The sequence below is a fragment of the Pseudopipra pipra genome, chromosome Z (genome assembly GCF_036250125.1).
Source record: "Pseudopipra pipra isolate bDixPip1 chromosome Z, bDixPip1.hap1, whole genome shotgun sequence".
Classification (NCBI taxonomy): Eukaryota; Metazoa; Chordata; class Aves; order Passeriformes; family Pipridae; genus Pseudopipra; species Pseudopipra pipra.
The window spans coordinates 59,862,870-60,151,227 of NC_087581.1; the positions used below are offsets into that span (position 1 = coordinate 59,862,870).

General features: G+C 41.1%; 5 protein-coding genes and 4 long non-coding RNA genes across 11 annotated transcripts in view; 5 read left to right on the plus strand and 4 right to left on the minus strand.

Moving 5' to 3' along the window:
- Positions 1-11,070, minus strand: part of ALDH7A1 (aldehyde dehydrogenase 7 family member A1) — a 16,585-nt gene extending 5,515 nt beyond the window's left edge. The window contains exons 1-10 of the mRNA XM_064642231.1: positions 10,875-11,070; positions 10,709-10,762; positions 9,290-9,355; positions 7,604-7,684; positions 5,162-5,285; positions 4,432-4,564; positions 3,767-3,811; positions 2,934-3,011; positions 1,960-2,057; positions 901-942 (exon numbers count right to left, since the gene is read on the minus strand). Of these exons, the coding sequence (XP_064498301.1) occupies positions 901-942; positions 1,960-2,057; positions 2,934-3,011; positions 3,767-3,811; positions 4,432-4,564; positions 5,162-5,285; positions 7,604-7,684; positions 9,290-9,355; positions 10,709-10,762; positions 10,875-11,051 (898 nt within the window). The 5' untranslated portion in view covers positions 11,052-11,070. The remainder of the gene's footprint in view (positions 1-900; positions 943-1,959; positions 2,058-2,933; positions 3,012-3,766; positions 3,812-4,431; positions 4,565-5,161; positions 5,286-7,603; positions 7,685-9,289; positions 9,356-10,708; positions 10,763-10,874) is intronic.
- A 28,896-nt stretch (positions 11,071-39,966) lies between these two features.
- FEM1C (fem-1 homolog C) lies at positions 39,967-63,571 on the plus strand. Its single transcript, XM_064642198.1, has 3 exons — positions 39,967-40,061; positions 40,611-41,340; positions 53,567-63,571. Exons 2-3 carry the CDS (start codon positions 40,797-40,799, stop codon positions 54,874-54,876), a joined length of 1,854 nt encoding a protein of 617 aa, XP_064498268.1. The 5' UTR covers positions 39,967-40,061; positions 40,611-40,796; the 3' UTR covers positions 54,877-63,571.
- A 1,589-nt stretch (positions 63,572-65,160) lies between these two features.
- Positions 65,161-71,006, plus strand: LOC135407290 (uncharacterized). The gene is made up of 2 exons (XR_010426798.1): positions 65,161-68,341; positions 68,382-71,006. It is a non-coding gene; the product is annotated as an uncharacterized LOC135407290 (long non-coding RNA).
- A 28,988-nt stretch (positions 71,007-99,994) lies between these two features.
- On the minus strand, positions 99,995-101,264 carry LOC135407378 (uncharacterized). The gene is made up of 3 exons (XR_010426849.1): positions 101,183-101,264; positions 100,898-101,008; positions 99,995-100,152 (listed from the first exon to the last, which is right to left on the minus strand). It is a non-coding gene; the product is annotated as an uncharacterized LOC135407378 (long non-coding RNA).
- Positions 101,265-116,809: 15,545 nt separating this feature from the next.
- On the minus strand, positions 116,810-138,964 carry LOC135407244 (uncharacterized). Its single transcript, XR_010426781.1, has 3 exons — positions 138,805-138,964; positions 122,034-122,167; positions 116,810-117,444 (listed from the first exon to the last, which is right to left on the minus strand). It is a non-coding gene; the product is annotated as an uncharacterized LOC135407244 (long non-coding RNA).
- CCDC112 (coiled-coil domain containing 112) lies at positions 138,905-148,507 on the plus strand. Its single transcript, XM_064642134.1, has 10 exons — positions 138,905-138,980; positions 139,332-139,447; positions 140,643-140,764; positions 142,395-142,484; positions 143,466-143,541; positions 144,117-144,507; positions 145,308-145,715; positions 146,385-146,480; positions 147,070-147,188; positions 147,272-148,507. The coding sequence occupies exons 1-10, from the start codon at positions 138,933-138,935 to the stop codon at positions 147,300-147,302; spliced, it is 1,497 nt and encodes a 498-aa protein (XP_064498204.1). The 5' UTR covers positions 138,905-138,932; the 3' UTR covers positions 147,303-148,507.
- PGGT1B (protein geranylgeranyltransferase type I subunit beta) lies at positions 147,680-184,022 on the plus strand. Its single transcript, XM_064642135.1, is given in 10 exon segments — positions 147,680-147,810; positions 153,093-153,211; positions 161,586-161,653; positions 173,143-173,294; positions 174,720-174,852; positions 180,012-180,057; positions 181,674-181,858; positions 182,121-182,229; positions 183,312-183,446; positions 183,449-184,022. Coding segments are annotated over 10 exon segments (1,122 nt in total). The 3' UTR covers positions 183,493-184,022.
- Positions 172,199-192,074, minus strand: LOC135407245 (uncharacterized). Its single transcript, XR_010426782.1, has 3 exons — positions 191,871-192,074; positions 190,031-190,177; positions 172,199-172,434 (listed from the first exon to the last, which is right to left on the minus strand). It is a non-coding gene; the product is annotated as an uncharacterized LOC135407245 (long non-coding RNA).
- Positions 192,075-200,702: 8,628 nt separating this feature from the next.
- TRIM36 (tripartite motif containing 36) lies at positions 200,703-237,196 on the plus strand. 3 transcript variants are annotated; one of them, XM_064642787.1, is made up of 10 exons: positions 200,703-200,826; positions 210,925-211,159; positions 219,460-219,785; positions 222,532-222,678; positions 223,710-223,805; positions 224,710-224,963; positions 225,611-225,735; positions 226,269-226,562; positions 226,850-227,147; positions 231,253-237,196. In XM_064642787.1, exons 1-10 carry the CDS (start codon positions 200,764-200,766, stop codon positions 231,605-231,607), a joined length of 2,193 nt encoding a protein of 730 aa, XP_064498857.1. In that variant the 5' UTR covers positions 200,703-200,763; the 3' UTR covers positions 231,608-237,196. The 3 variants fall into 3 exon arrangements, with proteins under 3 accessions (XP_064498857.1, XP_064498858.1, XP_064498856.1); XM_064642786.1 differs by lacking the exon at positions 200,703-200,826 and adding an exon at positions 209,802-209,957; XM_064642788.1 differs by lacking the exon at positions 210,925-211,159 and having other exon boundaries at positions 200,718-200,826.
- Positions 237,197-288,358: the final 51,162 nt, after the last annotated feature.

Here is a 288,358-nt window from a genome sequence, read left to right on the forward strand (position 1 = left end):
GACATAAATGAAGGTCTGAACTACTGAAGAGAGCCTTTTGCAATAAAGTTTGCAAAGAAATTCAGCTTCATTTTAATTCAAGAAAATACAAGCAATTTCTTGCCATTTCTCCACCTTGTCCCCACTGAGAAGTATAGCATAAAGTAACAATGGTAAAGTATATCCAGATGGCTTTTCAAAAAACGTAGCTTAAACACACAGGTGTACAATAATAAAAAATACACAATGAGCTGAACCAATTCCTCCAGCTAGAAGACATTGAGACATTTTATAAGCCTCAAATGACTCCCAAAATATCACTGAGTTTAACCAATTCCACAAAATTCTCTTAAGCCTCCAAAAGTATTATTAAATTTGGGATAAAATCCAACCAAGCAATGATTATGCAATCATTCAAAGCCAATTCCAGAAAAAGCAAGACTTTGATATGAAAAATGAAACAATTTTCAAAGTCTAAAACCAGTTTATGCTACTGGCTACAAAGCAGCACAGGAAAAAAAGAAAGACTTGCTCAAATGTGATTTTCAAAAGATGTAGATAAGCACATTTGTTCAGAATATGAGCAAGGTGAAACAAAAGACTATAACACAACAGGATTGCAATTTAGGTATTTAGCTTACATTTTCTTTCTTCCATGTTGCTCAGCTTTACAGTATTTATGTTGTTCATCTGGGAACTGGATCCCTTCCACAATACCGAAGACAGAAAAAACCCCAAACATTCTATTATGCACTTTCAAAAGCCCAGTGGGCAGGTGGGGGGGAACCTAACAAAAAACAACCAACCAACCAACCAAAAAAAGCACCCATCAAGCAGAAAAAAGGGACAACTTGCTACAAACATGTGCACACTAACTTCCAAATATCATCTATAGGACTAAATTTCTACAGTGCATATTACCAATAATGGCATTGTTTCCTCCCAGTTCCAGCAGGCTTCGACCTAACAAGAACACACAAAATAAGTTATGTCATGCACACACATATTCACTACACCTCAGTCAGTGAGTTCACCTCTAACTAGAGCTATTGTTCATTAAACATATTTTTCTGGATGAACAAAAGGTTTTAGGCATCACAATCAACTAACCACTCTAGCCAAAGCAGAAAATTACACCAAATACTACATCTATCACATGTTGTGAAGAAAGATACATGGACAGCAGTTATGGCACAAAGAAGCTTAAAAAATACGCAAAAATAGCACAGGAAAGAAAAAGAGGAAAACAGGAAAAAGTTGCAGCATGAATAGTGTGATGCAGACAAAGAAAAAGAATTCAAAGAAGAATAAGAGATCAAAATGCACACATAAAATTTAACTAGGCTTACCTATTTCTCTGGCAACTGTTTTATCTAAAATCTGATCGAAAGAATCCCAATCCTACCTCTGAGTAACATTCGTAATCTGTTCTGGGTTTTTTGTTTTGGTTTGGTTTTTTACACTTCTATGAACTTCAAATGCATAAAATGAGAAAACCATTTTCACAAGGTTTTCTGTTCAAAACTAAGAAGTTAGAATCCAGCAGCTGAGCTGCTGTACACTTCATGCCTGTACACTTTTAAATATTTGCAACAAAAACAGCATCTCAAAAATCATCTCTTTTCTCCTATATTTATAAGGAATAAAAGGTGAGTGGGCATGTATTCATGAACACATTGCCAAAAGACCATAAGGCCTGTCCACCTTGACAATTTACACACAATTACATTCATGGACACCACTACATCCTTCTCTTAATTAGTTGTAGGACCACGGATTTGTGGATATCCTGGAAAAAAATGCTGAGCTCTAACAGAACCAACTAAAAAATGCAGTACCTATCTCTGAGCAGTTTCAACTCCTATTTTCCCAAGTCAAAAAAAAAAGGAAAAAGATAACACAGCTGAAACAAGCTGTTATTTTAAAATGCTATGGGGCTCCACTGCCTGTACCAGCCATAGAGAGAATGTACACACTCACCAAATCTCTCCTGAACCATAAGTGCTACTTCCTTGCCCACTTTTGTGCTGCCAGTGAAGGACAACAGGTCCATCCTCTCATCTCTCGCCATTGCTGTCCTGCATAATGGGAGACATACCACCATGTCCAATGGAAGAGCACATAAATGGAAAAGCAGCTTGCACCTTCCACGTACACCAGCTTCAATCAGGGAGATCTTTAAAAGTCAGAACCACCTCTTTGAAACATCTGGTAAGTGACTGAGCTAATGGCAGGAAATCTTCTTAGTGAGAAAAAAGGAACAAGGCCATTTCCTTCTACCTTTTCAGGCCATAAAAGCATCATTTGTAGTAAGACTAAAATTCAGTCTAAATTACATAGTGAGATCAGATCTAATTGTTATGATCTCTAAGAAAATACGCATATCTATGACTTTTTTTTTAATGCTCGCCATCTGTTTTGTCTCCTCTTAAAATGCTCAAAAGATACATCTCTGAGTATACATCTGTACTGGGAATTTCCACATTGTAAAAATCAAACAAAATAATTTGGTTTGAAGCTTGGTTTGAACAGCTTCCAAGCACAAGTATAAATCTATAAGCAAGTGCTGAGTCCTGTGTCAGCATGGAAAATGGGGATATATTCTTCTCCACAAGTAATCCAAAAGGCCAGTGGGCTAGACACTGAAAACTCCTAAGAGCATGATGAGAGGAATGTAATATTAGCTGTATTCTTTGGGTGTAAGCATATGCAGATATAGAATATAAATTTAGTCTCCTCATCCGAGAAGTTATTTGTTAGCAGCTGATCTCACAACAGCAAGTAGACATATTTATTATATTTAGATCAGGGCCAGAGTATCAGACCAGCTGATAAAAATCATGGCAACATGTGTATGTACCGGGAACTCCTGGAGACCAGAATAACTTTCTGAGAAGTAGTTCAAAGAATATTCCTTCTATAGAGGTTCACAAAACACAAGAAATTTTACTTACCCAATGTCCGCTCCACCACAAACTAAGGAACAGATTGCTCCAGGCAACTTGTTATCCTCCAAGACTTTGGTAATTATCCTAGAATCAAAGATGTAAAAATTTCAGAGATTTCTGACACGTGCAAATAGGGAGTGAACCATTAAAACTGTCTTTGGGTTTTCGGGGTAGTAGTCATTTGGGGTCATTGTTCTTAGGAGTTAATATGAGAGCTACAAGACTTAGTAATTAATGATTTTAAGGGGCCTACTTTTATTTAGCACTTTAAAATAAATGTTATTTGTAATACACAATAAATAAGTGTTTTAAGTGCTAATATATTAAGGAAAGTAACAATAAACCTGAAGTAAATATCGCCATGGTATTTATTCTTTGGAGAAATTCTTTTTACTGATATTGAGTTTTCCTTTTTATCGAAAATGAACCCTGGAAATGCATGCTAAGGTGTTACTATGTTTTGGGTAAAAAAGACTGTGTGACATTGTCTTCAGGATATGGGTCTAGAGAGCCAGTCAGAAGAATTTGCCAAGAAACTGGGTGCTGACGTTGTGCTGAGATACTAGAAAATAAGGGATGATTCTGAAACATGATCGTGTGATTGAGGGAAGCCAAATTTCAAGAGCAGTTCATCTTTCACAAGGAAGCAAACCCCACAGCTAGCCCACCTTCAGCAGAAACACAGCCCTGGTTCCAGAAAAAAATGGCCAACGGTATAGGTAACATCCTACATATACAGCTACTATTAGGGAAAAGCATTTCTTCTGACCACTGTTCACTACCTCAAACAGAAAAGCACTGTTTAAAAAGCAAAAGAGAGCAAAGAAACCAGAACTCACTTTGTAACAGCAACACTAACAAGGGATGTAGAAGGAGCACCCTTCCTAAAAAGGAGGCGGGGAAAAAAAAAAAAGGAATTACATTAATTTTATTTCAATTCTTTAAGAATAAGAAATTATTCAAATAAGCAATTTTTATGGTATCTGATATACAGCACACTTTGGCTAGGTTGGTTTTCAGGTACATATTTAAGACAGGAACTCAAGCGCTTCTTTCCACAGCTGAGCATTCAGAAGGTCTACTGAAATCCATGTGAACTAGGGCTAGGCCAGGCATTAGAGTGAAGCAGGCAGACGAAAGCAAAGCAGGATCCACAAGAGGAAATAAAGTTACCTTTTCAGACTTTTAATCTTAGCTGTACCAACTCTGAATATATGAACTGTTCACTACCACTGTTTCAAGACCTCAACCTGGGTTCTTTATTCGCAGGCCATTTGGCTAAGACCTAGATGCCTCCCAAACTTAATATCTCAAAAAAGAGGTTATCACAAAATAAAACAAAGCTCTTTGACTATAAACGGACCTAAAAATAAAAAGAAATCAAGCCTACATTAGATAGAATCAACTATACAGAAACATCAGACATTCAGCAGCAGTTTCATGCCCGAGATAATAACTCTCTAATTTAAAAATACCGTTAGCAGGCTGGAGAGCTAGATCTTACCAGAGGCAAGCGTTTCCACAAATCATTGCAATTGCACTGTTCCACCCATAAACTGCCACAGGAAAGTTAAAGGCTGTGATGATTCCTACTAATCCAACAGGATTCCACTGCTCTATAAGGGCATGGCCAGGTCCTGAAAGCAAAGACACAACATAATGCAATTTTCATCCATTTAATGTAATCTTTTTTAAAAAAGGAAAATATGTAAGCAAGGAATCTAGCATCACTTCTCAGTCCATCACAGCATTAGCTTGTGAAGAGCTGTATTATATGTGCTCTGCAGCTTACTGGATCAAGGTTAGCTAGATTGTGAAAAAAGCTAATGGTACAACAACATAATTAGCTATTCAGTTAACACCATGATGACTGTGTGCTAATCAATAACTGACAAAGAGGTCTCTCTTTTCTAAGTGCACCACTGAACTTTTCACATACTTTCCTCTGCCATCCTCCATTAACAAAGAAATCAAAGAGAACTTAGTGCTTCAAATAGTAGAGAAAAATCGATGGGCTCACTTGCTTACCAGCCACTTCATCAGGAACTTCATTAGGTGGCGCTACTGCCCACCAGCACATCCATTCCCAAATCTCCCTAATAACTCACAGAACAGAGATCTTGCTGTATTACATCATCACATATTTAAGACACTTCTCCATCTCTTCATCTGTTAAAAAAGCAACTAACCAACCAACCACAAACAAACCCAAAGAAAAAAACATACATACTTACTTTCTGAAGGCAAAATAGGTCCACCAATCATTCGGGACAAACCAACAGCGTAGTCACAGACATCAACATACTCCTGCACTTCCCCAACACCCTCGACAAAAATCTTTCCCATTTCCAAAGAGACCTGACAAAATTAAGACAATTTTTTTTTAATTCCCTTGCATCCCCCATATATTTTGTTTCCCACCAATGTCAGGTATATCTGTACACCAGGTAAGATTTTAATACAAACGTTTTCATTAGAAGAGAATCACCTCTTCCTGAGTTATTCACAGCTTAAAGAAATAAGAAATAAACAAGAAGACAGCAGTCGCATCTCCATACAATAGGAGGAAATTAGAGAGAAAATTAATGGAGAAATTTTAATAAAACAAATCTACTGAAAGGACTATCCAACACTAATGGGGTTCATATGTTTAGATTAACAAAACACTGGATTTTCATCAGGACATTGCATACATTGTTGATTAGGCATGGAATATATTGGGAAAGTGGGACTACTCGGCTCCAGCAAAAGAAAGTGGTCATTTACATTTTACATAAGCGAACTACTCATTTGACAACATATCAAAGTGAATTTGAGAGATTTCATTTGCAGACACTGCTGAAAACATCTACATATCTTTAGTATTTTAGTAACCTGGGATGTTTAGGATCAATTTTTTTTTTTTTTTAGTTGAAGTCAGTCCTAAGCTATATCCTTCTGTTAAAAGCATGTTAGATTTACTCAGCTGACATATACGTTATCAATGAGAATAAGCTGGTATTTGAAAACATTTTCCTCCAAAAATGGGAAAATTTGCAAACTTAGGAACTGAGAAGTCATCCATTTACCCCCACTTATTTTTGCTGTCATGCTCTGATATCTAGATGTTACTTCATGCAAATACGACCTACTACTTTAGACTGATGACTGTATTTTGAAAAGGCTGTTAAATGAGGAATCAGGTTCAAAGGATTGCCACGGGATTTTTCTCCCCATGCAAATCTTAAAATAAAGGTAACTAAATGTATGTCTATGACAACTGTGGTCATCTCGAGATAGAAGGAATGGCCCTGATCTGTGACCAAAAATGGAGGGGCATCAGATATATTTACTAAAAAATGCAGCAGTGAGTCCATAAGTGCAGTAGAAATACCAGGATACTTCACAAGGACATTGTGAGACAAGGCTGAAAATTTCCAATGGCATATAAGAAAGATGAGTTTCTATTCCATTCCTTTTATATATTCCAAATCCAGGGAAAATCCTAAAATATGAATACCTACTGTACTTCTTTCACCCTGAAGTTCCTCCTTAGTCACAGAAGAGCTGAACAGACTATCTCTTTGGGGAAACTAGGAAAACATGACAATAAGCCACAAAAGTTTTGTTCAAGGAACACAGAGTGAACTTCTGTCTGTCCACACTCACCAGGGAAGCTGTACTGTTTTTGAATACAAAAGTACATTAGCACTCAAATTCCACAACAGAAACTCTGCTGAGGAGACAACATCAAAGGCAACAGCAGAACAAAGTTTTGAAGGTTAACAATATGGGCTTGACTACACATGGAGTTATTCACTGACAGCTGTTTCTGAACAGCAGACATACAGGTAAGCCCTGTAAAAGGAAAGTGGCAAGTTCCCCACTTGTCTTCTTTTCTTCCCTAGCAACTAGCAAGTGTTTTAAAGGAGAGGTCCTTCAACCTTTATGTCCTGCACAGCACTGCAAGTGGATCTCATTAAGACCATCTCAGCTTCTGAAGCCTTCTATTTCCATATGTCAGTTGGCAAAATCCTGCAGATCACCAGAAAGAGCTCAAGGTTAAAAGCTCTGTATTACAGGAAGATCTCTTTCAGGATGCTTTTAGTGCCCTATCTGACAGGCAAGTGGGAAAACAGCTGGGCAATAGTTGTAACACTCCTCCCAGACAGAGTACAGGCTCAGAATGAATTAAATTTTCTTTCCCTATTATATATTATCATTTCATAGAATCACTGAATCATAGAATATTCTGATTCGGAAGGGACCCACAGGGACGATTGAGTCAACTTCTGGCCCTGCACAGGACCACCCTGAGAGTCACAACATGCATTGTCCAAACACTCCTTGAACTCTGACAGGCACGGTGACATGACCACTTCCCTAGAGAGTCTGTTCTAGTGCCCAGCCCTCTGGGTTGAGAGCCTGTTCTTAATATCCAACATAACCCTCCCCTGACACAGTTTCATACTGTTCCCATGCAAGAATACTTGTTTTAAAATGTTTCCTTCTTTAAATTAAAACTTCTTTAGGGAAGCTAACAGAACTAACAGCAATTGTTTAACAATCATTAAGGTTAGTATTGCAGAATGGTACATTAACAACTGAGAAAACCAGTTTTGACACACCCCTCGCCCCTGTGCCCCACTCTCCCTTATTCCCCCAACAAAGTTAAGCTACTTCTGAAAACACCTTACCAAGCTTCCTAAAACTTTGATTTTTTGTCTCAGGGCATCACCAATCTGTCGCACTATTTCTCCGCGCTTAGGTGCAGGGATCTAGTAAAAAAAAAAACAAAGAATCTATGTGAGATTAAACATCTGTGATTTTTGCTGCATATATACTGATGGGTCCCCTACCCTTGTAGTAAGCAATCATTGATTGCTGTGCTCTTTCCCAAGACTCTGTTACTTGTTCATTTTTATCACGCTCACTGCTTCACAAGCAACTGTTTCCTGCCTCTCAGAAACTGGTAACACTGTGCACATTTATGTCCATTCAAAACTTCAGTTCCACTGGATATTGCCAGCAGCATTCAGATTATTAGTTCTGCTACTTGTGCTCAGCTACATCACACATAATGCCCTCACACAAGCAACTGCATCTCAAGAAACAAGCATTTTTCATAAAAAGCACACTTACTGGTTTCTGAGCCTTGGAAGTGTTCTTAAAATCACATTTTCAAACGTTCAGTATGATATTTATTTTGCTAGCAGATTCTGAGACACACAGAAACATCATTCATGGAAAGATTAAGTCCATATATCAACTATTAATAGATCTTTTTCATGTGGTATCGGTATTTTAAATAATAATCAATAGCCAGGATCAATTCCAAATCATACACATGCAAGCAGATTTACAGGACTAGCAGTTCTTCGTAAAAACAGGACTGACAAATTCATAAACCATGCAATCTTACCTCTTTACAAGCAAAATCTTTCAGACAAACAACAAAATTCACAAACTAATAGCAAAGAGCTTTGAGAAAAGCCTTTAAAGAAACATTTAATGTTGATTCTTTATCTGTTAGATTGCTTTCAGATTATTTCCAAATATGTTACAAGTCACCAACATTATACTCACAGATTGTAACAAAAGAACACGTACTAATATATCCTGAGGAAGCTGTTGTATTTTTCCTAAACTTTGTTATCTTCAGACAAGGCAAAGCTTTGCTGGCTAAAATACAGAATGCCCAATACCTTACAAAATCCAGTTTTCAGCTTCTACCAAAGAAACAGCAAGTAGCTGTAAGAACCAAGCCTGGCACAGCCATCAACAGAATGAGTGCTGGCTGGGCACAGCTGGTAGAGGTGCATGAGGAACTACAGCTTGCTAAGGAAAAACAGCTTAGGTATTGTGCACAGCTATGTAACACTAAAGCTTTGGAATAACACAGCAGTCTTGTGAAACACCAGGACAGTAGGTGAACAAAAAAAGCATGTTTACAACCAGCAGCCTTCCTCACCCCGTGAGAACAAGATGATCAACATGAGTTGATCCAAATATCCTGCAGAGTTCCCACAGGAGAAAAAACGTGGTGACAGGAAGTGAAACACACGCACAGGGATAGTTTGCTTGCTACAAGGTTTCTGAACTTCACCAGACCTGCTGGCAACAGCTCACAGGCACAAGCCTGGCTAAATCTGTTTGGCTTTTCAAAACAAACATTTTCCGCAAGTCAGTGTCCTTATCTTTGTACCCCAATGATATCAGGCACAAACTATGTGGGCTTGTTTCTCAAGATTTCCATTGCAGACTTTTGCTTTAATGCAACACAAAAAATATTAATACATTTTTACACCTCCACCTGATGGGGCAATTTAATACCCTGTATCTGCCAGAGATAGGTTATAAAAGAGAAGACTCTGTTAACTTACATCAGCCCAGACCTTCCATGCCTCTTTAGCCTTCTTTACTGTTTCTTCATAATCCTCCAAACTAGCCTATACGAAGAAGCATGTCAAAGAAAAAGTTAGGAAAATCAAAACCCCAAAACAAATGCCACAGAAAAGCTTCTGCACTCAACTCAAGACATTTCTAGTAGAGAGTACTTGCACTACAGGCTATCACTTTCACAGAATGTTTCTATCCTAACACAATGTGGTCCCAATATGACACATCTTTTGAAATCACTGTTGAGGGAAAGCGTATGTGCTACCTAAACAAACAAACAAACAAACCACACAAGCAGAAATTTTCCTTCAGATGTTAAAGGATGCTCCATAAATATATAATGAGGGGCCTCTGGTGGTCTAGTGGTTAGAGTGCCTGACTCTCACCACTGCGACCCGGGTTCGATTCCCGGCCCCCTGGGCAGGTGGAGCTCGTCAGCCTTGGTAGGCAATCCACCTAAGAGAAGGTCACTCTAAACAAACCTACATCCTGGGGACCTCACTGCCACTGTCCAAGCTTTGCTCGGCCCCGGCAGATGAACCTCAGGACTAAAGGGTGGGCTCAGTTCAGCGCACGCTGTGTCTCACCTAAAAAATCCACTGCGCAGGCTCGAAGGGTTAATGACCTTTCCCAAAAATCTTCGCTCGCGAAGACTGGCCATTACTTACTTACTATAAATATAATAATGGTAAGGGAGACATATATATATATATATATACTCATATGTCTTGTTTTATCTTAGATATTACTGTTATTAACAGTATTTTAAAAAAAGCTGGGAGGACTGTCCTACTTCATCAGTTTTACTGGGCATCAAAGGCTAATTGAACGCTAATATACAAAAGAAGTAAGTTAGCACCATAGCGCTATTCTCACACTAAAAACTTTCACAAATTTACCACGTGAATGCCACGTCGCTTTCCCTCCTACTTCCCCCTGGCCACTCAGCCCCACCGAACAGCCGCAATCTGCCCCTATCCAGCAACTCCCCTTAGGGACAAACGAGCAGAGGAAGGGATGGGCCCTCGCTCTTTCCAACAATACTCGCAAGAGTGGGAGGCGGGGGAGGGGGCCGGGGACGTTAAAAAATAAGGCCAACAGCCTGTTTTCGTTCCAGGAAAGCCACTGGCGTATTTCCAGCAGTACTTCCAGTCTGCGACGAGCTCCAGCAGCCGCCCCTGGAATCAACATCACCTCTACCCCTGGACCCAACACCCCTGGGGCCCCCAGACCCAACATCCCCCATGACCGCTGCCGGGACTTTCGTGCCAGAGGGGACGCGGTCAGGAGCAGCTCCCAAACCAACGCCCAACAGGGCCCGCTCCGGCCCCTTGGCCGGGGGCTCCTCCCCTGCCCTCCCCTCCCGTCCCCGCCGCGCGGCGATGCCCCCCGGCCGCGCTCACCTGCCGGACGCTGGCGATGGGCTCGTTGTTGGCGGGGCAGTACGTGGTCACCACCTAGAGCAGGACGGCAGCGGTGAGCGGCGGGGCCGAGCTCGCCCCTCCACCCGCCTGAGGGGGCGCGACCCCCGCGGTCCCGCCGCCCCCGCTCCCGCCCCGCTCCCCGCACCTGCCCGCGGCCGCCCCAGCGCCCGTTGTAGACGCCTGGGTTCTCCTCCTGCAGCCCCAGCTCCCGCAGCCACGCGTAGCGCTCCTGGCTGACGAGCAGCGTGGCCATGGTGGCGGCGGGCGGCCCGGCCCGGGGCAGCGGCAGCAGCGCGGCGGCGGCGCGGCGGAGCCCCAGCATGGCCGGCAATGGCGGCCGCCCCGCCACGCCCGCCCGCCGCCATTGGCGGCCCCGGCCCGCGCCCCCCGGCCCGCCCCCAGCACGGCGCCGACCTGCCCTGTCCCGGCCGGGATACGCGCCCGCTTTAAACTTCTCTGAGGGAGGGACGGCTGAGAGAGGACCTCAGCAATGCCTATGGGAATCTGCAGGGAGGGTGCCAAGAGGATGGAGCCAGGCTCTTCTCGGTGGTGCCAAGGAATAAGACGAGAGGCAATGGGCAGAAACTGATGGAAGTTCCTCCTGAAGATGAAAAACGACTCCTTCACTGTGGGGTGACCACACGCTGGAACAGGTTGCCCAGAGAGGTTGTGGACTCTCCCTCACTGATTCAAGAATAATCTGGGCATAATGCTGTGCCATGTGCTCTGGGATGGTCCTGCTTGAGCAGGGGTTTTGGACCAGATGACCCTCTGTTGTCCCTTCCAACCTGACCCACTCTGTGATTCCATGTGCCCCTCAAAAGCTGAAGGGACAGAGGTGTCCCCAGATCGGGTATTTCTAATTGCTGCAGAAAATAAGAGAACACTGAGGAAAAAACCTGCAGCTATTCTTAAGCAACAAATAGTAACAGTAATATATAGGAGTGTGCACGACACTTTCTATTCTTTAATACCATGCTTGAATCGCAGTGAAATTAAGTGTCTTCAGCTTCTGAGCTGGCCACTTTATCCACACTCCAGTGTTTGTGATTTTGCAAACTTTTTCTTTCCCATATACAGGACTAACACTCTTACCTCACTTGATATGCATTCACCTTGCAAATTTGAAAATTATTTCTATTCTGTGTTTTTACTGTACTACCCCTTAAAAGGCTCTAGAAATTTAGATGACTCACTATGATCATGAAATATTGTTTGTCTTCAGAGATGTATTTTCTGAATGACCAAACCAATTAGGAATACATTCCAACACTAAGATTTAAATCTTAGCACACATTTAAAGGAGAGAAGAAAAATGCCACTTATCTTAAGAATTTATTTCTGGTTTCCACAGCTACACATTTTTGCTTAATGTGAATTGCATTAACTATAAATAATTTCCTCCTTAAGAAGCAGTAGTTCAAGTAATTCCATAGAATTCTGTAGAATGAAAAATATTTTTGGATGATGTAAACAGATTAGTAGTACAAAGTAGTCTTGGTAAGGTTCAAGAGCTGGCTTTGCCTTTGGCTTCTCTGCATGCAGTGTCAAATTATCTCTTGCATGTGGAAACTGAGTTTGGATACTATAAAACTTGTATCAAAAAGTCAGCAATCTGTTCATCATTGTGGGTAATATATAAAGAATCTTGAGCAGAAACAATTCAAAAGGGAAATCAATACATTTGAAAGGTAATTTTTTTTTTCAATCACAGGATGAAACCTTACATATACCTATAGTGCAAACACCATCAAGAGAACAGCAGCACAGGTTTTCTTCCTCTGATTTGATGCTGTACTTTAATAACCTTGACCTCAAGAAACTATCCTACAGATGGTTCAGTAGATCAGTCCCCAGAGCTGTTTGTTCATCATCTGGCCAGCAGAGACTACTGAAAACCTCTTGGATAGGTCTTCATAACACCTGACATAGAGAGAGCTTGTTTTGATTTAGTTATCCAGCATGTGCAGCATTCCTTGAGTTATTCTATCTCCTGATGACTGTTACTTATAGTGCAAAGTATAAGTAACCTTTTTCTTGGAAGGCTGATTTGGTATATAGATCATATAAACAGATGAATAGGCTCCAGCTAGCTGCACAGAACACAGCAGTTCCACACATGCCTTGGGGAAGAAAAACCTGTTAAGGAAGTATCCCATCCACTGAACTGAGAGGCCTGTGGGGCCATAACTGTCCTTGGATAATGTTCACTGGCATACTGAAATTTCAGAACAGAAGGACACAGCTTTGTGTTTGAAATGGACCAGATGCCCATCAGAAATCCATTGACCCCAGGGAAACTTTGCAGAGCTCTTCCTTGTAATGTCTGGCCCTGACACCTCACAGAGGGACAGGAGAGATACACTCTAGTGAAGTACCCAGGCTTTCTCTTGGAATTAAATACCAAGGTTATCTACCCACTGCTTCAAGAGCATCAAGGACCAAAAGGCACCAATAACCCTAATGGACCTGAGCAGTCTTACCCAGGGCCTGAAACTCAGCATTTGGTTCTTCCTGCCACTGCTCAGCTACAGCCATGCCTCTGCTTGGACAAGGATGTAGCAAGCCAGACCCTTACCTGGGAACTCATGGCCTCTGCCCTTCACAATGGGATCTGGTGATGCTGCTGGCTTGGTCCTGACTCTGACCAGGAGGTTGGCTTCCTGGATTTTCTTCAGAATGCCATAGTGCCTCACAAGCTGGGTTGTGACTTCAGGCCCCTGTCCTGACCTCCATATCCCCAGGGAGCAATGGTCATTGCTTCTCCCTGATGGAGAAGGATACTGGTGGCACAGGCTGGTGGTCATAGAGAGGTGATACTTTCTAATGCATTGAACAGTCTTCTGCAGACTTTTACCTTTTTTGACCTTATATGTCTTTATATGGTCAAAGGGATATTTCCCAACCACACAGCTGCAAGATATTTTCAACCCATGTGTTAGATTCTAGCAAAAAAGTGGGACTCTGAAATGTTTAGGGCAGCAGCTGAGCAATTCTAGAGCAGCAATTTTTTAGGGCAGCAATTCCAGAGCTTGGTTTCAGTTCCAGAGTATTTTTCCATCACCATAAGCCAGCAGTTTCTTCAGCCACAACTGCACACAGCTGTTGGTACAGTAGCTACTGATCAAGTCCCAGAGAAAATCTGAAACTCTGGCACTGTGCCTGACTTGGCTTTGTTCATAGTTTTTGCTCCAGAGTGCCTAAGAAGATGAAATCATTGCTGTCAAAGGTGGTGCCAAAGTCCTTTCACGAGGGACCTGGGGCCAACTTGCCTGCAATTGGTCAGTGATCAGATATGCAGGACTGGCTGTGTGCATTGCATTGCTATTCAACCATCCATTGCAGTAAAGATGTGGTTAGACCTGTGTTACACCTTAATGTGGGACCCAAGGTTTTTTCTTCCTGCCGTGTCCGAGTCTACATTAAACCTAGATATACCTCCTGAAGTTTGAAGCACAACAGGAGTGTGAATTCAGGACTGTGTCTGAAATACAGCACAGACACAATCTGTGCTTCTGCTCCACAATTGCAGGGCAAGGCTAATTGCAGGAGAGTCTGCAAGATAGAAAAACATCGTGCAATGGGGTACATATGGAGGGGGATGGGGGTAAGCCCCACAACACACTACAGTATGTATTTGTTTTCTCTATTTGTTCTACATGGGCATCCTGAGCTGGATATATTAATTCTTTGGGTGTTAAACAGGCTTTTAGTGAGAAATTATCTGTCTACAGCAAGCTTACTCTGCAGTGTGATCATGTTAACATAACAACTGGCATCCTCCTTCATTTAGATGTGTTGTGTCCAGTAGTAAGAATGCATCTTGGAATTTGTGATATTGAAAACTGGTCATGGAACATTATCCTGCCATAAGGTTGTAATTAAGGTTGCTAAAATATTCACTTCTAACAAAGCTTTCAAATAGATGGGAAAAGATTAATTTCAGTGATGCTTGTGAAAGACAGTAAGAACATGTCCTCATGCTGTCCATCAAAGTTTACTTATTTCCAGATCTGAATCAGCTGAGCATTGTCACAGAGATCTTGGCTCCAGCTTAGAGAAAGCAACACGGTATTAGAAAGAGGGGGCTTGGAAAGGGAGACAGTTCAACAATATCCCAGTCCTAAGCCAGACTTTGGATCCTATGAAACCATGCTCTTGGGTTCTGGAGTCGTTTCAGGGTTCTTCAGATGTAGCCCTTCCTTGCTTTGTGCTTCATTTTCTCATCTGTAGGAAAATGTACAGGTTCCTTCCATTTTTAAAGGAGTATCCAGAGAACATTAACTGGACACAATGAGGACAGAGGTCAAATGTCTATGTTTAGGAGATCCCAGAGCTTTTACCCTTGTGTGAAGTTGTAGCTGCTTAAACACAATACAAGCAATTCAGACAATTGGAAGTGGGGAGGAAAAGGAGAAAAGCTTCCAAAAATATGCTTAAAAATTTTCCTCCCTTTTACACACGTTTGCAGCATGACAGAGCCTTGACCCAGAGCAGCAGGCTCCTCTGTCAATTTACAGAATAGTTATCTCAGTTCATTTTCAGAGGGAACTGTGTATTTTTCTCAGTGGTAGTATATGAAGAATGCAAAGAATTATGGTGATTCATGCTCTCAAAACAGTCAAATCTACAGGGGGAAAACAAAATCTACAGGGGGAGGTATTTCAAATCAGTGCTTTTCACTTTTGTAGTTTGACAGTGACTCATGTTTTAAAGTTTCCTGTTTACACCGCACTCAAAGAAATAGTTGTTAGGAATCACTTCAGTCCTAAGAAATAGGTGTATATGGTTGTATAGCCCCAAAAACAGAAAATGGTTTGAGATATTAGAAAAAAACCCAACAACAATAAACCCATCAAATCTAGTATCTTGTCATGTGGCCAACACAACAAGGAATTCAACAGGTACACAAACAGATTTGCTGACATTCAGTCAATTTCAGGGCAAAGAGACAAACTACAAAACAGTATTTCCCCACATTTTCCTGCAAAAGGGCAAAAAAAGAAATGTCTTCAGTCTTCACTTTGAAATACTCTCAGCTCACAACTTACATACCTTTAAGGATAGAAGGAAGATATTGAGTGAGTTAAACACAAGATCATTATAAGAGGTTTGTCTCATCCTGAGTCAATTCAAAATTATTTTCTTGTATCCCTTTCCTTTGTAAATAGCAGAAAGAAAAAAGTCTTTTTTTGCTGTTGTTTTCTTTTGACATTTTCTTGTTTAGAAAATATTTCTGGTTTACGTCTTTTTTTTTTAATTCTCCATTCACACAGTTCCTAATACAAGATATCATGGCCTACCACTGAAGCTGGAAGAAAGAACAAGCATGTACAAAAAAAAAATAACCAAACCACATTTACTCCCATTAACTTTGTTCTTATTTTGGTTCTTATGATGCAGGAACATAGATCAGAGGTTTATCTGATCAGGGGAACAGGACAGCCCAGTACAAATGATTATAAGAGAAATGAAGCAAGGGGATTTTTCAGACTCTGTTGGAAACTTTGGGGTTTGTAATTCTAGAAATTGTTTCAAGGAGCATCAGATGTTTCATAATTTTCTCCATAAAATACAATACCATATTTATAAAATAACTAGAAGTTCATTAGGGTACTAATAATGCTAAGTGCATTGCCACCTGTTACAAGTATTATATTACAGGTGCATTGTCAGTTTGCCAGTAGTTCCTGGCATGAACCAGTTGTATAACTGTTATGTCTGCTGTTTGCTGAGTCTGATGAAAATCATCCCTTACATTGTACACCTTCCTCCCAAACCCTTACTTTCTTTTTTCTTTAGAAAATTCCAAAGTTTGCTTTCTTGAGGTCTGTGGTCTGTCCTTGGCTACTCTGTAACCCACGCTCTCCCCCAGATCTTTACCATCACTATCTCATGGTACAGGCAAGGTTGCCTTCCAATACCATCTCCCCCCAGCAGCTTCTCCTCATTACTGACCAGCAGATCAAGATCTGCCCTTCTTAGCCCCTTCAGGATCTATCTCACAAAGTTATTCCTAATACCCTTCAGAAATCTCCCTGGCACCTCATGTCCCACCACTATTCCCTTGCAGCCAGTGCCAGGGAGGTTGAAGCCCCCCAAGAGAACCAAGGTGGATCACCAGAGACTTTCTCATGTTCTTTGTCTCCTTCACCCTGACCAGGAGGTCAGAAACACCCCTCTCCAACTCCACTTCATCACCACTGTTCATATCCCTTCTCTCAGACCTATTCTCCTCACTCTCACTTGCCATTGATTAACTCAGCCAATAATTCTTCTGTATCTAACGAAAATTACAGGATTTAAAAGTGGGTTTGATACATGTTTATAAGAAAGCATTTGGGTCTCAAAATAGGCATCACAAGGACACTTTCTGAGCCAGAAGTAATTAGATTTTAGTTGTTTATTGGAAAACTTTACGAACTTGGTAACTGAAATGAAAAGAACCAGGTAAGTATTTGAAACAATTCTCAGGGAAGGAGCTTAGCAAGAAAGAGCAGCTCAATGCAGTGAAGTAATTATTTTTAACTGAATGAAAGAAGAATTAAGATGTTTTTAGGAGGATCAATAGCCTTGGATATGTGGCAATGCCCCAAATATCTGAAACGGACCATGAGCTTCATAAGGAGCATTTTGGAAATGCTGAGGAGCGTAACAAAAAAAAGGTGTATGTTTGAATTTTGTTGTTCTGTGTATTTCTTCACAGTTTGTTTGCATGAATTATGGTGTACAGCCAAAAAAGGATCTAACACCACAGTGTCTTCAAATCATAGAATATCTCTAGCTGGAAGGGACCCAAAAGGATCATTGAGTCTGACTCCAAAATGTTTTTTCAAAGCCAGAAGTAGTCTTGTTACAGACAGATAGACTTTGAGAATCAGAAGAACTGATTACCCAAAAGAAAGGTCTTGTATCCTAGTTCATTTTCTTTTACTGGATAATGCTTTTATTTTGGGAAGAGAACAAAACTATCCTTAATTGCTGTCAAACAAGATAATCTACCATTAATCTGAAAGCAGGGTCCTAACTAATGTCCCCATAACACCTCACTGTGCTCATCATCTCCCTAGAACTACATTTCTTCTGTGCAAAACACACTCTGAAACAGTGGTGTATTTTGATGTGCATAAGATACTTTGTATATTTTGTTTTCTTGCTGTAGGAATCCAGTAACATCAGAATCTGAAGTGCATCTTCCACATTAGGAGCTGTACTGCCACTGTAATGCATATGGCCCTAAGGAGCGTGTGCATCCTACTGCCTCCAACCACCTAAAGGACACACACACACACACACACACACACACAAAAGAAGAAGAAGAAGCAGGCCAGATCATAGATTATTTGGAAATGTCAGACTTAAAAACAACAGGAAAAAAACTCTATGTTTAAAAAAGGATTATCCAAATGTTAGCTCAGCAGAATCTGGATTTCATTATGACAACATTGCATATTAGATTAACAGGGAGTGAGAGAGCAAGAGAAGAGAATATAAAAGAATGAAAAGATCAGATGTTTGACTCTAACTATCTGTTATAGAGGCATCATATCTTTGAGACATATATTTAAGTTCAAGCCCAGGAATATGTCCAGAAAGAAAAAAAAACAAACAGAACTGTTCATTTCTTTATGCTTCAATACCCAGCTGAATCAAAGCCTACAACCACAAGATACTTGGCACCAGATCAAAAGGGAAAGGAATTCAGGAGTTCAAATTCCATGTGAAGCCCCACAGGTATTGAAGGGCAAAGATCACCTTCCCAGGAAACACGGCTCAGCAGCTATCAACAGTTCCTCCTTCTGTATAATATTCCCACAAATACTGCAGGTTTTGTGCAGAATGCGGCATGTCTGGAAGGGCTTTGTGCTTGTTGGTTGTCTTGTTCAGTGTTAATTCCTAAATCCAGTCTGGACAAAAACCAAGTCCTTCCCCTGCCTGTCTTATTAGAGAGGGGAGGAGTTGTATTTGACTCAGTCAGCATTCTTAGAGCAAATGAACCTGCAAAGCCTAGTCCCATGCATAAGGCCAGTGGTTACTGATCTTTCTAGGCTGAGAAGGGCATTGCCAGAAGGACTCAACTCTTTTTCCAAAATGGAGGGAAATTATTTAACCCTCCTTTTTGAACCTGTTCAGTTGTGCAGTACTTTCTTCTTTTAATATACATACCCCCAAAATAAAAATATCCACTTCCGTACAGTTATATCAGCCAAAGTCATTGTTCGTTCTGGCGCTCAGCGAGACATCTAGGATTAATAAACATTTCATGGCAACTCTGAAATCCCTTAAGATTACTGCCAGCATAGCCCTGAGAATACCCAGGGGCTACTCAAACTCATTGTAAATATAACATTATGTTGATCGATTATGTCCTGGTGCGACAGAGAGATGTTCATGATGTCCTCCATACCCGCATGATGCCCAGTGCAGAATGCCAAACAGACCATCAGCTTGTGCGCTGTAAACTCAACTTCAATCTCAAATTCAAACCTAAAAGGGGCAGTTTCCCAAGGAGAAGACTCCAAGTTAACAATCTCCAGTCAGCCACAGTAAGAGATGGATTCCAGGCAAACCTTCAAACTAGGCTTGAAAACCATTCCACAGATTCTGCAGATTCCTCTCCTGAAACAATTTGGCGCCATATTAAAAACAGCATCCTGCAATCCTCCGAAGAATCCTAAGGGTTCTCCCTCAAGAAGAACAAGGACTGGTTTGACGAAAACAATCAAGAAATCCAGGACTTGTTGAGGAAGAAGAGAACTGTCCACCAAGCACACCTTGCACTGCCATCCTGTCACGCAAGAAAAACAGCCTTTCGTCTTGCATGCAGCAAGCTCCAACAGAAACTCCGTGACATCCAGAACAAGTGGTGGATCGATCTAGCTGAAAAAACTCAATTATGCGCAGATACAGGTGATCACAAAGGTTTCTATGAGGCCTTGAAAACAGCATACGGGCCTACATACCAGGTCCAAAGCCCTCTACTCAGCGCTGATGGTCAAGCGCTTCTTACAGTTAAAACCTCCATTCTGAATCGATGGTCTGAACACTTTCAGACTCTTTTCAGTACCAACCGTGTAGTCCAAGACTCAGCAATTCAGTCCATCACACAACAACCAGTAAAGTACGAATTGGATTCTGCCCCCACTTTAGGAGAAACCCTCAAGGCCATACAGCAGGTGAAAATCGGCAAGGCAGCTGGGGTTGATGGAATTCCACCCAAAGTCTGGAAACATGGGGGCCTTGCACTCCACACCAAATTTCACAAGTTCGTGGTGCGCTGTTGGGAACTCGGCGAACTACCATCAGACCTTTGTGATGCAGTCATCATCACTTTGTATAAGAAGAAAGGAATTAGATCAGATTGCTCAAATTACCGTGGTATTACTCTGCTCTCCATTGCTGGCAAAATCCTGGCAAGAATACTCTTGAACAGACTAATACCCGCTATAGCAGAAGGAATCCTACCTGAAAGTCAGTGTGGTTTCAGAGCCAACAGGAGCACCACAGACATGGTATTTGTTCTAAGACAACTGCAAGAGAAGTGTAGGGAACAGAACAAAGGTCTCTATGTAACCTTTGTCGACCTCACCAAGGTTTTTGATACTGTGAACAAAAAAGGTCTGTGACAGATTTTGGAACGTTTAGGTTGTCCCCCCAAGTTCCTTAAAATGATCATCTCACTCCATGAGGATCAGCACGGCCAAGTCAGATATGGCAACGCACTTTCTGAGCCCTTTTTAATTAAGAATGGTGTGAAACAAGGCTGTGTTCTCGCTCCTACCCTATTCACAGTCTTCTTTAGCATGATGCTCCAAAGGGCCACAGCAGACCTCGATGATCAGGACGGTATCTACATTCGATACCGTACTGATGGAAGTCTATTCAATCTAAGGCGACTGAAGGCCCACACCAAGACCTTAAATCATCTTGTCCGGGAGCTGCTTTATGCTGATGACACCGCCCTTGTTGCCCACACAGAAGCAGCTCTGCAGCGTTTAACATCCTGCTTTGCAGATGCTGTGGAGCTCTTTGGGTTGGAAGTCAGCTTAAAAAAGACAGAGGTCCTCCATCAACCTGCACCTCAGGAAGTCCCCCATCATCCCCACATCACCATTGGCCAATCAGAGCTCAAATCAGTCCAGCAGTTTAATTACCTAGGTAGCCTCATCTCCTCAGATGGTAAGATTGACGGAGAGATAGACAACAGATTAGCAAAGGCATATAGTGCTTTTGGAAAACTCCACAAAAGAGTATGGCGTAATAAACACTTGAAGAAAAGTACAAAGGTCAGTGTTTACAGAGCCATAGTGCTGTCTACTCTCTTATATGGTTCCGAATCATGGGTCATCTACCGCCACCACCTGCATCTCCTAGAACGCTTCCATCAGTGCTACCTCTGTACAATCCTAAACATCCACTGGTCAGATTTTGTGACCAATACATCTGTTCTAGAGCAAGCAGCAGTCACTAGCATTGAGGCCATGTTGATGAGAACACAGCTGCGTTGGGCAGGGCACGTCTCAAGGGTGAAGGACCACCGTCTGCCTAAGATCTTGCTTTATGGTGAACTTGCCACTGGCTGCCGCAAGAGAGGAGCCCCAAAGAAAAGATACAAGGACTCCCTGAAACAACATCTCAGCCTTGGCCATATTGATCACCATAACTGGTCTACTCTGGCCTCCAATCGGGAGGCCTGGAGACACACCATCTATAACGCAGCTGTCTCCTTTGAGAACACACGCAGGATCACTCTCGAGGAGAAAAGGCAACGCAGAAAGAACCGTGTCTTGCAGAATACACCACCTAAGGAGTCTTTCTGCTGTGCCTTTTGCAATCGGATATGTCTGTCTCATATTGGCCTCATAAGCCACCAGCGTGCCTGTATCAAATGTAGATAAAGCCTTCCCAAATCTTCGTTCAAGAAGCCTAGCCATGATGATGATGATCAGTGTTTCCACATTATTGGTTACTATATAACAAAGTCAATCTAGCAGGAACTTTCTGCAATTCAATTTTATGCAGTGTGTCAGTTTGTTCAGTCCAACCTACTGCAGCAGAAATGCACCTCACACTGGACATTCTGAGGAAGTCGGGAGGCAGTTCTGACGGATCAGTGCTTAAATTATATGAGAACTGAGATACCTGAACTTCCCGGGGAGACCTGTGAAGCAGAATGCCAAAATTCCAGGTTGGTGAGGAGCAGTCTTGAAGGCGAGGTGTACTTCCTTGAGTGTTCAACATCCTTTACAATAGCTGTTTCTGCTTCCTGGATTCCTTTCTGGGCATCACGATCACATCATCCTTATCTGTCTTCTCTGAGCCTTCTTGCACACCCGTACAGGTGTGCAGCCCAGACACAGCTAAAGACAGCACAACAGTAAGGGCAGGTTACCTTCACGCCTCCTTGCCATTGGCTGCGTGTAGTCCCAGAGAGTGGCAGGGGCGTTTTGGGGTGTTTCATACCCGATGGGAGCAGCTGAGTGCTCTGCCTTGGACTGCCCCTTTCTCCTCTCCTTCAACCACACCTCCAGCCTGCGGTGCTGGAGAGCAGGCGTGGGAGCGATGCTGGTGGGTATTTTGCCATCTGGTGGCAGTTTACAGGGAAAACAGCTCTAGATTGTCACCAACAGTCGCTCTCCAGGAGGAACAAAACCAGAACAGACGAGTTTGGTTGTGGCAACTGCAAAACGGTACTCAGAAGATTTGCAGCAGCACAGAACTACCCAAGCCCTGCAGAGACCATTATCTGCCCAGTACAGCTCTGGCATGTTCTCTGCATGCCCATTGGTGGCATCTCAAATGAAGACAGAGAAGGTGACCAGATGAATTTGTAGGATTCTATAGCTGGTGTGAGATACACCAAAAAAAACCCAAAAAACAAAACAAAACAAAAAAATCAACCAAACAAAACCAACCAAAAAACACAAACCAAAACAACAACAAACAAAAACAAACAAAACCAAAATCAAAACCAACCAACCAAACAAAATCCCAACCCACCCAAAACTAAATTGAAAGGCCTGAAGTCTCCTGCTGCCTTCCTTCCCCAAAGGAGCAGCCACTGCCATGCCTGAGAGGGTCCCCTTCCCAGCCCATGGCCTCCTGCTCCCAGCAAGGGCCCATTTGCCCTTCTCCAAGGCACCCCACAGTGCTGCTGCTGGCCCTGTCATGGGGAGGAATGGATAGGACTCAGCACCCAGCTCTCCACAGGGATCTGAGATTCGCTGTGGTGGATGTCTCAGAGGAGGGACATCAGGAATAGGATCTCACTGGCAATTGCCCTGGTGTCCCTCTGCTGTGTAATAAATGTCTGGGGAGGAGAGGTATCACATCTTGTGTGAGAGTGAGCCAGGGAGAGGGACGGGGTGATTTCCCCCCAGGGACTGCAAGTCCCACTGCCAACAGTTTCAGCAGTGCCAGAGTTGTGAGTGCTGCTCAGGAGGCTACAAGAGCAAAAATCCCATGTGCTTTCCCTGTAGAAAGCTGACAGTGGGTAAAAACTTTTTTGACTGAGTAATTCCAAAGGACATGATGGTTCACGAGGAACCAGATACAAGCTTCCAGAGGGGAAGACTTTTCCCCAGGTCAAAGAGGTTTGTGGCTGGGATGAGGGAGATCTAGTCTATGTGATCTATGGGAGAGAAGCCTCAAGGCTTCTGTCTTTTCCAGCTGTGTGGAAAAACAACCCCCAGAAAGACCTCTGTAGCATTCAGACTTGCTTCTTTTCAACCCAGAAATGAAAATCCTCATATGTAGGAGCTTTGTAGTCTGCTTTTGATGGCTCAGGTCACTTGTGATGAGCATTGGTGAGCATACCCTTGCCAGCCCTAGCACAAGTTCAGATGCTTTGTATGAATTACCTCTCAGGTGATATCAGCAGGATGATGTCACAGAATCAAGTTCATAGTGCCAGGAGTCTCTGAAAACCCCAGGCTTCCTTTTGCTGGCCCTTTGGGCTGAGTCCTGCCTCAAGGTTTACTTGTGTGCCTAGTAAAGAACTGCAGTAAACCAAACACTTTTTTTGCAGCGCTGATGTCTACTTGTGAGAGCACAAGCACAGATGAGTGATTGGAGGGAAAGAGCTCTTTGCACAGCAGTCCCACCACTGGGACAAAACCAGGGATTCTATGAAGGTCAGGCCCATAGAGGACTCATAAAGAGCTAGCCAGTTTTCTCTCCTCTGTAGATATTGTCTGTACATAAGCCTCCTCCTGGCTCATGCTTGAATGTTTGTACTCTCAGCCTGAATTGTAAAAACATGAACATGGGATGTGAGTCCCAAACCATGAAAGCACTAGTGCATGAAAGCCAAGAGGAAATTAACATGAAAACCCATCCCTAGATAAACTAGAGGAAAGTGAGGCCAGGGTTATACCTGTGCAGCTGGAAGCAGGTGCAAGGAGAGGCAGCGCTACATCCTCCAACACATCTCACAGAATGGGTCAAGTTGGAAGGGACCACAGTGGGTCATGTGGTCCAACCTCCCTGCTCAAGCAGGGCCGTCCCAGAGCACATGACACAGGATTGTGTCCAGGCAGTTCTTGAATATCTTTTGAGGGAAGAGTCAATTCTGGCTGCCTGAGCAATGTTATCCCAATTAAAAGTGGGCAAAAGAAAAGAAACATCATTCAAAGACAGAAAATTACACATTTCTTTGGGGTTTATTCTTATTTTCATCTTAAACACAACTTTGAAATACGCTGTGGGTATATTGCTCCTACTATGAGACTACAGGATGGCTTCATTTAATGGCAACTTTCAAACATCCTTCTGAGAAACCTTAAAAGTTATGTAACATTAATATTCCATCTTCTTCGCTTTTCAGAAATGTTCAGTGTAAAACATCCTATGTATTTCTTTTCCTGGAAAATCAAATCAATAGGATCTGCGGAAAGCCTCTTTGGCAGTGTTATTGCCAATGGTGGTCTCTCTGGATGCTCTAGGATGGATGACCTGGGGGAAGGCAGCTGACTGGAGGATACTGCTTGTGTTCCTTTGTCAAGGATGCATGTGTCAACACGTTCTTGTAGATAGAAAGATGTTTTTAAGGTTGAAACCTCTACTATCCAACAAGAAGATGAGGAATGTTTCCTCCATGGGAGGATCTCCACTATCTGAAATGGTAATATGTGTTTTCTTATGCATCGGTGAGATATCGAACGTGACAGACACAGAAGGTTTGCCTGTGGAAAAGTATTTGTCACTGAGTAGTCAGATCACCGTTTATTTGCATCCTCCTGGAGTATGAATGCCCCGTGTGCATGGCTGTGAACACAACAGCTGACTGCAAGCTATGTGAGCATGCACAGAGTTGATAGTAAACTGGTCCATGTGTTGCATTTCTTTAGCTGCAAACAGGATCCTGAATGACATGGATTCCCCTCCTTGAAACTAAATCTGGAAGAAGACTTGTCATGAAGAGCAGAGCTCATATTTGCTGCAAAGGATTACTGTTATTCACAGGATCCATTTTCTTTCAGCCTTTCTGACACTGATAACAAAAGACACATACATGTGTACTACAGATGGAAATCTTTATACAAGGCAAGTGAGGCAATGCCTTGGAAGTCTGCTCAAATATTTTACTAGAGGCTGAAAAGCAAAAATCACCCTTCTTTAGAAAATTACTTTTATGGAGGAAGAATGGCAAAGTACCTGATATGTGCTCACAATAATGTATAGGAAAAGATGTTTCTCTCTCAACCTGGCTCATCACCCTAATCAGTTCTCCTTCTCCCACACACATTCGGTCAATGAACGTTATCTTAGAGAAGAGAGAACTGACTTCTCAGAAGAAATTAATTATTTTTCCAGTGTGTAAAAAGACGCAAATGTTGTATTTTACTTTGGCACAAGGCTCTTCCTTCCATTTCTCTGAATGAGTGTACTTTGATGTTTTTCTCTTCTTGACAACCTTCAGTTTTCTCTCCTGGAGGCTGGTTATGTTGCCAAGAGAGGGCAGCAAACAAGCACAGAAACTCCACGCCTGGCTCTGTGTTAGGTCACATGGGAATTATATTTAAGGGATGATTAGGATAGGAGATCTGTGCCTTACTATAATTACTGCTCACTGCACTTAACCTACTCCTAATTTGTTCTTACTGCAAAAGCAAATCTCTAAATTGCTCTTTTTCTTTCTGTTTTCTTTCCAGCAAAAGAAATAAGCCCAAACTTCTGCTGACACGTTTGAAAATAAGTCCAGTGCCAAGGGGAGCATGGCTGGACAAACACCAGGCACTGCTCTGGGGATACTGCATAGAAGGCAAGGATCCCACACCTGCATTTCCACAGTTTAACAGGGACTAAATGTACATAATGAAGTGTACAGCTATACTGTATCTTTGTTTCCATATGTAATACATATTTATTGTTCATGCTGTCAGCTTCCTACTGCAGGCTTCATTACGCATAACACATGCTCTGATCTGCAACGGGCAGCATTTTCTTACAAATCCACCATTCTCGTAAGATGCAGAGCCACCTGCTTCATGTGCAGTGCTATAGATCAGATCACCACATAGCCTGAAAGACATGCTTATTAAAATATTTACTGGCTTGCTCCAGGCTGAACCTGCTTTAGAAAAAAAATGAAGTAACCTGGTTTGTTTTAATATAGTTATTTAGGTTTTACCCCGAAAGGAGCTACAATGTTCTGACCCGTGCCTCTGGAGGCAGTTGGTTCTACTGCCCATATTTTTGAGATTATAACATTAACACACAACATTCATAGTGGAGTTTTACTTAATGAGAAAAATGTCATGGGATAATGAAAAATGGAGGTAGAGAGAGGGAGGGTCCACATGGGCTTTGTGTTACTGCAAGACAAGCTGCTGTTACAGTCTGAGGCTCTGTTTTTCTCATGTCAAACACGGATATTGGCTATTTACCCGGTCATGGGAAAACACCTGAAGATCTAGTGATAAAATGAAACTAACATTTAAGTACTGGAGCACACTATGCAGAGCTAGACAGTGCGAGAATTGTGGGAAAACACAAATTAGTGGATGAATCCTGCAACCTGTGCTATACTTAGACTTGAACGCATTAATGCTGGCTTAACCTTGTGTATAAAAAAAGAAAAGCCTTGGGTCAGATCAAGACCTAGTTGTGGGAGATCTTGATAGGCTTCTCAGAGCAGGAGGTGCCCACAAGGAAGGTGTTCAGATGGTGCCAGACCCAGAAGGCCTCATGTCAGAAACCTCTCTGGCTAGCAAAGGGGAAATGCTGTGATACCCACCAGTGACCCTACTCATTTCTCCTCAGCCAGAAGAAACTGTGCAGCAACCTGCATTTTAGGGGGAAAGAGATTAAAAGAGAGGAGGAGAAGGAGAGGGGATGGGAGTGGTGGATTTATGGCAGGCAAACACATCTCTCTGTGTAGGTACCACCACCCTTACCATCCAAGCCCTGATTCTGCCTTAGGTGTCCTCTGTAACCTGGGAAAGAGCATTGGAGCCCAGTTTAATTTAAAGGCCAATTCAGTTGTCTGAATTATCAGAAGGGTGTGAGCCTTGGCTGCAATTTCATGCTACAGCTAAATTGGCTTGGCGACTGTTGAAACTGAAAGGACCCTCCTGCCTTGCTCTCCCCTGGGGGGGTTGCTCAGATCTGTGAGCAGCATTAGCAGATTTAAAAACCCCAGCTCCTCCAATGTCTTTGCACAAAGGGATAATACTCCTGTATTTTCAGCTCGAACTGTGCAAACAATTAAAAAAATAAATAGGAATGAGATAGCAAAAAATCTGATGATTCATTTTCTGCAGGTGCTGCACCTTGTATCACCCCCACCCCGAGCTGACACATTGACTGCATAGTGCTGCCAGCAGTGGGACTGACCCTGTGCCTGAGAGTCACCAATTTCATTTTAGTGAAAAAACAAATCACACAGCAGATGGATGAGCTTCCACCCTGCCATCTCCATGCCAATATATTCAGCAGAACACCTCCCTTTGCAGCATAGGAACTACAAGAAGAGCTCTAGCGTCCTGGATGGACTTTCCTATTAGTGGTGGCTGATGGGCCTCCATGGGAAGTGCCTGTCCCCACTGCAGGCAGAAGAGTGCTCAGCTTTGAGTTCACAGTCTGGGAACTATGAATGTCAGCTTTTATTTCAGCATTTCTGCCTTCTTTCATTAGCACAAGTAATAGCTTCATCCAGTGAAACAAGTTTGTTGTTCAAAGACAGGCAAAGAATTCTTGGTTTCACATTGTCCTAATAGTGGTTCTTTTGCTTTTTTCTTTCTCTGATTTTTTTTTTTTTTAAGAATGGAAAGAGCAGACATTAGTCACCATAAAAACATTTTTATATATGTGTCTTTTTTGTAATGGGCAGTAGTAACTCCAGATAAACCACTCTCAGCAGCAGAAGGCTAACAGCTTGAGTACAGGTCTGGGAGACTCCAAGCCAATTAACAAACTGTGGGGTGTCGCTGAAATTAGAGAGCCTATAAGCAGCATTTCAGGAGTTTGCAGCAGTAATGAGACTACTGAGGCTGTTTTCTCTAAGTTTGTGATTCTGCATGCTGACAGTGATGCAGATGGAGTCATCCAGATTCATCCTGCTGCAGAATAAATTTTGTGTTAAATCTGGAATAATCTTTGCAGTGATGCCCTGTAGTGAACCTGTCTTGGAAAAATAAAATAATATTGTGAATGGCTCAGCATAGACTGTTTTGCTATTGACAAAATTTTCTGAATTAATCCTGTTATGTGTTTCAGTTTTTCATCTCCCTTGTCAATGCTTTTAACAGCATAAATTACAACTCTTCTGAGGCCATTGAACACCTGCTTACTTTTTTGTTTTGCAGGCTGCTAACGCATTGTAAGTGGATAGCCCTGACTTTGTGAAACAAGCGGAGAAAATTTTCCATGACTCTACATACAGGCAACAGTGAGCGATACAGAGGGAGGAAAGAATGAAACAGAAACTATAGCATTTGTCATGGTGAAAAACTGTGAAAGGAGACCATATTTGTAATAAAGCAGAAGTGGTATTCCTTGCTCTTTTTTTATGAAGGAAGGGAAACTCTTTACTGGACAAAACTAATGGTAAAGTTCTCTGTCAAGGCATGTTAATTAAGTACTGCTGAACGCATGCCATATACAAAGGCATGCCTGTCACTGTGTCTGCTTAGAGGTACAAGATGCTGCCAAACTGAAACCCTAGCTATGTTTGGCTTTATCTTGTGAGCTCTGGCAGACACGTATTGTTTTTCATTAGCAATGTACAGCTTTCTACATCTTGTAGCTGAAACTGAAAAATATTAACAAAAGAGGGACACTTGTCATCACAATGAAATCAATGCCTTATAAAAGGCATTCTATGAAATGTGCTGCTGCTTTGAGAAATAGGCCTTTCAAGGATATTTTGGTTTTGTTACATTTGAAGTTTTTTTTTCTATAAAGAAAACATTTGCTGATGAGTTTTCTTACATTAAGAAATATTTTCTGGGCTCATTCTGACTAAACTTTGTTTGGCATGTTCTTTAAGGGAAAATATTAGGCAATTATACTGTAGAGAATAGTGTGAGAGAATATGTTTGTCTTCAAGGCAAGTGTTTTGAGCTGAGGCTGGAAAAGGAGAGCCACAGAAATAGCATCAGTTTGAATTATTTGTATTTTGTGTATTTTGTGCATTTCATGTATTCTGGTTCTCAAGAATATTTTAACAGATTTAAGACAGATCTTCAGTGTTCTTTTCTCCTCCTGTACTTGGTAGTGAGTCAGTAAACCAGCTTGCCATAGGTATCACTATGGTTTTGTATTGGTGGAATGTAATTACTCAAATAGCATCGGAAATCTTTGCTTTTTCTGGTTGAAATTATATTAAACGTGATAGTTTATTACATTCTGAACACTGAAATCTGGCTATTCCAAATGTGAGGAGAGTGAGCTCTGAACAAAACAGATTGTTCCTTGCTGAAGAGAAAAGGCAGTGAGAGGGGCTTTAATGTCTGGGTCAGCACCTAATATGTTGTTCATGTTGTTCAGCATCATGCCTGTGGGAGGTGGCTGTTGCAACAGCTGTGATATTATATGTTGTGTGATTTTGGACACAAGGTTTTGTGCTCTCTTTTCCTTTTTTTTTTTTTTTTTTTTTAAATGAGAATTACATCTGTATATCTGTGTCTCAAAAACTTAGAGCAAGAATCAGTCATGGACACACGTCATGCTTCACCCGCATGCAGGTTACATGTACCCTTGTGCTTCAGGAAAGTAAATTTGTAGAGCCAAGGGACTGTCAAGTGTCCACAGCCCTTGTAAAGTGCCCTTGGTGAAGACAGTCTTGGTGCCTGGATTGGCAGAAAGTCCTGAGCAGGATTAGAATGTTTGTCAGTTGATCATCCCTGGTGTTCCCAGTGCTGTGAGTGGTGCCTATGGACAACAGGGAGGATTGTCCTCCTGAAGGTTGAGGAGGGGCACTGTAAGCAGGATAGGGCAGGGTGTCTGCTCCCCTCTGCTCCCTTTGCTATAGTGGGGTGGCCAGAGCTGCCCAAAGAACTGTGAGCATGGGTGGAGAGTTTCAACTGTGGGAGGCTTTTGTAGTTCCTCTGCCAGTGCTGATTCACTGAAGTGCTGTATTTATAACCTTTTTTTATTTTTCCCTGCAGTGTAAATGTACTTTTTTCTGTGATGTTTAAAATGGTAAATGTAAGGCAACGTGTCTGTAGCATATAGTCCATAAATTACACCAATGGGAGGATTATGCAAAGAAAACAGAGAGAAAAGAAAATAGGAGGATGTCTAAAGAGAAACAAGGGGAGATGCAGTCTGTCCTGGGATCTTACATAGAAGAATGTTTCCAAAAGGAAAAACAAGCTTGGTCCAAACCTCAGCAACCCAGAGACTCCTATTCTTGAGCTCCTGAGCTGCTGCAGCATTGTTGCTAGTTTTTTATTCCACCTCTTTAAAATCATTCCTTACGTGTCACCCTGGGACATACCAGTTGCTTTGCTAGTGAGAAGCCCATATTTGCAGGTAATATCCTACTGTGTATCTCTCAGGCAGTGTTTGACAGTTAAAGTCCTCAGGTCATTTACACTTTAACATTATTTTCTTTCAATAGCTAGTTCAGAAAAAAGTGTTCCCATAAATGTTACTGTCTGCTCACAGTGCTGCATAGTGCCTTCAAGAGCTACACACAGAGCTGTCTTGTATGCTGGGTGCCTACAAATAAATATTGCCATCTCATTTTGATGCAAAAATGTGTTTCCTTGTCACTGCTGACTGCTGCCCATCCTCTTGCCAGGCTTACCATGATGGTTAGTGTGCTGACCTGCCGGCTGACGCTGCAACTGCAGCCAAATGAAGCTCCTGTTACTCGTCTGAGGCTGTGTTCTCTGATGACTGCAGCTCTGCTACACCTCTCCCAGGCAGCTGCCTCCATGGTACGTGCAGAGTTTCTTGAGCACTGCAGCAGAATGCAGCACTCACAAGGGTATGCAGGGATACTCTGGCAAAGAACAGAAATTTGTATCCTTCTGTGAGAAAAGCCTAAGAAATGTCATCCAGTTGTGACCTGTCATGGATGTGAGTGCTGGAAAATCAAGCTGAGCGACCCTCCCCTGCCTTCAGGGAGAGATAAATTCAGGAGTTTTGAGTATAAACTGAATATATGGAATTATGTCTCAAGCTGAATTACTGCTCTACTACAGAAGCTGCAATGCTGTTGCCATGACTATTGCATTTGCAAGGGACGCTCTCACCTGCATCTCAGAGCACTCTGCAACCAGCAGCCTCTGCATTGTTTCCTCCCTCTGGAGGTCACGAGTGTCCTTGATAACACCCTGTGTCCCTTGGTACACTTTATCCTGGCAGAAGTGAACAAAAGATGGGGAGAGTACTTGAGCATCATGCTGGACTTGAATGAAAGTGGCCTGGGTGGTGTGGGTGAGGCATGGTGGTACTCTGGTTCAACAACGGTGTTTGAAGCAGGTGATTTATTAATGGTTGGAAATCTGAAGAGCTCAAACAGATGAGGCAGGGTAGTGGTGAGGCCACGGGCTGGGACAGCAAGGCAACACACTGGAAAAACACTCTCTGGCATCATTCTCAGCCCCCTCTCTCCATAGAGGGTTAGGTGTTGGGAGATGTCTCCATGATTTGCTATGTTCATTTGTTAAGCAAGGACAGTGATCCTTATGGCTATACATATTTTATTTACAAAATCTTGTCATAAAAGGCATTGCATAATGGAAAGCAGAGCTAACACACTTCATATGCCTAATGGTGTATTTGGCTTTCTCTGCAATTGATTATTTGTGACTTTAAATTTACCTTTGTTCTGCCTGCAGGCCTACAAAAACTTCCGCAAAAAATGCCGAGACATATTAACTGAAATAAACCATTTTCTGGGATTTTTTTTTTCCTCTTAAAAGTATAATACTATTACAAAATTTCTGGTATACATCTTAAATGTTTCTCAATCAACTTGGTCTGTGGAAAATGTGGCTGCCACCGTGCCCTGCACTGCATTCATCCCTTAGAGAATGAGTAAAGTAAAATCAGCAGCTCTTCCATCTCAGAAAAACATCAATCTCATTTGGTGCAACCATGAAACAGGGGAAAAAAAGCAAAAATCATAATGGAGATAAGGCAGCTTTTCCTCAGATTTGGTGCTGGGGATGGTCTGCCTGCACTCTCTGGCTGACAGCCAGAGTTCTGGTGTACCCAAGGTACCAAACACAGTACTCGAATACCCAAGGTACTAATGGCATAAATGCAAGAGATTTATAATTCTCAAATAAGCTAAGGCAATCTGTGGAAAATAGTTTTAATAAATTAGCATTAAAAGACAAGAAAACATCTCCAATCTGCTCTAACTGCTTGCAAGAAGCCACAGTAAAGTATATTTCAGAAATTCAGCTTGCAGAGGAAAATGGAGTAGATGCTTATATGCTGCAGCAGTGGAATAGGAAGCTTAGATAAGAAAGAAATTGGTTACATGGGTGCAGACTAGCAAAGAAATGTGAAACCCTGATGTTAAAGGCAAGTGCTAAGAGCTTGTGGGATTTCCTCAGGCTGGTTGGTTGTCAGATGGGAGGATGTGAGGCAATGCCTGGGGAATGACTGTGATCAACATCAGGTCCACAAGGAGAACCACCACTACCAAAATGACACCAGTCTTTCTTATTAGAAAACCACCAGACAGGGAGAGACACCCCTGCACAAGGGAACTGAGAATCTCAGTTGTTGAGAATAGTGTCATTAAAAAAAACCAACAAAACAAAAACCTCTCCGCCTACTAAGGTAGAATTAAGCCAGGCTTGGAAGTAGTTTCCCTGTTAGCCCATGTCCTGTCTTTTTTCAGAGTCAAGCTAGAGTCAGCAATCAGAGACAGACTAACAGAAAAGTCCCTAGTCACAATTTAATAGGCAGCTACTGCCAGAGAACTCTTTGCTGAAAGGCCGCACACTTGACTCTGACCAGCTGCTCGTGCAAATGGTTAGAAGGCAGAAAACGAGAGCAGAACTCTCCAAAGCACGTAAGCATGTGACAGGGTGCATGCATACTCACACACACACCCACGTGGCCAGAAACCACTGGGAACTGGGATTCTTTCTGACAGATGGAATGGTTTCAGGATATATATGGCAATGTAAAAGGTCATGGCTGGTCTGAACAGCTCGGTGCCTCTGCAGACTTCCAGTGACAGTTACAGCTGCAGATGACTAAAACGTAGGGATGCTCACGGCACTCGCATCTGAAGCCAAGGACTGAAATAGTACCGGCGTGCTCCCAGCCGCTCAGCAGCTTCTGCGGGAGCGGCAGCACGTGGCGTGCCGCAATCCAGACGGTTGCCTAGCACTCGTACTCTGTTTTGTTTGCTCTCTGTGCCTGTGCTGGCTGCAGCTTATGGTAAATGGAGTATTTATCCTATTACCCCCGGGGACCCCCTTTCTATTACCATCTATTTGAGGAAAAGTAGCTTTACCACATAGATGTTTGGTTCCAACAGATTTGGACCCCCTGGAGCCTTTAGGGCATTCTGTCAGCCCAGAGTACTCCCTGACTGATCAGCTCTGGAGGTTTTCTCCGCAGTGAATTAGCAATTAGGGTTCTGTACAAATGCTTGAGAGTTAAATATGTATATTCTCAAGTATCATGACTAGCCTAGTAGGTTCCATTGTAGGTGAAATGTCTGTTCTATCCTTGGAAAGCAGAGGATGCCATTTATTTTTTTTATTCCACCCACTGTGGAAATCTTGTGAATTCAATAGCTAAAATTCTGTTTATCTTTATCAACACTATTGGGCCCATCTTTTCCTTGCCCTGGAAGCTAAGAAAGGAAAATAACAGAGGAATAACTTATATAGGGTATAAAAAGGGCAGCAAAGAGACTGTGAGCAGCTTATTCTCAAAGTTTCATATCTATAATATACCAGAATGGCTACAGTCTTATGGGACAGGAGAGGCTCCTGCTGTCAGAAGGGCACTACTCAAAGTTTAACAGAGCTGAAGGATTAGTCAAACCAATTGATTGTAAGCAAAATCACAGTGCATGCCCAACACGTCTCTAGTAGAGGTTCACACCATCACAGAGCACTGTTCAATCCCAGTATGGCCACTACTGGCTCTACCTAATAATGGCATGGTTAAAGTACAGTGAGCTAAGTGAGCTAAGTGAACATAAAAATGTTAAGGTATTTTTTTGCATTTTTTAATCTTGGCCAACTGTTGACTTTAAACAACTGTTCTAGTGAATCTGAGACAGCTTTGTATTTTGCAAATGTTGCTTTGGCAGTGAATTTTACTCTAGTAGTTGACTTGTTACATTTAAATTCCGCACATTAAATTTATAAGTTTTACTGCTCCAGATCTGCTATGCATCCTAGGGCACCCTCTCCCAGAATGTCAGGTTGTGGTTACTAAAGAGGATGGTCATGCACTGGCAAGCAGGAATGTCATATGGTTTTATGAATTCAGACATGCAGGTCTTTTACAATGCATGCTAGGAACTGCCAGGAGAGGGAGAAAATTGTGTTTGTCTTCTTGGAGAGAAACTCAGCTTTTGCAAGCTTGGCAAATACTGCCTTTAAAGCTAGGTGCACAACTTCCACTGATTTTAAAACTATAAATGTTTAAATTTCTGAAAATTGCAATCTCTGTCAAAGTACTTTCAAACTCCTGAAAGAGCACCAAGGCAGTGGAGAGAGGAAAGAAAACTTTGCAGCTTGCACATCAAATACCAGAATGGTGAGGAAAGATGTAGATTAATTAGACTGTTTAAATACTCTGAACTCCCTTTACGATGATAATTGTGAAACTGCCTTATTTATACCCGTTAGAAATGCCAACATCACGTGGCATAGAACCTGTGTTCTGTAGTGTCTCTCCATTACTAAACTACTGTGTGAATTTTAGGGAAGTTAATCTATAAATTAATTCCATTATATGCAAATATATACATACATACACATACAAAACTGTATGCTTTATTAGCTTGTAAAATTAGTCTTACTTGTAAAATTTTTTACAAGTTGTAAACAAACCGATTATCATTGTTTCCTTATTTCCCTGTTTTCATAGTACAGCTAGAGAAAATTAGTGAGCCAAATATTGCTATGGATAGAGGGATAAAGACCCTGGCTTAGCTGACTTCACTGGAAACTAAACGTCACCCTTACACTCCAGGGTGAATAGGCAGAGATGCCTTTTTTTTTTAAGAAATGAGGTACTTCCCAAGACCAGACTTCTCTGTCTCAGCCTGTGTCCACAGGCAGACTGCAGACAGTTTCTGCTGTTGACTGTGATTTAAATGCCAAAGGACAAAGAAAGCTCACAGGGGTTCAGCAAACCTGCCAAAACTTTTCAGATCCTGCAGACTCACATCTCCAGCCACCTCTCTTACAGTTTTAGCACCACTCTGCATGATATTTTTTCTTACATAACAAGTAATGAATTTGGCTCCCAGAATTTTATTGACAGGATGATAGAAACAAGAGGTTCCAGTTAAAGAAGCAGAAATTTTGTCAGTGAGTTTGTCCATAGTGCACTTGTGTATGAAGGGCTGGAATTTTAGACTGAAGGGTGAACATCTGGATCACTATTGTCACCTAATGTGATCAATCACATTTCCGGAGACTTAGCCTAAATATGCAACTACCTCATGCATGCAATTTCCCCAACCTGAGCATAAGTCTAAGGCATGTGGTGCTTGCTGTCCTGATGAGAGAGGGATATGTTGTGAAGCAGACATGCAGACATTGCTGGAACCCTCACCCCAGCACAGGGAAGCAGGTTTGCATACCCTGGCCAGTTCTTCCACTGCAGGGGTCTCCCACTGCTTCAGGGTTGTCTTAGCCCACCAGGGCTGCCAGAGATATGGCAGCCAGGAAGGGTCTTTCATAAAGTAAGTTTGGCAGCAGTTGACAGGAGTTTACCATCCCCACCTCATTGCCCAGTGGTCAGAGTACCTCAAGGAAGACCTAGGATTCAGGCTGTGCTTGAACAGATGTTTCAGTTTATCGAATAATTTGGTCTCAGCTCACATTCAGGTATTTGGTCACAAATGCTTTAAGCATCTCTCTGCTGAGCTCACCATTTGCTCCAGCCTCCCTTTCTGGAAGCCTGCTTGGTCTAATACCCTGTATTGCCTTCCTGACGTAACTCTCAGCCAGATCTGTATAGGTGACTGGGTACCAGTTTAGGTAAGACACACACTATAGACAGCACACAGAGCAGCTGGATTGCCTGTCCACCTTGCAAAATGCAACACAGAGTTTTCTGAGTTAGCTCGGGGCCTTAAAGAAGTATAGTCATGTTGGGGATACTACCTGTTGCCTAATTAAAACCAAGATCAAAAATTTGAGGAAATCACTGTATTAATGTATATATATTGCTTCTAGTGCCAAACCTAACAGCTGAGATATAGATGAGGTTTCTCTTTGCTGTATTGCTGAGCATAGTCTGCCTCAAGAAGAAAGAAACCTCTGCACGTAGGGACATAGGAAAAGAGAAGTGAAAGGTTGGAATTAAATTATACAGCACTTTACAACCATACCTCTTGCTGAAATCAGAATTTGACTCCCAAAATATTATCAATGGCAATCCTGAAAACCGTCCAGCTGATTCAGACCAAGCACTCTGTCAAGAATGGTCTGGTGACAATTTTTTCCATATAGTGCTACCATTTGTACACTAAATGAACATCTCTTCTTCAGTCTGGAATGAAGGATGTGAACACAACAGTAAAGCACTGGTCTATAACACACAGTGCCACAGAGCTGTGACCCAGGCACTGAAGGACAATCATTCCACACCAAACCATAGATGCCTTCAAGGTGGGTAGCACATTAGTCCCTTGTGCATGTGACAAATCCCTTCTGCTGTCTACTGTGATCAGCTGTGAGGACAAGAATACCCTAAAGTGAGAACTAAGTCACTGCAACACAAGTTATTGTTTAACTTAACACCATTCTCCATTCATAGCTTTCAAAACCAGAGAGTTTTGGAGAAGAAGGCTGCAAAACTGAACAAGCATCAAGGCTTGGTCTTTTCTATGACATAGGCTATGTTTGGGGCACCACCAGAAATCCCAGCCTGACAACAACATCTTTCTTCCCCATGGACATGCAGTCATTCTTCCTACATCCAGAATGGGGCCAAAGAGAGGGGGAGGTAAGAGATTAAATTGTCCCTGGACCTGTGTTCCCATGACACAAAAGATTAAAGCTGAAACCTTAAAGAAGGTATTGGTATTTCTTATTTTTCATTGTGCTTCAGGTACACTGCATCAAAATATTTACTTTTTACCTTGGGAGGTAGGGCTTAGGTTCTTCCTGGGAGTCAGAAAATAACTGCGGTGGGAAGTGCTGGCTGAGGTCACATCATGCTGGTTCCCACTGCCCCCAAGAGCCAAGTACTGCCAAGTAAATGTTGCCTCCACAGGGCAGTGTGAAAATGTGAAACTCCTAGAACTGCAGACAGGATGCAGACCTTCTTAAATCCACTTATGCCATGAGAATGTTCTTAAAATATAAATATGATTAAATTGTTCTTGAAGACATATGTGTACTGAGGTATGAAAGATGGCAGAAGGGCGATTCATTCTCTAAGAACTCCTGTAAAATTTTCTTTAATAATTCATTTCTCTGCTTAATTCTTAGATGCTTATACCTCATGATTCTAAGGCAGATTTCTGAAATACCAAAACAGATTTATTATTTGCCACAGGAGACTGAGATTTTTATTTAAAGAAGAATCCCAGTGGTCTGACAGGCAGGGCCTAAACTCCCCTTGAGTGCAAGCCTTCTGCTTGCATTCAAGGATTGATCTGCCATAGTCCAGGTGGTAGGTCTTGGCAGAAGCCATTCCAATGCCCCTCTGGCATACCTAACCATTTTTTCTCCCCAGGACCCTGTCCCAGGTCTTGGCCTAATTCAGAGCTGGAAGAAAGTGAGGATAGGCTGTGTTTGACATCCGTAGAAGCATTACTGCACCCACTGCCATGTAGTTTGCAGATCCATCGGTGCTGCCTGCCCTGAAAACTTCAGAGATTGAAGGGGGAAGGTCTCTCAGGCCTCTCCGTGTTCCCTCCGGCACAGAACTGTTCCCTATTGTACCTTATTTACATGTGATATGATTTGCACACCCCACCATGACTCTATCAATTTGCTCCCACAATTTTGAAATTATTTTTCTGGCTTGACAGAGGCTTCCTTATTTCGGATGATAAGTATGCCTTTTCCTCTGTTCATTTTCTTCCCAGTTGCTGTTGACTACAGTTTGTAAAGCTCTTAAAAGGATTCCTCCGTTCCACTCACATCTCTTGAAAAAATTCTCTTTTTTTCTTACCCCCACTTACTTCTAATTTAGCATTTACACACAGTTACATCTTTTAATCTCTCTCCATTAATTAATACAATCGGCCACTTAAGAATTTTGATTGCTTTTCTCTAAATTCCCAACTGCTGTCTTTTGATCTTTCTGCTTCTGAGGCTTGCAGACAAAACAATCACCAGCCTATGCACCATCTTGCCAGCACAGGGTGCAAAGGGACAAAGGGCCACCCAGGCTGTGATATATTGCTTTTAAAAACTGCACATTGAACTGTTCTCTCACTCGCTGGCTTTTTTTTTTTTTTTTCCCTTCTGGAGTAGGGAGGACACTAGATTCTTTTTCAAACTGATGTCCAAATTACTGCCCATTAATGCTCATGGTCCTTCTCCATCTTTGTTTCTGCATGTGGTGTTCTTCCTTTCTGAGGCCTGCAGGTAACATGCTTTGTTGTGACAGAAATTTTTCTGCTCTTTTAAAATCTTTCTCCCTTTCTGTTATCATAGGAATAAAGCAAACATCCAGTGCTAAGCCTTTAGCAAGTCATTTGCAATGTCAATCAAAAGCAAATTCTGCACCGAACAGCGACCATTGTCCAGGGCCAGAGCATTCTTTGTGCTGCAAAAATTGGACATTTAACCCAAAGCTTATTAATTAATGAAGCATGTATATACAGAATCATAGGATCACAAAATTGTTAGTGTTGGAAGGGACCTCTGGAGATCATCCAGTCCAACCCCACTGCCAAGGCAGGGTCACCTGGATCAGGTGACACAGGAATGGGTTCAGGTGGGTTTTGAATGTCTCCAGAGAGAGAGAGGGTCCATGACTTCCCTGGGCAGCCTGTTCCAGTGCTCTGCCAGTCTCAATGTAAAATTCTTCTTCATGTTGAGGTGGAACTTCTTGTGTTTAAGTTTATGGCCATTGCTCCTTGTCCTGTCACGGGACAGCACTGAAAAGAGTCTGCACCATCCTCCTGGCACCTGCCTTGAAGATATTTGTATATATTGATGAGACCCCCTCTGTCTTTTCTCCAGACTAAACATCCCCAGCTCCAGCAGTCTCTCCTCATAAGGGAGATGTCTCAAACCCCTGACCACCTTTGTGGCCTCTGCTGGGCCCTCTCCAGTAACTCCTCGTCTGTCCTGTACTGAGGAGCCCACAACTGGGCACAGTACCGTGTATACCAAGTGCACACACGCATTAGGCACACATTTGTCCGTATGAGGTGTGTTCACCCCGTGCCCTCACACCCGCCCCGTCCCGGCCCACAGCGGAGCGTGGAGCGCTCCCTGGCGCCCCCTGGCGGCCGCCCTCCCGCGCGCCCCACCGCCGCCCTCCAGCGGCGGCGTAGTCCCGCCCCCGGAAGCGCTGTGATTGGCTGGCTGGCGCCCGCGCCCTGCACTGATTGGCGGCGGCGGGGCGGCCCGGCGCGGGGCGGGCGCGGGGCGGCGGGCCGGGCTGTCATGGAGGCGTCGCAGCGAGCGCGGGCGGCGGCGGCGGGCGCGTCCATCTGAGGGCGGCGGCGGGAGGCGGCCCGGAGCGCTCCGGGAAGGTAACCTGCGGGCTGGCCGCCCTTTCCGGCCAGCTCCGGGGAGGCGAGCGGGGCGGGCTGGGTACCGTGAGAGGAAGGAGGGAGAGAGGGAGGGGGCCGGCGGGCTCTGGGCGCACCGGGGGGCAGCCGTGAGGGGGGCGGCGGGCTCGGGCTCTCCCCGCCGCTCGGAGCTCTGCCGGAGCCCCGCCGGTGCCTTTCCCACCCGGCTCTCCCCTGGGGGTGCGTGTCCTTGGGGCTCCCGGCGGGAGCGGGGGGCTCTGCGCTTGGGGTGCGCTCCGAAACGAGTCGGGGGGGGCGGTCGGAGCGCTGTGAGGGGGAAGAGGATCGTTCTGTGGCTGGTATGGATAACACGGTGGTAGGATCAGCCCCCTCCCCCCCGAGTAGCTTTCCTCAGGGGCCACCGCGCGGCCAGGGAGAGTCCCATGGAATGCAGCTGGACGCCGGCGCGCCACAACAGCGACTTGTTTGGGTATAGCTGCTGGAAAACACAATGCGGTTACTTGTTTGCCAAATAGGAGGTGAAAACATTGAGAATTCTTCCTTCTGCAGATTTATGACAAGCACAGCCTGCGCTTCGTCAGGACCCTGTTCAGAGTCTCCATGTTGTCCCATCGAGATAAGACTGATCTGAGAAGAAGCTGGGGACGTTCTGTTTGGGCTGAGCGTTTCCATTAAGGTCTTGACTGTGAAAAAGGCAGGCCTGTATCCTTCAGGAAGCAGAGAGGTACAGACTAAATGGATCTAAAGACAGCAGTCTTCAACGCAGCTCGTGATGGCAAGCTGCGGCTCCTTTCCAAGCTACTGGCAAGCAAAACAAGGGAAGAGGTGGCCCAACTGATGTCAGAGAAAACCAATGGTGCCACACCACTTCTGATGGCAGCCCGCTACGGTCACCTCGACATGGTGGAATACTTGTTGGACCATTGCTCTGCGTCCATAGAAGTTGGTGGTTCGGTGAATTTTGATGGCGAGACCATCGAGGGGGCTCCGCCGCTGTGGGCAGCGTCGGCCGCTGGCCACCTAAAGGTGGTTCAGTGTCTGTTGGATCACGGTGCGTCTGTCAACAACACGACCCTGACAAATTCGACACCGCTCAGAGCTGCCTGTTTTGATGGTCACCTGGAAATAGTAAAATACCTTGTGGAGCACAAAGCAGATCTGGAAGTATCAAACCGCCACGGGCATACCTGCTTGATGATCTCCTGTTACAAAGGCCACAAAGAAATTGCTCAGTATTTACTTGAAAAAGGAGCTGATGTTAACAGAAAAAGTGTTAAAGGTAAGATAGTTTCTTCACTTTTGTTGTGGTGAATAGCAGTAAAGGTACTCATTTACTTCTTCAGGAGGCTGACCGTGCAAAAGTATTCTGCTTTCATAAAGTGGCGTAGTGAGAGATAAAGTGTATTTAGCTGTGTTTCTACTTTTTTTTTTAATGTACTCTTTTGTTAACATGGGTTATAAAATTTCACTTTAAATTGATAAGCTTTAATCTTAAGCCCCTAATTCTTAAAAAGACTTAGTCATATGAAATGTCATATTCATGCATGTGTTAAAAGCTAATAAACTTGCTGAGAGCTCCTCTTTTTAGTAGGTTGGTGTAAAAAACATACTCAAATATGTGAGTGTGCATTATTGATTTTCAAACTATTTCTTGACAAAGCAAAATGCTGTATGTAAAACTGACCTGTGCCAGTAAGGGTAATACAAGGAAGTATGCATAAAGGAGAAAAACTACTTTCTACATTGGAAAAATTAAAAACGACTTTGCTCTTCACCCTCTCCCTCCAAACTATTGAGTAATGTTTGACCTTTTTCACTGTTGGTAAACAAAAACACATAATAGGATTAAAGAAATGAAGCTGCAGGTGACTGTGATCTCAACAGAAGAATTCCAGTGGCTCACAGATCTCAAAATTGCCCCTGTTTGCACTTGCCCTTGTGTTACCACTCAAAATGAAGATTTCTGGGTTTTTTTGATGGGATCATAAGTTGGATCTCTTGGCTTGAATACTGGGGGATGTGATATTTACCTGAAAAGCAACCAGTTACTGCAAGTTACAGTTAATGTTTTAGCTCACTGGGACAGGATTTTATTTCAGCAGATTTTGGGATTTTGTATATATATACATATATATATTACTAATCAGTAATAATTTTTTTGTAGTATAATACTTCTACAGCCTGTTTCAGGCTATTACATTTGTAATAGTATACTGTACCTTAACTGTTATTTCTGTTAAAATATACTTAGTGTCTAGATTATTGTGTGACTAGATTATTATTACTGGTAAACACCAACTATGAGAGTAATCTTTGGAAAAGCTTCTTGGTTAAATATGTGGTTTTTCAGCAAATTGTACAGATATGTGGGTCTAATGTAAAGAAAGCTAAACTACAGATCTGTCACAGAGGTGGGAAGAGCAAAATAAATCTTACTTTGTAAGGATTTGAGGTTGCTTATGAATCATCATGGACTTGTGGTAGGATAAAAATGTCATTTTTCTAAACAGTGTTCTTGGAATAGCAAGCTAAATATAAAGTGTGTAAACAATTAAAAACTTGGGGTTTAGTTTTAAATCTATCCCTTTATACAATAGGTATGAACAGAAGAGTACTGTTAAATATTTGATGTAACAGAGAAAAAAGACGTAACTCTGCAGTTCTTTTCCTCCCTCATTTTGTGTTGGTGGAGTAGGCTTTACCTTACTCGTTCTTTTTGTTCACTTTATTAGTACATTAGCATTTTTGTCTTTGTTTAACTGACTGAGTGGCAGCCACACATTCCTGAGGATTTTCAGTGCTGTCTGTTATCTTAATTCCTTTTTCTCACTTCTTCCTTTAGTTTCTGTGTGACTTGCACCTAGGCACACTAGCAAAAGTTCTTAAGGTATATAATTGATCTGTAATTAAAGTTGCATTGAATATGGTTTAGCTCATTAAAACTCATTTTATACTTTGAACTGCCACGTGTACAAATGGATGTCTGTAGGTAATAGTTATCTGCTGGTAAGTATGTGGAAATCCCCTCTGGTAGGACAGGAGCGTACTTTTTGGTGTATTAAAGAAGTCTGATCTCTGAAGTTAAGCAGTGGTGAAGTAAAGCAAGCAAGCAAGTACTATAAACCTTGGAAGTCATCTGTGGAAAGGCAGAAGAACTGAGGAAAATCGGTAGCCTCTAGTATTGCGACAGTATGGGCATTGCAGTTTCTGAGACTCAGCAGGTAACCTTTTAAGTTTTGTGTGCAGAAATGCCATTAATTTTAAAATGGATCCAGCAGGATTCATTTTACATTGTCACGTTCCACCTCAAAGACTTTTTGTATTACTTTCAGTTTCTACCCCTCCCTGCTATGTGGTAAACAGCTGACAAGTGTGTCTGGGCTTGTAGCAGGAACATACAGAGCACCTGAGTGCTCTGCTCTTCAGTAGTAGAAGTTGTTGCTGCCCTTGTATGTGAGCTCTTTTTAGGTAGGCCCTGTCTTGGGCCATGTATAGAGAAACCTGTTTTTCTGTGAAAGATGTAAAAAGCTTTAACTGTTTCAGATTTTGTTGCATTTAAAATTGCAATGCTCCTTGTAAGAGCAGAACTACGTAACTTCAGTAGAGGTGCTGTTGTGGGAGATTACTATGCAGCCTGGGGTGGGACAGGGGACAGAAATTACTTGGACTGTTTCTTGAGGTTTTCCACTGGATTTTCATATTGCAAAGTCGAATTTAATACATATTTTAAAACTCAGGAAAATGTAAATATGAAAATGTTTTGAAGTGTTGGCAGTTCCAGGGAAAAATCCAAATAGTTTGATATGAGAGAAAACAGGTAAGTTCACACATGTCTAAGTGTATAGAGCAGGTGAAAGGTGAAATACCGATTCTAAAATACAGGCAGAATCCCGCAGCTGTATTTTGGACTGTGGAAATTCAGAATGCAGAGGTTTTTAAAAGACAGTTATGAAAGTGCAGAAGTACAGGTGTTCATAAAGATTTCAGAGTCTCAGTCAGTTAAGCTGCTACACTGAGGTGAAGTGTAGGTCTGGCACTGTCTCAATAGGAGATGGTGCTGAAGAAGGAGGTTATAAGGTGTTAGGGGTAGATGAGTGCTCTCCTGTGAAAGGTGGCCAATGGTTCTGAATTGAAAGTACAAACCTTTAGTTGTCTTAGTTTCTACTGTTTTGCAAATCTGAGCTTTCACAGTTTCCCCCAACTTCCGTGTAGCACGTAGGCCACAGAAGTGTAAGCAAAGGGTTTTTTAAAAAATGTTTTATAAGCCATGGGGACAAACTGATAGCTAGGGTAAGAAGGGTAGGTGGGATTTTTTATTTAATAATTGTGGAAAATTGGAAAGGTATCTCTAGATGTGAAGCAACCAAAGCAGTGCTTTACATAGGTAATTCACCCCTGTCTTCCTAATTCATAGCTTTCTCTAGTCTACTGGTTTGAGAGGCTGCAGATAAAAATAAGAAAGCTCAATAAGTTTCGCTTGCATATATTAATATCTCAGGTGACAAGGTTCTATGCTGCTTCTAAAAGGAGGAATGGTGTGGATAATGCTAGAGTAGCAGGAACCCGACTTTTTTCAGGACGAGGCACAACCCTAGAAGTAAAGCTCAAGTGAAGCAGAGCTCTACCTCTGCGCCGGATGAGGAGGACGTTCTGTGACGGCTGCGTGCAGATTTATGTTTGCTGCATTGCAAAGCCTGCCAGTGATTTGTTATTAGGGTGGTGCTCCCTTATGGTTACCTTCAGAACAGACCTTTTGATTCTCTAATACGTTTCACTGATTTGTTTCTGTGCACAGTCTTCATCTGGCGATGTGTAGGAAGGGAAATGCTTATTCTCTTAATACAAGTGGCAGTGGGCTTAGGGCCTTCGGATTACAGATCGGGGCTCTTTGGGACTGTATTTGTTGGATTTTATATTTAATAATACAATATTTCCTATAAATGCCCTGAATAAAATTCTTTTTCATGAAGACTGTTTTTAATGGAATCTTGTGCTTTTGTTTCAACTCCAGACATGACACAAGATTCAAAATCTTGCATTTTGAAAATTCGGAATGCGTATTTTGATAATTTGTGTTATGCTTTATCCTCCTCCGCCAGATTTGCAGAAAGAAGGGGAATGAATATCCATTATTGCATGAATTAATGAGTTAAGTTGTAGATTAAGTAAACATATGCTGATAGCCAGGATGATCTGAATGCAATGGCACAGTGACTTTTTTTAAAAATACCTGCTTGAAAGGCAGGTATTTTTTCTGAACAAGTCTTTCCATTCTTCAGATGTTTGTTATATGGTCTCTTCAAGGTGATCTTTGTGGTTTTGTAAGTCATCTTCGCTAACTCTATCCCTCTTCTGTAGTTATCAGACCTGTCAGCTAGCCAAAAGACTAATTTTTTTTCTCCTTCTGATTATTAGAAAGTCTAATAAGAACTGCTGAACTAGGCACTCTTTTAGATGTCTCTTGGGATCTGCACAGGAGCATTTGATTGCATTTTAAAAATTGAAAATAATATTATGATTCCTAAATTCCACTGGCACAGTGTTTGATTGCAATAGCTTTGTAGAATAATATGGAAAACAAGGCTTTTTGACTTTGCTTCCTCACTTTGGAAAGTACAGAAGCATACAGACCTCTGTCTCTATGGGTACTGTATCAAGGTTGTATGTGTAGTAGTACTTTATCAAGGGCTAGTGCTGTTTCGGTATTGTGTTTTTATGGGCTAGTGGAAAGTGTAACATTGAAACCTGCTGGTAAGGGAAAAAATCCTTTACAAACTCGGAAGACCCAGAAATAGGGGGATTATAGAGGTGCATGCTTTTTCCTTTGTGATCAGTATGGTTTAGTATGTGTTAAAAATAATTCATTTTCTCTTGCAGTAAACATTAAGGAGTCTTGACAGGTTTGTTTGCTTCTGAGGTTGTTTGTCTTGTCTGCTTGCCAAGATTCATACATTTATTGGTGACGGGGCAAGGCGAGGGGCGGGGGGTGGGGAGGGAACAAAAAAGACCAAAACCCCTTGGGCTTTATTTTTGCTTGTTTGATTTGTTACTTGTTGCTTCACACCCCCTCTTTGAATAAGCCCTTGCTCTAAAAGTGTGCTGTGTTGTTTTTTGGGGGGTTGCTTTTATTTCTGTTTTGGTAGGTATTACATGGTGCAGTGCACTGCATTTTATAGATATATTGTTTGTGACACCGTGTGGAAACTGAACTTCAGTAAGAATGTCCGTAAATTAAATTAAATTAAAAAGATACATTTAAGGGAATAAATTCTTGAATTTCAACTAAAAAGAAGTTTATGTTGAAATTAAATTATTAGCAGCACACTGTTATTAATCTAATAACTGGTAATCTTGTTCTCAGTAAGTACTTTGGTGAGCAAGAGAGGAATTATTCCATTACAGCATATGGAAACTAGATTAAGATCAGTTCTTGAGATTAGCAGTTCTTTGCATTTTTTACTGAATTACTTACTTTTTAACTTAATTTTTGCTAAAAGGGAAGATATACTTCTAGTTTTTCTTTGCCATTCATACTGACTATAGGGACGTGTAACAATTTTCCTGTGCACTGTCCATGTGTGTGTGCATCTAGCAATACTTACTTTTTTTTTAATCAGTAAAATACTTGGAAGACTGAATTACTCTAAGTGCTGTGATAGAAAAAAAAATGAACATTACATGAACAATTTCACTTTATAAAAGTGGTTGATTCATCTATAGGGCTGCAAAAATATATACATGTGGTTAATTTTACACACTATTCAGTCATTTAAATAATTTTTTTTTCTCTTATGTTTAATGATCTTGGATATGAAATCAGATTGGTGTTAAATTTTAAGTTTTATCGCATGGAAATTTGATCAAGCATTTCATAAGTACTGGGAAGTGGATGCACTTAATTGGTTGCAAATCAAAGCAAATCACTTTCTGTGTCATGGCTTCATTTTCTTTCACTCCCCTGTCACAAGCTCCCAGTCTATTTTGGGAATTACTTTCTTCTGACATACAAAGACCTGTCCTCATTGTGAATTTGAATGCCCACCCCCCAGTCCAGTAAGTGTGGAAACATAGGATAGTTGGAGAATTAGTTCTGTGATAGGTGAAGTGTTTCTGTAATGTTCATAACCACTTTTAAAGGAGTACTGTTAACACAAGAATAAAATACGAAGCTGTGGTGCCAGCTGACCATATCTTTTCCTGAATTTGTGTTTACAAGATTTGGAAGGACTGGAGGTGGGGTTATTCTGTTTCTTTTTGCTGTTTCTAATTAGAGAAAGTTATTAGATAGTGTAAATGGTAAAGTTTTATACAGACAGAAACGGTTTGTAAGCAGTATTAGCAATACAATACAGTGACACATTCTAGCAGAGAAGTATCGGGACTACCAGAGTATCTCTACTCCAGTTTTGTGTCTGGGCAAGAAGGAGGAGCCCTTCATGTTGTCATAATATTAACTATCTCTGATACATGATTAAATTCCTGCAAGTCATTTTGCAATTAAAAATGGGTTGAAAAGACTACCTGAAACCTACTTTGAAATAATCATTCTCACCTTTAAAAAAATACTCTAAATATGGCCAACACCTTTATATGTGTCTCTTTGAAAATGGCTTATCAAAGAGAATGACTTTCAAATTACTTTTGCTTATTTTCAGCCTTTTTCCTTCTTAATACAGCAATAGAGATATTATTGATTTTTAGATTGTTGCTGAATAAATAATGTTACAAAACTTTCATTAACCACTGAATTGTGTTCAGCTAGTTATTACTGTCAATATAGACAGTACAGTGTTTTGAAATGTATCACAGGATAATGCTTGATTTGCCATACTTATTTGAACTGCTCAACTCCTGGCCAATGTATGGAACTTAGCCTTCAAATTAGATATTAAGGCCACTACCATGTTTTCTTTCAAGTTCTTCCTCACATTTAACTTGATACTTGCTAGGTGTAGATGGCTGGTAATGTTGTTCTTTCTTAAGATTGGGGTTTAAGTTGTTTTTTGGTGTTTTTTTTAAGTTGGCAGCTCTCAACTATCTGTCTACAACTACCCACTTTTCTATGGAAACTTGTGTTTCTTACAATATATTCTTCTCACTCCTGTACTGGTACCATCCAGTCAAACTAAGTGAGGTGCAGCTTCTAAAAATCAGTGGTGATGGCCTTGTGTTACTAATATTTACATGGTTTAATATGAACTGTGGTTATTTTAACTCTAAGGGCTACTGCAGTGTAAATAACTAAAAAACAATGCTAATTCTGATAAACTGTCCCTAACAGCTGTTTAAACTTAATTGTAATATGAATGAAAAAAACTAAATTACTTTAAGGACAGAGTAGTGAAATTCCTTGGAGTCTTAAACATATTTCCACATGTTCTACATAGCTGCATTGTAAATTAATGGCATACAGACTGTTGGATTGAATTTACCCAGACAATGGCCAAGCTTATTTTGTGTGGATTTTTTTCAGTCATACAGTGATGGATCTGCAGTATGTAATATGAATAACTGGTGTTGATCCAAGATGGCAAAATGTATGTTAATAGTTGTGAAGCAATAGTAAGAACTTCAGTGCTACTGATACCTTTGGGGTTATTTGTCTTTAAAATGCTTTTATGTTATGACTTTTTAAATATCTCAAAAATATTGACTTGTAGGTAGAAAACAGGTGCCAACTCCAGTGTTTTAGAGCTCTGCTGTGAGAGATAGTGTATGGATTTGAATACACCCTGAAGTGTCTGTGTTAAGTGGTGGCTCAGCCGGGTGCTTCTGGTTTTGCCTTCACCAATAAGTACAGATTGCAGCTAGTTTGAGCAACCAACCAGTCTTTAGTTCTGGATTAACTGCTGTAGTTGCATTTTAACTACACTTCCTCCAGCATACCAAGAAGACTTAAAATGTATGTGTGTTGGTAAGTTTGTGTATTTGTCTGCCTGTGACACCTTCCTGTTTTAGGAATATAAAGGTCTTGTCCTTCTCAATAATGAGGTATCGACAGTTTTCTGGTCTGCGATGTGCAATAAGGACAGAGGGAATTATAGCTGATAAATTATGCATGCCAAATTCACCAACTCTTAATCCACCTAAATTTGGTTAAATCTCTGTTCCTGCAATTGAAAATTTTGTTGGTCTTGGTAGAGATTGTAGTGTGGCCAGACCTATAATTAACTTAATGCTCTCTATTAATGGTAAAAATTGCCTGAGTATTACAAGGATTGAAAATCACTTTCTGTTGCATGAACTGGATTCAGCTTTATGAATGTTGATCTAGCAGATAATTTCAGATGCCACTTTGTGTTGAGATGTCTTCCTCTGCTTACTTGTCAGTAAATGATAGTGAAATCACTGGCCACTATTCAGAAATATTTCAGGAAAATAATATTTTGCAAGTTAAGCTCACTTTCAGTTTGTAAAACAATCTAATATTTTCTGTGGGTTTTTTTTTTATTTAAATGTTTGGATCCTACAGTTAAAATATGAGGGGAAAAAATGTGTTCATAGCTCTGCTATATTTACAAAAACCTGCTAAACTTAAGTCATAGGCTTTTGAAAATAATTTTTTATGCATTTTTCTGTGAATTTGATTAGTCTGTCAGCTAAATTTTGATTTCTGCTCAGCGTGGATTGAGACTCACTTTGTCCTGGATAACTGCATATTCTGTTATTGCTGGTTTTCTGGTTGCTGGAATTGAGAGCAACAACGAGGCCTTAGAATATGCTGAGTTCTTTTTCAGATGGTCAACAAACCTGTTTGAGGAAGAAGTAGGAGACCAATATACATGTGAAGTTTTAAGAACTGAAAGATTAGGAGAGAAGGAGTGGATGATCTGGATGATCTGGATACTAGTGAGGAAACCAAGGCAAAATGCCCGGTGCCCATTAGAAAATATTCATCTAAACAGTCTTTTAGTCTCTACATACTTCTTCTGCATACCAAAACTTGCAAAGCATTGGGTGAACATTTTCTTGTCTCAGTGGCTTTGCCAACAGAAGATAAAAGCAAGCTGCTCTGTGACAATCTGCTAATTCAAAGCACAGAGTATAGGTTTACATTGTGGATCTAAGGTGTCTCAATCTGCTGGTGACAAGTGGGTGTGGAATTCAGAGGACAGTCATTATGGTTTGACCAGGTATTTCTGAATTTTGCTTTTGTGGTTTTTTTTTTCTTCAACTTTGTGAATTCTTACTGTGTCCTGTTAGAAAGGAGGTAAGCGTGCTATGAAATCACATATGTAAAAGCTAGAAGATGTCAAAGTTATTTGTATAGATCTACATTAAGTTCTTATAATTGAAAATGGAACACGTTTTCTATTTTTGAAGTATTTAATAAGTATGAAACCTTTTTTCTTATATAGACATATGTGTACTAATTTGACATGTTTTGCTTTTGAATTTACTGTATTCAGGCCAGTGTAAACTATACATTCTTGGCAGAAAGAATGTATTAATGTAAAGACTTCACCTTCATTTTAGTTTCAATTTAAGTCTGTACAGTGTTAGGCTTTTAAGGCAGATCTCAAGTGTGCTTTTGACTAGAGTTTCATTAACTAATGCTCTAGAATGAAGAGTGAACCATGCATTCTAGAGATCAGAGTCAGGAAAAAAGTTAAAGTGTATGAAGATAAATAGAAGCTGTTCAGATCAGTAGACTATACAAATACACTTATCCCTCCCATGAGCTGAAGATTTCTATTGCATTCCTTCCTAACCCACGTAAGTTCTGTTAGAGACTAGAAATACAATGGCAAAGCACACCGTAAATCGCTCTCTTGTTGGCATTAAAAAAAAGCCTACGAAAAATGCAAATAAGGAAGTTTCCTGAAACTTGTCTGTCTTAACTTTTAAAAGCCAAATCTGATTACTAGGAATGGGCAGTGAACCTTTAGAAAATTAGGTTCTCATTTGTGAATGTGGAAACTTGCTGACAGCATAACAGAAAGTGATGATTGGATGGACAGTTAACTGGAATTTGCAGGCCTAATGATTTAGGAGATCTTAATTGGGTTGGAGGGCAGATTTTAACATGAATTTTCTGTTAATTTTGTGTGAGGCTGAAAACTTTCTATGCCTGTGTCTGTAGTGTGTATATACATAATATAAAGAACAAGGATAATGTAAATTGTGTGGGTTTAAAGCAGTCAGCTACATAATAGACTCCGTTATGTTGAGAGAGGACCAGAAGAGTTTATCTCCATCTTTCCTTTCTCCTCCACTGAAATGCTCATATCTGAAGTTAAGCAAACTTTTAGTCTAGTTGAAACCTAATAGATATTCAACTGTGGTGTCCAATACTTGCTCTCTAATTTTCTGTAAATAGAGTTTTCAAATAGGTGGCACTAATGCTTACTAGAAATTTCCTCACATGTTGTTGGAACTGGAATACCATTAAATAAAAGACTTTATAATGTCATGCTAATGAAAAATAATCTGCATGTAAATGATAAGATGCTTGTAAGATAGATGGCTGCATGTTGTGTGTTGAGGGCATGTTTTTCTTCTTAGCTCTGGGAATCCTAACTACAAGAGCAGAGGGATTAAGATGGGAGTTCAGGATAAAGGCCTAAGAAAGCGTTAAGAATAGTTTGTCTGGGTATATACACGCCCTTGACAAAATATTCTGCTCCCTCAGAATATACTGGCAGTCTCAAAGGTCCCAGCTGAATGGAGGGTCTGTTCTGATGGATTGTGTTGTCTGTATAAAATCATTGCTTCAAAACATACCCATCAAAAGGGTTGGCAGATGGAGAGAGGAAGAGGTGTAGGGTAGATGAAAAGAAAGTCAATGTTGGGTTATCCCAGCTTTAATTTTCATACACATCTCACTATTTTTTAATTGTTGCTGGAGATAGAGAAGGAGGGAAATTTAACAAGGGATGAGGGAAAAGTAAAGCAATGTGAAGATAGAGAGCTTAAATTTCTGTTTTATTCTTGGAAGCAGTTACAAAATCCTTTACAGAATAGATTATTCTAGTTGGAAGGGACCTACAATAATCACTAGTCCAACTGCCTGACCAATTTCTGGCTGACCAAAAATTTTATCAAATCACTAAGGACATTGACCAAAGGTAATGACACTGACATGCTTGGGGCATCAACGACCTCTGGAGAAAGCCTGTTCCACTGTTTGACCACCTCTCAGCAAAGAAGGTTCCTCATGGCAAGCCTCAACATCCCCTGGCACAGCTTTGAGCTGTTACCATCTGTCCTGTCACTGGATACCGGGGCAAGAGCTCAGCACCTCTGTCTCCACTTCTCCCCCTCAGGAAGCCGTAAAGACCAACAAGGTCACCCCTCAGCATCCTTTTCTCCAAACTAGAAAAATCCAAAGTCCTCACAGGACATTCCTTACAGCCCTTCATCTGCTGGGTGGATGACCTTATCCTAGAAGGATATCAAATTAATTAAAAAAGGACTTTTCCTCTATGAATCTGTGTTGATGGTTCCTGATGATTGCATTGTCCTTTAAATGCTTTTCAGTAGCATTCAGTATGATCTACTCCATGATTTGTCCAAGTACTGAGGTTAGACTAATACATCTGTAGATTCCTGGGTCATCCCTCTTGCCCTTCCCATAAAATGAAATAACATCTGGCTTCCAGTCAGTGGGGACCTCCCAAGACTTTTGATAGTTGATGGGAGGCAGGACCTGCCATATCATCGCCCAGCTTCTTCAGTACTCTAGGGTGAATCCCATAAGGTCCTGTGGGCTTGTGAACATTCAGCTGATACAGTCCCTGAGAAGTGTCCAGACAAATGGAAAGTCACTATTCCCACAGTCATCTTCTGAAGCCAGGGACTGGGCAGAGGACAGTCCCTGTGTGTTATTAAAGACTGAGGCAAAATAAAACATTGAATGTCTCAATTTTTCTTCACCCTTAATAATCAGATGACCATCTCCAACATGTATCAGTCTAATGTTTTCGTTACACCTCCTCTTGCTACTAACGTACTTTAAAAACCCTTCTTCTTGTCTCACACAATATGGACCAGTTTCAATACTAATTGAGCTTTGGCCTTTTGTGTCTTGTCCCTACTTATATCAAGCACAGCTCTGTCAGATTCCTCACCTTCCCTGTCAAAGCCTGACCTTGGTTCCTGAGATCATACAATTTCTTTTTCCTCTTGAGCAGCATGAGGAGTTCCCTGTTCAACCAAACTGGTCTCCCATTTGCTTGACTTTTGACACAGTGGAATTCCTGCTCCTGTGCTTTTGTGTAGTGGAGACTTGCATTTTAATTCTGGTTTAGTTTTGCTTTTTTTAAAAACTTGGGGCCATAATATCAAGCATTTTTATTTTTATAACTGCCTGGTAACCTTGATATTTAATCAGATCTTGAATATTTTGACTTGTCATCTAAGCTTTCAAAATACAGAGATGTGGAAAAAGCTATTTTAAAACTATTAATATTTGACTTTTTTAAACTTTTTTTTAACTATTAGCATGGTGGGGTTCGGACTATAACTTGATTATGATTCATTTAATCATGTTTCTTCTCTTGCAGGAAATACAGCATTACATGACTGTGCTGAATCTGGAAGTTTGGAGATCATGAAGATGCTTCTCAAGTATTGTGCTAAAATGGAAAAGGACGGTTATGGAATGACTCCCCTCCTGTCAGCCAGTGTTACAGGCCACACAAATATCGTGGACTTTCTGACCCAGCATGTACAGACTAGTAAGGCTGAGCGCATAAATGCGCTGGAACTTCTAGGAGCAACATTCGTGGACAAAAAGAGAGATCTGCTTGGTGCTTTGAAATACTGGAAGCGAGCTATGGAAATGAGATACAGTGATAGGACTAATATCCTGAGCAAACCTGTGCCACAAACACTGATTATGGCGTATGATTATGCTAAAGAGGTAAACAGCTCAGAAGAGCTAGAAAATCTTATTGCAGATCCTGATGAAATGAGAATGCAAGCATTATTAATTAGAGAACGTATTCTTGGCCCTTCTCACCCAGACACATCGTATTATATTAGATACAGAGGTGCTGTCTATGCAGACTCTGGAAACTTCAAGCGTTGCATCAACTTATGGAAATATGCTTTGGACATGCAGCAGAGCAACCTTGATCCACTGAGCCCTATGACAGCCAGCAGTTTGCTATCGTTTGCTGAACTTTTCTCATTCATGCTTCAGGATAGGGCAAAAGGTCTGCTAGGCACTACTGTCACATTTGATGATCTAATGGGTATACTGTGCAAAAGTGTTCTTGAAATAGAACGAGCCATGAAACAAACCCAGTGTCTTCCTGATCCAACACAGCTGAACAAAGCCCTTTCCATCATTTTGCATTTGATTTGTTTGTTGGAGAAAGTACCTTGCAGCGCAGAACAGGAACATTTTAAGAAACAGACTATCTACAAGTTTCTTAAACTTCAGCCTAGAGGGAAGAATAACTTCAGTCCACTTCACCTTGCTGTTGACAATAATACTACCTGTGTCGGTCGCTACCCAGTTTGTAAATTCCCCTCTCTACAAGTTACTGCTATCCTGGTGGAATGTGGTGCTGATGTAAATGTCAGAGACTCTGATAACAACAGTCCATTACACATTGCTGCACTGAACAACCATCCAGACATCATGAATCTTCTTATCAAGTCAGGTTCACATTTTGATGCCACAAACTCCCATAAACAAACTGCTAGTGATTTGCTGGATGAGAAGGAAATAGCAAAAAATTTAATCCAGCCCATAAATCATACTACTTTGCAGTGTCTTGCTGCTCGTGTAATAGTGAATCATAACATATCCTATGCAGGGAACATCCCTGAAAAACTAGAGAACTTTGTTTTGCTTCATAGATGATAGTGTAGTGTCCCAGAGCACTGTTTTTGAAGCACGACTTGGTGATAATATTTTCCTTGAGCACTGTTGTGATACACCAGCGTTCCCTTAGCTTGCTCCATTTTGCTCTCATTGGCTAAAGTGTTGTTAGCATCAGATCTGCAGAGTTGGTTACCCAGTATTTAATATGAATATGCCATATAATATATTTTGTGGATTATTTAGAAATGTAATGCCATATCTAGACTTTCAAATTGTCTGCCAAAGGCTTGTCTTTTCTGGTCTTATTTGCCTGTTGAGTGTTTGGGACTGAGACGAGTATTTTCCACTGATGTCTTTCTACTGTAATTGTCATGTGGATTTTATACAGTTGGAAGGTCATCTTTTTTTGGTTTTGCTTGAGCGTTTCTACTCTTACTCTCTTCTTTTTCTATGGACTCATTGCTAAACTGTACAAGTTGTATGGACTTGTTAACATTTGCAACTACCATAAGTGCTTTTATCTTCTCTATGCACTGGCTTAAACATGACTGTTGTGTGTGAGCATATTTCTATGCAGCACTTGGCCAATTTCAACTTAAATGCCAATTTTGTTTAGCAGTTCGTTTGGAGCTCTTTTGAGAATGCTGTCTTCATAGCATGATAAATTTTGGAGTTATTTATCAGCTCTCCAAACTTGGGTTTGACTTTTTTGACTGCTGTAACTGAGATTGCTTTCATCTTGTTCCTCTGGAAATTTGTCCTAAATTTGGGAAAAGAAAATCTTGCTTTGTCTGATTGTAGTCCACTTGAACTTTAAATCTGAAAATTGTTCTATTGCATCGTGCAGCTGGGGGAAGAGTCCTCATTATGTACAACTGACACCTTCCCCTTTGCACTAATGTCTTGCTTGTGCTGATTATGTGACTAGATGTGAAGTTTGCTCAGAGTTTAACCTCAAACCTTAATGATACACTTTAATGAGAAGTAGTTCAAATATATGCTGTACTTTAAAATCTGCAAATCTACAGAAGAAACTAAAGCATGTTTGTGGCATGATGCTTATCAGTCCAGATCTAGACATCACCTAGTATAGTAAGTGGCTGTCTGCCAGGATATTGGAAATTCTATAACAGTGTCCTTTTTTCTTCTTTTTAAGTATCTTTAGAAATACTTGCATGGATTTTTCATCTCTACTGTGTCAGCTCTACTTAACAAAAGCGGAAGTTCTGTTGTGTATATAGCTCCTAATTAAAGTACATATTTTTATAATATTTGCACAACAGCTTAGCTTCTACAACAGAAAGGGCTCTTTTGACTCGATAAGTCTATAAATGAAGACCATAAATGTGAGTGCGATTCAGGTAATTAATATAATTCAGCACTTTACTGTTGATTATTGGTAGGATTTATTACGGCACATTAGCCCTGCAAATGTCTTAAAGTGAAATTAATTTCTGCTGGATAGGATACAGGTTACTTGCAAATTTAGTGGTCTAGCATACTGGATATTTTTGACTTAATGTCTCATCTCAGTGGTTTGCAGTATGTGTATCTATGGGGTTCTTACTCCAGAAATTCAACAAGTTGTTTTAGAGAAAGATATTTAGAATCCAAATAAATTAGATTAGGAGGGTCTTTTTAATACTTAATGTTTATTTTTTAAGTTGATGTTGGAACATTTTTGTCATTTAAGTTGAGGAAGAATGTGTGTTGGGAGCATATAAGAATAGTACTTCCACGCTTTTGGTCTGTTTTGGCATTTCTGTCAGTGCACAGCATGGTGCCTACTAGCTTAGCCATTCTTAGGAAAATTATGGGGATATTTTTAAGCAAAGATGTGTTGAAAGCAGTGCTGTTTGTGTATTGCCACTATAAGACTTGCTATTTTGAAGCAATTTTCACCTGTTTGTCCCTTGCTATGTCTACATTGTATAAAATTACAAGAATCATAGGTTGGAAGAAACCCTTGAGTCCAACCCTCAACCCAGCACTGCCAAGTTCAGCACTAAACTGTGTCCTTAAGTGCCACATCTACACATCTTTTAAATACCTCCAGTGATGGTGATTCAACTGCTTTGCTAGACAGCCTGTTCCAATGTTTAACCACCCTTTCCATGAAGAATTTTTTCCTAATATCAAATCTGTACCTTCCCTCGTTCAGCTTGAGGCTGTTTCCCCTTGTCCTATCACTTGTTACTCAGGAGAAGAGACCTACTTCCACCTTGCCACAACTTCCTTCCAGATAACTGTAGAGAACGATAAGGGCTCCCCTTAGCCTCCTTTTCTCCAGGCTAAACACCCCCAGCTCCCTCAGCTGCTCAGACTTGTGCCCATCTCCATTGCCCTTCTCTTGACATGCTCCAGCACCTCTATGTCTTTCTTGTAGTGAGGGGCCTCACAACAAGTTGTGGCCTCATCAGTGCTGAGTACGGGGGGATGGTCCTGCTGGCCACGCCGTTGCTGATATAAGCCAGCATGCAGGTTTTGCTTGCATCACACAGGAGTAAAATTCTAATCAATTGACTGAATTGCTCTGGTTTGTAATGCTTAAGACACATGCCACTCAGCTTGTCATTAGTGAGAACATGTAGCTTGATTTTTGAATTGATATATTTCAATGCTTTTCTGCTAATCTGTAAGTAGAGATAATCAACAAATCATACCATGCAAGAAACACATTATCTGTCAAGTCATAAGAATAATTCTTTTTGTATAGGTCACAGAGAAAGGGATTTTTAGAGTTTTTACTTTGGAATCTGTATTGCTCTTTAGGGGTTATAGTTTAAATTTATGCCTTCATAACTGACAAATACCCTGTTTAGTATTAGCTGGACATTATTACTTGGTTGTTCAGCCTGGAGAAGAGAAGGCTCCAAGGAGACCTTATAGCACCTTCCAGTACCTTAAGGGGCTACAAATGAGCTGGAGTGGGACATTTTACAAGGTCATTTAGTGATAGGACAAGGGGAATAACTTTAAACTGAAAGAGGAGAGATTTAGATTGGATATTAGGAAGAAATTCTTCACTGTGAGGGTGGTGAGAAATTGGAACAGCTTGTCCAGAGAGGTTGTGGCTGTCCCATCCCTGGAAGTGCTCAAGACCAGGCTGGATGGGGCTCTGAGCAACCTGGTCTAGTGAAAGATGTCCCTGCCCATGACAGAGGAGTTGGAACTACATGGTCTTTAAGGTCCCTTCCAACCCCAACCATTCTGTGATTTATGATCATTAGTCCAGTAATATAATCTAAAAATTGTTAATTACTAGCAAATTTTTAAAATTGAAAACATTCCCAAAATGAAAGCATATCACTATTACATCTATATAAATCTAGTGAATGTTGCTACAAGGAAGGCTTACTGTGTTAGTTACTCTTTAGAAACAAACCAGTTTATTAGGACATGCTGATATATTGCATGTAGTTCTGTCTAAATATCTACTGAAGTGCATCAATCCAAAAGACTTATCACCTCTATGCAGAATTTAACTTTTCGTGGTGGTGAGCCTCTCTGCTGAACACTTATGTTGCCAGATAACTTGGAGTTAGGTGTCCCAGAAGGAGGGTTCATGCATTTACGGCAACTTTGCATTTAGCCCTGTGTGTTTACACTACCCTGTTTTATTTCTCTTAATTTTAAAACAGTTTGGTACAGAGCCTGTGCTGAGTAACGTGTTAGGGGTTAGTTTAGGATTTACTGGCTGGGAAGGAGGGCTGGGAGAGCAGGTCCTGTCTGAGATGCATGTGCCACTAAGGCCTGTGCTAATGGGTAGTAGCCGTTTTGCCTCCTCAGCCCTGATACAAAGAGTTTTGTCTCCACTTCAATATAGATACCAATTTCCTGGACCAGATATTTTATTTTTTTATTATTATTATTATTGTTACTATTGAGAGGTGGGAATAAGTTTATTTTAGTGAAACATATTGATGTTAAATCCAGTGGTATTGCAAGCTGTGGTAAGGACAAGGAACTAAAGAGCATTCAGAACACAAAGAATGGTTTTATTTTTGTCATATTTTTAACTCATTCTTTTACTGTTCTTCTCTTTTCTTCCTATTTGGCCTTTTTTTTTTTCTGATGAGATGCACTGCTTCTGAGCTACTGACACAGAAAAATGTTGACAACACTGCGGAAATAATTGTACACCCTGCAGGGGTGAAACAGGTTTTACATTGATTAAACAACTTACAGGTTAAACTTCCTTGAGACAAAGACACTTATACCTCCTTGCTTGTTGAGACCTCTGAAGTTACATTTTTTGTGAAGGGGATATATGCTTAAAGCAGCTTCTAATCATTCTGGGTTTCAACTGAAGCACTTCAACAAGGAAGATGAAAAATATTCTCGTAAAAAAATTCTAAAATTTTATTCCTATTTTTGTATCACTTAGGCTGGAAACAAGATTCCAGTTGTCTGCGGTGTCTCTGTCCTGTTTGTTCAGTGCAGTGTAAAGATGCTTTCTGAAATGCAAGGCAACAGTGTGTTAGTTTTCCATATATACTTTACAACAGAAAGGAAGTAGTTTTGTGTATTTACTAAGTCCACAAAGAGCTGTCTTTTAACAACTGTTTTGTAACTGGTTAAAATTAACTTCTTTCCATTTTTACAAAACACTACTTTAAAAAAAGGAATACAATGCTAAAGCAAAATCCTTAAAGGAGGATTGATAAGAAGATTAAAACCTTTTGAGAAAAAAATGTGCCTCTTCTCAGTTTTGTATCAGCTGCAAGGTGACAGTGGCAGGATATGACTGCTCTTGAAATAGCTTCCTCATGCATTGAAGTATAGAGTGGAAGGACTGTTATACTCTAAAATGCTGAGAAGCACGAAAAAGTAGACTAAACACTAATTTTACCTTCTGTGACTACAATGAATCTGACTGGTATTTAACGCTTCAAAGTGATTTTGGGGAAGTTGACGAGAGACATACTAGACTGCTCTTATTTCTTGGCTGTGAGTGTAAAAGTAACTGTTGAGCCCTCAGTGAGGGCAGAACAAAAAGCTGTTGTTGGTTTGGTTTTAACTAACATTGTCCTTGTGTTCCATTCTATCGCAAAGACTTCCTATGCAGGGCTAGCTCCGTGTATGGAAATATTGCAGTTTCTTTTTTACGTGAAGTAATTTAGCTTTAACGGTAATGTAAAAAAGGAATAACAAGCATATTTCTCTGCTCTTACTCTCCTTAGGCTCCAGATGCAGAATACATTAAAAATATGTTTTGGAGAACACCTGTGTGAGTCTATATATCTGTTTCCTCTAGGGTACTGCAATACTGGTTGGTAAACTGCTTTTTCTGTTGAGTATGAGTAGCTAAATGTGACTGCTGCAGCTTTAGACTTTGATCTTCATGTCATTAAGAATTGTATCTTAAACAAAATGTCATGTTTCATGCTCTTTCTTTCTGTGAAATGGTGGTCCAGTCAAGCCTTTGAATTTTGGTAGTGGGTAATAATAAAGAAAAGGCTTAAACTGGATGATATAGTAGAGATTATTTTCCCAGTTTCTAGAAAAAAGCAGTTAGTCATACTGTTAACTCTGTGGAAACAGTACTTTTAGCATAAAGTATAAGTAAGCAACAGGCACTTTATCAAAAAGGTTGTACAAATTCATTTTCTTCTTAAAGTATCTCCCCTGTTGCATAAACAATTCGAAAAATAGACTAATAAAATACTTCAAGGGTGAAAGAAGTATAGGATCCTTATTAAGGCAGCTAGGAAATTGAACACTTTGAAGAACATTATCATTATAAGTTCAAAATATTTTTAGAGTTAAGCACAGTAGTCACAGTCTATCCGATAAGGCAGTGCACATTTCAGAGAGCTGAAATTTTAGATTAGGCCTAATCAGTAACAACAGCATCAGAAATGATGAGGTTCTGGAAGAGGAAAACTGATCCGAGCTTTCACAGTAAGATAATTGTCACACAGATGGCTTTAATGATTTGAATGTATTCTCTTAATTAGGAAAGGGAAGAACTGGAAAGGATCATTTACATCGTTATTCATCCCTCTGCAGTTGCAGATGCTGAAAGATGTCTGCTGTTACCTAAGCTGTGTAACTATGCAAAAATGCTTCTTGGCAGTAGCAAATGCTGGCTGTCAGTTGAAGACCCAAACTCACCATACCAAGTCATGCAGGACTAGGGCAAAAGAGACGAAGTGTGTGGTATATTACTCTGGCAAAGGCAATCCATTTGTTTGTTTTCCACATAATATCCAGAGGGCCAAATGCCATCCACAGTGAACAGCAGAAAGCCCTTCCCCTTCACGCTAAATCAAAGTCTTACCTTGCAGTTGATCTTAGCATTCAGAAGAATTGAGGAGAGGCTATACTCAGGAATTAGGAACAGCAATATTGAATTATGCATACAGGAGAAAAAAAAAATTGCTTTCTGGTCCCTGTAAGTGCTTGTTGAAAGCCAGTAAGTGTGAGGCAATGTAGATGATGAAAATGGCAACCATGTCTCCCATCAGATCATAAGACATGTGGGTTCCTATCTGAAGTTAAAAGGATTGCTTCTTCTCCTGAAAATTTATTGAGTCTTAAGTTCCTTGCCAGAATTTCTCTTTAGAAGGCATTTGGGACTCCAGTCTGTCAATGATTAGGAACCTAATTCCCAATTCACAGCTTTGTTTGTTTATCTTCTCATAGTTTTAGCACTTGTCTGTCCTTCAGCCAGTTCCTTTTCTCAGCCTTCATGTGGTTAGGCTACACCAACCAGCCAAACGCCCCCCTAAGATGTAAGGATGAGCAAAAAGCAGAATAATCCACAGGTAAGCCGACAGAATGTTTCTGTTCTCCCTTTCCCCCTCTCTTGATTGTATGCTACCACAAATACCAGGATTCACTGATTCATTAAACATATTTTGCTGCTGAACTGGCAATTTAAATTGCCAATTCTTTCCTTGTTACAACGGGAGGGATTTTTTGCAGTAAATAGTCACTTGTTTTCAGATACTGTAGCTTGTGTCCTATTCTGATTTTTTAGGTCCCTAGATGTTATTTTCTTCTATTCACACACAGCATTATCCTAACTAGAATGCGAGGCAAAATGTTCAGTGAATGAGACAAACATGGATTATTTTTTATTTCCATCCCATAGTTTTAAAATAATAACCTTGCTTTTTCTTATTTTTTTTTCCACATGTGTGGCTACAAGGCTTGCACTGTACTTTTTTTTGCTATCCTATAACGTAGAGTCCTAAGCTGACTGTGCTCTTTCTCTGTTTTTCTGGCTTTGCTGGTTGAGGGAAATACATCACCTGCTTTATCATTACCTCACCTACTCTGTGAGGGAGATGCCCATTGTGTTGTACATGAGGAGTGCTCATGGCACTTCCAGTCCCACCTTGTGGTAACCCCAGGGCCAAAGAGCAGATCTGTGAGAAGAGTGGTCTGTGCAGAGAACACTCACCCCAGCATTGTAGTTTAGATCAGGGGTGTGCTTTTCAAATCAGTCTCCAGATTGTCCTTACTCTGCTTGTTTGTGTTCATATCACTGAGGTCTCTTAGTCCCCAGACTGGATTCCTTTTGAATGCAACTGAGCTGAAAAATGTGCTCCAAAAGCTCACCTAACAGGCTTTGACCACTAATGGGTGTCCAGTTCTTGGGAGAAGACTTTATCTTCTCCCATTCCCTATTTCACCCCCTCAAAAGTGTCACAGACTTTTGATCCTTGGCATCAACTTCTCCATGTGACAGATCTGCTTCTTGCTAATACAAGGGTAGCGTACTTTTCAGTTTCTCTTCTGATATTAAACATTACAGAATCACTTAGGTTGGAAAAGACCTCTGAGATTGAGTCCAACCTTTGAGCCAACACCACCTTGTCAACTAGACCATGGCACAGAGTGCTACATCCAGTCTCTTCTTAAATACCTCCGGGGACGGTGACTTCACCACCTCCCTGGGCTGCCCATTCCAATGTCCAGTCATTCTCTCTGTAAAGAACTTCTTCCTAATGTTCAACCTAAACCTCCCCTGGCACAGCTTAAGACCATGCCCTCTTGTATTGCTGGTTGCCTGGGAGAAGAGACCAATACCTTCCTGGCTACAGCCTCCTTTCAGGTGGTTGTAGAGAGTGATGAGGTCTCCCCTGAGCCTCCTCCAGGCTAAACAACCCCAGCTCCCTCAGCCACTCCTAATTGCTTCACCAGCTCCAATAGCTTCACCAGCCTCATTGCCCTTCTTTGGACATGCTCCAGCACCTACACTGGTTTTTCTTTTCTCTTTCTTGTAGGTGGTTATTGCCTATCTAGGATAACATCCCATAATCTGTGCTTTGAGCTGGAAAATGAAAATGTAGTTGATTGCTAAGATGGATCTACCACATCATTAACTGCTGGAAAATGAATCAGCTGTGCTGTATGTATTGCTGATGCTTCCTCCTGACAGTATTACTGACCTTAGTACAAAATGCTGTTCACGTGTTGTAAAGAAATATTTACTCCATTATACAAATGCAGAAACTAAGACACAGACTCTTAAAATGATCACAGGAAGTTTGGGCTGTGGCAAGGAACAAGGTTCTTTAATTTTAAGACTCTTTGCTCCAGGTATGGTTTGACATGGTGATTTCATACATGAAGAGTCTGCTATGAAACAAAACAAAACCACCAAGAATTTCTTAGAGAAATCAGGCTAGTGTCATTGCACAGTCTTAATGTATGTGTCTATCCATCTTCTCAGTAATTTCTGAACATGTTGGGCCAGTTTAATAAACTCAACAGAAATAGAGCAGCATATGTGTGTCTGTAACTTCCTTGGGAACACCAGAATGAGCAGATGGCAGAGTCCATTCTGACAGTTCCAGCTGAAGAAGAGGATTCAGCAGAAGCTTGACTCTTACTAGGCATGAGAGAATCCACACAGGGATTAAATTACTTAGGACCATGAAAAAGTCTTTGCTCATAACCTGAGCTTTACTGGAGAGCAGCAGATTGGGTCAGTGTTTTAGACATGTCACACATTCATTACATCATATGTCATACAGTTCCTGCACCTCTTCATCAAGGTGGTAGCATCTGACCAATGGATGATCCTGGTTTGTACAGTGTGATCTCCCTCATTAGGTCCTGAGTTGTTGCAGTTAGCTGTAATGGCACAGAATGTAAATGAGAATTGGCCAAGCTGCTCAAAAATTAGAAATTCTGGGACCTTTTCTGGCTGTATACTGTTGCACTGTACATGCCAAAATGGTCCACAGTTAATTCTGATGAGTAGGTATTGCCTGTTAAGAAGGTTTGGGGAAAGCATGACTCCCAGTTTGTCAGTAAGAGTTCTGACCTTGTTTGAGCCCTGATTTCTGTTGACCTCAGTGCAAGGAATGACCAAGACCAGACTCCATGATCACCCTTTTTCAAAACCCTTCATTTCAGTTCTGAGCGGTAGAAATTGTTGTATTAAAAAGCTTAAAGTTATATGAAATCTGTAAAAGAAAACATGTCTCAGGTGAAGAACACTTCTGGGGGAAAAGGGATCTGACACTTCTGCCCCGTGAGGTCTGCTCTCTCTTGAGCCTCCAGCAGGAATTTTCTGAGATTCCCGATTCTGTCCATGCTGGGGCTTTATTTTCCAGCTCTCTTGAGTTCTCTTAGTGCAGCAGTGTTTCCTTGCCCTCATCCCCCTCTGACCACAGCAGTGCACTCTGCTTGGTCCCAGCTGCCCTTGCCCCGTGCTGCTGCTGAAAGACACCTGCCAAACCAGTCATCCCCTCTTTGATCGGGGTGCCTGTGGCAGTCCAGTGTTGGTGATGTGCAATGGCAGCTATTTAAAAATTTAAAAAACCCCTAAATGCTCAGATTTCCCTCCATCCTTTGTGACCCTTTTCTAGACATGCTGTTGTTTCTTCTCAAAATGTTCTCCACTTCCTATCTTTACTGTTCCCAGTTGCTCCCTGGAGTTTCGTGTTTCCCACTCTTCCCCTGCTACCATTGTGGCTGACTCAACCCTGCGCTGAAATGGGAAATGCTTGGGGAGATTTGGCACTTGCTATGCCTTAATCAGCTGTGCTAATTCTAAGCTGTGTCGATTTGGAAGGGGGAAGGCTGGCAGAAACACAGGATTCAATTTGCTTGTCCTTTCTTATCTGCCTGGTTCTTAAGCAAGGTGATAGTGCTTAGCCTCCTGTCATGATTTAACCTCAGACAGCCACCAAGCCCCAGGCAGCTGGTCTCTCACTCCCCCACCAGCAGGATCAGGGAGAGAATCAGAAGGATAAAAGCAAGAAAACTTGAGGGTTGAGATAAATACAGTTTCATAGGGAAAACAAGAGCCGCACATGCAAGCAAAGCAAAGCAAGAAATTAATTCACTGCTTCCAATGGTGACAGGGAAGACAAACACCATAACTCCAAATATCCCCCTTCCTCCTTCTTCCCCTAGCTTTGTATTCAGACCATGATATCATAGGGTATGGAATATCCCTTTAGTCAGTTTGGGTCACCTGTTCCAGCTGTGTCTCCTCCCAGCTTCCTTGCCAGCAAGGCAGTATGTGTAAGCCCTGCTTAGCAATAACAAAAACATCTCTACGTTATCAAGCCTGTGTTCAGCACAAATCCAAAACACAGCCCTGTACTAGCCACTGTGAAGAAAATTAGCTCTCCCTCAACCAAAACCAGCACCCATCCTCATTAATGTGAAGTGTGGGCTCTGTTAATTGCTCTGCACAGTGTGTTTTGTTTCCCATGAGGTTGCAGATGTACTCTGCAGGTATTGCTGGTGTAAACTGTTAAAGATTCCATAAGCAGATTTCATCTTCGAATCAGCAGTACTCATACCCATGAAGAAGGTACTTAAAAACCCTTGTCTCTGTTTAAACAGCTGTCTTCTAACTTGCTGATTTTTGGCTCCTGAAAATCTCCATTGAAAAGTATAATTTTCTCAGTATCTTGGCAGGTCCCACTAGTTTGTCCACCAGGTTGCTGCTTTATGACTCCATTTTGCCCTTCTATGCTGTAGAAATATGTAGTAATATTAGGAATGTGACAGTTTGTGTGTTTCTTCTGAATATGTTTATTGACTCTGCAAAAGTGGAAAGTGCATAAAAATTGCCTCTTACAGTGTGCTCTGCCAGGCTCTGTCTTGCCATTCACAAGGCACAGGGTCATCTGTCTCAGGATAAATTCTAGTAGGCTAAAATTTTTAATTGGGGATAACAAAAATATGTAAATTACTACTGTAGAAATATAGTTTAAGAACCTGAATTGAATATGGAACTATTTTTTTAAATCCAAAAAGGAGAAAAATTAAAGGAACCTGGACATACTTCTAATAAGTTAAATGCCAAGCATGCTGATACTGGTGGGACTGAGAAGCAAGTAAATTCACTTCTGACCCTGCTCAATCACTGATAACTTAGATAATTAGACCTTTATGTACTTAGAGCAAATAAGGCTAAGTGCACAGAGCTGGCCAAAGGCTTCGTGGCAAAGTAGGCAAAAGAAACTGCAGCAGAAGAGGGAAGAAAGGCCAGAAAAGATCTTACAGAAGGAGGAAGATGTGATGGTCAGTTGGACATTACCAGGCTATACGTCACCTCATGGTGCCACAGAAGGATGTCTCTCAACCTTTGCATTCACCAGCTTCTCGTAGCAGTCTTTCCTGTCCATCTTGCATGTTGGGCAAAGGTTTGAGCTCATTCCTGTTGCAGCAAGTGTGAGGGATGAGGCTGAAGAGCGCACACTTAGCTCTTGATGTTTCAGCCAGCAGTGACGCAAGGGGGATAGCAATGGTTGCTGCTAGAAGTCCCTTTCTTCTGTCAGCTGAACACAGTAGCTGTCCCTCAGTTCTCCAGAACAGAGAAAACTGAAAGACTTGATCTAGACAGCCCCCTTCTTTGAATTGCACTGTGATCTGGAGCTGAGTGAAATATCAGTCAAGGTATCTGAACACACTGCTCTGACTGAAAGTTGTCAAGCTTTCAAGCTTGGGCACAAGCTTACCACCACAAGCTGGGACAGTGCCACTCTTTCCTAATAAATCCTCAAACCCTGTCTCATTTAGTCTTTGACTGTGTGACATCAGTCTTACACTGGCAGAAAGCAGTCAAGAAGAAAAGTGAAAGAAGGCCATGCAGCTACTGCAAAGCCAAGCTGACTTATCAGGCAGTAGTAAATTTTATTTGGATGGTGAGAGGATACTCACACTCAGTGAGAAAATGAAGTATTGTTTCTGTACTAATGGCAGAAAGCAGTGCAAGGCAGTGACTAGAGATAGAACAGAGTTTGTGCTCACATATTGTGCCAGGTTTGAAAAGAAATCTGAAATATCACCTCAGTAATTTTAGCAAGGTTTGAACCCAGGAAAAGAAACATAAGCAGAAATGTAGCTTTTTATCTTTTCTTACCGGTTAAGATTTTATGTGTAGTCATAGAACCATTCTCTGACATTATGCTAAAAATTCCTGAAATCTCCACCATGATTGATGCAAAGTGACTGCAATGTCTTCTGTAAAGGACTTCTCAGCACAAAGCCCTCTACCTTCTAGGCAGAGTTCGTCTACATAGTCAACTGCTCAGCAATCTGCTCAGCTGAAAAAGCACTTTTGAAATGAGGAACTACTCCATCAAATACAGAGACAGAAATGTTCTAAGCATTGTGTAACAGCATCAGAAATGTAAAAAGCCACTCAGTCCTCAATAAGTTATTTTTCAAAATAGAAATTTCAGAAGGTGGGTAGAAACATACATATTTCCTTAATTCAGGAGATCTATTTATAGCTAAAACTACCGATTTGCTTTCTCTGTAAAAATTGGATACAGACCGCTAAAAGAAAAAGGTTAAGTGATGTTGTATAGATCTTTTATTATATGTTCTCTGGAAGATGGCTGAGGATGCTTCTTCCAAGAAGTGCTTGCTTTTATGCAAATCAGTGAAATAATTTACTTTCATACAAAAGTGGACTTTTTATTAATCAAGGATATAAGAAATACTTACAAATCAAAAAACTTCATGGAATTTTTAGTCTGTCTCCAGCCTGAATGTTTGAACCATGCACACTGCTGAAAGGAGTCTTGGAACTCCTGGAATAGCACCTGGGCTTGAGCACATGTGTGTGATGAACTGTGTAAAAGAGGCTCAGGCATTCCATTGCTGTTAACCAGATAGGGCCCAGCAAGAGTGCCTGTATTACATCAAAATATGCATGTATAGCTCATGGCATAAATATGCATGTGCATTTGCAGCAAAACACTAGGCATGTTCACAGGCATGCATGTACTTATAGATAGAAAGCTGTGAACCTTCCTTAATCATTAACTGTGCTTTTAACATGTCTCTTTTCATTTGCCCAACGTAGCAAAGGCAAAGTGGAGTGACTTAAAGTGACTGAGGCAAGTGCAGAGATACCAGATAGCTAAATTGAGGCATTAAGAAAACCAAAAGTGTTAGCAATCATTGTTTTATGGCTTCTGTGGCTGTTTGATACTGTCCTTGGGAAAAAAGTGCAGTTGGACCAAGGTATGTGCTAAGCAGAACACTGATTTTCACAGACATAGCTATATTTTGTGTATCCAATGGCATATGATGCAACTGCAGATACAGATAAGGAGACACTATTTTTTCTGGTTTGCCGTGGTTAGAAAAATGTGTGACAACCTAGCGCAGAAGAGAAAAGAAACACCCAAATGCCTTTATTTCCTTTTGCACTGTGAGCAGTTTACTATCGATTGCAGGCCACCACATATACTTTTGCCTTGCTGCCCTGCTGAGGTATCTCTTGGATTAAATCTGGCAGATATTCAGCCTCTCCATTGAGGCTGCTCATTGAATGGAAAGAGGAAGAAGAGTATTTTCCAGTATTGATAAAGATATGATGTTTTTGAGAGGAACACCTACAGACTCAGGTTTTTCTGTAGGATTTTTTTTCTTACAATCTTCTGCCAGTTGGATTTTTTCTTTGTCTAAATGAAATTACTGTGTGTAAAAGAGAGCTGTAACAAAACAACTGTGTTTTGCTGCAAAAGGATCATACTATCTGCGAAGTCAAAATGCCATTTTCTTAATTAGCTCACTTGTAAAACTACTTAACTAAGAACTTGTCTGATTCTACACAGAAATGAAGACTAGCAGTATCTTTATCTTATCTCCAGTGTCAGAGAGGTCAAAGCACAGCAATTCTTCATCATGCTCAGTGAAATGCTGCAGTAGGGAGAGCGTGGTGTAGTTGGCATGTACCTCAGTATGTAATTGCTATTACCACAACATATCCCTACCTGTGGTTTGTGCTGCAGAACATGTGTTGGGAAGAGGCACCTCTGAAATAGTGCAAATTGCAAGTGTGAGTTATCAACAGCAGGAATGAATGGAGGCAGCAGGTTGCAAAACTACCAAGTATCCCCTTTGCGTACTCCTTAACTTCTGACCTGTGTTTTTGAAAATTAAATAAAGACATCATTGTTTGTGGCTGTGATGCCAGCATTCAGGACGGAACTGGTGGTGGAGATCTCCTGTTTGCAGTCAGCCTGAAGCTTTGGCATTTGGAATTGTTTTCCAGCCATCTCTTCAGGATGACAATGATACACAGCGTTATTAGCATGCAAATACCAGCTAAAGCTCCTAGGAAAGACAAAGAAATGTCAAGATTATTAATAGTGGTGCACTGGCTCCCAAAACTTAGTGAAGCTTTGGAGGGTGCCATCACATTCCTTGTTTTTCCTGATTCCCACTGCCTCCCACCTGGTGCTGTGAGAATGCCTGGATGCAGCTGCCCCGGGAATCCACACTTGTCTCGCATGCAACTCCTCTACAATGCTCCTGCAGCTTACATTATTAAAGATGAGCTGTGAGGGTAACACCTTCTTTGGAAGGGTACCTGTGCTGCTTTCTTCTTTCCTTTTGGTACAGAAGTCACTAGTTCACTGGTGGCAGTGTGTTCTTCCAGCTAAAATAACCATTTTTCTGCCCTTTGTGGTCAAGAGTCTTCTCTGGGAGGAGATCTAAGTTGCATTAAGAGCTTGACACAGGGAAGTTTGCATCATCAAAACGTCATGCAAATGAAGCGCTACAATGACAGGCTGCTGGGACTCTCCTTGTCCTCCAGGAACTCAAGGTGTTTCTTAGCGTTTCAAGGTACTATGGAATCAAATTTGCTGGATTTTGCTTACTACAATACAGACAGCATTGAAGACTGTAAGGACTTCACCTGATGAGGAAGGGCAGAGGAGGAGAGAGACACAGTGGCTCGGCAGCAGGGAATCCTTCTGCCTTGCAGCAGTGGGATTAAGGCTTCATAAATCAGGGAGGGACCCTTGTGCCAGCAGTCTGGCACAGGTCCCCTGCAAAGTTAAGAAATTTCTTGAGTCAAAAAGGATGGAAGCAGATGACTTTTTTTATTTTTTTATTTTTTGATTTTATTTCACCTTGTGTATGAGGAATCAAAATGGAGACAGTAGTAGCGTCACCATGGATATAGGAAATGGGGGAAATGCTTCTACGGGAGCCTTACTGTAGAGGCTCACGGAGTCCTCAGCCCCAAAGGGTGTTCTTGTAAAGTGTGCGGGGGTGAGGCCCTGTGATTACTTTGTCCTCTCTCGTTCCTGGGAGGATTTTACAGCTGCAAGGTTTGGAGTTATTGGTGTTCTTGTTTCTTATCAAGCAACAATATGTTGAAATAGGATTAAACTGTTCCTGTGAAGATAGGAGTTCACTGTGTATGCAGCTGTGCAAAGTGAAATTTTGCCAGGCATATTAATCCCTTTAATATTATAAAAGATTGTCACAGAGTACAGAGAACTTATGATTAGGCTAACTATAGTCGTGCTTTTCAGCCAATTTTCATCCTTGTTATGCTGTTGGAAACTTAAAAATCAGAGTGTCTTTGAAGCAGTGTATTTTATAGTATCACAGCCCATCAAACCAGATTGATACCTAAGCATGTGCTCATGCTCAACCTCTTCCTCTGAGTAGCTTCACTGCTGTCAAGGAGACTGGAAATGTACTTTATGTGTGACTGTCAGCCAAATGTTAAGCATACATAAGACACTGCATGTTTTCTAGCTGTTGGTGCCATTAGTTAGTCTTTCACAGAATAATCTAGGCTGGATGGGACCTCATGATGTCTCTTGTCCAACTTCTGTCTGAAAGCATGGCCAGCTATGAAGCCAGGTCAGGTTTCCTCAACACTTTATCCAGTTGGGTATTGAAAATCTTGATCATAAATGTTTCTTACAGAATCATCTGGCTTCTCTGCTGCATATTTTAAGAAAAAAACTTCTCATTTATGCTCTTCAGAGTAAAACTTATGCAGGAGTCAGACCAATGTATGGAATCTTTCTGCTTTTTTTCCTGGCTGGCTCAATGCACCAGCCTCTGGAGATTAAGCTCCATGAACACATTATCTGTAAGTTGTAAGCATTGTTTAAGATAGAATAGAATCATAGAATATAATTGGTTGAGTTGGAAGGAACCTTAAAGATCATCTAGTTCCAAACCCCCTTGTCATGGGCAGGGATGCCACCCACTAGACCAGGTTGTCCAGGGACACATTATCTGTTTGGCTTTGTGCTTTTCTTCCCCTAATATTAATTTAATAGATCACCAAACTGCAGGTTTCCTTCCTCAGCATTTTCTGATTGTCCATATTGGTCTCATTTCTCTTTTATGCTTAGTTGTTACTGACTATTCTTCAGCCACCAGATGTACTCAAAGTACCACTTGCCCTTACCCCTCTGACTCTACACTTCTTCCAGCATCATCTAATCCCTCTCTCAGAACAGTTTTTTCTAAGTAATTCTTCTGTGTGGATAGACAAGGGTGTATATAATTATGGAGAAGAGTAAAGTTAATGGGAAAATATAATGACAAAGTCAAACAATTAAAAATTCAGTATGGACTGCCAGCAGTCTCATTCTGTATTCCCACATGCACATGGCTGATCAAGCTGCTGATAATTATATGATCAAGTTATTTATTCACAAAACCCTTCCTCGTTCCTTGGACAGGATGTGATTCTGGGTGTGAGTCAAGAAGCTGCTGTTGCAGGAGCTGAGATATTTGTAGCAAAAGGGCCTGACAATTGCAGGAAAAGCAAAAGGATAGCTTTGTGGTTAAGGCGACTGACTGCTGCCCAGGCCAGTGAGATGACACATGACTCAGTTACATGAGCTTGGTGATGCAAAGCAAGTGATTTCTGCCTGAATTCTTACAGGCAGTTATACTTCCCTGGGCACTTCACACTTCCCAGGTGCTTACCTACTTGATACCTGATGTTGTAAACCCGTCTTATCTTTACAGATGGAGCTGAAGTAAATGGGAAAGACTTGCTTTAAATATACAAAGAAATATGGTTTTTGTATTCTGTAAAAATTTTCTGTATTCTTAAAAAATTGGCTCCTTCACATTTCAAATAGGACATCAAAAGCCTAGAAGAAAGGGTGTCACAGCTTGTTTAAGACAACTTCAGGAATGTTTCTCAAGCTCTAAAATTAGAAGAAAGCCACCATCAGATATGATAGGCATGCTAATCTCTATTCATTTTTGTTTTGTTAGGCTTGAGGCTTTTTATATTTTGTGGGTGACAGGCTGAAGTGAGAAGGATAAGGTGTGGGCATGGATATCAGTGACTCTTAAGTTCCCATTCTTTTGCTGACATTTACTATGTTGTTACAGATACTTGAAGCCTTATTACATAAATTTATTACTCAATTTGTATTTACTGAGACTTCAGCTAATTTTGGAGTTGAGTATAAGGAGAAACAAGCCAGTACACCTGGACCCTTCTTCTACCAGAGCTTGCACTGGCTGCCATGCCCCTCCAACCTGCCCACACAATCTTTGAGTTCATCACTTAACCCCCAGCCACAAAATACGAGGTGTGACCTTTCCAGAGCAGAGCTCTCCCACTGCATGAGCGGGACTTCAGTACTCAGCCCTGTTGTGGCTGTGTGGGGTGATCTGATGACACAGGACAACTTGAGTTCCAGCTGGTGGGAAACCCTTTCCCTCAGATACTGCCCCATGTCCTTGTTCGTATGCAGCTGAATGATGTATTTTGATAGAAAATGTGCCATTTACGTTCAGCTTCCACCAACGATGGAGAAATGCGAAATAAACATATAAACTGCCATGTGTCTGGGAAAGAGTAGGTCTTTACTGACTCTTGCTCCTGCAGACAGTCTGACGACTTGCACACTGAAGTGTGATTTAACCAGCTCTTGTGCGAGATGAGTCAGAGAGGATTGCACACGTTGCACAACTTCTTTATAAAAAGTGTTAACCAGCCTTAGTACGACATCAAGCCTGCCATTTCAAGACAGAAATTTCAAGCATGCAAGTAACAGGTGTCCCTACAAAATGCTGGACCCTTCAGAAAAGGCTGCTCTTTAAATATACGAGTGATTGCATTTGTTTTGGTGACAGGTCACTTAGCAACGTGCACTGCACCAAGAAAATACAGTCTCAGCAGTGCTTCTCAGTACAGTCATCATCTTTGGCATTGAATCACTATACCATGAATTAGCACTGACAGTGGCTGCAGGGCTTTGTCCACAGGAAAATACTGGGGCCAGATACACAGCTACACCAGTGGTTTCAGATATGAATTAAAATGCAATATGCAGGTTTAGAGTTGTGTGTTTTAAATCTTATACAGTATTGTCAGTTTTGCTAGTTAGCATGAAAAGGGGTTAGTAGTTACCAAAGTCCATAATCAAATGTGGTAGTTTGAGCAGAAAAATTACTCTGACCTGAACACTGCCAAAGAGTGAATTTTTGTTGCAAAAATTGGAGGCAACTAAATTGGCTGAAAGAGTTGTTGGAGAGCATAAAAAGGAACAAGATATTTTAGAGGTTAGGTGTGTGTGAAATATGACAGTGCACACCTCTATGACTGAAACCAAAACAAACTAGATGGCCTCACCCAGTTGTTCCTCAGTGAGCTCATCCTCAGGACTTCTCATACCTAACCATTGCAGTCAGTCACATGAAATTTAGTTTAGTAAAGCAAACAAGTGGGTCTTCTCATACCTAACCATTGCAGTCAGTCACATGAAATTTAGTTTAGTAAAGCAAACAAGTGGGTCATTTGTCATTGAGAATATATTTTTCAACTTCTTGTAGAGCATTATATGACATGTCCCCTAAAATATATATCTCCATAGCCTCTGCCCAAGACACTAGGGAGGTCTGTCTGTAGGCATAGGACATAGAGTATGTACTTGCAGCTTTGCCTGTATCTTACAAACACCTTCTTGATCAGTGAAACTTTTAGCTAGCTAATCAACAGCACAGCTCAGTCCAGACCACAGGAGGAGACACAGGCGTACTCTCCTGCCCTTTGCTGTCCATAGAGGAGCCACTTTCTTGGGAAACCAGTGGCTGCAGGGTGCTCTGGCATGCTGTAACCCAGACTAGGACATGCCCTTAATTTTGTTGATAAAAACTTGTTAATGCTTCTAGCAAGCAAAGTAGCTGAGAAGCGTGATGTCTGCATAATAGAAATTTCTAGCTTTCCTTTGCTGATGGGAGTGAGCTACCTCAGGGTATGATCTGCCTCGAGGCTATATGAGAAACAGAAGGGAGTGAACCATAACATTGAAAATTATCCTAGGAAACCAGGTGACAAAGCATTACAGAGCCACTAAATAGCACTTACGTAGTAAAATGAATTGGCACGAGTGGGATATCTGGGTGTTGGGACTAATTGTATGCCCGGTCATGGCCCCGTGGTTTTCTTTTGTAACAGAAGGAGTGGTCTATGTGTAATCCTTCACGCTGAATTTACTGCTCCACTTCCTCTATGTCACAACCTCAGTGTTGCCATAGCATTTTAGCACGTCTGCATTTGTTAAAATGTAAGTTACTTGAGCATGGAGACATTTGAATGGGGAGGATTTACTTGATGCTCCCTGCTCCCCCTGGACAACGGCAGGACATGTGCCCCCACTGAAGTGTGTGACTGATGTGAAATGAGTGCGATGCTAATCTTGGCCAAAAGCTTGTGAGGAATCAATGTCTGTTTCATTTCCAAGGAACACTGGATTCAAAGAAGGTTACAATCGGTTATTAAATGGAACCGACACAACAGTTCTATAAGAAAACTCCATAATGACCAAATTGTTAGACACCTGTTTGTCTTGCATTCACAACATTTCAGTAGTGTTTTAATACCAGTTCCAAAAATGTATTTCTTACTGCTCACCCCATCTTCTAGCAGCACAGTCACAACTTGATGAGAGGGACTAATGTTTGTGGGATGGTATAAGGGATCAAAGATTTATATAAACTTCTTCTGACAGTGCAGCTGCTTGATTATGTCACCTGCCTCTCCCTCCTACCATGATTATGTTTATACCAGCTCTCTGGTTTATGTATCTATACATTTCTTAGTACCAAATATCATAATACTGCCAGCAGCCCACTTGACTCTAATCTCTGTGGGTTGTGTTGCAGTTCATTTGTCTGGTCATGACTGAATCGATGCTCATAATGTCCTCAGGAGAAAAATACTGCAACCAACTGCAACAAATATAGAAGTCAGAGAGGTCATTTCCTCTGTTCCCTTCTCTTTTCCCCTTCTCTCTGCCTTTTTCAGATTTCCATAGTTTTAAAAGCCTTTGGGAACAAGGACTCACCATGACTAGGGAAAAAGCAAACATTGCTTTTGCTCTGGGACAGGCATATGCTGCTTGTGGCATGACACGTACAGGGGATTTATCTCCCAGGCCGTCTGTCACTATAGACTGCTGGCGAGCAGCAGCAGTGACTGAAGTGACTTGATGGAAAGTCTGGATGCCTCCTGCCTGCCACCTGCTCAACAGACAGGTCTGGTGGACCAGGCTTCTCAGCTGGGGCTATTTTGAGGGGAGTTTTTTATTTTGGAGAGATGGGAATGAAACTAAGTGCTGGTGGGCTCCTCTGGCAGCTAATCTACAGTAGGAGATGCCAAGTGGCTGCAGGATCACCACCAGTGAGTGCCCACTGGTGCCTGCTGAAGTAGCTGGTGAGGTGTAAGGGCTTCTCCACTACTCTTGCAAATTCACTTCTGAGGAGTCCAATTGATTTTCCTAAAGAAGTATTCTAGAGATTTACTTAATTTCGTGTTTAATTGGATAAAATGTTGGATTGTAAAAACCTTTCCTGAAGCATTTCTTAAAGTTTAAGCAGGGTGTGATCTTGTAGAAACTAAAGGTTTTGCTTTTCAGGCTGAAATTTCCCACTCTGTTCTGAGGTGGAAATGAGTGGTGCAGATCTGTTTTAACCTGGAGGAAGGTGGCCTCAGTAGCAGAAATCTTGGTTTTAGACCAGACACAGAAAACAACTGATCTATGAAAGGAGATGAAATATTGCCAAGACTTGTTGTTACACTTCTACCAACAAAGCTGCTGAATACAGCTACAGTGTGATACAACAGCTCAGCACACAGTACTAGCAAGTATGGCACTACTTTGTCCACTTTTAGAAATTAACATGGTTAAAAGTCAAGTCCCTCCCAAAGGGACTGTTAGTTGCATTTTTTTTTCTATTTAACACCAACTGACTGTAAACTAAAAACATTACCTAAAATAAATTAAGCAATTGTGTTTAGGGGCTTCAGAATGAACGAATTAAATTGAAACTGAGGGCTACATTATTGAAAGATGTTAGCTTAGGTACACTGGTTCAGTATTAAAAAACTGTTATCCATTTCAGAAGAGCTGAGTGTTGGAAACTCTCCAGGTAAATGTATACTTCTACTGTCTAATGTGTTCAGGAGCAGAATTTACCCACTGACACTCAGATCAACATGACTGGAGTCCCTGCATTGGCTAGGGGAGGGGATGCTAAAGCTGTTGCTGAAGCTGCACCATCAGTAGGAAGTGACCAGTAAGGTCCTTCTGGAAGCAGTACCAGTGCTGGCTGTTAGTGCTGCCTACCTGTGCTAGTTTGCCTGCAGTTTGCACTCTTAATTGCAAATTTGCCATAGGGCTGAAGTGAACAAAAGTACCAGCAGGTATAGAAAGGGATTAGGCATATTAAATTGACACTATCAAGAAACACTGCGTGGTCTGCATGCACCTGAGCCCATAAACTGTGGATTTCCAGATTGCATGCTAGGAAAAGGACTGCTTCATATGGGTTGTCCTTTATGCTCTTGCCTTAAGCACTTATTGCTGTTTGATGTCTGACTGAAATATGGGACCAGACTGGTCTCATGCTAGCAAGCTGTTCCTCTCTTTTGCTTCATCTTGTCTTGTACTGCTGAGTGCATACTGCCATCTCTGCAGCTCTGCCTTTTGCACCAAGGATCCCAAACCTGCCACCTGTGTATCATTCTGCCCAATGGCAGGGCTCTGGCAGATCTGACCTGTGTCACTCTACACACTGCTTGCTTAAGTGCCTAAGAATGGGCTTTTTCACCCTATGTTCCTTTTTGTAAAACCAGCACCAGCAAAATCCCTCCCCGGGCCTGCTCATTTTCTTCCTGCTGCACCTCTTGGAAAACAGTTTGCAGCTGTCTGCGTTGGCACTGGAGAGCGCCGATAACATCTGTGGATAATGAGCCCTGAGAAGAGCAGTTAATGAAGATCTTGTTTCAGAAGCTGTGCTGCTCTCAACCCTAGAATAGCCAGACATGTAGTACATGAGCACAGTGTTCATTGCACAGTGCTATTTTTGTCCCTTTCCCCTTCTAACCAGCTTTCAACAGCTTGCTGTGTGGATTCTCTCCCTCATGTTGGTCTGCTAGGGTACAACAGTGGTCTTCTAAGTGGCAGGGTATGCACTCGAGGCAGTGTGCAAGACAGTCCATTGGGGTGCAGGAAGAAAATAACTTTTGTACCATTAATAAAAAAGAAAATTTTAGTTTTAAAACAGTGTTTACTTTATCCTTTTTATTTCATTTCTGGTTTTGTGTGTGTGTTATGACGTACCTAATAGTTCAAAGATTCTTTACTGAGAGGGGTGGAGCAACCAAAAATATTTGGAGGCCACAGGCTTAAACGACACCTTGGAAAGCTGACATCTTCTGTTTCATGAAGACCGAGTCTGGTTTTCCACTCCAAATCAGTGGAAACATCAGGGCTGTGGTCTCCCTGATTGTCATCTACTCTGATACTTTTAAGACTTCCTGCTGTGTAATTTTCTGTCCCACCTGAGGTCTGTACAAATGGTGGTGTAATCACCAGTTAGGCTAGGATGAATTTGTTACATGTCACCAACGGAGCAGAAAGTCAAACCAACTAATGTGTCAAATTTATGAGGGGGCCTGCAAAAGCCTGAATGTAAAGATGTGTAATCATTCTGCAAAGAAAGAGCAACTAAATTTCAAGTACCAGTCTGCTGGCTAGAGATCTGGCTGGGAAATCAAAATCTGTGTTAGAAAATGATACTGATGGCTAGGTGGTAAAACTATTACAGTGCTAGAGCAGACATGGTGTACTGTCTATCCTTAGCCACAGGCTTGGGATGGATGCATTCTCTCCTTTTCATTTTGTGCAATGCAGATCAGCTTTCTTTTATATGATGTTTGTGTCAGTCTTAGGGACTTTGTGACAGTGGCTGTAGCTTGCTGAGAGGTCAGTGAGATTGACCTTACCCTCCTTGGGCTGACAGTGATTTTGGGTGGAAGGTTTAGACCCTACAGCGATCCTTCCCTGGTGAGTTGCAGCTCAGCATAGCCACAGAGGCATAACAAGGTTGGGTTTATACAAAAGGAGGGCAGTAACTAAATTCAGAATGACCTACTTAGACCATGTGTATTGAGTTAGTAGGTACTAATGAAATTCAGTGAAAAGAGCTATGAGGCAGTAAGAAAAGGAAACTGCGGTGACCTGTGAAGGGTCACCTTCAACTGTACCCTTTTAGAGCAAGCAAGCTAATCGGGAAAGGTTTGAAAATTAGCCTAACTGAAACAGCAATTAAACCATGTGTGTGAAATTTGAAATAGATGCATGTGGGGCTTATGTCTGCCTTTAAAAATCTGACAGTAAAAGTGCAGGAGAAAATCAGCCTCAACTGGTACTAAAAAAAGTTCTCCCCTGCTGCCCATTTCAAAGTGTCCGTCTCTGCCAACTGAAGTACCACTGGGAATTGTGAGGGAGGAGTCTGAGGAAATGGAGTGAGGTTTAATGTGTTCCCCCTTAGTAACAAGTATGTGGGCTTGTATGTGGATTTTTCTGAATATTACATGGCATTTGATTCACTTTTACATGATGACAATCACACTTAGACACAAACAGGTCTTCCTTGGAAGGAAATACAAAGTTTGGGCCTGTTCTCAAAAGTTTCTTCTCTAGCCCTTTAAGAATAAAAACTTTTTGTATCTGTGGGTGTTTAGTACCTGAACTGTGGCTGGCAAGGGCTGCTATGAAGAGATGAGACTGGCCTCAAGTAATATACCATGTATTGAGACACTGAGAGGTTTGCAGATGAAGACCTTGATTGATTTATGAGGTGAATTTATAGGTGATGGGAGCTTGGAGGCCAGAGATGATTTATAGTGATGCAAGGGCCTTCACATGTGAAACCTGAAATAGTTTGGGTCCTGGAGCTGCTAGAAGGTTGGTTGCTGTGAAAAGGTGGAAGTATGAAAGCTGGGAAGTAACAAGCAGGGTGACATGTGTGACCATGAAAGGTTTTTAAGTAGCAAGTATAACCAACACATTGTTGATCCAGGTTGATTGATTTCAAGAGAAAAGAACCCTATTACTTATTGTCTATAAGCTTGAAATCAACAGCTCCTGGGGTGATAGAGCCTGCACCCAGTAAAGGAGGCTCTTGGCATTGCACACATCCTTGGACCCTCAGACCAGCTGCACAGACCACTTCAGAGTCTGAGGCCTGCTATAAATATTTAGGACATCCCAAAGAAAGCCAAAAGCCCCATCAAAATAAATTAAGCTATCATTAATAGGCAGGAATTTAGTTATAATCAAAGGTTTGTGTGTTCTCTAGTCTATTCCCAGCTTCCTGGTTGTTATCTATAACATCTAAACTAAATAGAAAGATCTCCCAAAGTGAAACATGGCTGTCTCCCTGCTATGTGCCTTTACTACTCTTCAAAGACATTCTCTGCTGAGAAAACAACCAATCATTCTTTTTTTGTAAGCCAGTACTTCATAGGGCTGTCTTTGAAGGGAGGTCACTATGGGGAATTTCGGTCATTCCTCCCTAATCTCAGACATCATCACCTCTGAAGGGGGGAGAGGCAGCAGAGCAGCAGGCAGACAGCTCAGGCAGCTGTTGTTAGCGGTGCAGACTGCGAGGCCTGTGGGTTGTGCTGATCCCAGCCCTTTTTTTAGCATTTTTCAGCTGTGCAACATCAAGTCAGTGGCAAACCCAGTAAATGTCAGATAAGTCACTGCGGCCATGGATTTGCCATGAGCCTAAGGCAGCTCCTTGCCCCCACATTAGTGCCAGGCAGTGCAGTGTGTGTCCTGTACGTCACAGGATGTGGGGACACAGCTTTGCCCTGCACTGTGAACACCTTACCATGGTCTTCTGAGTTATAATTCTATAGCAACTCATACAGAATAAGGTATTTAGGACAATATACACAACACTGAGCACAGCAGTATTCAGAGCATTTATTTTACTCTTTCCAACTTGGATAAGATAAATTCACAATTCAAAAGCAGCATGGCCAGAAGGTTCAGTGAGGTTATTCTGCCCCTCTGCTCTGGTGAGACCCTACTTGGAGTACTGCATGCAGCTCTGGGGTCCCCAGCACAAGAAGAACAGAGCTTTGGAGTGAGTTAGGAGGAGAGCTATGAAAATGGTCAGAGGAATTGAACACCTCTCCTGTGAGGACAGGCTGAGAGAGTGGGGGGTTGTTCAGCCTGGAGAAGGGAAGACTTTGGGGAGACATTATTGTGTCAATACTTAAAGGGGGCCTACAAGAGAGCTGGATAGGGCTTTTTTACCAGGGCATGTAGTGACAGGACAAGGGATGATGGCTTTATACTGAGAGACAAGAGATTTAGATTGGATATTAAGAAGAAATTCTTTACTATGAATGTGGTGAGACACTGGAACAGGTTGCCCAGAAATGCTGTAGATGCTTCATCCCTGGAAGTGTTCAAGGCCAGGTTGGACAGAGCTTTGAGCAACCTGGTCTAGTGGAAGGTGTCCCTGCCCATGACAGGGGGTTTGCAACTAGGTGATCTTTAAGGTCCTTCCCCCCAAACCACTCTGTGATTCTATGATTCTCCCTTCTGTCCCTATGGTGCACCCTTTTGTCAATGACTGGATTGCATTTTAAAGGAGGGGGTTTAGATATGTCTTCCCATGGCTGAAAAACAAGTTAATGATGACGTCTATCCCAGAGTAAACATCAGTAAATTTTTTTTGTTTGTGTCAGTATTTTTTATGTAAGACCACAGGTCTGAAGAAAATTATTCACATAACTATTAAGAGAAGTACTGCTGGTTTGGATTTCTCTCAAACAGGAGATGCAAGAAGAGACTGAAAGCTGAAGAAAACTTCCTAGAAGCACAAACTCTTGCTAATTTATTGGCAGAGAAATTTAAAAAAGGCTGCAAAGAACATCTGGCAGCTTCTGGTTTATATTTTTCTTCCCTAAATAATTGGAGCACTTTAATTAAATTGCAATCTTGACTGTATTTATCACTGGACTTTCGTGGAGCCTCTCATCCTGGGGCCTGAAAGCAAATGATTTAAGTCACAAAACATCCCCAGGAGATTGTACTGGTAGGCAAAGAAACAGAGGAAACAGAAATAGTCCACTGACAAGACAACACAGGAAACTTATAGAAGAGGGAGGAAGGAAGCCTGGGGTCTCTTGGGGTCTCAGGCAGTGTGCTGTCAGCTGCAGCTTCTTTATGGAAACCAAACTTGACTATAAGATACTGTTTCTGCTTTCTATTACTTCAAAGCATTTTTACAGGAAAATATGATTTCTAATATAGGAACTAACAGCTAAAATAAGTGTGCACCTTTCCAAGGACAAAAATACTTCTCTAAGCTTCTGCAAATGTGGTGCTTGCATGAGGCAAGGTCACCACACAGTTCCTTCTGCTCTGCTTAAAAATACCTCACAGTTACAATCAAAGTAAACATATTGCTAGATCCCAGAATGGGTCTCTTGAGCGCTCAACTTGACATCACAAATAAAGTTGCCTATAAATAAATAAATAAGTAACTAACATCAAGTTGACCCTCCTGAATATTAAAAGCTTGCATTTTCCCTGTCTCTGTCCTTGAAATCACCATAATTTTACTTCAGCAGTTTTCAGAGAGCTATGCTCTGTGTAAGACCTCCTCTAACAAGGCCCCTAGTGAAGCTACCTGCATGAGAAATTGTAAAAATCATCCTACCCTTGTTCTGACCCCCCCTGCCGCTGTCTGCCCTACCCTTTTCTGCTCCACTGAACTCTCTAATTGCTTGCTTTTGTGACTGGCATTTTCCTGTCTTAGAGTTACTTCATGAAGATGAACTGCTGCATTTCAAATGGCATGACTGTACTATTACTTTTCAAACAGCACATCTCTGATTGATTAAGTCTGGGGTGAAATTTAGTGTAAGTGGTGCTTAAAGAGGTTATTTCTTACCCAAAGTGAAACCTTTTCAACATGGAAGGTCAACAGCTTCATCAGATCCATCTCCAAAATGCTTTTCTTAAAGAAAGGGAAAAAAATATGCCCCCTTCCTACCTAGAACTCAGTTTTACTTTGGATAAAAATTAATAAAAGCACCATTGATCACTTCCCTGCCCATGGAAGATTAATAGTCTGTGTAGTATGCAAAATACTCCAAAGCATAGAATTGCATCTGCTATTGAGCCTTATGTATGAATTCATGGCATGATGTGATTGTGCTTGCAGGGAGGGGGTCAAGTATGGTTAACACACCTGCATGGAGGAGCTGTTCCAGCAGGTACTGCAGGGACTCACTATGCACTTTTGACTAACTTAGCTCTCCCCTATCCACTGCTCCCTCTATCAGGAGACTTTTGAAATTCAAAATAGAATTTCTTTAAACTAAACAGAGATAGAAAGCCAGCTGCAGAAATGTCATGCCTTTCTCCTTCAAAGTGCCATACTTTTGTGTATTTGTTGTAGTACCTCAGCTACTAACATGAGCCCTCCCAAGGAATATTACCCTTGGATATTATAGCCAGAGCAGTGGTGTGGTTGCTGTGACAGTACTGTCACCTTTGGAGTACTGGTGATGGTGGCAGTGGTACCCTCTGTCAGAGGAGACTCTGGGCCCTCTTTGAGGATCAAAATTTTCTCAAGCCATGGTCAGCAATGTTGCCATGCCACCCTGTGCCCAAGAAAGCCATTTAAAAGTCTTCTTGTCCCTTTTAAAATTCAACTTTAAAAGCAAGGGGTGCAAATCTGGAATTGTGTCCTCTTTCCTTCCTGCACTCCCCCCAAGGACTCGGGCACATTTTCTGTACTTGTTGTTACTTTATGGTTGACTTTTCCCTCTGGTTTCTTATTATATGAAGCCAGTTTAGATTGTTTGTGTTTCAGCAGTTTTTTCTGGGCAAGGAGTTAATGTCCAAGGGCAGCTGATGTGTTGAAGCTGTAAAGTGGGTTTGGTGTATGTGACTAATGGGTTACAGAGTACTGGGTGTGTGCAGTTTCTTTTTCTGCTCATAGTCTGAACAAAGCAATCATCTCAAATGTGTGGAATGGGAAATCTTAGTCGTAGTGCACTCATGTTGAGTGTATGTGGGTAAGCACAGAACATACCTAAACAGATAGATGCACATGCACGCATACGTTTGTGCAGCACTTTATCCATATGAAAGAAAAAGCCTTTAACTTAGGGAAGTGACCAAACGTACAAAAGGTGAGCTTACTTTTGTGGGTAACATCAGTGGTGCCAGGAACTGCAGCTCAGAAAGGTTTCTTACGCTGCTGGAAGCTGCCACACAGAGTGACTTACATCAGGGAAGAAACTTATTTTCTATAAAGGGGTTTGTAAGCAATGAAGCAAAAAGAAGTAAAAACATTAGGAAGGAGCATATTTTGTTCTGTAGTTTCACACAATAGCACAGCAAGAGGTTTTTTATGGCAAGCAAGAGTAAAGTACTTCAATTAAAAAACCTGAGAGCATGATTGATGAAATGTAACATTTTTGTTCATAAATTAATCCCAAATAAGGGAGCTATGCAGTCCTTAGAGAAGGAATAGTAATGGAATAATAGGAGGATGGAGAACAGAGATTGGTATTGTTAAACTAACATCAAACATGCTGTTTTCTCTGTTCTTTCTAATTGGCTCAGCCAGTGTCAAAAACCTAAGTAACCAAAACCAAGAACAATTTCAGCAATAGGATCCATATCTGAAGAAGTATAACTTGCACCTGGGCTGTCCCAGGATTACTTATCATAACTTGATGATCAAATATGAAAGAGCAGCAGTGAGGAGCACAAATGTGAAATGGCTCTGTTGCCTGCGGTAGATGTGGAGGCAGGGGCAGTGCCAGTGCCAGCCCAAAACTTCCACTTCCATGCCACTACTTGAGTCCTGCTACGATTAACAATAATCACTTGTTTATCCCTTCCAAAGTATAGCCAGGGACATATGTGAAATCATTTAGTTGCTAATGAGGGATGATTTAATGCCTGGTCAATTTAAGCCCCAACAAAACGCTTGCATTTCCTATCACATGCTGTCACCACTGGCTGGTGGCCTGAGCAGAGGAGAGCTGACCCAGGCTCTGAGCCAGTCTCCATCATTGCTGGTCAGAGTTAGAAGGAGCAGAGGTTGTCCTGCAGGAGCAGGACATTGCAGCCCCCTCCAGTGAGCTGCCAGCATCGCTTCTCCACTTCTGAGCAGTCACCCCTCCTGCAGTGCCTGGCTGGGCAGCCCAGCTCGTCCGGATATGGATGTGGCAGGGCATCAGCAGCCAGTCCTGTGTGTTGGCATCCACAGGAACCCATGGGTGATGGGTGAGGAGACAAAGCAACGTCTGTTCCCCTCCTGGGAGCCTGCCATGCTCTGTGCAGAGCTGTCACTGCTGGGTGCCAGAGAATGTCTGTGAAGCCACAGAGGGGACAATGGGTCCAGGGACAGTGTGGGGTGCCAGGCTTGCAGAGCTGGCTTTGAGGACAAGGTCTTCTCTCACTTAAGCTGCTGGGGTCTAAAACCTCACTGGTGCAGAAATAAATGCAGAACCAGCCTTCTAATTGCACCCCTGTTAGCAAGAATCATCCAGAGAGCCCTTGACAAGCTTGAGGACAGGTTTGGGCCCATGTGAGGCTTGTGAAGTGCAAGGTGCTACAACTGGGTCAGGGCAGCCACCAGTATCAGTGCAGGCTGAGGGATGAAGGGGTTAAGAGCAGAGAAAGATTTTGGGGTACTGGTGGATGGAAAGCTGGGCATGTCTCAGCAATGTTCACTTGCAGCCCAGAAAGACAATCATATCCTGGGCTGCATCAAAAGCAGCATGGGCAGCAAGGCAAGGGAGGGGATTCTGCCCCTCTACTCTGCTCTGCTCTACTCCACTTGGTCTGGATCCCTTTCCCCACCCACAACGTGGGGGAGCCCAGTTCTAGTTCCATCTCCATCTGAAGAACCATTCCGACGTCTTGAGGGACGGGAAAGGGAACTCCAGCACTAAGGGTTTTTCAGGCCCCGAGCCTGGAGGGGAGAGGTGCCCTCCCCTCCCCCCACCACCCACGTGGTCCCATGGCTGGTACAGAGACAACACACGGGGCATGGAGAGGAGGCAAGAGAGCGTTTATTGCTGGGGATGTTACATTTATAGGGTTAGGGAGAATCACAGGTTAACCAATTAGAAGTCTCAAGGGGCTTACAGGAACACCCAGTCACAGGAAGGGGTTAACAAGGTCCAATGGGAAACACCTCAGGACACCTTTCACAGGACATTCCTGCATGGGAGATAACAGTTGCTGTGGGGGGTGTTGGGAAGAAGAAACATGTGTTTGCAAAGAGACCACAAAGAGCCATTTTAAGACATGTTTAAACAAGTTTCTCATATAATGCAGCTTTAGTGCCACAACTTGGAGTGCTGCATCCAGCTCTGGGGTCCCCAACACAAGAAGGTTGTGGTCTTTCTGGACTGAGTTCAGAGGAGGGCTACAAAGATGATCAGTGGTGGAGAAGAGAAGGCTCGGGGGAAACTTTACAGCACCTTCCAGTACCTAAAAGGGGCCTACAAGACAGCTGGAGAGTGATGTTTTACAAGATAGCATAGTGATAGGACAAGGAGGAATGCCTTTAAACAACCATTAAAGGATGGGGTTAGATTAGATACTCAGAAGAAATTCTTTCCTGTGAGAGTGCTGAGGCACTAGAACAGGTTGCTCGGAGAAGCTGTGGATGCCACATCCTGGAAGTGTTCATTGCCCAGGTTGGATGTGGCTCTGAGTAACCACGTGTAGGGAAAGATGTCCCTGCTCATGGCAAGGGGCTTGGACTAGATGGCTTTAAAGGTCTTTTCTAACCTGAACCATTCTGTGATTGAGGTTGGAGACTGCCTTAAGCACTGGCTCTATTCCATGCATGGTTTTGAGGTGCATGGACAGATTTGCTTCTCCCACAGCAGCTTCCTTCTGCTGATGCATGTAGCGTCCTAATGTGGACACTACAGGTGTCCCCTGTCTGGATTGCACAAACCACCCCATCAGCTCTCCCTGGATTTGTTTCAGGTTAAAGCTGACTTTTCCATGGCCGGCAGTGATCTGTGACAACCTCTCATGAGCAAAGTGCACTGACAAGTGGAGGAAGTTCAGTCTGACACACTCTGTGAAACAGCCCTGTCAGCAGTGGACCTCTGCCTGAGCTGATGGTAATCCCATTCCTTTAGTTCTCCTTAATGCAATTTAGAGCATTAGAAACAAATTTGCAAATTGCAAAAAGGCAGCTTCTCTTAAGATACTGAGTTGCTATGCTAAGACAGCAAGAACAGGCTATAAAAGTTATTTCAGTAAGCAGTGGATGCATCAGTGACAGTGCTGACCACTACGAGCTCAGCTGAACTTCTGATCAATTCAGGACAGTGTGTTCTTCTTCCTGGTAAGTGGCTGATTGCTGCAGATGGTTTCGTCTTTCCCAGGTTGCTGAGCTGTCGGCGTAGAGCAGATAATGCTACAACCTGTGATGGTAGAGGTGAAGTTCTGCAAGGATAGGCAGCAAGCACATAGCAAAGACACAGCTGGTGCTTGGCAGGGAAACGGAGTGCCTGGGGCTCATGTGGTGGGTATCATGGGCCTGAGATGCCCCTTGCACTGGGCAGGTAGTGCTGGCACATGGATGGAAGGAGCTAATGCTGTGCTTGTTTACTGCACGCGTGCTGCTATTTCCAACTACATGACTCTGCCTGTGTTCCTGAGGGAGATTAAGGCTGCCCTTCTCTCTGTGAATCCTCAGCTGAGATCATCCGCAGCTTTAGTATCTGTGCTTCAGCAGGGCTGAATCCCATCTTGCAAACAGTTTCATGCTCAGTGCCACTGTGATGGTGCCATGAAGGGTTACTACAGATGTGCTGGGGACCGACGAAGACAAAAGACGTTTCTTCCACAACTACCTTGTAGAGCAGGAGCAGAAGCACTGGAGAGTAGATTCTTCTCCAGGCAGTCATCAAAAGGACCTCTGGCTGTTGTTCCCAGGGGATAAATCCCAGTAGGACTCCCACAAGTGTGATAGCTGTGCTCTCTGTCAGCAGTCCCAGCTTGGTTGGAGCTTCCAGCCAAGGGTCCCAAGCATGGTGGGATCATGCATGCCAAAAGGCTTGGTGACCTCTTCAGTGGTGCTGTCACTGGGGTGACACATGACATGCAAGTGGCTGGTGCTGATCCATCTGGAAAGTTAAATATAAACATAAAATGTCTTAATTACTTTTGTAAGCATAGTTTATGACCTTCAGGAGCCTTCAGTACCCAGGCCTGCAGTGCCCAAGGTTGTGTATGATGGCCATGACACCATGAAGCCAGCCAGGTCTGACTGTCAGTGTTTCTCATGGCACTCAGACCACAGCCTGGGGTGCCATAGGCCTCTTAGCCAAGCACATGTGAAAAGGGACACTGTGGAAAGTGCTGTAGATCTTTCTTGTTTAACACTCCTGTGGAGCAGAAATATAAAGATAGGATGTGTTTCAGCTCTTTTCCACTGGCCTTTCACAGGACATTTTATTTTTACTTTCAAAACCATGCAATGTAATACTCTGGAAGTACTGTCCTCCTCTATAAAAAAACCCCAGCAAAACCAGCATAATCCTCTGTGTTTGGAGAAGTACACTTACTAAGCCAGATTGCTTTTGACCTGGATGGCAGGCTCCTGCTTGCTTGTCTGGCTTGGTTTCTAAGTCAGCTCCCATGGTTTGGGCAGCTGCTGTAACCCCCTTTCTCCAGAAGGACACTTGGAACTTAGGTGAAATCTAGGTCAGCCAAATCAAGGAAAAAAAAATTAAAACTTGTGTCTGAATGAAAGTGTGGAAAAACTGCATTTAAAAATGAAATTTCTTTAAGAGGTGTCTGTCATGACAATTCTATTAAAGTGGGTCTTCCCAAATTTGGAGGTTGTTTAAATTTCCTAAATTGTTTTCTGAGAACTGATTAAGCAGTTTGCCAAACTATAATCACCGGATATAAATGTGATGCCATCCAGAGATGATAAGTGTTACTTGTATCTATAAAACTTTATTTTCCTCATGCTTTGCCTTCCCATTTCCAGTGGTTCACGGTTTGAGATTTCAAGAAGATGAGTAGTTTGTGGAGAGTCCCTCAAAGAGGAAATGCACAAGGTGCTCTTCTTGATGATTTCTGGGATTTTTTTTTTTATCACCTTACACAGGCCACACAAAAATAATTTTCCATTAATATTTTATTTATTTATTTGCCCTAGTATAGAAAAATAGTACCATCAAATCTTCACATGGACTATGTTTGCTTTTTGCTCTGAGTGCTGTTTTGTAAATCATAATGCTACTTTTATAAAAGCATAGGACAAGTCTTCTGTCCATCTTCTGTATGTTTCAGTGTTGCTAGAACAGAAAACAATGAAGATTTCAATGGACTCAGTGTCTCAGCATCTTAGCACAGTGTAACCAACAGGATATGTCAAGAAGATGCAGCTGACTTCTTTCAGTGTGTAACATCTTTAAGCCTGCAGCTGATTTGTGTAAACAGTTATTTTCTCAACAATCTCTTATATGAGGAAGCTTCCTGTGAATTGCATAATTTGAGGCAGAAAAAAACACAGTGAGCAAAAATATCGCTGGGAGAGTCTAGAGCGTGAAAGGAAAACAATAGGTGCTTTTATCTCCTCTGATTGCCAGCAGCCATGTGTGTTGAGAACATTCATCACATAGGTTTGGTCTCCCAAGGCTGTGGCCACAAATTCAGTTCCTTCCCCACTGCTGCCTCCACGCTTAGTGTCTTCCCCCACCACTAATTCAATGTGAGGTGTCCACAGAAACTGGGACAGATGATTGGGAAAGGCAGCAGTGACAAGTGACAGGGATGGAGCTGTTAACTGTGCACATTTCTGAGCAGTGAAGAAAGTTTGAAAGCAAAGGAGCAAGGAAAGAGGAAAGAGAAAACAAGGAAGTATCAGAAAAAGAAAATAAGTATCAAAAGAAGCTATCAGAAAAAGAAAACTGGTTGAGGAGTCACTAGCAAAGATCAATGAGACAGGGAGTATCTCCCATAAGCAGCACTCCCATACGGAGCAAAGTAGCAGGTTAAAGGGAAATGAGGTTTCTCCTCTCCTTAATTTGGAAGATACTTTTCTTCAAGTGCACACATTCATTTGATACAAGATGTCCGGGAATAAATAAGGTTTCTCTGCCTTTTATGACCCGAATCCTGTCATTTCTATAGAAGGAATGATTCAAAATAATTTGTAGCATCATCACTACATTTCCCATATAGTAAGCATTAGATTTCACAGCAGTCATATAGATAAAACATACCTCTAATCTAGAGAAAAGCTACCAGATGGGAACCAAAAAGCCCACAGATAAACCCACCAACTGAAAGGGTGCAGGGAAGGCTCTTCACCTCTGCACTGGGATGTCCCTGTAAGAAAGGCAGGTACAGGGGCTGGGTCTCCATGCTTCCCACCCTACCACAGCACTGAGAACAGGTACATTCCCAGGTGAGTCTTGTGTTCCTTAGGAAGGCAGGGCAATTACTTAAAGCATATGTTAGTGAGAGTGGCTGCAGGTTTAACATCATTCTGTAATTCAGACTTGCCAGCTTGGTAAGGAGTGCTGTTTGCTTCCACTCTAAAGCCTTGCAGCACTGAGTGAAACTCTGTACTCTAGTGATGCCTAGCACGACTATACACAGGCCACACTCCAGTGGAACAGCAGCTAAAGTGGTTTTCCAGGTTCTTGACCCAGTCTCACACGCAGTTGATGCAATGATTTTTGCCTGAGGAGTTGTATGGCTGTTTCCAGTGGCTCCTCTCTGGCTACAGTCCCTATCCTATAGGTGTGTGCTCTACAGAAAGCATTGGGTTTGGCCCAGACACAATGTCTTTGGAGAAGTGACCCAACTGGGGCTGTTTTGGTGTGGTTTTTTGTTTGTTTTCTACTCCTATCCTCTTCCTTTTTGCTTGCTCCACCTTCGTACTGTTTGCAAAGAGCTTCATATGCTGAGAGGATCCATTTTTTCACACTCCTACATGACTTCAAAGATGACCTTGATATGGGACATTCCAGATAATAAGAAATCTCCACACTGATTGTTTGTACTGGCTTCTATTTTTGAGCTGTGCTATCAAAATCATCCTTGCTACAGGTCAGCACAAGCAGAGTTGTGCATTTCATTGGACTGGTAAGTTAGGCTGTGTTTAAGAGGAAGGCATGCTGTGTATTTTGTCAATAGCACATTCTGGTTTCCTCCCAAGTGCCTCTTTCAGTATGCTGATGACTATTCACTGCAACAAGACAAGCACTAAGGCACAAAAACTTTAGGACAGGTCCATATCCCACTTTGACTTCTCTTACACAACCTTATGGGAAATCACTTAGGTACATACGTGGCTGCCACTGCAGCCCAGCCTATATCCTCGTCTAAAATGATGAGATTTAATTGAATCAAAGATGAGCTGGTATAGAAATGTGTGGGGGAAAGGAAAAGAGGAGGCACCATACAGATGTTCATGAAATACATCTAGTCAACAAACGTCTTCTTGCGAACATCACAGTGAGGAATTAAACAATGTTTCATCATGCTAATGCTGTGGGAAGGTTGTGTGTAGCTCAAACACATCAGAAAAGAATAATAAGAAGATATTAGTGCCTTGGTGAGTTTTAAGAATAGTCTGGAAGGTTTTTTTTTGTCAGTACTAAGCCCTCGGCCATCTCATTTATTTTATAGACCCAAGTTTCAAAATTATGATATTCTGATGAGAGTAGTAGATAAGCAATTAGCAGATGCCCTGCACAGAACAAGCTACTTGTTCTGCAGTAGTGCTCAGAGGCACAGAGTGTATCACATATTTCCAGAGAGTCATTGTGTTTAATTGATACTCTCTAAAGATGATAGACTCTGCTGGTTGCCTTTTCTTTCCTGCTCACCCTTTTCTCACAGTATTTGATATTTCCACTGTAATCCTCCAGAAGTGCTAAAAAGAAGGCAGCATTCTCTGCCCACATCTTGCCTGTCTCTGCAGTAAGTCTCTTGGGTTTAATCAAGTGAGTGATGAGGTGTGAAACTGTGATAATCATAAATGAATACTATTTTATGTGAGAAGTGTTCTAAGTGACAAAAGGAGTTGTTTTTTTGGAGAGTATCATCAACTTTTATTTTTCTTCCTGAAGAACAGTCTGAATTCCCCTTTTCAACCTCACTCCATGTCATGAGAGACACTTGTGCAGTTTGCCTTTATGGCCCAGGTGAGAGAGTGAAGGTAGATCCATTGCCCTGCAGAGGGTCTGTTATTAGCTGCATGTTTCCATGATCAGATTCTGATTCAACACAGTGTTGGGAACTGCTTTGTGCTGCTCAGCATGTTTCTGACTCTACCTGATGATTGCTGGGTAAGCAAGGACAGTTACGCTGCATCAATGAACGAAGTTGGGCGACCTGCTTCTAGCTACTGCCTCCAAACTCCTGCTTTGGCACAAGTTATTCCTGTGCCTGAAAGGGGCAGCTGTATTACCATGCCTTTGACCTGCTTCTGACTGGGGCATCTGGATTGCCAGCCACATCTTGGAGACAACTGCAGAGAGAACAGAGTCTTGATTTGGACTTGGAAATCTCTTTTCTGCACCATAAGGAGTGCAAAGAGTTGCCAAGTTCCCTATCAAGTTAAAAATCAGTGAATGAGAGAAAAAATCATTTCAGGTTGTTGTTCTGTCTCAGATATACCCCTCATTTACAAAGTCTTCTGCTTTAGAATGGGATGCCTCACAGTTCATGCTCTGTTTCTTTGTCTCCCAATTAAAGGTTCAGGCAAGGCAGACTGTCTCCGATTTTTGTGGAAGCTCTTGTCAAACACCAAATGTCTGTGTTCAAGTTGTCTCACCTCATTCTAGTTTGGGGATGGGTTCTGAGAGCTACCTTATGTGCTTTTCAGCAGTTTCTGTACAGGGTCCTACATTTTGTTTGATTTGGACTTGAAAAAAATTCGAACTCTTATAAATGTTTTGACCTGCTGCTGGGCTATAGAAATCTATTCTTAGAGCAAACGATGCTATGGCAACTGTCCCTGCAATATGACACAGTAACAAGAATTCTGTCTTCTTTTAATCTGTAGCTCCCAAAATACCTTCTACACATCCCAAGCCACCTGGCTTTCCCCACCCTCTTCAAGCTGGGGAAGCAGCTCCTTCCCAATTTATTTTTCTAGTTCAATCTGAGGCAAAACCATTCTAAGACAATTTAAGTAGATCAGAAATAACGTACTCAGTCCCAGCTGTCATAACCTATATTGTAGGACAGTCCCCTTGCTTTTCTATGACTCTTTCCCAGTGGCTTATATGATCCCATTTCCCCTCAGGACTTGCTAAATAATCCTTTGACATGGGCTTTATCATACACTGTGTTCCTCTTTGTATATCCTACCAAAGGTGAGTTGTGAAATCTTCTGTTTGCACGTTTTTCAATCAATATAACATAGCATTTATTCAGAGTTAACATTTCTATACAAAACCTTCTCTGACAAGACTAGCTTGTGTTCTATGAATTGATTAGCTCTTGATTACAAGAGCTAGATTTTTGGGAGCCCAAATGCATCATTTGGTTGGGATGTACCTACGTCCATGCTGAGAGATGGGCTCTGCCTTAAAGAGCTGGAGACTGGGTGTTATAAACATACTCAGAACTAGCCATTACACATTCAGATGTGTTAGCAACAGACCTGTAGAAAAATCTGAAATGTTTCAACTCTCCCCATCTATGCTAATTATCTACTAATTTCTCAAGTACACTGTGGGCTTGTACAAGGCATCCTGCTAGTAATTGGGAGCTGCAAGTGCTGTTTGCTTGAGTACCGAGCCACCTACAAATTTCACAGCATTTGGTGAATAATTGAAGAATTTGTGTGTTCAGTACATCCCATATGCCATGACTGTCTTCAAGCGATAGCAACAATATGGCTATTGAAAACTTCTGCACATAACAGATCAATTCATCCCTGATGTAACCCCACTAACAACTGACCTGCAGGTGGAGAAGCAACACACAAGGCTGCAGGATGTAAAGTGGCTCTTCCTGCTCTCCTGCTTGGGCTCTCTTTGAGCTGCTGCCCTGCCAGCATGCCACCCGTGTGTCTGTGCTACCGATTCACTGAGGCATGGCTGATAATACCATTTACAGCTCTTCAGCAGGGTCCCAAGGGCATTACAAAAGTAAATTGTCATTGCTAAAACGTGGGCATGAATAAAAATACTTGCCCTGATTTCTCTGCCATAATGATCATAATTTCTAATATAAATTATATTAACCTTCTTCCTTTCATAAACCATGTTTTAACTCCTTAAGGAGAAAGAACAGGGTGACAGACTAAGTATAATGTATTGCATTTTAAAATTTAGTGCTGTTCCTCAAATTTCTTCTTTTTACTTTATTTACTGATCCTGGAAGCATTTTAAGGTCACTAGCCTCCTTTTATGAAGTGCAATGTACTGATACTTTTGTATCTGATGCAAGTTTTCCCTACTGGAATGTAAATCCCCTAAGATACATGCTGTTCCCATCCTGAATATTTCTTCCAGCTTTATGGTTGTCTTCCTACAGCACAGGAGGATGGACAAACATTAAAGCTGAGCAGGGCAAAGGGAGGGAAGGGCAAGTGGGTGACAGTGCAGAGTCCTTCTCTGCCCCAGCTGTGGGATGAGGGATCTAATTGTCACCCTCAGCTCCCAGAGTGGAGCAGTTTCACTCTGTTGGCACCTGTTAATTGGGGCGCAGATTTGAACTCAGTGCTTGTGCCTCAGGTGAACACCTGAGCCATCTGTCTATCCAACCTGCCATGCTGCCATCCAGCAGATACTGAATCATCCTCGCAGCAAGGAACATCTCCAGGAGGAAAGGAAGCAATAGCCTAACACTCAGTGCAAGACTGGACTTTCAGTCTCCAAGGCCAGCAGTCTGTCTGCTGGGGTCTGGGGCAAGCATCTTTGATTGGACAGCTTTGGTGTTAATCGTTATACATTTATTTATCTTTTTTTTTTTTGTTTTTGGCCTAAGAGAAAGCTACATCCCTGGCAACAAACACCCCACCACTTCAGCATGGCCTGGGCTCATATTTTGGTAAAAACCACATGGGCAGGCTGCAGCCACCCATGGCTGTGCCCTGGCAACTCTCATTCTGACAACGGCACTCATGTCCATGCAAAAACTCCCTTCTGCTGCACCTGTATAAATAATTCTTTGTTGTGCATGTGCATTTATGTAGTCAGCCTGAGTTTTCTGAAATTTCTAGGGGTACAGGAGAGGGAAGAAGCATAAGCCCCACTGGGATTAACCCTGTCTGGCTGTTCACAGCTCTGACTTTATGTGTTTTCCCAACCTATTCCTCCCTTCCTTCCTCTCACACCCACTGGTAGAGTTGAGTTTTCCCAGCAGTGACTAATAGTGTCACCTCAATGACAGGGCAGCAGCTTCCTCCCCTCCACTCCCCAGGCACTTTCTGGAGGAGGCACTCGAAGGTGCATGGGTTTTGAATTCTTTTGGATGGGCTTCTGCACACCCAGAAAAGATGTGGGGAGCAGCTGCCTGGGCATCGGACCACGTGTGAGCAACCTGGGTGTTTGTAAATGAGGCAAAACCCATGGAGGCAGTCCACTTCACTGTCTCCCTGGGACTTATGTTTCATTCGTCTTTGACGCTTTGCATCATGCCTTTTTGTTGTTACTATCTATCATGCACTTAGCACGTGTTTTTAACTGGGTAATTATTTGTCCTTAGGCAAAGCATGTACTCCAGCATCTGTCATTAGCAGCACCATGTGTTCAGTTCATGCTGTACATCTTCAAGTACTATATTTGGATGTCTCTGTCATAAAATACCTCAGGTGCCCTGTGGAGGCCTTAGACAGCCTTTGATGGACTCCAGACATCCTCCTCATTGTCCAATTATCTAGTTGTTTACCAGTTGGACTCTCAATCACTCTATTATATTAATTGCAGCATTCCAATAATTAGATTTCCTGTTTTTCAGGCCTATATGCTATCATTTCAGCCTACCACCACATACAGACCAGGAATGAATGCTACCAATTTGCACTGCATACCAAAAGCAAACAGAGCAAACTTCCCAAGAGAGCTGAGGAGGACTTTGATGTCTGCAAGGACACTGTGTGCTGTGGGGACAGCTTGGGCTCCTAACTTCAGACTTCCCTGCTGAAGAGAAAATTTGACCCCCAGTTCCACTTTAGCCTGCAAGAATTGTGATTTCCCAAGCCACTAGCCAACTCTATCATAAGTACCAGCAGTGGTACTTCTGTCCTTCTTTAGCATATTTAGCATATATTTTCTAAATACAGTAGGATACTCAGTCTTTTTCATGCAAGAAGCCATGGACACTTCATCTTTTTTTTTTCCCCTTCAGTAAATCTTGCCATTCGGAATCAGCTGCTCTACATTTGATTTCCCATAGAAAATGTTTGCAATACTATTTTATTCCTATGGAAATGTCTTTATTTCCCATAGGAATAATATCCAATAAAGACATTTTATTCCACTGCATTTGTCACATTCAAATGACTGCCTCAGGCCTAGGCATTTTCCTGTCCTTCTACAAAAATATATGAACTTGTTCAGGTTCTGAAAATATTGGAGGATCCGCCTGACACTAAATTAAGACTATTTACTTCCAGACGCCCCCCTAGTCCCACCCTGCCACCCCTCCTTCCTTACCCTCTTTACTACAAGGCTTCCTACACCTTGAGTGTTTATGCCAGTGAAGTCGGTGGAGGAATCTTTTCTGCCAAATGAAGTCTTACTCATTAAGCAGCAATTTGTTGTTATATTTAGCACTGGTTTCCTCACTGAGCAGACTCCACAATCCCAGAAAGTACCTGTGGTTTCTGTGGGAGCTTTGTGTAGGTTGCTTATGAAATTCTACCTGTTGTGCATGTTCTCCACCAAGGACCAAGCTGGAGCAGAGACGTTTCCAGTGAAGATTTTGGGTCAGCCAGGACTGAAATTATTCCAGTTCTAGCAAATAAATAGCAGCATGGTAATCAGTCTGGGAAACCCAACATAGCTGACACTAGAAAACACCAAGGGTGCTGCAATGGGAGCAGGAGTTGGGAGACACCTGGCACTCACTGGGCACACAGGGAGTAACGGCATGCAGTGGTCTGCACAGGACTGTGAGAACCAACGCTATGTCCAGGACCCCCCCACGTCCAGGTAGACTGTCCAGAACAGTCCTTTTTCTGGCCCAGTGTGGGCTAGTGTCTCAGTGAGGCTGTGCTTCAGCGTAAGAAGGATTGTGAGCACAACACATGCTCAGGGGTCAGAAGGCTGGAGTTAGCATGGAGCATCAGTGGGTGAAGGAGAGGTAGAAGGGGCTGTGCTTGCACACTGAAGTCATTCTTCATAGAAGATGGCAGTTTTATAGTTACTTCACAGTCTTCAGAAATACATATTCAGTACTAACAAGAGTTAAACAAAAACATTTTAAAATAATAGCGCCTGCTTTAGTTCAGGGCAAATGAACAATTGGGTGGTTTTTTAGGCTGAGTATACTCCCTGTTCTTATCAAACATGCAGCATGCTTCCTACCCTTCGTATCTTCTACTGCATCTTTTAGTTCCTTTTAAAATACTCCTTCTGCTAAGTGCAGAGAGATGCAACTGATTAATTGTATCACAGTAACATTCCTCAGTGGCTACACAAACAGTTCCTTCTTCTCCTCCTTCTCCTACTTTCCCAGCCTAAGTGACATTTATTTTTATGAATTGCTGGATTTGAGGCCCAGGTACCTCTGGGGGCTGAGCTGAGACCTAATGCCACATTTACCCTCTTCTGAGAAACTGGGAGTGAGAATTTCAGGTTTCTCCTTTGTTCCACAGTGGACAGCACTAAATGGAGGGAGGCTACGAGATGTAAACCATTTCTTGTCTGCAGTATGAGTCTCGTCTCTAAGCAGATTTTTTTTTTCCCGGTAAAAGATAATAAAGCAAGTCTTCAATGTCAATAGAAAATCCCATGTCTTTCCATTCTAATTAACCAGAACAACTCTTTACCTTTTTCCTGCAGCACAGCTTGGTCCCAGTATTGTCACATGGTTGAGGGAAGATTCGGTGGAAAAATAAAAAGATCACAGCAGAAACCATAAAATTATCACAGCTATTTGGGAACAGCACTGAACACAGAGCAATTCCTTATCTTCTAAAAGGCATTGATGTACAAAATACCTGAATACGTATTTTATTAATGCATTGCTTTTTAGTATAGTAATTTTACAGCCTAATTGCACTCTAAAAGCAATTATGTCTTGTAATATGGTCTCTGGATGTAATGGAGACATTAAAAATGTCTCTGTAATTAATGACAACTTAAAATCTTCTGCATCAAAAGCCCTTTGCATCCAAGACTTTTCATGCAGCTACAACTGTAAGGCTAATGCATTTTTCATGTTTTCACATGCCACAGTGCAGGTTTGGCAAATGGGGTGCACAGCTGCTGGCTTTCAGGGCTGAATTTCAGAACTGTCGTGGCAGGACCAGTGGCTGAGCCACCTCCCCTTCCTGCAGCTCAGGTGCTATGCAAATCTGAGCAATACTACACATTTTTCTATCAGGATCTGGACACTGGCACAAAGCCACTGGTGCCTTTGCCCCCAGAAATTCTCTTAACCAGTAAAGTTTTGATTTCAAGCCCCACTTCCACCCTTCCAGGACAGGAACCATCAAAATTATGTTTTTGTCCACATGATCTTGTTACTGAACCCTTGTCCAGGTGAGTTCTAAAACTGCCATATTAATTGCACACTACAGTTTAATCACCATGTAACCACATTTCTGTGATTACTTTGTCCTTTAGGGAAGAGGCCCTGTCTCTGCTGGGATAGAGAGCTGGTGGTATAAGTTTCTGTGCTTTTCTAAAGACTCCAGGATGCATATATGCACTCCGATTTCAGATAAGCTTAGCTAGCCAAGGTAAAGCATATACAGGGAACCTAGAACCTTTATGGCCAGCTAACCTGGAGTCAAGCATCCCCGCTTCCTAACAAGCTTTCAGTAAGTATTAGGACTGTTTCTGCCATATTTTCACAGAGCTAGCATGGTTGGAAAAACACACCTGTTTTGGCCATCATTGGGAACATGTCTAGGGAATCACAGAATCCTAGAGTAATAGAATGGTTTGGGTTGGAAGGGAGTTTGAGGATCATGTAGCTCCAAACTCCCTGCCATGGGCAGGGATGCCTTTCATTAGCCCGGGTTGCTCAAAGCCCCATCCAGCCTGGCCTTGAACACTGCCAGGGATGGGGCATCCACAGTTTCTCTAGGCAGCCTGTGCCAGTGTCTCACCACTCTCTGAGTAAAGAATTTCTTCCTAATATCCAATCTAAATCTGTCCTCTTTTAACTTAAAACTGTTCACCCTTGTCCTATGTGAGATCTGTCATATATGTCCTATGTTCACATATACCCATGTGAAAAGTCTCTCTCACTCTTTTCGTAACCCCCTTTAAGAGCTGAAAGGCTGCAAGGAAAACTGAAAACCTACTTGGATCAACTAAGATATATATTTTTTAAAGATTATGGCTCCACATGTACTAAAAGTGCTAACTCTCCATCTCTACACACCAGCTTAAAAACAGTGATTTTTTTATTTGTGGACCAGACAAAAGCTATGAACTTTCCTTAGGTGACATAGATCAGGCTCCTAAATCTGCTGATCACCACTAACAGCTTGCTAGCTAACACATTTATACACTCCAGTTTGGAAACACCACCCATGCCTACTGCCCAGTACACATGACCACCAGAGCTCAGAGCCGGATGCCTGTTTGATCACCCTTCAGAATCTCTGCATAAGTCAGGCTGAGGAATTACACCCAGCCAAACTTGCACTGAATTCACTATAATTACTTCACAGTCTTCAGAAATACATATTCAGTACTAATAATATGCAATTCTACATATTCATGTAGAAAATATCTAGCACAAACTGTTGTGCTAGATAAATTTGGGGGGCTGCACAGAGACTATGTCTCCCACACACTGGGTATTTGGACATATAGCTGTCACATGAGGTGTGCAAAGAGTCATCAACCAATTTTGAGGACTGTTACATAGGCATGTACAAACTTTCTTTTCAGAAGGGTATAAGTAGAACTGATAATTCTATGCTTTCTTACTAAAGCTGTTGATTGTTGGGAAGATATTTTACACAAAACGGTGCATCAAGACCCTGCTTTTGCAAAAGCACCATGTTACTCTTCAGGCTGTTTTATGTCAGAGTATATCTTGTTAACCAAAGTAGTGGTTGCAAGCACAAGGGAGGAATGCAATGGCTATGATACTACAAAAATTCACTAGAGCTGGAACAATCTTCTTTGATCTATAATATTCCTACAGGGAAGTTGTAACAGTCGTAAAGCTCTCAGACCTACTTACTGAGGTAAATACTGGGTCACCATATATTTAGCAATGATAACACAAACCTCAGAAAAATACAGTGTATGAATAACTTCCTCCAAATAACTATAGAGGGGGAAACAGGAAGGGATTTGCCTGAATGTGTTCTTAGTTGCTTCTCTTTGTACAGATAAATCAGTGAGTGCTCTGTTGTATTTTCTGTGTTCTAGGAGATAAGAATGCTCTGAGAAGGTCTGTAATTATTTCAGTTAGTCTGTCCTTTATGGAGGGAGATGAAAAATAACCACAGCAATCCCATTGAAAAGTTGGACTTTGGAGAAAGAAAAAAAATATCTGTCTTCTTCCATCTTCCTCTTCCATCTGGATGGTGTATCAATATTCTGTGGCTTACAGGCATCTGTAAGATAACAAGGTAGTATCCTAAAATTAGATTAACTGGGCATTTACATGGTAGCAGCATTCTGTAGTGATGAGGTAAAATCAGAACAGATGCCTCTTGGAGATTTCCTTTAGGGCTTCTTTGACAAGGGCACAGTCTCACTTTATCCACAGAGCAAGAAAGGTCCAGGCCAGGAACTTCCTGAAGGCAAACAAATGGTTCTGACTGTTATCGCACCTGCTTTGTACCACACAGATGTGAACCCTAGTTACATGCAAAGAACAGTTCATGGTTGATGTCTCTGTAGATATTTTCTCATGGCAAACAGGGCTCCAAGTCCTTGGGTAGCCCAAGAGTCAAATGCCTTGGGCACTTCCATTACATGCTCATGTAACTGGGGATGATTTCTAGTTGCTTGGCAGGTTGCCTTCTGGGTACTTTAGAAAGGTGTGGTGGTTTTCTTTTGGTTTATTTGTTTTGGTTTGTTTTTTTTTTTTTTTGGTAAGAAGTTATCTGCCACACATGGTGTTTAGGCTGTGCAGTTTTTTAATACAATTACTGTAGTGCATCACCATAGCAGAGCTTATCTGAGAGGTAGTTTTTCTTTTTATCAGTGAAGCCTTTTTCTGCTGTCATGTAAGACTTCTTGAGCCCCATCTAGTACTAGTACTGCAGCCAGAGAGAACATCAGAGGTAAATAATAAATGAGCAAAACCCTAAGGTTTTGCTGAGTATCCTGGTTTGAGCAGGAACACCAGCTCACCTAAACCAAGGGACAACCAGTGAGTTCACATGAAACATGCAGATCTGGTGAGTCATGATGTACTCTTGACACTTAAAGCATTGGCATGTCTGTGTCCTGAACAGGTTCCTACTGGAAAGAGAGGAGGTGTCTGAGCAAAGGTAGGTATTTCCACGCTCTGCTGGTTTTGTCTGGGATAAAGTTAAATTTCTTCACAGTAGCTAGTATGGGGCTGTGGTTTGTATTAGTGCTGAACACAGTGTTGATATTACAGAGATGTTTTCATTACTGCTGAGCAGTGCTTACACAGAGCCAAAGTTGTTTCTGCTCCTCACCCAACCACACCAGCAACCAGGCTCACAGTGCACAAGGATTTGGGAGGATATACAGCTGGGATGGCTGATCCCAACTGCCAAAGGGATATTCCAGACTTATGACATCATGCTCAGTACATAAAGTGAGGGGAAGAAGGTAAAGGGGGGAACATTTGGAGTGATGGTGTTTGCCTTCCCAAGCCACCATTACATGTGACAGGGCCATGCTCTCTGCAGAGAGCTCTCTGCTCTCAGCCTCTGCAGAGGCTGAACACCTGCCTGCCCATGGGAAGCAGTGAATTAATTTCTTGTTTTGCTTTGCTTGCATGTGCAGCTTTTGCTTTCCCTATGAAACTGTATTTATTTCAACCCTCGAGTTTTCTTGCTTTTACCCTTCCAATTCTCTCCCTGATCCTGTTGGTGAGGGAGTGAGCGACCAGCTCTGTGGAGCTTAGTTGCCAGCTGGAGTTAAACCACAACCCATACTCCTGGATGGTTTTTCTTTTAATTATTTGGCCTTTCTTAATTGCACCACGTGGTTAGAATTGCAATGCTCAACCTTTTGTTATTTTCTCTCAGCTACTTACCAGCTTCTCTGACCTGTACATAGTGTAGATTTATCCTTCTCTGACTCTCTTGATTTCTTCTAATTATTGTTTGTTGGGGGTTTTGTTGTTGTTGTTTTTGTGATGTGGCACTCCTCTCTGCTAGAGTTCTCCACTTAGTGTTCCTATGGTGTTTCTTCCCTCAGAAGCTCCAGCACCTTTCTCTCACTGTTTTTGCACTTCCGCTCTATTCTTGTTCAATCTCTTTGTTTGTCTGATTGTAATATTGCCAAGCATGGTAGTGCAGCAGTGAAAGCTCTTCCATCTCTCACATTCTTCTCAGTTGTGACACTTGCTGTTTGAGTTTTAAAGATCTGTTGTTGTCTTTATCCATTGCACTGAGCTTAATAGATCTTCTATCATGGCTGTGTCAAAACATGTCCTAAAGCTCATACAGTGGAAATCCTTGTGTTCTTTTCTTTTGAAACAGTTTTTTTTCTAAATTTATAAAAAATGAATCATTAGAGTAATAGTTCTGCTTGCTGTATCTTTGCTAACTTTGGCATTCCTCCCTTGTTTTCTGATCAGTTATTTCACTACTTTCTACACCATCAAAGGCATACTCTGCAGAAAGCTGGTGGTTATGCTTCCTGTCCTGCCATCCACCCTCTCGCTCAAAATTGCACCTGATGACTAATTGTGTAAGCATGCTCTAGCTTTCTGTGCCATTCCTTTATTCTGCTTCTGTAAGGAAACTCCAGTGAGGAATCATCTCCTATGAATGCGCCTTCATATTTTCAGCAAAATACTTGTCTTACTGACTTTGCATAGTTTGCACCAGTGTGCAGAGTTTCATCCAAACAGCAGTAATATCCATTAAAATGTGGAGGTTGCCCGTTACACAGAGTGTCCTGAGCACAGTGACGACTTGCAAGAAATTAAGTAAGGGTGAAGAGGCCTTCCAGCTGGAAAGACTCCCTCTCCAGCTGTTGAGTTCTGATTCAGCCTTGCTGTGATGCTCATGCTGGGCACTTCTGAAGTGGTCACCGAATGAAGATGTTCTTCCTTGTGCAGTTTTGCTTCCTTTAGTCTGCTGATGGGTTTCTTTTGCAAGGTGGGCTGATTTCTAGATGCACTGTATATTACTGAATTTAAACACTGAGCTTTAGCTTTTCTACTCCCTCCACTGATGCACAATTTAGTTTCATTCATAGTGAAATTTGCAGAATTACTCTAGGTAAGAACAGAAAACATTTGCATCACTCAGTAATATAGCAAACGGCCTGATTTGATCAGTTTCACTTGATTTATTTTTATAGGAATAAACTTTACTGCAGCCAATTTGAGGAAAATTTGTCAGCTACTCTTTTTTGATAGAAGTTACTCCCCAGAAAGCTTGATGAGTTTGAGTTATTTGATATATTTGATGAGTTTCACATTATTTCTCCTTATGTTATGGAAAACATAAATGATAAAAATGTTGCAACTGAATGTTTTGATCTTTCTGTGGTTCACAAGAAAAGACATATTTAGGTTGTAACTAAGCTTTCTCTATTTTATGTGGTTTAGCTGAAAGACGGTAAATTACAGGTGAAGTAAGCATTTGACTAATTAGAACAGAGCTCCAGAGATTAGGTGGTACTTTACTGCTTTGATATTTCTACTCTGAGAATTTGGGTATGAATGATAACTAGAGGTTCAGGTCTGACTATAAAAATCCTTATTGATATGTGGCTGCCCCAATTTCTAGCATAGGACAGTACAGGAAATCACTAATGCTTTGTGAATAAGTGTGATGAGTTTATCAGCTTCACTAACTTGAACACCTATTATTTGCTTTTTGACAATCATTTCTTCCAAACGCCAATATCTGGGCATCAGTGCAGAAACTCTGTGCAGTTGCTTATCTGCAGAGTGAGGTTCAACCAGTACTGTTGGCTTGCTGCCATTCATTCCTTCCCCATTGTGTGGGTGTCAGGCTGGCAGTGCCTGAGTACAAGTCATAGCAAGCCTTGGGGAAGCAATGCCACGGGAAAACAGATAGCCAAAGGGATAACCAAAGACACTACTCAAGAGCAACACACAGGATAAATCAGCTTTAATGAATGCACCAAGAGAAGAATAGAATTAATTCCTACATATTGAATCTGAATAACATGTCAATTCATTAGATGAGATATAAACAAGTAAGTAATTCAAATAGGATCTGTCTATTAGTGGGAAAAAAAAAATATCCAGCAGTATTTCTGTGGCTGAGCAATCAAGACTGGATTGTCAAAATCCATTGTGCAGATTCCTGAACTGTTCTGATATCTGTAATTTTTATATTTGTTAATATTTTGGCGACTTCCTCTACACAAGATTATTTGTCATCTAACACTATTTGTCATCTGAACTCTTTATAGTATTGTACAGTTGTTTCATGAACTGCTCAAAAATAAAGATGAGCTATTATATTTAAGTAAATATCTTAACTATATCCAGAAATCACCTGCTGAACTTCTCCCTGCTTTGAAATGCTTTTCATCTTGTAGATCAAAGCCTTATGGCTGCATCTGACCTTTATCCCACCTTTCCTAGGGAAAATCTAACTCATATCACACATTGTCCCTTCAGTTCCTTACACGTAGTGGACACAGAAATCTCAAAGTTGTGGAAGCACTGCTTTTCATGTTACAGCACACTAAACACAGTCTCCCTTCCCACTAGATTTACAGGTGTGCCACAGGGGTCCACATTTTGGTGTCCCACAGGCTTGATGCTTGTAATGCCTTGCACCTGGAAATGAGCCCATGGTCACTGGAGGGTGTGCTTTGCAGCACCATTCGACTTCAGCTGTTGGGAGCAACATGGGAATATCAGCCAGGTGCTCTGATTTCTCATGCTGTTTAAAACTAAGCCCAAATCTAGATTCCCAAGGCTCACATGGTTTGTCTTGAGGTATTGAAGGGGCTGATATTGACAATCACAATATCCAATCTCCTGGATTCAGATAAAAGCTTTTTCCTGGTTATTGGTCAGCAGACAGTCCTTACTCTTTCATGAAAGAGTTTTCCCATAAAACAGCTTCTGAATCCCTGTTGCATGGGAGAGCCAAACTAACTGAGCAGTCTTATGGTAACTTGGCTGGTTGTGAGATGGAGTTGACGTCTTGGGATTTGCCATGTGGTACAACTTGGCCTGTTGGCTGTGGCTGCAGGTTCCTATGCACTGGGACAGGGCTGAAAAGCAAGTGAATCCAAACCTTCTCACTGTGTTGCTTCCTGTCCAGCTACAGTGAAACACATCCTTCCTATTAGACCTGTCTACCGTACTTTTATCAGGGTTAGATTTTTCTGGCTAACTGTGCAATAAACTTTGAAAACAATTGGCAGAAGCAGAGTTTATAAATAAATAAATCATGTCTTTGTTACTGCTTAGAAGAGCTCTGGGACCACATTAGCCTGGGTGAAGTATGAAAGAACAAACAACAAAGGTGAAAAGCAAGACGATGTGTGTAGGTGGCTAAATGGAATTAAACGCGTAATTATGTGACAGGGGGTATGGTTATGAATCACAAACCATGCTGCCATTTTTAAAATGAGTGCTGAGGTGAAATAGACCATGCTATCATTTTAAATGACACAAATGGGTCTTAACCTTGTTTCTTTCTATCAATCTTGATTGACTATAACTTTTTAAAAGAAGTATGTAATTGTTAGGAATACATTTTGCTCTGTTTCTCAGTGTGCTACTGCTGAAGTGTACGATGAGTCACCTAATTGAACAGGGATGTGTGTCATTATATAAGAAGAAAAACAGATTAAAAGTACCACCCAAGTGCCAATGTGTATTATGATTTTGATTACAGTAAATGAACTTGGAAATATTTTATTTTATTAATAAAAAATTAAATATATTGAAACTTGGTTGAGGCTGGAAGTTTAGGGGACATTAGTTTAAGAATAAACAGGCAAAAAAACCCAGAAAAAATATTCTTTCATCTACCAATGAACTGAAAATTTCAATGTCTTCTGGTATTTACGAGAAAGAAGAAAATTCTCCTTTTTTCTCAGCCACTAAAGAATCTTGTATTTTCATAATACCATTAAGAAGAAGATGCTTGGAGAGCAAGTGGTGTTTCCAGTACAAGACACAGACACTAGAGCAGAGGATGGTTTATAAAATGTGGACTGTAGCCTTGAGGTGAAGATGAAGGCAGCAAAATAGGTTGAGTTGTGTGCCTGGGTGTGCCTGCACCGTGGGGTTAATGCTAAAGGCAGTGGCAAACAACAGCCCATTATCCTTTTGGTAAATCCCTGATTAACAGTGATGTCAGAGCTATTAAAAATAATGAGCTACTCATGTCTCACAAAGCGCTTTGGGTAGATGTAAAATGCCTTATGCAGCAGTTCCCGAGGTGACGGGTTGGGCAAGGAAACCTTTCCCCACGTGGGGATAGTGAAGACTCTGGTGTGGGCATCTGGCAGAGGGACTTGGCCCTGCCTACCACTCAGCCTGGCTTACTTAAGCCTGAACTTTCCGTGCTGGACTGCAGTGCCATGGCATTGCCGAGCACACTGCATGCCTGATGCAGATGGAAAGCATCTAGAGGTTTAGGACGGACTGTCTGTATGGCTCAGCTTGGAGCTAGGTCTGTATACAGTGGGCTGAAACCACCACTCATGATGACCTTCTTAATCAGACCTTCCTTAGTGTGACTCCTCACTCTCCAGCGGCAACTCCTCAGGATGAAAAAACTCTGTAAAACCTGCAGGTTTTAGCCTACAATTAGTTATCCCAGCTTCCCACTTCTCAAAGCAGCATTAGTGGCTTTTGTAGGTTTTTGAGGCTGCTTTACACCCTGGTGGCACTCTAAACCCCAAAGTCTTTTCAGGACCCAGTTGGAACACAGCAGAATAATTGGTGGGACACAGCAGGCTGGGGTCTGCTTGTCAGATGGGCTGAGCAGGCAGGGGATGCATGGGGGTGGGCAGGCAAACAGAGTTCGTAAGGAAAGGAGACATCTCCATCTGTCACTTGCCATCCCTCTCCCCCAGCTGGTCTCTGGGCTCTGGAGGAGATCTCTCCCCATTCTCCCATCCCCACCAGGTGCTCTGAAGGTGATGGGTGCTGCCCTCACATGGTGGTATGGACTGATTCTCCACAGCCTCAGGAGGCACCTGGACTGCAAAAGGCCAGAGGAAACAAAAGCAAATGGTAGACAAGGCTGGGGTATGGGTTTTTGTCTCCTATGCCTACTTCTCATGAATCTGTTTTCCTTCTGACAAGGGACCTGGTCCTGCTGCTCCCTCAACTGCTTTTTCCTCCATAGGAATATATCTCTCAGAGCATTTCCACTTGGTAGGCTTCAGGTGGACATGAACCTGGTGTAATATAGCTTGGCTGCTGTAGACCACTCTACTATTAATAACTCTTCAGTTTCTCCAGGACTTAAGGTCCCTCGTACTTCTCAGTAAGTTATAGTTACACGGTACTTATGTGATGCAGCAAGTTTGTAAAAAGCCACAGCTGCAAAAACAGAGTCTGTTGGGATCAGTGGATTGAATTCAATCAAGCTCCTCACTCTGCTTTCAAATCAGACCATACCTGTCAGATTATTGTTGATGGGCCATAAAGCAAATCTTACCTCACAGTGTTTTACTTTTAATAAAGAGGTAAGGAGAATATACAGGCATTTCTGAGCATAACTATAGCCAATTTGATTTATACTTCCATTCAGAAAAGACATGAACTGAAAGACATACTGAAAAATGCACGTAGGAATCGGGGTGTGTGTGGTGTGTGCAGGTCAGTGTGTATCAGTGTGAAGGCATCTGCACACAAACGCATGCAAACACAGAGGGATGGTCTGTGGTGCACAGGCTTTGTACAGCTCTGTAGGGCTTGCCTTTTATTTTAGCTAGGCTTAACATATAAATGTCGGGATTTAACTTTTACATTAATGATAAACAGTTGCTTGTTTTAGAATGAGCTTAGGTGCATGAGTTAATTAAAAATAATAATAGTGTGCCAGCTGCTAATTAGCAAATGCATTAGTCATACAAATAAAGTGTCACTTCTGCATGTGAAGGAGCTGACTTCAAGTTGTCTTGGAGGAGGCTGGCTTTCTGCCAGCACTAGTAAATATATTCCCAGAAAAAAATAAACACATTATTGATGAGTACTTTTTCTTTGGATAACAGGAGATCTGTTCCCTCAACAAAATAATGAACCACATCCTCTTTATAAAAGAGATGCATCCTCTCTCTTTTGGCAGAAAAGAGCTTCTGCAAGCTTCCAATGATCAAAACTAAAAAAGAAATCTAAGGTGTTCATTTAATCTACTTGGTTCTCTGGTGTAGTAAGTTGCATGAAAACTACTGCTCTTTGGACAGTAAATGAAACACTAAAATGGAAGGTAACTTCCCAACAGGAAGCTGCACTTGTCAACATCAACACTAGTAGAGCCTCCTCCTAGAAGTCTTTGCTGTTCTATAGCTCCCAAAAAACCCATGGTACTCATGGCATAATGAGGAAAGCAACCACAGCACTTGAGAGGAAGTTAAAAAGTGTGTCTGAAAATGTTCCAAGCCAGGAAAAGACTGTCTCAATATCAGTACCATTTTAGGCAGCCCCAAGTTAATTTCATAGCTAAGAACCAACACAACCTCATAAACATTACCATAAAGGAAATAGCTCTTGACAGCTGTGGGGTGCAAAGTACAGCCTGTGTGTGAAAATAGGTGTGTTAATTTTAATACTGGGAACACAGCTTCACGTCATGTTGAAGGCTCAGGAAAACAGGTGATTCCAGAGCTGAAATTATTTTATCCCTTGCTACTCCAAACTAATCCCTCGCAGTCACAGGACTCAGGACTGTATTATTGAGGCAAAATAATAATTTGACAGAGTTCAATAAATTCAATGGATTTAACAGTGTAACAGTGGTTTACCAAGTTTGACAGCAAGGTTTTTATTAATTACTGCACGGAAGCAACATAAAAGAAACCCGAGTTAGAACTGAGTTAAAATGATTCACACAGAAACTGGAAACGCAAAGATTAAGGAAGATCCTTCCATTGAGTCACAAGGATCAGAGTGGACCCTCTTACCTTCTCAACTCCCCATGGAGCCAAGTGTGGCTAGGACCAATCTCAGTTTTGGGCTTGGACAACAGTTTTATGTCTAACGGAATTACCCACACAAAATTTATAATAATTAATATTGAGTAGCTGTATGGATTTGTAATTTTTCCTTAGTCTTAATTCAGCATGATATCAGTCACTTAGCGAGGATTTCTCATGAATAAGGGATCTCTTAGTCTCAGGTAAGGATCTCAGACCTTCAGAGGTGTCCCTGCACAAGGGGAGTCACTGGTATGTAGTTCATCTGCAAAGCAGGAGGGAGCTCAAACTTGGCCCATCCCAATGGTAATATTTATAGATATAGAAGTAGGTGGTGGTTATTCAATAATATAGACAAGGCTGATGTCTTGATTTTATCTCTGATACCTTGTTCTGTATTTTGGTTATCTTGCATTTTTTTGGCTTCGAAACCACCTTTAGGAATATTTTTTCAGGCACCTTCACTTCCTTGCACAAGAGCCAGGGCCTTCCCAGCTCACAGGTTCACGACAGGGCATAAGGCCAGTTGCTCCTTAGTGAGCTGAACAGTGAGGGGTAAAGTGTATCCCTTACAGATGGGAAATCTGCACAGGTGTACTGTTGGCTGGGACTGAGACATGGACAGCCTTGCTGGCAGAGTAAGGCTGGGAATGATAAGGGGAAACATCTGAGTTGTTGGAAGTGCTGTACGCCTTGCACCAGTGCTCATGTACAGTGGTCCGTTCTCAGCATCCAGCAGAAACACAGGAAAGCTGCATGGACTGCAGGAGTACCACAAGGCCTCTTTTCCCTCCGGTGGATCAGACCCATGTAGGGCTTCCAGCTCCAGTATTCATCATAGTGCATTTAATGTGGCCATGACATGGATGAAACTCTCAAACCTGAAACTCTCAGATACTTCACAGGAAATGTGGTGTGTCCTTCATCCTCCCCTTCTGCCTTAGTTTACAAAGTCCTAAGAAAATTTTATCTCCTATCATGTAGAATCTTTCCGCTTCCCTTTCTCTGCTTCATACCAAAAGAATACTCAGGTCACATGGGAGCATTTCGTTTGTAGGATGAAGATGCTTTCTTCAGCTGCATTTTTTTGTCCAGTGAAATTATCAGCCCTATCTTGAGCTTAAACATGATCTCAACCAACTTTAAATGGTATGTTGACCTTTTGTTTACCCTGTATGCAAATAATTTTTTCTCTAAAACCGCACACTAGCTAGGCAAAGACAGCTTGATTCTAAAATGCTTCCAATGCCTTTTGCACATGTTCATAGAGATTATGCTGAATAAGTGATTTCTGCTTATGCAAGATCTCCTATCATGCAGGAACTCAAGGCAATTTCCTTGTCATTCTCTTTGCAATAAAGAAATAACAGCAGAAGAAAAGAACATTCTCCCACATGTTAAAAAAAAAGAAAAAGAAAATAAAAGAGAAAAGAGGAACCAAATATGTAGTAGAACTCAGAGAGATAGACAGAATCTTCTCAGATATGGAACAGCTTCAAGAGCCCCAGGCCCCAGGTGCAGTGGAGATGCAGGCAGGGTTTATCCCCAGCAGAACAGCATGGGCAGCCTCTTGTGAAAGCAAGAGATTTAAACTGGTGACTTCTGCTCTGTCTGAAGTCCTATCACTATGACTGACATAAGTTCATAAAAATCATAGAACTGTAGAATGATAGAATGATTTGGGTTGGAAGGGACCTTAAAGATCATTTAGTTCCAATTCCCCTGCAACAGATAGAGACACCTTCCACTAGACCAGGTTGGTCAGAGCCCCATCAAACGTGGCCTGGAATACTTCCAGGAATGGGCCATCCACAGATTCTCTGGGCAACCTGAGGAGGCCAATGGTACTGCCTGTCAACACCTATTTGCAGCACAGTATGAGTTTGGACCATGGGACTCTGTGTGAAGACCAGCATTTGCTTGGGAAAGATAGGATCCACCCCACTAAGCAGGACAAATGCATCTTTCCCAGGAGAATGGCTGCCTTAGTAAGGAGAAAATATAAAAAGAAACAACTAAAATCCTTGGTCAAAGCCATAAATACCTATTTAAACTCACAAATGTTATTTCAGAGAAAGAAGAGAAATATTTTTTGCAGGACAGAGGGCTGTATGCTAAACTAAACATCATGAAAAACAAAGTCCACTGTTATTAAATCAGGTGGAAGCTCTCCAGACAGCACCGGAACATATATACTGTGGTGTGACATGGGATTTGATGGCAAAATTTGACCCAGTGTTTCAATGGCTGGAATCTGAGGACCAGAGGAAATGTTCCTGGCATTTCCCAGATGTTTGTGCATGCAGCTCGTGGTACCACCCCTATGGGTGCCTATGGGTGGGTGCCTAAGGGACCCTTGCCTGGAGGAGACGCCTCTTTAGACACAGGACATCTCTGTGGTGCACAAGTCCTTCTCTGTGGTGCACATCCTGCACTGAGAGCTTCCAACTTGCCAAAAAACAACAGGAGCGGGTAAATGAATGCGCCGCCCACAGGGCGCTCTTGCAGGGTGGCACCTGTGTCTGACAGGCTCAGCCCTTACTCATGGCACCTTGACGAGCAAGGAGTAAAATCTCTGCTTGTGTGACAGCTCCAAACAGCCACCCTACCTTTTGATGAAGGGCACAGGCTCCCAGGGCACCCGAGGATTCGCTGGAATCTCTGTCCTGTCCGGTACTGTAGCAGCTTCCTCGTGCACGCTGAGCAAGCCAGTGCACCCGAGGAGACAGCCGTGTCAGCTGGAACCCTTCCCCCAGAGCAACAGGTTTCCAGCCCAGCACCACCACCCTCTCTGCAGCTAAACTGGTTGAGTCCTTAATAATGGAGGAAACAGCTACTGCAAGTGCTGCCCTTTTTCAGGGGTAAGCGCCAAACAATGGTACTTGCAAATCAGTATCTTTGAGAAAACACCAGTGGCCATGCTCAGCACTCTCCAGCCAGCGTTGGGTCCTCACCTGGCACCTCGACTCCTTACAGGATTTCTGCTCCTTCCTGCTCCTCTAATATGGGTACACTTGAACCTTCACGTAAGGAAGGTAAAATTGAAAAAAGAAACAAAACAAGAAGAGTTTACAAGACAAACTATTGTTTGGTGAAACTGTGGTCTGTGATAAAAAAGAAAAGATAATGATACAACTGATATCCAGTATTTTGCATAATATTAATAACATAGAATAATAATAATGCTATTATTAATCTCAAGTGTGACTAATTAGATACACAAAAATAGCTTTTCTCATCTCTAGAATATATTTGTCTTTCTAAAACACCCCTTTTATTTAAGATTTTTAATTCAGAGTGATGAACATGTGAGGCAGAGTTTGACAGCTAAGAGGACTGCTTGACAGTGAAGACTGCATAATTCTTGCAGAGCAGTGGGTATGACAGAGAAGGTTATTTTGCAACTAGAGTCCCCAGTCCATGTTTGTGCAGTGCATAGGATACGTAAGCCTCCTGGCTTAAGGTTTGTTACTGCTGTCAAAATGCAAATGTGAGGTATTTAATCTACATGAGCCCCTTGGGAATGACAGCCTCAAGGGCCCCCATTGCACAAGGGCACTGTACAAGCAGGCAGCAACACCATCACCAAAAGCAGTGGGCTTGGGGTTTCATTGTTAGCAGTTGGAGCTCTCCTTAGTGTGCCTCTGTTTGCGTCTGCCAGGGCAGGCTTGGTTTCCCTCACTGTGGGAGGTATGAAATGAGGTTATTTCTACAGAAGAGAAAGGCTCAGCAGGTATGAACTGATACAGGTCCATTGCTTTGAACACAACTGCACCAGTTTGTACCAGTAGACCAATTCTCTCATCATCTCATCCAGTTTAGCCCTGCCAGGCCGATATTGCTAGCAGTGTTGTTGAAATGTCTGATAACAGACAGAAAAAAGTACATGTTTTAAAATATGTGTGTGTATTTCTAGAAAGTGATGAGGGAGGGCTGGGGGGCGGGGGCGTGGAAAAGAAAGAAGACCTAACAAAAACTCCCAAGCTTCAAACTCCCCTGCCTTATTTGCTCACTTTTACTGACAACGTTTTTCTGATGCCTTTCTTTTTAAAGTGGCAGTAATTGTATCATGGCTGTCACCACAACAGGTAACTGGTGTGCTGTATGCACTGGTGGGTGACAAAATTGCACTACTGTGAATAACTGTGGACTGGAGCAGAGCACACTGCTGGAGAGCTGCACTGGGTTTGAAAACACCCTACCTCTTCCCCTCCCCTCCAGTCTTCTTCTAGTCCTCTTGTTATTTTTAGGGCGCTTCAGGAATCTCTCAACCCCTCATCAAAACTCTGCCTAAAAAGCCACTTTCACATCAATCCCTCACAGCATAAAAACAAAAACCCTCCTAAAACCAAGTGTTTACAGGGGCAATTATTTCCTTGGTGCATAATGGTAATTATTAACGACTTAAACCCACTCAGCACTTTGGATAAGCTGAGCACAGGTATCAATTTCTTGATACCTTTCTGCGGGAGGTGTAAACTCTTTCCCACTGCATCCTCTAGTTTTATTCAGAGGAGTTATCGCATGCTGTGACAGAGTGAAAAATCAATAGGGGCGCTTTTTTCCCCCCTCTTTCCTTGTTTTTCAGTGCAGATTAAAGTTATCTTTCCTCAAATGCACAACACACTGCTGTTGGCTGACTCAACCATAACTGACTGCAACAGCTGTCAGAAAGTTTTAAATCCTTTACATTTTAAAATTCTTTCAAAAGCATTCAGTGTAATTAAAGTTACTGCAATTTCATATTACAAATAGCAGCCTGTTTAGTATATTTCATGAGCACACAATATCACTTTTCATCTCCCTCTCCTTTTAGTGTACAAAAATTGTTTTATTGAATGGGAGGTAGCAAAAGATTATCTAAAATTAACTTTATCTACCAGTCTCTTCCTGTATAAGGGCAAAGTTTATTCTTGCAAGGTGTCATGCTGACTCTAGTAATGTTTATTTGCCTGGGCAAAAAGCACCCAGTTCAGTAAAGGTGGTCAGGACTGGGTCCCTGGGTTGCAGCCTCTTTGCAGCTTCTGGACATTTGAAAGACATGTTACAGGATGAGCAGCTAGATATTTAATTGCTACCCTTTCTTATTTTTCTCCACAGCCATGTTCAAAATAATAGGACTTATTTTCACTTGGTGTATGGAAAAAAATGGAGGACCACTCATGACTTGCCAGTGCTGACCTTTCCACATCTGCTGCATTAAAGAAATGGATTTTGGCTTTATGCAGTGCTTTTCTTCTGCTCTTTTTACAAAATGTTAACAAGTAAGTTCAGTGTAATGGCTGTCAAGGTGAAAAGGAGGCAGATACTCTGTATTTTATATTGTTTACACTCACTAGGGTGACACAATCTGTTTCACTGAATAGGGCAAAGTTGGCTGAAAAGCAGCATCGTCTTGTAACAAAATCAAGAATTATTGGCCATCGTGTTGCTTCCCACTGTGGGCTTCTTTCCCTAGTCCACAGAGATCACATATGCAGGAGTGCTGTGTGCTCACAGGAGAGAGCCTAAGTGAGACCCCCAGCCCCACTCTCCTTTCACATGGACAGCCTGCTGTCCAGAGGAAAAGAAAAAGTGAGTATTTTCTGTTTCTTACCCAAAACCATGCTACAATGAAGAAGCTGCACTGCCTTCTTTATAGTGCTTAGGCAGGGCTGGACTACTCTCTGGGCTTGGACCTGGGACCAGAGATGAAGACTGCATTCTCCACCCCACAGAGGGTCTCTGGCGTTGGCCCCAGGTGCATCCTCCTTGCTTGTTTCTTTTTGCTTCCACCATATTGATGGAACATCCTCCTCCTGCCCGCAATGCAGGTACAGGTTGGTACTCAGCAGTGCCAAGAGCTCCCCATCCTGTAAATCCTCCATTGCTGAAGCTGCCTGGACAAGTCTTCTAGTCAGCTGAAAATAGCCATTCCTGTACCCATGATGCCAGATGTTACCAGAGCCTTGGAAGCCCCTCCTGCTTAGCTAGCTCTCATCTGCACCAAACTCTGCCTCCAGCTGAGCACCTCTGCAAACCCGCATTCTGTGACACTTGTGGTCACATCCATCACTACTCTAAGTCCTTCAGCCCAGTGTCCTGTCAAGCATTTCTCTTTGGTCCATGAACTTTGGTCCAGATTCAATAATGCCAGCCTACAATGCCAGTAAAGCCAGCATTTCTCTCCCTGGAACAGCTGCAGTATGTTGCATCAATGCCCCTTCCAGTACCCCATTCTGCAGTGGAGAGGTGTCTACTAAATTCTACAGAGTGGTCCAAAAGCCTAAAAAAGCATGTATTTCAGTGAAATCCTATGGGACTACCCTATACATATAATTTCTGGTGTGCTCGACATGTCTCAGTATGGCCATCAAACTTGAGGACAGATAACATCATAGAGTGGAATGTGTGGTGGCTTTATTTTTGGTGACCTTATCACTAGTGCTTTAAATACACTGAGCAGCACATAAGGATGATGTTCATAAGCAAGGTGCAGCTCTCTAAGTCTGAGAACACACTTGCCTCACTACATACACCTAATTGGGTGTCCTGCAATAAAGCCTTGGTGGAAAAGGTAAGGAAATAACTGCACAGCTCAGAAAATTCACACATTATAATCCCAGCATTTCAACCTCCCTCTTCCTCATGCTGTGCACTGTTAGTCCCCAGACAGGAGCATGTTTAGCTCTCCGCCTCCTGTTCTCTTCCCGCTGTTCTCAAACAAGAGCAAAACACTCTCCTTCTTGCTTAATTAAACTTGGCTCATGTAATGCTGAGCATGTCACATTTTATCAGAGAGCTTATAGTTACTGACATTCATTTTCTTAGAAAGAAACATTTGAACTAAAATCAATGTATTGCTCATGTAACAGGCAGTAAAGTCCCTTTGGACCATGGGGTGGGTTGTCTGCAGCCCACACCTCCTTCTAGCTGTGAAAGCTCATCTGAATGCTGCAGACTCTTGAAGGAGTGGTCAGTGAGAAGAGAGGAAACAAAAAAACCTCTGCAGGAAAGGGACTTGGTGCTCCTGGTCAATATCAAGTTAAATATGAGTCATCAGTGTGCCCTGGCAGCCAGGAGGACTGAGCATGTCCTGGGGTGCACCAGGTGCAATTTTGGGTATCATAATATAAGAAGGATATAAAGCTATAGGGCCACAAGGATGGTGAAGGGTCTGGAGGTGAAGCCATACAAAGAGCAGCTGAGGTCACTCAGTCTGTTCAGCCTGGAGAAGAGGAGACTGAGAGAAAGCCTCATAACTCTCTCCAGCTTTCTTACAAGGGGAAGTGGAGGGACAGGTACTGATCTCTGATGTCAGGCAACCAATGACAGGACCTGAGGGAATGGCATGAAGCTGAGTCAGGGGAGGTTTAGGTTGGATATTAGGAAAAGGATCTTCACCCAGAGGGTAGTCAGGCACTGGAACAGGCTCCCCAGGGAAGTGGTCACTGCGCCAAGCCTGACAGAGCTCCAGAAAAGTTTGGACAATGCTGTCAGGCACATGTTGATTCTTGGAGCTGTTCTGTGTAGGGCCAGGAGATGGACTTTGAGGATCCTTGTGGGTCCCTTCCAGCTCAGCTATGACGCTACAATCATAAAATACAAGATAAGAAATGTTTCTCTTCCATTATGTGGGTTGCCCATCATCTCAGTTTGTGAGACCACAGTGAAGGTGCTTGGCTCTTTACTTGGAAAGGTGAGGAACTGTAAGAGTGTAAGAGCACAGGAGACAGTGCTGTGCTGCAAGAGTGCCCTGCAGACATGTCAGCTGAGAAGGGCATTTCCCGTCCCTCTCAGAATTCAATCTTGAATCTCACCTTATTTATGATGAAGCAGGGGATTAAATAATGACAGTGTAGTTTTCTGTCTCTCTTTTTTTTTCTTAAGGTGAAAATAAGAGTATATTTCTATTTGCCAGAGATGTGGATAAAGTTAGAAAATACAACATAAATGCTACTCTAAATGTCAAAAAAATTAAACAACAACTAAAAAGAGCCAAAGCTTTATTATAATCTTCCAGTATTTTTTCTAGCTAATTTTATTATTCTTCTAGCTTCTGCAATTTTTAAACATCTGGGATCAGCAGTGCCTTTTTGCACCGGCCACAGTGCTATGATACTGTTCACCCCCCTCCAATGAGCTTTGTTCAGGGATCAGCTCCTGCAAAGATGCTCACATCAGAGCAGAAAGTGAGGCAACCCAATTCACATGCAGTCTGCCTCTGCTCACACCTCTTGGGGCACCAGGTGAGGAGAGATGTGACAAGAAGCGTGACGCAGGAGGAATCTTGACTCTCTGTCTTCTTCTCTCCTGCTGCCACAGGGAGAGCCTTGAAGCAGTACTGATGCTGTGTCTTTGCATGGTACAAAGGTTCCTGCCAGCACTCTCAGAGACATATCTGCCTGGTTTTCTTCTGGGTTCCTATGGTCAACAGCTGACAGACTAGTACTTTAAGTGCTGATAGTTAATGCACTTCACACCAGGGTCTCACAACACAGCTTGGACTATACCATCAGATGTGGTAAACTGTAGGGATGAATAAATGATAACAGAGTTGAGACCACCTTTAATTCATGTGTTCTGCAGAAATTGGAGAGACAGCTGAAATAGTTGGAAACACCCTGAAAATGAGGGAAATCATCTTCAATAAAGGTCTTATGGCCTCCTGCCATATCTACTTAAAGTGTTCTGGGACACAGAAAGCAATCCCCCAGGTCGTGAAACCACTCACTTGGAGAGGAGTGACAGAATGATCTGGTCTAAAATGAGAACCTGGTACTCTTCTGAGAAATGAGCAACCTCTTCTCTGCAATACTGTAAACATTAACAGGAATTTCTCAGACATGCCATTCCTTGAGCATTATTGTTTGAAAAGTAGAGCTTGTCCAGGAGGAGAATTGGCTTCAGCACAGGCTATAAAAGTGCATCTTCACAATAGGTCATTTTTTGACTCTAAGTCATATAGCAACTAAGCCAAGCAAATTCCACGGGGTAAACATTAATTTGTTCTGTTTAATTGCTAATTTTGGTGCAGCTGTTAGGTATCAGTGTCCACCACAGCTGCTGGAGCTGGTTGCTGGTCTGAGTACTGACTAAGGAAGTCCTGACTACGCAGTTGGACCCACTTTATTCCTTTTCAAATAAGTAGAACCTAGCCTAGATCAGCAAAAACTAATCCCCTCCCAGAATAATAGGATTCTCTTTGAAGTCATTAAGATTGCAAAGGTTTATTCTATCTCCTTGTGAATTCCCACACCTCTGTAGATGCTTAGGTTTCCCTCACACCAGGGAGGTCTAGAAATTAATTGCCTTAACTTGCAAGCAGATAGTCAGACTGCTACCTCATTACCAGCTATCATTTATCTATAAGGCTGCAGACTTCCTAGGGGTCTGCATGACTCCTCACAATCTGGATGGACTGTGCACTGCTCCAGCACCATTGTTAGGGGGTTCTGACCTTCTTCTATTGAAAAACAGTGCAATTTTTATGCCTATATAGAGACTACATTTATATTCAGATCCTTTTAGCCTTGTCTTCTGCTCTCTGCTTCAGAGGAGAATACACTTATAGGTGCACATACAGGTATATGTATGCATTTGGACTTGCTGGGACTGTCTGTACCCAAGCTCTACTGATCCACTTTTCACCCAACAGGTGATAAAAGAAAAAGTCATGATGTATTTGGGAAATCTGGACTCTCAGTAGACTATAATCTCTCCCTGGATTGAAAAATCTATGGTAAATGTGAATTCTCTAGGGCAACCTCAGTCAGCCCATCACTAGTGTGTGTATGCAGTCCTGCATGCTGTGGGGCAGTATTAAAGCCCAACACTTTAACACAAAGAACACACCTCTCTCTTGCACTGATTCATTAAGATCTTACATTTGTTCTTTCCTTATTTTACCTGACTCTAAAAATAAGCCACGGAAACAGCTTCTGTGCCCCATCTTGGACCCTTTTCATTACGCCTATGGGTTTGTCTGCACCTTGTTATTCCCTGAAATAGCAACTCCAGATAATGATACTGCCTTGATATATCTATCTAAAAGCAAGGAACAGAACAAACAGCATTATATGGTCTTTGCTTGGCAACACAAAGCAGATCAAAAGGAGCCAGTTATCCATACTACTCACCTAAATATTTCTCCTCATTTTTACTCATAATATGAGTGCCCTCCTGAATGGGAAGCTCGAGACAGAACCAGCTTTCCTAGTGCATCAGCAGTTCTCATTTCTGGGCAGCAGCAGATAAACTGTAGTGAATACATGAGGGGACATTTTCCTTTTGTGGTTCTTTTGAGATTACTGATAGCATTTCAGTATTTTCCCTCTAGTACATCTCATTTTTTGCCTAATCACCTCATTACTATATCCTTCTTATTACAGGCAGGCACGAACTAGCAAGCTGCGAGAAAATATGTCCGGTTTCAAGCTATCTGCAATCAGCATCTCATCTTGAGAGATGATCCTGGTTTTTGGAGACAAATAATTGATCTGTGATTCATCCTTGTGATTTTAATAAGCCAAAATTACACCCACAGACGAAAACCCTCTTAAGAAGTAGGGTGCTTGAGACTAGGATCTATATTTTGCAGTGTGGGTTCTATTTTGACATTTAAAATATCCTTACACTAGCTTATCTGCGTAAGATAATAAGTGTCTTGGACAAGTAAAATGATACAGATAATTTGGTTTAACTTTTTACGAGTTGCTCATACATGTTCTCTGTTTCCTTGGATACTAGAGATTTCATGTCACAGTTCAGCTACACATACATTTTCTATTCCATTACAGCACCTGGAACATGAATGAAAAATCCCCAGAAATTGTTAAGACATGAACAAGACTGCAGGAGTAACCTCAAGCAGAAACATTCTCATCAGGGTCAGATAGAAGTGGATGGGTAAAGTTCATCATCTGCATAGGTTTCTTGTTGGGCCCTCTCTTCTTTTCTTGCATATGAATATTTTCTTCCCTTCCCATTCTCGGGCTGCAGTTTTTGCTTTTGACATCTACCTGACTAGCAGTTCAAAAGATAATTAATTAGACCATGTGCATAGTTCGGATTGAAGGCCAGACCAGTGCATTTCAAAACCAGATTTCATAAGCCTTTGCACACTCATAAGTGTGTGACAATAATCAGAAGTTTCACTTTCAAAGCTACACTTAGGTGTACAGGTTGATTTACTAATCTTACTATCCAGGTCACAGACAAATTCAATTTTTTTTTTGTTCACTTGTGAATATCTGCCTAGCATTTTTCAGTCATGAATATTTTTCCAGAAATGGACAGATTACTGACTAATTCCAAAGCTGTTGGTATCATTAACAGCCCAGCTGGTTTAAACAGTTTCATAAAATTTGACCAGATAACTTTTGATGAGACTTCTTTAGTCTGGATAAAAGGGTGGGGAAGACCTAGAAAAACCTGGTGAGTTCTTCTAATTTTAGATGGTGGTTTCTTTGTGTTTAGCAAACCTAGGTAGACCTTTCCCATCAATGTCCTGAGTTATTCTGAAAATTCGAACAACTTTTATCATTTACAATATCTTACAGCAACGAGTGATACAAGTTAACTGTGTATTTTGTGAGAAGCCAGCTCCTTGTGCTTGTCTGGAATCTGCCTATGAGTATTTCAGTTGATGTTCCTGAAGTTTTGTGTTGGAAGAGACCGTGACAAACAGCCAACTCCTTTAAGTCACTCAACAATTTACAGACCATTGAGTTCTGCCCCTTTCCAGTCTGCAGAGTCTTAAATTGTTCAAATTTCTATCAGAAGAAAGCTGTTCTCTAGCTTCACAAATCTTACTTTTTTTCCTCTGTAACTTCTCAATTCTTTGACTTTTTCTAAGCTATTTCAAACAAAATGCAGCATCAAAGATGCAGATATATCATAGCCAAACACAGTGGTATAATAGCATTCACTGTTTAGTCTCTCTCCACCTCTGCATTTCCAGCTTCCTTCAGAGGGAGGGGAACATGTCTGAGCTACACAGTGCCAAGGCTCTGCAGTGGTCACTGAATCAGGAAAGCAAAATGCCATTACAGGTGACACCAGAGGTTTATCTTATCTCCTTCACATCAGTGAAGGTTGGTGCTTGGTGTCAACATTGTTACTGAGAATACACCACTGGCACCTGCACACCCCTTAAGCTACCTGGGGATTTCACTAACTCTGGGAGATACTCCGAGAAGCAATCTGGCAGATTTGGAGCCCCTTTGCAATGGCAACATCTGCCTAGTGGGAAAAAAAGTCAGCATGAATCAAGTCAGTATAATGAAAGGCACTGGCAAAGCCACCTGGATTCCCAGATGTGTTCTTGCCCATGATGTAGGAAGGTGGGCTGGGAGAAACCTACCACCCACTAGGGATGGTCTTTTGTTTCCAAAAGACATCAAGGGATATTAATAGCCCATGGCTTGTGGAGTAATAGTATCCTAGGAAGTGCACTAGAAATCACTTTTTAAGTAGGCTTGCAAACTTTATTTTTATTGGATATACCACAGAAGAAGTCCTAACAAGGGTGATGACCCCTGATGCATAAGAAGACTAGGAGCTTGCGGTTGGAGAGAGTTCTTGGACTGTGAAGCCTCTTTAAGGCAGGATTATTAACTCCAATTCCCTCCCAGAAGGATGGTTTGCTTCATGACTAATGCTCAGCACAGTTAAGTGGCATAGCTAGAGTTCTTGGCAAAGCAACATATGGTGTTTTCGAGCCTTATAGATGTTTCATTTCATATGTTTCCCACTCTGTTACCTTGTGACACTCCACAGCACCGCTTTGCTATGTTTACTACTGCTGTGCTAATCCTTTATACCTTTGTTTTCAGATGTTAACTATTTACAGTATTGACAACAGAAACTCACAATACAACGATAGGCATACCTGTAAATGCACCTTTTTGGGGGTTTCTTGTAATTAAGACTCCAAACTATGTAAAAGCTTTTTGATCACAGACTCCGTCGCTGCTTTCCCTCATATTGTGCACTCATGAGTTGGGAACTCTTTGTGCAAAGCACCAAGGTCTTGGTTTTCTGCCAACTAGAAACTCAATACACGGTTTGACTGCTTGTCTTGTGTTCTTTGGAACAACAGCATTTTCATTTGCACAAGTAGCCTTTACATAAACAAGCTTGGTTCAGAAGCAGGCAGGAAGATACATACACACAGAGAGCATAAAGCCCAGCCACACCAAGCGGGTCTTACCAGTTAGTACAGCGTGTTTATTCATGGAATCACATTTGCCCTCTCTGGAAAAGCCATTGTGGTATTTTCTGCAGAGTCTAATGAACCAGTCCCAGAACAATCCTTCTGAGTCATCAGTTTCCATTTGCACAAACCTGGTGTCAAATGAAACGATAGGGAGGCAGATAATGATTAATCCAGGAAAGACACAAAACTTATCAGATTACCATTAAACAATGGTCAAATTCAGATGGAAAATGCCTCCCACCCAGCTCGTGAAAAGGAAGAGGGTAATGGACTTCTTACTACTAAAGCTCATCATCACAGCTTATTTCCTACAAATATACATTGCAATTAATTCAATTAAAAGTAATGGGAAAAAGATAGCAGGTTAAAGGTGAAATTGCCTGCCTTATTTTATCTGAAAATATCACCTCAAATCAAATCAAATTAGCATGACTGTAGGTCTAATCTATGAATTGTATGGGTAGAGAATGTGGATTGCATGTTACCTATATGAGCTAACATATGCATATCGTAGGGTGGTGAGACACTGGAACAGGTTGCCCAGAGGAGCTGTGGATATCCCACCCCTGGGAGTGCTCAAGGCTATGTTGGATGGAGCCTGGAGCAACCTGACCTAGTGGAAGGTGTCCCTCCCCATCAGCGGGGCTTGAACGAGACAGTCTTCAAGGTCCTTTCCAACCCAAACCATTCCATGATCCTATGAAAACTTATTCACATTCACAGGACTGATGGTAGAGTGAAATGGAATGTTTCAGAGAGTGACTACAGAGCGGCAAACTGCACTGTCCTGGGCTGCTGAGAATGGAAGTGGACTCACCTCAGAAGCCAGGTGCAAGTCAGGATAGTGACTGTCTCAAGCTCTAAATTCCAAATGCTGTGGCATGTAAGGAGCTGGGGTCCTCTAGAACCTCTGTAAGGGTTTGGCTGGACATGACCCCAACCCCATAGAAATCCAAGTGGTTTTCAGCCCCTCTTCTGATGAGTTTTTAATCCCTCGGGATAAAATAAAGCAAGAGAACACAATCCAGCTAAATAAAAAAAAAAATGTTAAAAAGTTACATGTTGTAATTAGTTACCCAAGACACATCTACGAATGGGAGAACAGCTGAAGAGTAAATCATAGTCAACTAAATCAAATGGAACCAAGTGTAATAAGATAGTGCTAAGATAAGTGTAATAAGATAGTTTCTGGTTCAAAATCAAACTGACCTATAACATTTGACTGCTCAAAAAAAACCCCATATGGGCCTATTTCATTCACACTATTGACTTTCTTTCTAACAACCACTTTTTTTGATTTTTGAAGTATAGAAAAAGTGTAGAGTGCTTAGTCACTGCAGTATATATTGCTGCAGTTTATTTTTCTTGATTTATATCCAAGTTTACAATGATTTGTGGGTTTAAAAAAACCCCATATCTCTTCATTTGAGTTCAATATCGAGTGTGTCAAGTCCCCACAGAAGAGACAAAAATCTAGATAATTTATCTTACTTTAAGGTGATATGAATAAATCCAGTAACTTACTTGTATTCCCCGATAACTGATCAAAGTTCTTTTTCTGTTTGGGCAATATTTTATGTCAATCACTTGTTTCACTCACTAGATAAGCTTGGTAAATGATGTGATGTGATAAAAGCAAGGTAAATTGAGCAATGATACTTGTGGGTGAACATTCTATCTGATAAACATGTTTTTGTACTGACGTAAAGCTTGTTTTCTGCAAAGCTGAGCTTTCTAGCCTAATGGTACATCATTCTCCCACCTGACAAGTCACAGGACTTTCTTCTATCCTGCCTTTTTATGTGTAAATATGGAATGCATATGTGACGCAAACAAATTCAGGAATCAAGTCAAGAGTATCATCATTTGAACCAAATGGGCCCCCTGTTTTGGCTTCAGAGTAGGAAACTTAAAATAGCAGGCCTGCAGGGAGCATAGTGATTAGCTATGTTCCCATACTAAACCATAAATGCATCTATGGTTTACTAAAAATATCAGGTGTTGGAATATTACCCTGTGATAATAATACCATAATTACAATAATGCTACCACATTAATAACAATAATAGCACATAATTATAATATTGTCATATAAATAACAGATCCTGGAAAAAAAATCAATACAAAACTGGATTGCCATAAAAAGGGAACTAACACTGACAGAATGTGTAACACATATTTGCACACACACATCCACCTCATGTGGACTTTGCCTAGCTGGTCTGTTCATTATATTAACATCATGACTAGCCTTCTCATTAATCTTTCAACTCAAAATCCCATCATTCACCCCCCCACAACTTCCCCTCTAACAAAACCCTCACAACCACAAAAACTACCCCTTGAACCCAACCATGAATTTAAGCTTCTTTGACCAATTCACAAGCCCATCCCTCTTAAGAATCCCCTAATTCTTCTTTCAATATTATTCCCTGCCCTACTACTTCCCACACCTGACAACCAATGAATTGCCAACCACCTTTCCACCCCTGAACTAAGATTCTTTCACTTAATTACAAAATTACACAAATGAGTTTTAATCCCAACATCTCTAATAACAATCCTACTGATAACTGACTTTCTAGGCCTACTATCACATACATTCACCCTCACCTCTCAATCACATTGAATGTATGTTTTTTACTGTCAAAGTCAACAGCTCTCTGGTGCACAAGTTACTGCAAGACCCTTCCCACGAGATTCCTAAACTGCCTTTATTTTGCCAGATAAGATTATCAGCCTCCCAGTCTGGCCCAAGCCATGCTCAGTAACTTCCACACTGTTTTAGAAAAAGTCCCCCTCTGGACAGAGACATAGGAAAACACATATTTTAAACCCTAAATACATGCTTGAGATTTTTTCTTGTGGCAAGTCTTCACGGTTTCCCTGTTAGCTGAGGAAGTTTCTTTTGTTTGAAAATTAGTTTTTGATTCTTTCTTTTTTTATACAAAATAAATATATCTAATGATGAGCCAACATGTAGCTACCCTGTGTAGGCCTGTGAAATGTTCTTTATGGTGCTGTATGCCTCTTCAGAACGTGTACAGATCAGACCACGGGGCAGCACCTACCAGCTTGCTCTTGTGGGCATGACCTGCGGGGCTCTCAGAGGCAAACTGTGCACTGCCAGACCTCTGTCAGCCACACAGTCAAAAGTTCTGGGCACAGCAAACAGCCAGCAAGCACCTACAGCTTTACTACCAAGAAATTTCAGAACTGGTGACTTCTTTCTATCTCTGTGACTTTTTCCCCGGCAGACAGTAATTTCACAGTATTTACATTGAAAAAGGTATTAAAGGCATATGGGAAACAAAACATATATGTCTTCTATTTTAAGTTGTAAGATGGTCACCCTTCATTATCCAAGAGACATTTCAGCACAGTCTGGAGCTTTGCAGGCAGCTCTAACAGCTGAGACTGTGTCTGTAGCACTGTCAGCTTGGCTGCATGTAATTTCAAATGTAAGTCACAAAAATGCTTTTCTAAAGAGGTGTCAACATTCAGCCCATAGAAATGTTGCAAAACTAAAGTCCCAATGCAGTTATAGTCTTAGCAATTGCAAATTTATTGGCAAGTATTTTCAGATTAATTTTAAAGTGTCCTCCCATTAAGAACAGGACAGAACAATTTGCTTCTTTGCATTTAGGTCCTGGTATCTGAAGGAAAATTTCATCTATATTTATGTTGTCTTCTCTGATTGTAATAAATGGGATATCTACACACTTTTTGTGAGGAAGTGAAATTTCCTAAGAGAAAAGTGTCATGCAATATCAGGAAAGAAATTACCATAACTATATACATTTGCATTTGCAAGTACCTTTCATTCCAAGTGGCTTTACAAATCCTAACTTTTGCTCAGGCTTAGTCTTTGCATGGGCATGTCTAAAGCTCATGCACACATTTCCAGTAGGGTCCCATGAATTTATTTGCACAGAAGGTGCAAAATCACAGGTGCCTTTAGCAAGCACTGAAAGCAAAACGGCATAAAGGAAAGCCTGCTATGAAAAGGAAGGGATTATATTATTATTGTTATTTGTCAAAGTAATGTTTTTCAAATGCTTTCCAGCTCTTATTTGTATCCAAGGCCCTGTTGGAGTAAAGCCATAAAGAGACCATCACTAAGTCCAGAGGTGCTGGATCAGGCCTTCCTATCATATTCTCCCACACCACAACATTTGAGGCACCACTTGAATAGCCCTGGCTCTTTTTTTCTTTTTGTCTCACTGGCATGACATCTGCCTATATAATCACCAGTTCTCTTCATGGTGGCAGTCTATTCATTCCCCAGCTAACATTAAACTAGCTCTAACTAACCAGAAAGAAATTAATTACTTTAACACCTCAGGCTGCAGCACCTGGGTCTTTAAGTAGGATTCCTGGCAGAAATGTGCTTGTCTGAAACATATTCTACTGCAAATGCACTGCTGTAGGTAGTAGGTCCCTCAACAGCAGGGAGGGACCCGTAGTTGGGTCTACGAGATCAACTGTGTAGAAGTCAACAAGAGAACACCAGCCAAAAAAGGTGCTGATTAAAACAGAATTAGCCTACTACATGCAGAAAATTCTGGGAGACAAGAGAAGTTAAATAGATACCCAAAAGTTAAAACTCTAATATTAGTTAGTCAAGCTGTAGGAGCACATTTGCAGCTTCCTAAGCCAGCAGAAAGGCTGAGCGGAAGCAAATCATTTTATGTCTGCTATGAACTGCACTCAATTGAAGGAAATAAAAATAATCCCTATTAACCTAATGACCTCTTTATTTGCCAAAAGTAATTTATTTTACTTAGGAAAGTCAGGTTTGGCCTCTAATATCTAACATGTTTGGCCTCTGCTGGCAAAGGTAAAATAAAAAAAAAAACAGGTAAGATAAAAGGTAAATCCTCTCCTGTTAAAGAGATCAATAAGCTAAATTTAAAGCATGCAATTCATAGCAGGAGTTATATGATGCAGAGAACAACAATGGAGACCTTTTCTGCAAATATCTGTCAGATGCCAGTAAGGGGGTACCTGACAAGCACATGTACTTAGCACATCTGCAGTCCATTTGTCAGCTTTAGAAGCTATTTTGTGTCTCCAGGTGGTCACCATCCCACGAGCAGGTTCTCACCACAATCCCAAAACAGCAGCCCTTCAACAACCTCTGGGGACAACTTCTGCATTTGTCCCGACTGGAGCTTCCAGGTCATGGTGGGCACTCTGCTGCAGGGTGGTTATTCCCCTGTGAGCTTTGGCTGTGGTTTTCCAGCAGCCTTTCCCTGTCTTATTTCCCCCTCAGGCAGCCCCTCAGAAGCTCAGTCATTACCTTAAAGGGATTTGCCACATGCAAGAGCAGAGGACAAGTCTTGTCTTCCCCTATGAACTGCCTTGCATGCCTCTCATGTCATTCTTCTGACGGGACACTGACTCCTGTGGTTGACTCATTTAATGCTTTTAACATTTTAATTGATACTTAAACATACTTTCAAACTGCAGCAGTAAAAACAAATAAAAACTAGAAAACAGAGGTCCATGTATTTGTTTAGATAATTTGAGCTGCTGCTCAGGCATTGTGATATCTGATGCATTTTAGAGCAGACATTATAGCACAATATTGATTTTTTTCTAGATACTGTGGAAGTGTGCTAAAATTCTTCCTTAAGGTAAGTTTCTGGAAGATATTTAATATATTGACAAAAGGCAAGAAAAATGAAAATGTCCTTAAGACTAATGAAAGAGACACCTTGAACAGCAGAATTAATGTTTCTCTTCCTGATTTACATTGGAATAGTCCAATTTTCTACGGACAGAACTTTAAACTGTACTTAGAAATCAAACTTGTGCCAATACTATCAAGAGTGAGAGCCCTACACATTTCTGGATTGTGTATAAAACTTCCAAAATGTGAACACGCATTCTATAGGACCAGTTCAATATTAGATTATTTGATTAATTTCTCTATCAATATTACTTATTTTTATTTTCCAGAAGACATTTAGGACTTTTTTCAGCTTAAATATTTATGTTAATCTTTATATTGGATTGTATTTTATTCAGAACATAAACACAATTATGCTCTGGTTGGCTAACCATTTAGGCAGTTATGAAGATAACAGTAGTTAAGCCCCCTAATTTCACATGCACCAAAAGTGTTTACGATCTGGTTTCTGGCTATGTCATTAATATTTTCAGAGTGTGCAGTTTTCTGGAACAGTTCTGCAAGCAATGCATAAAATTTGTAATACTGATCCACCTCTGGCTTTTAGACAATGGGCTTTTGCTCAGCTAGTTCAAATGAAAATGCAACAGTAACTGCTTTAAACCAGCTTTTCAATTATATCCACTGGGAGTACTAATGCAAATGCAGGTAAATTTATCAATATTGCTAATTACTAGCCTTTATAATAAGGGCAACACCTGCTTTAGTTCAGATGGGGAGCATTTGGCTTTGGAACAAAAGAGCCCAAGGTGGGTCTACCCTCCATGGTGCAGGGAAACTGCATAGGCAGTGTCCATGCCTCCCAGTCAGCACTCAGCAGACGGCATACACGTGTGCAGTCAGTGCGAAAATGTCCTCAGGACTGGTTGTAGCATGAGAGAAAATGGCATTTACTGAGAGAAAACAGATAGGCTCGATGATGTTTCATGAGCTCTGACAGCTCCTGCCATCTCAGGTGCTTCCCACAGAAGGTTTACCACACATCGTGAGGAATGCTTAGACATCTCAGACACCGGTCTGGGGTTTGGTCAATCAGTACAATTTTGTATCACATTTACTTGTGGATGCTGTGTTTAATGCAACATTTTTTTGGTCAGATGGAGCCTAACTCAGAAGAAGTGCATATTGAGAGCCATGGCCTGACTCACTAATTAGCACACTGACCCACACCATGACTGAAATGTTCTAAGCTTTGCTATTATAAATAAAAACCAACTGGAAGAATTTGATGTTTATATTTTGGATTAACATTAGTTCCTGTGCCTTAAGTCTCAGGAGTTGCACTGGGGTTGCACATGCACCTGTAAATTCCCTTTCCTCTAACTGCTAATTGTGACCCAAGCAGTTATCTTTCTTTTAATTTCCTTGGTCCTCTGCAACCTTTATAAACAGAGTTTTAACCTTTCTGGCACACCAGACACAGCAATATAAGGAAAGCATTCTGATAATGTACAATAAAGAGAGATAAGATAGAACTGTCAGATAAGAAATGACAGTTAAGCTTATTTTTAGAAGTGTTTAAAACCAGAACATATATATGTATCAGTAGGTTCCCACAAGAATGTGTCCTGAGGCTACCAATGAAGTACTGGGATGGGGATTGTGTAACATATTCCTCAGTACCTTGGAGTCTTAGACCACAAGTATTTGTTTTATGGGGGACCTACTCAGCCATGTCAAGTTATCTGTGCATGTACCTGGTTATGGGATTTGCACTTGGACTAGGATTTAATACTAACATACACTACAAGTGAAATGACACAGCAGACAGGCACAGGCTCAGTCTGAACTAGTGTCCCCATGGCCAAAAAACAGCTCTTATTTCCTGCAGATGGTCCAGTACTAGTGGTAGGAAGGGCAATGTCAGCACCTGCTTCTTCATCCACCCAAGTACAATCTTACCTGATAAAAGCAAAGCCATGTAAGAGCTTTAAATATGTTTTGGTCATTTCCACTTGCATATTTCTGAGAGTAAGTTGTGACAGGACACTTAAGAGTCAGATTTGAAAGGCTCAGCATTTCCATTTGACTTCATGGCTAAGGACACATCATTGTGCCTTTCCTCTTACCCTTGCAGGAGCCTTTATTAGTGCAAACACAATAGAAGCAACTGTGATGTGAAAAATAACCTGGCAGACACTCAGACCATATTGACTGCACCCATAAAGAGACTGAGGGCAGAATGGAAAGGAGAACTACAGCTTTTGGTCTGTAGGTAAACTCTGTTTCGCATGGGGGAACTCACCATGCCAGATCCCCAACAAACACAGCAGTTTCCAGATATGTAGCCTTTTACATTTCCAAATATTCTGTCCCCCAGCTGTGGGCAATGAGCAGACAGGGAATGAAAGAGACAAAATGTCAGCTCTTTGCTACCTGAGAGATGGGTACATGGGGAAAATCCTTCTGGGTCATTTTAGCTGACTTTGGGAGAAGACAAAGTGACCTCTAATGCACGGCAGGATCTAGAACACACAGGCAGGGTGTTGGAAGGATTGCTTTTGTTTTGAAGAGGCACTGAAATTCTAGTGTGGATGTGCTGCTGTGTTAATAGAGGCCTCCAACACAAAGATGCAAAGATGCTAAAGACATGCATCTCACTGCATTGTAGTTCTCCAAGCAGGGAAACTTTTCAAATCACATTACATCAGCAGTGTCAGAGCATCAGTGTGACTCACTGCACGTTCATTTGCCACAGGGGTATTCCCACATCCCAGCAAATGGTACTCATTTGAGTGCTCATTGTGTTGCTGTGACACCAGCAACAGAAAAACACCAGTTTAGAAACAAAAACCTGAGAAGGTCAACAGAGGTACAGTCAAAAAAAAAGGACAATTTGTCTCATGCACAGGAGGGGTCAGACAATTCATAGTACCCTGTCATAAACTGTAGTTATCCTCAGCATTGTAACTGGGATACTAAAGGTTCTCAATAGAGTGGCATGCTCTGATAGTGTAATCTGACTTGCAGGAATGGTCACGATCCACACGTGGTCTCCTTAAAAGAAAACATAATGGAAATAGCTCTTGACAGAAGTCAGGAGAGACAGTGTTATCAATCCTACTGGAATTCTCTAATGAATAAAATGACACTATGGGGGGGAAAAAAGAGAAATATGAACTTTGCTTGGAAATGGAGAAAATCCCCTGAGAAGTTCTGTCAGAGCATATAACAGTTTGCTTAATGGTGTAATTGTGCAGTGAAATAGTTTCCAAGGGGAATGTTGAACTTTAGGGATGTTTTCCAGCCTTCATCATGTACCAATTGATAATATGCTTCTAAATGGACTATTGTATATTCAGGGGTTTAAAATCTCAACATAGCTTCGGCTAAATATCTGTAAAAGGTGCCCATCTATATTTTGTTTGGCTTGTGTGGTAACTGCCATTTGTTTATTAATATAGCACTCACAAGTGTGTATTCACCACTTTACGAACATGTGCCTTTTGACAAGAGAAAAGCCCTGGCATCCTACAGCTCATTTTTGGTTCCTTCTCCTGTGGGTACTGAAGTACCACCCAGCCAGAAGGCAAGGAGGAAAGCAGTAGGGGCAAAAGTGGCTTTAAGCAATCTTTAGTGATGCCTTAGCTCTAGATACAACCCACCTGAGTGGAATTTGGAAGTGTCCTGTGAAGATTTATGTGGGAAGTAGGTGGTGCCTGTGATTACTATCCATGGGAAACACAGGAAAAAGTGGAAACCTGTGGTTGCTATTTTCAGCAGTGTTACAGAACAGCCTACACCAGGACACCCATTTGGCTTTGTGAGCACACTACTCTCACCAGCATTAAAACCACTTGTAATCTCAGCTTGACCTTTAGATTTTGGGTTATGCTCATATACAGATAAAACTGTCTAATTATCCTGGCCTGTCTGCTGATGAATTATTCTTGCTGCTAACAGTCTCATCTGTTTGAATTATTCTATAAATATGAAATCTACTGTACTATGTATTCTTTCCCCAATCTGACAGAAAGTTCTGTAACATATAGTTAGGCCTCTTGCATTTCTCATGCCTCTTATCTTCCAAAAGTATATATGGCAGGCTGCTTCCTCTCAGAGGTGTAATCAGCAGCATTACCCCTTCTTACAGACTTCATTAAAGGAAAAGATCTCATTGTATGACTTCCTGCATTTCCTTATCAGTGCCTGAAGCATGGCTCAGCCTGATATAAGAGCTTGTTTGTGAGGAGAAATTAAGCATGCATTCCTCACTTTCTCTGTTGTGCCCCACAATGCTGCTTTTTTTCCAAGCAAACACATTTCTGTGGATTATCTAACAGAAGACTAGTGCGACCTCCAGTCTTGTGGTCCATGTTAACAAGGTTAAGATACTATACGCACACTCCATGTGTTTGCATATGTTTGCACGGTTTTTTTCCTAAATCATGTGTTTTACAGTTGTGTCTAACAGCAGGCCCAGCACAAATGCAGATTTGATTATTTATTTGATCTTGTGTGCTCCAAAGTAGTGGTTGAACAAATGCTGACATGCAATTCTCAACACAGTTGTTCCTAAGATGTGTGGCAATGCCCCAGCACTATCCACACAAGCTCCCCAAGCACTACACACTGGATGCATGTTCTGTGTAGGGGCCAGTGGTGTCTACGTGACCTGCCTCAAGCCCCCTCAGCAGCTGTGCTGGAGGCAGGAGTGACATCCTCTGTCACTGCACCTCCACCGTGAGCTATTTCACTCCAGCTGTTTCCAGCACCTTACACATTTGATATCACATTACACATGTAAAAATTATCTTCACCTACATTCGAGTGACTGTGTTTCATACACCTTGATAGTCTGTTCATTTTCACTGAAAACAACAGCTTGATATTTGGCAGGAACAGGCAGGAACTAATCAAAAGTGCTTTGCTGTCATTTTCTACTTTAAAAGGCACAAAAATCTGATACCCCAAGAAAAGCAAAAAGCACAAATAATAAAGAATAAAAAATACAGGAACACTATGTAATTGCTAATCTCAGTTTGACCCTGGGTCACTTACTGTTATACCATTTTCAACCCCTGTTAGCACAACACTTGCCTGACATTAGAGGTTTCCAAAAGAAGAGTAAAACGTTCATTGGAGTAAAAATACTCATGGGATTAATTTTCCCTTTTGGCTCATTTCAAACCTTTTCTAATTTCAGGCTACTGCAGACAGGAATCAATAATGCCTATGCAGATTATTCTAAGGTAGCTATGCAGTAGTAGCAATCCAAGAGAAAAAAAATATTTATGTTACGTTGTGCTTCTTGTTGGACAAATATGTAAGAGGTCAATGTCTTCAAACACATCTGCAGATCATCTATACAGAGTATTTTTGGGTTCTTCTCACAGCCTCAGCTTCCTGGAGCTATGCTGGGAACCGCAAGACTGGTGTCAATGGTATCCAGGCTACCAGATCAGTTCCTGTGTATGTAACAGGTAGTCTCCCTGTTGCCTGCTCTCAAGTTTTTCCACTGGGTGTCTTCTCACTCTAAGTACTGTTTTAAAATCAAGGAAAATTAAAAATTAAGACAATATGAAAGACCTTAAAGCCTCCGGAGCTCTCTATTTCCTCTCTAATTGCTTGTCAATATTGCTTCTGTAGTGTTTGGGGGTGAAAAACCTGTCAAAAACCATAGCAAAATGCATCAAGTTAGACATAAATGCTTTTTGTGTCAACTTGTTCATACAGCAACATTTCTACTGACTTCACTGGGGCATGAACAGGACAGAAACCAGGAGTATTTATCCCAGCATAACATGATTTTGAGGCTGTACACTCCACATGAGAGATAGCAGGAAAGAGCACGGGAACAGGACAGTGTGTTGAAGGTCTTCACCATATCCTTTCCTCTTAAATAGATCCTATCTTATGCCTACAAATTTTTACTTCATCTTTTGCTCAAACCTTTACTTGATGTAATATTGGCACGGACTGGTACTGTCACATTTTATAGTACACTGTTCTGAAGCCAGGTGTAAAAGTAGAGGCAATATTTAATACAGTTCTGGAAGTTGCATCTCTTTGATAAATGTGTGTTGGTCAAAGAAAATCTGCTAGCAAACTGCTTGTTTTCATTGCAAGAGTCGATCTGTGAAACCTACAATGTTTAACTCTGTGCTACTGAAATCCAGGATAATTTGTGAAACTGGGATAGCCTTATGGTGGCCATAAAAATAGTAAATGTTGTCCTCATGTCAAGTTTATTTTTTAATCTAAATTTGGACAATATTTCTTTTTTTTTATTTTCTGTAAATGGACTTTTTGTTTATCTGTTCCCTTTTTAAACCACAAAGACTTGTTTCCATGTCAACTAGCAGTGAGTGTGTCTTGTATCTTTCAGTCATATATCCAGAAAAACAAAGGCAAAAATTGTGACTGTGACTGACATATGTGTTGCTGTACTGGTTGTGCAATTAGAGTCCCAAGTCACACTCATGCTCATTCAGCTGCTTAAGCATAAGGACTTACAGTAACTACAAATAAAAAATGTAGAAGTACAACATTCTAAACTGTATCTTTTTAATTCTGATCAAAAATTTAACTCTGATTACTAATTTAATCACTCAACTCTCATAGCTACCGCAGCAAGCTGTAGCAACCAGAACTGAGAGAAATAAAAGTAATCATAAAAATTAGGACTTTTAATGTGCTCATTATGAAATTAGTGCTGAAACTCTTAAACACTTCAAGTTGTAGCAATGTTAGGCCATGTACTTGTGACAGACCAGGCGGTTCTCTTTATTTGTGTATGTCAGTTTTGCTTTTATGCACAAATATCCTTGCACTTGCTCCTATTATAGGTCAGCTTTGCCAGCTAGTCATTTTACTCATGCATCTAGGAATCCCTTTCTTTTTTGAAGGACATGCTTCCCTAGAGAAGCTGACTGATAACACATTCTAATTTATCTGCCTCTGACATATTTGAGTTAGTAGGCTCTTGGCCTTTTAAGTGACAGGGAGAAGAAGAGCTCCTGACAGCCCAAAGTAGGCTGTCAGTTTTTTGCAGAAGCCAAAGAAGAGCCAAAAGAAAGTCCTTCACACTTGATTGCATTAATAACATTACAGAAGAGCAGCATAGGTGCTGATAAAATAAAAACTCATGATGAAAAAGAAGTGGCAGAGACAGCTGCTGAGTAACGTCTTAAAGCCCCAGCATGATTGATGTAGTACTGTGACCTATAGAGTTGTGCCAGTTTCAAACACAAGCAGCTGCTAAGGTTGTTGATTGAATCTACAAATGTGTACCAGGGACAGCATCCAACTTTTCTGCTGTGTTGAGGTTTGGCCAAGTCTAAAATTTTCTGTAATTTTGCCAGAGCACATTTCTGTCCTCTGCTTGCCAGATCTAAGGACAGTATTTTGGAACACTAGGACTTGAACTCAAAACTAGCACCTTCATCACATTCCAAATGATTTTCAAGAAAACCTTTGAGGCTTAAGCAACACATTGGGAATTGTTTGCTGGCATGCCTGCAATCTCTTCTTGTTTGTCTTGAGTACAGTTGTGGGAAACATTTTCTTTCTCCTTTTATAACAGAAAAGGGAGATGAATAAGGACATAATTACAAAAGAGGCAAGAATGGGAGATAATGTGAAAATACATTAAAAAGTTCTAGAGAGTGGGGAGAAAAAAAGGAAATATAGAATTAGAGTAAAAAAGGAATGAGTAAGATGAATAATTATCCAGTTTTCATTTACATAGCTATAAATCAGGAGAAAGTGAAGAAATTAAAATCCTGTTCACTTGGAACTCTTGGGTTTGTCCAGATTTTGGTTTCATTTCCTCTTTTGTCTTCCACTTCAATTTTAGTGTGAAATCTAGACTTCAACCAGGGGAAGGGAAGGAGGGGAGAGGAGAGGAGGGGAGGCGAGGTGAGGTGAGGCAAGGTGAGGGGAGGAGAGGAGAGCAAACTTTTTAAAATTATTTTTCCTGCCACCTATATTCCTTGCCTTCATGCCACCAAGCAGGTACCTAAAGCACAGCTTTATGAGAAAATGACTTAGGGTGAGTGGAATAGGGACTCATTTGGGAAACAGAAAAGGAATCTTCTATAATGCCACTGTCTAGTCTGGAGTTTCTCAATTTCTGGGGCAAGTTAGGCAGTGGCAGGAGAAGGTACGGGGGGGGGGGCACTGACACTGGGCTACAGCTGCAGAGCAACAAACCTTTGTGTGTCCAGGTTGTCAGGTCTGCTAGCACCCCAGGCCGGGTCTCAAAGTGGGAAGCGACAATCAAATAAGAATCCTTATCAAATAAAGGGGAGCTAATGGTGTCAATATGTGGCCAGATCATCCCGTAAAAAGAGAGAGAGACAGCTAAAGGGCTGGATGCAGGCTCTGCCCTTAGTAGCTATCAGATGCTTCTCAGATGACACCTGGTGGACAAAAGCTAAAGAAATGAAAGCAGCCTGCCTTCGTAGTAAAGAACTGTACGATCCTTGCTCACATCTGCACTACTGCACTTACTGCTGGTGTACCTATCAGGTGACCTCCCAACTCTGCTTATCCACCCCTCCTCCCAACCTATTATTACAGGTCCCCAGAATAAGCACATATCATCTATGCACCAGCAATAGCTTTTGTTTAGCACTTGCTTCCATATTTTCTTTTTTATTATGAGTGTTGTCTTGAGTTTGTTCAATTCTGATCTGCAAATTAAAGGCTAGGATAGAGTGGACATACCATTTTCAGAAACAAAAACACAAGTTAAGCCCATGTCAGCAGCAACTAGGTGTTTCTACTAGGTGTGGGATAACTAGACAATGTTATGAACACCTTCACAAGCTGATAGTTGTACTCAGAGAGTTAAAGGTTTTGATTTTTTCTGATCATTAATTTACTTGTTCTCTTTAAAACCGCTTTGATTTTGATTCTCTAACAGTGTCTGTCTTTTCTGCTTAATACAACTGTCCTAATGCATTCCTGCCGAGGTCTCAGAGGCACCAATTAAAAAAAAAAAAAAAAACACTCCAAAAAGTGGATACTTATTTCTCCTGGTAAGAAAGGTGGTTTCCACAAGGATCTCACAGATAGGAATATGATGTTCTGGTGCAGTCCTTTTTAACTATTTGGCTTGAAGAATTTCAGAAAATATCAGATACTTCTGAACCAACGCTGCAACAGAAGGCCTCCTGCATAAATAAAGTGACTGTGATCAATTGTTTGACTGCTAGCACTGCATCTTCCAGGTTAATGGGATTTTTCCCTGTTATTTTGTCTTTTTTTTTCTGTTCTATGTATACCCTGTTACTTCAAATCTTAACAGCTTTATCTTTTATTTTGTGTATTTCCATGTTTCACATTTTCGCAAAATCCTGAAATATTTTATGAAGCAAAACACACAGAAAAGTCAGGGATTCATGGCCTTCAAACACCAAACTAAGCTGAGAAAGAATGTGGGAGAGGTCAGGAGATAATTATGTAATTATCTAGCTTGTTTCTTCTGGATTTAGATTACCTGTTTACAAAAAGGGCACAGAGGTCATCCAGGAGTTGTGGCATTGTATTTGGTCTGGCTAGGATGGAGTTGACATTCCCTGTTGCAGTTCACATAGAGCTGTGCTTTGTGTTTGTAGCCATGACAGTGTTGAGACCACTCCAGTGTTTGGCTGTTGCTGAACAGTGCTCAGGAAGCATCAGGGTTCTCTCCCCAACATCTCCCCTAAAGGCCAGTAGGCTTGGAGTGGGCAAGAAGTTGGGACACAGCTCAGACAGCTGACCCAAAAGGACCAAAGGGATACTCCATACCATATGACGTTGTAAAAACAAAAGTTAAGGTGTGGTGTATTTTTTTATTAAGGTGTTTGCCTTCTAAAGCAACTGCAATATATACTGGGGCCACACTCCTCCACAAGTGGCTGGACATCACCTACTAAGAGCAAGGAGGGAATAATCTTTTTGCTTCTCTTTGCTTCTGAGAGTGACGTTTGCCTTTACCTCAACCAATGAGTTTTTCATCTTATTTCTGCCCCTGTCCTGCTGAGCAGAGTGAGTGACAGAGCAGCTTTGTGGACATCTGGTGCCCAGTCAAAGTCAACCCACTGCAGGCATATTGGGGATGAGATGAGTCCTACTCCACCAAGGGAATGAAGTAATGTCCTGACACAGATGGAAGCCAAGTTTCATCTTTATACCAGCATCACAACTTGATCACAACTCCCTGGTGCTCAAAGCCAGAAGTAACCAAGTCTAACTCTGCTCTGATACCTGAAATATCCCTGCAAATGGTTTCCAGCACAACTGCGTAAAGTTCTCAGGATTCTGAGTAACTCACAAGTAAAGCGTGTGGCAAATAATAATAGGGATTGTCTGTCTGGAAACTGGTGAACAACTGAGCAGTATCTGAATTACACTATGAGTGGAGACACCTTACTTAAATGCTTGCTGAAAACAGGTGCTTCCAGTGGGGCAGTCCCTGGCCAGTGGCCAATTTGTTGATCACAGCAACAAGACCTGGAAGGGCTGACAACCACCAAAAGAAAGCAAATACTAACACTACTTTTTCCTCTTACATCCAATAGTGAAGGTCAAGGTAAAGAAGACTTTGAAGCATTGCCATGGAGAGAATACTTTTACAAGCCATTCCAGGTAACAATCTGTGAGAACAATCCTCTTTAATTTATGCTGACAACTATTGTCAGGTTTTGAAATGTTCTCCTTTACTTTTTAATTCCCGTTCACCAAATACAAAGAGAACAAATATTAGTACAGTCAAAAAATATGAAGAGGAAAATGTATCAGGAAAGTGCTGTTAAAAACATAAATTAGGCAAAAAAATGTCTTCAGCTTAGGCAGCTCGGCCAGCATCTATGAGTGCTGTTGTGTTCTGCAGCTGGGAAAACACCAGTTCCTAAAATCTCTTTAGCTAGGAGAGCCACTGCATGATTAATTATTTCTACTCCACATAAATGTTAAATGGCAACTCATTTTAAAGTTTCATTCGCAAAAAAAATATGAGTGAAAAACGTGATCTTGAGAGTCCCAAAAAAATTTACTGGATAACGTGGAACTCTTTACATTCTGACAGGACAATGAGGGCATATTCCAGTCTTCCTGAAGAAAGCAATCAATACAAAGCCTTACATCTCGACACAGACGAAACCAGGGCCAGTAACACCAGCCCTACGGCAGCTGAGAAAGGGAAAAAAAAGAGTTAAATCGTGTGAGGAAAAGGCGCGGCCGCCCCTCCCCTCAGCGCAGCCGGCGGCAACATGGCCGCGCTGGCCACGGCCCTGGCGGCGGCCGCCGGGCAGCAACAGGTAAAGGCCTCCCGGTGTCCCGGCGGGGGCGGAGGGATGAGCCTCCGACAGGAACACGGAGGAAGCAGCGCGGGTTTGTGGGGCTGGCCGCGGAATGGCAGCCTCTGCTAAAGCAAGCCGGTGATGTTTCATTTCTCTGTCGAAGGAGTGCTTTTTTGTGTGCGGTCACCAGCTCGCCGTCACTCGTCACTCCAGTTTCGTACCTGCGCGGCTGGAAATTAGTTGACTCGCGCCAGCAGAAAGCAGAAGTGATGCTGTCACTCTGCACTGTGGTGTTGTCTGCTTAAAACTAACGAGCGAGCATTTAAAAAAATACTGGTTGTGAATAATACTTTATTTTGTTATCTACAGAATGAGGGCTGTTCCAGCGCTGCAGGTGCTGGTCTGCAATTTCAGAACTGGAAGATGAAAGCTGAGCCAGCTAAGAAAGTTGAATTCATAAGAAGTGCAGAAAAGCTAAAAGCTCAGTAAGTTAAACACTTCATAAGTATGTTTTCATTCTGTTCTGGAGGTAGCATGAACTTGATATTTAAATTAGAATATATAGTAATGAAATCTTCAGGCTAAGGTTTCATTTTCAGGAGCTCAGAAAAATTACTGTGGTTGTTACAGGAGTTCAGGATAGGCTTACGAGCTCCAAAATGCCCTGTTGTTCCAACTGCTATTTGGACTTCGGCCAGTCATCTTGTTCAGTAAGAACTGCTTTAGGTGCACAAAAAAGGAAGTGTGTGTGTGGCACAATTGAGTTCTCAGTTTTCCTACTCAGCTGTGCTTACACTTCTAAGGAACTAAAGCCCTTAAGACATACTAACAAAAGGGGAATTGCAGCAGCATTACAACAGCTCCTTCAGAGAAAACTGAAAGACTTCATCTAAAATATTTAGGCCACTGCTTTGTAAAATGAGGGTTCAAGACAGCTCAGGCACAGAAGTGATATAAATCTGTTTCCCTACATCTTGACTAAGTGCTGGTAACAACTACACTGGTGGCTGAAAGAAAAGGGAATTTTCTTCCTGAATGGATGAGCTTTATGAGGAATAGTGATGGCAGAACCACTTGGCTGAAGGAGACCTTTGTAGTTGTGAATGCAGAATGAACAGTGGCACTTAAGTCTCACAGCAGGGCTTTACACTGTCTGACTGAATTGATTCCACCTTGATTACCCTGGATCCTGGGATATGGCTCCAAATTTGACTGCTAGGTAATGTAGATGTTCCTAAGCAGCTTGAAATGAGTCATGCCATCTAACTGTGTCTCATTGTCCCTCTGTAGTGTTGTTTGTGCTGGGGCTCCATCTAGGTGTGCCACTGTATTAATACAGCCTGTCTGCCTGCACTTTTCCGGGAAAATTCTCATAAGGCTTTCAGATCATGAGGATACACATGGAATTTCAGGCTATTTCAGTGTGTGAACCGCTGCCTATCAGCGAGGTGATTTCCTGGTTAATTTCTTTCTCTCGCTCAAGTTCTTGAGTTACTTTGGTGTATAGTCTTCTAACTGCAGAAAGATTTTCCTTGAAAACAGTTGTAGGAACAAACCAGGGATTTGTAAAAAATCTCAGACAGTCCTGTTGACATAGCCTCAGCTGCACACTAACCTTGAAAAATTTTGGGGCCTTGCTGAGTGTTCGTGCCCTCTCACTGTGGCACCCTTTTTTTCTAGGCTTGCAAATATAGAAAAAGACAAAAGTGGACTTCTTTATAATAGGAAGAGTGATTTCAGGGTAGAATACAGAATACTAGAGGATCTGGAACGCAGCATGACTGTCAGCAGAAAAACGGAAAGTAAGTGGGGTTTTATTTTGGTTTATTGCCTTTTTTTTCTTTAATCTGCTGTTGTTTGTGTAAATGGTTTAATAATCAGCAGTGCAGAGAGATTAGTTTAGGTGGAAGCTACGTACTGATAAGTGTGATAATTTCACCATGTGTACTGCTTATAAACACTTCCACAACTCACTTGCAAAATTCAGAAGTATAAACATTTTGGGCCTTCTATATTTTCTTTTAATCTTGAATGTAAGAGATACAACTCCCAAAACTTTTGTGGAAAGGTACTGTTCCAGAAACTTGGAATCAATTTTGTGCGTGTATTGCAAACTCTAATGTAGTCTAGCTAAGGAACAATAAATACATTCTTACCGTAACATTCACACACTGATTGCTGTCTTTAAATATAAACAGTTCTGTGTTTGCATTTTTTTTTAATTTTTGGGTCATGACTATTCCTAGTTTAAATAGTGCTGTGAGATGGTACAGAGTCTGTCCTATAGTATCTGTTCCACTTACAGACTGATAATATAATTCTAGAAAAAAAGTTACTCCCTGATCACAGTTCCTGGATTCTTTAAAAAGTAATCAAATAAATCATGCTATGTCATCTGATATAGATCAAAATAAGTGAAGAAAGGAAAGGAATGTAGAGACAACTAAAAGTACACTTACCTTATGAATTTGCATATGTTTTAATATCCATCTTTAAGGAATCTTACAACATCCTTTACATCTTGCAGTCCTTAAGAAATGTAAGTATTTTCAAGGAATGACTAAAGTAATAAATTCAGAAAATTTTCCAGGAGTAAGAAGGGAGCATGGAAGTATGAATTGAGATAATGTTGTGAGATAACAAAGAGGAGAGTGATGAGAGGTGTAAGACATTACATGTGAGATGTGAAGGAATCTTGGAGTATGATCTTGTTGAGTATGTACAAGAACACTCAAATTTTCCATTTACTTCAGCATGATCTGTGTGCTTTTGCATTTTCTGTAGTCTCAGCAGGAACCAGTAGGGTCATGTCTTAGCTACTTTTTGTTACATTTAGGTCTTGGAATCTCTTATCCCTTTCTTAAACCAAATCTTTTAGGATGGAAGATACAGCTCCTTAGTACCTAAGATGTATCCAGAACTTCATCCTCCTCAGTATCTTATTTATGGACTGAGGAGGAGCCAAGTGGTAAAAAAGCAAATAAATGCACGCATGCTTGGTGTACACAAAAACATTGATTCTACCTTATTTAACACAGCAAACAAATAAATCTCATTGAAGTAGTTCATTCACATACACTTTCCAAGTTTGCTTTCTCTTCACAGGCGAGTGTTTTGAGGCCTAGGTCAAAGCTGCCCTCAAAACTCTAGAGAAGTTATCATCTACATAGGCAGTATTCTCCAGACTCCCCCTTGGAAATGGGAGCTACTAATTTTAAAATCTGTTGATGCTGTGTGGGGAGGTGCAAGGACCATGTGGTCAGCTACATGCAGTTACAGATATTACAGCAGTTTCTTATGATCAAACACAATTTGTGTCCCTGCTTAGATTAAATCCCCAGTATATTCTGGATACTTCATTGGTCTTGTTCTTGTGTGGAATTTAATGCACAGAGAAACTTAGAACTATCAGCACCTTATTTTGTTTAACAGAAGCTAAAATCCTGCAGCAGCTTTCAAAAATACAAAACAATGTGAAGAGACTTCAGCAACAATTAAAGGATGTGAAGCCTACACCAGAATGTAAGTCATGGTGACAGATTTAAAAACATTTTCGTCTACATACAGGTTTCTTGCATAGTTGGACTTATCGTTGTCCTTCTATAGCAAATGCTGCAACTTATTCAGGTAAGATGGTTTGAAACTTTTGGGAAATAGGCACTAAAAGAACCATTTGCTTGTGATACTCTACTACCTTGTGTGGAGCTTAAGTTGAGGGCCTCCTACTAGCTGAGGGCTTTCTGATGCTAGATAAAATGCATCTCATTTCATTTATTCAGTGTTTATCTACAAAAAAAAATTATTATCTTCTTAAGATGTCAGTGAAGATACCAAGAACTAGCAAGGCATGAAAGCTGAAATAAGAGTTTTAGATTATATAAGTTTACCAAAACCCAGGTTAGTTAAACTATGTGTTCAGTATGTATCCACAGAGATTTATGCTGGTTTAAAACAGATTCTAAAACTTTTTTCTACCATTACAAAAGCAATCTTCTGTGGAAAACTGTCTTACCTTCTTTCTCAAAGTCAGGACTACAGCATGCTGAGAGCACAGGACAGTCTTACTTTGATGGTTTTTTGTCAGCTTTGTAAAAGTAGTGACCTGCAGGCTAAATTTGCTACAGCCTGGCATAAACCAAAGATTTGAGTGTGTTTAAGTCAGTAACTGCATAAACTGTTTATAAACTGTTATAAAAAAACAAGAGCAGAACTCTTTAGGGGTAAGGCTGTCTTATTCAGACAATCAGTTGAGGGTTAGTCAAAATGAGACTTCTTTAGTGGAAATAAACATTTATACTGGGATTTGCATCTAGTTAGCTAAGTCACTGCATAAACACACTTTTTGAATAAATAAGAGTCTGTCTTTTAAGGCTCTTTGAGATGGAAATGCATGCTTTTTTGTGCACTGAAATACGTGTCCTGAAAGTCTCTGCATTTCTGGATAGTGCTGGTAAATACTGTAGACTTCTTAAGTTATGTGCTTTTTTTCTTTTCCTCTTTTAGTTGTTGACAAGCTTAAGGAAATGATGGAAGAAACTGAAAACGCAATCAATGCTTTTAAAGAGGAACAGAGGCAAATGTATGTTTATACATGCTTCAGCTACAAGAAAAAGTGCTTTCATAATACACAGTGAAAACTTTGCATTAGTCCAGCAAACTGTTCTTTAGATTTACTCTTTTACTAGTGATTCCTGTGGTACATAAATCAAAGCACGAGCTATAATGTTAGAATCCTGATAAACTCTGTTTCAGATGGACTATTCCAGCATTCCAATGTAACAACCATTTGCCTAAGAAAAGGCTTTTTAGAGAAAGGCTGCAGAAGACATTAGATTGTGGGGGTTTTGTTGATGACTGTTGTTCTGTTTTCTGAGTGGGTTTGTGGGGATTTTCCTTCCTCTCTACTGGTGTCAGGAGGGGATTGAGTTAGTTGTATGAGTGCCATAAATGTCTGCTTTCAGTAAAAGGGTAACTTAATTCTCATTGTGTAGTGCTTTATTATCAGATCATTACAACTGTGCTGTTACCACTTCAGTTCTTAATCTTTGAAGAATAGCTTTTGTGTGGCATTGAACAATTCCAAAATTCATTTTTGGTGAATGGACAATGAATACTGGATTTTTTTTCTTACATTGCAGTGTTTGTCACTTTCAGATATGAACAGCTTTTGAAAGAGGAAAAAGCTACCATTAATGAGCTCAATCTCTTTGAGAGAAAAGTGGAACTGTGGGCATTAGGCAGCTTAACAACAGAAAAAGTTGTGAAATTACCATCAGCCAGGGTTACAGTTGATAAAACACTGGAAAATCATCTACCCAAAGAAGTAGTAGAGTTTGAAAGATTCCTTCAGCAAACAGGAGGGCGGCAAGGAGGCTGGGATGATTATGATCATCAAAATTTTCTGAAAGTACGGACTAAATACAGAGGAAGGTTGTCTTACATGGATAAAGCCCTTCAGTATCTCAGTGGAAGAACAAAAGAAGATATTGAACAGCATGACAAATGGTATCAAGAATTTCTAATTTTACATGAAAGAAAGAAAGAGGTAAAATAACCCCTCTAGGGCTTTTGGAGATTTAAGAAAAAGTACTTATTTTTAAAATACATACATTTCTTATTTTTGTATCTGCCTCTCTGGTTGTAGTGCTAGATGGATTTCTGTTGGTATATAACTGAGGTCTTTGGCATCCTCAACTTGCCAAAAGTACTTGTCTTTAATAAATAATTACCAATAAGCATAGACCTAATAACACACTGAAGTGGGCTGTGTATTGCCAAAGTATGTTATAAATGCTTCTGGTGGTAGTGGTATGGCAAGTTAGATACCAATCCCGGTGCAGCAAGTGATCCTATCTGAAATTACAGTTCCTATTACATTTGTCCCTAAGAATGTTGGTCCCTCTCTATAGACAATCTACCTATGCCAGACCAGACTGACATACAGAATTATGATTCTCTCAGAAACTGTCGATCTGAGTAATAAAGGATGCACTGACATAAAAACTTATTATGAAATAATAGGTTGAATTGTTAATTTGAGAAAAATAGGAACTGAAATATGTTTGTATTGAAAAAGCATATTACACCAACATTCATAACTACCCAAAGTTATTATAATTGCTGTAACTGAAACAGGTTTAGCAGACATTTATTAAACCTGCCCATGTGATCCATAAAATAGAAAAAAAAATGTGAGAAAACATATGTACTTGCTTCTCTGCCTTAAGTTTTGCCTTTAGTAAACTTCTAATTCCTATATGCAGTATGTTTCCATCAGATTGAATCAATATGAATCTGTAAATTTTCATTAAAACCTTGGATTTTTTTCCTGCCGGTCTCTTGCAGTCAATTAAGAAGTGGAAAGAAAAGCAGCAGGAAGAAAAAGAAAGAAACTTGAAGGAGAAAGAGAAATCAGAAAAAATGCTCAAGCAAAAATGGCAACAGCATGAAGAAGCTCAGAAGCAAAAAGCAGAAGAAGAAAGAAAAAGAAAACAAGCAGCAGTTGAAGCATGGAAGAAACAGAAAGCAATAGCATTTGCAATGGAACAAGCGTCACAACTGAAACTAGAAGAGAGAGAGAAAAGGCAGGAAAAAGAGCGCCAATGCCACGTGAAGTTACTGTTGGAAAGGAATACCTTGCAGAAGAAAGTAAAGCAGGAACTTGAAAAGCTTGAAATTGAGAAGAGAGAGGAAGCTGAAAAGGAGGAAGGAAAGAAAATTGCTGCAGAAAAAATTTCTAGGTTTCAAGAGCGTGTGCGTAATTACATCTTCATTTATGCATATGTTATATACATTTTAAACATTTTTAAAATCCAAGTTTCATACACATAATTGATTCACTATTAAAACAGCATCTATTGCAGACAAAAAATAGTATGAAACTTGATTTTAGACACAGGTGTTCCTTTTCCTCAATATCTAAATTCTACAAGATTACTCAAGCCCGTGTTTCTTTCTACATATAGAAGTGGTTTTATTTACTTCGGTGTAAAAATGAGAAAAAGTACTTGGGCTGTGTTGTCCTCTGTGCTATCTATAGAAAACGTCAGAGGACCTGAGTGTTGGATGCAGATGAGATAAAAAGAGATATTTTAATATCCTCGCAGCTTTCAGTAGCTGTTAGGTAAAATTAGATCCCATATCAGCATAAGTGCCACTACTGGAGAACTGATATTACTGTCAGCATTCAAACTAGAGTTCTATAAAAAGAGTTTAAACTACTCAATTTTTTTCAAAGTCACGTAACTATAATTTGTTTGTGCAGGACAAGCTATAGTAAGTAGCTACCTAGTGAAACTTCCTGTACTATGCCAGTAATTTCAAAACAAAAAATAATTAACTGTGAAAAGGCTACATATATATCTTTATATCATTTGTTTTACTTCCAAAGAAAAGTTTACTTTTCCATTAATTATATTTCAGGATCTACATAAACTGGAGCTAAGGGTTTTACAGAAACAAGCTAAAGAAATAGAGGAACAAGAAAAAGAAAAAAAGTTGGCAAAGTTGAGAGAGAAGGTAACTTTTTGTTTGTTGTAATCTGAGGTGCGTACAGCATGGTGGTTTTAACAATTTTTTTTTTCATTGATCTAAAAAGCAATGGTTTTTAATTATCTAAATGGTTGATAAAGTAATTCTTGTTATCAGGAGACAAAAATGCAGCAGGCATAGTTGTTCTTGTGTTTAAAAACAAAACAAAAGGTGAGCATTTATTTATCTCATGGCAGTATTTACCTGGGTAAAGCCTATAGGTCATAGAATGCTGCAATATGGGTGCTGGCTTTTATTTTTTGAAATGGTTTTCTATTATTGGTTAAATAAGTAGACTGGCTTCTGGAAGCATTTTGAGTACACTGGGTTTTGAAAGAGTTTAACCTTTTAAATTACTAAAATTTAGTGACAGCAAGCAGTTGTTGCCCCTCTTACTGATTTCATGTTTCACCCATTCCCTGTGATAGAACGAGACATTTCCCTCCATACTGTCTAGCCAGCTCTGTTATGTTTACTCTGCACCTGTTTCTGTGATGAAGACCCGAGGAGTGTAATGTAACTCCTGTGATCAAGGAAAAAGATCAATTTTTTGGAGGGTTGTTTGTTTCATTCTGAGGTCGAGATTCAGGTAACCAGAGACCGATCCGAGTTGCACAAAGCTACCAAGGGCTGGGAAGAACGTAGGAAGGAGATGGCACCAGTAGCTTCAGAACCACTGTTACGTGTTACTCACAGGTGAGGAGGGAACCCTGGACGTGTAGCCTGACAGAGGTGCAGTTAATGTACGAGCTCTTTATGCCTTTTTGCTTTGTTGTCAGGGCTGTCCCAGCCTGGAGAGGAGGGCTATAGCTGCGCCCCAGCCTGTCCCTGCCGCAAGAGGAAGCAGCAGCCAGCACTTTTCGGGAGCCAGCACAGAGTTGGCTTGACACATGACGTGTATTCCCTTTGTATTTTGAGAGTGTCGGGTTGGGAATGCCGCCTGTGGGACCGGCCGGGCGTGATGTCCCTTGGCATTAAAAGCACGTTTCCCCACAGCTGCCTGGGACAATCCCTTCAGGGTGTGGGGGGGTCGTCACACTGGCTCCCGCCCTTTCCTTTCCCTTTCCGCTTTGCCCGTTCCCCTGTTCTCTTTCGTCTTCCCCCTTCCCTGTTCCCTTTCCCCGCCCCGGGGCGGGTCCCGCGGGTGACGCGGTCCGGGCGCGCCGGGCGCGGGCAGCGGCGGTGGGATGGAGATGGCGGCGGCGCCGTGCGCGGGGGAGCCGGAGCGGCTGGACTTCCTGCGGGATCGGCACGTGCGCTTCTTCCAGCGCTGCCTCCAGATCCTGCCCGAGCGCTACTCGTCCCTGGAGACCAGCAGGTAGCAGCGGGACGGGCTCTCGTGCTTCGGGCGGGCGGCGCGCCGCCGTGTCCCGCCCGGCGCCCCCCGCCCGTCCCGGGATGCCGCCCTCACCCCCTCCCCGCCGGGCGGGCGCCTCCACGGGAAGTCCCTGCCGGAGGCTGCCTGGCCTCCCGCGGCCGTGGGCAGGGAGCAGCCCCGCCGTGGCCGGAAGGAAAAGCGTCCTTGTAAATCCGGCCACTGGCAGAAGGCTCCCCAAAAAACCGGGTTGATGTAGGGGCGTAGTCTCTGCTCGCGTGAACTGCTCAATATCCCAGCGGGAAGACTTGTTGATCCTTTTAATCGGTTTTCAGTCCATTGCTTAATCCGCCCTGGAAGCCATTTTAAAATAAGTTACTTAAGCTTTTTGTTGCTCTGGGTCGACACGCATACGATTCTTGTTCATGTAAGAGAAATATTTTAAGTCTTCATTTGTTAGTATAAGAGATAAAATACCAGTGAAGTATGTTATGAATTAGAGGGACATTTGTCCCTGTAATGACTTGAGAATGTACTTACTTCGTGTTCTTGAAGTCTTCACGTAAGGTAATTGGTTACATCTGAGGCACAAGAAGATCAATAACTTGATTGTCAAGCTTTACCTGATAAAAACGTGGAGATATGTAGATGGTTTGATATATTATTCAACCAATAAAATCATCAGATTCTTTTCACAGTATCATCTTCTGCAAGTCATTCTGTGAAGAATGCTCAATGGCTTTGATCAGGTTGCCCTGCTGAATCAAGCTTTATTTCAGTTAGCACAAACACTTGGCAGAACCATGTAAGGACTAGCACAAGTAGTGCCAGGTTGTGTGTGGAGAGGGGCTAGCACACAGCTACAAAGATGATTAAGGAACTGGAACATTTGTTATGTGTGGAAAGGTTGAAGGAGCTGGGCCTGTTCAGCCTCGAGAAGAGACGACTGAGAGAGGATCTTATCAATGCATTCAAATATCTTAAGGATGAGCAGCAAGAGGATTGGGCCAGACTCTTCAGTGGTGCCCAGTGGCAGGACAAAGGGCCACAAACACAATCTGAAACACAGGAAGGTCCATCTGAATATGAGCAGAAACTTCTTCACTGTGGGGGTGACCAATCACTGGGATAGGTTACCCAGAGAGGTTGTCGAGTTTCTTTCCCTGGAGGTATTCAAAACTTGCCTGCACATGATCCTGTGCAACTTGCTCTGGGTGAACCTGCTTTAGCAGAGAGAGGGTTTTACTAGATGATCTCCAGAGGTCCCTTCCAACCCCAGCCATTCTGTAATTTTGTGAATTTTTTATTTCAGAGCTGCAAATAATTTATTCATTAAGAATTATTTGGTATTTCAGTGTACTTTCTCAGTTATTTTAGATGACAGCAAGAGGAAGTCTAGGCCTCCTATACTTTTAACAGGTTTTAGACCTGAAAGGTACAATAACATGGAGATGTGTTAGAATGATAACAAATAGCTCACCTTAGCCCACTGACATATGAAAATGCTAAAGAAATGGGATGTCTTTGGTCTAGAAGAGGAAGAATCTGATCACAGTCTTCTGTTACTGAGAAACTAACTACAGAGAAAGATGGAGGTGTGCTTTTTAGAAGGGACCATGGTGATGGGGCAGGAGACCATGGGAATAAGGTGCTTCAGAAAGAATTGTGTGGATGTAGGATAATATTCTTCACCATTGGAGCAGTTAACCATGAACAGCTTGCCCAGTGAAGTGATGGAGTCTCCACTGAGGACTTGGCTTGTCAGGGTCCTGGGAATCTCATCTGAAACCCTGTGTTCTGCAGAAGGTGAGATCAGTGAGAGGCTCTGATTGCATTGTCAAGCTTGTTGCAGCTTGCCACTGATCTGAAACAGAAGCTCCAGTTTACAAAAAGTCTTCCACAATCTTACTGAATAATAGTAACAATGATTGTTTGAGAACTCTTGAGAAATTAATTAGATGTCTGAGCTTTAATTTGATGTGTGATCATAGTAGCCTCAGTACCTTGAATAACCAGTGCCTAGTGTGTTGCACGTAATAGGTGTGCAGTAGTGGAAAAACACTTGTTTTCTGAAAATTGGAACCATCAATTTGAAACTATTTCATGATGCTTTAATTTTTGGTTAATGAGCACAGTCTAAGCTTTCAGTTGGAATAAAAATCATGGCCATGTAAATTCATGCGTTTTTTGTAGTTGTGAAGTTTTTACCCAGCTGCAGATTTTTTGGTTCTCTTACAATGATTTTTAGATCACTGCAGGTGTGCATGCATGACTGTTGACAAAAGGGGGGATTAAACCATAAATGCATCATCCCCAGTGTGACCTCGAGGGTACTAAGTTTGCCTTTTTGCCGAGGTCAAGGTCACTGAATTCAGCAAACCTTAAGCAAACCTCTGGAGCTGATACTGCTGCAGAAGGAAATGCTTTTAACCTTTTTATTCTTGCTTCCCCTGTTCCTGCCTTTGCATGGTTCCATTGTGAATTAGAGGGGAAACTCAATTAAAATTAAAGATACGTTAAATAAATAAATAAAGTCATTTGTCAGTGAGATGTTTTTTGTTCACTGCAGTGCAGCATTTGTTGTCGCCAGACACGGGTGGTAGAGACTGAAATTTTCCACACTCTGCTGGTCCATTCTGACTTAGGCTGTAGATTGTCAAATAATAAGGGAGAATAAAGAAAATTAATTTAACGTTCTTTACTCAACTTTTTGGCTCAAAGCCTTCATAATTATTGTTGTCTGTAGTTATTGCATGCAACAGTAGTTGCAGCAAGAGTGCTTTTTAAGTGTTCTGATTGACAGTGTTTCATACAGATTGCCAGTACCGTCAGGTTTTGCAGGAAAGTCAACTCCTAGTCTCTAAAGTCCTTCAGACTGTGGTACTTCATGGTGCTCCTTGTAGCACACCTAATCAGTTTCTCAGATCAGTCATTTCAAATGCTTTTTGAACTCTGCTGAGAAACTGTAGTCTTTGTTCATGGCTGAAGATAAAGAGGTCTGAATATGTCATCAGAGATGTCCTGTTGACCGTCCTCCATGGAAATGACTGTAGATAAAGTTCTTACTCTTCATGGCATGTGTCGCCTAAGATGCTGCTAAGAGTTGTTTTTGTAGGAACATATGTCTGTGAAGTTTCTGTGAAGTAGGATAGCCTATGGAGTAAGGATGCAGTATCTAAGTGGCTGTATTGGGACCTCTCTATGTCCAGTGGTGCCAGATCTTCTTGCCCATCACAAGAAAATTCCAACAGACAAAGGTTGTTCCTTAGTAATGCTGGAGACAGTCAACTCCGAATAAGTAAAGTGAAGCCCAGCCCAGGTAAAACCACTTTTTAAATTCATATATTTGACATATATTTTTAACTATAGATGAGATTTACTGTCTGTATTGTATGCACAGCTTTGTGGTTTGGGACCTACTTTGCAGCAGTTTCTAGTGCTGATGTTGGCATGTTGTTTGTGCCTTACTGGAAGTAGTTCAGCTGAGTAAAATAGTGTGAAAATGTTTTTTAAGTAGTTCTAGTAGAAGACTGTCAGTGTTCATGAAAATCAGAACATATAGGCAGTGTTTCAAATAAATAATTTCCTGTAGCTGAACAGTAAATTCCTTGGAGTTTTTTTATAGAAGTAGTGATTTTGTTTGAATTAGTGGTTTATTATCCAGGGTCAGATTTTGGGTTAAACAGATCTGATCAATACAATAGTTGACAAAAGCCTTGAAGTGTTAATTTTCCACTTTCAAAAACAATTTTTTGTATCAGAAGAGTTTAAAGATACTCTTGCTCTACACAGAAGTACCTTTTTGTACAACATACTTTTTTTAGCTTTTTCTACTCAAAAAATGGATTTGTAATAATAATAATTGTAAAGAAACATTTTACCAGCCCACTGGTAGAAATGTCCCTTGGAGGTTATGCCACTGTGCTGAGATTAGTGTCTCCTTCATTGTCATTTGGCTGCTGTGTTTTAACTAGAAAAATTCTTATGGAGTTGTGTTTTGGGCTGAGTCATATCACCATTTTTTCCTTGGTCTTACTGTTTGGAGTTCTGATGCAGAACCACATGCAGAAATTAGGTGGTTGTAGAGGTGCCTATCCACATCTGTCTCCTCTTCTTCAGAGGTGCCTACTGCTGGTGACCAAGGTGGCTCACCACCTTGTGAGGAAAATGCAAATTACAACTTGATCTGCTAAGGAAAGCTGCTATTAACTTTTGGTTTTCCTTGACATGCTGAATTGTAGTTTCTGCATATGTACAGGTTGTTTCACAATCCCTCGTCTTATCTGGTGAAAGGAGAGCAAGAATTTCTAGGAGGATAGCCAGACACAAGTGTGGGTGGCAAAAATATACATCTAGCTAATTTTAGTCTGAGTCAGAACTTTGGGCTTCCAAGGTACCATTACATGAGTATTTTCTCTCATAGCAAACTCTGTGAGAGTAGTGTGGCTTTGGTGCTCTGTCAGAGTGAGCAGTGCAGCTGTTTGAAGGGCCATGCTGTTTGTTGGGTGGCTGCAGTGGTTTGAGGTAAAAACAAACCCTGCAAAAAAAGTGTTAGTTAGCAGATATGGTAGGATAAGTTTATGGAAGGAGACAGACTGTGTGAAAGAAGGACTTTTGGTGTCCTAGCTTCTCCACTACTCTATTGAATACTTGAATTTGGTTACTCAATTTTAAATGTTTAAAAAAGGTAGTCATCTAGGTTGTTTTATGCCCAAGGACAAGAAATAAATAGCTCTAGATGTTAATTCATGCTGTGTGCATATTTTTGCATTGTTTGCTTACAAAGTAGGCTTTGCTGTTTCACACTTGAATTCTAAACGTCTGAAACTGGGTTTGAGGCACAATGAGAAGCAGCTTGCTGTAGTTAAGGGTTACCTTGCATATGCACTTAATGCATATTTAGGGGATTATTCATGTAAGAATTTTTCACAGAGAACTAGTGCTCCATATAACAATAACATAACCTAGTTTACTTTGTAGTAAGTTGTTTTGTTGGGTATTTTTTTCAGGTAAACAGGCTCATAGGTTAATTTTGAATTGGCATATCATTATTATATAAAAGAAGGGGCAGCTTAAATAAAAAACCTTGTTGAGACAGAGAAATATCTACAGTACAAAGGACATTATTTTATCCAGTAGATAAATTTCATGTTTTCTGAGCGAGTCTCTGGGTTGCACCACTGTCAAAGGCTGCGAATTCATAGATGAATCTGTTTCTGCAACATTTTGTTAATTTCCCCGTGATATTTATGGTGGGAAGTGTAAGTCTTATCTTTTTCTTTTAGGTTGACAATTGCATTTTTCGCGCTCTCTGGTCTGGATATGTTGGATTCCTTAGATGTGGTGAACAAAGATGATATAATAGAATGGATTTATTCCCTGCAGGTCCTTCCCACTGAAGACAGTGAGTGAGTTTTTAGTTTTTTTATCGATATTAACATCTTTACTTTTGCTTTCTACTTGGGGAATAGTGGATGGCTCTAGTTTTTATAAAATACAAGATTGACCTTCCTGAAGTGCTGTCCTGATAATTTCAGATAGTGATGTCAAGCAAATCTTGGAAATAGATCCCTCACAAATAATAAAGGTAGAAAAAGCAGAAATTAATTTGAAGATAAGCCAGTATATAATAGTATAATGAAGTTGCACCTTTGGGCATCTCAGAGGAATGTTTCACCTGGTTCTAAAAGAAATGCATATGTTATGTAACTATTATAAGTCTAGTAGTGTTTATATTGAATTGTGCTCCTATACCAGGAACTCTGAGCACAGGTGTGGTTATTTGGAACAGCTTTTGGAAAACTGGAGGTGTAAGGGTAAGAAGCAAAAAGGATAAGCACAGTCCCTGCTTGAGAAAATAAAATCTGTTCTTTAGATCTGTGAAGGTTGAATTTACCCAAGGTTTTTAGAGGGAATAATGCTGTTGCTGTATCTCAGCTATCCTCAGATCGGAAGGTGCATAACAGATCCAAGCTGGAGAGGGAGCCCACAGGAAATGTCTGTTTCCTGGTGACTTGACAGAAGTTAGGGAGGTGCTCTTCCTGTGGGCTAGGTGGTATTGGCAATTTCTTCTGTGGCACTGCAGGTGAGTGGTGACCAGCAGTAGAGTGGGTGGGAGGGAGGGAGATGTGGGTGAGGCGCTGCTGCTTTACAGCAGGCGTGTTAAATGCTGGTGTGGGTATAGCTCCAGGCTGGTGGTTCTCTAGAGAAGAGGTAATTCCAGGTGCCTGTCTGAAAAAAACATGACCATGTACCATTGTGTGTTTTCTTCTATTATTTAGTCTAATTATATACTACAAATCAGGTCTCTAAAATCTATATATAGGGTCTCTAAAATCAGTTTTGTGAAATAAAAAAATTTATATGAAGTAAGCATTTGGAAGTCAGGATAGCTGATGCTTGCTTTATGCACTAATAAAAAGATCACCCCAGGATCCACCCCAGGAATTAGTTTTAATAGATTTCTTTTGTCTTTTGTTGTATTCCAGGACCGATTATAGAAAATTAGGAATTTGGATCACATAATTATTCCTGCAACATTTTAATCATGAGGATGTGCCTATACCTTACAATTAAATTTTTTTCCCTATGTGTATATGCTTTGTTTTCAGGAGTTCCTCACTTTCTGACTTTTATCCCAGCCTTCAGAAGTGTATTCCAAAAGATCAGGGAAGTTTGCAAGATTAGAGAGATTAAAATGAGCATTTTTATTTGTTTGTCATTGATAGTATGCAGTAGTTTTTCAGGGGGTTCTACCTGGCCAATGTTTGGAATATTCCCACTGTCAAGAACCTCCTGGGGAGGGCAGTAAAAATCTCAGCACACAGATGTGGAGGCTGACAGTCCATGGTGCAGTAGAGATGTGCTCCTTCTTTTTCTAGCTATCATCTCCTCATAAAACTACAGGAGGGTAGTTTTGGGGAGGGTACTTTTGGCAGTGCATTCTGTGCTTTCTAAATAATAAATCTCTGCTTTTTACCATAAGAACAAGCTTCCCTCCAATCCTGTATTTTCATATCACATTGTAATAACTCTTGTTCTTCTTATGCTTTTGGTAATAACACTACTCTTATCTTGGTCATTTGACCCCTAAAGCTTCGGCATTATTTTTATTTAGTTTTTACTTCATCTACTAGAAAATAAACAGTATAAAATATAAATTATGCCAACAGCAGAAAGTAGAGTATTGGATCACTAAATGTGAAGAAGAGAACGTCTACCCTTCTGTAATGTCTACTTTCAACAAAATGTATTGACTTTCTGTTTTTTAATCCTGGTTCTGTGCAATGATTGTTAATTGGCAGCTTCCCAGTAACAGAGCTCTTACTCCCTCTTTTGGCCTTTTTGAAGAAGTGTCTAAACTCCTGTAGGCTACAGCAATGAAGTTTTTGGTTTCAAAATGCTTGTACATCTCTAGTTAGAGATGGGTGCCTGCTAGATGAATCAGAATCCTTCTGGGTAAAAAAACAAACAAGCAACCGCAATACTTTGCTTTTAAAGAAACTTACTATTGCAGCTTTTTTAACATTCATTCTGATAAATCTGTCTTTGTGTGGAATATTGGTTTTAGACATTTAAATTATACCACTTTTTTATAATGCAGTTTCTGCAATGACAAATTCCAGCAATCTAAAGTAACTGTATCATATTTGATGTAAGTCTTTATTTAGTTTGGTTCTGGGACTGAAAACCAATTTAAAACCTCCATTTTAAGTTGGAATACATTTTTACAGAATCTTGGGATTTGTTTTTGGTCATGTCAGTGGTTGAATTTCTAAAATGGGCAAAAAGAGAATTTCTGTAATTCTTTTCAGAATAAATAAATTTCTTTGCCCTTCACGTTTGTCCCTCCAAAGGTTCCATTATCTATAGCATCATGGCTGGGCTTCGCAAACGAGGATTTGGGAAGGGCTCTACCCACATTTGCTACAAACGCGTTGGTGGCTAAAAAGGCCAATACACCTGGTTGCAAAAGGCACAGCAGAAAGACTCCTTAGATGGTGTATTCTGCAAGGCACGGTTCTTTCTGCGTTGTCTTTTCTCCTCAAATTATCTATAGCACTTCAGTTGATTTTTGCTAAAAGCATTTTTTTCAGATGGCTAATTCAAATTATTTTTAGAACTACTGCTGCCTTACAGTCATTTTTCCAATGGATGGGAGGCAGAACAGTTGATGCTTTACAAACTTAGTGCCTGTCCATTTTTATCAATAACTATTGTAGTATGTATACTAGCTGGGATAGAATTTACTGTTTTTCATAGTAGCCCCTAAGCTGCTGTGTTTTGGGCCTAGGACTAAAAGAGTGTTGGTAACAGCAGTCTTTTAGCTGTTGCTGAATAGTGCCTACACAACGTCAAGGCTGGCTCTTTTCTTCTCCTCTGCACTCCTTTTCCCCCAGCAGATACAGCTGGGGGACACAGCCAGGACAGCTGACCCGGACTGACCTGAGGACTGACCTGAGGGATACTCCACACCATCTGGCATCATTTTCAGCAATTAAAGCTTGGGAAAAGAAGGAGAAAGGGGGTGATGTTTGTGGATCTGCCATTGGTCTTCCTGAGTAACCCTTACATCTGCTGAGGCCCTGCTTTCTGGGAAGTGGCTGTTTACCTGCCTGGCTGATGGGAAGTAGTGAATGAATCCTTCCACAACTTCTACTTCATTTATCAGACTGTCTCTGTCTCACTCCCTGTGTTTTCTCCCCTTATCTCTGTTTTCTTGCCCTGACACTGGAGGGGGAAGTGAGTGGGTGGCTGTGTGGGTGCTCAGCTGCTGGTCAGGGTCAACCCACCACAGCGGGACGTTACAGAACCTGACAGAAAATTCAGAATTTAGTGGTTTAGAGCACTTCTTAGATAGGATCTCCCAATATCCTGTGGTAGTTTTAAGTAACATGTTTGTATTTACTGCTGTGTAATGTATCTTATGGCTGAAGAAAGCTTCGCTTCAGAGGTTTGTAGTCTTTGAAATTTTTATGTGAAACTAAAGCTCACTAATGCAAAGTGGTGAGATCTTGATCTACCTGAGTAAGAAAGCAAATGTATGCTCTGTCAGCCTAATTGAAATGCACTAAAGGAAGATAAAGATTAAGGTCTGTCAGGATAGTATTCTTCTGTGGGTTTATTGCAACTGTGATTCAAACAAATAATGTCCTTTAGGTACCATAATTTTAGCTCAGCTCTTTCAGAGACTGGCTCAATACTAGTTTTAATTTGGAGGGAATGGCATGTCACATATGCAAGCTGACTCTCACACAGAAACACATCCTTAGCCGAATGCTTCAACTTATTGCTGCCTTCTGCTTGTTTGAAGGGCCCCTGCCTTCTGTAACTCATGCTAAATAGTTAGGCTTTATATTGCGTAGATTTTGGCCATGGTTACCTTTCCTTCACTTCAGGAAATGCTCTGCTTAGGTGCGTGGCTAATATATATTTTTGGTTTGTTTGTGTGTTCACTGCATGAAGTAGGAATCTTGAAAAAGTACTTTTTTTTTTTTTCATTTTGAGGAAGGTGGTGCTCTTTTACAAGCCTTACCAGAAATTATATGTATTTAGACTAAGATGTATTTTTTCAAATGTTAGTGAAACTTTGGAAAAGGGTTCACAGAAGACCCTCTTTCTCCTAGCTGCTTGTTCTTAAGATCCTTATCGTGTCAGAGTTTTAATGTTTTTCCTCTCGTAGTACAGCTCTTTGACAGAATTTCAAATTTATTATAATTATCTTAAAGTGCAACTCATAGCAATTTAAGAAAGATGTATCCCACTTTCTCGCAAGCCAGTTCAGCACTTTTAAAAGAGAGTGAATCCAGAGCTTTGTGCTCAAGTAATCTAATTACAGGCAGCGGAGGCACACTGCTTGACCATATTCATCCACCATCCTCCCACACAGGAACACTGGCATTTGTTTGACCCTGCTTGAGAGCTTGCTGAAATGGCAGGAAAACATGTATTTATTTATCTAACAGAAGGTTAGCTTTGTGTTGTGTTGGTGAGCTGTGTTGACTGGGAGTGCCAGTGCCAGCCCACTAGAAGAGAGGGAAGGAAATTGTACTTTTTGACGACTGGATGCTTCACTAGCTTTGCTGTACTAAGAAATGGAACCAAAAAGAACACTGAGACACGTTTTATTTATAGGACTGAACCCACAGAACCCATGCATAGCAGACTGCTACGTCACAGACCTAAAACTTACTTCTGTCAAAGACTAGGTTTAGATTTGTAATAATGATTATTTCTTCTTGTGTTGTCAGTACTGAAAAAAAATTTATAAAATGCCATTGACTGTTTTTTGAAATTATTGTTGCATCGTGTGCTTTTTGATCATAAGTTTCTTGAGGAGAAATATGAATGTTCTTCCAATATAACTTTCTTTTAATGGCTACATTTGAAATATTTATCTGGATGTATAATGGACTTCCATTTTAGAGAATGCAACTTTGCATTTTATGACATCCTCTAGTGCTTGGATTTACAGGAATGATTACATCTTTAGCCCTAGTTCAGTAAGAAGAATTTATGCGTGTTTTTATCTGGATGTGCTGATGGGGTCAGCCTTTGTCAAAGCTGTGACTTTTTTATATATATAATAAGATTTTATTGATGTGTGTAAGCTTGCTTCTCTACTTGGCAAAATGAGAAAAGCCTTGCAGACAGAGGAATGCATGGGTAATCTAAATGTGAAGAAGTAGTGGTAAAAGTTATTAATCCTTCCATGCAAGAGAAATCATAAAACACAAATAACAAAAATGTCCTGTCTGTAAAAAAAGAGCTCTTATGATAAGTCGTCTGTGGTCATCATTGAAGCTCTGTTACCTCTCTTAAGGACTTTCTGGCCTAAGCACACGTAGGTAATAGGGTTTTCACAGGAGAGTCTCAGCTGTTGATTTAAGTATGGAGTCTTTTTGTTTTGAAAAAGGGTCAGTTTTCTTTAGTTGTCAAATGTGAAAGTTTTTCCAGGTGGGTCATGTTCAGCTTGCAATAATTATGCAGCAATTGATGAAATGTTTATTACTTTTGCTCTGTCCTGAACTCCTTCAGAAAGTGGTTGTTAGGTCGACGGTGAAAGTGGACACTAGGTGGTACCGTTTCATAGCTGCAGTTGGACTGAGCTTCTGCAAGCTGTGCTGCAGCTGAACTGGTCACTCCAGCAATTTCTTACGAGGGTCATAAACTGTGATCACACCCTCGTAATTAGGGTATATTTAATTTCTACTTCTGATTCTGACAGCGCATTTGTGGCAATTTGTTTGACTAATACTACTAAGCTGTCATAAAATAAGTACAAGTACTTTGCAACAGTGTAGTAAAACAATCTTCACAGAAGGTGAAGTTTCACGTCATGAAGTTTCTTTCATAAGCTGAAAGACAGTAGTTTTCCCTGACTCCTCTTTGGTTCCCATTTGGTTTTGAACTTGTGTCTTCACAGGATGCTAAAAAAATTTCTAGACTTGACATCAATGTTCCAGAGTCATCTGGTTAAAAAATGAGTGTTTTTCAATTCCTGTTTTAATGCTTCCCTTATCAACTCAGAATTCTATTTTTTAATTCATGTATTGTGACCAGATATTCAGCAGTTCTCTTGTAATATTGAAGGTCTAGGTAGCATGTATTACATGCATATTACTGGATTGGAGGGGGGGATAAAATTCTCTTTAAAGTTTCTCTTCTAGTAGTAAGAGCATTAGAGTCATGCTGGTCTTCTGTTTCTCCTAGGAGCCAGTATGTAAAGTCTAGAATGAGGGATCAGAAGTACCGACAAAAAGAGTCAAATCAGATTTTAAATTGATAGCAATGTAGTTAAAAATCCATTTTAAAATTACAGATGCTGTTTTGTAGTTGATAGCAGTTTAGTAGTACAAGAAAGGTTTTAAAATACTATATGAAAATTGAACAGCTAAAGGGAGTAATGGATCCTGATTTCATTCATGTACTTCATTTTTAATCTTTTTTCATAATAGCTGTGAATTCAGAAGCCAATCAGGGTGACACACTAAAAGTACATGACACTTGGGTTTCATGCTGCCATTTCTATCTTGATAATTAATGATAAACTACAGTCTAAAAGGATGGGGATCAGTATTTCCAGGATGAATCCTTCCATCTAACAGCTAGCAGCTGAGCTCTGTTCAACTGCAGAGCTGTCTTAATTGTAGTGTGTCTTCCTTTGCAGCAGGCCAGAACAGCTGTGTGCTAGTAGGCTAGCAACTTTTCTGGATGAAGGGTTTTCACTTTAGGACCATTTCAAAGTGAGTTTTCTCGGTTGCTTAAGCACTTAAGACACAGATTCTTTTTTATTGAAAATGGGTCAAGTGAATGGTGATTTTTTTCCACAATGTCGCCTGGGAAATTTGGTACTTAAGAGGCTGGAATTCTAGTTCTTCTTTTACTGATTCATTCACATTGTGTCATTTTTGAAATTGTGATTTTTTTTTGGACAGTGTCTTTCAGGACCTTGGATTAGTCTTTAATTTATTTTACTGTGCTTTCCAAAGGCTGATGCAACATGAAATTCAAGTATTTGACTCTGGAAGCAACCAGACAAATGTTCTCTGCTGCAAATGTTTAGATTATAACAAAATAAAACAGTTATGAATTTTTTTGTCCACAATTACAGATACTGTTTCTGTTTCCTCTTTGTGGGTATGACTATGCCATATCAGGTTTTAGTGAAGGCTGAAGTTGCTTTCATTACATGTATAGAGTCATTAAAAAATAGTTTTGATTGAACTGTGGAGGAAGTGGAGAATTGCAGGTGTTTTGCTCCATTTCAGTTAGATCCAAAGACTTGTCTTGTAGAGAAACTTGCGTACTTTAGCCAAGTTGAAGTTCTTAGGCTAGTAAAAACTTTCCAGTTTAAATTTTGCATATATGGAGAACATATTTAGAATTAGAAGGTAATATGCTGATAAATTACACAAGAACTTGTAGACCACATTATACAGTGAGTTTTTTAGAACTTTCAGCTTTATAACTGTTCATTTTTTTTTTTTTAGTCTGGTGCAATTTTCCCTAATATCCATGAGGATTTTTAGATTAAAGGCTGAAGAATTAAAAAAAAAAAGGGGGGGAGAGAATTTAAGAAATTCAAGAACACCCAGGTGCTGTTTAACTACAGCATTCATTAGGCTTTTACTTTCAGAGACTGAGCAGTAAACAATTGAGTTTTTGCCATGCAAAAGCACAGTTGAGCCCCACAAACCTGTACTTTACACAGTATGTGGTTCACACTTCTGTATGCAACATGCTCAGGTATTGTGAGACATTTGAAACAAATTATACTGAATCACTGACAGAAATGTTTGATAGCTACAATGTGCTTACAAGTGCAATTTGTTTGCCCTTGAACATGTTGCAGAGTGTCTTAAGACAGTTCTGCTTGTGAACAGACGGTATTACCAGGCAGGAATCCAGGGAAGAATAAAAAATATGTTAACTCTGGACATTTTCCCAGGGGAGCAGTCCTTTTTTTTTCTTTCTGGAGAGCATGGAAGACAATTCTTTTCTGATCCAATGGATATATTTTCACCAAATTAAAAAAAAAAATGTGTGCTTTGTGCTTTGTCATTACAGCAGGATTAGGTTTGCTTGTAGTTTTCTTTGTTTTGTTTTAATTAATTATGGATAACAAACTAAGGTCAAAAACTGAGAGACACATGCAAACTCTAGTTATATTATGAATAGTGTTGGACTAGCGGGTCTTGATATCAGTAGAGGATTATGGTTTATAATGAGTGTTTTAACTAAACAAGTTAGTTGAGTGTTGTTTTAATCTTTTCCAGGATCAAACTTGCATCGCTGTGGATTCAGAGGCTCTTCATATTTAGGAATGCCATTCAATCCCTCCAAGGTCAGTTAAGAATGTGTGTGTGTGTGTGTGTGTGTAATATTTTCAATTAGGCAATAAATGATCTTGTGTCTTTTTTATAATATAAACTTCGCAATTACAGAATATCTGGAAGGCAGAGATTTTTTCACTGTTAATACACTAAAACGTTTGCAGAGCTTTTAAGAAACATACATAAGAAACATGCTCAAATGATACCTAGGACTTGAGTTTCCAGATGAGTGAAGAAATTGGCATACAAATTGTGGCTCAGTGCAGTTTTTCTTTCTCTGGTCTTTTGCTAACTTAGGGAAACTTCTCTAGCTCAAGAACTGTCACATGGCAGAGAAGGGCAGAACAGCCCCATATTAAGTGGTGCAGAACATGCTGTTCTTTGGTATCATAGAATGGTTTGGGCTGGAAGGACCCTTAAGATCATCTCGCTCCAATCCTCTCACCACAGACAGGGACACCTTCCACTAGAGCAAATTGCTCAGGACCTCATCCAACTTGGCCTTGAACAATTCCAGGGATGGGGAATCCACAACTCCCCTGGACAACCTGTTCCAGTGCCTCACCACCCTCACAGTGAGGAATTTATTCCTAATACCTAATCTAAACCTACTTTCAGTTTGAAGCCATTCCCCCTTGTCCTGTCACTACATGCCCTTGTAGAAAGTCCCTCTCCATCTTTCTCATAGACTCCTTTCAGGTACTGGAAGGCCACAGTTAGGTCATCTTGAAGCCTTCTCTTTCCCAGGCTGACCAGCCACAGCTCTCTCAGCCTTTCCTCGTAGAAGGGGTGCTCCCTCGTGTCATCTTCCTGGCCCTGCTCTCATCTTGCCACATGCTTCTTGTGCTGGGGACCTCAGAGCTAGATGCAGCACTTTGGGTGGGGTCTCACCAGAGTGGAATAGAGGGGCAGAATCCCCTCCCTCCCACTCCTGCCCATGCTGCTTTTGATGCAGCCCAGGATACAACTGGCTTTCTGAGCTGCAAGCACACATTGTTGTCTCATGTCCAGCCTTTCCTTCACCAGCACCGCCAAGTCCTTCTTGGCAGGTCTGCTGTCGATGACTTTTACTCCCACTGTATCCTCCCAGTTTGAGATTACCCCAACCCAGATGCAGCACCTTGCACTTAGTCTTGTTAAACCTTATGAGAATCCCCTTCTTGAGCTGGTCCAGGTCCCTCTGGATGGCATTCTGTCTTTCAGAAGTGTCAACAGCACCACTCAGCTTGGTGTCGTCTGCAGATTTGCAACGGGTGCACTCGATGCCTCTGTCTGTGTCATTAATGAAAATATTAAGTAGCCCTGGTCCCAGTACAGACCCCTGAGGGCACCACTTGTCGCTGATGCCAACTGGGACTTTGAGCCATTGACCACTACCCTCTGGATGTGATCATCCAACCAATTCCTTATCCACTGAACAATCCACCCATCAAATCCACAGCTCAATTAAGAGAGAAGGGTGTTGTGGAGGTCTCAGGTCTGCTTTAAAGCTCTATCAGTGAATTCCCCTAACTGTCCTGCATCCTTTAGAAAGTAGATCCTATCTGATGCCAATATGCATCATACCATGTAGGCCATCCCATTGGCCTAAATTTTGACAGTGTCACCAGCCTTGTAGCCACATATTATTAGACTGGGCCTCTCTGTTTCTTCTGATATCACTGTCTGCAACTGGTATTCCCCTTCCTGTGTTGAATCACATGTGTTTGATTGCACCTGATACCCACTCACACATAGGCAAAGCTCTGTTCATTCCCTAAGAGACAATGCTTTGAAGCCCAGGAAACTGAGGTTCAAGAGAGTTAAACTTGTATATGAAAAGAAAGTACCCTTAATAAAAGAGAGAAAGGAGGTTAGCAGAGGCTGCTAAAAGTGTTGCAGAAGGTTTTGTGTAGTTGGATGTGAAAAGTAGAGTAACTTTATGCTTCTGACTAGCTTGTGGAAATGTTAATCTACATTGGAGTAATAACTGCGTGTGCCTCTTTGCATGGCAAATCAGCATAGTACTTATAGCAGTAATACTCAGAAGTTACACTTTATAATAAGCTGAAAATAATTGTGAAGGCAGTATTTTACATGTCTATGTTGAACACTCGGCAGCATGTGACAGGCAAAGTAATTTGTCTCTTGGTTTGGTATTTATCCTGTTACACACTACAGGTGATGTCTGCAGTGAGATCTCACCGTAGTAGCAAGTTTCAGTTGGAATTTACTTCCATGGCAATCCAACCACCCACTGAGCTTGAAGGAAACAAGGAGAAAATTCTACTTAAAACCTAAATTGATTTGGGATCTGTAGTGGTGACTTACTGAGATAACTTGTTAAAAATAAAGTTTAGATGCAAAATAATAGTAGACAATTTCAATATAGTTGTATAAGGAAAAGACTGAGTTTACTCAGAAGAAAGATGATTACCTTTCATAACAGTCACGTAAAGAAGGTTGAGGTTGTCATACTTAATGAGGTTGGCATAACAGCACTGTATAATGGATAAAGACATAATTTTAGCAAACTGAGATAATAAAAATATATCAGTCTCATGTTACCTCGAAGATTTGGGTCACTGCCACGTGGTGCAGTACACTAAGTCAGTGTATAAAGCTAGAAGATTTGATTCTGGATTTGGTTCTGAGATCTTATAATGGACCCTGAAGACAAAAAGTCTGTAAGATTGGCAAAGCGTTGTTTTCCCTTCCCAGCACTTTCTGGTGTTTTAATTTAACTATCAACCGCCAATAGTATGTGCTTCATACTTAAATATTCTCTTTATAGGAAATGTGTTGAAGTCCATCAGTGTCTTGGAATGTGTTAGCCAATCTGCAGAATGAAAAAAGGGGTGGAACCATGTAACCTGTGGAAATAAGCTATAAGGTCATTATTTCTAGAAAACTGTTTGCACGTGGATGTGCTTTTTATTCAAACACTGCAGTACTTTTTTCGTTGTATCTGCAGTAGAAGGATTACATCTGCTTGATTTATTGGCATGCAAAGGTTTAAAGCATTTCCAGCACTGTTGCCCTGAAATGTTCTGAAATAACTCAGAAAAAAAACCTTGGAAATCACTGCCATGACTTGGAGATATGTTTACGGTCTTGTCATTGTTCTTTATTCATCATTTAAAAAGATTCTATGAAATCTGTCTTGAAAAATAATTCATGAAAAAGCCTGTGTTTTGGATTTACATTGATGTTTGATAAAATTTATTACGTGCCGCTAGAGTGATTTCATTCTTGAACTCTGAAAAAGTGCCATACCAGAGGTAGCCAAATCTATTCTGTCACTAGGGATCCTTCAAAATAATAGGAAAAAAGTCAAGGCAAATGCTAGAATATCCAACTTTACTAAATGTTGCAAGGATAGCTCGTTGGGGTTTAGTTTGGGGGTTGTGTTTTTTTAGCTGTTACCCTTTTAATGTTTGATAGTAATGTCTTTGCAGTTCTTTGGAACAGTAGCAAAATTAAAACAAAAGCATATCCACTTCACCAGCTTAGCATACAGCCTTTACAAACCATAACAGTCTTAACTGTAAAGGAAGCATAAGAGTGACTCTTCTGTCACCACATTTAAAACATAATTTCCTTTAGAATTAGAAAATAATTTTTTTAAAAATGGCTCCAAGTTCTGCAGTCTCTCTGATTTGAACTAGCTTTTTGAGTTTAGGGGTGAACAGTCTCCTCGGAGTTTCAGGTGGGCCTAGATATTTTCAATCTCTTTAAAATGCTATAAATCAATTTTAGGGCTAGATTGAAAGCCAATACCTGAAACTTCTTTGTAAGATTGTGGTAAATAACATATGCTTTCACTTGGGGGACAAAAGATTTCTTTTGTGTTCCTGACACAACATTGTATTTTCTCAAGGCTGTAACACTGATACTGATGAAAGATGAATAGTTTAAGAAACTGTTTGCAGAGTGACTCAAATAAAAGACAACAATAAATAAAATATAAAAATAAACAGAAGATAACAATAAATACTATAAAGACTCAGGTAAGTCTGGGTCAAAGCATCTCTGTATTGCGTATTTCTTTTATTTTAAGCAAACATCTCTGTGTTTTATTTTTGGGGATTCTGAGCAACCCGGCTTAGTGAAAAGTGTTGCTGCCCATGGCATGGAATTGCAGCTAGATGATCTTTAAGTTCCCTTCCAACCCAGGACATTCTGTGATCCTACAAAATGGGAAATTGCAAGGTCTTGCAGAATAGTTTTGAAACAAGTAAAGAGATTACCATAGCACAGGCACCTCAAATTAGAGTCTAGGTACTGTGTTCAGCACTGGACTGTAAGTTTTACTCAAATTGGCTAAATCAGCTGAAATCATGCACTTTAGATGAACTTCAGTCATTGTAACGTGAAAACCACACCTCTACAGCTTAGGCTACGCATCTCCAAGTGAAGACAGCTACCCACTGAACATCTGCAATAAACTTAAAATACACTGTACCTTTAAATCAAAGCAGGCAAAAGATCGTCCAATAGCTATTATGTACACATTTATTTAGAAATTAGATTAGTGAATACTTATGTATTTTGAAAGTATAATTATGCTGCTTGGCTGTAACCAGGTGTGCTGGTTTTGTAGATTTACCATCCAGCACCCATCTCTGTGCAGACATGTCAAAAGCAGTTAACTCTATGTGTGGATTGGCTCCTTGCACACTGCGTAAAAGAATCCTTTCTTGGAACAGCAGTGCCAGGTGTGAGAAGAAGGTTTTTTGAAAGTGGGACTCTGCTTGTGCAGGTGTATGTTTATTAGTGTTTGAAGAGATCTTTCCCATGCTTTTGCAGCAAAGAGAATTTCTTAGTTCTCTCTGCAATAGTTGGCAGGGATTTCTGGTGACCATAAGTTATGTTTAATTAGCAGTTCTAAATAATATGGTAGGGGACACTGCTGTGTCACTGAACCATTTTTAAAAGCTTCCCCTCACCTTGCATCTTTTAGTGTTAAGTCTTTTAAGGAAGGCTCAGATTATGGAGACCATGATGGTAATGCCAATAGAACTAGAACTTATTACTCTATCTGTGAGATCCAAGTAAATTTGTTTCCTGTGAGACTTACAAACTAATTACCACAAAGAACAAAATGTATAGAGAACACACCCTGACCATATCCCCTTTTGTTGTCTTCTCAGAGTATGTGTGTGTCAGTGCGTTAGATCAGTAGAGAGCACTTTATAAAAGCAATTTCTTGTGCTTGCTCCAGAAGAGCAAGAGTGGGCTCCTTTTAAATGAAACTGAGCCAGACAGTGCACTCCAGATGAACTTCCCCATTAGCAGTCCTTGCTCTTCCTGTTAAAGGAGAAGCCACTGCTTGAGCATTCTTGCACCATTCAAGGAGCCACACACACACTCCACCCAAGACTTTAGGTGCCAGTACTGGAATCCTTCCACAGTGGGCAGCCCCAGGGAGCTGATGGGTGCCCCTTTTGACTTCTTGCTCACACACACATGAACTCACAGATGTGCTTCTGTCTTCAGGCTGAACCCTGGGTTTCCTATAGCAGAGTCTCAGCCATTGGATTTATAAAAATTAAATAATTTAAGAGAGTGGTACAGCAGCAGGTCAGCTCAAGATGGGTACCTCCGGAAAGAGACCCAGAACAATGAAATCCATGGGCAATTATACCCTTACAACTTACACATCTGCCTCTCATTCATCCTTCACCTACCTTGCATGCACTCCTTGGTCTGATGGTAATTTTTGGTCTGGGATCTTATAACACCTTTTGGGGTTCTTTTTTTGTCCATGCAGACAGGCTGCTCTTGTTGAGTTGCAGCTTCTGCAGTTGATGGTTGTAGTCTCCTCATTTGCGTTTTTAGTGCACCTGCTCCCTGGCAGAGCATGGGAAACTAAAAAAGACCTAGACACAGGATAAACATTACTTAGCAACAACCAAACCAGCAGTGTGTTATCGATATTGTTGTCATAAAAAAAACCAACACTGTACCAGCTACTGTGAAAATTTCTATGAAAATTAACATTGTGTCAGCTGAAAGCATATCTAGGTGTAGTTTCAAAGCTTGCTGCCTGAAGCTTTATCCAGCTACTCATGCTAAGCAAGTAAAGGTAAGCAAACAACAACATCATAAATCACAGTATTATAGCTCTGTATGACACATTCTACTTAAAACTTAATTTATGCTGAACAACTGCTATCTCTCAACACTACCCTCCAGACCCACTCCCGTTGCGTTATTCCTTCATGCAAACGTAACTATACTGGATCAAGTGTATTTCTGGTTGTTCAAGTGTATAACACACTCCTCTGCAGTTTAACAGGTTTGTTGTTGCTAGTTTTTGAGATGTGACTTCTACCATTTAAAATAACTTCATTCTGTTTATCTGTGTTCTTGGCCTATGAATCTGAGCTGCTGGCAACCTTTGTTTTTGGTATTTAGGCTGACAGTTTGCTTAGTTGCGGCTGTCACTTCAGTCAGCAGCGTCCATGAGGCAGAAATAGGTAGATTTAAGTAAAAGTATTTTTTGTTCATAATGCAGAACTTAAAAGTTAACTTATTTTTACCAAACCTGATCATGTGCTTTGACTATGCTGTCTTCGATAAGATTTCTACGCAATCTCTGAATTACTTTGTTCTTCGTAGCAGAGGCAGTCTAGCAACACTTCCTCCCACCCATGCAAATTTTAGACATATTGGCAGTTATCTCATGAAACCTTTGAGATCTGTAATTTTTTGCATTTGGGGAATCCATTCTAGTCCTGTTTTGTGGTACCAAATTGTCACAGGACCAATTACTACAAATTTTAGGAATTTTCAATTTTATGCAAAATTTGGGTTTTTGGTTTTGGAGGGGTTTTTTTTGTCTGAAACATCCAATTGTCCTGATTGTTGTCCCCTCAAAGACATGTGGGCTCTGTGTTCTGTTACATAAGTGTGTGAAGTATATATAGGTGTGTGTAGGTACAACATAAAATTTTATAAGTAGTATCACAGTGACCTTGCAATAATTACATGGAACCTAGAAGATAAAGTGCATTCCAGTAGACTTAAAAGTTTAAGAGTATATTATTCTTATGGTGAATACTGTTTTAATTTTTTTCTAAAATCATGTGTGGTGAACAAAGACCTGCTAGGCTCTCCAAACTTTCAAAAATCCTGCAGTTACACATCTGAAACATCATGTTGGCCTCTATGAGTATGTCATACAGTAATTTCTGTATGATCTCATACTTCGTGCTGATCCTCCTGTGTTTAATTTGATTTTATGGAAATACTGACTGTATTTGTTAGGATTTTTGGGCCTAACCCAGAGTTGTCAAGACATTGGATGCATACCAGTATGTTGGACCCTCTGTAGTGTCCCCTGGCTTTTTTAGTAATTACTTATCAAGATACCTAGCAGTATACCGATTTATCATATAAAGAATTTAATTACTTGCCACATGATAATCCTGTGATAAGAGAAAACTATTAGTAGCAAAGGCAGTTTTGTGACTTAGAAGTAGCTGTTCTTGAACGCTGACACCATCTCCCTGATTTCCCACAAAACAACATTAGAACCCATCTATCCTAGCAGTCTTTTCTGCATAAGGATTTGTTTGGTATTCAAAGACAGAAGTGAGTGACAGGTCTAATGTAGCTGTGGACTTCGCGATTGCATGTACAGGCAGCAGACACTACTGTTTGCTTTATATGTGTCATACCAGTATCATTTGTGTTCTTTATTAAAAATGCCAGACTTGAAAAATTTTACACAGCTCGGGTGTTTCTGAAAACCTCTGTTTGGAAAAGCAGTGTGCTACTGCTACATTTTGAAATATTTGCATAGGAAACAAGTACAGATAGAATTCATATGTTGTTCAGGTGCTGTCGTGATTGATGCAATTTGCTAGAGGAGGAATGGTGGTGTGTTTTGTGAGCATACAGTATATGTGCTTATAACACTTTGTCTGCAGCCTATTTTTGCTGCAGCAACTAGTGGTGTAAAAGAAATGCTAAAATAAAGAATTCACTAAAAAGTAAGGGCTCAGTTGTTTAAACATATTTGTAGGCTACTAAGGCTTTAAAAGCAATGTAAAATTAGCATGTATATAGAAAAGTAGAATAAAAACATCTAGTGAAGCAGTAATTTTCAGTTACTTTATGTAGAGACTGTGAAAAGATTGTCATTTAGAGGAGAACGTTGTTTGACAACTGTAGATGTGTTAGAAAATTTCCTGAATAGTCAGGCATATTTCTTTTAGTTAGAACATTTGAGTAGACTTATTATAAATATGGTTTTAAAAAGCAAGTCTCAATATACTTCTGTAAACCTTCCTTGCTTAGTGAGTGTAATCTTCCTGTGGAAATAATATATTCAAATGTAAAGGCAAACTCTTTCACTGTACATATTACTGTTCAATTATTCCTGATGTCAGTATTTATTTGGAGATGAACTACCTATAAAAGTGTGTGAACAGCCATGGTGAACAGTTAACGTTGATTCGCAGGCTCAGTTGTATTTGTTTGAAATCAGCAGAAGCATCTTCTGCATTTCCCTTGCTCTAGGTTAGTCCAAGGAGGAAGAAATCAAGTGCTCCTCTGATTCTACTTTAACTTAAATTATGTAGATGTTTGGAAGCTTAATTTTCTTCATAGTTGCTGATGGGAACTGCTGGGACATTTTGTAAGCAGTTGGTCCTAATATCTGATAACCTTTCCAGGGATTTTTATTGCCTAGTGTGTGTCATTTATTTCATTTGACAAAAACTGTGAGAAACTTTAGGGGCAGAACTGGGACATTGAGAATCCTTTTATGGAAAGAACCGGTTCAAATTTGGCTTTTTAGAATAGAGACTTGCTTTGCTTAAAAGTAAATCAATTTCATTGAACTAAATAGTTCTATGTGTTGGCAAATTTGTATCACCCAATATGTCTGTATGTTTGGAGCAGAATTTTAGATTTGAAATAAGTTAATGCGTCACAAGAGTGAAGCTGCTTACAATAAAACTTTTAAGGTGAAGTTATTCTGAAAAAAAATTTTTTGGTACTGTTTGATTTAAAAACCCCAAAATTGCTATGGTAGGCCAACTTGTTCCTTCTGGGATTAGAGCCTGTCATCCACTCAAGATAGAAAAATGCATTTCGTTACTGCAGTAGTTTTTTCTAAGCTGTTTAAGGGCACAGCTGTTCTCCATTTGTGGGGTGCTCCATGGGGAAGTCTATCTGGAACTGGTGCACCCCTCCTAGGAGGAAAGGGTGGGAGAGCTGGGACTGTTTAGCCTGGAGAAGAGAAGGTCTGGGGGTTTCTCATGAATGTGTAGAAATACCTGAAGGACGGGTGCAAGGAGGATGGAGCCAGGCTCTTTGCAGTGGTGCCCAGTGACAGGCACACACTAGAATACAGGAAGCTTTCTCTAAACATCCAGAAACAGTGTCACTGTGAGGGAGATCAGGCATTAGCAAGGTTGCCCAGGGAGCTGGTGGAATATCCATTCTTGGAGGTGTTCAGAAGCCATCTGGATGCCTGGGTGCCCAGATGTAGGTGACAGTACTTGAACAGGAGGTTGGACCAGACAAACACCAGGGCTCCTGCAGCCTCTGCCACTCTGTGGTTTTGTGTGTGTGACTGGGGGATGTGCAGGACAGGAGACAGCAATGTGGGCACTGGCAGCACAGGGAATGGAGTGGGAGCTGCTCAGATTTGTGCCCCTTTGTCATCACAGGGTCCAGGAGCAGAAATGAAGGAGAAAAGGTGCAGCTCTCAGCACTTAAGTCTCTTGTTTTTCTCTGTTCCATAGCTTTTCCAGTACTGCTGCAGTCATTTCACCTCATTTTCTGCCTTGATGACTTAAGACCCTTTTAGGTTTTTTTTACTTTGCTAATTTTTATAAGCTTTATATGTAATTATAGTAGAAGTATATTTTAGAAGCAGCTATATTGTATTCCTCACCCTTTAGCACCCTTTAGTTTACACATACCTCAACCCTCCTACCCCATTCCATGCTCCCTATGTCAATCCTACCCCTGAATTCAGTAGAAATGTTTAGTCTCTTGTCAAGGCAAGGCCTATGCTGTTTTAGAGAACGTTCATATCTTGGCCTGAACAACAGAACAGAGTCAAGAACTGTTGTTCTTGACTGACCGTGTACCCTTTGTGCTCTGAGGATGATGAGAATGATGAAGAGGGGGTCCCGATATACACCCTAGACTCTAATTCCCAGGGGGTGGGCCAGGGGCGGACCAGAGCAAAGGCTATGGGGTGGGCAAAACTTGGATTGGTCAAGCAGTATTATAAAATGTAACATCTCAGGCACAGCCGGTGTGCGTCCTGTAGCATCTATGCCTTGGCACAAATTAAACCCTTTCCTTATCTCACCCTCAGTTAACTGCTCCTGAGTTTTTTTCTTAGCATCAGCTGAGCTGGCATCAGCCTCGCTTTCCCAACTGTGTTTGATTCCCTAGTGTGAGAGCAGTCCCTTGCTGTCTAGTGGGTAATTATTTTTCTTCCAGTTTCCTATAAGAAACAAAGCTTTTTGGCTTTGGAAGTAAGCATGACTTTCCTGAAAAATACCAACTACACATAACATAATATTAAATTCAGTTTTATACTGGTTTTTATTTAGAATTTTTTAGAATTACTTGCAAAATAAAAATGGCAACTGATTAGGCAGTAATGCCAGTAATATAATGATTTAAAAATGTATTTGCTACTCAGTATTGAAATAGCTTTTATCCTGTTTAAAATAGTTATCTTCAGTTGCTCCAAACTGAACCATCCCAAGTATCCACAGGCAAGTATCTTGTTACATGTAGTGTCTGTTTTCATGAAGTCATACAGTTCAAGATGTGCCTGTAAAATACCAGAAAGACAAATAATAGTTTTAGCACAGCAGTATCAATCCCCTGCCCATTTCTGTGATTTGTATTGTGTGACTAGTCAGCACTTAACTCTCAGTTTAGCTTCTCAATTGCCATTCAATGATCCTTGTGTGTCTCTTCAACACAGTATATTCTATATTCCTCTGATTATTTGGTATGTAAATACTTTGTTTAAGCTCTGATTATTGTTTTAAAATAGACATGAAAGCAGATGAGTGGCTAATTTGGTATTACTTCAATTGACAGAGAGATTACTAATAATCTCATATTGCTTTGTACTTGTAGATCATTAGGTTGTAAAATCTTTGCTGAGGGGACCTCCAGAGGTTTGGCTGTTTAACAGTGCTTACCCAGCTGCCAGGAAGCTAATGCCCAGTGTTGTGTCAGGATAAACTTAGGTACAGTTGAGGACATCCCATCTTTTTGCTTAACTGTTGCATAAATATAACTCGTGGCAGAGCTTTTTCCAAAGCTGCCTTCTGACCAAGTGTTTACAAGGGTAACAGAGCTTAGTAGTAGCTTCGTTTGATGAGGAAAGCTGAGCAGGATGCCTTCAGTTTAACCATAATGAGTCAAGGGAAAAGAAATTTGTTTACCTCTTATTTGGAAAAAAAAAGCTTGACTGTAATAGAAGGCATTGTGATGTTTCAATATCTTTATTTTTTCCTGTTTTTTCTAGGGTCCAGGTATATCTCATCCCTATGATAGCGGGCACATAGCAATGACTTACACAGGTCTATCATGTCTGGTTATTCTTGGAGATGATTTAAGTCGAGTAAATAAAGATGCCATACTGACAGGACTGAGAGCTCTCCAGCTGGAGGATGGAAGGTAAAAGATATTTTGTAGTCTGCAACTCTCTGGATGGTTAATAGTAAGCCACATGTGGAAGGAAACATAAGAAACACATTTTTTATGAAAGTGGCTATATAATCTTTTTGTTCTATTAGAAACAATATCAGTCACAGAACACATGCCAGTGCATGTGCTGACTTCTTGCAAGTAGTTGTCATCAAAGTATATTAACTAGGTCTTTGAAACAGAGACTTGTCAGGCAGCAAGAAACAGTTGAAGATTATTTATTGTCACAGGTAATTCAACTTTTTACCTACTTCTGTTTATCATAGAATCATTTAGGTTAGAAAGGACTTCTAATATCATGAAGTCCAACCATTAACCCAGCACTGCCAAGTCCAGCACTAAACCATGTCCCTAAGCACCACATCTGTTGGTATTTTAAATACCTCCAGGGATGGTGACTCCCTCAGTTCCCTGGGCAGCCTGTTTCGGTGAAGAAATTTTTCCAAATACCCAATCTAAACCTCCCTGGTACTTGTAGCCATTTCCTCTGTCCCACTTGGGAGAAGAGACCAACCCTCACCTTCCCACAACCTCCTTTCAGGTAGTTGTAGAGAGTGATAAGTCTCCCGAGTGTTCTTTTCTCCAGGTTGACTGCTACAAGTTCCCTCAGCTGCTCGTCATCAGACTTGTGCTCTCAACCCTTCCCCAGCTCCCTTGCCCTTCTCTGGACACACTCCAGCACCTCAGTGTCTTTCTTGTAGCGAGGGGCCAAAACTGAACACAGGATTTGAGGTGCAGCCTCACCAGTGCTGAGAACAGCGAGGCGGTCACTGTCATGGCCCTGCTGGCCACTTTCTTATACAAGTGTCACAATCATAGAATCCATCATCATTTTAAGAGTTTCTGAGATTGTGCCAAAATAACCCAGATACAATAATTTTAAAATGTTCATGGAGTTTGAAAAGGTTATAACCATAAGAAATGAAAAACTGAATTTAAGGCTATTTTCACCGTTTGTGTTAGTATTAGCAATTACATTTACACATACATTGGAAACTGATCCTGAAGATAAAATCAGGAAAGAAAGCTTTGTGAGCTATTAGGATTCCTAGGAAGGCAAAAAATTCTGCCCAAAACAGTAAATGTCAAAATGTTAACTCATATATCAGTATATACTATAAAGGGTATGAATGAATAAATAAAGACCAGTGTCATTACATTGCTGGAAATAGTCACCCAGGCCCTGAAATGTTAGTAGTTCTATTCATTTTCCTTGGCTTAGAGTCATGTCTTCTAAAAACAAAATCTAGCATAGCTTTGGGTTATATTTATGAGACTACTGTAAATAGAAGTAACTAATCTTTAAAGGAAACACAGTGCAGTTCTGTGAACTGCTTTTCATATTTTCTGGTGTAACAGGCGACACAGTGTCTAAGACAAAAATGTTTCTTTCAGTTTCTGTGCTGTGCTGGAAGGAAGTGAGAATGATATGAGGTTTGTGTACTGTGCTTCCTGTATCTGCTACATGCTCGATAACTGGTCAGGCATGGATATGAAGAAAGCTATAGACTACATCAGAAGAAGTATGGTGAGTATTTACAAAATGTTATTTCTTTCTACAGTTTAACATTTATAGCTTTATTTCTTAATTATGGCTAAAAAATCTCTTTTTCCAAATTTATGTATTATGGTAATTCCTTTATTTCCTCTTCCTGCTTTAGCAAGTCGAAATTGACAAAGTACATTGGTTTTTTTGCATTTGTATTTTCATTGTAATGGGTGTGCTATCAAGATAATTTTATTTGGTGTGTTTGTTCATTTCAAATCTTTTAAAAATATACAAAATCATTAAAAAATTTAAAGCAAGTTTTTGAAAACTGAGGCCTGATGTTCCTGTAACTTAGAAAAAGTATATAAAGCGCTGTATCAATAAAATCCTCACATTTCATTGACCTGTAGGCCTGATTTTTAAAAGATACACAGATTTAAAGGAAAAACTAATTATTGACATCAGTTCATACTTAATAAGTGTTTCCAATTATGCACTTCATTATTTATTTATTAGATACTTGGAATGAAGGAAAATACACATGATTATATCTGTGTGCTGTCTTCATATTTGGTTGGAGTAAAGGAGTTTTTTCCTTTTTTTCCCCCCGTGATATTTCATTAGTTTAATTGAGTTTCATTTTCCAAGATTAAAATAAATTTTGTTTAAAGAAGCTGAGCAAGCTTGAAAACTGCAGTTCCTTGAATGTGAGTAAACGTGTAGTAAACTCTTTCGGTCCACAAAAAAGACCCAAATTTATAACAACGTACAACTTCTGCTGTAAATGAGTAGTTGCTGCCAGCAGTGAGATTGTAAAATTTATGTGAGAAACAAGTCTAAAAAAGCCTTAATTTCCTGCTTCATACCAAATTGGGTTTTATTTCTTGTTTATTTTTAAAGGAGGTAGTTGGATGCCTAAGTTTTTTTTACTGTACCTCACAAGAAGCTTTCTGACACACTGCCATGGTCTTGGACGGACTAAGGGGTCAAGGCCAGGGCTCAGTCATAGAAGCACATGGACCTGCAGTCTGTTCACACTCTAGTAGCACCTTTTACCTCTGTTTTCTTTTGCTTGTTCTTCCTCAGTCTGCTTTGATACTTCCCTTTCTCACCATTGATCCTTTCCCTAGACACCCCATAATAAATTATGCACACTCCTGCATTCCCCAGAGAACACTCCATAATAAGTTGTTGGGTTTTTTTATATAATCCTGCAGTTTTCTTCCCCTGCATCCCATAAGAGCCCCGTTACCCCAGAGGGTGGTAACTCACCTTAGTAGCAGAGGTTCCCAGGGTGAGAATATCCCTGCTGAATACTCTTGGTAGGTTTCACCTGGGGACAGTGATTTATCCATTCTCCTTTCACAGTCTGAGGGAGGAGCCAAGGCAGAGTGCTAGCTTTTACTGATTAGGTCAGGAGGATTTTTCCTCCTCTGATCCTTTCTGGACCTTTGTGTTTACTGAGTTTAGCCTTTAGTCAAATAGCTTAGAAGAAATTGAATAGGAGAATCAAATACTAAGAAAGAACAGAAAACGAAAGAGCAAAATCCTCATTTTGTAGTTCTGTACATCACATTGACTGTTAGCATTTTGAGCATTTGAGTGCAGTTTTGGTCCCAAAAGATAAGATGGAACTGGACAGGGTACGAAGAAAGTTGAATTGAACTGTGAAAGAATGATCCAGCTTGTGTAAAAGGAGCATTTAATATACTAGGACTCTATTCTGGAAATAAGATTGTTAAGTACAGTGTGACAGAGGTATGTAAAGAAATAAGTAGCACTAAAAAGATGAAGGGAGGAGGAAGCAACTCTTTCTTTCTAAGACAAAGCTAGAGAGTATCATATAAGGCCATTAATAGAGCAGGCAAGTGGAGATTCTTTGAAAGTTTGGAGCTTTGAAATGGCACTGGAGATTTACTGTCTACAGTGATCTTGAACCAAATTTATGCTTTGCTTCTAGAACTTAGCATTAATCCTTATACCTGCAAATTCCAATTGTTGTGTTCCTATTGGGATAATTGATACCAGTTAAAATAATAATTAAATAATAATTAAAATAATTGAAGCCTGAACAGAGCATGACTTCTTGAAAGGGCTTGTGCTAATACTTCATTTGACCAGTGATGTAAAACCGGAGTCTGGGCATGGTCAAAGTTGAGAAGCTACTGTGGCTTATAATGAAGATTGTGTCTTTTCCTGGCTGGCTCAGAGAGTAACTTATAGAGATCCTATCAGCAGCATTCTGTAGACAGCAGTAATCTTAGCATGTAGAAATGTGTGATGAGATGCTGTATTTTTGTCCAGGTTTGCTGTGAATTGGTAAGTTGACTATACACTTCGTTCAGTAGGACTTTTTTAAAACCATTGGTGTGCTGTTAATTCACTCTAGGGTTGGTATGCACGTGTGCACCAGTTTCATCTGTGTTTTCTGGGTTTGGACTGCTTGGTCAGACAGTATTTCAATGCATTAATTCAGTTGCAAGGTGTCTGGTACTTCTAGGAAACTACACACAACCTTTGCCTCCTGCTTAGTCACACTTAGAGCTAAAGGTGTGTCTGAAGAAGACTCAGACGTTCAGGGATTCAGACATTCATTGTGAAAATCATTTCACAGCAGTGGTTGTTCCTTCCTTTCATTCGTCTCTTTCCACCACTCTCCTTGAGATGTATTCCAGTTCAGTTACCTCTCATATGAACACAGTATTTCTGAAAGTGTATCTCATAAATAAATACAATGAATTTGAAATGTGGCATCCACGAATGTAAGCTCGATTTCTCCCATTAAGATTTTGTAGAAGATGCTAAAAATAACCTATGTATAGAACAATTCAAAGGAAATTCTATTTGAGATTATATCATTTGTTACTCATTGTGTAGCTAACTATGCAGTGCATATAGGTATAGACTCTATTGCAAATGCTTATTCCTGTTTTGCTACAGTATCACCTTGTTTTGTCACTTTCATTAATTATAGAACAAAAGAGATTGCCTTGCTCAGTAGTAAACTGCTTTGACAGAAAGGTGTGGTTTTGATTTACTATTGTATGTCTTCATTTGCACATAAATGAAGCACATGACAGTTAACAGAACTTTTTCCAGTTTTCCAGATTGGCATACATGTGAAGTGCAACTAATATGGACTGAGAGTAGCATGGCTGGTTAAACACAGTAATCTTTGTAATAAGGTTGTGAATTTTTTAGCTTATTCTTTGAAATTTGTTCCCTTCCATGATGCAGCATAAGAATTGTGACAGATACCATTCAATACAGCTGAAGGAGGGAGCATGTTTGTGTAGTTAGGCATATCAAGAACAGGAGAAGATTGGTACATTAAATAAGATTTAAAATATTAAAAAGAATTGAGTCTTTATACAGAATGGATAGCCTTATTGTTATTGCTTGACTAAAAAGTGTTTATGCAATGCTGATCACAAAAATAATTCTAGATCAGTTTTATTGTCAGTAAAATAGTTGAATTTCAATCACACAATTTATATCAGTACAGGTTGATATTTGTCTTTTATGTTCAAAAGTCAGGTATATCACTAATCAAAACACAACAGACACTAAAATGCTGAAATTTTACATTACTTCTAGAGACTCTATAATACTGCTTTTTGCAACATTACTTGTTTTTTTTTAAAGTAGAGATATTGCAAGAAGCTTTAAGTATAGCATCTGCTTGTGCCAGAATCCTAGAGTCTCCTTGAAATGCAATTATATTAGTCTGTTGATATAATTAAGCTGGTTGTGAAACTTCCAGACTTGGAAGCAAAGATTTGCTTCAAATCCCAACTGGATTTACACGTTTTCTGAGGATAGTATTTAATTATGAAGTTTTCATGTTGCAGTAACCCAGAACCTCTTTTGCATAGCTTCTTGATTTCTTTCAGAAGGACAAAGAAATAGAAGTATTTCCCTAGTTTTTTAATGCACACAAGTCCCTGAAAAACAGCTGCTGCCTGTAAATAAATAAGTTAAGCCAAAGGTCAGCTATTGTCAATTAGAATTTTAAGCTAATTGAACAGCCCAGTATAGTAGACTGCCTGGGATACACTCTTAACAGCTTTTTTCTGGAGCTAATTACTTTGTCATACTAAAGCAAACCACCTCCCCTTACAATTGCTGTTTGTAGAGTTAATTAGCTTTGCCAGCATAGCTTTGCTAATCAACTTGCCTTTGCATAGCAATTAATGGGTCTGTGGAGTGTGGTAGAACATTTGCATTGCTTTCTCAAAAGGCAGTGCCTAAGAGGTCACACCGTGTGCTTTAGCATTCAGACATTCATGGGGATTGCTTAAAATTAACTGGTTCAAATTTTAGAAAGTCAAGCTGCAGCTTGAAGTGTATGTGTCAGATGTTAGTCTTTTTAGTTGCTTAAACTTGCAGCAACAACTCAAAAACTGAGCAATGTAGTTTTAATCTAACTTCTTTGTCTGCTTCTGTTTCCCTTTTTCTTCTCAGTGTCAGCTTTAAAAGCAGATCTACAAAACAATCCTTAGGTAATTCCTAAAGGCATGATAGGTCCTGTAGCCATTCTTTGATTAGTACTGTGGGAGTCATTAGTGGTTTGTCAAGGAGTCCTGTATCTACTAGCCACTGTTGAGTGTTTTGGAGAAAACATGAGAAATTCATAGTCGGTAGAGGGGATGGGGGAAAGATTTTGTCTTACTGCTTCTGGTTCCCTCTCCGTTGTTTTTTTTTGAAGCCTGATACATTTGCTTCTTACTAAAGCACTTCTTGGATTTGAGTATTGTACACACAGTAGTACCTTGAATTTTTGCATGTTAGCCAGCTCTTGGGTTAGAGGCTGATTACATTATCCATTTAATTTTGTTTTGATTACATACCCATTTTTTCTTTATAAGGACAAAAAAATGGGTTTGGCTTTTTCTTTAATGGTTATCTGCATCACATGCTTTTACTTTTTGGCAAAGATATGTTTACCCATTTTCAGACTTTTGACATACGTCACAACTAAAATTAATTCCATGGAAGTCATAAAAGCTGCCTACATTAAAATAAGTCTGATTTTTTAACTGCTTGGGGCCAAGAGCTTTTGGAGGTCCAGAATTTAATCAGGTTAAATCGTGCTTTTATGGTCTGATGACAATTTTGCTAGTAAACTAAGAAATTACAATGTCTGTGAAAGTGATGTGGTACTAAACCAACTGGTGTGTGGGATTTTTTTTCTTCAGTCTTATGATAACGGCCTGGCCCAGGGAGCTGGACTGGAATCTCATGGTAAGAATGTTAAAATGTTCTAAACCTGTTTTTAAGACTGGGATTGAAAATGCTGTAAGAGGTGCAGGATATACCTTTCCTTCTTTTCTGGTTTTGAGGAAGTGGGATGAGGAGGAGCAAATCCAAAACATGCCCCTGAATATGACATCTTCTTCCCTTAGTTCCAGCCTAATATCAGAACAGATGGGCTCTTAATATATCAACTCCATTAATTTTACCTCATTAATGTTTTACTGAAAGGTGTTGGCTGTGGTTCTCATCTCTTGCTGACAGATCAAACTTTTTCCACACGTGCCATTGCTACTCTGTGGATTTTATCTGCAAGAGATTTTGTGCAATGCACCTGATGATCTCCAGTTTCAGCAGCTATTAGTAAAATCTAGAAACATTTCCTCTCATAAGTCACAGCATCTGTTGTCAGTTCAGATCTTGAAGCAGCAGTTAGTTTTTGTGGACGGTTGGTAGTAGTTCTGAAGATAGGAATCTCCAAGAGACTGCTGGTTTTTAGCAAAATGTTTCTATGCCATGAAGTAGTGGTCTGCTTGTGACAGAGAAACTATTGACTTTTATATGAGTGATACTAAATCTGATGCTGTGGTCTATTGGACTAGGTGGGGATTGGTCAAAGGTTGGACTCAGTGATCTTGGAGGTCTTTTCCAACCTGAGTGATTCTATGATTCTATCAAATGTTTGCTATCTTTATCCTTATTATTGAGCTTTGGTAGGATTTCATCTGTTTTCTTCTTGCAGAATCGATAAAGCTGAAAAACTTAAATTATATCCCTACATATTAAAACAATTGGTTAACTAAATTTCTGTATAGTGCTAGTGATAACAGATAGCATTACAGCAGCAACCTTCTCTTGCATCAGAATGAACATAACCTTAGAGCTCCTGGGGTCTTCCAGGTCCAGGATAGTGTGAGGAACTTTGGGCCCCAGATCATCTGTCAACAGCTTATTTATGGTCCTTCCCAGCCTCTAATTTTATCATATCAAGGAATAAACTCATAATAAGTGTAGATGGGCTTTAAAAAGTGATGATCATGCTACAAAAACAAAGAACATGAGTTTCTCTTCTAATTCCAAATTTTACCATGGAGTTTCCTTGACAGCATAAAATTCCTTAGAAGCACAATTTGTACATATTACAAATATTAGAGTCCAAGAGTCTTTTCACAGTATTAACTATGCTCTTTAATTTTTTTTTTAGTTTCTGCTCACCAGACATTTCTGTCTGTTTATGTCCTCTGGGGGATTGTATCTGAGACTGGCTTTGGCATCTCTGCTTCTCTCTGATTGCTGGCATCCCAATAGCTTTCTTTTTTAAGTTACATATGAAGAAATGCACAGCATTGAGAGAAAAAACAGCTTTAAGAAAATTATTTCAGGTTTATTTGTGCAAGAGCTGGGTTGAGGGCATTTTTTCCTCTTTGACACACTTGCTGAACTAAAGTGTTCTATCTATTTGGATTTTAAACTTAACATTTTCATACTCCTAAAAATCCATTGATTTAATTGTTAACACCTTAGTTAAAGTTCTGACTGAGATCACACAGGCTTTGGTGAAAATCTGGGTATCAAAGCATTGCAAATACAAAATTCTCTTTTCACAGGTGGCTCTACATTTTGTGGTATTGCATCGCTGTGTTTGATGGGTAAACTGGAAGAAGTTTTTTCAGAAAAAGAACTGAACAGAATAAGAAGATGGTGTATAATGAGACAACAGAATGGCTACCATGGACGACCCAACAAACCTGTAGACACTTGCTATTCCTTCTGGGTGGGAGCAACATTGAAGGTAGTGTGCAGAACAGCTACAGGATAGTTATTGACTTGTTTTGATCTCTTTAAGCATCATTTTCTCTATTGAAAGAGTTAGATATTTAACACAAATGCACCGATGATTATAAAGATCTTTCATCTTGCAAAAAGGCAGGAAATAGAGGTTTACCAGATTACTGCTTTCTCTGCTGTCACTGCTTACCTCTAAAATAAGCGCTATATTTTAGTATTAAAAGTATACTAAGATTTACTATATTACTGTTATGGTCTAATTTCAGCTCTTGAATATATTCCAATATACAAATTTTGAGAAAAACCGAAATTACATCCTGTCAACTCAAGATCGCCTTGTTGGTGGATTTGCCAAGTGGCCAGATAGCCATCCAGGTAAAATTACTTTTAAATATTATGGTGAGTATGTTCTAAGCTAGAAATACATTGCAGCAGTCCGACATCTGAGAGGCATAAAGGAAGTTGTCTCCTTCAACAAAAAAAAAAAAAAAAAATGTAATGAGAATATCATGGTTGAAATGGAAAGAGGGAGGAGGTATAGTTCAATTTCTTCACCAGAAGGGTCGTTAAGCACTGGAACAGGCTGCCCAGGGAAATGGTGGAGTCACCATCCCTGGAGGTTTTTAGAAGATGTGTTGATTTGGCACTTAGGGACATGGGTTAGTGCTGGACTTGGCAGTGTTAGGTTAAGGGTTGGACTCTGATCTTAGAGGTCTTTTCCTAAATGATTCTGTGGTCGTTTTAGTCAAATATGAATTTACTGACACCTCCACAGATTAATATATGTTGAGAATTTGCAAGGGGCGTATGAAGTTCACATCTTCTTTCCATTTTAGCCTATGATTCCATGGGCAGATAATCCAATCCGATAGCTTGCTGCTACCCAGAGGAGGCACATTTGGCAAGCTGTAGTGCTTGGTGTAAGGTGGGCAGCAGGAGCAACATAGAACAAGAAATGGTGGCAGTTGATCAAGCTGCATGAATTCCTATCCTTAGGGTATTCTCTCAGGAAGGAGTGAAGCTAGGAAAAGTAATTACTTCTTTCATTCCTCTAAATCTTGCTATTGGCAGCTACTGGCACTAATTTTAGTGTTTCAGTAGTTCATAATACTTCATAATAGTTCAGCTGTTCATAAAATTATCAGCCAAAAATACTTTCATGAAAAAAAAATTGTTTTCTGGACTGGAGTTGTTTCCAGATGCTTAAATTCTTTGGCCATGTCACTCAGAAAAAGTAAAGTAGTGTGCAAATAGTTATAAAACAAAACTAGACACTAGTTCATGCTGGTTCTGCTTTGGACAAAAACTGATTCCTTCTGTCAAAACTCAGATTTAAAATATAGCACCTGATTATTTGTTTTCCTTGGATGTAATTGTTCAGGGGTGTTTGAATATAGGAACATTTGGCTATTACAGCCTGAGATAATTTTATTTTTCCTTTTCTGTCCTTCTTTCAGATGCTTTACATGCCTACTTTGGGATCTGTGGTTTGTCATTAATTGGAGAATCTGGTATTTGCAAAGTTCATCCTGCCCTGAATGTAAGCACAAGAACCTCAGAGCGCCTTCACCACCTTCATCAGATCTGGAAAACACGGACTTTAAACAGTGTTCAGACAACACACACTTCTTTATGTGACTGATTTAGACTTGAATTTAGTTCTGGTAGCATAATTGTAGCCCAGGGTAAAAAGCCATGTATAACCAATGTGCTCTTTTAAGTGCTGGAGTCATACAATCAGATCTGTGTTGCTGGCATCACTTCGGTAGGGAGTTGCCTTCAGCAGGTTATTCTGCATTGTGAAAAAAGGAGATATTTTGATTATATAGAAGTTTGTCACCGCAGACTGTAAATGGCTTTTCAAATGGCTTTACTTCTAGGAAATCCCTTGAGGCGTTTAAACTTCATTTCAAGTTTATTTTTTTAAATTTGTGCATACTGTGTCAAAATATATAATGGGGAAATATTTTCAAAATCTGTTTACATATCATGCAGTATAGCACAGAACCTTGGAGTTCTTTATGATCTTACTATTTGACATATTTTGGCTAGAGAATCTCAATCTTAAGTCTCAGTTAAAAAATACCTTTTATCATAAACTTTCAGATTCCATAAACTTTCTTTTAAAAAATGAATTAAATAAAAATAAAATTATTTTATTCAATATACTGGACTTTTAATGTTGTGTGGCCTTACTAAATGGATTTCATAATTCTTCTGAGTAGTTTTTACACAGTTGCAGTGCATTGTTAGGCAAACAAAGAGTTCTCATCTGAAATAGTTTCTTCATGTGAAATTCAATAAGAGTGTGGCATATTGATTTGTGTCAATAAGAGATACTCAACACAGTCTTTTGGAAGTGTACCTGTGTGCAAGAGTAGCATTAGAACCTGTTTCCAAAGACAAGCCTTTGCAATACATTAAAATTGTACAACTGCACTCTGGTGGTTTTTTCATATATATTTCTCTCTTAGTGTGAAGTAATACCAAGTTTCATAACCATTCTGTGTAAAGAGTGAAACACTGGGCTTTAAAGTAAGCAGCAGTGGTGTACTGTTAGAGTGATGTTGAACATTCTCATTTAGTAGTGGTGCTTTACTTTGTATGCGTGAAGTGCTGTTCAGAATTGAAGGAAGTAACCTTGCAGCTGATGCATTTTTGGCCAGTCAGTTTGTGCATTTCCAGTTCAGTAGACACCAGGATGTCTTTCTGCTTGCCAGTTGTTAGGGCACATTCTTTTTTCTAAAGGACTTCCAAACACAGACAACTGAAGATTTCTGAAAACAGTTTAAGTATGCCATTTACCACTGCTGAGCCCAAAGAGACAGAATATAGACCCTTTCAGTCAGCAGAAAGAGCTTCAGGGATAACCAATGTCCTGATTCTGCAATGCGAGGCAAGTGAAAAGGGTAGCATAGTTGTACTTCTGTCACACATGTCAGAGAGATCCAGTAAGCATCTTCAGGCTACCAGAACAATCCCAGTGTCCAATCCTGTAGAAGCCTTCCTACCTAAATAAATTGTTTTTATTTCTATAGCAGATTAGTTTGCATGGCAGCATTGGGAACATCAGTAGTGCAAGTGAACTGCTTGGAAAAGCAGAAGAGGAGCAGGGGGCAGTAAAATACGTGATCTGGACACGTCCCAGTGGACACTTCCCTTGGAGGAGGAGAGGCTACATGGCTGTAAAAACTAAGTTGGGAGCGTTGAAACCAAGAGAACTGTGGGGCTGGTACTGCAGAGGGGGAATGATGTGCTTGATCAGGACTGGTGCAGAGTAAGAGAAATGAAAACTGGGAGATAGGAAGGGTGGAGGCAAGAGAAAACTAGAGAAGGGAATGTGGAGTAAGAATGAAACCATACTGCTAGAAAGGATTTGAGCTGCCTAGGATAAGATTAAGGGAGCAAGAGCAAAAGAGAGATACTGACTCAAGCAACATGAGGGAATCAAAGGAGGAGGACAGAGCTTGGGGATTGGTTTTATTTCCCACATGCTGAGATGACCAGAAGTTCAGCTACAAATAAAAAGAAATAGTAAGATACATAAAAGAGGGGAAATACCAGGCTGGGAGCTCTCTACAATGGTTCTTGTGGGAATCCTGTTCTCCTGGAGAGGATTAGTGGGATGTTGGTCAGCTGGGACTGAAGTAGCTTCCCTGAACAGAAGACTCTCAGATCAGAGCGGTCACCTTAGCTGAAAACCGAAACAAATCTTGGAGTAAAAATTGTTCAAAACAGCACGATATTTGTTTGTCTTGACATCAGATGGTGGCCACAAGTTGAATCATGGTAGGGTGGGGTGGAACATGGTGTAATTATAATGAAGATGAGGTGAACCATGTACAAGCTTTTTAGCATTTACTACATACCCTGTTAGAGGAAGTAGCTTTGAATTTCAGAAGAGTTGAATAAGATACTCTTAGGCTCTACTGGGAAACAGCCCAAATATTGATTCTTACTTAGCTTCATGAGGAATTATGTACTTGATTATTGTGGGGCAAATCCATACTTGCAAAATTCTAAATTATGGTTCCTGAGTTTCCGTGTCTGTGACCAGGTTCTCATCTGTGAGGGATGAGGTTCTCTACTCATCAGAGTAGAGAAGCAGAAATAAGGGCTAACAGTGAAAAATCACATTATGTGAACAAGAATTTCAATTCTCATGGCAAGTTATTGAACAGTGTTCTGCTTCAAAAAGCAGCTAATATTTCTTGCTTTGTTTTCTGTATCTGTAAGCTATCTTGAGTTGTTTACATGGATTTTACCTTTCAATCTCCATGACCCACAGTTATTCTACATCTCCCCTTTTTTTTTCCCAAGTAAAGAACAGCGTCTTTTCAGGCTGAATGTTGACATCAGAGTTACCCTTTTCTAAAGGTTGCACGAGGCGTATTTGTTTTGCATTAACTCCCAAAGTTTGAATGAAGCCAGTAAAATGTGTATGCCTTCACCCCACTCTGAGTATCTATTTAATTGGTTTGAAATCTTTAATCTTTTTAGGTTGACAAAAATCTGTATTAACAACCAACGGTCTATGCATGATTTGACATTTTTAGTGCCCCAGCTGATGTCAGGCAAACAAATGATGAACATGGAATGTTCCTGTGGAGCAGACATTTTGATTCTGACTGTGTATTGAATTGCCTCTACCATTTTTGTGGTTTATCATGTCTTCTGACTAGAAAAATGTTAAATGATAAATCAATGGACAACAGTTTCACAGATAAGAAGTCCATGACCTAAAATCTCTCTTAAAATGGATACGTCCAAATGCAGCTAAAACTTAAATGTGAACTGTGAAGCTTAAATGTAGCTAGAAAAAGCAAAGCAGTGATTACTGCCCAGCTCCAATAATTTGTGTTAACCACAGCTTTACATTGCTGAGACTGAACCTAAGAAATTAATAAATTAATACCATGTGCTTGAGGATGTAAAACCTCTTGGCTATCAGGGCTTGGATTACGTAGAGCAGCTGTACTGCACTGCCTCAACCTGTTAATGTTCTTGCATTGGTGGTCTATAGGAGACCCCCTGCCTAATTTCTCCTGTTTACTGAGAACGTATTTATAAAGTTGTTGCCTTATATAATCCTCAGAAGCACTCAAAGCTTGCTGGTGTTGGCTCAGGCTGACAAATGTATGAGTGCCTCTATCCTATCTGAAAGGCTCGCAACCTATTTCTGTGGCTCTAGCTTCTCTTCCAGAAAAACAGCTTTGAAATGGCATATTCAGCAAAGGAAGTTAAAAGTATCCTTTCAATAGGATCTGAAGATTGAGGGTTTAAAAAATGTTATTAGGGCTTTCATAGCAACGCGCTTGGAACAAACGTGGGTAGAGCCCTTCCCAAATCTTTGTTCACGAAGCCCAGCCATGAGAATTAGGGCTTTCACAGCAACTTGATTTGTACATAGGTGCTGGCAGATGTGCTAACACCATTTTGGAAGACTATTGTTAAGTATGTTCATATTTATGAACTTTTCATCTTAATAATTGTTTTCCTAAATGGAACAATCATCAGCTGTTAACAAGTAAATTAGGCATTGCAGAAATAACTAAAATATGTATGCTGAAGCACCTATTACGAGTACCTTGCTCCATGCCTAAATGTGCTGTAACAAGGTAAAAGACAACTTGAGAGGAGCTGAAGAAGCTGCATCAAATATGCTGTTCTCCATGGATGCCAATAACAAAATTAAATACCCCATGGAAACTGTAGAGTTCCCTGAAAAATGCATTTCAACTTTGTACTGAGGCAGCCATTCAGTGTGAGTTTGCCTAGCGCAAAAGGGAAGAAGCAATGATTTTCAAAGTCAGAGGCCTTGTGGAGACCCCATCTCCTTGCATTTTGGAGGAACCTTGCTATCGGTGTCCCTGTGGAGATAGAAGACATGTCAAGACATGAGGAGAGAGACCCCTGGTAGGAAGATGCTATTGCTGCAACTAAAATATAAAACATTTCCAAAATTCATCAGTTGAATGAGATTATTGGTGTCTTAAGGTTAATGTTAGATATTGTGGTGATTCTCAAAAGTTCTTGCTATTGCAGGTAGAGACTACTTAAGTTTTCCTCACTTTAGCAAGCACAGGGTGAAAAAGAAGTGTGTCTCAACATCTTTATACTAAATGGTTATTAAATTACTCCACTGAGTGGTTACAGTGTGTCACAGATTTACACTTTCAGTTCACCATTTTAAAGCTTTTGTCTTCCTGATCTCTGTTTGCCTGATTAGTTTCTGGATTCAATAAAATCAATGAACTGTTGGGAAACTGAGGGAAAAGTATAATTCCTTGTGAGCTGTAACTCTTGTGATGTCACTTTTTGCAAGTTACATGTTCTGGGTGAGGAACTGACTTCTCAAGGGCACAGAAAATTACAACCTCCAAAGGTTTTTAAGCTGGACCCACCTACAGCAGCAAACCCTCACACTACTGGTTTATTTTTGAAGCACTGGCAAAGCGCCTTGTTTGATAACTACATTGTGAGACATCATAGAATCATGGAATGGTTTGGGTTGGAAGGGACTTGAGAGATCATCTAGTTGCAACTCCTCTGCCATGGGTATAGGCACCCTTCACTAGACCAGATTGCTCAAATCCCCAGCCAGCCTGGCCTTGAACACTTCCAGGGATGGGGCATCCACAGCTTCTCTGGGCAACCTATTCCAGTGCCTCACCATCCTCAGAGTGGAGAATTTTTTCCTAATATGTAATTTAAACCTGCCCTGTTTCAGTTTAAATCCATTCCCCCTTGTCCTGTCACTACATGCCCTTGTCAAATGTCCCTCTCCTGCTTTCTTGTGGGCTCCCTTAAGGTACTGGAAGGTTCTATAAGGTCTCCCTGGAGCCTTGTCCTTCCCAGGCTGAACATCCCCCTCTCAGCCTGTCTTTATAGGAGGGATGTTCCACCCCTCAGATGAGTTTTTTGGCCCTCCTTTGGACCTACTCCAACAGGTCCATGTCCTTCCTATGCTGAGGATCTCAGAGCTGGACACAGCACTTCAGATGAGGTCTCACCAGAGTGGAGTAAAGGGGCAGAATCACCTCCCTCAATCTGCTGGCCATGCTGATTTTCATATGGCCCAGGATATGATTGGTTCTCTGGGCTGCAAGTGCACATCGCTGGGTCATGTCCAGCCTCTCGTCTACCAGCACCACCAAGTCCTTCTTGGCAGGACTGCTCTCAATCCATTCTCTGCCCAGCCTGTATTTGTACTTGGGATTGCCCTGACCCGGGAGCAAGACCTTGCACTTGGCCTTGTTGAACTTCATAAAGTTTGCACAGGCCCACCTCTCAAGCCTGTCCAGGGACCTGGATGACATCCTTCTCTTCCAGCGTGTTGGCAGCACCACTCAGCTTGGTGCTGTCACCCACAAAGATGTTAAACAGTGCCAGTCCCAACACTGACCCCTGAGAAGGGCCACTCATCACTACTTGGACATTGAGCTGTTGACCACAACTCTTCTGAGTGAGACCATCCAGGCCATTCCTTATCCATCAAGTGGTCCACCCTCTCCAATTTAGAGACAAGGATGTTGTGTGAGATAGTGTCAAAGGCACAAATCCAGGTATGTGATATCAGTTGCTCTTCCCACAACAACCAGTGTAAGCCCATTTTAGAAGGCCACCAAAATTGTCAGGCACAATATGCCCACAGTGAAACCGTAAGAAATCACCAACTTATTTTCCACATTTCTAGGAGGATCTGCTCCATGATCCTGCTTTGCACCAAGGTGAGACTGGTGTCCCTTAAAATGTCTGTGTGTTGATACAGGCTCTGTACTGGGAATGGGACAGGACAGAAATGGCCATTTTTACTGGAGAACAAGTTGGATTCTGAGGAAGGAAACAGTCCTGACTCACAATTAAAAGGGGAAGTCCATCAAGGAAGAGAAAACTCTGAGAACCATCTGCAACCTCTCACTTCAAGAATTTAGAAATGTGCATAGGAGAGGAAATGTTTGTGGGTAGGGAGGGAGCTTTCAACTTGCCAGATTAGGTTTTTAAATTAAACTCACAAATGTAAGGAGGGAGATATTCCCTGTGTTTTGACAGTTTTAGTCAGGTATGCTTGTGAAGGTGGCTTCCATGTTAACTTGTAAAAGGATGATAACCAGGCTCTGGTGAAAGGACCAGGAGCAATGTGTGCACCATTCAATCAACTGCCCTGCATACTCACAGTCTGAGAGAGCATGGAGGCTTTCATGACGCTGCTTCTACAGCATTCCCAGGTTTCCATCCAAAACTGTCCCCATCTTGTCTTTGTTCCCTTTGGCTCTACCTCACCCTGGGAGGGAGGACCCCACTTTATCGTTTTATGTGAAATCTGCAAAAGGATAATTTGAAATGAAGATGACAATTTGAAGTGAAAATGACAGAATAGAAGTCAAGGCAAGTTCTCTGTTGTTCATCACCCTTCCTGAGTGCTTGTAGGACAGGAGTGATGCTTATGGTGCCTAGAAAGCTAAATATGCAAGATTGCTGTTCAAATTGCATGCTGCCTTTCGTTAATTTTAAGGTTTCCCTAAGCACAGAGCTATATTTATTTGCTGTTGTGCTGTCCAGGAGCCTTCATTTAACAACCATCTTCAAATTATGGCCACTAAAATATGCTCATTTTACAGAATTACATTTTAATCTTTGTCAATCTTCATACTGCTTATTATATGCCTTAAAGCCTCCTTTAAACTTAGAATCATTGTGGAGAAGCATCATATGGAAAGGTATCATATGTGTAAACATATTGTCCAGGGAGCATTTGTCAGGGGGCTCTTTCACAGCATGTCAGACTAACAACTGTCAGAATGGCATGGGGACAGTTTGTTTGTCCTGCCTTGTGGCTCTTTGGGGGGCCCTGGTGACTCCTGGACTGTTTCTTGCAGTTCTTTAGTTCCACTCTAATATTTTAGTTTTTTTAACACCACTACACTCGACACCACCACACCCACCCACCCTCCTCCTCTGCCTTTACATTCTTAAATTAAGGAAAGTTTTGCTGGTGGGTCAGCTTAACATAGAGCCAATCTGCAAGGCACATAGATGGGAAGTGGGACGAGGGGAATGTTTCTATAAATAGCACAAAAATACTTTAGAGAAAATGAGAAATCTTAGACAGATTGGGTATATTTGCACCCTGGTCTGTATGCTCATACTTGACAGATCAACTGTCCTCGGGAGGTGCTGGCTGTCCAACGTCCTTCCAAAGTATCCTCTGAAATATGCAGTTCTCTGGTGAGGCTGAGGAGAGGAGTCTGCTAGTGAGGTGTGTTGATGAGGCTTTCCAACACAGGCACCAGGCTCTTCTGTATTTTTGTATATGGCTCTATATATAACTCCCTGTGTACAGCCAGAGTGAGTCTGTGGAGCAGTGACAACATGTGCCCCCTGTGACTTCCTAGTTTCTATAGATAGCTTCTTCCACAGGCCATGCAAACTGCTGCTACCACCAAACTTTTCTGATGGCTCCATGCCTTGATATCTGTTTTCAGCATAAAAAACCCTCCAGCCTGAAGCAACTTCCTTCTACAGAATGAGAAGCTGCTGGTACAAGTGAGGACTGTGGTAGCTGGCATCTAAAGGGAAGGTGCCAACCATGTTAAAAAAGTGAACTTCCCTGGCCATAAGACAAGCCTTGTCTCTTTCCCTTCTGCTGCCCTGGATTATCCTAGCCTTTATTAAACACAGGAATGAGGGAACAGCAGAGGCACATGTTTACTCTGCCCAAGATGCACACTCCGCTGCTGAGGGGTGTTGCCAGCTCTGAGTATGAGCTGGGAATGACAGCTATCGGTGGGAAAGCTGTTCCCCAGCCCTGTAGCAGCTGCCAGTGTGCTCCTGTGCTCAGTGGCCAACAGCACAGGACTCAGGCGGGCACCAGAGCCTGAACTCCATCCCACGGGGCCCCATGCACAGCAGCACATTTCCTAGCGCATTTCTCCTTCTGCCCCCGGACAGCTTTAACTCTGCATTTCCCTTACCATCTGCCTATATTCCTTCAGGACTGTTGCAGGCTTTCTCACCTGTGACTCCAGGTCATGGTTCAGGAGGCACAGAACAGAGACACTTCACAGTCCCCGCCTGTAGTGAACACAAGCACTCCTTTCGGCTGCCGTGGAAATCTGAGCAAACACTCAGGCCGGCATTTGAGATGTTACATAGTGTCTGTTCCCCGGGGAGCAGTTCTTTAAACCGAAGACTCCACGGGCTATGGAGAGCAACAGTTCCCACAGTCTCCCTTCTATAAAAGGAAGTTAAAGTCTGCAGCAGCTGTTGATCTGATAGCCAGCCTGGACTGGACCTCCCTCCCATCCCTACTGCTTACTTCAACCACCCACAGACCATCCCTCCTGTTAGAATAAGCTGCGCTTTCTGGTGCTTTTGATGCTAGCCAGATTTCGAGGGAAGGGGGTGTAAAGGAAGGCTTCTTTTTTTTTAACAGCTTTCATAAGTAAATGCCCCGGTGTCAATCACTCTAGTGAAGGTCTGTGCACTGCAAACACTGGCAAATGCAGATTCAGACACTTTAGAGGTGTTTTGTCTTGTGGGTTGAGACAGCTCTTGCCTAAACACTTCTGCTTATCTACTGCAGTTGGTTGAGAACAGATTATTCTTTATGTTTTTAAACTAATGGTAAAAAAAATAAATTAAATGAGATTAAAATGTCCTTTTGCCAATGTCCTTTCACATACCTCAGTTCAATGTAAAACCAGTACAAATGTAATAAATAATGCAATATTCCAAACTAGTAGGAGTTTGTCTTGTCTTTAACCTTTTTGAAATCCTCAGCTGACAAGTTATTTGGGGAGGTCACTGGAAGGAGCTACCCTTAGCACTCCAACATGCATTTGAATTTCCTTCACAGGGCAGAGCAAGCATGTCTCTGTGAATTTAGTGTGTCATAACTGAATTGGAGGGAAATCTGTTCCACTCAGTTGAGGCCTTTTTAAGTGTGCCAGTGAGAACTGCTGAAGCTGTTGAGCAGCCTTTAGAGGTCAAAGGAATGAAAAGGAACTTGAATGGAAAGCCAGAGAAATTTCCTTTTCTAGAAACTCCAGTACAGTGCATAGGTGCTTGTGAGAGACCGTGCTTCTGCACATGGCCCATGTGATGAAAGCAACAAGGCTCACACAGCAGAGCTTGTACCAGCTCACTCTGCACTGCAGAGTGTGAGGGACAAGCACTCAGAGCTGCAGCGCTGCTGCTGTGGCTCTGCATCCTGATGCTCTGTTTATTCTGCACTGCAACACACACGGGGAATCAGGCAGAGTCATGATTTGAGGAGCTGGACCCCAAAAACTACTGGCCAGACTTAACATCAGTCTCAGGTCCAGAAAAAATTGCAGGCCCAGATCCTCTTCATGCTCCACGCAAGGGACCAGGGAGCAGGAGTGTCTCTGTGTGTTACCCTCAGCTTTTCTTAACACTACAAGGAACAATTTGCTTTGCTGTGATTTCAGATAAATTCCCCAAAGTGACATTTCTGGCCTTTTGCTCTGTGATGCGTGTCCCTTTGTGTACATAAGTATACTTTGTTTGAGCCAGTCATTCTTTGACTGGTCACCAGCACCTTTGTCAGCCTTCACAGAGGTAAAGAGATGCAGGAACTCCACCAGTGCAGTGCTACCTGCCCAGGCCAGCAGAGACAGTGCTCCTCCAGGCAGGTACTCCAGCAACGTGACATCTGCTACAGGCGCACCTGTAAAGGGGTAGGTTCATTCTGGTGCCGTGTGATGCCAGGAGGGTCAGCCTTTGTCTGGCATAGTGGGCTCTGCACCAGTCTTGCTCTGTGCAAAGTCAATCCACAGGGAGCTTAATCCAATTTTCATGGATATTAAAGATTTCATTAACCCATGGGTAAACGCAGGGGAAGAATTTTGTTGCAGGAACATGACAGGCCATTTTGAAAAAGGAAAGTTAACTCAAACCTAATCCTGGTGTAGTTAAGCTGAAAGAAAATTGCAGGAGCCCAGATGACATGCTTAAACCTTGAAGACGAGAGCTGGACAAGCTTTATCCCCTTTGTGCAGGAGCGTAATAATCCTTGAAGACCAACTGAGTCTGAAAAGCTTTCGTGTCTATGCTTCACTCTTCAGAGCCTTCACTGTTACAGATCTACTCCTTTTGCAAAACACACAAAATCACTAAAACATACATCACAACATTTGCATGCAGATCTCAGCAGTGCTTATCTTTACCTTATCTTTCCCTGATTTGCATGTCTCTGATTTCTTCATTAGACAACTTTCTTTTAATGAGTAAATTAATATACTCAAGCTTGCTGTGTTTTGCTCAAATAATATTTGTTAAAACTCTAGATACCCAAAATTCTCTTTATATTGTCAAACTTGATTAACTGTAGTTGCAACAAAAAATGGCAATTACATTATATATTCATAGTATGCATCATTATGTACTTTAGCTGATTCTTCATAAATATCTAATAACATACTCAATACATTAAATATTAATAGTAGTCTACATACTTAACCCATATTTCTTAAATGAGCTTGTTCCCAGGGGCATGTGGCACTGTAGTAGTGTTGCATGGGACAAGCTAGGAGGAAATCATGCATAAAGGTAATTTTCAAATAATTTTATTTTGTGTGTTTATGTGTCACAAACACTGAATGAATATGCTTATAGTACTTGAATAGAGGTCTTCAAATGAAAGAAGACAAAATGCCCAGAGGTTGATATCTCCAGTGTCAAATAGGTCTGAGCACAGTAGAACAAAATATCTGGCTCCAATGTATTGTGGATTTGAAATTCACTTTTTGATTTTATTACATTTGCCTATGGCTGAGGATAGGCCAGAAGTATGGGAAATGAGAGGTATGGGTGAAGGTGAGAACATTTATTCTGGCAATTAGCAATAGAGTTGACTTACCACATAGCAGCAGCCAAACTGCTTCAGTATCTCACGTTGTTTGTTGGCCCTATTTTATCTTATGGGTTTAGTGACCTTCATGTTTTTGGCAGTGTCTATTAGAACAAGGTATATAAAAATATCTAAAACTCTGTTTCAGTCTATGGTGATGGGGAGAAAAAATTGGATCACTAAGGAATCTAGAGACATTAAGAGGGCAAAAATCACGATCTCCAGAAGAAAGTGAAGATATGAATTGGCAGATGCATCACAGTCAGAGATCTGGGGATCCCATGCAATCACATGCTAAATCTGAATCCTGAGTAGGATTTATTAACACAGTTGACAGGGCAAAGGTGCAGGAGTTCTCCAGCTAAAGGTGGACCTCAACCAAGCTGTGGAAGAGACAGAGAAGAAGATGGTTTCCTGACTGCTCATTAGGAGAGTCCAGAGAGTTATGCTTCTTTTTCTAACCCAGAGCAGCACAGGTGAGAATGGGGGGAAAAAAACCCCTTGTGGCACCTAAAAGAACAAGAGGGAATGGGGTTTAATGCAGGAAAAGGTTTAGGTCTGCATGCAAATATAGTGATCTTTGAAATAATTTGGTCTCATTTGTTCTGCTTGCAATACCTTTCCAACCATCAGAAGGTCTCATCTGTTTCATGGTAGTTTTTTCTGCTAGTGACAGTTCACATCTACATCATTCCCTGTGGAAGGAAGCAGCGTATCTAAAATTCATAAACTATTTACATGGATTCTCTTTCATATTGTTTGAGCTGGATGCAGGTCTGAATGCTGTTAAGAGAATAAAAGCAGGTCACAGTCCTTTTCAGAAGCATTCATACTTGGATATGCATTTCAGAGGTGTTTTTTTCATGACTTGCAGTGTTTGCTCACATGTGCAATTTAACACTGAAGTAGTTCATGCTGAACACCACTACTGGTTTTTACTACCTTTAACATCATCTTTCTTGTATCTGCATTGCTCTAGTATTGCAACGCTCAGTGATACCGGAGTTGTCTGAGATGAAAGTACATCTACCCAGATCCATTTTCCCCATGCATACTATAAAATTGAAGCATTCTTTCTCTCCTCTGTACTGAATTATTTGTGTTAACTCCTCTCATATCACCACCTGCAACTGGTTTCAAACACTCTTTAAGTAGATTTCCTCAGGTAATGACGGCAAACAAGTTCAAGTGTGGTGTACAGGGAGAAGACCCACCCCACCATGGTGCTAGACAGCTGCCAAGGGTGCATGCTTGAGTGGATTCCCTGTGCAATGGAAGTAGGAAAATATCTTACAATCCTAGGGGAACAGAAACAGAAGAGCATCTGAATAGGCTTCACTGCTCAATTTGGTTCAGAATTAGAAAGTAAGACATGGAAGGAGATCAAACAGAAAATCTAGAGCTGTTGTTGTTGTCCTGTGAGAATTAACATAATTCACAGGTCAGGACACACAAATTTCCTTTGTATTTAATTTGTATACCAACATGCCAGGACAGAACAATGTGTTGCATGATATTTCAGGATTGCAATACAGAACCAGTTTTTCTGCTGATATACAATTATACAACTTAGTTTACATCAGTTGATAATCTGACTGGGATCCTTGGTTTTTGGAGATCTGCTTCAAGTTGAAGTGATAGAAAACAAATATAATCCTACTGCTTCATTTTAACATAATATGACAGTCTGATATTGATAATTTCATGACAACAGAAAGTTCAAATTAATTTTCAGACATCTTGGTTCCACAGAAAGGAACTGAGCTAAGAGATGAAACAAAAGGAAGAAAAATGTGAAAACAAATTGCATATCTGCAATTCTGTGGAACAGGTGAGGAACTCCCAGCTATTTCTGACATACGGCCCATCTCAGTAAAGGTTGTGTAAAACACAGCAATCATTACCAAGAAGGGTGAAAGTCCTTGGGCCACCAGCTGCAACATGAAGCTTCTCCATCCACCTCCAGCCTTCCGAGAGCACATTCCCCTGTCAGCCCTCAGTCACTCAAGACAAAGGCTAGCACAAGTGTCTTCCATCAAAGGGAAGGTAAACGTGAGCCAGTAGAATGGCTACAGGAATTGATATCTGCTGCAGAGGATAGTCCCAAACTCCTAGCTAGTCTGGATCTATGGACGCAACTTGTGTTAATTATACTGAATGGTCCAAAGGGTTCTGCTCAGGCTTGCACGACTCTGCAGACATACACTTTTCTGCAGGGCTGATCATAGACTCTTAGAATCAACTGGGTTGGAAAAGACCTCCTAGACCATCAAGTTCAACCCTTGATCTAACACTGCCGTGGTTGCTAGACCATGGCACTAAGTGCCACATCCAATCTCATCTTAAAAAACTCCAGGGACAGTGAATCCACCACCTCCCTGGGCAGCCCATTCCAATGTCTGATTACTCTCTCCATAAAAAATTTCCTCCTAATATCCAACCTAAACCTCCCCTGTCAGAGCTTAAGACCATGCCCTCTTGTCCTACTTCTGGTTGCCTGGGAGAAGAGACCAATCCCCACCTGGCTACGGCCTCCTTTCTGATAGTTGTAGAGAGCGATGAGGTCTCCCCTGAGCCTCCTCTTCTCCAGGCTGAACAGCCCCAGCTCCCTCAGCCTCTCCTCATAGGACTTGTGCTCGAGTCCCTTCACCAGCCTCGTTGCTCTTCTCTGGACCTGCTCTAGCACCTCAATATCCTTCCTGAACTGAGAGGCCCAGAACTGGACACAGCACTCCAGCTGTGGACTCACCAGCCCCGAGTACAGGGGAAGAATCACTTCCTTGGACCTGTTGGCCACACTGTTCCTGATCCAGGCCAGGTGCCATTGGCCTTGGCCCTCTTGGCCACCTGGGCACACTGCTGGCTCATGTTCAGCTTCCTGTCAATCCAAACTCCCAGGTCCCTCTCTGTCTGGCTGCTCTCCAGCCACTCTGTCCCAGCCTGTAGCGCTGCAGGGGGTTGTTGTGGCCAAAGTGCAGGACCCGGCACTTGGCCTTGTTGAACCTCATCCCGTTGGAATCAGACCAGCTCTCCAGCTTGTCCAGGTCCCTCAGAAGAGCCCTCCTACCTTCCAGCAGATAAGCACTCTCCCCCAGCTTGGTGTCATCAAATTTGCTAATGGTACACTCAATCCCCTCATCCAGATCATCAATAAAGATATTAAACAGGACTGGGCCCAGTGCTGATCCCTGGAGGACACCACTAGTGACTGGTGCCAACTGGATGCAGCACCATTCACCACCACTCTCAGGGCCCGGCCCTCCAGCCAGTTCCTAACCCAGCACAGAGGGCTCCTGTCCAAGCTGTGGGCTGCCAGCTTTTTCAGGAGTATGCTGTGGGAGACAGTGTCAAAGGCTTGATGGCAAGAAAGTGCTATCATGCAGAGGCCAGGATCATCCCAGCCAGAACTACTTAGGAGGATACCATTGCTGAAGCTGTGAAATTAATCCAAAAGTGGTTTGTGGCATCGTCCTGCTTAAATATCACTGGCAGCCACCTGAACTTGGAGTCCTAACAGCACTAATGTTGAAACAAAAACACTCCAAGAGGAGATCATGAAAGAACCATCAGCTTCTTCCATCTTCTACTATATCCTTCTTGCCCTGGCTGAGTTCATGACTTGAGCTACATTTACATCTCTTTACATTTACATTAATGAATTTATGGAAGTGGGACATGAGGAGGTGAAGGGAGAGGAACCAGAAATCATCCCTTCTGTCCCAAGTCCTTGAATTACAGCCCAGGCTGTCCATAATCTACAACGCCTAGCAGAAACAGAACAAACCCCCCCCCTCAAAAAAAAAAAAAAAAAAAAAGAGAAGATGAGACAGGAGCCAGAAATTCAGAGCACATAGTTCAAAATGAAACAGTGTGGTTAACGGCCAAAGAAGGCAAGACAAAAGTACTGATTTGGAGCAGGCCCATGGTTTGTGCACCACGGAAGACCTTTGTCTCACAGGTTTTGTCAGGTTGTTCTTGGGAGTCACTTAACATGAACATAACAAATCTGCAACGAGATTCAAATGTAGGTGTACCTCCAGATGAAAGGATTCCAGTAGTGTAAACAGCTACATAGTGTGTTCTTGCACTGTGGAACAGAAGGGGTTGTAAATTCCTTGGCTTTTCACAAAGCCTGTCGTTACAGAGCAGTAGGGTCAAAGGTATGTTTGCTGCCTGGTGCTGGTTATCATCCGGAGATTCACACCGATACTGTGACACAACCTTCCTGGATGCGGGAGTGCCACTGCTGCTGAGGCCACAACCAGCATGGTTTCCTGCAGATAACTACTGGACTTGAGCAGCTTGGGAGAAACAAGGCATCCCTTCAGGCAGTCCCTTCTCCCAGCCTTGGCCAGCCCTGCTCTCTGCCAGAGCCCAGCACTGACCCAAAAAAATTACAGTACTGAAAATTTCCTACATGACTGCCATTTGGTGAGCTGAAATTAGATCAGAGAAGCAAAATATCTCACATTGAGCTGAGTTATGTATTGAGGACTTCTCAGCTATGCGGGTGATGGCAGCTGACTGTCCCCAGCACCACTGCCCATTGTTTATTCCCAGGGTGTTTGCACAAAAGCAAGAAGTGGAGCACTGAAAGCCTGTCTATATCATAATAACAAGCTATTTGATTAATGAGTCATTTGATACATATAATTGTACAGTATCTAGTAACAGAAATGTCTGGAGCTATTCATGAGTCTTGTTTCCTGAGAAAGGCAGAATATTCTGTTTCAGTGAGTAACCTGAAGGAAGAATCTGGGATAACATTACTACTATATCAGTATGCTTAGGAAATACAGCCTCTGAGGGGATACATTATACTGTTATAAAATACTCTTTGGTATGTTTTCACCACAAAGGGGTGATATGCTCCATGGGCTACCTGATAGCTACAGCATAAGAAAGGCTTGTTGCCTTCCACCTCTCAGTTTGGAATAGAGTTGGTGAGAGAGCAGTGTACTGGCCATTCACCTGTCCCTCTCCCCCAGGTCTTGGATGCAGCTGTACCTTTGGGTTCAGGGAGGTTTGAGACTAGAAGAGGAAGAAATGGGCCAGCTGCTGGCTGAAGTGACCTGCAGTGCCTGAACCAGAAGGAAGGTATAGCAGCATCATGGAGTGGAGACAGGCAGGGAGCAGGAATGCGATGTCTGCCATGTCTCAATCACCATTCCCCAGCTTTCCTCTGGGGCCCCTTTGCCCACTGGGTCTGGGTGGTTGTGCCTGCCTCTCTTGGTAGCTGGTTCTCCCCTCTGGTGTGAACATTTCAGTGGGACCTTAGGGTTGCCTTAATCAAGGAATAGAAGGTACTTGAGTTGCTGGGACCAGTTTTTCTGTCACAGTTGTATATAGGCATCTTATATCCACCTCATCTCTAGTGGGAGATGAGAAATTTTTCTGGGATGCAGAAAAAGAGATGATAGGAAGTTTTCCTCCTGTTTGAGTTACCCCACAAACACACCACTAGCCAGGTGCAAATACATGAGGCAGATCATACACACACCTACATACATTATATTAGTAGATGCTCTTCTCTGCAGATGTATTTAGACACAATTTTTCATCTAAACAAATACAAGAAAACCAAATGGAGCCTGGGGACAAATGCATCATGCTGTACCTCAGCATATATCCCACATCAAGCCATTCTTTGAAAAGAGGCATGCCCACCTTGGGTGTTGGCCTTGTGGGCATGCACCACCATCAGCTCCGTGCAAGATGAGAGTGATTTATACAGTACCACTCAGATCTGGTGAGACCATAAGTAGGTGTAACCCTTCCAGCCTTAACGCAGCTTTTACGGTCGCAGCGTCTGAGCAGAGGCGGTGTGCCTGAGCACCTCCAGGTACCTGACAGTCGTCCCGCGCTGCTGCAGGGTGAGAGGTTTTCAGACCTCTCAGACCCGTGAGCGGGTGGGCGGGCGGAGCATCTGTCGCAGCACGACGGCCCTCCCCCGGAGAGCAGCGGGGGCAAGGGTTGCGCTGCAGGGACGAGGGGACCGGAGGGGCGGCGTGATCCCGCGGCACGGCTGCGGGGCCATGGAGGTGGCAGCGGACAGCAGCCGCTTCTCCTACATCTTGGAACTGCTGAAGCGGGACAGGGTAAGGACGGAGCGTGGTTCGGCATCCCCGGGACAGCGCGCGGGGAGGAGAGCACAGCCCGAGGGGAGAGCCGGTTCCCTCCCGAAATGGTTTTTTTTGGGGGGGGCTTTTTGGAGGGAGGTTGAGGGGATGAATGACTCGTCTTTAGAGCTAATGTACTTCGGAGGCTCGACTTATATTTGCCACATGCTTCCGAAGCTGTGGGGTAAAAAAGTTAAAAGAAATAAATTAAATTTCAATGCGAAGTGTCCCTCAGCACAGCACAGTTGGGCATCCGGCGCCTTCACAGCCCTGCCCCTGCTCCGTGTGGGGCGGTCTGCCAGCTCAGGGATGTGGGGTGCGACGGCCAGTGCACCCCTGTCCCTGCGGGATTCTGCTGTGAGCAACTGGCTGTGAGCAACGCTGAAGTGTCTCTCTGAGGAACTGATTCAGAGTTGGCAAGTGTTTTGAGGGAGACTTGCACGTGTCTTTTGTTGAAAAAAGGAGGGAATCCAACTTTTTGTACTTGTGAACTGCTGGTATATACGAAAACCCGGGAGCCCCAAAGACTCCGCCAGTGGGTTTCAAAACACTGAAGCAGTCACAGTATTTCTAAACTTAAAAACAAGTGTAGCAAACAATGGTGCTATTGGAAAGATTGTTTCAAATGCATCCTGGTGACTTTCTAGCATATCTCCAAAGGCTGCCTTTACAGCCTGTTCTTTGTGCACGTCTTTCTCCTCCTCCTTCTCCTCCCTCCCTCTTCTAAAAGTTTTGGATGAACCTTTAGAGCAGGTGAATGAAGTGCTTCCTGCATAATTTTCTTCTCCTTGCCCAGGAGTAACCACGCCTGTGGCCTTAAAGGAAAATTCAGGTGAACAAGTCTTGTTACTGTTCATTTTACATAATAAACAAAATCATAAAGGGGTTCAGGCCAGAAACTACCTTAGCCTGTAATGGCGTGCTCTGTGTGTCCCTTTTCCCACAGTTAAACAGTTTGTGCTTTAATCAGACACCCTCTGGAAGAGCATATGGCTCGGTAGACAGCAGAGTTATCAGAGTAGTGTGAAATATACAAGTTATTCACAAACAGTGCTGTTGTTTATACATGAACAAAAATATTGCCAAGTCCCATCATCACAGACACTTGATGTACTCGAAGAAAAGAGGAGCAGTATCAGCTCTGTGACCTTCACAGACTTTCCATAGTGGCGGTCACTGCTTGACCCTCTCCAATGCCGAGCTCTGAGACCTCTTGCTCTCCACATTTGCCTTTTGCATTTTTTTCCCTTCATACCAGGGTTTTAGATTACATCCACTTTGTAATTTATTGATGTTAACCAGCAGCTTGGAGGTGTTCTGTTGGGATAATTAAACTGCTTTCTCAGATGACATAAATCATGCCTGCAAAAGGACTCTTCTGAATGGTAAACTGTACTTGCTTGAGGCCAGGGTATTGTTGCTTAGGGTTTCCAGAACTCCAGTTTTCCCTTTCCCATTCCCCTACATCAATAAAATTTTTACCATAAAACCTGGAAGCATTAACGTGCTCTGAGTTAACTGCTAAGCATCTTGTCTTTCACTGAACAAAGAACTATTAGAACAACAGGATCAATAAGGAATACTTTACACTTGCACATTCAGCTCTCCATATGTAGGGTCCCGATGGGTCCCAACAGGTACGATGCATCAGCTCTTAGATGCTGGGCATGTGACATCTTTTGGCAAGCATACTGTTTTTCCACTTAGCTTGCAGCCTCTGTCAGGCCTCTCAAACAGGGCAAATCATTATATATCACTTTTCCCCAGGGAATGTCACTTCAAAAACCTATTGTCTCTATTAATGATCTATACTAATTATTCTTCTGTGAGTCTCTTTCACATACACAACTTGCATATTATACCTAGAACAGAAAGGTTCATGTAGCACTTTTAGTCCCAATAAAACAGTCCTTGTGTAATCCATATATCCACAACATCTGTTATATATCCACAATGTCTGAGATATTCTGGGCCTCCAAGGCACCTGTCACGAATGTCACAGAAGCATCTCAGAACTCCAAAATACCCCTGTGAGATAGATTAACAACTAACTGCATTTTGTATCGGAGTCACTGGGGCAGAAGGAGATTATATGACCTTTTTTCAGGACTCTGAAGTATCAGCTCAAATAACAGCAAGGACGAACACTCAACCATCTCAAAATGATGCAATATTCCAGACACAGTCTTAGGCTTCTTCCAACGCCCCATCTTCCCTGTCCCACCCCCAACTTCCTCCCTGTAAGTTGACTTTTGCAGTAGTCAAAACTCACACATAAACCCCCCTCCCCCCAATTATTCACCCAAGCTCCATTTCAAACTGTTTTACTTGCATAGATGTATGGGTTTGGGTTTTTTTAATGAATCTGATTCTCTTGTAATATTAACTTCAAATAATTTTTAGGTGCTATAAAGAAATATTCATATCTGATGGGGTAAATGACACCAATGCTTGCTATCTGTTTCGTAAAACCATTTTCGGGCATTTTTCTGTAACTTAATAAAAACAATAAGCTGATATGTGTGAGTTTCAAAGATAGACTAATGACACTGACACTATCCTTGTGCACTAGCTGTTGATTTCTTTCCCTATTTTTAAATTTTTTTCCCTCACTTGTTTGCTTTGTTTTACCATCTATTCCTACCCTCCACATTGTTTGCAGAAACTGACAATTTGTGGTTCAGGAGGAACAGCTTTAAAACAATTCTCCAGAAAAAGCATGTAGAGAGATAGACACTACTAGAAACAAGCCCTAAACCCCACATGATGTGAACATGAGAAATATATAAAGATAATTTTAAGAACATTTGAAATTCTGCATGCTCTGCACCTGGAACCAGCAGGTGACACTGATTTCTGTCCCTTTCTTCAGCTTGGTTCATATAAAGACTGATGGAAAATTCTCTTGTGGTAGCATTTCAGCTTTTATTGGGGTGAAATTAAGGGATAGAGCCATATAGGGGTCCAAATCCAAACCACATGAGAAGATGGAGAAGGGAAATACAGCATAATTTAGTAGTGGGGGCTGGCAGGTTGCTCTGGGCTGCCTGACTCAGTGGAACTGGAGATCTGTTCCTCATGTTGAAGAAGATAAGGCTTTACGTATTTCTTGCTTATGTGTAGAAAAGCACTTCTTTGGGGTTTGGGTGCCTATGAGGAGGACCTCACCTTTAAGAGTGAATTATTCAATTAACAGAGTATTGATTTACAGCGTGCCAGACTGTGTATATATTGTGAAAGGTGTTTGCACAAAAAGACGACTTTGGTGAAAGAGCACGTAAAGATAACTTGGAGTTCAATTTTAAATAACAATATTAAGTTAGATACTGCAGAGGGATCTGACTTTGAAACCCAGCAGTCAAGAGCAATTGGAATCCAATTTGCCTGTCTTAGCAGCTTTTAATCACAGTTACTTAGCTGAGTTAGTCAGCCTGTGTGACAAAGGTGTGTTTCCACATCTTAGACATGTCCTCATCTTTCCAGTAGCTGGTTCCCTGAAGCATGTTCAAATGCACGGGATCTGACATGGCAAGGGAGAGCTGACAACTCTGTGACAGGGGTATCTACAATCTGAAGTGAAGGAGAGAATGTTCCCCATGTGCTCCATGTGTACTGTCCTTATTTTTCATGTAATACCTTTATGGTATCAGAAATGTAGTCTGTGACTGGTCTTCCTGTAAATTTGATTTTATTATTTTTTTAAAAATGTAAATGTTTTATATTCGAAATCCTTTTGAGAGTAACCTTTACACTTCCTTTCTACTTAACAGTAGTCATTTCTTCACAGGTATGACTCTCTCCTAATTCAGAGCTGGAAGTTTTTGATTTGAATATCATGTATTTTTGTAAAGCTTTTTCATTATAATTTTTTCATTTGCTTGGCAAGTGATTACAATGCGTGAAGGGAAAGAGCAGAGTCCTCTGTGTGGACTGCTGCCTGTCGCTGCTCCTTGGGTCTCCTGCAAGTACTGCTTTCCAGGTGTCCTGGACATGAAGCAGAGTACTGTACATATGGCAGTAAGTGAAAAAGTAAAGATATTCTGAGCCAACTTAGCATACTTTGAGATGTCCTCGTTACAAATCCTACCTAAAGCTGATTGCAGCCCCAATATTCTGACAGTTTGATGAGCATAGCCTTTACCGACTCAGTGCTCTGTGCATAGCAGTGTCATGTGGGACCTTCAAAACTTGTTCAGTTCAGCAGATCAGGCTATGGAATCTGTTAGGAATCCCATCCAAACTTGAGGGTTATGGGCCTGTAGGACATTTTTGCAGAGAAGATAAACAATCCTGAATCAAAGGAGTAGGGACTGATACTTTCGTTTTACAACAAGAAATTCTCAAGTCATAATAGCTTTAAAACACCCAAGGTCTATAGATCCTTGCTGGCTGTTCAGGGTCACATGGTTGAAGGGTAACCGTTGCAAAGACAAAGTTAAGCCTGCATTTCTGAGCCAAAACAGGCACGTTTCTCTCAGGTGACATAAATTCCTGCCTTATTGCTGAGCTAAAAATAGATCTTGGGATGATTGGGAAAATCCTCTGGATAGGAGTCATCTTCAGGACTAAGTAGAGAAGCAAACTGTATCACTGACAATTTACAGAGAGCGGGATGCAGGCTAAAACCCCTCTGCGTCCATCCTGGAAGTAAATACTTACATTGCACAGAGAGAAAAGTGTCTGTGATTGATCCCCAAGTCAGTCATGTTAGCTCAGGAAAAAAAAATCCATCTTCATCCTGCGTATCTCTGCTGTGATGCATTGACTCTACTCTTCAGTCAGAGGAGTGCAGACCATCAGGAAACTGACTGAGTCTTGAGCCATGGTTGCAAAAGCAGCATGAAAATAAATATCTTGAAAAACTTTGGTCTGAGGACCTGATTAAAGAAGGCAGGGGAGGTGTTGGCAGAACCTCCCTGGTGCCTTGGGACAGGTTTGTGTTGCTTCACGCAGTAGGATTGCAACTGCACTGCTTAACAAGCATGGGATTTTTACAGTTCGTTGAAAACCAGTGCTGCGTCCTTCTTGAAATTATGCTGACAGTTAATGGGAATGAGCACTTGGGAGATTGTTGCATAACAATTATTAAATTAACAACCACTTTTAATCTGAGGGAGGAGGGAAAATAAGATGGTAATCCCTACCCATTCCAGTTTCTATCTTTTGCTGTCTTGTGAATGCAAGGCACGCCATAATGCCTGGTCAGATCCTGAAGGATGTGTTAGAACTATTTTGACACTTCCCAGACATTACTCCATGCAAAGGGAGTCCCTTGGGAGCAGAACAGATGTCTAATTGAAATGTGCCTTTAGCTGGAAGCAAAGCAGAAGAGTAGGTCCAAGCTCTGTGGCAGTGTTGGTCTTACTAACCCCTTCTGCAGATGCTAAGGACAGGAGCCTTTTCTGACACTGGTTCCTGCTCTTATCTTTTTAATGTATCAGTGATTCCTAACTGCTGTGTTTTCTTCTTAGCACCATAAAGCTAATGCAAATTTTGACACTGCAAATTTAGTAGTCCTAGGCTGGTGGAGGCTACTAAAAAGGTGTGAGTGCAGAAGGGGAAGTTTTGATCTTTGGAGGCCTTCAAGGACATTTTTACCCATGTAACATCTTAATGTGATGGAGGTGGTAATTACAATCCTGCTGTAAAGTACCCTGAAGCCAGAGCAAACAGGCATACAAACAAGATAATACCTTAATGATCTATTAAGGGATTGAAAAAAGAATCACTCACAAGTCCTGGCATTAACAGTAGTTGGCACTGTAGCCCACGTGAAGGCTGTGGGAGGACAGGAGGAAAATGTGTGCTCCAGGTTTGGCCACACCAGTAACACCCACCTGTGCTGGCACTTCCACCTCTGAAATGAATGCAAAATGATTTGCCTTGCTCTGCTGCCAAAGACAAAATTTCTTCCTACTGTTTCAAAGGCAGCCAAGGGGTCTTTGTTCTAATCTGCAGCTGATCGTTTATCTGGCCCCAAATCAACGACATCCAGTGTCAGCAATGGGTAGTGTGCTATTGTAGACAAGGGCTTATAAAGAGCTGCAACCTTAAAGCCTGCCTGTAGCATCGTTTGGGGATAGTAGAGGTGGTTAAAGAATAGTAAATAGTATAAAGATAATGATTCAGAGGCTTGCAAATCATTACTGAAAATGTAGTTGGAAGGCTGACAACCCATGGCCTTACCAACACATTCTCCCCCCTTCTCAGTTAAGTGACATGTTTCAATTTGAATATGCATACTGTTCATTTACTGGCATTATCAGAACATTTTCAAGCACAGTACTCTCTATTTTTATGAGGGTGGTTTCTAAAGTAAATGTGAAACCTTGTAAGTCTTCTGTAGAAAGTTCTTCTTTGTAGTACTGGACATGCAAAAAATCACCTGCCTTCATGATTTCTGAGTGGAATTTTCCCTTTGAATTTCATGTCCAGACCACCAAAAACCAGGTATAAATAATACCCAAGTAAGACATTTCAAGTATGTTTGTTTTATTGACTCATAGGAAGGGTAATTTTGAGGGAAAATGAACTTATTATCCTGATGTTTGTTTTTTAAATAGGCAAGTAGGTCAAGTTTAGGGTTTGTCAAACTGACAGCATTTCATCATTCTCACAGCTCAAGCTTCATCTGTTTTAATTAACTAAACCTCCTTCCGTTGCATTATGTACATACAGTGTATGCTTTCATTCCAAGTTTCCTTTTTTTTATCCCTTAGCTTAATGCTATATTAACTATTGCATCTGCAATGGTGGTGTCCACACCCTTCCTAAAACCCAGAGATGTTGGAGATTTAAAAGTATTTTTGTTTTTTCTGGCAGATGGTGAAAAGGGTATTTACTATCCCTTTTCCAATGGAAATACACTGTAAGTGGAGAGTAGGGGATACTGACAGTCATAACCACTTCCCCATCTCTTTTTCATCCTGGCTGCCACAAAAGCTGCCTGGTGTGTGCCTCCTGCACCCTTAAAGTGTACGGTCCAGCTGCCTTTCCCACACTGCATGTGTGGTGTTCTTCCCAAAGAAAGCCACACACCTTTCTAACATGGATAGACTGTGAAGAGCTGCCTCTGAGAAACTGCCATGAACAAGTTTACGGCTAAAAATCAATGACCAGGCCAGCAAAGGGCATGCTGTGGTTGGGGTCTACTGCAGACTGCATGATCAGGGGGAGCCTGTTGGTGAGGACTTTTTGCTCCGGTTCAGTTACTTTGTGCTCTCGGGCTCTCGTCCTGCTGGGGGGTTTCAACCACCTAGATATCTGCTGGGAAAGCAATACAGCTGGCTGTAAGCAGTCCAGAAGATTCCTGGAGTGCATTGAGGACAAGTTCCTGGTGCAAATATTAGAAAAAGCAGCCAGAGGAGGAGAAGGGTTACTGAACCTGGTGCTCACCAGTGCAGCTCAGCTCATTAAAAAGGTTAAGATATGAGGCAGCCTGGGCAGTGGACTATTTGGCGGATAAGGAATTGGCTGGATGGATGCAGCCAGAGAGTTGTGGTCAATGGCTCTATGTCCAGGTGGGAGCCAGTGACAAGTGGTGTCCCTCAGGGCTCTGTCTTGGGGTCAGTGCTCTTCAATATCTTTATCAGTGACACAGACAGTGAGATCGAGCACAGTCTCAGCAAGTTTGCAGATGACATGAAGCTGAGTCACGCAGTTGACACAAAAGAAGGAAGGGATGCCATCCATGGGGACCTGGACAAACTGGATAAATGGGCCCAGGATAATCTCATGAAGTTCTACAAGTCCAAGTGCAAACAGGGAAAAGAGTTCACTGAGAGCAGCCCTGTGGAAAAATTTTTGTGAATGAAAAGTTGGACATGAGCCAACATGGTGTGTGCTGACAGCCCAGAAAGCCAATTATCCTGGGCTGCATCAAAACAGCAGGGTGAAGGAGCTGATTATTCCCCACTGCTCTGCTTTAATGAGACCCCATATGGAGTACTGTGTCCAGCTCTGGGGTCCTCAGCACAAGAAGACATGGACCTGTTGGAAGAAGTCCAAAGGAAGGTCACAAAAATGATGAGGGGGCTGGAGCACCTCTCCTGTGAAGACAGGCTGAGAGAGCTGGGACTGCACAGGACAGAAAAGAGAAGGCTCAGTGGTAACCTCACTGTGGCCTTTCAGTACTTAGGCAGCTTATGAAAAAGAGGGAGAGTGAGTTTTTAAGTGGGCAGAGAGTGTAAAAAGGGGAATGACTTCAAACTTAAAGATAACAGGTTTAGATTTGATACTAGGAAGAAATTCTTCAGTATGAGGGTGGTGAGGCACTGGCATAGGTTGTGCAGAGAAGCTGTAGATGCCCCCTCCCTGGAAGTGTTCAAGGCCAGGTTGAATTGGGGGCTGAGCAATCTGGTCTAGTGGAAGTTGTCCCCGCCCATAGCAGAGGGTTGGAGTGAGATGATCAGGACGAGAGGACACGGTCTTAAGCTGTACCAAGGAAGAATTAGGTTGGACATTAAGAAGAATTTCTTCACAGAAGGTGTGATTAGACATTGGAATGGGGTGCCCAGGGAGATGGCGGAGTCACCGTCCCTGGAGATGTTTAATAAAAGACTAGATATGTCACTTTGTGCCATGTTCTGGCTGACACAGTGTTCACTCATAGGTTGGAGTCGATGATCTCAGAGGTCTTTTCCAAACTAATTGATTCTGTGCTCTTTAAGGTCCCTTGCAACCGAAAGCGTTCTACGATTCATTGATTCCTTGACATGGGCACCAAGGGAGGCTATCAATGGCAGGGTCTGAGCGGGAGAGCACTCGATACTCCTGGCCGCCGGGACGGGCGGCATTTCCGGTGCCGCTCGGCGAAAGACAAGAACCAAAACAATAGCCACGAAATCGGCGGCTCCCGCGGGGACCGGAGCGACGGGAGCGGCTGGACAGCTCCGCTCTGCGGCGGCTGCCGCGGGCGCGGCCACCCCGCCCCGCCCCGCCCGCGCTGCCCCGCGCCCGAGCCGCGCCCGCTCCTCGCTCGCCATTTTGCGCCGGGCGCCGCCGTGGGCGCTCCCCGTCCGCGTCCCGGCCGCCCGCCCGGGCTGACGGAGCCCGCCGGAGCCGGCGGAGGAGGAGGCACCGGAATGGAGGGCGATCGGCCGGAGAGCGCGGTGAGCTCGGGGGGAACCGGCGGAGCGCGGCCGCCGGGGCGGGGTGCGTCGTCCCTCCGCTTGAGGTGCGGGGGGCTGGAGGCTGTCTGTCTGTCCGTCTGTCCGTCCTCATGGGTGTGCGCCGACAGCTTCGTGCCCGCCCAGCTGGGAGCGGCGCCGGCGGCAAGCCCCGCGGAGCTGGGACGGCGCGCTGGGCTCGCTCGGAGCCCTTCCGACGGGGCGCGGGGGAAGCGCTCCCGGGGGAAGCGGTCCCGCGGGGAGCCCGGGCGGAGCGGCGGCGGCCCTGGCGCGGGGAGCGGCGCTGGGCTGGGCTGGCGGTGCCTGCACCCGCCGACACCTGATGCTTAGCGGGGCGCGGGGCCAACGGGAACCGTGGGGGCCACGGAATTACTGAAGAGCTGCACCGATCCACGGGCGGATCTTTGTGCGGCAGATAAGGACGTAAATAAACGCATAAACAAATAAATAAATGATGTTCCGCACTCAGAACTATAGTCCTAATAGTTTCAGCCCTTAAATGTGAATTACGCATGAGGAAAGCCTGTTGTTTAACCAGTACTGAGTATCTTGACACTTAGTATCTTTTTTTTTTTCCTCCCTTCCTGAAAAACGAGCAAGCAAGCTAAACATATGGACTCCTATTGTTAAGAAGTATGGTTGCACTCATTCCACTAGGTCCTTGAGTGGAATTAAGACTACTCCCCTCCTTTCCTCCCCTGCAATGCAGACATGACCTAAAGATGAACTGAGTTTGCCTAGTGGCAGTGCTCACTTCAGTTGAAATGAACACTGTCAGTGCTTTCATAAATGTTAATTGAGATTTGTTTGCAGTTTTAGCCAGAGAAGTGCCTCAAACCAGATAAAACTGTGTGGATTTTGGAATTTTGGTGACAGAGCAGTGCCATAAATCTTAATGGCTCGTGTTTTCCTGCGCTTACACTTGTTTCTCCCTCTTTCTATCATGAAGGTTGCCATTAAGGGTATCGAAAGAGAGCTTATCTGCCCAGCATGCAAGGAGTTGTTTACCCATCCACTGATCCTTCCATGCCAGCACAATGTCTGTCACAAATGTGTGAAAGAAATACTTTTTGCATTTGAAGACTCTTTTGCTGATGGAGGCTCTGAATCCTCTAATCAGAGTAGCCCTCGAATCAGAATCGCTGCTTCTAGCATGGACAGAATTGACAGGATTAGTAGATCAGGTATGTAAGAATTTGTGCATGTTTTCCTAATTTTATTAGTATACTGGCTTAAGATGACTGGTATCTGCATTGGTAAAATGGCTTCCCATTACTCCTGCTGCGGTTAGAGAGATGACTTAGGGATAGTGCAAGTCTTGTTCATTTTGTGTCAATAACAATGGGAATATTTTTAAGGCCAATGCGCTCTGTTTCATATAGATTTGTCTTTGTGGCATCCTGTAAATCTTTATAACCATTGTGTTTGTTTTTTTCTGTAATTCAGTTACACCGAAATGCAATAGCATCATGTTCAGTAGCGTATAGATGTAGATTTCAGCTATTTTATTGCCTGTCAGTAGCACGGTTGAGGTAGTTCTCTTGTGTTTCAGCCAACCTCAGTGCAGTAGTTCTGACTTCCTTCTGAGCTTGTAGAGAGACTTTGCAAGTTATAGTTTTGTCCTGCTGATATGGTTTGAAGCTGGCTCCCTGCCAAGTCTCCAAACCTTACCACAAGAAGTCCCCCTTCCCCCCCAAACCTCAGGAAGAAGAGGGAAATAACAACCAAGAAAACCAAAACGAGAGAGAGACAGCTAAAGCAATATATATAAATATATTTACACTTACATTACAGTTATATACAATTGAAATATATATATATAATTTCACAAGGGAAAGGGAAGGGGGAAGGGAAAAGGAACAAAACCAAAATAAAATATATATATATCCTGATTAGTAGCCCAATATCTAGCAACTAAAAGAATTGGCTAAAAAACTATCTTACTACTCTCCTTGGGACAACGGAGAGTCGCTCTGGAACGATCGCCAGCAACCTCCGTCTCCCATGATCGACAAGGCCTGACCAGGCCTCGCTCCCCAACACGGCAGACTCAACAGCAGGGAACCTGCACCTCCAAGCTGCTGGAAGGAAAGAGAGTGAAGGCCTCTCCTCCTTTCTTCTTATAGCCTGGCTTACGTAAAAATCGTAGGGAATACTGGGTAAATCTGGGCCCTTCCTTGGTTACAAAGTGGTCACCAAGGAAGGCCTAGACCAAACTACCACACCTGCCCACTTCATTATGCTTACAGTAAATAAATTCCCATTGATTATGATTACTGCACAGTTGCAGATTTGGAGGACAGATCTCTTTCAGTGTGGTCTGCTCAAAGCTTTAAAGAGCACTTAGCTATAGGACTCCTCATGCTCTTCATGGTATCATATTAGAAAGATTCTTACAACTGTCCGTGTAATTCACAGATGAGTTGATCTTTTTTTACAGAGACACATTGAAAGTGCTTTTTGCATGCTGTACTTCTTGAAAGAAACCTCATCTTGGCTTTTAGGCTTTCTTCCGACATAATTATCCATTTAAAACCACACTCCCTGGTGCTTTGGAAGAGTCACCAACAAGGCAAACTCTAAAGCTCTGTCTTGCATTTCCTGTTACTAAAGTATCGGCGGAGAGGCACGGACAGATTGCTCAGAGACCAATTTGATCGGCAAAATGTCCAATTTATTATTTAAATGAGTTAACTTTTATACAGTTTAGTTTGTTCTGGGTACATGCTCACAACAAGGTGATTGGATGGCTCAGTCTTTGCACGCGTCTCATGCTTTCAGTTTATTGGACCTGGTGCTCTGTCCACACGGCCTGAAATCATACTTGGCATGCAAAGTCCCTTCTATTGATCCACCTTTAGGGGTTTTCCTGAGATCTACAGGTGTCTCATTATCTCCAGTTTCTCAAGACTTTCTTACTATAAACATACTATTTTCACATACCTTATAATTATAAACACACAGCTAACAAATATAAACATTGCATATTTTCACACAGCTTATAAGTATAAACATTACACCTCTTGCAACTTCTACAGTCATGTCAAGCAAGGCCTACAAAATGCAGGAAAAATTGTTCAGAGAAATCTCTCTGCTCCGGCCACACTAAAGTTCATCCTCCCCAGTATTCACAGTTCAAATGTGCAATTTCACCCGCTTCTTTTAAACAATTAATGAGTTGTTAGTACTGGTACTCCTTCAAACCAGTTTGATAAGCAAAAAGCCAGTTCTTGGTATTCCCCCCTGCCACTTTCAGACTGCCCTGAGATACATGCACACAAGTTGTTGCAGGAGTTGTAATCTTTAAATTCGCAGTAGTCTGCCACCATCCCAGCAAACTGACGGGAAGATATCTCCTCATCTGACCTGCTACTAGAGGGGTGATTGCTTTCCAGAAGAGTTGTTGGATGAGTAGCAAGAGAGGGTTGAGACTTGGACATAATGGGCTTGCCCCCAAAGAGCGTTGGGCAGATGCACATCACAGGAAAATTATCATCTCAAGCAGTTCAAATTTGCAAAATGAAAAGCATATGGAAATGGGAGCTTTAAAGAATACATTTGTAAATTCAGGTTATAGTATCTTCACTTCTAATGTTTCAGGCATTATAGCTTCATTGCTGTATGGGGTGTGGGATTTGCTCTCAGACCAGTTTGGTACCAGTAATGGTGAACCAGCTTGCAATTTACATCTGCACGTTTGTCATATTGCACCTGAGGTACTCATAATGTGCATTGCCTTGCTTAATTTGTTTTGTGATCCATAGGGGAATTTGTAATAGAATACCTCCATAGTTGAGAAAATGTTCTAGAAAACATCCAAAATATGTTCTCACATGTATAACTTCTGGTAGGCTTTTGCAGAGCATATCACTGTCAAGACATCAGTGTCACATTTGAAAATGGAGATGACATTTTCTCCCCACTGTGTGTTTTTTCTTTTTTTTTTTTGTTTGTTTGTTTGTTTGTTTGTTTGTTTGTTTGTTTTTCCACTTAGGGAATCCCTGTTGTCTCCGTAAGGAATATACTCTATTTTTGAAATGGATTTGGCATTTAAATTCTTGAAATTCTAGGATGAATGGTTCATGTTCTGTATTTGTTGTGCACACACAGCTTCCATTTACAAATATAGTTTATCTTAATGTAAAAAGGATGGAACTGGTAGAACTGTATTTTTCACATGGAGTGCATGTGCTGCTTAAAATCCAGTGTGCTGGTTTAAAAACACTCCTGTTTATATTATATTTAAAATTATTTTTAATGTAAAAAATCAAGTTGCATGTAAAATGAAGGATATTTCTTATTGCTAATTCATTTTCTGTAATGTTACTGTAATTACAATGTTAATGTAATTAAAGCATGTAATGTGTTTATGTTGACGCTTGTGCAGCACTGATGGGTAATGCAGAAACTGAATGTTTGAAATCTCTCTCCCTGTGCCCCTCCCCCCCAATCTCTTCTTTCTCCCTTTTTCTGTTCTGCTTAAATACTAGAGTTGTTTCATGTGCTAGGAAACTAAACATTCTTGCCTTTCAGCCCTGCAGAAGTTTAACAGCCACAGGAGAGAAAACAGTTGATGCTTTTCGTTTGAACCATTGTAAACCAATGGTATATCTTGTTTTTTGGTGTCTAAACAGCTCTCTGTTCATTGTTTGCAGCCTCACAGAGGAGGTCTTTTGGGTGGAGAGGTAGAATTGCTTCACTTCTTGTGTTGGCTACAGATAGTCTAGCATTTAGATTTCAAGTTAAATATTGTTGGTTAGCATATAGCTTTTTGTCAGTGGTCAAGTCCACAAAAAAGCTTTTTCAGTGAGCAAAGGTACAGCAAAGAAGTTCTATAAGGACAGCTTTTCATTCTGTGTAACATTGATTTAAAGGTCAACTGGACTGGAATTCAGTTAAGAGTTGCATTATATTTTTTCTTTGTGTGTGTATGTGATGGAATATACATTGATGGGTGCAAAAATGCACACAAAACCCCAGTAGTCACCACACCACCTCCCCCACCCCCCTACTTTTTAATTTTCATGAGTTTACGTCCTAAAGTTTTAGTGAAATTGCTGTCTTACTGGTAGTGAAGTGTAATTATTAGACTGATCTTCCCAACCTTTAAAGGTCATGTTTGGCCATCACTTTTAAATGGAAGGTATTACTGGTTCTTCATTGTATTTGAGCCTGCTCAATTTGGTAAAGAAGCAGACTGAAATTTACACCATGTTAATATGAGTAGCTAGTTCTGGATCTGAAAATTTTGCAAAGCACATGAATATACAAGGGAAGCTAAACATTTTAAACTTCCAGACTTGCAATGTTTGGTGTACTTAATGAATGAAACAGTTAGGTTGAAGGATAACCAGTGTTTTGAATACATCTCACTTCCAAAAGTCAGCTCGTCTGCGCAACTCAGCCACTGTGTGGACTTGTTAACATTAATACTGGGGTTTTTTTTTAATGTGATGCTCTGTCAAAAACAGGAAAAAAATCCCTCAATTCCATATTGCGACAGTATTCACAGGCACATGAGCAATCCATAGGAATATGTTATCCTACAAGAAAGATGTGAGCTAAACACAAATCTGAACTTCACTCTCAGTGGAGGACAAAGCAGCTAATCACAAGAGGAAGTTTAAAGTGCCTCAATTGAAGGCTGAAAGTGTCATAAAACAAAGATACCATATGATACCATCAGAGCTCTTGGAAAGCTATCCTTATCTGCTCTTTCTGCAGAAAGCACCCTTGTTTTGTGAAAAATTAAGGTATCTGAAAGTAACAGTTTAGAGCTACTGACTTCTCTCATGGTTTGTTGGGGTTTTTTTTGTTCCTCAGAGTTCATCCAAAAGCATTAACTGACTTGGGGGGTGGGGTGGGGTGGTAATATACAGTTATATTATAAAACCCCCAACCTTTTAAGAGAATCCAGTTGACTTTTAAAATCTTATTTTTTTTTAAACTCTCACACATTTAATGTCCATGTCTTCCACAACCATAGAATTCTGGTAATACTGTTTACTTGGAAAACACATTTTTATCTTTAAGATGTCTTATCCCTTTGCTAACCATTCACTGCAGCTTGGACTTTTCAATTCCTTGGGAAGAGGACATTTGAACATTGCCTTTAAAAGACATACTTAAGATTGCTCTTTGACTTGAGTCTTTGGTCTTTGCAATCTATATGGTAATATTTGTGAGTTTGCAATCTAAGCACGAGCATATGTTGTGATAATTTTTTTGTTACAGATTGAGCAATTTACTGCAAGTGGAGCAATCTGTTTACAAACCACAGTGGAAAATTTCTTGTGATGATTCCTAATATTTTACAAAAATACATCACAAAATACATATTTTTTTGTTGCAACCTGAATTGGCAAAGTGTAAAAGAGAATATGGGGAGGACCTAAGTTTCACTGAGCTCATATCTGACATGTCTACAAGATCCAGGGGTTGTGCTGCTCTGTTCCATGTGGTTTTTTGTTTATTTGTTGGGGGTTTTTTGTGTGTATAAGTAGAATTTCATTTTAGCAAATTGGACACAAGACAGATAGGAAAGATAGTGCTCAAAGTAATTTATTACTTAATCAGTGCTTTTTTTTTAAAATACGAGTGTAGAAACCCTTTAAACAGAAAGCAGACTAATTCTTACGGCATAATAATATTTTAAGACTTGCTAGGCAGAAAGAGAATGTTTCCTTTCTTTTGAGTATTAAACTGCCAGAGCACTCCAAGGAGCTTAGCAAGTAAACTTTGGGGATTTAAAACAGAAAAAAAACCCCAACTTAGACCCTCAGAGGGCTATCAATGAAAAGGGATGAGACATCTACACATGCATGGGACTTCCCTGATACTGGATTGCTTTCCATAAGCAGTGTCACCAGTCTTTGCAGAGCATGGCTCATGAAGACAGTCTCATTTTGGTCCACCATGGGCAGAATAAAAGGTCTCCATAGGGATTAATATGAATTTCAGATTGTATTTTTAAACTTGACCACTGCACCATGTTTGTTTTTTTTTCTTGTTGTCTTGCTTAGTCATTGTTTGCTCTCGCTATAGCATATGTACCACCACAGTGTATGATTTCCTTAATTTCAGCAAAAGTTTCAGATCCTTTTTTGTAGCTGTTCTCTGCATGACACTGCATGCAAAGTCATCTTTTTGTTTAGGCCATTGTAGAAGTCTGTGTAGAAGATCTCTCTCTGTGTTCCTGTGTGCACTGCTAGCTTGGAGCATACATTGGAAATACAGTCTGTGTTTCACTGCTGTTACTGTGCCTTGCATGCCTGTGTTGCTGTGTATGCCAAGTTACAGGTACTGAAGGATGTGCAGTTTGGGTAATTAATTCACTTCAAGTAAGTACTGAAGAAAAAATAAAATTAGGAAAAAAATCTCAGCTTCCCTTAGCAAGACAGTTATACACCCGTGCCTCGTGTTACCCATCCTTGTTACGTAATGCAGTCTAGTTGTTCTGGTCAGAACCTGCAGAAAGGCACGAGACCAGCTGAGTTTGAGACTGTCAGTCAGTACACACTTACTTATGCTCTGGTTGTGGCTTCTTAGCTGACAATCATGTATAACTACCATGGGTCAGACTTTAAAGATACTTAAAGGAACTAATTCCTTATGGGAGTGTTGGTTTGGTGTTTTCTTGAAGAGACTGGAAAGGGCATGATAGGAATGGAGGTTTTGAATTGTTAGGTGAAACACCAGCAGGAGAACAACAGCACAAGGCAGGTGTCTTGGGTAACATCAAAGGACACTTCAGAAAGAAATAAAGCATCAGCATTTCTAATGAGAAAATACTGACTAAATACAGCGGAGAACAAATTTCCCTTTCAGAAGAAGAACCAGTTTCAACACTAAGAATTCACCTTAAAGTCATACCTCCATTTATGAATTTGTTATCGTCCTGGTTTTGGCTGGAATAGAGTTAATTATAACTGGAGTACAACAATAATAAAAAAAATTAGTTATGAGAGAGAACAATAAAACCCAAGAGAAGCAAGTGATGCACAATGCAATTGTTCATCCACTGTCAGGTGCCCAGCGTGTTTCAGAGCAGCAATCCACCACTCCTGGCTGAATCCCCCTAGTCTATATACTGGACACGACGTTCTATGGTACGGAATATCCTTTTGGCCAGTTTGGGTCAGCTGTCCTGGTTGTTTTCCCTCATGGCTTCTTGTGCTCACTGGTAGAGCATGATAAAATGAAAATTTCTTGATTTAGGGCAAACTCTACTTAGCAACAGCTGAAATATCAGTGTGTTCGCAACATTATTGTCATACTGAATCCGAAACACAGCTCTGTACCATCTACTAAGAAGAAAGTTGTCTCTAACCCAGCTGAAACCAGAACAGTTAGTTATACCAATATGCAGTGCTCTCAAAGGGGTCTTAAAAGAATGTACCAGCTACAGAAGATGGAGTTTTTTTGTTTCTTTGTATGGAGAAGCTGGAAGAATACAAGTTAAGCCTAAAGACTGGCTTAGCCTGCTCCTAAATTACATAAAGGATTCTTTCTGATAGTTGCGTCTTGGGCATTCATGAGTGAGACATGGGATGCACTCCCTGTCTGATAAACTCAACAACATTACCTTGTAAATAGCCTTTGAGTCTGTGTGAGCCACCCCCCTGACAGACTCCAAAGGCTCCTTAGGTCTGTGGCTTTTCTTGAACCTGTGATTTTATTCTGGAGAGAGAAGAAATTCAGGTGTAGTTGTTTGGTAGGAGTGCATCTGCTCGGCATCTTTTCCTTTTGAAATGAATAAAGATGGATGTACCCTGTGTAACAGTGGAGATCTGTGGTTTCTCAGTTCAGGGTAGAGGAATCTCTCAGACATAAATACCTGAGGATCCTCTGTGGTGTGCTGGGCTTATTTAGCAGCCGTCCTTTATCAAGGCCTTTTAACAAGCATCAAGTCAGCCTCTGTATTTTTTGACAAAATGATTTGGCTGACATGTTATACTGTTCTCTTGTTCCCCTTTTTTTATGATGTCTCTTGGGATGAGCAAGATAAATTTAACTAAGCCAAAGCAAACTTCAGGGAGCTCAAAGTTGGCTATATTTTTTCTGGGAATAAGTAGTTTTGCTCTGGGAATAAGTGTCTTTCACTTCAATATACTACAAAGCTGTTGCTCCCTATAGGGGCAGTCAGCCTAAAAACCAACTGGCTTCCACAATGTTTTGTGTTTAGTGTTTCAAAACACTACAACTTAAGTGCATCCAAAACTAGATGAAGAAGATAGGATTGGAACAGCTAAATTTATTTTAACATAGTATTACATTTTCGAGGAGTAATGTCCCTTGGAGTCAAACATTAAACTACCTTGTCATGTTAATTGTATTCTCTTTGGCTTGCCAGACTGCATATGAATTGGTGTTGTACTAGTTTGGACAATGTGTTACAGTAGTTTGGTTCATACCCGTGTGTCTTCTAAAATGTAAACCAGTTCTGTTTATGCTGCTTTTAAATTGGAATTTGGTGTCTACACAGGCAGAAAACGCAATTCACTGACTCCTAGATCAACTCTGTTTCCTTGTCCGGGTTGCCAGCGGGATATTGACCTCGGAGAACGTGGCATCAATGGCTTATTTCGCAACTTTACTTTGGAAACCATTGTGGAAAGATACAGACAGGCAGCCAGGGCAGCCATTGCTATTATGTGTGATTTCTGCAAACCTCCACCTCAGGAGTCTACAAAGAGCTGCATGGACTGCAGTGCAAGCTATTGCAATGAATGTTTCAAAATACACCATCCTTGGGGAACTCTGAAAGCCCAGCATGAATATGTAGGACCAACCACCAACTTCAGACCCAAGGTAAGTATACCATATCTTACAGAATTTGGGTTGCAGAAGAGCATCTAAAATGGCACTGCCATAGGGAGGATGTGTGGTAAACTTAAAAAACCAAAACACCTGGCTTCCTCCATGCCCCCTTAAGGCACATTCCCCTTGGATGCTTTGTGCCTGATCCATCTTGAAGTACCTTCTTTCTCTCCTTCCTAGCATCTAGAAGAGAAAAATGTAATGGCAAATTTTCTAGTTTACACACTGCTGCTGCTGTTGCTGCATTCAAAGCAGAGTGATTGCAAAGTGCTGTTACATTTGCTTCTCCTTCTAAGTGTAGTACATGGCAGTGCCTTATTGAATTCAAGTTGCACAACAGGAGAAACTGTCACAGATGCCATCTCTCTAACACAGGACCACAATAGGTCTTAATGTCCCAGCACATGCTTTGTGCCTCTGGCTGGTGACCTTGCTGGAGGTCCCACAGATAACAGAAATGCTGATGGTCAAGGAGTCCTGATTAATTTTGATTAAATTAAGTAAATTCGATTAATGTGCGGTGTGTAATAAGGTCTTGACTTAGTGTACCTTCCTTCTGAGACTGGACCTTCATATGCTTTCAAATGTGCTAGCACATACATTGTATGAAATGTCCCTTTATGGGATAAATGAGAAAGGTGAAAGCTTCCATGCTGTCTTCTAGCTCTTGCTTTAAAATGCTGTACAGCTCCTTAAAATCTTTGCTTCTACGGTATCTAAACCTTCACAGCTGTAACACTGCTACTTGAAAATGCCAGAGGCATCTTGTGATCCTTAGGTATTCTTAAAGGTACCAGATGATCTTATACTACATGCAGACTGAATGTGGGATTGAAAATCAGTAGCTGAATTTTGTTAAAGCAGAGCAAAGGGGGAAGAAGTGGTTTAGATTGTTCTGACATGGACGTATTGACTATGTCTGTGCATGTGAGGTTTAGCTCTTTTAAGTATACGTGAAGAACAGGGGGAAAGAAAGAAGAAAAACATAGTATAGGTAAATCAACTATAGATAGGTCTACTTTGTGGAAAAGCTTCCCAACATCAGTAAACTGATCTTTACTTTGCTCCTATAGAGACTTTTTTAAGGAATGTTTGAGTTTTATGTAAAGAAAGAAAAGTGCGTTTTTCATTGCCCTGCATTCTGAAGACCTGAGCTGAAAGCATAGTTGTTGCTTCCTAAACAATGTTGACAGTTGTCACTAATTTACCAGCAGACTGGAGAGCACTTTGTAGTGTGTGTGGTGTGGATGGGAGAAGAACATACTGGGCTGATTGTTCTTGAGTTTTGAGAGAACTAGACAAGGTAGTCTGCTGACCTCTGCTGTCTCTAGCTCTCAGGCTGTAATTCTTGCTTATTTGAGGAGATGAATAAAAATACATGTTTTCTGTTAGGTGTGGTTATACGCTGCTGTGGAAAAATAACTTCCACAGACTAACTGAATGTAGTTTTTGGAGATGTCTGCCTGCACAATTGATTTTCCTGGCAGTTTTCTTTTTTTCCCCCTTTTTTCTTTTTCCTTCCAAATCCAGTAGTCAATGAAAACGGGATTGCTTATTGCATATTTGGCTTAATGATAGTCTCAATGTACCAAGGCACTAGTGAGACTGGTGTCTTTGGGCTTTTCACCATACCCTAAGATAACATTTGAGGTTTGAAAGTTGGTTTCAGAGACGGTCTGCAGTTTAGCTTGTTTTGTCTATATTTGTGCTACTCACAGTTTTCTATTTTTGTGCCCTTTCCTGTCCTTTCTGTGTATGGGCATCTTGAAACTGAAAAACTTCTCAAAAGCTATTCTTTTTTTAAACCAATACACATACACACCCCTTTTATATGTTTTTATCTGTTGCTTGAACTTGGAGTTGAGTGGCACATTTTTTTCTCTTTGAGCAATTATTTCAATGTGTTCAGTTTTTGAAAGATGATTTTTAGCGAACACCAGTTTTTTTGCAATGCTGTTTAAGCTGATCCTGGAATTAGCATCAGTGTGAACAACTTGTAGTTGGAGTCAGACAGAAAGACTGAAACACTGGAGCCTTTTGTCTTTAAAATAATTGTGGCTGGTGGTGATGGTTTACTTTGTTGCTCCAAGACCTGTGACTATGTGGTTTATCATATAAATTGTTGCAGTGTTATGTCAGCTCTTGCTTTAAGAAACAGTTCATAGCTGTTTCAAGAGAGGCTGGCATGAACTTTTTTTGTTGTGTTTTTTTTTTGTTTTGTTTTGTTTTGTTTGTTTGTTTGTTTGTTTTTGTTTTTGGTTTTTTTGTTTTGTTTTTTTTTTTTTGGTTTTGTTTGGTTTGGTTTGGGGTTTTTTTGTTTGGTTGGTTTGTTTTGGTTGGTTGGTTGGTTTTGTTTTGGGTTGGTTTGTTTTGTTTTGTTTGGGTTTTTGTTTGTTTATTTGTTTAACAGGCTGGATATGTTATACATTGCATTTACATCTCTGATCAGGAGTGTAGGGAGCTGGAGGCATGCAAACAACTTGGGCAGGGATTAGCAAAAGGGTTGGTTGTGGTATGGAGGCTACATGGCATGTTGGTGCACAGACATTGTTAGACGTAAACCTTGTGAAACTATGTGACATTGACAAATATAATATGTGGAAGATAAACTGACTATAAAGAAAATCCACTGATGAAATCTCAGGCTACTTTGGGTTAATTGCTTTGATGGTTTGTTGAGCACTTCGGTTTTATAAAGTAAATCTGTATTCTTTCTGCTTTTTTCCCCCCCCCACAGATTTTGATGTGTCCAGAACATGAAATGGAGAGGGTAAACATGTACTGTGAAATCTGCAGAAGGCCTGTTTGTCATCTCTGTAAACTGGGTGGATGTCATGCAAACCATAGAGTAACAACCATGAGCACTGCCTACAAAACCCTTAAGGTAAAAGTAAATATCATTGGGCCTGGCTTTAAGACGAGGAAGAGTATTGAGCTTCTGGTGTAAGGGCAAACTCCCTCTGGCTGGAAGCCAGGACATGTGTTTAGGAGACCCTGAACTACTCTTGAGGCGTGCTCTTGTGCAACATTGGTTAATGTACATATTAGTGTAACGTAGTTCATGTCTTAGAAACTACACTGTGTTTTCTGTGAGGCTTGAAACATAAACCCTTACAAGTGCTTTCACCTAATCTTAGCCAACTGTACAGCAGTACCTACAATGCAAAAAGTTTAAGCAGTTAATACTTTGCAGTCAATTTTTTTTAATATAAATATTCTGGTAGCTTGGGGTAGCCGATATTTCAGAAGCACTTCTGAAAAGTTTGCATCAGAAGTATCTGTTGGGACCTTGAATGTTTCTGAAGTTGCATAGCTGTTAATTTCCTAAACAAGGCACAACAGGGAAAACTTGTTAATAAATGATGATTGCTCCTATTTCCTCCTTTTCCTTTTCTTCCTCCCTTGCTCACAGGAGAGAAAAAAAAAACAAAACAGACTAGCCTGCTCTTTGGCCTCCTCAGCAGTTTGCAAGGCTTTTCCTGTACAACTGCTAACTCTTGCAGCTAAGGAAGTACAGACACCCTCATAATACTGTCATTCGATCCACTCATTTTTCTAGCATATTTCACTACAAATGAGTTAATAACTAACAACTCTTTTCTATAAGTTTTATTAATGTCCTGAAGCCTCGTGTTCCTAACCTAAGAGAGGGTGACTTCTGGGTGGCTGGAGAGGAATGAGCCTGCTGACACTGTTACCTCTTGTCCTTCAAGGCTTTGTCCCCAGTCCTGCTGTCCCTGTGCAGTCACCTCAGGTCACCAAGCAATTCTCCACAGGGTTGCTGCTCATAACTGGTTGTAGGCTGTTGTCCTTGTGGCTATGTAAACTGAGCACTAGCTTGATGACCTGCCTGTGCTGGTTGTTACTTTGTGGTGGATATCCTTATTCTGCCATCTTACTGTTTTATTTCAACAGGAGAAGCTTTCAAAAGATATCGAGTACCTCATCAGTAAGGAAAGCCAGGTGAAAGCTCACATCACACAGCTGGATCTGCTGCTGAAAGAAACAGAGGTAAGAGTGGCTTGCAGGTTGTCTGGAGATGCCCCTTAGAGACACAGCAAGGACTCAAAACTGTTTTCAGTGAAGTGTTGCAAACTTTGGTTTTTTTCAGTTAAGTAGTAAAGCAGTTTCTGAACAAATTGTGTTAACAGTGAGGTGAGACCTAACCCTGCCAGTGTGGGAAATAGGGAAGCATACAGAGGAAAGGTAATTTTTGTGTGCCTCTGTAAATTTAAATAAAACAAAGCTTAATTGATACCTTAACCAAAGGCAGGTGCGTTGGACTAATGGCATTTGTGTATTAACGGTGCTGCACCATTTAGACTGCCTGTTTGCCTTGAGGAGGTCAGAATTAAGGGCAAAATCTCCCTGCAGAAGAGTCACAGCTGGAACCTCACACACAAGCTGAAAAACACAGAAGAGAAGTTGGAGGAGCTCCTGTGTATCTTGATTACAGATTGTCTCTGTGCTTTGCAGTTCCTTTTATTGAGGGCAGTAGTCAGAAAGGACATTACAGTTCAGAGGGTATAGATGAGAAACTCGGCTGGATCCTTGGTTCAGAGTTATTGGGGAAGGTGGAAGAGCACATAGCTCTTGTGCATGAGGATTTCAGAGACTGACCTGTTTTTAATTGCTTTTTCATGAGCTATTTTGACAAATGTAATGTAGAACTCAAGACATAATCAGAGGAATACCCTCCTGCTCTTCATTCTCTGTGTTAAGACAGTAAATGCTGACTAGCTTGGGTGCAGTGCTGATCTCATTTTCAGTGCTAAAGAGCATAACAAAGCTCATTAGTGTTGTCTGTGAAATGGATGATTAGATCACTATGATATCTTGAACAAACTTAAATATGTTTCTGTACAGAGCCACAGTGCTGTGGAATCTGTCTAAAATGTCTTTTGTTTGCTCCTAGTGCAACAGTGAAAGAGCTAAACAAGAAGCATCTCAGAGCTTTGAGAAATTATATCATGTTCTGGAAGAGAAGAAATCTGCAGCTCTTAGGGCAATTGAAACTTCTAAGAATATAAGGCTGGAAAAATTGCAAACGCAGGTGGAAGAATATCAAGGGCTCCTGGAAAATAATGGCCTTGTAGGATATGCTCAAGAAGTGCTTAAAGAAACTGATCCCTCTTGTTTTGTTCAAACAGCAAAACAACTTCATGTCAGGTATCTTAAAATATATTGTGTTTGAGATACAGGTACTGTTCCAGGACTTCCGTGTGGTTGTGTTCTTTTGGCACCTGCTAGCAAAGTACTGCACACAGTACCTTACACTTCAGAGGCTCAGGAAATGGTCCTGGTACTGTTCAGTCGAAATTGCTACAGCAGAGTGTGCATTAGGAAACAACACACAGGAGAGTAAGAACTCTGTCCTGCAACAGTGCCTAGCCCTGTTCAGTGGGATTGCAGTGGAAGGGTAGTCTGTTCAGCTCCCTGACAAATTCCTTTGCTCAGAGATTGTATCAGATACTTGAAAGTTAATCTAGCAGGTTTCTTCTGGCTTTAAGCTCTTTGATATTTATGTTCTCTACTAGCCCTTTACATCTATGTTGTTCTTTGAACATAATGCTCCAAATTGTTTAAATGCTTTCCTACCTGAACAATTACCTGTGCATTTTGTTTACACTGATGTACAAAAGGCCTTTAAATTTTGCATTTGAATTCTGTCTAGAGAGACAAAAATTTCTGGGAGACATCAGTAAGTACATGAAAGTGGAACTTTTTTTTAAGCACAAACTAGCATTTTTACTTTAAGGAATGCCTACTTGAATTCCCTTTTCTCTCTTCTGCTATTCTGCTGCTTCTGTTTTCAGAATCCAAAAAGCTACTGAATCTCTGAAGACCTTTAGGCCCGCAGCTGAAACTACTTTTGAAGACTTTGTGGTGGACATTGCTAAGCAAGAAGACATCCTTGGTGACTTGTCCTTCCATTCCAGTGGTAAATTCTGAGGGCATCAAGTCTTTCTCAAGTTATGGCTTTAAGGGCTTCTCTGGGGAAAGGCAAAACTTACACAGGGCAGCAGTTGTAGAGCTCAGTCTTGTGATGTGACTTACACTGTCCCTTCTGTGTCTGTAATCCTGAAAACATTACCTGGCAGCAGTGTTATCTTCAGCTTTCATAAGGAAGCTAAGATGCCGTTGGATTCAGTACCAGTTTACACTTGCTTCCAAAATATTGTAGTTACATCATACTCGGTCTTCCTAGAAGCTTCTTATTGCATGGCAGAAAATAATAGGTTTTAATACATTTATTTTTTGGCTGCCAGAAATAAAGGCTTGAGCTTTTCAAAGTAGAAACAAAAATTAAGAGATTTACGGACGAACAGAAAACCACCCTCGTCTGCTCTCTTTAACTGAGTGAGTCAGATACACTCCTTACACAGGGCTATAGCCACTCAACAAATGGGTTGGATGGTTAATTCTAAAACAAAGTATATCTAAATTTGAGTGGTTTTTTCTCATTTATTTCAGGTCTAGAAATACCAGAAATCAATGAAGAGCAGAGCAGAATGTACAACCAAGCTCTGATCAGTTGGGAATGCCCTGGGAAGACAGACTCAGCTGACATCTATGTTCTTGAGTATCATAAGCTTAATAGAGAAGAGGAGAATGTGACATGGCAGAAGACTGAAGTTTGTGGCAAGAGCAAAGTAGTGTCTGATCTAGATGATGACAGCAGCTATGCCTTTAGAGTTCGAGGATATAAAGGGTCCGTCTGTAGCCCTTGGAGCCGAGAAGTTATTTTGCGTACACCTCCAGCTCCAGGTATTGGGTTTTCTTATGTGATGATTCTGTGTCTGTCAGTGTTAAGAGCTGTAAGTACTTTCCAGTAGCTCCCAGATGTCCACTACATGGTTACCAGTTGCATAAATGTTTAGAAGCACTTTTAAAAGTTAAGTAGGTAACATACAGAGACTGGTTGCTTGCATGACATTCCTGGTAGCGTTTAAAAGTGAGAAATTCTAATGCCAGTGTGACTTATAATGTAGTTTATAAGCACAGAAGGCCAAATAGTTAACTAAGCAGAATTTTTTTGGGATACTGTTTTTCAGTTTTCAGTTTTCTTTTTGATGACAAATGTGGGTACAACAATGAACATCTCCAGCTGAACCCAAGAAGAACCTCTGTGGAAAGTAGGGCTGGATTTCCTTTACTGCTGGGATCTGAGCGCCTGCAGGTTGGATGTTACACAACCCTGGATTACATCATTGGTGACACTGGGATTGCCAAAGGGAAGCACTTCTGGGCCTTTCGTGTGGAAGCCTATTCATACCTGGTAAAAGTGGGAGTTGTTCCTAGCAACAAGATACAGAAATTGTTCCACAGTACCCATGATGTGACCAGTCCAAGGTAAATCGCAGACTCTGCTTAATGTATACTCTATATAAGGAGATGGCTGTTTAAAAAGTAAATTAAGAGCAAGTCTGGTCTCAGTATGCAAGGTGAGCCTAACCAGTGAAAAGTGGTTTGAAGAACATGGTATAAGCAGGTTGTCCTGTTCATCCCTACTGTTAACAGGAAGATGTTCTGATATCCAGAGTCCTATTTTGTTTCTTTTTAGGAAAGAAGTCAGATTCCTGTAGATGTAAAGGTATGTCAGTTAAAGCAAGAAGGTTAAAAAAAAAAAGCGAAAGTTGTAAGTTGGAAGCAATGCTTAATTGTCAGTGGGAAGACTCTGCCTTAATTCCCTTAGGGAATCCCCTTTACTGGATTTGGCAGCCATTCAGAGGTACAATGTTCACTGTGCATATTTGCATATTTTTGCAGTAGCTTGCTTCACAGTGGATTCCAAGTCACTGGCTTATCCCAGGCTGTATGCTTACATACAGTACTGGAGTGCTACAGTACTAAGCACAAGCCAAAGTACAGTGGGCAAACTAATAAAAAGATATCCATCTCTTAATTACAGTTGTAGCAAGCCTGGATATGTGTAGGAACTGCAGGCTGGGAGGCTATCTCCTGGGGACTCTTTTTCAGAAATTTAACAAATATATTGGCTTCCACCTGTGTAGCACACTGGAAGTGTGTCAACTCGATCTTGAGCTGATTAAAGTCGGAGCATTTTTGCAAAGTGAAAAATTAGATCCAAATTTCTTGATTTCTTTTTCCTTATCAACACATGTATCTGCAAAACTTTAGCCAATGCATATCCAACTGCCGCTCAAAGCCCCCGAAACTGAAACCCCTGGAATCCCTAGGTAAGGATTGCCTGCACTGAAAAATGTGTGCTTTTCTGGTATGTCTTTATTGGACAGAGGTCGGGGGAAAAACATGTAGACTGAGCAAATATAGCTAGGACCTTATCCAGTAACCATATGGAAGTAGTCCAGAAAAGCCTTCAGACAGAGCACTTAAAAAAAAGCCCCAAAAATTAAACCACTAAGCCACTATCTTTTGTTGTGAATTTTAAAGATACTGTAATATAGCAGCAGTATGGAAAACTCACTGGACATCATCTTATCTGTAAGAATTAGTCATTTCTGCTAAGTTACTTCTCAAGTTAGCTAATTTACTATACCTGTAGGTTCATTAATGATTGCCCAGCAAAACTACGTTTAGACACATCCACTCCTTAGTAAAGCCTTTTGTGGTCTTGTCCTTATTAGAGTTTATTATTTGAGGTGGCCCAAGTGAGTGTTCTCCACCTACTAAATGTGTCTTCCTTCCTGGCTTAGGTGTGTATCACTGGTGTAAGCAACGCCTGGTGGGAGGAGTCCTGTGACTGGTGTGCCACCTTGGATGGTTGCAGGCTCTTCAGGAGAGACAGGCAGGGCAGGCGAGGCAGTGGGGTGGTGTTGTGTGTAATGGAGGGGCTGGAATGTATGGAGCTTGCAGTTGGTGATGGCACAGTTGAGAACCTCTGGGTAAGGATTAAGGGACAAAGTAGATGTCATCCTGGGAGTCTGCTACCGGCCACCCAGCAAAGATGATGACACTGATGAATTATTCTTTAAGGAACCAGGGGACATCTCTCCATCAACTGCGCTTGTCCTTATGGGGGACTTCACCTTGCCAGATGTTAATAGGGAGCATCACACAGCTGGCACAAACAGGTCCAGAAGACTCCTAAAACACATGGATGATAACCTTATGGTACAGGTACTAAGGGAGCTGACTAAGAAAGGTGCCCTCCTTGATTTGTTCTTTTTTAGCAGTGAGAGTCTCATGAATGGATTGGTGATTGGTGGCTGTCTTGGCCACAGCAACCACAAAGTAATTGAGCTTAAAATATCTGTTGTCAGGAGGAAAAGTGCCAGCAAAGCTTCAACTCTGGACAGGAAGAGAACAGACTTCAGGCTGCTCAGGGAACTAGTGAGTAAGGTCCCCTGGGAAAATGCTATTGAAGATGCTGATCATTTTTTTAAGCACCACCTGCTAAGGGCACAGGACCAGGCAATTCCAAAATTTCAGAAGTCAAGCAGGCAAGGCAGAAGGCTGACTTGGCTGAGCAGGGATCTTCTAGACTTAAGGCAAAAAAAGAAAGTAAGACCAATGCAAGCAAGGTCGGGCATCATGGGAGAAATACAGAGTTGCCACTCGCTACTGTAGGGAGAAAATTCACGTGGCCAAAGTCCAATTGGAATTGAAGCTGGCCAATATTGTGGGGGACAATAAAATGAGGGTTTTTTAAAAAAAATTTAATAGCCAAAGGCAGTCAGAAATAACATTGGCCCATTACAAGATGGGGATGGTCACCTCACTAACAGGATCATAGATAAGGCAGAGGTGTTTAGTGCTTTATTCACCTCAGTTTTCAACACCGGGGTGATGGGCTCTAGGGGTCCCAGAGCTTGAAGACTATGACTGTGAGAATGATCAACTCCCAGCCAACCCCAAACTTGTGCAGGATTTTCTGTTCCACCTGAATCTCTATAAGTGTGTGAGGCTTGAGGGGATTCACCTTTAGGGTACTGAGTTGATTGGTGTCATTGTGAGATCTCGCTAGTATTTCAGTGGTCTTTAGAGGTCTCAGTCAACTGGAAGCTGTTAAATGTTCTGGTTTTTGAGAAGGGCAGGAAGGATGAATCTGGTAGCTACAGGCCTGTCAGTCTCACTTCAGTGACTGGTAAAATTATGGAGAAGATTATTCTGAGAATTACTGAACAAAACCTGAAGGACAGTGCAGTCATCAGTCACTGCCAGCACAGGTTCACCAGGGGGAAGTCCTTCTTGAAAAACTTACTTTCCTTTCATGACAAAGGTAACCCACCTAGCTGACCAAGGGAAGCCACTTGTAATCTCTTTGTATTTCAGTAAAGCTTTTGATACTGCTTCTCCCAGGATCCTTCTGGATGAAACACCCAGTGCACTGCTGCATAAATAAATTGTATGTTGGGTGAGCAACTGGCTCATGGATTGGGCACAAAGAGTTTTAGTGAATGGGGTAGCATCAGGCTGGTGACTGGTTACCAGTGAGATTCCACAGGGCTCTCTCCTCGGCCCAGTTCTCTTCAATATCTTCTCAAATGGATGCAGGACTCAAAGGTACATTAGGTAAATTTGCTGCTGATACTAAATTGGGAGAAGATGTTTACTCCTTAAAGGCCCTGCAGAGAGATCTCGACGAATTAGAGGACTGGACAATCACCAACCCTATGAAGGTTAAGAAAGATGTGCTGAATTCTAAGCCTGGGATGGGGGAACCCTGGATACATGGACAGACTGGGGAATGAGATGCTGGAAAGCAGTGCCATGGAAAGGGACCTGGGGGTCCTGATCAACAACAAGTTGAATATGAGTCAGCAGTGCCCTGGCAACCAGGAGGGCCATCCATGTCGTGAGGGACATCAGGCAAAGCATTGCCAACTGGTTAAGGGACAGGATTGTCCCTCTCTGCTCTGCACTGGTGTGGTGTCACCTCGAGTCCTGTGTGCAGTTTTGGGCACCATAATACAAAAAAGACATTAAGCTGTTAGCATCCAAAGGAGGGCTATGATGATGTTGAAGAGTCTAGAAGTGAAGCTGTATGAGGAGTGTCTGAGGTCATTTGGCTTGTTCAGCCTGGGGAACAGGGAACTGAGGGGAAGCGGAGGGACAGGTACAAATCTTTTCTTCCTGGTTACCAGCGACAGCACCCAAGGGAACGGCATAATGCTGTGTTGGGAGGTTTAGGCTGGATATTAGGATAAGGTTTTTCACCCAGAGGGTGGTCAGGCACTGGAACAGGCTCCCCAGGGAAGTGGTCACAGCACCAAGCCTGACAGAGTTCAACAAGTGTTTGCACAATGCTCTCAGGCACGTGATTTGATTATTGGGGTTGTCCTGGGCAGGGCCAGGAGTCAGACTTTGATGATCCTTGTGGGTCCCTTCAAACTCAGGGTATTCTATGATTCTCTGATATTCTTTGAGGTTTTTGTGGGTGATCGTGTGGTGTTTCCTTTCTTACAAACATGTTTTCTCCATTTCACATCGCTTCAGAATTTTACAAATGCACATGGTTGTTTTTCTGTTCCAGATACGAGCAAGACAGTGGTCATGACAGTGGGAGTGAAGATACCTTCTTTGACTCATCACAGCCTTGCACACTGGTCACTTTAGGCATGAAGAAGTTCTTTATCCCCACTACACCTGCTGCTCTCAAGGATCCAGCAAGCAGAGTCCTTCCCCTGCCGTCATGCTTGGGCATTTGCCTTGACTGTGACAGAGGCAGGGTAGGGTTTTATGATGCAGGCCGTATGAAATGCCTTTATGAGTGCGAGGTGGATTGCTCTGGCATAATGTACCCGGCATTTGCTTTAATGGGTGGTGCTGCAATTCATCTTGAGGAAGCTACCACAGCAAAGTACAGGGAGTACAATGACGACATCTAGTGCAGTGATCTCTTCCCATTGCTGTTCTGAGATGGAAAATGAAAGCAGAAGAATTCTACCTTAGTTTTCAGTCCTGATTAATTATATTCTACCTACGTGTTGCTCACAAGCCTCTGGCCCATGTTCTTTTGAGATAAACGGTCCAGGCACTTTCCGCACTAAAGGAATTCTCCTGCCTTTCTTGTGATCTGTGCAATGCTGTCCTCCACAGATTTTTTTCCTGGGGGAAGCAGGGAAGAAGTTTGACTAGCAACCAAAATTTGCTCTTCAGGACTAGCAACCAAAACTTACTCTTCAGGGGTAGAAATCTGCCTTTTATTTAACTTAAATCCTTACACAGTCAGTTTTGTATTTAATGAAGTCAAAGCTGACAGTGAGTGATTGCTATTCTTCTTTTAAGAAATCTACCTGAATGCCTCTGAGGGGTCAAATGTTTTCCTGTTAACCCCTGAGCACCAGTTGGGCCTTTCAGCACAAAATAGCATTCTAAAAAATGCAATATAAAACAGGAAGAAATGAGAAATCAGAAATGCGTTGAACATTTAAGTTATACTTGGAAAGAGGAGGGTAAACTTGAATATGATTGCATGTTGTATACCTTTAATGTGATTGTAAGCTAAAACTCAAGTTCTGACACATGGTGTCATATAGTTGGTGGCATAATGGTAAGTTTCTTTACTCTTCCATGCTTTTACTATAAGCTATTTAAAATAAAGTGCAATTTAACCTTAAAAGTCAGAATTTGGAGTAAAAAATCGGAAGTATTTGCATTTGTGAATAATAGTACCTGGTATTTAAGCAAAACCAAGGGGGTTATTGACATGAGTAATCATATGTGAACTTGAAAAAAGAATCAGGTATTTCTTTTAATACTCACTCTTATAGGTTAATTTTTTTAATCTAGTAGCAGCTTGGGTTTTTCTTAGTAAGAATGTTAAAAGTGCACTGATTAAGTTTTGAGACCTAATTTCTGCCTTAAAGGATGTCTCCCTTCAACTTTCAGTTCCTGTAATGTTAAAAACTGTATCACACAGTAGTTTTCCTAGAATCGTAGAAACACAGAATAGCTTGGTTTGGAAGGGACCTTTAAAGACTGTCTAGTTCCAGTGCTCATGTCATAGCAGGGACACCTTCCACTCGACCAGGTTGCTCAAAGCTATGTCCAACCTGACCTTGAACACTTCCAGGGATGGCAGTTTGAGCCACATTAGAAATCCAAAATCCAATTTCCAGGCTTCCCCCCACCCCTTCCCACAATTTATCCCAACACCGGAGAGAAACTTTCAGGCCAGAGGCTTCTATAGGGGTAGGGGGAAGTATATACATTTATTTTACACAAATAAATACTATACAAACTAACGCCAACTATATATATATATATTACATTTCTATCAGTCCTTTTAAGCCCCTCTCTTTAACTTTAGTCCAGGAGAAGCCTTTTCAGGCTACTAAGTAACCAGTCTCTCCCTTGTGGGAGTGTTTGGGGAACCCGAACGCTCCCCCCTCACCAAGCTTTAGCTGTTTGTGGAAGTTTTTCCTCCTCACAAAGTCCAAGAAGATAGCTTTGAGTCTTTTCTCCTCGGTCTGCTGCGTGATCTCTCTTTCTCAGTCTCATATCTCGGTTTGTAGGCTGCTGCAGTGTAGTTCAGCTTATCAAGCGTCCTCCGAGTCAGTTCTCGGCTGCCCCCGGTCAGCTTCGGCAGGACAACTCCCGAGCTCTTGGCCCATCTCCAGTTTCACCTGGGATTCTTCTCCCGAGCACCAAGCCTCCTTCTCTGGCCCATCTCTTGGCTCAGCTTCAATGCTGAGCCTCTCCTCCACTTTACAGCAAAGGGAAAGAAAAAAAAAAGCCCTCCTCCACAGCTTAACTGCAGAAAGGAGAGGGGAGAGGGCTTGGCTGCAAAGCCTGCCTCTCTCCTCTTACCTCAGGTGCTGTGAGTCGCATCCCTCACAAACACTCACTCTAAAAGCTGCCTCTAACTCTGGCCTAGGCAGAGTTGGGGGCCACAGGCCTCCCCCTTTCCCCGGAGGGGGAAAGAAGGAGCCCAGCTACCCCCTGGCCTTCTCCACCCACACGCAGCAGACGCCAACAGAAACACTGCCAGCAGCTTCCGGTGCTGTGATGTATGATTTTTCAGCAGAAGTGAACAACATGGATGGTGATTTCCTCTCCAGGGAACACTACCCTTGCACCCAATCACCTCTGAGCCCCCAAACTCTCAGGGGGGGCCAATTTCAAACTATGACAGATGGAAAAACACAGCTTCTCTGGGAAACCTTCTTCAATGTCTTAGCACCCTTATTGTTAGAAATTTCTTCCTTATATCCAATCTAAATCTAAGCTCTTTTAGTTTAAAAGCATTGCCCCTCGTCCTGTCTCTACAGGCCTTGGTAAAAAGTCTCTCTCTCTCTCCCTCTTCCTCCATCTTTCTTTTAAGCCCTTTTTGTACATTGAAAGGCTGTAATAAAGTCTCTCCAGAGCCTTCTCTTCTCCCAGCTGAACAACTCCAGCTTTCTCAACCTGTCTTCACAGGAGAGGTGTTCCAGCCCTCTGACAATTTTTGTGTCTCTCCTCTGTACTGGGAGCCCTAGAGCTGAATGCAGTACTCCAGGTGGGATCTTGGTAGAACAGAGTGGGAGAATCACCCTGATGACCACCCAGTAGCCCAGGATACTTTATGTGCTCCAAGCACACATTGCTGGTTCATGGCCAAATTTTCATCCACCAGGATGCTCAAGACCTTTCTGTAGGGCTGCTCTCCATCCCTTAGTCTGTGTTGATACTGGGGATTACCTGGATCCAGGTGCAGGACCTTGTGCTTGGTCTTGGGGAACCTCATGAGATCCACATGAACACTGGTGCCAGTGCAGACCCTTGAGGGACACTACTCATTACTGATTTCCACTTGGGCATCGAGCTATTGACTGTGACTCTTTGGATGTGGCTATCCAACCAGTTACTTATCCACTGAACAGTCCATCCAATCAAACCCATATCTTTCAAGTTTAGAGGTAAGAATGTTATGGGGGATCCTATCAAAGCCTTAGAGAAGTCCAGGTATATGATTTCTGTCACTCTTCCCTTATCTACTGATGCAGTCACATCGTCACAGAAGACCACCAGGTGAATCAGGCATGTGAACTCATGTTGGCTGTCCCTGATTACTTTCTTGTCTTCCTTAAGTTTTGACTTATCTTCCAGGTGAATCTGTTACATGATCTTACGGGACATGGAGGTGGACTGCCTCTATTTATAGAAAGCTATATATAAAAGAATAGGTTGCTTGCACTGTCAACTTGTGGAAAAGTAAGGATCTAAAGTGAAGGATGTTTCTGATAAATACTTGGTGCTTTCTAATTTGGGGATATGCTTTCTAATTTGGGGATATGCTTTGTAATTTGGGGATAGTGTTTCATCTTGATGAATGTGTGTGAAGTATGCTTACTAAGTACATGTATACAGCTGTAGAGCTGTGAAATGAGACCTGAAAATCACAATACAGTTAAATGAATGTAGGCCATAATGCAAAACTTTTGTAGGCTTTACTGTCTGAACTGTTGTACTAATCTGATCTGTACAGATCCACCCCTCTCAGTGTTCTCTCTCCTAAGCCTCTGACTGGTGGCCACTGTCAGAAAAACTTGGCAGAAATGTTATCTGCTCCAAGGTGAGCATGACAGCCCACTTGGGGCTAGAAAGGCCCAGCAAGGGCAACTTCTTGTCTGGGTCTCACTGCAAGTATTTCTATCTTAGTAAGGCTCTGTGGAAGTGCACTCCCCAGCTTCAGTGTGGGCTTGTGTGAGAAACACTTTCCTGTCCCAGGCAGCAGATGTAAAGCAGGGGATATCTTCTGGAATTTTCTCCTGCAGGAGAAAAGGCAAGTTGTCCTCCACTAGTTATCCTTTAGGTAATTTCTTTTGTGATACGTGATTATCATCATAGCCTTTCGTTTCCATCATTCCTTCTCCTTCATCTTTCCTCTTGCTGGATTGAAGCCATTGCCCTCTTCTCGTCTTCTGAGGCTGACTGAAGAAGCCCTCCATAAGATACTGTTGCTGTGAGGGATGAAAACATTTTGAGTTTTCCTTCTTTCCATAGCCCTAAAATTGTATTTGCCTTTTTTCGTTGATACTAAGCTGATGTTGATGAAGCTTCTTCTCCCTTGTTTTCCATGCAGTCCTGATGGTTAGTTGTAAACAAGCTTTGCACATAGGGATTTCCCCATCCGGTGTGTTGTTTTGCATTTGTTAATGTTGATAATGCTTGTTTACCTAGTCACAAGGTTCTGAGGGCCTTCTGCAGCTCGTCAATCACTTCTAGACCTGGATGTTCCTGAGTAGCTTCATAGGTAACACAAACATGACCATTAGTTTGTTTGTTTGTTTCCAGGTCTTGGAGTAAATTAAAATTGTAATGAGACACAGCAAGTCTATCTACTTTTAAAACTTTTCCTTCCTCCCACTTTTTTTACCCTTCAATATTTATTAAACCACGAGTCAAACTCTGAAAACTCTTACATATTGATACACTCTGTTGAGTAGGTGACATTGGAGTGTAGCAGTCAAGTAGACCCCAGAGAAGGGATTCTCACTTCAGTAGCTGTGACTTCTCCTATTGTATAATTGGCATTTGTTGGTTCATCTACCAAATGTAACATTGACTTAAAGCTATATCATAGGGTTGAACTTTCTGATTTCTTGTTTCCAGACCAAATCTCCTTCCTTAGAGAAATGTTTCACTTTTGATTCCTCTGTTTCAGAAATTGGTCTAAATTTGAGGGTTTATCTCGTGGTTAGCACTCTGCAGTTCCACATTTAGATTATTTATAAGCATCTGGATCGATATCACCAGGCCTTTTGCTACTTTATGGAAATATTCATAAATAGAACACTCTATCTTAGATATGAAGACAGTGTCTCAGACTCATTGATTTAAAAAAGGGGATTACTGGTTGAGAATACAGAAGTAAGAAATTAAAAATTTAAGGTTTTTTTTTTCCTACTATAGTTTTAAATTCATTTAGGATGTGTTCTGCTATGCAATTACTTACTCTACGGAACAGAAACTGACGCTACTTTAAACCTTTATCTACCTTTTGATATATCTGTTTGAATTTATCTCATTCTGAGTTTAAAAATTGGTTTGGCTTTTGGTGTTACTTGAATACTTAGTATGCATTCCAGACAATACTCTTTGGTGCTTACTTCAGCTTATTAAATAAAAAAACACACTGTCAATAGGCACTGACAACATGCTGTGATATTTTTTCCACTACCATGGAAGCGTAAACTTTCAAAAATGCAGTTCAGCAGTACTTGCCTATCCAGATAATTATTTTTTCAAGTTTATCCCTATGAAACAGCACTTTACAATGTAGACTAAGCTAAAAATAGTGTGATAATGTGTGGATCTTTGTGCAATATAGCTGTTTGGTGACTATGGTGTGACTTGCAAAGCTTCATGCAGGTGTGAATCGTGTAAACACTTTTTAGATAATCTAAAGCTTTAACAGAAAGGCCTTGTTTAAAACATATTCTGAAATGTAAAAGTGATGTCTTGTGTTTTTTTTAATAAAAGCTGAAAATACAGTATCTTAGTAATTCACATTATTACATCTGAAATACCCTTGGTGAAATAATGTTTTCTGCAATACATGACAATAGCTTACTTGAGGGGAGAAAGCACTGCTTTTGTTTCTTGTGTTTGCCCATACACCAGTACCTCTGATTTTAGGAGGACTAAGGAGTCTAGTTTGGACTAAGTACCAGGCTTCTACTTGAGATGCTGATGTTAGGAACTTGGCTGCCTGAGCCTCCCTCCCCAGTCGGGGAAACAAAATGTGCATCCAGAAGGAACTTGGCTCTTGGGCATTTTCAAGGGGACCTACACATTCCCTGACAGAGGAAGCAGATGGTACTTGGCTCTCCAACCTGAACAGCTCTGCCAGGAAACATCAGGTTGGACGGACCTGCCTTACTCTGCAGTTCTGAAAATTAGTACCAGTGCTTAAATTGGCATACCTTTGAAAAATTCAGTGTTTGCATTTGTCAATGCTGCTGTTTGCAGGATGTTTTAAAGTTCCAGCCTCTGGTGGTTGCTGCCTCCAGGCCAGCTGTGTGAGCTGCAGTGGAGGCTGTATTCACAGGCAATGTCCTGTGAGCTGTGCTAGTGCAGTTAAAGCAGTCAATGCACTATGTGTCTACTGCTGGCTGTCCCCATTTCTCTAGTATAGATGTATATAGATGTAGTATAGATGAGAAGATGACTAGGGCACTGATGTTTTTCACCTGCCTCACTGGGGCTTTGTAATCTTTCTTGATCCTAGCCATTTCTTGGCCTGCAACACCATTTGTACCCACATGAAACAGTAGTAGTGGGTAGTAGCCCATGGTCTTGACAGGTTGGGGTACCCTCTTGGCAGCATCACAGATCTTAGGCCCTGGTAGGCAGCATACTTCTTGTGCCTCTCTATCAGGCTGGCAGATGAGTGCCTCAGTGCTCCTTAACAGAGAGTCACGAGCAACTTTTTGATTTGACTGCCATCCTCAAGTATGTAATTTTAAGGTATAAATGACAGGTTTGTTTATTGCTTGAGGCGTAATAAAACTGCCACTATAGAGACAGAAGGGTGGCTGAGGAAGTTCTCGAAAAAGGCTTGTGCTGAAGAATATTCTGAGTGCCCCATCAGCACATGAATGCAGAGCTGTCTCCTGCTTTCTGGGGTACTTGCCATCAGGGGAAGGCTGAGATGGTCTTTGGCTCAGCTCCTATTCAGTACCAAGTTCCTGAAAGCTTATTTTGAGATTCAGAAAAACAAACGGTGCATCTGTGTGAGAGGGAATTTCAGTTTGCACTGGAGTCTCAAATTAGAAAGAAGAGGCTTTGACTTGGCCTGAAGGATATTTCTAGCTCCTTGGCAAAATTGTAAGGCTTTTTGTTTATTTATTGCCCAACTATAAACATTGCACTGAGCAAATTCAACTTAGGCTGAAAGGATCCATTTGTTCTAGCTAGCCTGCCTGGTTTGACAGGCTTAGTCCTTGTTCTTAACCCTTTTATTCCTTCTGCCTGCTGTCTCCCATAAGACATTTGCAATGGAAAAGCGGTGGGCTCAAGCAGTCTAAAAAAATACTTTTCTCAAAATTAATTTTCTGCTGTCAGTGTTTTAAATTCTGCCTCTCTTTCCCTCTATCATGCCCATGTCAGCTCAGCTTTGGTGCAGTTATTGGATTTCCTGCTGCTCTTTTCTCAGACCTGAAAACAACTACAGCAGCAGTATCCTCTCCTCCTCTGTTCACTGTAATGATATGGGAAGGAATTAAAAAAAATACAGAGCTATACTTTTATACTTGTAGAGATACAACCTATCAGATGAAGGTGGAGAGAAAGTGCCCTGGGTAGACAGAAAACTTACATTGGGATAAAAAAAAAAAATTAAAAATCAGAGAAAATGAAGAAGAACTATTTTCTTTCTCAAACTATCTGCTGACTCTCCCGGGATGGTTGAGCAGGGAAGGGAGCCAGGCAGGCAGAGGAAATTCCCACCGGTGCTGCTAAATATGGACACCCTGTGGAACCACTTGGCATGTGGTCCAGAAGTGGCCGTTGCTCGGATTGGTGGGGGTGGTGCAGCCCACCATGGCTACCTGGTGGGCTAAAACAGGGGAACGTTCAGTGTGTTTCTCACAGTTTCTTCCTAAATGGCACGATGTGCAAATGACTTCATTTCTGCCTGAGCTTAGAAAAAAAAATTATATTTAGACTCTGTGTTGATTTAAAAGATGTCCATCTCAAAAAACCTCTTGTTTTCATATCTATCTATCCTTTCTTAAAAAGAGAACTGTGGCATAGCTTCTAAGGGTAGAAATTTTAGTAAAGCAATTTAAGTGAGTCATCCTACTTTGCTATATAGTATGCTGCAAAACCACCATAACTGAACTGGTGGAAGGAAAAAATTTCCTTTAAGAAAAAGTCTCATAAATACTCCTTCAAAACTGAGGTAAGCAATGAATGATGATTATAAACTGAGAATTCATTTGAGAAGTCATTTCAGAAGAGAATTGCAGGAATTTGAACTAACTACTTGTCTGGGGAAAGCGATTCATTTAATTCCTCACTAAATCTACCTATATTATAGACATCTGGATATATGCATTTATATTTGTGCTTTAGTGCATGTATCTTCATTCCAGAAAGTTTCTTGACTGCTCATGAAATTTTTAGGAAGGTCAGAAGACACCGAGACTCATTCAAATAACACTGGGAATGGTTCTTAGGACCAATTTATTCAGGATTTTGCATAGTGCTGGATTAAGTGTGCTCATTGCATCCAGGTATTTAGATTATTGAGGTAGCAGGGGATGGTCATTTCCCATGCACCCAAAAGTGTACAGGCTGAAGGGCTGGTTTACTGTAGGATAGAAGGACCTGTGCCGGTGCTGATGGTACATCTCCTGTATGTGCAAACGCTAAGTCAGAAGAAGATGTGATGATGTGACGTACTCCAGTGGAGCTGACAGGATTACTTTTCCTTATTTTTTTCCTCACCAAATCTGTAGACAACACAGACACTTGTCACCTTCCTTCCTACTGTTTCTTGGGACTTAGTATAAGGATCTAGAGTTGAGAATGAAGTTAGGGGGCACCTTTCAAGCCCAGTTCCTGTATCTCTGCCCTGGTAGGAACACTCCGTGGCCATGTCTACAGGATACCCACTCAGGGTGTGGACCCCCACAGCATCTGCTGTGGGGAAGAAGGGGAAGAACCTTCACAGACTACCCAGGAGATAACTAGCAAAGGAAGCAGGTTTTGCACAGACATTCCAGGCCCGAGTTGAATTTGTCACTTCTTCCCTTATTTAGAAGGTGCTATATATCAGGCACCCTCTGATACTTCAGGGTGTTTATGCAGGTGTGGATTCATTCATGCTGGTTTTATTAAAAATTTTCCTGCCTCACAGGGGAACAGGCGAACTCTTACACAAAGTAAATGTAACTCAAACTGTTTGTTTATCTTTTTTTTAAAATGATGATAGAGTCAATTTTAGAAAGCTATTGAGACAGAAAAATGAGGATGAAGAAGGATAAGACTAGGAGTTGTTATGAGAGAAAAATCATGTATAGTACCAGGTTTGTATTATTTTAATTTTCTTTCAGAGCACTTTGTTACAGTCACATCATAAAAAAGGATGGAAAATCTATTTTCAAGACACTAAAGAGAAAAGGACGTACCAGTAAGATTTCTCCCTGCAAATCCTATTTGTTCTCCAAATACTTTAATACTATTGCTCATTTATAGATTTTTTTTTTCATTTTTTTTTTTTTTTTTTACTTTATCCATTTTGTGTTTTGTCCACGGAAGCAGGCTGGCCATCTCTGAGCCCCATCCAGTTCTCCATGCACCAGCCAGCACCCAGCAGTCACAGCACCCATATTGGTGCATTACTGCTGTAATCAAAGGGCAGTAACATACAGCATTCAGATTTGTGGTGTAAATGCATTCAAGAGTAACTGAACATGCGTTTATCTTCCAGCACACTTTTTCTAGCTTTCAGTGAGACCGGTCAGTACAACAGCACACAGTGTTTCGGTGGGCTTTTCTTCGGGGCCCTGCCACCATTTTTTGTTGGGTCTAAGAAGCTGCTTTTTCAGGCAGAGTGAGCAGATGCTCTGGCTGCCCATCCTGCTCATTCATGCTCCACTGGGGGCTGTTGTCCATGAGGGGGATAGCTGCCGTCCCTCAGAGCTTCAGCTCTCTCTGCCCAGGGTCTAGAGTCCCTCTGTCAGTGCTAACTTTGAGGTTTTGCTGGTTTAGGAAAACTCCCCCTGGTGCTCTGGTGTGATCCTCTGCTCCAGGACACTCCTGCCAGAGCTAGCTCCAGGTTCATCCTGATAAAGTCAGTTGCATGTATTGGTGAGCCTGGAACATGCAATAGGGCAGCAAGGAAGAAATGCTGAAGTATTAATAAGAATGCATACTCAAAACATACTGATGGATAAGTAGAAACTAAAATAGTTGGGAGAGATGGTCTGTGTGGTTTCACACAGCTGTTGGAAGTACTTCCTGGGAGACAGGCTGAGCCTGCTTTGTTCTGCTTCATGTATAGTGAGTGTGTGCTTTGCTTTGTACAGTCTGCAGTCTCACAAATACCCATTTACTTCTCAAGGGAGAAGTGAAAGATTTAAGTTTGCACAAAGTGCTCTTTGACATGGGACCAACCTAAGCTTTAATGTATTTTCCAATGCTGCTGGTAGCATCGGGGCTGTCCTCAACAGAACATACAAGAAGTGTTAAGGCACAAGGGGTGGCTGCTTTGAAGTAAGTATGGGAAATGGTTCTTCCGCTTTGAAATGCAAACCCAAAGATAAAGCCACTGCTTCAGTGGCTGCCATTCTGTTCCCTTTGATATGACACATACAATGCAAATGTATGCTGGAGAGCAACAATCAAAAGGCTTTGAAAAGCAAAGAAGGAGAGAGAACATATTTGTATTTTCCACAGCTGTTATGCTAAGCAATGCACAGCCTGTTGAAACAGAGTTCAACAAGTAGGTCTGCAGAGAACAACTTGTTGGAAATTAAGTTAAAAGCTTGCACCTCCCCAGTATGACTCAGTGAATGATCATACTGTGTTTCAAAGTTGACATCAATATGGTTCACATTTGCAATGTGTTTGCTATAACAAATTTAGGTTTGGCTTTGCCAGCTTCAACATTGAGAAATCTGTTGGAAGTTCTTAAGTTGTCTTTAGGGTGAACTCTGATTTAAGAAGGATGTTCTTTATCAATACAAAAAAGATTTTTTAATCACTAGTTGACATTTGTGCTTGCTTTGTGGATTTAGCAAAATCTGAACTTCTTACACTTGGTTATTTCCTTTTAAAATGATACAAAACTTTTTTTCTCCCTGTGCTTCCCTCATTTGTTAATGATACCAAAAGGGAAAGCAAGTGTTACTGAGAAAAAAAAAAAAAATCCCCAAAAAGCAAATCTACAACTTTTTCTAATTATAAAACAATATTAAGTTTTTTTTAAAAAAGACAAAACTCTAAGTGACCTATGAGTTCTGTGTTCCTGAACTAACAAAGTAGATGTCTGATGCAGATGTAATTATTTCTTCTTTTTAGTGCAGACAGGATTTTAACCATGTTCTTTAACGCGGCATATCTGGTTTTATGGCCTGAATTTATCCAGTGTCCAAAGCAAGTTTAGGATTCATTCACATGTGTTTACTTCATGTGTGACTAAGCCAAAACATATTCAACCCCAGATTGGTTGAAGCTATGAAATGGACTTTGTTCCAAGGTTTGCTGAAGCAAATAAAAAATCAGAGCAAAACAGCATTAAGTCAAGATATTGGAATAGGAAAAAAGGCTATGATTATAAATTTTTCAGAGAAATTAGTTAGTGTTGTAACCTCATCATACAAGAGCCTGACAATTTTTAATTCTTTTTTCTGTAACTGAGTTACCGGAACATTTTTATCTTTCTGCCCCTCCACTTCATATAATAAGTTTAGTCTAAATGCTTGCAAAATAATTTATATGCTGATATAGATAGTGGCAGAAATATTTAACAGGTAGTTAATATTAGTTTGCTTTTAACAGCTAGGGCTTTCTATCTTAGCAAAGTGCTAAGACTACAATATTGCAAGTACCAAACTCTTTGTTGAAGTGGAAGGAAAGCCCTGTTTCACACCTTCATTAACAAGCCCTGATTTGATCCTTGGGTAGCTGTCATTTGACACAGTTAACACTAACAAGCTTGAAATTATTTAAGTTTTATGCTAAGTTTTGCACATTTAATTATTAAAACCTATTGCTGGATTCAATAGAAGAAAGAAGAAAAACATGTGTTGAGCCTCAGTTGGAAAATACCAAATAATTTTTCTCATTTTGAAACAGCTAATCCCCTCCAGGAAAGCTCAACTCTCCTGTGTTTAAGAAAGTGTACTCTGCTGACAAAACATTGACTGATCATTTCCTTTTGCAGAATATCTTCCACACAAAAAGGCTGTCAAAGATAAAGCCAAGCAAACAGAACAAAGCCAGCTTTGAGAACGTAATTTCAACCCATCTTTCTTGTATTAGTTTCAAGACCCCATCACTGTACTTCCGTAGCTTCATAAATTCCAGAACAGACCCCAAAAGAAGCCAAGAACAACACATTTTGTTCAACTGCAAATTAGCTTTGTGCTGGAGAGATGCAAGTGTATGCCCACAGAAAGATGAAGATCATAACAATAGATGTGAAAGCACATATATAGTGTATTATGAAGAAAACCTAGATTCCTGCAAAGAAATAGTCTTAGGCTTCTTTTTGTTGCAAAGAAATCTCTTCTGTTTCTCTTCTTACTCACCTGCATGCTTTACTTTTCATTGCATGACCATTTTTAAACACAGTGATATCATGTGGTTGGACTTTTAACCTCTGAGATCATGGCGGTTAGCATGATCACTCTGCTTCTACTTAAAAGCTCAGATTCAGTTTGAAATAGGATTTCTTCAGCTGAAGAAGCACTGTGCAGTCTGCAGTCTTCCAGATATGAAAATTAATATCATTAAGTCATGAACTTAGTTCCTTTACGATGTTGCCATTAAACCATGCAGCTGATGGTCACAGCACTTCTTGTGAACTGCTGTGGGTACAGTGCAGCCAGCACCCTTTTTAAACAGAATTTCTAATGACATAAAGCATTCAGTTCCTTGTTCTTCAGAGGTCTTATATTTTCATTAAACACTGGAAAGCAATAAGTAGAAGGTCTAAGTTAGTGCCTTCCCCTATTTTGTAAGATAGTGCCTTCTCCTGTTTTTGAGGGAAGCGAGCAGCGAAGTCAGTTGCAGGAGATCCACTGAATGCATGAAACTATAGCAACAGAGTCCATTTTCTGGGACATTGGCAGGGTTCTTGTCCATTGCCTCTTGCACACAAAAGTTGCAGCCCTTTGACTGGTTTGTTTTTTTCTACCATTTTACTACCAAATCTAAAGGTCAACGGGGGAAGAGCTGTCCAGACACGCTGGGCAAGAGGGATTATACTGGATGCCCTCCCAGGCTGTCTGTGAGGCAGATGCTGGGATGAATTGTTAGGGACAGATTAGATGAGACTGCAGAGGGAAACCTTCTGCAACAGTACTAGTGGGGCCCTTCCTGCATGGCCAGCTGAGGGGCTCTGCTGGGCCAGGGCCAGCGACCCCCCCACAGGGGCCACCTGGAGATCCAAAGGAAGGATGTGGATTTGAGCAGATAAACAACAGAGGTTCAGATCTGTCTCCTTTTTTTTTTTGACCTGATGACAGACCGAAAGGCCACAAAGAAAAGTTGGATTAGATCATGTAAAAGGCCAAGGAACATGCATTTCTACTTGGGGTGCCATGACAGGCAACAGGACCGGGTTAAGAAAGGGGAAAGTTGGAAGTAAATTGAAAACCTACAGCTGCAGTCAATACACTGTGCTGCTCAAAGTCAGTTATGGGATTGCTGCAGGTTGTAGAGATATAGATGTATTAATTTGTGATGTATGGATACACTCTGTTAGGGTGTATTTCAATGCAAGCAAATATAAATTAGCTGCTATAAAGGCAAAGCATTTCTAAATGTCAGTGAGGAAAAAAAAAAGAAGGTCAAAGACTAACAATTTCTGAATACTCCATGCCAAGGGGTGTCTGGTCTCAAGCACCCACAGTACCAATCAGTTTAAAACTCTGTTGCTTTAAAGCATGAGATATTTGCTTCAGTTCCAGTGTATCTGGCCATCCATCCGAGATACATGGGATTTTTTAGGAATGTGACCCTCCCAGTGACCTTGGAAGGAGTCATGTGAACAGTGCATGTATAGGTGTGACTCAAAATGAATCTTGCTGAGTAGCACCCAAAATGAAATCCTGCCATAATCAGCTAGCTAGGTTTGTAAGCATAGTGGGAATTCCTGTCCAGCAGCAAGGTACAGCAGCCCCTATTGACAGAACCCTCACCGCCCCAAACAACCCCACCAACCAAACAACAAAAGGAAACTAACGAACAAATAAAAAAATCCAGAACATAAACAAATTAACCGAACAAAATAAATAAAAAACAGAACTACAAACCACCAAGCCACCCCCACCCGTGAAAAAACCCCACCACAAAACCCCACGAGCAGAACCATCCCGCCCCCTTTTCCCGGCTGGCCGCCGCTGTGCCGCGGTGCTGCCGGCAGGGAGCAGCTCTGCCGCGCTCCTGCGGCCGGCGGAGCTCCCGCGGTGCGGGTGCGGCTGCGGGGCCAGCAAGGAGCCCGCGGGGATGCGGGAGCTCTCACGGGCAGCTTTGCCAGGAGTGACAGAGGCGCCTCCACCTCCCAGGAATACAGCCGGGGCACCCCAGCGGCTGTGCCCGCAGAGCAGCCCCCGCACCAACCCGCAGCTGGCGGGCGGCAGCGGGGGCAGCGGTTCGCAAAGCCTCACAGGTGTGGACACTGTTGCTTTTGCCGGATGTCCGGAGAGATCTCGACCCTGACGGGCAGTCCCTGGGAGTCCTTCAGCCCCTCCAAGAGCTGAGAAGCAGAAGAGACATTGCTTTGCCAGCAGGTTCCCGAGTAGAGCAGAAGAGAGCAAAGCCAAGTCACCGCTGGATTGCCAAAGAGCAGCCGAATCTTGGCTAACCCAGGTCCTCCGTGCAGAAAGGCCACAGTGAATCTGTGTTCTGCAGTTCTGGCCAAAATTGGTCACTGCTCTGGTGTGGACACCGATGGGCCGTCTAGGTGCGATAGGAGATGCAGGATTACCAGTCCTGCACTCTGTCTCCTTTTGTTGCACTGGTGCTAAGACAGCTGTTGCAAAGTGCAAGAACAAATTTTGGGATGTATACACCAGGTATACATTAGGTACTAGGCAGGTTGTACACATTGGGCACATATTTTTACAGGGCTAAAAATATCCTGTGCCCTACTAGTTCATAAAGTGAGATTTTAAAGGTTACCCAGCAGGCGAACATGTAAGACAGATACAGTAAAATATAATGAAGGAAATTTGATCACCTGGCAGTGCCGAGGATCAGGCCTATGGAGAGAAGAAGAGATTCCTACCTGCATTTGGTTAAGGCATCTAGAAAACATGCTTCAGACTTACAGTTGTGCTCTCTTTAGAAAAGCCTAAATAACTCAGATTTTTGCCACCATATGCAGGAGCAACTAAAATGAAGTGTTGCACTGGGCACCAGATCTGCTTTCTCAGCTGCTGGATCAGTGGGTGATCAGGGTTGCTTGTGTGAGCACACAGGCATGCACATCTTTTCCCGAAAGAGTGCTGAGTCCTTTCTCTTCCTGCAAGTGCTGAGTTCTGAGTAAGCTTTTGAAACACCATTTTTTTTTCCCACTTAGGAGTAAAGTTGAACAGATACCAACTACCTTCTCTTCTGCACCCCTCCCACATTTGTAGTAAAGAGATCATGTCCTGTTCTTGGTGCCAACTGTTCCTACAATGCCTACACACTGCCTTGTTCCCCCAGGCCTGTGCAGAGGGGACAGTATGGTTTGTGGGCAGCAAGCTGCCCCAGGTGAGATGAAGTGGAGTCTTCCTCTGGCTGAGCTCTGGTTGTCTCAGCTGGAGGCTGTTCTTGGCATATGTTCACTATGTTCCCAGAAGGACACGCAGCTTGTTCTAATACTGAACACTCAATTTGCAGTCACTGTGTGTCCAAGACTATAAATAATCGTAAAACCAAAGAGCTTGGAGAAGACCACACTACCATTTCTTAAACTGGTAATGAAAACGCAGGAGAAAAGATGACACAGAACCCATTTACACTGCAGGCTGCTCAGGCAAGAGAACATTTTCTAAATTTGCTGTCTAATGGGGCTGTAGGCATCTAAAGCACTTCCTTGTATATCTGAATCTCCGAATCTCCTCCTAAGCAATACAACCATTCAAGTTTGGAAAGGACATCGTCATGGTACTGTCTACTGGCAAGTATAACAGCAAGAGTATTTTTGAATTTTTTACTTTCTTTTATACAACACATAGGAGATAAATTTTTTTCCCTGATCAGCTCAGTAAATGATTCCTTCATAATACCAGAATAATTGATGCAGAAGTGTCCGTGCCATGCTGTGAGGTGATCATTAATGACTATGCCCTGACACAGGGTTACCTAACGTGCCCTGAACCTGCCCTCACATGGGAGTTTCCACAGACTCCCTAGACAGTATTGGTAGAGTCACCCTCTCCTGCAGCAGTATGGCTTGCCTGATAAAATTTCATGTATGATGGACTTCAACAAATCACCCTCTTTTCTATTCAGGAGTGTGCTGAGTTTTTAAAGATCTTTATCACATCCCTTCCTCCTTTGTAATTTCTTTTTTAAGTATGACCTTCTGCGCCAACTTCTTTATCAGTCTTCAGTCTTTAAAAGTCTTGCTTTCTAGTTTGTTGATTGTTTCCCCAGCCCTCACCAAGGCCCTCTCAAGCAGCTCCTATTTTTAAGGAAAGACAGCCTCAAAAGTTAATCTTCAACAGACAACTGTTTCACATGTCTCATATATGCAAGTGTGTGGGGTAAAGTTTGAATTACATATGTCCCTATTCTCCCAGACTTATTGACTTCTTGCCTGTAAGTTTCAGCAGATATATATATTTTATTTTTCTTAAAAAGGAAACAAAATTAATGTAAGAAGGAAACTGCTTCTCTGGAGGCAGTGCAGAAACCTTCTAACTAGTTAGAGACATCGAAGTTATAAAACTATAATTTTTGAAGGTGTTGACAAGAAGACTGTTATTTCACCTGGCATTACTTAGCCAGTCTCACACCTTTTAGGACTTTATACCCTCTAGTTTTGTAAACTGTGTGCTTGACGAGGGTCCTGGCAGAAGAATGGACTGTTTCATCAAGTTCAGCTATTGGAATGTCCCTGGCTATTTTATCCCATTTCCATGGGACCCAGCATTCTGACTCTCTATTTCCCTAGATGTTTTACCTGCTTTTCCGGTCTTTGTGCTTTTGTTTGTGGATTATTACATTAGCCGCACTTAGTAGCATCCTGAGTTTACCCTACAATCAGCCCAGAAACCGTAGTAATCTTTTCCTCTCTGACACATGCACACCGGTTTCCCTGAAGCATCTGTGTCTTATTTAAGGACTATGCCACCAGCGCTGTGCCATGATTAAGTGAAGAAGGGATCTGTTTCAGGTCAAGGCTGCTGAGTGACATTTTGTGCAAAGAGCAATGATGTAATCCCGTATTACAGTTTTAAGCAGCAAAGCTGATCTAAGATCCTTCTGGCCACACTGCCACCAGCTGCCTGACTGTTTTTTTCACACCCTCAACCAACTGTTTTTAAGGGATGGTGACTGATACTGAATGGATGAGAATGAGCAATGTGTTATGGGAAAGGGTAAACCTTTTTGAACATGAAACCATATTATGAAAATGTAACATGCAATTATGAGCAAATTACTCTGTAATCAAGTACCAGTACAGGCATACAGTGATTTCTTCTTTCTCATTTTTTTTATGATTTATTTATATTCTGATCTCTTCTAGTTGTCTTTGCCTATAAACATTGCTGTCAGGTTTGTGGAATTCTCTTCATTATTATGCTGTAATTTAACTAAAGAAGCAATTTTCTGATAGCCACACTAGTCAACCTACTGGGAGCCTTAGCATCTAGTGATCAACACTGACCTTCAGACCAGAGTCCCCTCTAGCAGCCTGAAAGTCCAGCATCTTATTAAAAATAGGTATTTATATATTACTCTATAGAATGGGAATGATTTTACTCACCTAACTGATTCTATAGGTGCTTTGAAAGTCTATTCTGGCAGTGATATTTAGCACTGTGTTGCTAACTCTTCTGCTGATGCCAACTCATCAAGTAGTGGAAAGCTTTGTTACAGTTTTGTGTCTGCTTCAGAACCAGAGTGCAGCAGAGGATATCCTCCACAGATAGCAGAGTAGTTATTTTACCTCGGAAGTATAACTAAATTAGTCCTGACAGAGCAGCAGAAGAGCTCACAATCCTCTGCAAGTGCCTTCCCAGGGAATCCTGCCTACCCATGCAAGTCAGAGTAAACTGAGTCAGCCGGGTCCTGGGTGCAACGGTAGCAGAGTGGCTGTGTCAGCGCTGGCTGGACAAGGTTGGCTGCAGGGAGCCACCCTGTCTGGGAGCACTGCCTTAGCACCAGAGAGTGACAGTTATGGTACAGGGCTCTGGGAAATCTGGCAGCAACAGTTAATGTCATACTGCAGAGATTTTTCACTCTCCATAAGAGGGCAAGGCTCATTCAGAGTATGTATGTGTGATAGAGAGGTAAAACAACAGAAAAATTCAGTAAGCTTGACCTGTAACATCTCAGTGTGGGACTTTGCATAGAAGTGTGGGGTTTCTTTTTAAGGACAGTTCTGAGATCCACATGCTTTCACATGCACACATCACAAATGGGACCTTACAGCCAGAAAACAGCAGGAAAAAAAAAATACTTCCCAAGTTCCAAATTTTCTTACACAGTTGCAGATATTGTACATAAATGCAGATGTTTAATATGCACGTTTGTGTGAGGATAAGTGTGCGTCACTTAAGAAAAGCATTCTCTGAGATGTATTTCTTCTTGGTTGTTTATAAAGATGCCTTCATAATGATCCTTAGTTTATAAATTGCTTCCATTAGCAATTCGGGCTATTTGCTACCATTCAGTTAACATCGGAAAATTCTAATTCCAGACCCATAGGCAAAGGAGACTTTATAAACATTATGTTATTTCTCTGCTTCAGGACTTGATATTATCATGTTACTAGTCTGTGAAAGTAGCTGGTAAGTGGAATAAAAATGGATATTTAAAAAAAAAATAAATCTTGCATCATAAACCTTTGTTCATTGTTTGAATAACAATTTTGTCCCAACACCACTCAGTGTTGTACTGCTTCCACAAAGAAAGACTTCACAAAGATGTTGGTTTTTTTGAATGACAAATGAACAACTGATTCCTATCAGTTTCTTAATGAGTATATTCACATTTCAAATACAAGAGACTGTATTTCAAATTAGACAAACACTAGACTGTAGTACCATAATCAAATGCCTGTGTGTACCAAGCACCTGCCTAATCATGCTCAGAAATGGGTTGCTGCAGCGCTTTTCAGCACTTCATCTCAGTCACTTAGTGCTTTGCTGATGTACTTCGCATTGTATCTTTGGGGCCTTTTTCGCAAGGTGAATATTTTATGGATAGAGCAAGATTCATGGGATAGAGACACTTGCTTTGCTGAGATGCCTTTTAAGTATTTAGTGTCCTCGGATGATTTTTCATTGTTGTAAAAAACTGCTCTGGAGGCTGAAGTGCTTCCTGAAAGTATATATTCCTGAAAATATCATGCTATACTTTCAGTTTGGCCAATGAATATGTAAGCTCCCCTGTTAGTCATTGTTCTAGGTTCTTGAGGATTCCCAAAATCACAGACACCGAGACGCGAAGCAAAGCAACTTTATTCTATTACTCACGATAGCAATTAGTACATACCGACCCCTGGATTTCTGAAAAGCCACTGAAGGACACAGAGCATGGCACTCGGCAGGAGGGGCAGGCAGGCAATGCACCTTCCAGGGCGTCCCCTGGATCAAAGCAGTGTGCGTCTCGTCCTCTTCACCCGTCCAACCCAGAACCACCTCTTATATCCCCCTCACAGGAGTGGCATTTTCCAGTTGTGACATTGGCTTACAGGTGGCCAGCGTGCGAACCAAGACCACAATGGCTTGTGATACCAACTCAGTGCCAACAACAGCTCTGTTGTTTCTCTTCCAAAAGTCAAGTTGCCACCAGTAAACCCAACCTATTGTTTCTCTTTCCAAGGTTCAGTTCCTGTCCTAATCTCCTGTTGTTCCTTCCAAGGTTTAGTTCCCAACAGTGAAACTATACTATATTTTCCCGTGCCACATTGATGAGCACAACCACGGACCAACTGTGGTAGGGCCTCAGACATGACACAAGTCCCTGACACATGCCACCATGTGGTCCATGGTTGGAACACGTCGATATTCTGCCATATGAACAACAGTATAATGCAACATACTAACTATTAAAGATCATATTAATAACACTAAACAGGGAATATAACATATAATACATAAAAACCCAACACTTAAGGCACAAAGCAATACCAATCCTTTCTTTAGCCAATCCCAGCCTCATGTCCAACCAGCAAATGGATTCCAGCCGTTATTCTTGATGAGGTGTGGAGTGAGTGTCCGCATTTGTTGTAGTTGTGCACGGAAGGAACTGGAAGATTCACTTAAGTTCATACAACATAATCCGTCAAAATTGTCACCCACGTCCATGCACTAAAAGCAAAAAATCAATTGTTGCTCAATTTTGTAAAGTAGCATGTCTAATGCTGTCTACATTGATTAATAAATCTGATATAACTGTGCTAGTGGCATTGCTAAACTTTGCTAACCAACAACCAAGTTTATTTAAGCTAGTGAGGGCCTGCGCACTTGGTACCCCAGGAGCCAGCCAAGAGGCAGTGATTGCTTTGGCAGCATCCCAAAACTCGACTGTATCTTTGTAATCAGGAGTAAAAGCATGTATGTTTTGTGTGTTATAATGGTGGATTCAGTTTTGTTGAAGCCATATTACAACAACTGTGTTTGGAGATAAGCAGGTTAATTTTCTCAAAGTATATGGGCCACCTTTGATTGCTTCTGGTACTCTGACCCAGACTTGGTCCCCACAGATTAAAAAGATACCTGGCGGGAGTTGCATATGTGTGTTAAAACTCATGTTTGGACTTTCTGTGGCTGAATTACACACTGTGAAGTGTTTTTACACCATGGTATTCTGGCATTGACCCACCAAGACAGAGTGTTATTCTTTGTGCTGGTAAAGATAAAGGTGGTGCAGTCATCTGCATTCAAGGTACACTACAGGTGCAACTCCTGCGGTGGTGAGGCTGGGAATTTCCCAATTTGCGATAGCTGTGGCCACAGTCTGCTGTCTGGACAAGCCAAAGATGCAGCGGTGCTGCTGCACAATTGCTGCAGCTCAAGGGTGGTGAGTGGGACGCTGATCAGACACATGAACAGGTTCTGGGCCATGGCGGTACTGAGGCATAAGGTATCTTGTCTGGTCACACTAGCCAGAGTAACCCAGACATTTCGATCCAAAGCAGTATGAGTTTGGAATAATCTGTTAAGATATAAACAGAAGAGTTGTTATTCCCCTCCCCCACCTTCTGCTCCCTTCCTTTACTCTCGCCAGCATAGGTGTTGAGTGGGTACTCGGCACCAATGCCGCTCCTCTGGAACTGTGATAGTAACTGCCTGATTCGTTTCTGCCGCTATAACTTCGACAGCAATGGGGCCGGGTTCCGTAGGAGGTTGATACTATATTTTGCACCTGAAAAGTGAAATTGCGAAGGACCTCGAATAGAGATGGGGGGCATAACCCCTAAAAAATTGATCCAAGTTTTCCACTGGAAAGTGTATGAGTAGATGACACAGTGTTTTGAACACTTAGAGAGAGTGGTCCCTTAGGATGTGGTTGTGCAGGATTTAACACTACAAACCCACTTGCTACTAAAGGAGGGGTAAGTAGAAAATACAAAAACACCTATTGGTCCTCTGGAGTTTTTATTGCCAGGTCTGTTTTTAACCACTGTACTTCTCCTGGATGAAATGTCAGTGCAAGTTCCTGCACCACAGACAGATATCTGTTTTCTGCTTGGCCCTGATATACCTCACCATTAGTATACATTATTGATGTGACTGGGAATCTAATGGGTAGGCTGTTCTGGTCCCCATTCAAACTGAGCCTTCTTTGAGTTACTCTGTGTAGAGGCTTAAGTAACACTGCTAGGCCAGGCACATATGATTGTCAATACCCAACAGCCCCTAAAAAGCGCTGTACCCCCTTCTTATCCCGTGGGATGGGCCAGGTTCTGACACTAGCTAGCGCTTCCTCTGGGATTTATTGAACTCCCTGAGTCCACGTAATGCCCAGGTATTTAATTTTCTGAGCTGGACCCCGTATTTTTTGGGAGTTGACTGCCTACCCACAGTGCTCTAATAATGAAAGAGTAGCATCTACTTCTGGTTGTACCTGTTCCAAACAAAATCCTTGAATCAAAATATCATCTACATATTGTAAAATTTGTACCTCAGCAGGTGAGGTATGTTGCACTGAAGTGTGACGTACTGCGTAGTGACAAAAAGCAGGACTGTGCTTACAGCCTTGGGGAAGATGTGTAAAAGTGTACTGGTTTCCTCCCCAGGTAAATGCAAACTGATCTTGAGTGATACAAGGAATAGGAATTGTAAAAAATGCATTAGCCACATCAATTACATAGCATACTATGTCCCTGGATGTGCCTGAATTTGGTGTACTCATGTAGCAACCTCAGGAACAGGAGCAGTTATGGGGGGGTGTTTTCTTGTTTACTGCCCTAACATTAACAGTCATTCTCCAGCTGCCATCTGCTTTTTTTTTTCACAGGCCAGACGGGGCTATTGAAAGGGGAATGTACACAACTATGTTATGCACATAGTTTTCTATGTGCATAACAGAAAACTCCTGCTTGTAGAAAATCTTTAATAGCCGTTTGGATTTCTGCATTTCCTCTCGGAATATTATGCTGTTTTATGTTTACAATTTCTGTAGCTATGGGAATATCTGCTTCCTGCTGTATCAGTCCCACAGTGATAGCTCTGGCATGAAGCCATGGCATGGTACTGAAAGCCCAATAGGTACTGTTGATTTCTAATGTAGAGCCCTACAACACATTCATACCTAGGATGTGTTCACTAATCGAGACAACCATAACAGAATAGTTATGAGGGTTCCAATCACCAATTTGCATTCTCAGTTTATCAAGCTTCCCCACTATGGATTGATTGCCTAAGCCCACACGGGGGTGCTCTGACTCTGCATTTTGTCAGGATTGCAATGTATTATTGTGACCTCCACCCCCATGTCTACAAGTGTACAGACCCCTTGTTTATTGGCACTCGATCACCTGATAACGCAGCAAGTAAACGGATGAGGGTCACGATGTAATCGAGTATGGGAGCGTGGTTTATTCCCTATTTATTCTTTGGGTGATCTGTAAATTCTGCCAAGGAACATGGGGCCCCACTGCTCTTATCCCTTTCTTTTTACTCTATCTCTTGGCTACTCGAAAGGCATACTTTTCTGCTAATGTGACAAGTGACAAGCCTGAGGAATTCTGTAGAAGTGCCCATTGCAAATTCCTTCGTATAAGGAAACTGCACCCTAATATGCATTAAGATTTTGAGGAGAGCATAGCCAGGAGGGATGTATGGGAGTAGTAGGGATTAATGAAATACCACCTCCAGCTAGAGCAGACAAACACCCCTAGGTACAGAAATGCACAGGTTGGAGATCCAAGTTCCTCCAGCCTCTTCCATCCTTTTGACTCCACCTAGGGTACCAAATGACAGAAAAATGCTTGTATTTGTAGTAGATGTATCTGGGCCATGCCTACAATTTCTTGTAGTTATAACTGCATATGTTCCAAGAATCTAGGGACAGAATGAAAGTCATGACAATATTTTTAGAAAGTTAAGTGAAATGACCTAAGTAATTTTAGGTCAATCTTGCATTGACTTGCGGCCAAAAGATGGAATGGTTGAAAGATTGAAGCAGAATTAATGACAGTCAATAGGGCTTAAAATAAAATCGGCCTTGTCAAATGTACTTAATTAAATTGCTTGAGAGCCCAGGTTAGGTTGATTAAAAGTACAGTGGCTTTCTTGGGCTTCATGTTTTTGGATATATGCCACTCTGCTGTATTGCAGTGGCCATTGTTTGCTTTAGGGTTTTGTGGAGATTGCAGGTATTGTCTGTAGTGTGGTAGTATTTATTTGCAGCTGCCTGACCCTCAGCAGCCTTGCCTGTAAGCCACAGATGCCTTCTCTGAGGAGCCCAGCTAGCTGAGTGGCCCTTTGGAGTGCAGCAAATCCCACCATGTCTGTAGCATAGACATGTATTTTTTTTCCCTAACAACTATTATTCGTGGAATTGCCATATTCTTTTGTCATCTAGTATAGATGCAGTTACTCATTTAGGTTGTTCTGGTGACTTGGGTTACACTGAATTTAGGTACTCTCACACTGAAATGGGTGGTGAAAATGTGTGAGGTTAGGAAAGAAGCATAAGAATGTTTTCGAGTCTGAACAATGGCCCTACCAAGGGAGATTTAACAGCTTGCTCTATAGCTTACTTTCATGTTACAAAAGTGCTTATTTGGGCTATTGTATCTAACTCTTTGTATTCTTATAATCTATTCAGGAATATCATAGTGAGAAAGCATAAAAGTCAAAATGAGAAAATAGAAGCCTTGAACAGTCCTATCAAGGGCTAAGATAAATAAACAGTCAGTATTTGATGAGGCTTAGGCCAGTTGGCTGATATCTTTCTCCAGGATATGTGTAGATTGGCCACAATTTTTGGATTTCTGGCAGAATTTGTTTTGTGGACTTTCATAGTTTCTGCTATTTTTGGTGTCAATACACTCATGAACCAATCAAACCTACAACAGGAAGCACCTACCATTAGTTACAGAACTCATCTTCTCAGGTCTGATACTTGACTGAAATGCCTGAGGTCATACTAAGATACACACTATGCTCAACTGCTAAGGTTTTATTTAGCACCATCAGCTTATCTGGGGCTATAGTCATTAACACTAGTTTAATTTTTCCTTATGAGAATGCCAATTCATGCCATTTCAAGGCAAGCACTTCAAATTCACTTATGTCAGGTGTCTATATTGAGTATCAAATTTTTATTAAAGCTAACATGTCATCTCTGGGGAAAAACCAGAATCCTTGACTTCCCTCTAACTTCAGTAAACTAATAGCTGACTAAATTCATCTGTCATACTGCCCCTGTAATTCAATGTTAAAATCCAAACATGACTAAAGGGAAACAAATAATGGACCCTTTCTTATGCCCTAAACCTCCAAGACCTTTTTTTAATCACTACTTTGACTATACCTGATGCTTTAGTATAGAAAGAACAAAGATACATGAAGACAGTCAGCTGTTCTGTCAGATCTGCAAGGCTAGATTTGACACAGACATAGGAGTACAAACATACACAAAGTTCAACCAGTTCAAAGGATAATGCTTTCAGAAGTTCATCTTGCAACGTCTATCTAGGGCATGAAAAGTGATGCATTCTAGTGAGATTCTTATAGTGATACTGAGCTGAAATAAAGACTGACTACAGTTTTTAAGGCAGTGAGAATTAAGCATATCCTTAAAAGTTTTGTTGACTACAAATGTGCTTGAAAACTTACCTGAAAAGAAATAGTGAACTAAATCATGGCCTGTAAGATTTTGGCTGATATTGCATCCATAGCAAAATATTCTGTGAAAAAACCCCATAACCTATTACACCTCTCTGCTCAGTTCAGCATCTCTAAATCCTTTCTTATTTTTACCTCCCATTATCTTATACTGCAGCAACAAAAAACAGATAACCAAATTTGTTTAATAAATTATAGTCTGAATTTCTTACCTGTATGGAGTAGATATGCAAGATGTGTATTGGTGTCTTTAAAGAAAAAAACATTCAGATGTAGAAAATTCTGCATAATTACACTGTCATAAAATTTGGTAATAAAGAAGATCGAATTATATATTTTTAAGATCCTCACATATATTATTACTTTCCTGAGTACAATGCTCTCCCACAGCCTGCTCTGCCCTGCTTTCCGTGCCATACTGAGCGATGCAGCAGGACAGGCAAGGAGCCGGCAACTGCAACCGTGGATCCATCTGAGAGGCTCCTGAGAGCTGGTGTGTCAGCAGGACAGCCTGTCCCAAACCTTGCCCTGCCCTTTTCCAAGATATGGGCAGCAGCAGAGGCTCTCTGTCCCTGCAGGACCATGTCCATTGACTGCTTCCCAGTGGGTGTCCTTGCTCGTCCAGGTGATGTCTTCTCTCCAGGTGCCACACCTGCATGACACTCAAGAGACAAGTGAGCACAGCTCGGCCTGAGCCCAGCGTTGCCTTTCCTTCCAAAACTCACCTGGTGAGCGTCAATGTCTTCCTCTGTTGCCAAATGGGGCCATCACAGGCCTTTGCTTGGAATCAGCCTGCAAGAAACAGGCTGTGCTTGGAAAGCAGCCTTGCAGCACAAAGTGCCACTGGTCAGTTGCCCCCCAGCACCAGCAGCCTGAGCGTGGCACAGCTGGGACCCTCTGCCCTACCAGGCTCTCTACCCTATGCAACACCCTTCTTCCCAGTACCACCAGTAAGGACATGGCATTCCTAGGGGCTCCCCAATACCTCTGTTTGCCAAGTGACACCATGAACCCTTCCTCCCTCCTGCACAAGTTCACTCTGCTAGGCACACATCCCTAGTACAGCCAGAGTGGGGGAAAGGCAGCCATTCTCAACTTTGTCTTTATTATTGTCTGCATTCATTGTACTCAGGAGAACACCTGATTTCATTATGATAGTTTTTTAACTGAAACCATATTTTGTATCTGAGTATTTTTTGTGAATAGTTATAATATCTATTTATTTAATTCAGCGGTTGTGTTTACTGAGAGGACACTAGAGATAGCAGAGATTTATCACTCTGCACCTGAAAGAGTGATTGTGATTGTACTTGACTTCTGTGCTCTTCTCCCTTGCAAATACATGCGCCTGTTTTTGCAGTTCTGGTCTTTTGGCCAGTTGGTTCAGAAGCATGTTTTATTTCTCCAAAGCTGTTAAAAGAACTTGCAGTATTCAGTGATCTACATCTGTGTCGCAGTCAGGTTCCCAATGGACAGCTCAGACAAAAAAAAAAGCTACTGAGAAGAGCTCTGCTGAACTCAGAAGTCTTTGGATTGAGTCTTTGGTGAGGGGAATGGCAAGAAAAGAGAAATAACATCCTAATTCTAATTTTGAGTGAAGAAAGCAGGTTACTAGGTCATTCCAGTCAGCTATCTGATGGGAATCACTCTTTCATCCTTTCTGGAGTTTCATACAGCTTTTTATCTCGATTGTAGGCACAATTTATGAGCAGCTGAAACAAATGAAGAAAATATTCAACAAATAAAATAGAGAAGGTATCCAAATATAAAAGGCTATAACACAGCAATAACTGAAAAATAATAGAATAATACTAGAATAGCTGGAGCAGTCATTCAGTGCTCTTAGTCAAAGCTGTAGTTAAGAATATTAATAAATCCAAATAGTTGCATCTGTTAAGTCAGACTCTATAGTTTAGAAAGAGATTTCTGTCATCAAAGACTAAATCAGTTTTCACAGATTGTGGGGTGGAATCAGAGAGACAATAACCAATGAACCCAGCTTCAGGATTCCTGAATTTCCACCTGGTCGTTGTGAAACATGTATTGTTTTGCCAGAACTTGGCTTATAAAAGTGGTGCTAGAGGAGGAAGGAGGAAAATAACAGGCTGTGAAAATCTGAGCTTTCAAAAACTGTCCCATCAGAGCAGAGGGAGAGAGGAAGGGAGTGAAGGGATGGGATGAGACTGTGAGTTCGAGAATCACTCAGGTTGCTGCACAGCTCAGAGTTCTTTGGGAGATACGACACCCGAACAAATTGCTCCACTTCAGGAGAGGCCAAATAGCTTCTGCATCAGTGTGTCTGTGTGGAGCAGCTCAGGTAAGCAGGAGTCTACCTCAGTGCCTAAAACACCTCTACATGTGATAAACAATAGAAGAGCTGTGGGAAATAAGACAGCAGTGCTCCACAGACAACCCAGTTCTGCACACATATCAAGCTCTGAATTTTGACAGATCCAAAACTAGCACACCCCATTCCATTGCCTGCTATATGTAGATAAGATTCATATTTATGGTTAGAGTCCTATTTAACTTATAATTTGATGGTCATCAAATAGATCTCTTGGAAAAGAACCTTATCTTTCATTTCAAAGAGTGAGCCTTCAAAGAGTGAGCTATGAAGAAACTAAAAATCTAAAGAAAAAACATGAACTGAAAGCAATCTCCCTGACCCTCCAGAGATCTGAAACAATTGCAGTGAAAGATGTCAAGTGCTACATCTATCTCAATAGACCACAACTGCAACCTAAAAAGGAACATTTAAATCTCTGCAATTATAAGCCAACCACTCCAATGAGAAAGTCTCATTTGTCTCCAGGCAAAAATTTCCCAGATACTAAAACCGCCACTTCTTTCCCCAAACAACTGCTCCAATTCAGCTATTAAATATTAAAATAGAGATCTGCAGGGAGCTGCCTGTCAAAAATGTGGGGACAGAGCAAAGCAGGAGCAATTGAAAGTAAGAAACACTGTGCAGTGAGCTGGACAAGCCAGGCATGAGCACTTCCTGATGTATCCGCCAGCCCAGAACAGGTGGCAGATGCTCATTCCTGTTGCAGTTATCTGAATTTACTTCTTGGGCTTTGTACACAGCTTTTGATTTTTATCTTCCCAACAAGATGAATGTGTCAGGAATATTCCCTGTTGAAGACACAAGAAAGTTTGAATTTACTTAGCAAACTCGTACATTCAAACTGTGATTAATCTTTCCAAAGCAAATTTGTATTTTAAGTATTTTCCTCCCTCATAAATAAACAATAAATTTGTTAGTATCATTTACATTGTTTGTCCCAAGCAAGGGATCCTAAAGCAGTATATGAACATTAACATTTGCATATAACATGCTGCAATATCCTACTGTGAAAACATAGCCAACTACAGAAGCATTTCAGGGCCTGACCTGTCAGTCTTGATATACAGGTCCTATCCATTCCTAACATGAGTAATCCCACTTATCTGACAAAAAGAATGCCAGTTTAGTGCTAAATATTGCTACTTGAAGGTTTTTTTGGCAGAAAATCTTGCTTTATTGCCACTTCAGGAAATGGACGAAAGCAAAAATATCACATTTTGTACTGGTTTATGAGCACTTATTTTTGTAACTGTTCTTTTCTGCTGATGCTTTCTTGATTTATGCTGTAACTTAGATATGAATGTAGCAGTGCTGAGGCAGTACGATACAGGACAGGTGATCAACAAAGACTAGAAGTATTTTAGCATATTTTTTGCACTGTGAAATGAAATAGTGCTTGCATGGAAGCTTGGGTCCTGAAAATATTTTCAGAATATCTCAGTGCTCTTTCACGTTTTAACAGCTGTAAGTTATTAAATATTTTCTGAGGAATATTTTCTTAATTTTTTTATTCTATATTGTAATATTAAAGAATGATATTTTCTTCAGCCTCTCTTAGCTTTAGATAGAGAAACACTAGAGGGAACTTGAGTCCATTTATTTATTCAAGCTCCTATCCAGGAGAATTGTCTCCACTACTCTGATCCCTTGAAGAGATAAGCCAGAGAAAAGGTATTTTTAGCACTTACCCTTCTAGCCTAACAAAACAAAACCACAGAGCATTTGTAAAACCACCAGAGGTGGTAAACTTCAGAATGTGTTCAGTGGTTCTTGTTAAACAAATGGTGATCACTCCTATTTAAACTGAAATACTGGGATTAAGTTATAGACAATTTGTAAAAAAACCTTAGAGAAAGTTTTACAACGTGATGCTGCTGATTAGGTGACCTGCTTCCCTTTAGGTCAAAATCAGGCTTGGGAATACTGAATTTCTGGAAATGTAAGCACATGAAATATAAAATCAAGGTTTTTTTCTTAGAGCTTTTTAGTGAAACTTCCACTAGCCATAAAGTTGAAGCCAGAGGTCTAGTAGCACTCATTCTGCAGTGGAAGCTCTCTTTACCTTCCGAGTTGGATAGTGATTATGAAAATGGGTTTATTCTGGCCAGCAAGGCTACATTCAGCTGCAGGATGACTGCTACATTCATCAGTTGATGCATAAAGGTAAAAAAAAAAAAAAAGCCCTGGAAGAGGGTGCAAGGATAACAGCAGTAACCCATTTCCTCAAGGACAAAGAGTTTCATTTTTCTACCTGCAGTCAGATACTGCCAACAGCACCACATAAACAGAAAATTCCTTTAACCCACCAGCAAGCTTTATGATATATTTAACTCTTCAGTGCAGTGGGTTTTGCACATATTTTAATTTTTTCTCTTTTTTGTCCCCATTTTCAGTTTTTATTATTTTGGAGCAAAAGAGGATATTTCCCCTCCTCTCTGAGGTTTACTTGTCCTTCATTATATTTCTGCTGCCAGGGACACTTTGTTAATAGCGATAGTCCAAAGTCCCCATTAGTTCCTACAAAAACATGTTTGTCTCACTACAAAAACATGTTTTTCAAGTTAGTAGCTGGGCACACTCATCTTAAGTATTTAGTTGCATAACTACCTGCTACAATGTGTTGCATCCTTATTAGACCATGCTAATGCAGAGCTTGTCACCTATTGCCAATACCTCTGAGTTCCTGCCTCCTGTGGTTTGGGAGCAATTCTGTCTGGAAAACAAATAATACTCACTCTTTGTAGACATATTATTGTTTCCCAATTCTGTTAGAATTATTGACAAGGAAGCATTGAGTATTTGTGGAAGAATTTCACTGTCTTCTGGTTGCTCCTCAAGACATACCACACTGCCAAAGGATTATTTTGAGGACCATTTGGAAGACTTTCTGACAGGAGTTCAAAGGAACCGGAGGCTCAACTGTATAGGATGCAGTGGATTGCCTCTCATCAGTCCTCATTGGTATTGTTGGTTGCATGGCAATGAATGAACCAATATGAAAGTGAATAACACATGCTCATACTAGTTTGGATTTCCTAAAATTCCACTTGCCTAATTTGTTGCACAATGTGTATGATGTATCTCAAATATGAGTCTATCGATTGGCAAGCTTGTTTCCTTAGTTCCTTCTGTAGAGACATATGAAGGGACTGCTTGAATGATAAGGGCTGCCAGTTCAATTCCTAGTGTTAGCGGAGTTGCAGATGTATCATATACCAGAACAGCAATACAACATGTAGTATATATAATTGAAGAATTCCTTGAACATTAAGCAGTGTATAATAAAGTCAAAGGAAATTATAAACCAAAAAAGAAGACCTAATCTTTTTCTCATCACATAGCAAATATAAATACAGGCATACATGCAAGCACCAAGTAACATATTTTTTACAGATGAAAGTTTCAGAGATGAGTTGTTATTCTTTTTTAAATTATTAAGCTCTCATATGTAACAAACCATCTCTATACATATTTATAACCATCTGTAGAAAAGCTGCTAAATTTCTTAAGGCACAACATTGACCTGAAAAATTCTTTTTAGCCTGTGAGATTCAGTCAAGTTTTATTTATATTGTTTATGAAGTGGTAAAGACAAAGTTTTTAATGGAACCTCGCTATGATGATAGATTTACACCTGGAAAGGAATAACTTTTAAATCTGTATTGAAATTAATTAGAATTGGTACCTAGGTTGTTTTTGAAGCATTCTGCATTTGGCTGAGAATCTCCTAGGAAGCTAATTGGACCTGAGTCATCACAGAGCAGAGTGAGACAGAGGCATGGCCTTTAGCTTTGAAATTACAAGCAGGGTGATGTATGTTACTATGGTTCATTTCTTACTGTACAAGTAGGTTGAAAACTAGTTAGCATACAAAAAGTACTGCATATATAATACAAGAATATATACTGTATATATATTACAGACAGACAGAAAGTATGGTGATGCATACATATGCTATATACGACATAATATTTTAGCTGTAATATCACTGTGCTATTTTAGTGTTAGACAAAAAAAAAACAAACAACCAAACAAATAAACAAACAAACCAACCCCAAACCCAAAAAACTTTTGGAAAATGATGCTCTCGCTGTTAACAGCATTTGTAATGGAACACATTTACTTGGCTCATTGATCACCTCAGTCTTGTCCCAACAGCTACAGCGGAATAAAAGAACCTGTGACTCTAGGAAGATACTTGTAGGAGTCGGGTTTTAGGAAGGATGCCAGAGAGTCATCCTGGGAAATGTAGTCCCAAATGGTACTCCAATACACATGGGCAGTGACATACCCCTGGTGATTGGTCAAGGGGGTCACGTGTTGTTTTGAGGTGCATATAAAAGATGTTGTCTCATTTGAATAAATGGATTTGGTTGCTGAACCCTCAACCAGCTAGCTGGGTCCGTATGGGCTTGTTTATTTATTATATTAATAAGCCATAGATACTATTGTAGTAGGGTGTATGCAGGAATTGTATTAACAGCAGACATATGCTGGAATGTGCTTACATTTTCATGATGGTATTAAGAATGCCCAGTATGTATCAATTATTAAAATGGGCTTAATTTGTCTTGCAAAATAAAGTGTAAAAGATTAATCTCGGTTCATTATAAAAATTATATATGAAGAGTTTATGAGTAGAAGAATGACTTGAATCCCTGGTAAAATACTTGTATTTAGCTAAAGCTGGTTTCAATTTTCCTGTAGGTGGGATTGCTTTTCTTCATCCTTTACAAGAAGATGGGGCTGTCATTCACACAACGCGTTCATGCTTTGAGATCTAACAGAGTCATGGGGTATTTGCAAGTGATGAGGAAATGCCTGCAGATGCCTATGTTTGCTGTAAATGCAGACTTGTGCTATGCTGTTCCACTGCTGTACTATCAGCTGAACTGTTGTTACCTTTCCCTGTCCTACCCCCAGGACTGCCACAGCTACTCTGCAGGTCAGAAGAACTTGAGGCCTTTGTATGTTTTGCACTGCTCTGCTAACACAGTTACAAAAGTGGGCAGGAGACATGCTAAGGGCACCCCTCTGTTTTGCCTTGCGCTTATCTCTGGCTTGCTCTTGCTTGCCCTTTCCAGTAGTTGTAAACCTGCAGGTTCACTCCAGGGAGACTTAGTGAAATTTGAGAGAAAGCTGGAGAGCACCAAAAAGGCCAGGAAGCAGCATGGTTGTCAATTGCAAAAAACTAATTTATTTCTCCAACTCTCACCAGCTAGTTGTGTAATCTCATGGAGGTTCTTTCTATCACATAGCCTCTGAGAAAAAAAAGTAAAGAAGACTGCGGAACTGCTGGCTTGAGAGATGGGATGGCATGACCCCTTGTGCAGAGCAATGTGATTGCTATGGCCAAGCTCTTCCGGCACTGAGTAGCTCAGAGCAGGGTTCATGTTGGTGAACTGCAGATTCCAGCAGTGTAGCCCTGGGACAGAGGGGCCCCTTGCAGAGTGACCTGTGGTGAGCAGCTTTCCTGGCTGGCAAGGATGTGCAGTGGTGGGCTTACTGGGGCAAGATGTGGTGCACTTGATTATGTCCAGGCTGATCTCCCCAAAGTAATAGGCTTAAAAATGAAACCATTGATTTGTACTGATATTCCAACAGCTTTGTCACACTACGTCTGAGAGTTGCCTTAGTTGATAGAAATGCCAGGGATAACAAGCTGATAATTTTTGCAAACACTTTCTTCATTTGCCTTGCTAGTGAACATGTGAACCTTTAAAAGCTGCAGTAGCAATATGTTTTGTTACTGCATTGCACTTTCACTGGGATGTCCCTGAGCAAAAATGATTATTAAGAGAGACACTGCCTTTTCTGAGATGTCTCCCTGAGAGACCTGGGGAGCAGAGGGCTTTCCTGTGCCTGGCTCTGGAGCCATGCCTCCACTTTGTGCACCCTTTGGTGCTGACACAGCAGCCAGGAGAGGTTTGCTTCCTCTGGAGAAAAGCCAAAACCTTAGCAGCTTGGCACACTCATTTAGGATTCCCTGGAAGACTGAATTTGGTTGGAAAGATAAGCGAACAATGCCATTAGCTTTCAGCTAACAAAATCAAAGTGCTCATAAATTACCTTCTTGGTAGCGAGGCCATGTGAATGAATTCATGTATCAGTGTATCTGAGCTATATTTTTTTTAAACCCAGAGGAGGTATAAAAACCAGATGGAGATCTTCCTCTGTGTGCCAGGAAAGCCATCTGGGGTGTCTCAACCAGCTAAGCTGAGTGGGGTGTACCTGGACCTGGCCTTCCCATGTGGGCAGAGGGCAAAGGAGGCCTGCAGGGCCAAGGGAAGGGTTGCACCACGTCTTTAATGGGGTTGTGATTCTGGCTCACCAACTGGTGTGGTTGTGTGGGGACGGGGGGGAAAGCTGTCAGCACAGGAGAAACTCAGGGGCAGGGTCATGGTGGGGCAGCACTCCCTCATACCTCTGGGGGCAGGAGGGGGAGAAAATGGCAGTGCCAGAGGGACAGTTACTTCAGCTATTGCCACCAGAGAGGGTCAACTGTCTTGAAAACAGAGAAACTAATTTTGCTGGTTAATGAGTTATTAATGAAGTCTTTCAAATGCTGACTTTTCCTCTGTAGAAAAATAATAATAAAAAAAGAACAAAGGAGAGAATTAGATACCTACTCCATGAAAGAAGTCCACAGTCTTAAGGGAGGTCATTCAGGGAGAACAAAGAGTCCTGACTGTCTTGCTGTCACATTGGCAACTGAGGAAGCACTATGAAAGCTGCAGGCACTGGGCAGTCAAATGGTCAGAACATCGGAATTACACACTAAGCGCTAAAGTGTGTGATGTTTGTAGAGACAATCAGCTTTCCAGAGGCACATGGGTGATGACAACCTGTGGTTCCCAGAAGTGTAGGAAAAGCTGGTGTCTTAACTCTTCACAGCATTGCTCAGAAATTCAGAATAATAAGATATTCTCTCTTTGCAGTTTCTCCCACATAATATTCCTGATCTCTCCCCTTTTTTCTGTGCCACTGGTGGTAGGTAGGCTGCACATAGAACAGCATTTTATAATACTTCAGTAATCATTTCTTCAGAGCACTGTTGAGTCAAAGCAGGCACAGTAGTGTTTATTGAAAAGGCTGTGGACCTTTGCTGGTTATTAATTGTATATATGTGCCACTCTGCTGCCAGCAGGCCACTGCAGTGGCTGCCCAGACAATACTATCCTACAAGGTCAGCTGGGAGCCTGCAGAGCTTTGGGGGGGCTTCATTAATGTGTGGAGAACCGCTGCATTTTATTGTTATGCTAATGGTTACTTCTTTAAAAGAACAGCCTAAAATTCTCGAATGTGTGTTTAACTTTGTCAGGACTGCTATTACCTTTTGCATTAATAAAGCACTAACCAATTCTGAATAACATACTTATTGACATTTAACTGCTAATTGGCAGGGCCAGAAATGTACAGGGGTTTGGCAGGATAATAGCTGGGTTCTTGTGAGTAAACCAAAGGCTTTCCACCTGCTGGTAGGTGTCTTGTTCCAAAGGGCTGTTTCTCACTGACCTACCACTGAGCAATGTGGATGGCAGTATTTGAGCACTAAAATAAACTTTGATTTGAAACATCAGGATCCTGAGAAGCCCAGCTCATGACTTCAGACCTCTGAGACCTTGACCTTTTTTATCAGTTGGCTGAACATTTGCGTGATTCCGGGGTTAGCAAGTTTACTTCTTAGCTCTGGGAGATTTGTGACTGCAAAGCAATCATTTCCTTGGGTGGTCGTGGTCTGACATGAGCCCTGTGTTAGCACTGTGCTAAGCACAAACTTATACTTGCTATTTCCCTGGAAACTAAAAAACCTGGACGAGCAGAATATGATACATCTGCCCATAACCTTTCAGCTATCCACCTTAGTAACTCCCTTTTTTCAGTCTCTGTAAATAACTGTAGCAAGTACTGGATATTCTATACTGACTGTCCATCTCCTGACCCTACAGACACTGGCAACCCTGTCCTGTGATATCACTGATACAAATGTGCAGACTTCTGGGAAAGTCTGATGATCTGCCTCTCCTGTTACAATCTGCTTTCGGGTCTACTCTTGCAGGAATACTTGGGAGTCAGGAAGACTGGTTGACTCATCTCCCCAGCTATCGTTGTAATTTTCCATTTATTCAGGGCTAGTGCACAGAAAGTGCTAGAAAATTCTGATTGTCTGTCTCCTGAGCAAGGTCAAAGCCTGATTGGATGCCACAGAGAGAAACCATAATGCAAACCTAACATACACAATCCACTGTGAGTCAGTTGTATGCACATCACTGCTTCCAGTCAAAATGCTTAGGGTCCATATGTCTAATGACGATGGACTAAAGACAGACTATAGAATAGCTGGAAGTTGCCATCAGTTGCTCTGTTGTCACAAGTGAAGCTGATAGCATCCATTTTAGAAAACTTTATCACCAAGCTCTGGATCTCATTAAAATCTCATGTTATTATATAAAGGGCTGTGCTCTGCTCTGTCTTTTGGCAATGATGAGCAAGTCACTCTCCAGCTGCATAGTCTTTTAGCAAATTGAGATCTCCTCCTAATTCATCTGAATATTCAGCACTCAGAATAGCACAGAGACAGCACTTCTGAGGATAACTAATGATATTTCACAAAATTCAAATTCTGGCCATCCACCAGCATTCGTTTTGCTAAATCAAAGTGCAGTGTTCCTTTGTGAGCTGATCTGATACTAAAACAGAATGAATGCTGAATATTTTACCAGAAATCAAGATCTCTCTTCACTCTGGAAATATTTCAGACTCATTCTAAGAGGAGAAAAATAAAACCTTAACTTCTGTTGCCACATCTGAACTTATTGTCAACATTACAAATTATAGTGGAATAAATAACAGGTGAACTTTTGTCCTGTGATACAGGATCATCCTTACTTAATGATACAAACAAGGCAGTTTTTCTATTTGTCACTATGGCATAACCTATTGGAAACTGTCTAGTGTCTATCACCGTAAGAGACTGTGCATGCAGCATGGCAAACAGCTGTTAAACAGTAATTTATTTGGTGCCTGTACATTGTATTTCTTTCTTTTGGAAAGGGAAGTGACTGTGTCTGACACACACATAACCTGATAGCACTAGCACACTGTAAACTAGGAGCTCCCAACCTTTTTTTTTCCAGGTACCACATTCAGTGGCAACTGTGGTGATACACATAGCCTGCCATTCACTGAACTTTCAGCCTCGGTGTGTGCCAAGACTCTACCACTCTGGAGTGATTTATGTACTACAGCCTGACAACCCTTTTCATATGCTGCATGTCCTGGGAAGCTTCCTTCCTCAAAAAACAAGAAAACAAACAAAAACCCAAAAAGATCAGATGGGAGAATTGTGCAAATATTGAGTTATTAATCAGCTCAATGTTGATTTGCAAATGTATTATCATTAGGGAACTTTTAAATGCAATTTCAGGTGAATTAGAAAGTTTCAGCCAACATCTGTCTGTGTGATTTCTGTAGATCTGAATGTTCTCTCTCAAACTTGATTGCTGCATAATTACAGTAGCAATGGCAGCCTCACTACCTTATTGTTCTTCCCCTAAAAATACCCTTTCGAAAGAAAAGATTTCTTTGTTGTGTCAATTTTTTTGCCATATAAGTGAGATGATTTTCTTTCCTAAGTTTTGGTAGGAATGTTGGAATCTCCTACTAACTTCCTTATAACAAGATTGATCACTGACATTTGCTACCCCGTGGCTCCCAAGGAACAACATGGCCTGAGAATTTGAGAGATACTTTATCATTTTGGAATACGTTTAGGAATTAAATGTGTGGAACCCAGAGTTTTGCAGGGTACTCCTAACAGAAGAAAAATTTGGCAGTTTGGTTAGACTGTCTCTATGTTTCTGTTCTATTTAAATGTACACACAGTCCTGGCTATAGATGATTCTCTATTTAAGCAGACCTTTAGCAGGACTTTGGAGCAGGTAAAAAAGCAAAAAAAAATATTTAATCTTCCAGAAGACCTAGAGCATCCTTTCCAGCCCATCTACCCAGCCAATTCAGGTTCTCCAGTGTGTACAAACAGCTTTCTAGTTGCAACGGACTTGAGCGAATGTCCTAGCAGGCTAACAACACTTTGAGTGCTGGAACTCAGAATAGATAAAATCCCTTACTAATACCTATGCTGAGAAACAAAGTGGATCTACTCATGTCCAGTGAGAAGTGTTCACAAACAGAGTTGTTTCCTTCGTTTAGAGCATTAGAAGGGTCTGTACCTTCTACCCAGCTGCCTGCTTTCATTCACAGTGCAGAAATTTAGAACATCACCAGCTCCCATACATTCTTTTACACAATTCCCCACTGCTCACTCACAACTCCTTGTGCTGGTTCAGCTATTGGCAAGACTAGCATGGGGCAGTAAACAAGCTCAGGGACTTAGAGCACATTTAAATCTTCCCAGCAAGAGGGTCTAGCTGACCTCACAGCAACATGAGCCATTTCACTGCTCTCATTAAGGGTCTGCACACAAGAAAGGGAGTTGTGAGTCACCAAAAGAAATGTTTGCCAAACGTATTTGGACAAACTGGACTGAAAGCAGCTGCTTAGCTCAGAAGCTGGCAGGGACATGAATATAAGCACAGATGCACAGAGGAAATGAGTGAAAAGGAAGGGTCAAACCCAGGATAACCTTTTCAACCTAACTACTTATTACACTCAAAGTCATTAGTGAAAGGTGGGATTAGCGACCTGCATCGAGTCTGTACGTTTCTACAGTTTGCATTGGTGCCTTACTTAGATTTTTCTAGACCCATCCTACTATAATAGTTTTATACAGATACTGAGAGGGACTAACTCTCTGTCCTAAAAGCTAAATTACAGACTTCTCTGGGCATATAGCTATGTACAGATACCAAGGTGATGCTTGAAGTTTTAGACTCAAAATTATTGTAATCAGGTTAATGAAATGAAAGGGATGACAATCATCAAATTAAAAAAAAAAGCCTAAGAAAAATGAAATATACAACAGTTCAGGTCATCCCCTATTGACTACTTTGCTTGTTTTATTGAATTGTCACCAACAAGGACATTATTATTCTTACTTGTGTATGTCACTGCTGTTTTAACAATTTAGATGACTCATCCTGAGGAAATAGAGCGAAAGACATCTATTTAACTTTATATTCAGCCATAGGTGGGAGCCAATTAGGCTTTCTAATTTAAAATGCAACCAAAGAGAAAACACATTTGCAACTGTCCTTGAAAGGGCTGGGGTGGGGCTGGGGGAGGTGATCAGTCTAAGTAAGAATACTACTAAGTCATTGAGATAATGGAAGAAGTTTGGGATTATGAATGTGATAAATCATTAGAATGTGGATTCTAGCAGTGGACAGAATGTACTCAATTTAACTTGAGTTCAATTAAGTGAAAAACACACAAGTTTCCCAGAGGTTTGTCTCCTAACTCGGCAAAAGATGGACAATTTGTCTCAGATCTAGTACCTGATAGTGCAATATACCAGAACTGTTGAATAATATTATTGGTGTCTAAAATAGCAACTTATCACTGGTGTTTTAAGTCACAGTTAAAATATCAAAGTAGTTTGTAATTTTCTAGTAATTGTCTTATCATTGGGTTGTTAATTTAGTGGAAACAGGTTTCTTAGATGCCTGTATGGGGTACACGGACCCTCTGATGGTATCTAAAGTCCTTCATAGTGGGTTTCTTAGAGCAAATTTCATGATTGTTTTTCTCTTTTCCCCTTACCCTTAAAAGAGCTGTAAACATCTGTAGGCAATGTGTGGTTTGGGTGAAACAGGGAATTGAGTCGTGGTATTTGCCCACCACTTCCCTGCTGATTACATTTCAAACCTTTAGTTCATTGTTAATCTTTTTCTGATTCTTGGGCCTTAACAATCAAAATATGTACAAATGAGAAAGAGTCCAAGCGAGTAAGAAGGACAAGCATCTACTGCAGCTCAGAACAGCACTAGGCAGAAGGCACAGACTGGACTGCACATCAGAAACCAGAGAAGTGTACTCGGGGAAAGTAGAAAACTGCCTAGACACAACATACTAGAAGAGTATGTTTTGGCTGTAGTATTAGCAGATAAAAATATCTTCTCAATGTACATGTACTCAATAGCTGCCTTTTTGTATCAGTGAGGACTGGAGAGAGACTTCTTTATTTTGGAGACAGAAATGAATCAGTGTTTTGAAAAGAAACTACCAGTAGTTGGTAAAAACTGCTTTTGTGGAAGACAACTGTAAAAAGTAGGAAATGTTACTATCAAAGCTGAAAAATAATTTTAAAAAATGATTCTTTGGATAATTTGACCTAATATTCAAATGCATATCATAGCATTGGATGAAAAAGAAAAAAACTGCATAAGTTGTGACACAATAACCACATATTGCCTACTATATCTCAATCAGAATAAGCTTCGTGCCCTTTCAAGAGCTTAATGTGAGCTATTAGAGCCCTGACAATAAGAAGATTTCTCATATCTTTTCCTCTTGTTTTTCCCCATCTTGTTCTAAGCATTAGTCAAATGAGATTATGATTTAATGATGAGATACAGAAGAAGCAAGGAAGCTTTGCTTCAGCGTTCCCATTTTTCTTCCCCCCCCCCAACCTCACTTTTTTAAACTGTTTTTTGTTATTGCTCTTTTGTATAAATAATGTCAAAGATGGATTTTCTAATCCTGCAAACTTGGGACAGTGACCAATGTTGTATTCGCCTTCTTATTTCTTCAAATCCTCTGTTGCCTACAATGTAATTTCTTTTCACTATCACATGCAGAGTGGTGTTGCTGTGCCTGCAGCTGATGCAGTAAGTGTTTTCCTAATGGGATACTGTGATTATGTGTACATAACTAGAGAATGCTGCTTTCAAGGAGTGTTCAACAGGAAAGAACAGTCCATGTAGAAGGGTAGGTCTGCACAGTACACTGTCTTGGCTCTGTCTGTGTAGGCACAAGTACAGAATTGTTGTCAGAAGGGAGTTTTGTACATCTGAGGTTTGTAAAGCTGGAAACTAAATATGTTACAAAACAACCAAAAGCTGACAGCGTAACAATAACTATACTACTATACCAGCTCTCTACCCAAGTCAACTGACATAAGGAGAGAAGTGTTTGGTGTTGGGTTGTCCTCAGATCTCAATAAAAACATAAGAAAACTCAAAAGTTATAAGTCTGCATGAAAATTGAAAACAAAATATTCAAAATCAATGGCAAATATTGCCAAAATCTGGGTGTGTTGCAGCTGATCCGGAGATGTTAGAGTTCTAAAATTTCTCCTCCTTTGAAGTTATACAATTTCTCTTCCAGTCCAACAAGCACTAAACGGCTTATTGAAAAGTAGTTGTGTGTAAAGAAACAAGGTTTCTTTAAGTCCTTAATTATAAATGTCAGGCTATTACTCTTTGCAAAAAGAAATTTAAACAAACTTGTTGTAGGTTACAAATTAAGGGAAAATTTTAATATTTAAGCCTAGTTGAACATTACATAAAATGATAAGACATATAAAATAAAATAAAAATCAGGAAAAGGGTAGTAAGTGCTAAGAAGGCATAAGGATTTTACCAGCCACAAAAGGCTTGTGCAAACCTTATGCCAAACACCATAAAACAAAGCTTGCAAAGCCAAGCTTAGTATGTGATACAAATTAAAACAGCAAGTTCCAGGGAAACATACTGCTCATAGAGATGGAAAGCATTGCTTAGAAGTCAGCATCTGATACTAACTCTTCTGGAGGGGCACATTCCTCTCATTTTAGTTCCTTCACTGTTGTATTGTGACAGCTACCCACTCTTCCAAATTCTCTGACTGAGAGCAAGGGTGATCTGCTCAGTTCCTAGACTTGTCCAGGTTTTTTTTTTTACCTGAATAGCTGTTTTGCACCTCTGTCTTCATCTGTGACATGCTTCAGGCTTGCTCAAACACTCAAACTTAGTAAAAGTGTGCATGGTAAAAAAGTAGATCTCTGCCCTAGTTTCATGGAGATGTATGATGTGGTTTGTTGAGTTGAGAATTGGCCCCTTAGGTCATACATTAAAAAGTTTTTTGTCTTCTGTTTCAGCTAGGCTGGGAAAATAATTTCTGTTGCAGCTCTTGTAAGCACTCAGCAAGTGACCTGTAGGTAACCAAAAGGTTTTTGTGTTCCAGTTCAAATACTGCAGCAACAAAACTCTAACCCAATAAGGTCAAGAGGAAACTGTCAACAATTCACAGAGATAAGCTTGTTTGGGATATGGTTTCCAAGTGTTTGAATTCTGTAATAATCTAGTAGTGAATTTCAACTGATTCCACCAAGGATATACATCTCTCAAAAAGTTAATTTCCTAAAATTAAAAATGGGTAGAGGAGAAGACCATTCCATACATTATTTAATGGAAAGAAAAAAGGACATTGGAGTTTGCATGTGAGCACAACTGAAGAAATCTAGGAGAAAATAAGCTCTATCAAATCTCTGACAGTGGGGTTTCAGTTGAAACGTGTCAATTTTTAGCCACCTGAACTGATCCTCTGTGAGCCATTTGCTAAAGGAAACAAAACTCCATGAATTTCAATGCGTATGAAGCTACTTTCTTATGGACTAAAATGAAATGCAATGTGACTACCAGGAACATGACAAGACAGTATTTTTCAGATATTATGTAGATATTTTATATCTATATAAATGCTGAATAAATGTGCATCTTTGTTCTTACAGCCATGTATTTCTAGGACTTGTAAGTACATGTGTGCATATACGCGTGTAGGGAAGATGAATTAACACAGATGTTTAAACAGTGAAAGTATTTATTTGAATTTTCTCATGTTAAAATTATTGGACCCTTTATTCTCTTTCTGCTGTTTACATCTCCAGCCTTGCAATCTACAGTGTGTAGATTGCCTTGTAATCACAGCAAGACATTTGTACATTGTACGGTTCACAATTGGAAGGGGTGAAAACTGGAACCTGCTCGTTCTTATGCTAAGATCCTGGTAAAAAGCTTTCTAACTCAAGATTACTACTTATGGAGGATCATTATCATCAGCCTGTGTGAAATTCTGTGAATAATGTGGGGAAACAAGTTAATATTGACATATGTAATTTTACCACTCAGGAAAAAGTGATTTTGGCATTACCACAGGAAGTTCTATACAAAATTCAGCTGAGAAGAGATTAAAAAAAAAAAAAAGATTTCGTAGTAAAAGTTAATAGAAAAAGAGTAGAGAACAAACCAGAAAACTATATTACTATGTTAGCTAGTGCAGCTTATAGTCAGAGTACTATATGCAGATCTATATTCCCTTTTCTCCTCTTCTTACCTTCAAAGGACATATTAGGATTTGAAAAGATAAAACAGGAACAATAGAGAAGCATGGCTGGGTTTCTACAACAAGAAGAGATTACATGGACAAAGTATGTAGTCTGGAAAATAAGGCTGAGAGGGGACTATAATAGAGTTTGATAGATCATGAAAAGGATGGGAGCTGTTAAAGAGGAAGAATTTTCAGTTCCTCCCAATGAAAGAATTATGGGTCATCAGATAAAACTAGGAGATAGATCATTTAAACAAACTAAAAAGTACATTTTTTGTAAGCAGTGATTCAGCTATGGAACTTACTGTTGAGAGGTAGTGAGGTAATAACATCCTAAAGGAATTAAAAAATCATAGACTTGTTGAGTCCGAAGGGTAAAGAACTGTGAAAAACTGTATGAGTGTGCTGCAGGAGATCTCACGGAGTGATTGACAGTTCACATGCTTTTTTCCTAACCTTTAGTGGCCACTATCAGGACATTTGGTGTGTTGGTGTACTCTATGCTTTTTACAGAGTACTTGAATTCTAACTTTATCTTGAGTAAATGAGGGAAGAAAACTGTCCAAAATATTCAAGAAAGTAGCATTATTTGCATTATTCCACTGCAATTGTCATCACTGTTTTTTTTTTGTTGTGGTTGTTTTTTTTTTTTAATGAAATGCTATTTTAAATTACACTGCAATTCTACAGTTTTTGGAGATATATACATTATTTCTAAAGTAGGTGAATCATCACAGAATGGTTTGGGTTGAAAAAGACCTTTAAAGGTTGTCTGGTCCAATCCTCCTGCCATGGGCAGAGACTCCTTCCATTAAATGAAAAGCCCCATCCGAACTAGCTTTGAACACTTCCAGTTGTGGACAACCACAACTTCTGGATGTATAGCTAATTAGTACAGAATATATGGTTAATTAATTGGTATAGATTGTGTATTTTGATTTTAATTGCAAACTAATTATGAATCACAACTTTAAATAATATAATTTTTTTGTAATTTACACACTAAAATTATTTGGGTCTTCCTGTTTGTCTTCAGGAAAGATTTAGGTGTTTAGATGCTAATAAGCACTTGCTGTCTGGACACAAAGAGGCTTACCTGATTAGGCACACTGCTTGAAGATTTGACCAAAAGTTTCAAAAACATCTTGTCATTTTTTATGACTGTTGATGCTCAAAGATAGCGGTATGGCCAGACTTTTCAAATATTTAGATTTATATCTGTTCTCTTACTTCTTAAGGTAAAACTCAAAACTGTCAGAATTTTAAAGACAAAAACTTAGGAAAAAGACAAAAACTTAAGAAAAAGACAATCTTTACAAGTTAGCTAGGCAATGACTGCAGTATATAAATAATTCTTTTTTTTTTCTGTACACAATTATCAGTACCACTTCTTGTCTCATCTTTAAGAGACCTGATGATTAAAACACTAGAGAGAAACTGATATAAGCATGTAATTCTCATCGGGCAAATTTGATTTCTCTAAAGTCTGTTAAGTATATCTTTAGTAAATGCTGAAATGACTAAAAGTCATGTTTGTGTACATTAGCCAAAAGTATTTATAGCTTTCACTTTAAACTATGCCTTACTGGATCTAAAAATCGAAAGCTAATCCACAGTTATTTGTTATTCCCAGTTGCACATCTAGAATTAGATACTCAAATTTTTCAAAGTCCATTTTTTTCTCTTACCAGGACATTGTTAATGGCAATCTAGAATCTCTATCTACCCCTGTTATGTAATTTCTGTCCTTCTAACAGATTATGATTCACTTTGGCAAATGACAGCCCTGGTAAGACCAGCAACAATGATTGCTATTCAGCTGTAACAAATAGACAAATACCAAGTTCTACTGCTGACCTGAAACTCCCAGCTTAGGTAAATAAAAATCTTGCATGCTTAAAAAAATAACTTTGTCCCACACATTGCAAGTGTCAGGTCTCTTCTTCTAAGTCTTATTTGACACTCACACTACCCTAAAGGTAGGCTGTATCAAAGCTATGTGAAATTGCATGAACTTATCTGCTGATTAATTTCACCATATAGTTATAAAGGCAGATCAAATTATCTTTCATGGAGTTTTCATAGTGGGTGTCCTTCAGCTATGAAAACAATTATGTACAGGTTTAAGAGCTGTTGGACAGCAGTCAGTATCTCAAGGCACTGCAAAAGGCTAATTGAAAGCATTTTTGCGTCTTGGAACAGGTCACAAGTACTTTCCAAATTACTTCCACTTGAGGTCAAATTACTGATGCAGTCATCTAAGTCATCTGACTCGTAAGGAAGGCATAATTAGAACAAGATCAATAGAATCCTACGTAGTTGAAGTATCTAGCAGACGTTTCTGATGATAAGGAACACTTGCTAATAATAGACAACATAAACTCTGTGGGACATGGCAGTAATGCCACCCTTCAGAACGTGAAAACCACTCCTAAATAGTCTGTGACAGGTTTATATTGTTGAAATGCTTTTAAAAATATGGAATTACTATGTGTTCACTTTTTGGTATACCAGTGAAATATCTGGGTAGAAATGTGGCGTAACACTTTCAGGGAGCCAACAACTCCCACAGTATTTGTGCACAACCAAATGCCAAAGTTAAAAGAACAATTAAGAGAACCAGAATTTTTGCTTTATTTTTTCTACATCTAATTTGTAACTTAAAGTTAGTCTAATGCCCAATGTGAAAGCCACCTTTGAGTATTTTATATGGCCTTTTAAAGAAGCCTTTCTGTCTTTCTCTCTCTCGGTGTGTCAATGTTTTTTCTTCAATAGAGTTCACCTATTTCAGCTGAAACCTCAGTCTGGCTTGCTTCTGGAGTTGATTTGTCTTCAGCTTCAATGACAGCACTTGGGTCACTACTTAGACAGCTTGGATTCCTGTTTTTCATATCCTAAGGAATGTTTGTCCTTACTAGTAATGTTTTATTAGTTATGAAGTCAGTGGCAACATTCTGACCTTAGTATATTTGCAATATGGTCAGGGCAGTAGCTCAATTTGAGGTAGAAACTCACAGAGATAATGGTTTAGGCATTATCAAATTTCAGGAACATTTCAGCCATGAAAAACAATGTTGTACATGCTGTTGTCATAGGGTGCTGTTTGTTATTGCCTTCTGGTTAATTCTCATGTCAGTTATACTCTGTTGACAAGTGAAAAGCTTTTACTTTTTTAAACTTTTTTGGCTGTCTAGTTTCCAAGGGATCTGAAAGAGCAAGAAATCAATGGGAAGACAAAGGTGAAGGGTAAAGAGGCTAACAGGACAAAGAAATGAGAAAGATGAGTTCAGTGAAGCTCAGTTAGTAAACAACAGTGTCTATACCTAAGCTCATAGTGCCTTGACAACCACAGGCACAGTTTTGAATTGGATTTGGAAGTAAAGAAGAATTCGGTAAAACAGAGAATTGCTGGTCTTTCTGCTGTTGAAGATTAGCTTAGTTTACTGGAAAACTGAAATAGTATTTTTTCTTCAAAATAGCTGTGAGCTCTTGTGTTTTCAAATACTGCTAAAATAGTGGCAATGCTAACATGTACATAGATAGACCATGCATATTGTATACACTGTTAGTAAATACTCAGGCATAGGAACCTTTCTATTTTTTCTGTGATATAAACTGTGATAGGCATGCTAATAGGAACACATCAACAGAGTGAAAATGGAAATGGAGAAATAAAGTTTACAAAGTGTTCCAGTTTCTGTATGACTTACAGCAAAAGAGAGGCTGATTTAAAAATGAATTCTAATGTGAGGAGGAGAAGGGGAAGGCAATGATTGATTTAAATGAACTTAATGTCCAAACTCTACTCCACAATGTAGGTACTCTGCCGTGATTGTCAAGCATCAGTTTGGATTGCTGACACTAAATTCTGCACTTCAATATTAGGCATACAGTGGAACTATATAATATTTTTCACAGTTTACAAGGAAAGCCTGCAAAAGATAATATTTTGTTTGAAAAAGTTATTCTGGTCCATCACTTTTTCATGATTTACTGTATAAAGACAGTATGTAAATATAACCTATGCTGAATTATTGATGTCTTTCAGAAGTTGAATCAAATCAGCTTTCAGAAGAATTCATTTCTTGTTTCAGCTGTACAATTCTACATTTACCCTTTTCTCTTCTGTTAAAAACTGATGAGGGTAGTAATTCTGATATACCTCCTTGGGTGCCATTTATTCATTTACTTGAATCCAGTGGTACAGTTGAGTTGTTCGTGAAATAGCAATTGTGAAAACAATGAGTTTTGTACTTTTCAACCTTCTTAACACCACAGCTGGTACTCAAACTGCAGAGTCTGTTTTCCAGAAGTAATTTGTGTTAACATTATGCATTTGTGAAACTTCTAGCTGGTTGCAACTTTGTAATGATTTTCTATTTATTTTTCCTATGATATCACAGCTTTCTTTCGAATGTGGTGGAATTGGAATTAGGTTTTGGGAGACTGCCACTCAGTGAGGTCAGATTCTTTACTTATTCCATCCATCTTATGTGCCGTGAAACTAACTTAGGGCCAAGAAAAACAGGCAAATTTTTCTATGTGTGTGCATTCCTCTGTGTAGCAATGGTAGAGAATATCATATGAGAAAAAGAGAACTTAACATCTCTTAATTCCTATATACAGAGACACACAACATGAATGGTCTGTCCACGTATCCAAACAGTGATCTGGAAAAATTTTGAGAATAAGCAAATTCTCCCTGATAACATATTATAGGAGTATTTCTTGGAAACATTCTCTAAGGATGCTTTCCCCACATCTTACTAAATGGTTTGATGGATATTGTATGACAGAAACTCCTGATTTAATGGCAGTGCTTTTTACCACAGGTAACCCAGTTTTACTATAACACTAAGTTAGGTCCTGAAGCAACAGATATTTAAAGGAATATTGTGGTTCAAGGCTGGAACAGTCTTGCTTCTTAAAATATCACTTTCAGATCATCAAACGTTACACTTTTTATTATGTCAACACTGACACCTAGGAGAACCTATTTTCATATTAAGCCCTCAAGATTTGAGCTCCTCAAGGCTTGAATCAAACTTTGTAATTTTTTTTTATTGCTAAACACTAGCCATAGCTAGACAATTATGATTAACCAATTGCATTATGAATGCTGTATGTTGGCTAATCTTTTCATTTTTAAGTCAAAGGGAAGACAGTCCCAAGACGAATTGGCTCTCTGGACAAGAACTATCAGGAGTGAAGTTAGCAGAACTGAGCTGACTAAGGTAATTTGGGCAGTGGAAGATCATGTCCATCACCTGAATCATTGACCACCTACTCAAAACTGCCCCCAGACTCACATGGATGGAAGAGCTGCACATGTGGACTAATTAGCATGAGAAGCGAGACCTATAACTAGCAAATAAGGGTTTAAGTATTAAAAAATAGTAAGTAATTTGAGTAATAAAAAATTTACATAATCTGTAACCAATGAATGCTGATTTTTTTTTTTTTTTGGTTAAAATGTATAATATAAAGTTTTGATGATCAGGGAGCGAGCCTTTTGTGGGTTACTACCCAGCTCCCTACTTTGAGCATACTAGAAATTAAAATAAAAATACCTCACCTTGGTGTGTGAATTGACACTGTCCACTGCTGGGTAACGAGCCTGCATTTGGGACAACAATATCACTGAAAGGATATAATAACCAGATAACTTGCTTTGGAGTGCTAAACAGTGTGGTTTCTTTTGATTTTTTACAAATTACTCAACAAGAATCTTTCTAAAAATTCTTTGGGTGGATAATATTTTTAACATTATGAAAAAACCTTGGGCAGGTAGTGGGCTGAGCATTGTGCTAGAACTTAGTGGCAATGATGAATCAAGAACATTTCTATAATCAGAATCTGAGCCTTTACTATGAAAAGTTTTGATGTAAATGACTCATATAATCTGTGAAGTTACCATAAAAGTGGCATATAAGGACTTTTAAGAGATACCATTGAAAAAAGCAGGACTGACTTGATGTTTGCATCATCATATATAAACACGATTTTTCAAACAAGGTTTTTGCACATATTTGCAGACAGTATAACTAACACCATGACTAATAGCTCTCCATGTGTCTCCATGGTGCTATACAGATGTCACGGATAAGAATGCGGATAAATGTTGACCAGGTTCATGCACAGTAAAATGGAGAGAAGTATAAGAAAAATATAAGTCTTGAAATTTGTGGAAATTACTCTCCTCATGAGCTCCTATAAATTGTTTTACTAACTTGATATAAAAACAGTGATTCAGATCTGTGAGCTGCTGTTTGAGGAGGGCACATATGCATTTCTACGCTGCTGTCTGTTCACACAGTATGGAGATGTTTGTCATAGTCTCATTTTAAAGATTCTCTTGGCTGTCAAGAATAAGATGTCATGCAATTTATTCCATAAATTGTCTGTCTTATAAAAATGGAGCTGCAAAACCTGCTTTATATCAGAAACCCCCTTTGGAGGTTTTTGAACTTTCTGGGAACATTTCTAGTACAATTGCTGAAGTCATTGCTGGGGGAGGGAGAAGAAACACTAAACTACAATTAGAAACCTTTAAGTACATGGAGAGCAATTGTTGTAGATTTTGCAACGTTGATAATGTCAGGGAAGTGTTTTGACCAGCCTTCCTGTAATCCAGTGCTAACCTTACAGTCTTTCTTCCGTAGAGCTTCACCTTGAACTAGAGTGTATCGTTACAGAAGGCCTTTTGTCCTTCTGTCTTGCTTTCCTTCAGAAAATACGTAGTCAGCCCAGAATGCCTTTTGGGTTAATAGTGTTTATACTTGATGCCAGTGCATTATAGTGTATTTCCTTCTTAAGGAATGTCTCTAGCCAGTCCATAATCAATAATAGATCAAATAAATAGCATTTATTTTGTGGAAGTCTATACCACTTCAAGTTCTCATGAGCTTTCAAAATACCTGCAAAGGGATTAAGATTTAACCTAGTACAAGATACAATCAGAACTGCAAAGTGGCTATAGATGAGGTGTGTTGCTCTCAAGACTTCCTAATGCAAAGAGGGGTCCATTTACTTTTTATATGCCTTTATACTGCACACTGCTTCCAGGTAAAACCAGCTTTTTCCAATCAAGTTGCAAAAGGAGGAGTATAACCAGACAAATTATCTCCAGTGCTGGTAGATCCTCTGTGTGTTCCCAGATGTTTTCAATGTGGCACTGAGTTTTATGATATATTTGCTACCAGTGACATATAAATGTATGTGAACAAGTTTCTGTTTATAACAAGGTTTTAAAATAGTCATGCAGTATTGTTGTTCATCTTACATATGTTATGAGACTGTTATTTTGTGACATAACATGCAGGCCCCAAAGATAATACACATATCACTGGGAAAATCAACAGTTCAGGCATTGTGGTGTCTTGTTTTGTTATTTTTTTAAGATATATGTAAACCATATTGGTAAGTAATTATCAGCAATTTCTTTCATCCTGAAAGCTGAAGGCATGTCAGAAATACAGATAATTTGCCTTAAAGAGCAAGAGATCACAAATTCTACCTCTGTGTCATCCGCTCTGGCTACAACAAAGCCTTGGCTTTCCAAGCTACCCTCTGTGTGTGTGTGTGTGTGTGTACACCTATCACAATATGCTTTGTTTACATCCAATTCTTCAGGCACACCATAATAATATAATAACAGTAAAACACATAAAGAAACCTTTATTCAAAACCAAATATGTCTGAAAACATTTACAATGATCTGAAACCATCTGAAAATTCAGGGTTTAATGAACTTGAAGGACTGGGAAACATTTTAGATTGTACATTTCAGAAAATTTTTATAAGGCATTATTGCCATGATCTACCATAGACTCATTCTCTAATGGTTTGAAGTTTTAGTGCTGCAGGATTTTTGGGTTAAATTTTGTGCCTGTGTTAGAAAAAGCCTTTGTAAATGCAGTGATTTTTTAAAAAGAAATATTTTCTGTTGCCCACAATTTTCCAGACTCTATGATTCAGTGACAAGCAAGAGATGTCAAACCAAGGCTCTTTATGTTTTCTTCTTAACTTGTAATTAAAACAAAATTGTGTTAAGGCCTCAAAATTTGTATGTATTAAAGATATGTGGAATTGGAAATCAGAGCTTCTCACACTAGATCTACAAATGATACACTGTTACACCAAAAGTTTCAACTTATATTGTGGCCTTGAATTAGGAACAATGATGGCCCAAGTCCACCATGGTGTCTTCTGATGATTTCAGAACTGTGTAGGCTGACCTAAACGTCAGTCCCGTGTGCTTTCTGTCACACAGTGTCCAGCAGTGCCAGATGTCTTTGTTGCTGGGTTTCACAGTGTCTGTGTCAAATTCCTAACTTTCTTACCTGCTGAGTATTGAAGTGCACAAGGAGCATTACTGGAGTGCACTACTGGGAGCATTAAGTGAAGGAAAATATTGTATGTGCTTCCCACAGCAAGAGATCGTATCACCTAGTATGTTTAGGGCACTGGATGTAGGTACTGTTCCATAGATATATTACACAGGCCTAACTCCCACTACATTGCAAGAAATTGGCAGATCTGTGTGTGTATTATTTCACCAATATTGAGAGCAGTAATGCCAGTGTGTGGGGAACACCCTGGTTGGATGTCACGTGTCCACCCAGGCTACTCTATCCCTCCCTTTCTCACCTGGAAAGGGGATAGAAAATACAGCAAAAGACTCATGTGTCAAGATAAGGACAGGAAGAGATTATTCATCAATTATCATCACAGTCACAATAGACTACTTCAGGAAATTAGTGTAATTTATTATCACTCAGATTAGAGAATAATAATGAAAAATAAAACCAAATTTTAGAAACATCTTCCACATACTGCTCTCTCTGGGCTTAATTTTATCTCAGATTCAATACTTCCTCCCCTGCAGTGGCGCAGAGGGGTGGTGAACAGGGGTTGTGGTCATTGTTTCTACTGCTCCTTCCTCCAGAGGTGGGAGGACTCATCACACTTCACCAGCTCCAGTGTGGGGTTCCTCCCACGGGAGACAGTACTCTATGAACTTGTCCAGTGTGAGTCCTTCCCATGGGCTGCAGTTGTTCACAAAATTCTCCAGTGTAGGTCCCTCCCACAGGGTGCAGTCCTTCTGGAATGGGCTGCTCCAGTGTAGGCCATCCACAATTTTGCAAATCCTGCCAGCAAAGCTGCTCCAGCGTGGGCTTCTCTCTTCCCAGGTCCACAGGTCCTGCCAGCAGCCTGCAGCCTCCAGCACAGGCTTCCTACAGGGTCCCATCCTCCTTCAGGCACCCACCTGTGGTGGCATGGGGTCCCCCATGGGTGCTCCACCACAGACTTCCACGGGCTGCAGGTGGACAGCCTGCCTCACCATGGGCTGCATCATGGGCTGAAGGGGAATCTCTGCTCCAATGTCTTGAGCACCTCTTCCCGTTTCTTCTTCACTGACTTTGGTGTCTGCAGGGCAGAATCCTCTCTTGTCCTTCTCTGACTGCAATTTGCTTCTGTGCATCTACTTTCCCTTCCTAAATTGGTTATCCTGTAGACACTACCTCTGTTGCTGATGGACTGAGTCTTGGCCATCTGCAGGTCTATCTAGAAGCCAGGTGGTATGGGCATCATCAGACATGTGGGAAGCTTCTTGTAGCTTCTCCTCTAGCTCCCTGCTACCCAAACCTTGCCACACAAACCCAACACACAGTAACATCTGTTATTCTGTACAGTGCTGACCTGCACTCCTGGGAGTAAATGTTGGTTCTGCTATCAACTCAGAGTTAGTCTAGGATTGGGCCATAAATAGAACATAAATCAGCCTAGCATATTCTGTGGAATGTGTTTTGTGTTTGTGCATTTCCACATATATATGCATGTATTTTGTATTTGAAATACAACATATACTTCTATTTACTTAAAGTATCCTTACAGATGTTGTAAGAGTAGAAGTTTGTAGTCTTTTCTAAGCTGTTGCCCTACATCAGTTGGGTTGATAGAGCAAAATGTCACTGCAAATGTTTGGATTTCTGTCTGGACTTCTGAATTTCAGTTGGAATTGTCATGAACCTAGCTCAGACCACGACACCTAATCTGAGAACTGTTAAATTAAGGAGACTGGAGGGGCTGGAGTTTGTCACCTTCCAGTAAAAGGAGGAGTGCCAGACACTGCAGTCCAGAAATCTGTAGCTTTTGCTGGGAGTGGAATGCAGTCATTGCTAGCAGTTTATTGTTTTGTGCCTCTTTAATATTTTACTTTCTTGTCATGTTCCATTTTTGGTGTCATGATATTAATTTTATTTTGTTGTGGCCACTTATGGTAGTCTTTTAACAATACTGGGAGGCTATAACAGTAATATCACCAGGAGAAAAAATTTAGAATTAGTCACTGTGGAAATCACTGAGCACATGTTAATTTTCCTGTTAGTCATTTCCTAGGTCCACAAAACTTTCTAAGTATACTGGATTTTGTGCAGTAATGATTGTCATTCTGGTGCTCCTGTGTGTCTGGATGTATCCAAAGAGAATGGAATATCCCTGATAGTTCTGTTCTGCTGCATATCATATCAGATAATCTGTCATATAAAGTATTAATTGCCCATATAATTGGGTCCAAATTCTTCCCCATTTATCTGTAGTGCAGAACGGAAAGGCAGCCAGTAAAAGCAGTCAGTACAAGGTGATCTGTGGAGACTGTTCACTTGAAAGTTATTTCGTCTACTCTGTTGTCTAAAGTTGAGAGGCTTGTAATTTAGTAAGCCCCCAAAATCAGTAGTGAGAAAATAGCTATTTCCAATGCATGATTTTTCCCATATGAGGAAAGGTAGTGAAAACATATAGTGTAAATTACTACCTGGAGGCACCTTTTTTTGCCTAGTGACTACAGAGAGAGGCTAGATAAATAGCCTAGGTTCATCAATTTTAGAATATATAGCTGAATGAAACAAAACTTGTTCCTTGTGTAGATGTCTTTTTACTGTACTTCTTCCCCACAGGTTGTGGTAATGAATCTTGCAGCTGCCACAGCTCCAAAGGGCTAATGGCAAAATATATGTAAAGAAACACCTTCAAGCAATGACATTTCTTGACTTCTAATAATGATGTTTCAAATGCAGCCTCTGGCTCAGGAAGTTAGTAAGTTGTAGGTGCTAGAAGATGGGAGAGTATCTCATAATTAAACCATTTAAACATTATGTTCTAATGGTTCACCCCCCCAAAAAAAGCAGGATTTCTAAATCCATTCATGTTACCCAGCCTCAATAACATTACAGAAAAGGATACTATGGACCAAGTTCTGCAATCTTTGCTTATTTCTTACAAGAATCTGAATATATGCTGGATCTTTTGTAGCCATTTGTACTTCTTTGTAAACTTAGTATAAAACACCACTGTTCTGACTGCTCAGTTCTTTACATCTGCTTTGGGTGAGGATAAGTGAAAACTGCAAAAAACAGTTGTCATTTATGTCTAGGAAAAAATATCAGTCATGGCAAGAATGAAGAATGAATTTCAACACAGCACTGTGTGAATAGAGTAGGAAGCAAAAGGATTTCAGGGGGGCAGGAGAGAAGTCATAGAGACAAAATGAGTAGATAATACTTGAGACCTAGATCAGCAAGTGAGTTAAAGGTAAATAAAAAATATTTCATACAGCGGAGACAGATGTTTGCCCATTTCAGAATATTTTCACTTTCTCTGGATCATAACAAAGCCTCAGGGAGCAGCTTGAATCCTGTCCACAGAATGAGCAAAGTATGAGGCTGAAGAAAGTCTGAATGCTTAGAGACAGGCAATAATGGTAGTGGCTCACAGGATCCTGAGGGAAATGGGTAAAATTCTTTGATTTCTGTAAACAGTTTTAGAGTCCATTTGTTGGGGGAGGTTTCTGTTGATTTTTTTCATGATAAACTAGGGGTAGCATCTTTGTTGACAGCACTGCTTCATGAGGCTAGTGAAAGGACATCCCTGTTGAGTATAAATCAATTTTTTATCAGCCATGCGGTTACTTGAGCAGAAATAATTGAAGTGAGAAATATTTCCCTGAGATGAATGACCTGGTAGGTGTGGTGGTGACCTGAGCCACAGGTGGTGGCCATTTGCCTTACCAAATAATTGTTCTTTTAGCTACACCATGTACTAGAGTTATTCTTGCAGTAAGAAGAAGAGTATGGAAATAAACATGCACTGGGGCCATTCATAATTAGTGGATATAAGTATATTTGAGCTTATTGCCTATGTAAATATAAACTTACATTAGAATAACTGATATGCCTATGGAGAGAGAACGTGTTTTCATTCCCAATTCAGTAGTCTTCTGTGGATTTTATGACTTAAGCGTGAGTCAGTTCAGAATGTTTGAATTATCTCTCAGTGTATTATTCAACCAATATATATTGGCATATATTCTTCACTATTCTAACATAGTTCTTTTAAGAATTGAAGCTTTTTAAACACATGATTTTATACTAGTGCTTAAGTAACTTTTGTCCTACTTGCTTTACACAAACTTTTTTTACACAATCCTTTAATTTTGTCTCTGTTTTCATTTTTATAGTATGGCAAGAGACAGATGAAACATAATAAATGGAAGAGGCATGCTGTCTGTAACACTTGATGTTATCACATATATACATATAAAAATTGATTTTTTTTTTCTAGTGCAAGTTGTTAAATAATCAAACATCTTCATTCAAACTTTCCTGAATTTATATTTTGATATATGGCCCTACGCCAAAGTCCCAGAAAAGAATTGAATATACACGCAGGAAAACTGAACCAAGATCTGCATTCAAAGCTGAAATGTTACCTATTTTATGGCTGAAACCACTATTGTGATCTGAAGCACATTTCCCTCTGGAATGTTTAAAACTAAAATTTTCTGTATAGGTCTCATCCTGTATAACAGTAACAGCAAAATGCTTTGGAAATTAAAGAGCAATGTGTTGGAAATGTTTATACTTTGAATCTGGTTTTCTCGTGCTATTGTAAATTTGAATTATGTCAGGCAAAATCTCCTTTGAAATTTTCACTAATCTCTGGGCAACAAGAATTTATCTTGTTGATCCTTCAATGTGCACTGGTGGATATTTTTAAAGGCATTAGTACATTCAGACTGAGGATGCAAAAGAAACAGCTGTCCTATCATTGCTGTCACAATGTCTCTGTCTCTGTCTCTGTAAAGATCACTTACTCCCATAAGATGTGAAATGTATTGTAGAAGCAAAGAGATGATTAGGGTTATTATTTTTCCTAAGAAAAAGCTGAGTAAATACATCCAGGTGTTTTCCTGCTACAGAGAATCATAGAATGGTTTGAGGTGAAAGGGACCATAAAAATCCAAGCCCCCAGCCAGGGGCAGAGACACCTTCCACTAGACAAGGTTGTTCCAGGCCCCATCCAATCTGGCCTTGAACACTTCTGGAGATGGGACATCCACAGCTTCTCTGAGCAAGTTTTTCCAATGCCCCACCACCCTCACAGGAAAGAATTCTTTTCAAATAGGTAATATAAACCTACTCTCTTTCAGTGTAGAGCCATTCCCCTCTGAGCTATCACAACATGTCCTTGCAAAAAGTTCCTCTCCAGCCTTCTCCTATCTCCCTTTATGTACTGAAAGGTGCTGTAAGTTCTCCCTGGAGCCTTATCCTCTCCAGGCTGAACAACCCCAACTTTCTCAGCCTATCTTCCTGGGAGAGGTTTCTCCAGCACTCGGACAACTTTCATGGTCCTCTTTGGACTGTCTTGAGCAAGTCCATGTCCTTCCTCTGTTGAGGGCTGTGAAGCTGGACACAGTACTACAGGCAGGGTCTTATGAAGGTAGAGTAGACAAGGAGAATATGTATTTCTGTGTGTGCGTATTTGTGTGTAAGTGCATGCAG

What these genes read in the sequence shown, in the direction of transcription:
- FEM1C (XM_064642198.1), top strand. Translation starts at nt 40,797, where the DNA reads ATGGATCTAAAGACAGCAGTCTTCAACGCAGCTCGTGATGGCAAGCTG. An exon ending in TAACAGAAAAAGTGTTAAAG is followed by an intron (nt 41,341 to 53,566) that starts GTAAGATAGTTT and finishes CTTCTCTTGCAG; the next exon opens with GAAATACAGCATTACATGAC.
- CCDC112 (XM_064642134.1), top strand. Translation starts at nt 138,933, where the DNA reads ATGGCCGCGCTGGCCACGGCCCTGGCGGCGGCCGCCGGGCAGCAACAG. An exon ending in AAAGAGGAACAGAGGCAAAT is followed by an intron (nt 143,542 to 144,116) that starts GTATGTTTATAC and finishes TGTCACTTTCAG; the next exon opens with ATATGAACAGCTTTTGAAAG. An exon ending in TTTCTAGGTTTCAAGAGCGT is followed by an intron (nt 145,716 to 146,384) that starts GTGCGTAATTAC and finishes ATTATATTTCAG; the next exon opens with GATCTACATAAACTGGAGCT.
- TRIM36 (XM_064642787.1), top strand. Translation starts at nt 200,764, where the DNA reads ATGGAGGTGGCAGCGGACAGCAGCCGCTTCTCCTACATCTTGGAACTG. An exon ending in CTGCCTACAAAACCCTTAAG is followed by an intron (nt 222,679 to 223,709) that starts GTAAAAGTAAAT and finishes TTATTTCAACAG; the next exon opens with GAGAAGCTTTCAAAAGATAT. An exon ending in CATGATGTGACCAGTCCAAG is followed by an intron (nt 227,148 to 231,252) that starts GTAAATCGCAGA and finishes TTTCTGTTCCAG; the next exon opens with ATACGAGCAAGACAGTGGTC.